The sequence below is a fragment of the Rattus norvegicus genome, chromosome 9 (assembly GCF_036323735.1).
Source record: "Rattus norvegicus strain BN/NHsdMcwi chromosome 9, GRCr8, whole genome shotgun sequence".
Lineage (NCBI taxonomy): Eukaryota > Metazoa > Chordata > Mammalia > Rodentia > Muridae > Rattus > Rattus norvegicus.
Window position 1 is genome coordinate 87177316 of NC_086027.1, and position 247761 is coordinate 87425076.

Below are 247761 nucleotides of genomic sequence, written 5' to 3' on the forward strand. Positions count from 1 at the left end.
CCTGGTTGTGAGGAGTGAGGAGCACTGGGGCCAACATCAGAGAACGGCCCCTGGTAAACATATGGCAGTGAATTCAATTATCTTTTTAAATGAAAAAAAAATATTCCTGGAGTCAATTAGAGCTGGACCCAGTCCTGGCTCTGGTAATTGAATATGGGAAGTGATTTGGGGCTGGAGTTTATGTTGCCGAAGAGACAAAATACATGATACAGGCTTATTTCTTTACAATGGAATTCTCTCAAAGGTAATTCAGGGACGTGCGCCATTTCTCGGTCTTGATATGGCAAGTCCTTCTGAGGACAGGAAATGATAACAAATGATCTTTTAATAATATATTTTTTTCTGATGAATGCACAGAAAAGAATCATTTTAGCATTACAGGCTTAAAGATTCTGTATATTGCTAATTAAAGCTCAAAAATCAATCATTAAAAAATCATTATAGATACTATGATTGGAGAGAGAGAGAGAGAGAGAGAGAGAGAGAGAGAGAGAGAGAGAGAGAATGTATGCATGTAAATGCGATGCCCACAGGGACCAGATCCCAAGGATCTAGAGTCAAAGGTATGTGAGGGCTTTCTCATGTCAGTTCTGGGCATCAATCTCTGGCCTCCTGCAGGAGCAGCAGGCCCTCTTAGCCACTGAGCTGGCTTTCCAGCCTCAAAAGTCAATCATTTCCAACTCGATAAAAGTAAGGTTGGAAATCCTGTGAAGTCACCAGACTGCCTCTGTCACAAAGCTACTAGATTAATGACCAGGTTATGACAATGGATGACTCCTAGGTGAAAATGTCAAGCACTCATGGGAAGGTCTGGGTTGTGAAGCATGGAGAATATTAGGCCATCATCTTGATACCATGGATGTGTCCTTCCTCACTCCCTCCTTGACAGACTTGAAGCCTTGGGAAGGCTTTAAAACTAGATAGAAACAGGATGTGGAGGCCTTTAGGAAGCATCTCAGTCTTTCTTCCTATGTTTCAAAGACAAGGTCACAGACCGTCAAGGGCAGACCCCACTCCTAGAAGTCACATTTGATTTCGTGATGCACTTCTATCAAGGCTTATTGTATCAAAACAAACTATCACACAGCTGGGAGGCATCCCATGCTTCTTGGAACCCCTGTGCTTCCCTAAGCAGAACTGTGTCGCACACAAACACAAACCAGAGTTCTTTTGTGGAAATGACCTTCTGTTAAAGCTGGAATCGAGTCTGCTCTGAGCAGTGGAGGCTTTGTAATAGAAGCCAGCATGGGGGCCAAGGAAACAGAGAGAGGCAGAACACAGAAGAGGTGCAGAATAGAGGAAAAGAAAGAAAGAGGAAGGTTAATCCAAGTAAGACAGCCACATGACCATCCTAGAAGCTATACTTTCAAGGGTCAGGAATCTGTTTCCAGCCCTTAAGAAGGCCCCCTCATTGTGGATATTGTAGAAAACTGTTTCTTACAATGTGTTTAATTTTTACAGATTTTATTATTCCTGGCTCAACTTTATAAAAGAAAGATTCCAAAGAGAAAGAAAGACAGACAGGCAAACAGACAGAGACAGGCACACACACACACACACACACACACACACACACACACACACTCACACACACACACACACACACACACACACACAGAGAGAGAGAGAGAGATGATCTTGAAAATGAAAGGTTGCACCAAGGTAGCCCTGACCCACTGGCCCACACACACACACACACACACACACACACACACACACACACACACACAAAGAGAGAGAGAGAGAGAGAGAGAGAGAGAGAGAGAGAGAGAGAATCTTGAAAATGTGAAAGGTTGCACCAAGGTAGCCCTGACCCACTGGCCCCAAGTTTCCTTTGAATTGTGCTGTTAAAGATCTCAGAACAATATGGGAAAGGGGCCAGACTTCATGGTATGTTACAAGACATGAGAATTATTTCCTCCACCCCACAAAGTAGGTGATGCCATGGACCACTGCCGCTCACAGAGATGGGAAATACTTTGGGTTTCCTGGAGATTTGTTTTAGAACTTGCAGAGCGTATTTGGATTTCTTTGCATTCCTATCAGTATGCCTCTCTTTCTCTCCGACATGGTTTGTCCTTCTGACGACAGTATTGTGGAATGGACTCACATTGTTTGAGGGGTTAAAGCTTATCAACAATCAAGATATTTTCCTGTTACAGAGGAGAATGTTCCAGAAATGTCTTTGAGGCACTATCAGTTTTATTTCCCTCTGATGAAAAGCAGTTTGGTAGTTACAACCATTCTTAGAAAATTAGGTTTGTGTCCGTTTGTTTTACAGAGAGAAGCCATTTCAAATTGCTGTAATATACTTTCTCTAGGCTGGTCTTTAGGATCCACAATAACTAATAGTCAGCAAACTGATATAAGATCCAGTCCCCATATATAGAAAGCTCAGAACTTCTTGTTTGCTTCTCTCTCACAGACCTCAGGACATCTCTTTCTGTACAGTATCTTTCAGATGTCATTAAAGAATATATTTTAAATTGTTTGGTGTCACATACATGCATTCAGGCAAGCACACATATACATAAGCAATAAAAATAAATACATAAAAATTACTTAGCGTAAGACCATCACTGGGAGTAGACGAGACCTTTTGTCAATTTGCTCGGTCCTGAGTCAGTGTCAGAAAAACATAGGAAATCTTAATGCTTATAAAGGCGAGGCTCACATCACACCTACTTAGCCCGAAGATGGCAGGCGAGGCGCACTCTACTAACACTCAGAAGGTGTGTGTTTTTATCAGACTTTTCATCTTCATAATAAAATGAGGGAGGAAGGGTTTACTTTGTTTATGGTTTCAATCTATCATGGCTGACCTCATTATTTCTGATGAGACAGAGTATCACGATGTCAGGAGTATGTGTCAGAGTCTACTTCCTTCAGGGAGGGTGGAACTCAGGAGAAGGGCATATAGAAAGGTACGAGGGCAAGATGTGAACCCCCAGAGACAGGTCCCTAACTGCACCCTACCTCCTACTTTTCACCATCTTCCCACAATACCATCGAGTCTAGAATCTACTGATGAGATCAGAGACTGGGCTTCAGTTATTTCCCAAAAGCCATTAGCTGCCTACCAAGTAATACAGGAGCCTTTGGGGACACTTCATATTCTCACCATGGCATTCTGCACTTGGGCTTGTGTCTAGATCATGATGAATTTGTTTCCTACTTAGTATTCCCTATACACTTAACGATTTCAAGTAGTCAAAGCCCAAGTTCAAGGTCTCCCCTAAGACTCAAGGCAAACACACAGCTATGCTTCAAATCCGAGCTTCACATTCCCAAGATTCGGGACATGGAGTAAATATTCCCATTTCAAGAGGGAATAGTAGAAGAATAACAAGGAAGATTCAGAAAAAGCTAGACAGAAAGTCAGCAGACAGTTGGTCCCATAGCTCCATCCACCAATAGCTGGAGCACGTGTTGGCATGGCATGACCTCCTATGGGCTTGGATGGCTCCACGGAGATTCTGACCATCTTACTCACTGGCTTCAACAGGTCTTCCTTCAGAATCTGTAACTGTAACTGTTACAACTGTAACTTACATTCTGCATGTGTACAAAACTAGCATCCTATAGACAGCATTTAAGGTCTGTCCCTGACTCTAACAGAGGCTGGTACTCTCAGACCATGGCCTGAGTACTTGGGAAGTTGAGCCCTGTGGAAGTAGGTGCTCCTTTGTGAGCAGGGTGTCATGGAGGCATATTCTTCATTTTTCACTCCATTTATTCATTTTTACACTTCAGTCAATAACACATGGGGTCTAATCAATCTCCGAGCTGTCTTCAAAACATCTATATTGTTGTCCTGAGGCAGACTAATTGGCTTACTTTTTTTCCCAAGCTGGAAAAGAAAGGCTTTTATTATGAATGAGGAAATATATATACACATCAAGGCACACAGGTCCTCTGTGAAGCAGGACTTGGGAAACTGAAGCCTACCCTCTGCCATGTTTTCACTGCCATGACCAACAGTAGCTCCTGACTTGTGAGCCAGCGTACAGTCCTCTTCTCAGAGGTTGTTTCTATCTAGTAGTTTGTCCAATGACAAGAAATGTAACTAATACAGAGTTAAATCCTCGCCTCACTTTCAGATAAATTCCAGATGGACTGATATCAAGGTTAAAAAAACTGGACTTATAAAATGTTAGAAGAAAATAGAGATGGATTTTTAAATAGTAGCATGAGCCTATGGAGTATCTCTTCATATATGTATTATATATAGTAAGTTATATAATGATATCTATGATTATATTATATTACATTATATATTATATATTACATTATATAATATATAATTTGTAATGTAAAATATATAATTATACATTATATAGTATATGTATAATATTATATACAATATATATAAAAATTAAACAAGATGACCCAAACTCAGAAAAAGCATTGCATATTTTTCTTATATATGCACTCTAGTATATATCTATGCATTTACATATGTAAACAGGTATAGGTGTAGGTATGAAGTAAAATTTAGAAGGAAGATCAAGAGAGAGTGGTATTAGGTGATGAGGAGGAATAGAATATAAGCAAAAGGGCACATGCGTCATGAAGGGGATAAAGCTTTTTGTTCGTTTGTTTGTTTCAACTCCATCATAATTTTCTCCTTGTCTCCCCTTCCCCTCCCCCTCTCCCTCCCCTTCCCCTCTCCCCTCCTCCTTCCCCTCCCCTCTCCCTCTTTCCCTATCCCTCCTTCCTCCTTCCCCTCTTCCTCTCCCCCTCCCCCTTCCCCTCCCTTTACCTCTCCCCTCTTCCCGTCCCCCTCCCTCCCCTTCCCCTCCCCCTTCCCCTTTCTCTCCCTCTCCCTCTCCCCCTCCCCCTTCCCCTCCCTTTACCTCTCCCCTCTTCCCGTCCCCCTCTCCCTCTTCCCTTCCCCCTCCCTCCCCTTCCCCTCCCCCTTTCCCTTTTTCTCCCTCTCCCTCTCCCCCTTCCCCTCTCTTCCTCTCCCTCTCCCGCTCCCGCTCCCCCTCTCCTTCTTTCTCTCCCTCCCTCCCTCTCTCTGTGATGGGTAAGTGAATCTAAATTGAAGTAACAAGATCCACTTTGCATTCTGTAAGAACCCAGCACGTGTCACTGCTCTGAAACAGTGACTGTGACTCTGGGGTTTTCTCTTTGACACTGTTGACCACTACTGCAGCAGCGATTAGGCACGACTGCTCAATGAAAATGTCTATCACATGGATCCACCCACCATGGTGATTTGGATGAGATGCCCTCCGTGTCCAGGCATCTAACACTTGGTCCCCAGTTGGTAGCTGTTTAGAGCGGTTTAGAAGTCGTGGCCTTGCTGGAGGCATGCACATCTCTGAAGGTGGGCTTTAGGGTTTCAAGAAACCCTCATTTTGCATTTGCTCTTTCTGATGCCCATCTCTTTGCTGAATGCCCCCCTCACAGCTGCCCCAGCTCCTTCTACTTCCTGCTGCTGTTTTTGCTATTGTTGGACTGCTGGTTTGCTGTTTCCCTGGATTGCTGTTTGGAGAGTTTCTGAGGATGGAGATTTGGACTTGCACCAAGGAACCGGATTCCCCAACTCAGTAGGAAGCGGTCTAAAGAGATCTAGGCCCCCTTTCCTCTCTAACCTTCCTTCTCTCCTACCTAATGTTGGGGGGTTGGAAGGGATTGGGGTGAAATAAGGGTTGGAAGGATGGTAGATAAGAACCCAGTGAAGTAGACCAAAAAGGTACACCAACAGTCATGACCATGTACTTTTGGGGTTAGATGACCCTTCCACAGGGGTTGTATATTAGATATCCTGCAATCAGATATTATATTAAAATCCATAACAGTAGCAAAATTGCAGTTATGAAGTAGCAACAAAAGTACATTTACGGTTGGGGGGTGGGGAGGTCACCACAACACAAGGAAATACATAGAGGGTCTCAGCTTTAGGGAGTTGAGAACCACTGCTTTACAGGAACCAGTAGCTACACAGAGTCAGTACCCATGAGCCCTCCTCCTGGAGGCCTGGAGAGTAAAGCAGGCTTAGCCATGGAGGAAAAGCTGGGTGAAAAGGAAAGATGATTCATGCAACATCATCCAGGTCTTATGCTTAGATAGTGAAGACAGGATTTTTATTCTTTAAAATTTCTTTCAAAAGCATCATTTCTGGAAAAGCACACTAGCATTATCCTTCCCGCACTCCTCCTTTAGAAATCATGGGTGCTGGAAAGTTCTAGTAAATCCACCAGGACTCCTGCTGTGAGGTGCATCAAGTATCAGATCTCTTACATGCAGCAACATCCATGTACTTGAGTGGGAACTAAACAAAGCAGCTTCAGTATTTCCTGTTGAATTGTGATTTCTTTATTTGCTTGTTGACTTGCTTATTTTGGTTTTTTCAAAACACGGTTTCTCTGTGTAGCTGCTCTGGAACTCACTCTGTAGACCAGGCTGCCCTCAGACTCTCAAAGAACGCCCTCCCTCTGCCTCGAAAGTTTGGAATTAAAGGCATGCACCATCATTGCCCACTGATTTGTTTTGTTTTTCAAGACAGGGTTTCTCCATGTAGCCCTGGCTCTCCTGGAACTAGCTCTATAGACCATGCTGGCCTCAGCCTCACAGACACACCTGTGTTTGTCTCCTGGGTGCTGGGGCTGGTGAATCAAAGCTATTTATATGCCCCAAGTACCTAGCTGCATATGAACATGGGCGAACTCAATGTTAGGTTTCTGTTATTTAGACATTGTGAGGAATAACTCTTGCCCAGATTTAGTTCAAGACATTGATCAATATTTAATATTTCCTGGAAGTTTATTCTGAGTATCTTTCCTACCAGTTAAAACATTTTTCTTTTCTAAAAGAACAAATCAATATCTGTTTTCTTATGGCCTGTTATTGTTTTTGTGACTCATCTAATATGACTATGGTAAGAAATATATTGTGGTCAACACATGTATGCATGTGGCGGGGGGAGGTGGGTGCACATAAATAGGATTGCATAGGCCAGACTCTCCACTTCATTTTTGAAATAGAATGTTCCACAAAACCCAGAGCTTGAGTTTCAACCCACCTGTCTCTATTCTGCCTCCAGCTCTGGAGTTCTAGGCACTGACCGTGATCCTGGGATCTGAACTCAGAACCTCATGCTTGCTCAGCAAACATTTTACCCATTGAGCCCCAAGTAGAGACTTTTGGGTGAGACTTTAAGAAATCTTCACTAATATTATTTGTACTGGCGTATTCCTCCATATCCAGCACAGTGATACACACCTATGTTTATAACCCTCAGGCCACACCCTGATTGGATCAATGACAATAAATGTTCTTTCCGACTGTGGAGAAAGCTGTCATCTGGTCAATAGCCATTGTTGTAGAAAAGGACACTCAAGCCTCTCTCTCTCCCTTATGAAAATAGTTTTTTCATTTGTTTGACTTTGAGTTCATAGTTTGAGTTTTTTTCATTTCACAGAGAGATCCATACCAGCTCCCAGCAGCAAACTACAATCATGTCAAGCAGCCCTTACAAGCTGATTCCCCAAGGTACTGAACCATAAATACTCAGAGAGAGCTGTTAGTTATGAAGCCGACTTTCTAACCTCCTTTCACTTTCCCGTACAAAAGAACAGACTCAGTAGGCCTTTGCCCACCCCCTTGTTCTCTGCTTTAATTTGTGGAAGACATCTTGGAGCAGCCATTTTATGAGCACAATATAGGGAGACAAAACCCAACACATTGAAAAGGGCAGGGAGTCAGGAAATAGAATCCACAGCAACATTAAACAACTGCGCCAGGTGACACTGCTGTAGGCAGGTCTTCTCTTGCAGCCAAAGGCGTTCGTTACTGAGCCCACCCTTAAAGGAGTATAATAGAAAACATATCTAGTTGGTTATAGAAAAGGCCATTGCTGACTCTTCCTACTATCCTCTCTTTCTCCACACCCCCGGTTTCTATGCTGGATTTTCACATCTTTCCAAGTTCCCCTCTGCTTTAGTTTTCTCCCGCAGCATAAACATTTCTCTGAGCTGAGCGGCTTAAAAGACCATTGACTCGTTCCAAGTTCCCATAGGGCAGGAGTCTGAGCTCAGCTGAGCTGGGTTCTCTGCTTTGAATCTCATGAGCCCAAGTCAAAAGAAGGCGAGGCTGAGAACCTCCCTGGAGCTTAGGGTCCTCTTTCAAGGTCATATGGTTGTGGCGAACTTGGTTCTCATAGTTCTAAGGTCCCCATTTCCATGTTCCCAGGATGGCCAGCATTTTTGGAGCCCTTTGTGAAATCCCACGTCGAATTCTTGTCCCACTTTGAATCTCTCTGGCTTTGGTGCTAGACACTGATTTAAAGGGCATATGTCCTCAGGATAATCAACTGTTTCAAGACTTGGGACTTTAATTACATCTATAAAATCCCTTCCCAGGAGTACCAATTTAGCACTTAATTGATTGAATGGGAAGCAGTATTGGATACAACAGGGCTGGGGATTTGAAAGTTATCCTGGAATTGTGTCAACCCTGTATCTGTCTCTCTGTGTCTTGTCTCTCTGCCTCTCTGCCTCTCTCTCTCTCTCTCTCTCTCTCTCTCTCTCTCTCTCTCTCTCTCTCTCTCTGTGTGTGTGTGTGTGTGTGTGTGTGTGTGTGTGTGTGTAGAAAGAGACAGAGAGAGAGAGAGAGAGAGAGAGAGAGAGAGAGAGAATGAGTACATATGAACATGGAGGTTCGTGAAGCCAGAAAACAACCTTGGATGTTGTTCTTTAAGGGAACTCCATTTTTCCCCCTCAATAAGGTCTCTTATTTGCTTGGAACTTATCACGTAGGCTAAGTTGACGAGCCAATGAATCCTAGTGATCTGTTTGTTTCTGCCTACCCAGATTACAAATGCACACCACCACACCTGGCTTTTCAAACGTGGTTCTGGGTACTGCACTCAGGTCCTTATGCTTACAAGGCAAGCACTTTACCAACTGAATTATCTCCCCAACCCTTGCTATCTCTTTCTGAAGACAAATAAGAGCCTTATGCAGCCTCCCTAACTTCCTGTCTACGACTTCCTGAATACTTCCTAACTACTGTATCCTTGGGATGTTGCCTACTGACAGAAGTTTTGTTAATACTTAATTACATCAGTGATTTGGGGGCATGTCTTGAAAGCATTATAAGGCACTGGTACCTTTATAGGCCATCATTGTAAGATATTAGCCAGTGACTTGTTTCTAGTGGTTGTCATTTAGCAAATATAAGCAGTTGCCAAGAATTTGTGATATATTTTTTAATTTTAATATTTATTTTACCTATATGAGTGCTTTACCTACATGTGTGTTTGTGTACCACATGTGTTCCTGTTGCCCACAGTGGGCATTGTATCCTCTAAAACTGGAGTAATTGTGAGCCACTATATAGGTGCTGGGAATTGAACCCAGGTCCTCTGAAAGAGTCACCAGTGCTTCTAATAGTTGAACCATCTCTCCAGCCTGACAATGTCTGATATTTTTAAACAGTACCATTTGAGAGTTACAAGGCAGGAGGTGCCTGGACCACATGAGTCACTTCTGTTCTGCAGAGTGACTACATCAAGCTAACCAGTATGGCCTTTCCAGAGGCAGCCTATGTCTAGTGATTGAGTTGAGGCCATCTCAGCCGGAAAGAAGATGCTCTGAGGAACAGACTGTGTCTGTCTCAGCCTCCATAGGCCTGGCTGCAAGGAACCCATTTTGCCCAGTCCCCCAAAATGAATCCCAGAAACCCAATACATACACTGATTGGCTGGTCTGAAATTACACGGTGAATTAGTGAGTAAAAATCACATGGCTAAAAACACTCAAGACTTGATGACGAAGAATGGACTTGGTCACATGGAGACCCACTGGGCTCGCTCCTCTAGTAAACATCCGCCGTGCAGTTAGAGCCCAAGATACCAGCTCCATGCAAAGTGCCTGATGGTCAGTTAGAGCAACTGCAGTAGAAGTCTCAAAGGCTTTGAACATGATCACCGTAATAGCTAGGATCTCCGACTGTGAGAGGATTCTCTTATCCGTGAATAATTAACCATTTTATTTTAGAATAAAGGGAGCACTAGATTGGATGACAAGTATTAACAACAAATTACTAGTTTTATACTAAGCTCAGTTTAGATTCAAGATTAAAAAAGATGAGCCTAGCTTCATTCAACCCTTTTATAGACCTGAAGGCTAGGTCTCAGAATCGTGATGGTGACTTAGTCTCTAGGCAGGCAATTCAGCTACTATGATCCTTCCAGTGAATTTTCTTTGTGTTGTCATTGGGATGTTCCTCATGTTTCAGTGGATGTCCTCATATGCCATGGATATATAGTATAATTAATTGGACTCAATGGGTTAAACACACATACACAGAGACACAAACACACATACACAGACACACACAGAGAGACACGCACATGCACACACAGACACAGACACACAGACACACACACACACACACACACACACGCACAAACACACATGCACGTGTGTGCACACAAACAGACTGGGAGGAAAATATGATAAGGAAACTTAAGGAACAATGGAGAAAGGGATGAGTGGGGATATAACACATTGTATATACATGTATGATATTTCAATGAATAAATTTAAAGCTAAAATTAAAAAAAAGATATAGTGGCTGGTATTTGAGTATGAAGTGACAATAAATCATAGTCAACTGCATGTGGTTTAACTCTATCAAGATAAATGCTCCGAGTTACAGTTTTCTATTTTGAGGATGAAAAACTCTCTAAGGTGTCATCTGTCTTCCTTGATTATCAGGTCCCTAGTTCCCTGAGCATTTTCTCCCACTGCCCCATTGGTGGCTTTGTGTTTATTCTTCTGATGTCCCTAGTAAGTGGGAAAGCCATGCGTGTTATTTTAGTTTTGTCAAGGAGGGATTTGACAGTCAAGAAACAGTGGTCTGTTGTTCTGACTGTCCGAGGGCACCTTGTCACAGCGACTGTGTATTATTAGCCTCGTGCACATGCTCCTGTGTCAGCCCATTTGCTACCCAAGAGCCAAATGCTGGTGTGTATTTGTAGCAACTCGATGACGCTTCTCCCTTTATCTGCAGAAGCCGATCTCATTGCCATTAGCTGATCAGCTGCTGTAAGTAAGGGCTTTGCTCTGCCACCAGACACATTTCTTTAAACAACAAAGCCCTGCCAATCTATACAGAGATAAATGATGCGTCTGCATAACCTTTATTAATCTCATTAAAGATGACACAGTGAAGGGTTTTTCCCCTGTATATTTTAACATTAATTTGCTCAGCCTGGTCATGAATAAAAGGCTATGGTTTGGGTGCAAAATGTTCCCCAAAGTCTCATATGTAGCTTGGTCCTCAATGCTAGCAGAATTCAGAGGTAAGACTTTCAGGAAGGGGTAGATCCTGGAGACTGCACCCCTGCATTTGTTAGTGGATTAATCCACTGGATAAGCTGTTGTGAGAAAGGAGAAATCTGGAAGATGAGGCCGAGTTAGGGAAACAGGTCACAGGAGGCCTATAGCATCTTCAAAGGTCTTTGCTCTGCCCTTGTCCTGGTATTCAGTCTCTGCTTGCTAATGCAGTGGTATTTCCTCTACACCAGCTTTTCCATGACTGTTCTGCCTCATCGGAGGTACAATGAAGCTAAATGACAAAGCACAGTGTCCTATGAGTCTGTTAGCTCAAATATAAACCTTCCTTTAAAAATGTTCAGATTCAAACCATCTGAGTAGAAGAATTGATAGCTACTCATTTGGTGATATCATATGGATTAAGCACATGATTATTTTGCTCAAAGTCCTTTGTGTGGGTCTAGAGAGATGGCCCAGACAGTAAAGTGCTTGCTATGCAAGCACAAATACCTGAGTTCAAGTTCCAAAACGTATGCAAAAAAACCCCCCTATATTTAGTAGCTCAATTCTGGGGCAGTAGAGATGAAGAGCCCTCCACATTAGCAAGTGAGAGATTCTGCCTCAGAACTTAAGGTGGAAAGTGATTGAGGAAGACATTGGACATCTACCTTCGGCTCCCACACATGTATGCCTGTGAACCTGTACACGCAGGGCATCCATACACAAATGTGTGCATACATGAAGAAAATTAAAAAAAAAAACAAAAACAAATGAAAACTAAGTTATTGGAGTGGTCATCATCCAGTGTTGCCAGAGATTGAACTAAGGCCAAACACAAGAGAACTGTTCCTTAACACATACTAAGGTTATGTATGATGCTTCGTGCCAATGATGTCAGCCCTCTGGAAACTGAGGAAAGATAATTGTGGATTTAAGACCAGCAAGACTACACGGCAAGACCCTGCCTCAAAAGGAAAAGGGATGGGGCCGCAGAGATGGTTCAGCGATTGTGAGCATTTGCTGCTCTTCCAGAGGAGCAGCATTGGATCCCCAGCACCCACGTGAACGCTCACGATCAGTAATTCTAACTTCAGGGGACCCAATGCCCTCTGCTGGTGCCTGTGTATACCAGGCTGGGTACCACACCGGATGCACAGACGTACATGCAGTCTAAACATAAAATAGTTTTTTCTTTAAAAAGATACTCAATTGGTACATGGCCATGTAGTCTGGCTTTTCAGGTCATGACTGCTTTTACTTTCATGGTTTTTAAACTGATACATGTAGTCTACTGACTGCACTCTTATTGAAACCCTTTTGTCCCCCTGAATTAATACTTAGTAAAGGGCTAGGAAACCCTTTCTTCAAAGTTGGATTTGCTGACGAAAAAAATATTTGAATTATTGGATACTAGAAAATAATTGACTATTTTGATTTCATCTGCATCACCTTTCACTGAGCACCTACCTTGTACTAGGTGATGTTCTAACAACATGGATGGCTCTCCTGCATGCTAGGGGGATGAAAGGAATGGACGTAAATAAGCACTATAAGTATATAATCATTATAAGATATGATTACATGTAATCATCATGGCAACTGAAGAGTTAGCAAGAAGTACTATTACCCTGTCTGACAGATGAGGAAACAAATTTGAAGAGGCTAAAGCGAACACTATAAAATATAATTTCAACCCATTATCGACCATCATCAGCCCACTTGCGGCCTCAGCATTAAAGAACACTCATGTACTTTAGAACAGAAATAGTCTGTCTTCCATTAGGCTGTTATTTAAAGGTCCCCCTTTTAGTCTTCTTTGGCAGTCACCTATGAAATCACTGGGAAGGCCAATGGAATGTGCTGGAATAGTGAGTAAATTTGGAAGTGAAGTGAGGTTGTAGACTGCATCTGGTCCAACCTGAATGGATGTCAGTGGATGGTCTCTTCTGGTTGCCTCCCTTGCTGGTGTCAAATCCCTTCAGGATGCAGGGTCACCTCAGTCCATTTAGTGAGCTAAGACATTCTCCTAGTGTTTTCTTTCTTTTTCTTTTTTCTTTTTGATTTATTTATTTATTTTATGTATAGGAGTACACTGTCACTGTCTTCAGACACACCAGAAGAGGGCATCAGATCCCATTACAGATGGTTGTGAGCCACCATGTGGTTGCTGGGAATTGAACTCAGGTCCTCTGGAAGAGCAGTCAGTGCTCTTAACCACTGAGCCATCTCTCCAGCCCCCTACTAGTGTTTTCAAAATGCTATTTTAGGCAGTTAGCTTGGTGGCTGGGAATGTGTCTAGCACATATGGGGCCCCAGGTTCAGTCCCCATGAACACAGAAAGTAAGATAAGGTAAGTTCCATTATGATTGCAGGGATTATGAAAACCATATAATGGAATTCTAATTTTCTACTAATGGTTCGAGAACAGAAAGTTGAAAGGAATTAGTCAAGTCACTGGCAACTGTGAGCAGTCTTTTGGAATATGTAGGTAGATAACACAAAGGCTGGAAGGCTATCTCTGATCTAAGATGCTATAATGGGGAGATAAGACAGGAAACCTAGTAATAGTGTAGAAGAGTCTGCCAAGACAGCATGGAAGACTGTGATAGAGCGAAGACAGAACAAAGTGGTAAAAGCGAGCAAGGGCTGTGAAGGGAAGAAGTGACAGACAATGAGGGGTAAGATGATAGCCAGGCAGTGCTACACACCTACCCCAGAGGCAGGTAGATCTCTGAGTTCAAGGCCAGAGGGTCTTCAGAGTAAGGAGCAGCACAGCCAGGGCTACACACAGAAACCCTATCTGGAAAAAAGATAATAATAAGGTGGTCTCATTAAGGTCTTTTTACCAAGCATACTCAGTGGCTTCAGTAATTCAAACTTCCACCTTTTATTAAAGTTAGGCATTAAGTGGATCTCCTGGAGATTGAGATCTTCCTCATTGCAAAGTACAATACATGCACACACACACACACACACACACACACACACACACACATACAGACATATATTCACACATGTATCATCGTCTTCCTGAGGCCTAAAAGCGTCAATGGTTGAGAAGGAATGGATCAGCATGTCTGCCTCTTAGAATCTTAGGAATTACATATATAGTTTATCAGGTTGCAATAATTTCCTAAAAGTACATTGCCTGGGACGAGAGAGATGGCTCTGTTAAGAGCATTCATTGCTCTCGTGGGGGGACCAGAATTCAATTCCCAGGACCCACAATGGGCAGCTCACAACTGTCTACAACTTCAGCTCCAGGGAACCTGTGAACTTTGTTAGTCTCACGTGCATGCACCACACACAGATGTGCACGCACACACACACACACACACACACACACACAGAGAGAGAGAGACAGAGAGACAGAGAGACAGAGAGACAGAGAGACAGAGAGACAGAGAGAGAGAATTAAAAATAAAAACATTCTTTAAAACACTGTGAAGGTCATGCCTGATGTATGTATCATTAAGGTCTAGCCTGAGTCCCAGATACCATCTGCTAGATGCAAACTCCCCTTGACTCTGGGGATAGGGTGGTGCTACTCTTCCCTAGAATAGAGACTACAAATGCTCTGTAGGGGCTCCCTTTTGAAATGTCCGAGAATACATGGTGGGAATTGGGAGTGATAGCATGATAAAAATGTGTAATTCAAGTGTCACTCTGTGACTGGTGTCCATGAATCTAGTCCTGCTTAGTCCCTTGAGAGCCTTTTCATCTTTGGCTTTCTACAGAGACATCCCAGGAACACAGGCAACAGGAGAGAAGGATGCTTAGAATATGGCTATCCCGTGCCCTACTGTCAGCTTCTACCCGAGGACAGATGTGGTACATATGGCCTTAGCTTTACAAAGGATGCTGCATGAACCATATAGGCACACGCCTCTCACTGACTTAAGGAGGATGGCGAGGAAGGGAAAAGGCAAGTATGTGTCATGAATTTTAATGGCTTGCATGGTTCTGTGGTCCTTTAGAAGAAAAACTGGCTGGACATAGTGGCACACACCTTTAATCCCAACACTTGGGAAGCAGAGGAGATGGATTTCTGTGAGTTCGAGGCCAGCCTGGTCTACATGGCTCTGAGACAGCCAGAGCTACACAATGAGACCCTGTCTCGAAAGACCCAAAAGAAAGAGTACGAGGAGGAGGAGGAGGAGGAGGAGGAGGAGGAGGAGGAGGAAGAGGAAGAGGAAGAGGAGTGAGGAAAGGGAGGCAGGAAGGGAAGGGAGGAGGAGAATAAATACACTGCTCATTAGAGTTTACATGCCCCTCCTCACCTTCAGCCTTTAATCCTATATAAAATCAGATGTTTGTTTGTTCTCTTTAAAGTTCTCAGAAATCAAATGTGAGTGTCTATAGTAAAGGAAACAGCTGATTCTAGGAGGTGGGAGGGCAGCCTATTTGTGTGGAACACGAGAAAAGCACTAACCGCAGACAGGCCCACATCAGAATCTACTGGTGAGAGTTAATCTTACATGCCAGCCTGACTTAAGCACAGGGTTTAGCCGAACTATCCTGGGTCTCCGTGTAGGTGTTCTGTGAATAGGATTAGCATTTAAATTAATAGACTGAGTTAAGGGATTATCCTCCCTCAGGTGGGCAGGGCTCACCCACTCAGTTAAACATCGGAATGAAACAGAGCAACTGCCTCTGCCTGACCTGTGAACCGGTGCGTCTGCTTTGTCCCCTTGCTGAGTCAGAGCTTCTCCTGAGTGCCATCCCTGTTCTCCCTCACACGAAGCTGCAGGTCCCGGCTCTCTGAGCCCTGGCTTTTGGAGTGTGTTCTAGCAGGATGCCTGAAGTCCCGAGTTTCTGGCTCACTAATTCACCTTGCAGGAGTTTGGGACTTGGCAGTTTCCTCCAATATGGTTAGGGTCAATTTCTTATCACAAACCTCCTTCTAGATCCAAGCTGCTCCTTGGGCTGTTTCTCTGACTAATAGACCACTCAGGGTATTTGAAATAGAAACTCGACACGGGGATTAGGCACTCGCTATACATTAAGAGGGTGCGGAGAACATCAATTATGGAACCCACCCCTAAGAGCTGCACCATCAGAAAGAGAAAAAACAGGCTCGTCTGGTGTGTTACAGGGAAGTGAGTGAGAGGGTTACAGCAACATGCCAATAAGCCAAGCTGGTGGCCAAGCTTCATGTGCCTGTCTCTCAGAAGCCAAACACAGAGCTGGCTGGGCAGTAGAAGCAGTGTCTTGTTTCCTCTTTCTTTTCAAATGATTTATTTTTTATTTTATGTGAATCGGTATTTTTTCCTGCACGTATGTGCGAGGGTGTTGATCTCCTGAAGCTGGAGTCATAGACAGTTGTGAGCCGCCATGTGAGTGCTGGGAATTGAACCCTGGATCTCTGGAGGAACAGACAGTGCCCTTAACCACTGAGCCATCTCTTCACACCTGTCTTGCTTCCTTTTAAATTCTAACATCAAAACAGCATCTCTCATGGGGGAAATCTAAACTAGAAATTTGGGGTAACAGAGCTTAAGGGTCTCCAGGATGTGCAATAAAAGGACAAGTTTTATAGGACCATAAAGAAACAATAAGAAATGGTGAGGGAAACCCCGCTCAGGACAACCAACACAATGCTCTTCGTCATTGGAGTCACAGTTTCAGCTGCGACGATACTAGCAGATAGAATGGAGACCTATTGTCTGTGATGTAGCTACATGAATCTGGGAGCGCAACAGTGTTAGTGCCCTGGCTGAGGAGAACAGCGAGATGTTCATGATCAATATTAGACCAGGTCTGCCAGACCAGTGGTTCTCAACCCGTGGGTCATGACCCCTTCGACGGCCAATGACTCACAGTGTCACCTAAGACTATTGGAAAGCACAGATATTTACACTGTGATTCAAACAGTAGCAAAATTACAGTTGTGAAGTAGCAAGAAAAGTAATTTTATGGTTGGGGTGGGGGGCACCACAACATGGAGGACCATATTAAAGGGCCACAGCATCAGGAAGGTTGAGAACCGCTGGGTTAGACCTTGCAGCTAGTGAAAGCATACAGCTCTCTATTTTATATAAATTCACCTCATGCATTTTTAAAAGATATTTTATTTTATGTATAGAGGCTAGAGTATGTTTATATGCAACATAGGTATGCAGGTTAGCTGTAGAGGCCAGAAGAGGATGCTGGACCCCTTGGAAGTAGAGTTTTAGGCAGTGGTGAGCCACCTGATGTGGGAGCTGGGACAAACTCAGGTCCTCTGCAAGAGCAGCAAGTGTTCTTAACCACTGAGCCACCTCTCCAGCCCCAGCTTGTGACTATCTTTTAATATACATATATAAATTTTGTAAATTAAATATATTTTATATACTTAATTACATATACTATTTTGTATTTTTATTTTCTATTATAATAATATAATACGTAAACTATATATAAATAAATTCTATATTACATACATAAATAAGTTATACATGAATTATATTTAAAATATACGCACATTTTGAAATATATATGATATGGAATAGATAAATCAAGCTAATTAAAATGTGTTGTCATATACATATGTATATATGACATATATATATATGACATATATATATATATATATATATGGCTTTTTTGAGACAGGGTTTTTCTGTATAGCCCTGGCTGTCCTAGCACTCACTCTGTAGACCAGGTTTGCCTCAAACTCACAGAGATCCACCTGCCTCTGCCTGCCCAGTGTTGGGATTAATGGTGTGCACCACCACTGACCAGCACCTCATACATTTGTGGTCTTAGTATGAGCACGTTTGAACACACCTTCAGCAGTTTTCAAAGCATGTACTGTGCCATTGGGAGCCATAGCCATGCACTGTAAAGTAGACTCCTTTACCTCATGGTTTCCAGGGACTTCGATCTCCCAGAATAGGGAATTCACAGCAAAGCTGCTCACTTGTGAGAGCATGAAGCAGCAGATGGTCACACCATGGGGGGCTGGGAGTCAGACATCACCAAAACTAGAAACTTCCCTAAGTTCCAAAGGCCCACCCAGTGTGACTTAACTCTGCTGTAGTGTGTTTTCTGTTGCTGTGATAAACACTGTGACCAAGAGTAAGTCGGAGAGGAAGGGGTTTATTTCAGCTTACGGATAACAGTCCAATAGTAAGGGAAGCCAGGGCAGAAACTAGCAGAACCTGAGGTTCCCTCTACATGAGTCTGGGAACACATTTTCTGTCCAATCCCTGACAGAATGTAAAATGGAAACTTACGTGCTCTTTGGAAAGTCTGTTGTGTCAGGTGGCATTTCGCTAGGGCAAACATGTGAAGGAGTGTTTTCCTGAAGTGGACACAGGTGAAAGGATGTTCTGATAAGCAAGTATGTGAAAGGACACGAGAAGAAGGATTCCTCGCTAATAACATGCATGCATTGGTCCACCTTACATTGCATAATTGCGCTCCATTTGTCAGGGCTCCACAGAGAGTGCTGCAGTTTCTTGCTGCTTCTGAGGGCTCTGGCTGATTGGCAGAATGATGTCAGCTGAGACAAACTCATGTTCTGAGGCAAGACCTGTGGAGAATGTGTGATGTTTGGAAGGAGTATAGATAGGACTGGCTTGGCTTGCTGTTACAGCTATCTGGGCAACGTTTGTTGGTCTTGCATCTACGCTGATCTTCACTTCACTGAGAGAGGCACAGCCGAGACACTTCTCCTGGTGTTCCTCCTGATCCTTCCTGCTGATTTGTGCCAAGGCCTGGCTCTCTGTTAGGTACTGCCACCGTTGCCGATTCGTGCTTCTATCCCGACTCTGCCGAACTGGACTCTTGGTGTGCCCATGTGTTTGCGAGTGGATCGAGCTGCCGCCGATGACTCCTGTGAACTGAACTGCTGATTTTCTGACAACCCAGATGGGGTGATAAAGAACCATTTCTACACAGGTCCACTTCCCCCAAATTCTTTTTTTTCCCACTATCTCTGGTGGTGGGTTATAAGGGAAGTCAAAGCATTTAAGAACTATCATTAAAAATAAGGATTAGAAAAAAATTAAAGTTACAAGAATGTCTGAGACTCCATCAGCTTCGTGCTTCTTAGCCCTTTGTACTACAGGGTACATTTCCTTTTAATATCATCAGTGACATTTGGACAGATTTCCTTCCTGTTGTCTCTGTTAACACTGACCACCGGAGAGTTAACTACGCAGAGAAAAGGATGGCACTTTTAGTTATAGGAGGGAGATTTTTTACAATCACTGAAAAGTAGGACAAGCTTGTGGGTTTTGTGAGCTCCCCGCTTGTTTCTGTGAGTGTGATCTGAGAACTAACTAGATCTCTCCAGCATTCAGTCTAGTGGTTAACAAATCTGGATACCAGGTACTACTACATGCATGCAGATGGTATTTACAGTGGCTTATAAACTCAGCTCATGAGTATAGTGTAGTTTCGTTCCGCTCCATAGTATTTAGTAACGAATTATTGATTGACAAAGTGGTATTTTAATAGGTCATATTGTTAACACTAAAATACCCATTAAAAGTCACAGACATTAATGGGCATGATGGTGCATGGCTTTTATCCCTGCACTCTGGAGGCTGAAGCAGACAGATCTCTGCAGGTTTGAAGACAGCCTGACCTATTTAGCTATTTCTAAGCCAGAAAAAAAAAGCATAAGCATTTAAGACTAAAATGAGGTTTATATGCAGTGCAGAAATAGAAGTATATTTGATTGTTCTGCTAGCCTCTCAATATTGCCCCGGTGACTATCATGGTATTTTTGCCCTGCCCCATCTGCTGAGCACAAATTTGGTGGCATTCAGCTGAAGCCTTTTATCTAACAGAGCGCCTTTGGCTATCAGGCTAATGATGTGAATTAAGCTGTGTCTGTGCTGGTGCGGACTGGAAAAAGTTGTTACAGTTAAAGTGAGGACGAGGCTGAGGATGTATCTCAGAGGTGCAGCGCCTGAGTACCATGCACAGGGCCCTGGGTTTGTTCCCAGCACCACAGAAGAAAATGATTGAAGAAAAAAAAATCATTTAACGAACTCAGTGAAATGGTCCTCAAAGAATAGTCTTTGCATTGAACCCAACCTTATTGGTGGATAAAAGGGCACAGATAAGTATAGCGAATTGCCTGGGGTTCACATACAAGATCTGTTTTTGAGTATACCTAACTCAAGCCTACATTGTCAGAGCTCCCAACTCTCGGATCATAAGTCATAGAAAGGCATTGTTTTGCAATATAGAAAGTTATTCTAGGTAATGAGAAATACAAAATACAGAATTACAACACAGGGTTCTCTTCATTATCCATTCTGGAAGGTAAATATTCGTTATTTAGGTCAGACAATATTCCTCAATAAATACGCTCATGGGTGCTGCAAACATCAGGATAAGTAGATCTAAACACCTTTAAGGAAATTCAGACACAGGATCACTTACTAACCAACAGCAAGCTAGGAAAAGCAAGAACATTTGGGTCCACACATGACTAGGCTGAGTGATATAAGCCCATGCTCTTTCTCCACCAGGGCCTTCAAGATTCCTAAAGGAGATACCCTGTGATTTAGTTTTGGACCAAACAGTAAGCATTCCAGATGGGCAGCTTAGCTAGCCGATCCTCTAGGCATTAGAAGGACTCTTTGTAAGTGTTTCTGGGCCCAAGACGGCAGTGCGATGAAGAATGAAGGTTGCAAACTAATAGAGCACCGAGGACTTCAGAAAAGCCTGGAGAAAAGCATCATGGAATACAGCAGGTGCTCAGAAATGCATAACAGAATACAACAGGTGCTCAGATCCAGGGCTTGGTCATGACGAATGTTGGCTCAATGCGGTAGACCGTCCAGCTTCTACGAGACACGGATATTCATACACAAAATCCCCTCAAGTATTTCATTGGCAAAGTTATGTGCATGTATGTGATATGCAGCATGTTTCAAAATACGTATATGTGTGGAGTGGCTCAACTGAGCTGATTAATATATGCACTGTTTCATATACTTAGTTGTTTCTTATTTGTGTGTGAAAGATCCATGTTATATGCATGTTACATGCAACAGACTCTTAGAATTCATTATGCTCATATAATCAACATTATTTTAAATTTAACCCTATCTTCTTTCTGTGGGTGCTGGGGGACAGTGGCGGTGTGTGTTTCTCTCCTTCCATTGTATGGGTCTAGAGGTTGAACTCAATTCATCAAGCTTGGCAGTAGGTACCTTTACCTGATAAGTCTCGTTGAGCCATCTAACTGAAATTTTGCAGGCTTTGATCCTTGTCTCTGCAACCCATCTCTGCTCCAAAGGCTCTCCCGGTAGTTACCACTCAACTATGAGTTTAGCTTTTTCAGATCTGACATAAATTGAAATATTGGTATTTGTCTTTCTGTGTCTGACTGAATTCACTCACCACAGTGTCCTTGGTGGTCAGTCATTCGAGCTCTTACAAATGACATGATCTCTCTCTCTCTCTCTCTCTCTCTCTCTCTCTCTCTCTCTCTCTCTCTGTGTTTCTAACAGCTGAAGTGTATTCCAGCTTGCCAGATTCCAGGAACGCTCAGAAAGCCTCTCAGTCCATCGGGAAGTATAAAATGCTATCCACGGATATGCTGAGTTCCATGGTCTTTCAGGAACTCGGGATTGTGCAGCCTACTCTAACTCTAGAAGGGATGCAGTAGCAAAGGTTCGGAAGTTTCCATGGTAACCAAAAGAGGGCTTAGTTCTGGGAAGGTGGCTCATTTCTTGCAAAGGACCAACATTGAGTACAGCATCCACATCTCGACTGCCTACTGTGTCTCCAGGGGCTTTGACTGCCTCTTCTGACCCCCAGGCTCTGCACTCACTAGGCATAAAGGACAACAGAAGACTTAGAGCAAGAGGTAGGAAGGGCTTTGGAGTCCCACAACTGTGAGGAAGGCAGGAAGTGGCTCTGATTTGAGTCTTAGACTTTCATTTCCAAATTTCTGCCACTTCCTGGATAACTGACTTAGGCCTGCTCAGCTCACAAAGAACATAAATTTGGAATTTGGTTTTATATCCACTTAGAGGTAGCTCAGGAAATCCAGGGGGAGGGAGAACCTCAATGGTGACTGGAATCGAATGACTGGAGGCCTTCCCACAGGCGTAGCTGGCTGACCTTTCTGACTTGCTTGTGTTCCTGCCTTACTTCTCCCTTGCTCGCACACGGTAGTCACCTGACTGACAGCGTGGACTCTAGTGCTTGGATAATCTTCTGGTTATTACTTCAGTAGATACTGAATCCAAATTCTCCAAGGAGTACGTATGATCACAACTTTGGTCAAGTGTGGAGTAGAGCAGCAATCAGCTCAGGTCAGGGGTTCACAGCTGAAGCCTGGTGGTCAAAGTCCTTTCTGAATGCCTTTCCCTTTTATGTGGAAACATTGTCTTATAGGACCGCGAGAAAGATAAAACATGACTACATATATTATGGTATGACAATTTTGATGGCAGATTTGGTGGCACACACCTTTAATCCCAGTACTGGAAGCAGAGGCAGGAGGATCTCTATGAATTTGAGACCAGCCAGGTCTACAGCACAGGTTCCAGGACAGCTAGGGCTGTTAAACAGAGAAACCGTGGAGAGAGGTGGAGGGGGGTTGGACAAGAAGGGAGGAAGGGAGGAAGGAAAAGATTGAACACAGAACAGAATATCTGGCATATAGTAAGTTCTTACAATGACCTGGATTCTCAACTCCATGTCCACCAAAACATATACATGTGATCTCACCTAGACATAACATTTTTGCAAATGCAATCACACTACGTGAGGTCATACCAGATTAAAGCTCACTCTAAATCAATGATTGATTGGTCTTTTATAGAAAGCAGAATGTTTTGCGGTGACTCTTTTGAGACAGGGTCTCACTCCGTAGTCTAGGCTGACTTCAAATGAAGGATGACCTCACCTCGATTTCCCGGGTGCTGAGGTTGTAGGTGGAGGAGGCAAACTCCTGGCAGTGGAAGGTGTGGCCAGTAACACAGGGAGGTACTATATAACAGCTGATGATGTTGGAAGAATATTTCTGCACGCCATGGGACTGTTGGCAATGGCAGACACAGCAAGAGGTGTGTAACAACTTCCCTGACATGTCTGCTAATAAGTCCCTGTGGTCTCAAAGCCACAAGTTTATAGCAACTTGCGTGGTAGCCTTTGAAAACTATAAACCTCGATTAATGGATAGAGATTGGCATTAATTTTTAGTTTTAAAACATTTCCATTATTTCTTTTATTTTTGAGATAATATAATTACATCATTCCCTCCTTTCTTTTTCTCTCTTTAAGTCCACCCATAGGCCCCTCCTTGCTCTCTTTCAAATTCATGGCCTCCTTTTTAATTATTATTAAATATTGTCACACACATGTAAATATATACGTATATTCCTAAATGCATAAATAAAATCAGTTCAGCCAGTATAATGTTATTTAATTTAGCTTGTTTTGGGGAGAATAAGACAAGTAGTCAATATACAGATTCCTTCAGTGGGAGGACTCTCTATGGCTTTGAGGTTAGCCTCACCAAGTCTGCCTCAAACTGGAACAGGTTTCCGGACCAGGTTCGGTCCCTCATCCAACACCCAAAGTTGACCTGTGGCTCTGGAAACATTGACCCTGACACCTTGGTAAACAATGGAGTGCTGTTTTCTGCCATATCTGGGTAAGCATGGCATTCAAATCAAGGGGTGGGAGTTCCAATGTTTCCCTTGCCACTGACTAAACAAAGTCGATGATGCTCTTATCCAGACGTGTCATTCAGAGATAAGAGCAGAGCCAATGTTTCTATACCACCTCTCTCTCTCTCTCCCTCTCTCTCTCTCTCTCTCTCTCTCTCTCTCTCTCTCTCTCTCTCACACACACACACACACACACACACACACACACGATGGCCAACTTGGCATAGTACCTAACACTTGTAATTACCAGCACTCAGGCTGCAAGCATAAGAAGAATATGGGTTCAAAGACAGCCTGGACTACGTTACATACAAGATCTAGCCCAGGCTGGGTGCTACATAGCCAGACACTGTTACAGGGGGAGAGAGGTGAGCAAAATAAAAAAGAAGAAAGGGAAGAGGAAAAAGAGAAAGAAAAGCGAAGTAAAAAAGAAGAGAAGGAAGAGGATTAAAAAGAAGGGGGAGAGAAAACACCAGTCACCACAGATGTAAAATTTAAACTACCTTTAGATGCTATATGTAACCCCTCCCGTTGGCAGGGCTGATAAGACTGGCTAACACCATATGGTCAAACCCTTAGAAGAATGAGGGATTTCTCAGAGTAAATGTGGCACATCAATCCTAAGGGCCAATTGTCTAGCAAGCATTTAACATTGGCAAATGCTCTGCTAAATGCTAGCATAGCTAAGACCGTAAAAACGATATGTACCTACTGACCCAGCAGTCCCAGTTTATGGTACAGTATATACTAGAAACACATGTGGGGACAAAGGTTAGGGTACCGTGTTTGGAAACTTTACATTGGGCAACACCCAAATGTACATTAGGAAAATAAATTTCAGTACACAGAATGGGAAGGTGTGAGGCCATAAGAATCACACTTATATGGACCAGCCTCTATGATAAAATCAAGAGAGGGCTCTGTGAAAAGAATGTTATTACTTGTTCTATCATCTATCTGTCTATCTATCTACCTATCTACCTGTCTGTCTATCTATCTACCTATTATCTATCTATCTATCTATCTATCTATCTATCTATCTATCTATCTATCTATCATCTTGTAGTCATCTTTGTGTTGAGGCAAGCTTTCTCTGTGTAGCCCTGGCCATCTGGGAACTTACTTTGCAGTCCATGCTGGCCTCCAACTGACAGAGATCCCCTTGCCTTTGCCTCCTGAGTGCTGGGGTCAAAGGTGTGCACCACCACTGCTCGGTTATCTGTAGTTTCTTTTTTTAAAGATTTATTTATCTTATGTATATGCGTTCACTGTTGCTGTCTTCAGACACCAGAAGAGGGCATCAGATCTCATTACAGGCGGTTGTGAGCCACCACATCATTGTTGGGAATTGAACTCAGGATCTTTGGAAGAGCAATCAGTGCTCTTAACCACGGAACCATCTCTCCGGCCCTTATTATCTGTATCTTAAAAAGAAAGAAGAAAAGGGAGATACCCATATATCTGCATTTGCTTGTGTGTGAAATTTTTATATTTTGAAATCTCATTTATTGGTCTTGAAATGAGTCCAGACCTGTGGCTTCCCCCTGCTTCCTGATACCTTTTACTCCACAGAAAACATCTCAGTTACTTTTTGGAAAACATTGCTTTCCTTGTGTGTTTTACTTGATTGCCAGTGCCTCATTACCTCAAATATATAGATATGGATATATGAACATTGTAAACTACACAACCAGAATTTTAGTACATACAACTGGTCTCCTTATGCTATCTTCCATTATTCAATACAGAAACTCCCTACTCCACCCAAGAACATCAGCGAGCTGTTTCCAGCCACACTAAACATTCCTGTTTTATTGAGTTGCTGCTGCTGCTGCTGTTGTTGTTATTATTATTATTAGCATGTGTTTTGCCTGCACATAATTATGTGTGCCACATGTGTGCTGGATGCCCACTGAGGTCAGAAGAAGGTATTGGATCCCATGTAACTTTGGTTACCAATGGCAGAACCACCCTGTGGGAGCTGGAAATCAAACCTGGGTCCCCTGCAAGAGCAGCCAAGGCTCTTGTTCCCTGATCCATCTCTGCAGTCCAAGGAGTTGTGACAAGAACAAGTGGGACATTTTTCCAAGTGGCATCTCTACATCTATAGAAAGATGGAGCGTTCATTTCCTAGAGCTACTGGGATAAAGTGTACAAACGGCTTGGCACAGCAGACATGTGCTGTGTCTTGCAGCTCTGGAGGTTGGAAGTCCGAAATAAAGTACCACAGTCCCTCTGGATCCGGAATGGGCGTCTGTTCTAGCCTCTCCCAAGCTCCTGGCACTTTGCTGGGACTTTTTTTGGGAGGGGTCATTCCTTAGCTTACGAAAACAGCAATCTGATTCCATTATCACATGACCTCTCAGTCCTGTCTTTGCACAGCTGTCAAACCACCTCAGCTCCTAGGTCATGGGCTAAGGGTCCCAACACCCCCATCCTTTTCTTTTTAATTAATTTATTTTTTTTACTTATTCACTGTACATCCTGCTCATTACCCCCCCCCCAGTCATCCCCTCTTACAATCTTTCCCCTTTTCCCCCTCCCCTTCTTTTCTGAGCAGGTAGGGGGCCCCCTGGGTATGCTCCCACCCAGGCACTTCAAGTCTTCCTCTTACACTGAGGCCAGACAAGGCAGCCCAGCAGGTAGAACGTATCCCACATACAGGCAACAGCTTTAGGGATAGCCTCCACTCCAGTAGTGCAGGACCCACTTGAAGATCAAACTGCATATCTGCTACATAAGAGTGAGGAGGCCTGGGTCCAGCCTATGTACGTTCTTTGGTTGGTGGTTCAGTCTCTAAGACCCCCAAGGCTCCACTTCCTGTGGAGTTCCTATCCCCTCCATGTTGCAATCCTTTCTCCTATTCTTACATTAGAGTCCCCAGGCTCCATCCCCTGTTTGACTGTGGGTGTCTGTATCTGTCTGACTTAGCTGCTGGGTGGAGTCTCTCAAGGGACAGCGTGTTCCTATCTGCAAGCCTAACGGAGTATCATGAGCAGTGTCAGGGATTAGTGCTTTCTATGGGATGGGTCTCCAGTTGGACCGGTTATGGGTCGGCCACTCCCTCAGTCTGCTCCTCCTCCTCCTCGCTTGCATTCCTTGTACACAGGATAAATTTTGGGGTTGAAAGTTTTGTGGGTGGACTGTTGTCCCTATTGCCCCACTGGGATTCCTGATAGGCTACAGGAGGTGGCCTCTTCAGGTTCCATATCCCCATTGCAGTGACTCACAGCCAAAGTCACCCACATTGATCCTTGAGCGCCTTCCTTATCACAGGTCTCTGTATTATCCTGGAGGTCCCTGCACGCCCCCATCACTTCCATCAATTGCAGATTTCCATTCACTTTCATAGCCATCTCTCCCGTCCCTCCCCACACCTAACCCTGAAGCTCCCCATCCCATTCCCTCCCCATCCCTTCCCTCCCAGTTTCCTCCCTCCACCCACTTCTAACAACTATTTTATTTGCTCTTCTGAGTGAGAGTCAAGCTTCCTCACTTGGGCCTTCCCTCTTGTTTGGCTTCTTTGGGTCTATGGAGCCATCACCCCCATCTTAACAATTGCATCTGCAGCGACCCTGTTTCCAGATAAGGTGACACTCTGAGGCACTGAGTGTAGAATTACACATTATTATTTTTAATACTTACAAATTGTCTAGAACATTTTATTGGCTCTTTGTGAACTTCACATCGCGCACCCAAATTCTACTCGTGTGCTATGCTCTTGTACCTGCCTCCCTCCAACCTCAGTAATACCCTTTTGTCTACACTTCTTTGCTTGCAATGACTCATTGCAGTGCCTCATTGGTCTGATAAGAGGCCTCTGTCTTTTGCTACTCTATCAATACTGGAACCTCACCGGGACTCCTCTCCAATACCCTGTTGTTGTCCCGTGTCAGAGAGATCCTGTAGTTGTGAATCTGTAGGACTGGGCTCCTCATGCACTCCAGCAATTCATCGATGGGGTAGATGTTGGGTGGGCCAATTCAAAGCCCTGGACCTGGGCCTGAGAAGTATCTGAGCTGGTCGGCCCAGGGTTGGCCCACCAGTGCCAACTCTACCCTGCTGTCCAGGCGTGGTTCAGGGCCTGCTCTTGTAAATGTTACAACTGGTGAGAGTCAGGGCCAGTTCTCCTGCTCTCAGGATCCCAGGGCCAGGTCTCCCACTTGCCACAGGTGGTAAGGAGTCAGTAGGGAGAAGGGTTCCTCTCCCTTGTCTACGCTACCACACAGGAGATCAGTGGGTGCCAGCTCTCCCTCACTCACTCACAGCCTTGGAGCTAGCTAACCTGAAGTTCTAGCAATGGGCAGGCCTGCTCTTGAGAGTACTGCAGCTGGCTAGGATCTGGGTAGCTCTCCTCCTGTCATGCTCCCAGGGCCTGCTCTCCCTTGATGCCCAGGTAAGAGGTAGCACCAGTCCTGCACAGCCCTCAGACATCAACATGTCCCTGGGCCATATACCTGGCCTTTGGTGGTAACAAATCTCTGTTGCTGCAGGGCCATGAATCCAGATGTGGCCCTGGTGACAGCACCGGACCCCACTCTGGTCCCAGGTGACACCACTAGCTACTCACACCAGGCTTTCCTCACTCCTTCAACTCCCCAGTTCTGACTCTCTTCATTGGGCCCACATCCTGCAGTTTCCTTTTCTATTTCATCGCCACTTACTTGCTCCTCTTAGTAGCACCCGGGGACATCCCAGGAATGGTCTCAGGAGTGCTATATGCCATTCATGTATTATGGCACTGGGCAGGGGTCCCTGAGAAAGACCATCCTATAAAAGTTCAGTAGAGCGTTCCTCTGAAAACATGTATCTTAGAGCTTTTTGACGTCTTGATACTTTGTTTCTGCAGATTCAACCCAGGGTTAGGCACATGCTATGCAACCACTCCTACACTGGGCTGTCCTTTATGCAAGAGCATGCTAATCCCTATCTTTAGCTTTTCTGTGGTTACCATTTTTGTTGGATTTTTCAGTGCTAGAGATAAAACCAAGACCTTATGTATGGTGGGTAAATGCTCGATCATGGATGAAACCCACAGCAAATTTCCTATGCTTTAAAATTTTTACACATATACTAAAATTGGAATGATACAGAGAAGATTAGCATGGCCCCTGCACAAGGATGACACGCAAATTCATGAAGCGTTCCATATTTTAAAAAATTTACAGGGTTGGGGATTTAGCTCAGTGGTAGAGCGCTTGCCTAGCAAGCACAAGGCCCTGGGTTCAGTCCCCAGCTCCGGAAAACAAAGAAAAAAATTTACATTTTACTCAATTATTTAGCACATGTGACACAGTTGCAAGTGTGGTGGTCAAAAGCACAACTTGCAGAAGTTTACCGGCTCCTACTCCATGGGTCCTCAAACTCGGGTCACTGGGGTTGGCAGCAAGCCCCTTTATCCACTGAGCTACCTCATCAGTTCTGTTTTTGCTTTTAATTGTCTTTCCATAACTTTTAATTCTGTGTTCACATTTCTTTCCTTTTGTTCTGTTTTCATTTGGTTAGCCGGTAGTTTGCCCATTTTTTTGTTTTTTTAAATAAATTACTATTTTCTATTTTCTAACATAGTAGCATATGCTTTTTAAAGGAGTATATATAACTTTGGTAAGTTTAACAGGACTTTCCTTGGGTCCACCAGTTCCCCAAAAAATGATACAGACACATATATTTATTATGAATGCTCAGGTCTTATAATTAGGCTTGTTCCCAACTAGCGTGTAACTCAATTAACCCATTTATCCTAATCTAAATTCTACCACATCCTCCTTTAGTTACCTCTCCTTTAGTCCCAGCCTGCTTCTTCCCCTGAATCTGACTGGTGACTCTCCTGCACCTGACTCTCTCCCAGAGTTCTCCTCTCTCAGACCAGAAGCCCCACCTCCTTTCCTGCCTTTGCATCAACTTTTTATTAAAACCAATCAGAAGTTGAGGGAGGGAATGTTTACAAAATATGATACAGATGCTGCTGAACAGTTAGAATAACAATACCAAATTCAGGCCTGGAGTCAGATCTCTGCTGGAACAGAAGGCACCATTTGTATAATACAGAGGCAATCTTTATGCGGTGCACAGAAAATATTATCCCTACAGGTAGATGTATAAAGAAATTTTGACCCAAATTACAACTGTAATACATAGACATTTTTAATTAGAAATTTGTTACATGGTGCCCTATTTTTGCATCATGCCATTGTTTTCATATTATTATACTTTCTTATTACTCTGTCTGTGTATGTGTGTCTATGATATACCTGTGAGAACACATGTGTGTCATATTGCATGTGTGGAGGTCAAATTTGGGGAAGTTGGTTCTCTCCTCCCACCACGTGGGTCCTAGGGATCAAATTTAGGTGGCCAAGTGTGGTAGCAAGTAGATTACCCACTGAGCCACCCTGTCAGGCTCATACTTTGTTTTTCTCTGTGTAAGTATCCATTTTCTACAACAGATGAAGCTCTTTGAGGCTAAGTCTGTGTATCATATTTCTTTGGGGCAATAGCTACTGATGTTATAGCTATGCAGCTGGAGAACAAATAGTATATGTATATATATGCATATATGTGTATATACATACATATATATATGAAGAAACACACACACACACACACACACACACACATATATGTGGTCATGGTCTTGTCTCATCCTTTAAGTATGGGCTAGACCTAATTAGTTTGCTTCCAAGAAACAGAATATAAGGAGAGTATTGGGATGTTGCCTCTAAGGATAGGGTAACTCTAGGCTTTCTTCTTTGTTTGCCTCATCCAAAGTGCTATATGATGAGTTCTCCTATTGGCAGGGGACATTGAATGTGGCTATAGATTTATTCTGTACTATAAAGACACACTTGCACTCCATTTTGTAGAACGGAATCTACACATCCATTTGTTAATGGCTTAGCACGAAAACACTGTTAATGGGTTGCTTGCTATGCTAATTTCCTTCCTGCCTGATGTCTCTAGGGGAAGGCAGGGCTGACACCAGTAGAAAATGACTTGGCTTATATTTGAGCAGTGCCTGAGCCCACACAGTGACATGAGGGAAGGGATGAAAGAGAGGACAAGGGAGGAAAAGAAGCACAGACGTCACAAATCCCCCAAGTGGGGCGGATCATCTTACCAGGGGGACAAGAGTGAGCTCCAGCCTATGACTGCCTTCACCCCCACCAACTTCTGCCTTCACCCCCACCCCCTAAAACTCTCTGTCTGGAAGCACTTTCAAACTTTTACAGGATGTCAATCCACCAAATTCTCTGATTGTCAGCTCTCTGAATAGAACGGTGCTAAGATTCACTTTCTGCTCTGGAATTGCCGTCGCACCCTGAGGAGGGGCGAATGAGACAAAGGCAAGGGAGGCCACGACCAGCAGCCCCTGTACAACTGAAATGCAACTGTAGGGTGCAGATGACCTAAGTTTTGTGAGAAACTGAAAGCCAGAGGCCCCAGCTAAACTCCACATGGGGTGCTGACCCCAGAAACTGCAAGGTGGTGCTCCAGTGGCTTCACTCACTGTTTGTGGGAAATTGTTATTCAGCCACAGACAACTAAACAGAGAGTGACATTTTAAAAATTATACTTTATGGGCGGTAGGGGTGCAAGTCTTTAATCCCAATACCTGGTGGGCAGAGGCAAGTGGATCTCTATGAGTTCAAGGCCAGCCTGGTCTACAGAGTTCCAGGACAGTTAAGGCTACACAGAAAGCCGTGTCTTCACACACACACACACACACACACACACACACACACACACACACACACACCAGCTTACATATATGTGCATGCACACATCCACAGATCCTCCTACAATAGGGCCTGGGAATCAAACTTCAGCCACCAACCCTGACTGCAGTTTCCTTTATTGGCTGAGCTATCTTGCTGCTCCTATTTTAATGTTTTAATAATGTTTTGTTTCTAGACTTTAGGAGAGACTTCTGGTAGTTTTCAAGAACAAACGGTAAATAAATATAAAACAGAGCTGTCATCTTCTCTTTTTATAGGAATAGAATTTAAGCCAGACCCAGGCTTCCCTGCTACAGGTGACACTTCCAAGCATCTCTCCAGACCGCAAGGGCACATTTTTACCAATAGTATAAACTTCTGCTTCTCTTGTTTAATATTGAAATGATGCTCGGATACCCACCACCTGCTCCTTTTTAGGAGTTGTACAAAAGAGAACAAAGATGTAGGGTGTGGTCCCAGGGCAGGGCATAAGGAAGGGATTAGATGTAGACAGCTCAAGTCACTGAGTTACCTACCAGCCCTATCGTAGGACCATACAACAAAGAGAAACTAATATCTGTCTTCTTAGAATCACTGTCTTTTGGGTCTGCTTATTATAGCAACTTAACTATACCCCTAACTAATAAAGCCAATACTGATTCCTCCAACATATGTCACTGTCTACACATGATATTTTATACCTGGAATCCAGCACTCACCAGGCAGAGGCAGACTGATTTGAGAATCTGAAGCCAGTTTGGGCTACATAACAAAGTCATATCTTTAAAAATAAAATACAAAGGGTCAGAGAAATGGTTCCAGGGATAAGAGCACCTGCTGTGAGCTCACGGACCGAGGATGTGGCTATGTGACATTTGTAACCCCAGCACTGTGGAGGGCAGAGCCAGCCTAGCTCCAGGTTCCTGAGAGAGCCTGCCCCAAAGGAAAGAGTCAGGGTGTAGAGCAGGACCTTTGACACAGTGCAGATTGCTGTAACTGGCTCACGATGTCTCAAGGAGATCCTCTGAAGATTTTCACAAGAGTCTTTTAAGAAAGACAACACATGAAGATTAGTATGTCATCACAGAAGGAAATAAAAACCACGGTGACTTATCTCAGGGCTAATAAATTACTAAAAACTCGAGTCAAAGGCAAAAAGGCTACACCTGAAATCTAATTTGGTACCACAATTCTAGGTTTTTCTTTCTCTCTCTCTCCTAAAGAGAAAGGTTAGAGCGACACATTTGGGAGAGATGAGATTCAAGGGTCTCCATGGGAGAACATATTTTTAAATGTATAAAGGCAACAGGTTGGGAGTTACTGTAATGTCAGCTGTTAAAAAATCAAACCTTGGGGAGCTGGAGAGATGGCCCAGTGGTCAAGAGCACTGGCTGCTTTTCCAGAGGTCCTGAGTTCAATTCCCAGCAACCACATGGTGGCTCACAACCATCTGTAATGGGATCGGATGCCCTCTTCTGTTGTACTCATATCTTTAAAAAAAAAATCAATCTGAGGTTTGGTTCTGGTGTCTGTAAATGACAGCAAGCAGCCCTGCAGCAGGGGATGGCAGCAACTGCTTCCTCAGCCACAGGACTGGGTATGACACCACAGGGCTGTAACAGCAGTCAGCCTCTCTGAAAGAGGAAAATGGAGCAAGAGGATCAAAAATTGGACGAGAAGGACCACATCATCTTGGCGTATCAGGAACCAAAGACCTCCTAGCCTAGAAGGACAAATGGATAAGCAAGGTGGTGGCAGGTGTTCATGCATAGTCGTTTATTTAGCCAAATAGTAGGTTTTGCAAGCGCAGCCGGGAAACCCCCCACCCCACCCCCGCAGCCCTCTGCTCCCAACTAAGGATTGGATTATAGTTTTGCTGCAGGCCAATCACCTGGGCCTCATTTAACTGTTGCTTCTCACTCCCTGCAACGAGGTACAGAGGTCATCTTAGGATCTCAGAGACCCGGAAGGGAGGTTTAAGAAAGCCCAGGAAAAACCATCTGCAGGACGTTTCCTTTGCTGTTCTAAAGCAGTGGCTGGCGCCTTGTAGTCGCTCAGCACCTTGTTCCCTTTGGGTCTAAAGTCTTCCCAAGGCCAAAAGGGAGGGAAGGGGGAGATGTGGGAGGGAGGGAGAGAAAGAGGAAGAGAGACAGAGACACAGAGAGAGACAGTAAGACAACACACACACACACACACACACACACACACACACACACTCGGCGTGTGGGAGAGAGAAAGATTTGTGTTTTTCTCTAACATCACTCGGGCTGACTCTTCGCATTTCTGCTATCCTTGTACAAATTTGAAAGTGGTGACTGCCCTGTGAGGAGGAAACTTTGCATCAAGCCGAGTTTGGATAGCACTGGAAATCTCCCTTGGAACCAGACTCCCTGGGAATTAAGTATTGCAGAAACCAGGCAAAGGTTGGAGCAGGGAGCTGGGATGTGGGGGTCGCGTGTGTGGTGAGGACCAACTTCACCTTGAACTCCAGATTTGAAAGGAGGGTCACAAAGCTCCCATGTTTCCAGCAGCGTTTGGAAGGATGCGCCGGACAGGTGTATGCGTTCTCCTCCTTAGTCTACATTAGCCCAAGGGAGTGGGGTCGGCGCGTAGGTCATGCACGTGGACTCGTCCACGCAGTTGCAAGCACACCCTCCTGCTGGCAGGTAGGGGGACTGGGGCGGCCTGGTTGGCTAGGAAGGGGGCGGTGACAAGCGCAAGGTGGTGGCCGACACCTGGACTTGCCCGCGTGCAGGGCGGGCGCTAGGACCCGGGTGGCGCACCTGTTGGCTGGCGCCGCACCCCGCCCGCCCTGCGCTGGGAGCATCAGGCTGCGGAACGCGGGGCCAGGGCGCACGCCGAGGACACGGACGCGCGTGGCTGCGGGTCGGAGGAACGCGGTCGCGGCTCACTATGGCTGAGCTGCTGCGGAGCCTGAGGGATTCAGAGCTCGTGGCACGCTTCCAGCGGCGCTGCGGGCTCTTTCCAGGGCAGGAGGTCAGTCCTCGGGAGAAGGGTGCGGGCCTTTCGGAGTGGGCGATGGGGGTCCCCGAGGTCGCTCATCTCTCCGCCAACCCGCAGGTAACCCGGGTTAGGTGTCTGCCGTGGGGAGAGGGCGACGGCCGCCTGCATACCTGCAGCTCCGGCTCCGGGTGACTCCTGGATGGGGACCGGAGGGCTCCATCCGCCGCCACCCAGCTTCCACCCTAGGGAGGGTACAGCGGGGAACAGTCACCCGCTGCCACCCGCTCTCGCTGCAGGTGGCCATCAGCCACGTCTTTTCAGACATCACCCAAAGCCTTTGCATGCATCCGTGGAAAGACTTTCTACTTTAATTACTTTAATGAGTAAGTTCGTTATCTTTAGATCCCATCCAAAAATACGAGAGTTACGTAACTGAAAAGAGGAGCGGGACGTCCTTGGCACTTCCCTGGGACACAGCCTGAGAACTCCCCCAAAGTCCTTAGGTTGCTGCCCCAACCCCCTTCCTACTCTGCACTGACTCTGAGTCGCGCTCTTCGCTCTGGACTCCGCCGGGAATTCACAGCCCCGCCCCCCAGCTACCCTCAGGGATGGGGGTCCAACACTGTCTCCCTCCCAACGTCCCCCTAGTTTTGGAGGCCCTGGTTGGTCTTTTATGATTGGCTCTCGTGACCTTTTCGGTAGATGCTTTGCCTCTCAGCAAGGTTATACAACCGTACTGCAGCTTTGCGTTATGCGGTACACAGGGACTCAGCCAGGCTGGAAGGACCAGGCTGGCGGCAGATGGCAGCTAGGAAAGCTTGTCTCCCTTGGGCACCAGCAGCAGCTGCCCTTTCCTAAGTAGAAAATAACGAACCAGGACAGAAGCAATTCTACTCCCCCCCTCTCTTCTTCAATGTTTTGTCCTTTATGAAAGATTCTGGTGACTGGAAGGTACCATGCCCTTATATATAGATAACTAGTTAAGAACCTGGCGCTTGTGTAGGATAGAGTACTAGAGGCACAAGATTACAGAATTCATTTGAAAGGTGGCAGTGGGTTGGTTGTGTGTTCTCAGCTAGAGAAACTTCTTCTTTACAATATTTTCACTTTATAGTTCCTTCACTGTGTTGTATGGCACGCCGATAGCTTTTAGATTAATTCAGGACCCCTTTGCTAGCCGTGTCTCAGAAGGTGCTAGCGCAGAAGCCCAGTTCCCCACCCCCACGGGAAGCGGTTCCTGCACAGGCGCTCTGCTTATACACCGGACAAGTACCGGGCTGCCCTCTATCCGACTTGTCTCCCCTGTATTTGCTCTTCCTAATTCAGGAAACCAAGGACTGAATGTTTCCTTAAATTGTTTTTATACAATCCCCTTGATAACTGCACATTCTGGGGAACACTTCTTACTTCTGGTTCCAAAGGGTCTGGGGAATCAAGGAGCGAGGTTCTAGCTCCCAGCACACACCCCACACTTGGATTACTAAGGATCACTAAAGTCCATGAAATAAGTCAAAGAAAACTGAAAGTTCAGGAGAATAAATCCCTGTGGTAGCCATAACAGGAAAAAAAAAAAAAACAAAAAAACAAAAAAACCCCAAAAACTCAAGACCTTTTGGTAAGGGCAGGGTTCCTGAATGGTTTTTAAAGGTTTGTTTTAAAAGGCATGGGAAGGTTAATCCTTAACAAACAAATGGAAAGTTCCCCTCAGAGAAGTACTTGCACCTCTGCCCCCAGGTAACTCACAGAGTTTCAAAGGGGCCATTGGGACAACTCTGCCCCACAGCTGAGTTTTCTTTCCCCCTTGGCTTTTCCAAACCACGTGGTGACTGAACAGCCCGTTCAGCATTTTTTTTTTATAGACAGTTTCAACTTGTAGCCCAGGCTAGCCTTGAACTTGTAAAACTCCTGCCTGAGCCTCCCAAGGGCTGGGCTTTTAGGTGTGTACTATCAAATCAGATATCCTTCAACTTTCAAAGGCAGGCTCCTCAACACGCTATTGGCTGTCCTGGGGCTCTCTCTGGTCTGGGAATTCTCCCTGCTTCTTGAGGTTTGTTGGCTGCAGAATGGCCTACATTGAGTAACTGTGCTTTATTGTGGGGAATCTGATGACAGCAGCTGCCTCCTATAGGTGAAACCTCCAGCGTTCTAAGAGCCCATGTTCTTCCCTTGAACTTTCACCCATCTGAAGCTGTGTGAATTTTGTGGCTATCTAAGCATAGATTACAGTAGAAAAAAAATCAATAGCTTTTAAGGTTTTAAACAGAGACTACTGACGATCAAATTAAAATATCAAATGATTTTTTTCCCCCTACATAGCCTAGAAGACAGCCCTGGGACATTGATTTAGGATCCTTCAAAGAGCCTAGAAGTTAATTCCTTCATTGGAGTTATTTTAGATCTTAAGGAAGCCAATCCATCTTCTGCATTTTCTGTATGTAGTTTATTCCTTAACACTGGACTGACAAGGAAATGGATAAGGGCTTCCCCACAAATTGGAGTAATTCCACACACTTTTAGGTCAAAGATTAACTATATCTTTTACAAGCTAGGGTGTGGCTCATAAAGCCATCATTGAAAAAAAAAAAAAAAAAAAGGAACAGGGCCTTAGACATTGCCCAGTAGGTCTGAGGCCCCAGGGTTGAGAACAGGCCAGATAGATAACTGCATAGTTCCAGGAAGCCAGATCTTTGATTCCGAAGTCTAAACTTGAAGCTTCCGGGGCAAAAATTCCAGGGCTTTACTGCATGTACCTTATCCAGAAGGTATGAGGTATCAGACCTGGCTGAACCGGGCGGAAGTAAGATAAGAATACTACTTTATCAGAGTCAGAGATAGCTGCTATTTTCCAAGTAACAAGTTTGCTGGAGGCCATTCTTGAGTAGCCCTGAGAAGTAGTGCCCTGCTCCCAGCAGGTATCCTAGGACTGGGTAGGGAAACAGAGGCCAGAATAGAACTGTATTTATTTGTTCTGAGGTCAAGCCAGCTTTCCATACAATGGTATTTTGATTTCTGATACCTTGCTTGCCCAACACATTTGTGTTAGGTTTTGTATAACCTTTCTTCATCATTGCGTTGGACTGGACATGGGCATTTCATACGTCACTCTGCTCAATAAATACTTCTGATGACTGCTCACACATAGTTCTAAAATTTGGTTGGGGTGGGGGGGGGCATCAAAAATAGGCTATGTTGAGAAATACTTTTGTTCTGAGCCGGGCAATGGCCTTTAATCCTAGCACTTGGGAGACAGAGGCAGGTGGATCTCTGAGCTCCAGGCTAGTGTAAGTCTACAGAGAGAATTCTAGGACAGTCAAGGCTACACAGAGAAACCAAACCTGTCTCAGAAAACCAAAAACCAAAACCAAACAACCCCCCAAACCCAAACGAAAGGAACAAAAACGTTTGTTCCAAGATATAATCATGATATCTGACGCATGTGGTAATTTGAAAAGCCTACAAAATAAAAATAGTGTAGGACAGACTATTCTAAACTTCTAATGTAAATGTTGCAGCTCTGACGGACAAGGTGTCATGAGAGTCAGAAGCCAAGGATTAACCGAAAGTCACACCACACACCAAATCTCACAGGTGATTTATTGTGAAAGACACAAGAATGTGGCTGCCTTTGCTCGAGAGACGCAGGAAACTGAGTGGGAGGCGGACTTATATAGGGTTTGTGGGGATGGAGTTTTATGGGGTAGCCTAGTCTTGGAGCGAGCTCAGAGACTGGTTTTTAAAACCCAGAAATGAGCTAGTACTTTCTTTAAAAAAAAAAAATTAAATTACAATTAAAAAGGGTCAAAAGAGCAATGGAGTGAAAGGTCACCACCATCGCCATTTCCGATGAACTTAAAAAGTCTTGGAAGCAAAATAAATAAAAAGATAAAAAACCTCACACCTCTTGGTTTTTAAAACTAAAGTTTCACTAATAAAGAGGACGAATGTCCTGGAGCGAAGCTCAGACCCACATAAGGGAGTTTCAGAAAGACCATTTTGAGTTTGTTTTTGGTCCACGTGGTCTACTGGTTATCTCTCTGTTGCTGTGATAAAGCACCAGGACCGTAGCAACTACGGAAGAAAGCATTAATTTGGGCGTATGGTTCTAGAGGGAGAGAGTCCCACATGGCAGGGAGACAAAGTGGTAAGCTGAAGGCTCTGCAAGAGGGGGAAAGCTAAGCCTTCAAAGCTCACAGTGACAGAATTCCCCCAGGGAGAGCACTCCTCCTGAACCTCTCCAAGCATCAACTAGGGACTAATTTTTCTAATCCTGGGCTCTCAGCAGGGCAGTTCTCATTTAAATCACTCTCGAGTTCCTGTTTTATTTTCAGTCTGGTTGCAGATATGTGGCGGTATCTTGAATGGATGGTTTTTGCAATAGGTTAAACAGTAAAGCTTCTGTTATAAAAATGCATGGGGGGAAAGCTAGGTGGTTTAGAGGTCTTTGCAGTTCTGTTTTCTCTCTTCACACTTTCCAGGCCCCTCTATGTCACTGTAAGTCTATGTAATGCCTTCATTGGATTACCGGTTTGCTAACTTCCTGGGGGGGTCAGGAAATTGGGACCTGTCCTTTACTGTGTCATCTGCACTAATCTGAGTGGGACAGAATTGTGTTTGGCTAAATGGCTGTACCTTGTAGTCACTTAAAAGAGCAGAACTTTAGAAGCGAGTCAAATAAACAAATGTTCGGAGTCGAGCCCAGCAGAACTGGCTCTGAGTGACTGAGACGCTCTGAATTCCCCTCTCCGATTCACACCCTTAGGGTGTTCAGTATAGGGGCGTAAGTGGTCATGGAAACTGTGACATTTTGATTTCATCGAGGCTAACCTGGCTGGCAAGGTCAGACTTCCAGTTTTGATTATCCCTTGTGAGGTGTTCAGGCTTGAAAGGGTAAACACACCACTTTGAAAGTTTAGATTGGAGGGCTTTTTTTCCTCCTTCTAGTTGGAGATGTTATCATCGTTCAGAGGAGAAAGTTTGAGAAGGCATGAAGGAAAGATTTACCCATACCCTTGGGTTGCCTGATAACAATTGCTCAGGTGAACTTCACTATTTAGGGGCTTCTTGTCACCCCAGCACATGGGACTTTCATTGCTCTGTTGCTGGCTCTTTTGATTATTGTCAGTTTTCATATTAAAAGTAACAGCATCTTTATATAACGATATTTCCACACACCATCAGTAGTCTCCTAATTTAAATGGATCTATGGAAGATTATAGATTCATGTTCTGTTGATTGATTTAACCAAATGATCCCAGAGGCAGGGTATGATCAGGTGGGCGAACGTGAACACACACTGACTTCTCCTTGCCAAGGTGGCCCCTTCATGACTTCTCTCCTCATTGTTATAAGTAGGTCACTTGTATGTGTATCTTCTCTTTGCTTCCCTCATTTATAGTCATTTATTGATCCCCTGCTTTGTTTCTGGGACAGTTGTCTATCTCAGAGACACAAAGAGAAATGAAATTTAGGTCCTGCCCCTAGGAGAGCTCAAATAAAAATGGCAACATGAAAAAAATTAGAACAGAAGGATGAATTCAGGGTCTGGAGAGATGGCTCAGCTGTTAAGAGCACTGGCTGCTTTCCCAGAGGACCTGGGTTCAATTCTTAGCACCCAAATGGCAGCTCACAGATGCCTGTAGGTTAAGTTCCTGGGTAGCCAAGGCCTTCTTCTGGCCTCCATGGTTACCAGGCATGTGTACTTGGTACACAAACATACATGCAGGTGAACCACCATACACATAAAACAAAACATTAAAATAGGAGACAAGGGTCTGTGGAATTTGACTTCTTGGCTGAGACCTTGATGTCTCCTGTTAAGGATGAAAAAAATAATAAAGTAGGTAAAAATAAGAGAAACTCATTTATTTGGAGTTCTTCGTGTGCTAAAGCTTGCCATGTGTCACTTTGGGTGAATTATAATGTGATCAGCATAAGGTCAGGGTACCATTGGGAAAAGACCATCCTATTTGAAAGGGGTAATTGAAACACCTAGAAATATTGAAAATGACAAGTTGTATGAACATTTTATCTCAATTAAGAACCCCTCCCACAAATGCTCTACTCCCCACTTAGGGACATAAAACATGGGAAATGTATGTGCGGGTGGATCCCCGGGGTCAATCAGTGATGTTATTCCTGAGGCATCCTTGTTTTTTGGACAGAGTCTCTCTCTGGCCTGGAACTCAGCAAATAGGCCAGGCTGACTGGCCAGTGAGCCCCAAGAATCTGTCCATGGCCCTCATATGCCCGCTGTAACCACTGGTGGGATTGAATTGCAAGCAGGCACCACCATGTCCAATGTTTTCACACAGGTTCAAGGAACCAAACACTCAGAACCTGGTGTGTGCCCGGTGAGCACTGCAATAGCTGAACTATTGCCTCAGACCCATCCCCTCCTGACTTTTAAATGTGGGCTGCACGTAGGGTATTGCGTATAATATAATATGGAGGGTGGAGGGAAAAGTAACTTTACAGTGTAGAAATAGCAGCGCCAACAGTGAAAGTCATTGACAGTGTGTGCTCTGGGTGGATATCTAAGTGATCTATCTGAACACATAGTGACTGCCAGTCTGCAAGTCCTGACAAGTATTCTTCAAAACTGCAGTCACAGGCAAGATGAGCCTAAGGAAACCAATACTGGGATAACAAGCCCTGGACCAGGACCATGGGACAGAAAAAATAGACTGTAGGTGAAAGTAGGAGAGTTTGCACAGAGGATGGACTTCAGTTCATTATAATGTAGCGTTTTGAAACAAATGTACCTTACTAATATAGAAGGTCAGTACCAGTGGGGATTAGCAGGAGAATGTGTAGAGAAATGTGGCCATACTATTTTCTTAATTTTTGTTTCATAAATTTAAAGTTGCTCTAAAAATATAATCTGTTTAAGATTCAATACATGGGAGGGGAATTGAAAGGAGCTCAAACAGGGATTCCTTTGTGTAAGCAGGGACGAGATAAAAAAACCAACACAGGAAGATGAAGCATCTTAAACCGTCAGCCTTGGGCTAGAGAGACGCTCAGCAGTTAGGAGCACTGGCTGCTCTTCCATAGGACCTGAGTTCAGTTCCCAGCATCCACATAGGAGCTCACAACTCTCTCTAATTCAGCTCCAAGTTATTTGTCCCTGTCACACAGATATACCTGCAGGCAGAACACCGATGCACCTAAAATTAAAAAAAAAAAAAAAAAAGAAATCATTTTTAAAAATTCTGCCTCGGTGTGAAAGGGGAGAGAAAAAGGTTTTAGTAACAGAAGATCCAATGGCAGCAGAGCTGAAAGGCAGGTCCCTGATAGCAGCCGAGGCCCTGAGCAGAGAGAACTGTGGCCTGAGGTAGGTGATAATTCCATGCTTGGCTTAGCATGTAAGTGTTGGACTTGATTCTCAACAAGACACACACACACACACACACACACACACACACACACACACACACACAGACTTTGGAGAGAGAGAGTTAATCACACACAACAAGGCAAAAGCTGGGGGAAACACATGTTGAGTTCATGCTGCATTTACTCCATTTTTCATATCCTGCCAGATCCCATCAGAATATCCAGGGATATTGGGTACCTGGCTGATTTTTGTCTATAAAGCTGAGTTTCTCCAGAGAAGAGTGGAGGGTGGATTTGGAAGAGTGAATGAAAAGTCATGAGCATTGGTGTATAAAAGGCTTGGTACAGTCATTCTGATTGGCATGTTGGGCTAAAGGTGGAGCTCTGGGCCTTAATGTAGCAGAATTTGGACTTCACCTTAAGAACATGAGGGTGGTGAATCAGTTTCGTTCCTCAGGCCAAAATAAAACCAGTCACCTAGAACAGCGATTTAAGAAGGGATTTCAGGGTTTCTCTGTGAGAAAGAGTATGTGATTTACAGTAACGCTCACCTGGGAATTAAGAGAATTGGTGCAAAAGCCCTTTAAACAGTGTTGCGAGATTCAACAACAGTGAGGACAGGACTAACCTGAAATGAGACCTTAATGTTTGTTTGGGCTTCTCTGTGGTATGTTGTCTTTCTCTTACAAACGGCTTCTTAAAACGGAGGTCATCATGTTGTAGACTATGGGCCCATCATTATAGCTACTCGCTGATTGGATAAAGATCGAGTCATTGAGGTTGTAGGCTGGATAGCATCTTATGAAACAGCCTGGCATGAGCTTCCTCCACCCAGGATCTGCCTGTTGGTCACTGACTAATAAAATCCATCCGACTTCTAATGGGGATACAGGTTATGTCCCTCTGCTCACCCGAGGGAGAACACAAGGTCCAGCCAGACATGAGGGCTGCAGGAGTTTGGTGTTGAACTTTGGAAAAGAGAGGAGATGCCATTCAACAGAAAGCTTAAGGCTGAGAGGGCAACAGGAAAGCAGGTGCTGAGGCAGAGAAGAGAGTTGAGCAATGGGCGGCACAGAAGGAAAAAAGCTCTGAGTGGAGATGGGAGGTCTGTGAAAGCCGTCAGAGCTGCCGAGTGTGGGACTGGTGCAAAGGGAACTGCCGGGCTGGGAGGGTCTCTGTAGGCTTAGCTTTCTCAAAACCTACTTTAATAAGAGTTCTCAGATGCTAGTCCACCATCCAAAGGTCGAGGAGAAAACATGGTAAATAAGACACGGGATGTGGATCTGTTTAGACATGGTTCTTGGGGGGTGGGGCAATACTAATCTCTGATGTCAGGATACCAGCAGTCCGGTTCAGCAGTCGGGATACCAAACACGAATCAGCAGCAGTGAGTGGCAAGATCCAGCCAAAACTGGCAGGCTTCTGCCAGGAGTAGCCAGGTTTGCCAGGAGAAGAAGTTCTCTGCTATGCCTCTCTCAATGAAGTGAACATCAGCGAAGATGCGACCAACGAAGTATTGCGCAGCTGACTGCCGCTGTCCATTGAGTCCTATTTATACTCTCTCCTAACGTTATGTGTTCTATCATGGGTCTTGCCTCAGCAAAACACCACGTGAGTCTACACCATGTGACACAACCAGAAATTTCCACTTTGGGCCTCTGAGTGCAACCAGGACATGTTGGTCCCTGCTGCTTGTATAGATTTAGTTTTTAAAAAGATTATTTAGTGATATATATATATATATATATATATATATAATCAAATCCCTTCCCTCAGGGTTCAGGGAGCCCTATAGAAGAGGGGGCAGAAAGAGTGTAAGAACCAGAGGGGCTGGAGGACACTAAAAAAACAAGACCCTCTAAATTAACATGATAGATGTTCGTATGAGCCCTCAGAGACTGAAGCAGCATGCACAGCACCCGCCTGGATCTGCACCGGGTCCTCTGTGTGTATATTATGATGCCTTCGAGTTTAGTGGTTTTATGGGATTTCCTGAGTGTCTGATCAAGTGGGTCTCTGACTCTCGTGCCTTTTCTTGGACTCTTTCCCTTCCATTGTACATTTTGTCTAATTCCGATGAGTTAGTTTTTCTTTGGTTTTATTTTATTATTATAATTTTTAACTTTCTGTTGGGTCTTTGCAAATTTCACATCATGGACCCCAATCCCACTCATCTCCTCCTCCTGTTGCACATGGCTTCCACCCTTGCAACCTCCCCACCAACAAAGGAAAACAATTCTTGCTGTGGAAGCTGCACTGTGTGTCCCATAACACACCCTTTGGTCTACTCTCCTTGCGTGCAGACGTTCATTGCAGAGTCATTGGCTGGTTCGAGCCCCCTGGCTTCTGCTACACTGTCAATACTGGATCCTCACCAGGACTTCTCTTGGATGTCTTATTGTTGTCCTGTGTCACAGGGATCCTGTAGCTTTGGATCTGCAGGAAACGGCCCCTTCATCCACTCCAGAAGCCATTTTATTTTATTATTACCTCTTAGAAGGAAGGCCTGTTTATTTTCTAATGAGAGACACAGTGTGAATCTGGGTGGGAGGGGAGAGGGAGGAACTGGGAGGATTAGAGGGAGAGGTAACAATAATCAGAATATATTATATGAGAAAAAGAATCTAGTTTCAATACAGGGGAAAATAATGTTAAGTATATTAAGAAAATAAAAGTTGGTTTTTAACGGAGTGCCATGAAGTTATTGTGGATCTGGGCTCATTAAACTTTCAGTAAAGTGCAGTTGAAAAGATATATAATAAAGATTTGTTAAGAATAAATTTTAAATGGTATATAAAAGGTAATAATATTTTCCACCTGTAAGGAATTTCAGGAAAAGTTTTCATGAAGCCAGGGGTGGCGGCCACACCTCTAATCCAGCATTAAGAAGGCAGAGGCAGGCAGGTCTTTATGGGTTTAAGGCCAGCCTGGTCTACACAGAGAAAATCTGTCTCAAAAAATAAAACAAACAAAAAGTCTTTGTGAATAAGTGGAATCCTATGGTGTATCTGTGTCAAAAACTTGTTTGCAGCTACTTGTACATAAGAGGACAACCAAACCTCACCATTGGTTTCTTTCAGTTTTAAATTTTGGTCCCAGGTCATCCCAGCAGCAGTTAAGATTCTTAGTACACTCTCTTTTCTCAGTCATGTGATTTTTGTAATCTAAAGATTTTGTAAAATAAACTTCCTTAGTAATATAAAAATATTTATTTTAATTTGGGCATATGTAAGTACATATGTGCATATGTATGTCAGAAGACTTTATTAAAGTTACTGGTGGTTATGGGTGCTGGGAACTGAACCCCAGTCCTTTGTAAGTGCTCTTAACCACTGAGCCATCTCACCATCCCCACTTTATAGTGTGGCGTGTGTAACTGCTATGGAATCATTATTTCTTCTTTTCCTTGTGTGTGTGTGTGTGTGTGTGTGTGTGTGTGTGTGTGTGTGTGTGCGCGCGCGCGCATGTTGAATTTGAGTGCTCATGTAGCTTGAGTTTACATGTATATACACATGGGGAGGCCATGGGATAACCTCAAGGGTTATTCCTCAGGAGCCTTCCACTTATTTTTGTGAGGCAGGCTCTCTTACTGGCCTCTAGCTACAAAAGCAGACTAGACAGGTAGGGAAAGTAGACCAGCTCCAGCAAGCCCCGGGGACCCATGGTCCTTGCTTCCCTCCAGCATCTGCCACCTGCCGTTTTCTTTATTTAAAGTATGGTTGAGGGGTCAAACTCAGCTCCTCATCCTTGGTATCCCCAGCCGTGCTATTGGTTTTTTGTTTGTTTGTTTGTTTGTTTGTTTTTTACCATTTTTGTTGGGATGGGAACGGGTAGAAATGGAGAAACCCAATGGGAGTCCATTATCCTTCTAATGTGGAATCCCTCTGCTCACCCAGGTATCCTCAGGCCTGACATGTACCTGGAATAGAAAATTCAATACCTACGCCCCCACTTCTCCCTGTGGCTCTAGGAATGGAAACCTGAGCACCCTGCATGCTAGGAAAAACTCTAGAGTGAGCGCTATCGCGGGTTCAACACTATGGAGTGAATGGGAAGTTGATGAACCTGTGAAGCGCCCCTTTCCCTTCTTGGTATCAACATAGACAGATGCCTTCTCCTTTCACAGTCCAGGGCAAGACTAGCACTCACCTGGCTGCATCTTTTAGCTTTCCAGCGGTTTCCAGTCCCCATTCCTGCCCCTTCAGCCTGGAACCGATGAAGGGGTCTGATTAATGAATGACTTTCAGTTGCTTTCCTTTATTCCACTGGGCAGCATGAAGGGAAAGTGTAAACAGTGCTGAAACTGTGGTTGTGGTCCAACCCGTCACACTGAAAGACCAAGTGACTGCATTTTAGGAAGCCTGTTGACAAGTCCAGGCTAATGCCGATGATTTCCTTCAGTTGTCATGAAGGTGTCAAGATTTCCACAGGTTTAAGAAGCAATTGCACTTTCTGTTGCCATACTTTTTGTTAATGATTAAACCTCTCTCCTGTTGCCCTGATAAGAAAGCTGATCTTAAGCCAAGGCATTCTTGCATTTGGTGTAGCACACTATTTCTTTTGGGGAAAACACCGTCCTGGTTTCCAGGCAACCATTGAGAGTGTTTCTGTGCGTGTCAGAGACCTGTGGAAAGGCTGACATTCAGAGCATCCACTGGTCTTCATGATTCTACTTGCCTGGCGAAATGCATTCCACACTTTAGGAAAATAAAAGACTGAAACAAATTCCAGGCAGGACCATAATTCACTTTTCCGATGGTTTTTTTTCTTGCTTCAATTTGGGATGGCCTTGATGGGCAAAGTGTGTTAGAGAGGAAAATTCCCCAGGCTTAGGCTGGCCTGGGCAGAAAGAGCAAAGGCCGATCGCCTAGGTTCTTGTGGGTGGCTTAGGAGTCTGTGAAAAGGGAAATAGTCTCTTGTCGCCATTTTGAATGTTATAGTCCAAGTCCTTGGAGTTTAGCTTCTGTTTCCTGGTTGCTGTCGTTAGTGCTGGGTGTGTAGCAATGGAGCTGCTTACAACAACAAAAAAAAACCCTGCTCATTCTCTGGGTGTGTTTTGATTTCCTGTTTCCAGAGAATTTTATGGGAAAGAGTTAAGTAAGTCAGAGATTGTTGGGGGGTGGGGGTGGGGTATCTGAGGAAAAGGCTATATGGCAGAATTTTGGGAGCTGGAAGCCTGGGGCTTAATTCTCAGGGCAAGGATTGGTCCTCTCTTGAAAAATTATGTCAAAGGTCACTGAAATAGAACATCAAAGATTTTCTTTATCAGTGTGAAAAATGAGTGAGCGCTCTCTTAATGTTTGGTTGGCCTTCCTCCTCTGTTTAGAATTTGGTCTTTTGATGATTTTCAGCTAAGAAGATACCTTTTAAGAACATTATGTTGTCTTTTAAGATAGACTTGTGTAGCCCAGGATAGCCTTCAGTTAGATAAGAAGTCCACAGTGCCTTTGAATTTCTGATCCTCCTGGCTCCACCTTCAGAGTGCTGGGATTACAGGCGAGCATCTCCACCCCTGGGTAAGATTTACGGGGTTCTGGGGATTGAACTTGGGGCATTCCACATGCTGGCCACATCTCTAGCCAGGAGATTGATTTTTTTTATAATTTCCAACCACTAAGAAAATACATGTCAGAAAAAGGGGAAAACACCAAAACATTTAAAGTCTTGTCACAACGGTGTGACAGTTCTCAGAGGAGAGTATGGACATTTTCTAGACTACTGTTGTAACACACAGAACATATAAGTAATGAGAAACTGTACATTTGGAATAAACATCATCTACATGTATATTACGTGTTTGCCACATCCTTGAATGCTACTTAATTGTATTCTTTTAATAGTTATGTAATCATGTTTCACTTTATAATGGTTTTGAAATATGTGGTTTTTGGAAAATTTCAATGTTCATCTCTGGATCTCTCCCATCAGTCTAAATATCCACAGATTTATTACAGCTCTGGGCAACTTTTCTCATCTTACCTGCAGTCCAGTGGCCTTTTAGAAAGTGTCAACCATTGCTCCCAGATGTCACTCGGGTCTTCTGGCTTCTGGTCAGCTCTTAGAAGTGATCTTTTCTTGTTGACGTTATTAGTTAAACTGTATTGTAACTTTCACGTGGCAGCCAGGAAGAAGGTAGATGAACAACTTGATAAACCTGAGGGCTGTCCTTATCTCTCGGGCGCAGCTGTAGAACATTCCGGAGTTTCCGTAGTCCCTCTGAGGCTCCCTCCTATTAGTCACTACCGTTCCCGTCACCTGGTAGCTGCAGCTTACCATTCTACCTTGATGAATCCATCTCACCTCATCCTGGGCTCTCAGGAAGGGAATAGCATGGTCATGCAGCAGGAGTTTCCTCGCTTTTCATGCTGTGTGGCGTCCACATAATACATAATACACATTAAAACATGTCACATAAATACACAGCAACTCATTTGTCATTGTGTGTAGTCTTTGGGTTTCTGTGTCTAAAGGTCATCATCAGCATCTCTACCTTTCGTTAGAGACAAGTTCTGTGTGGTCCAAATCGGCCTCAAACTCTATGTACGTAGAAGGAGAAAACCAACCCCTTGTTGTCTGACTCCGTGCATACCAAGACCCGCACACCACTTACCCACATACAATCACCCACAATAAATAAACAAATGTAATCCTTAAAACATGGTGCAACAATCCAAACAGGGAAATAGTACGTGACCTCTGGGCCTTCTTCAGGAATTGCTGACGCTGTGTTGCTTCTTTGAGCTCTAATGGAGGATGATAAAGTCGGCTGGGCTGACATTTCTCTCTAATCCAGTGTGATCAACTCTCCAATCCTTCCTTGTCTTCTCCGACTTTGATATTCTCAGAGTCCACAGAATCCCTCCGGGTGGGTTTGCTTCCTGAGTTTTGTATTTCGGCCACCGTTTGGGACAACGTATGTCCTTGTTCATGGCATTGTATCAGGAAGGACATAATAGTAATCCAGTCTATTTGCAGGGATGTCAACGCCATCCTATGAGTGACTGTCCTAGCCTTCCAGACCACTTTCTTCCTACTTCTTTGCAATTCTCATCTTGTAGATAGGTAAGCTATGCATAAAAAAGTACCTTTTCTCTGCATATTTCCACCAACTAATTTGGGAATCCATTAATGAAATGTTACTTTTTTTTAAAAGGAAAGTAGCAGGCATTAACTATTCCATGACTTTATTTCCTTTATTTTCAGCAAGGTGGACTATCTTTGGCAGACACTTTGTTAGTCTTTATTATAATGTCCTAGGAATTTCCTATGTTCACACTTTTCTACTGTGTGTGGGGTTTTTTGATAATATTTTTCTTATTAGCTTCTTACGATTTTCTTTTTTAAGATAGGGTCTCACTCTCTTGGTTGTCTATAACTCACCACAGAGAATAGGAGGTCTCTGAACTCACAGAGATTCGCCTTCCTCTGCCTTCTGAGTGCTGGGATTAAAGGTGTGCACTACCACACCTGACCTCAGTGGTTTGGTGTGTGTGTGTGTGTGTGTGTGTGTGTGTGTGTGTGTGTGTGAGTGTATGTGTGTGTGTGTATCAAAATTGTTCACTGTACATCACCTAGAAAATCTTACCAATAATATATTTTTATTCTTTTCTTGTAAGGAAAAAGTATTTAATCTGAGTGACAAAGGGTACAAATTAGGGATGACTCCCTTCCTAGTGTCTATGGGTGCAGCTTTACCCTTTACCATACTTGACCTCTGTATTCTTCTTCCCTTCTGTGACTTCCAGGTCAGTTCTGTCATTTGGGTCTCATAAAATATCTGTGGTTTGTCAGGAAACTTGAGTAGGGATTAGGGTATTTACATTAGGCAATATATATTTAGAAGTGTCACCCATGATCTGTACTAGTGAAACAGAACTGAAGTTATTTCTTTTTGCATTGCAGAGAAAGGTGACCCTTGAGGAGCCCTCCCTTAACCTTGATCTCCTCCCTCGAGAGGGCTCTGAGGGTGGCCCCAGAGCTGCCTCATTCCTGCACTTATGTCGTACATGTTCTCAGACAGAATGGAGTCATGCGCACCCTGTGCTGGACCTGTATCTATCTGAATAGTCATTACATCTGGACAGAGAAGAGACAAACACCCACTGACCACTTAGCTTTCCTCTCTCTGCATACCTCCGATACCCTGATCTGTTCCCTTAATAGTATCTGAAATTCTGGTTCCACAGAGTTGTGTGAAGTTTTTCAGCACAAGGGGTTGTGAGTAGTCTAGTCTTGACTTCCTGCTCACTGCCCGAGTACCATCGTGGGAGGAGAACTGGTAATTCTCACCCTCGTTCCGAGTGTCTCTGGTGTAGGCAGGCATAGATTACATGGTCTGGAATGAGTTACGAGAAGGTCTATGATTTAGATAAACATTTCGTAATCGATACTTTTATTCTTCTACTTCAGCCGACCCCCAGGCCTGGTTGACTTACCAGCTTCATAACTAATAATGGAAAAGCATTACTTTTGAAAAGAGAGGCTTGTTTAGTGCTTTAGAAGGTAGTGTTGAGAGGGGCTGCGACTCAATGGTAAAATGCCTGTCTGGCCTTCTAGAGACCTTACATTCTAAATGAGGTGTGCATGCTAGGATTTGTGCAAGCGTGTGTATTCGTATGTATGGGTGTGTGTGGTGTGTGTGCATGTGTGTGTGTGTATGCATGTGTATGTGTATGTGTGTGTGTGTGTGAGTGTATGTATATCTGTGTATCTGTGTGGTGTGCGTGTGTATGTATGTGTGTGTGTGTGTGTGTGTGTGTGTGTGTGTGTGTATGTGTGTGTTTTACTGGATTTTAAATCCAAGGCCTTTTGAGTGCTAGGCAAACACTTTGCCACTGAGATATTAGTTCCTGCCTTCTTCCTTCTGTTTTATATGTATGGATATTTGACCTACATTTATGGATATTTGACCTACATTTATACTCAATGCCTATAAAGACCTCAAGAGGACATCAGAGACCCTGGGACTGGAATCGCATATAGTTATGAGATACAGTTTGTTATAGTTATGAGATACAGTTTGTTGCTGGGAATCAAACCCAGGGCCTCTGGAAGAGCAGCCAGTGTTCTCAATCGCTGAGTCACCTCTCCAGCCCCACTGCCTCCGACCCCCTGTTTTAAATTTTTAAATTTTTGACAGTCTCACCAAGTTGTACAGGCTGGCTTGAACCAGGTCCAGCTTTTGTTTCTGCCTTCCCCATCACCTTTTTTTTCTTCTCTCCCTCCATCGGCCTGTTCAGGACCCACCCACAGCCCTCTCTGCCTATCCCAGAATATCTACTTCAGCACTGATACCCTGAAATCTAACACGCTCACTGCTCACCTGCAGCCCTGGAACCTATTGAAAGAATCGCCAGAGCTCTGGGCTTTCTTCTATTGATACCCATGTGTGACTCCAGCTCATTAAAGTCACCGGTTTAGTTTGAACAAAAATAAGATTAAAAACAAGGAGAAATGATTTAGATATGATTTTTAGAGCTTGCCCTGACCATGTGTAATTTCACTGAAAAATCACTAATTTAAATTAAAAATACCATTGCCTGATATTCATAAAAAATGCAAGTCTATCCTGCTTTATTTACACTGAGCTTACAACGCTGAGGGCTGGGACGAGGGCAGGCAAGGTGACTCACCTCAGTGGAGGTCTGCTGAGATCCCAAGGTCAACAGAGCAGTCTCCAGGTGGAGGAACCTCCTGTTCCTTTAATCCTTAGATCTCTAGTCTCCCACAGGTAGCTTTTTTTTTTTTTTTTTTTTGGTGAGAAAGTGTTTATCAAATAGCTAACAGAGGAAAATTTTTCCTCAACTATATTCTATGAAGGGAAAACGTGAGCAAAGGGTCATGAAACAATGTAAAATTTCAGGCATTTCAAGGCACAAAAAGAGGATATTAAAATGAAGTTTATAAATACACTATTAACATAAAAACAGGCATGTAGAATGATGGAATAGAAAACAGGGCTGAGAAATAAACTCACACAGCTACTGACACTTATTTTTTTTTATTATTTTTATTTATTTGAGTACACACTAGCTGTCCTCAGACTCACCAGAAGAGAGCATCGGATCCCATTACAGATGGTTGTGAGCCACCATGTGGTTGCTGGGAATTGAATTCAGGTCCTCTGGAAGAGCAGTCAGTGCTCTTAACCTCTGAGCCATCTCTCCAGCTCCCAGACACTTATTATTTTAACGAAGGTTAATACCATTGGAGAAGATGGTCTCCTTGATAAATGGTGCTTGGGGAAAGGAGATGTTCCCGTGTGGAAGATCCATCTCCCACCTGGCCTCAGAATCAAATTCGAAGTGTGTCAAAGACCTTAATGTAAGAGCCTGAGTTTGAGACTGTTAGAGGGAGACAAAAACAACATTCTTCAAGATATTGATGAAGGCAAGGACTTTGTGGGAGGGCTCCAAGGACTCAGACAATTGGGATTGGATGAAATTTAAAAGCACCCTGAAACCATCTAATCACTAAACAGGCAAACGAACTACTAAAAGAAACAAACAGTTCTTAAACTAGGAAATACAGAAAGCCAGTAAATATTTGAAAAAAATAGTTCAACACCCTAAGCCTTCAGGGAGGTATAAATTAACCTGGAAATTCCATCTGACTCAAGGCAAAATAACAGTCATCCAGACCAAAGCACTAAGACACTAGAAGGAGCTGAAGGAAGAAAGGAACTCAGGCGCACTGCCGGTAGGGATGTAGCCTGATTGAGCCACTGTGGAAACCAGTGTGGAGACACCTGAAAACTAAAAGTAGAACGTACCTTATAACCCAGCAGCAGCACTGTTGGGTGGGTAGCCCTAATCATCGTACCTCGGTGTACCACAAAGATAATTTACACGGATGCTATATACTGACGTACCAGTCATAATAGCCAAGATGTGAAACATGCCAAGAAGTCCATCGACGAATGGATGAAGAAAATGTGAACACACAGATGCAGACAGACACACTCACACAGAGGGAGAGACAGAGAGAGAGAGGAGGGAGGGGAAGGGAGCCATAAGAATGAAATGATGTTATTTTCAGGGAAATGGGGGGAGCTGTAAGATCATCGTGATAGGCAAAATAAACTAGACCCAGAAAGACAAACATGGCACGCTTGCCAGCATTTCCAGATTTAAATAGTAGGTCTATAAATGCATATCTATGACTCAAGAGGAGAATAAAGCATATGAGCTGGGAGAAAGGGGCTGGAAAGGAGAATGGGCGAAGACAGCAATGGGAAGAAGTTTATAATATCCAAATAGCAAACCTACATAAATGTATATTTTTATATCATTTGAAGGGGTCTGAAATAGTGAACTGGACATCACCAGTGGCTTTCTTTGAGTACAGGTTACAAAGCTGTTATTTCCTTTTATAGATTTTTTTTATATGTCTTACATTTCTCTTTTCTACTTTATTTGCATTTGCACATGTGATGTGTGTTTGCATAGATGACGTATGTACATGCCTGTGTGACTCCACATGCACATGTGAAGGTCAGAAGACAACTTTGGAAGCTGGTCTTCACCTTCCACCTTGTAAGAGATAGGATTTCTTGCTGTCTCCCCGTGCGAAAGCCCGTTTGCTGGCCTTTGAACTTTGGGAGTAACCCGTCTCCTTCTCCGGTCTCAACCTAGGAGCATGGAAATTATAGCCACACACATTGGAGAACCTGACTCATGTCCTTACACTTGCACTATAAACACCTTACCCTTGAACTCTCTTGTTCAATGTTTCTTGTGTTTAGCAATATTTTAAACCCTTCTCATTGTGTTCAGACTCTCCTGTGAACGTTCTATGCTTTGGAAAAAGATTAGGCCGTTAGATCCAGGTGAGCTTTTGTCAACCTGACACAGGAAGACTTATTTGGAAAGGGGAACTTCAGTTTAGGAAACGCCTCCAGCTGATTGCCTGTGGGCAAGTCTGAGGGGATGTTTTGGTTAACGACAGATGTAGAAAGGCACAGCCCACTGGGTTTCACTGTTGAGAAGGTGGTCCTGAGTGCTATGGGAAAGAAGACATGGGGAGCAAGGCAGTGGTAGTAGTAAGTATCCCTTCATGGCCTCTGCCCAGTTCCTTCTGTCATGATCCTACCCTACTTGATTAAATCCTTGTCTTGGTATTCCCTGATGACGGGATGTAATCTATAAACCAAACAAAGCCCCTGTCCTTTCCTCCCCAAGTTGCTTTTGGTCATGGTTTTATCACAGCAACAGAAAGCAAACTGAGGGGCTGGCAAGATGGCTCAGTGGTTAGGAGCACTGACTGCTCTTCCAGAGGACCTGAGTTCGATTCCCAGCAACCACATGGTGGCTCACAACCATCTGTAATGGGATCCGATGCCCTCTTCTGGTGAGTCTGAGGACAGCTAGTGTACTCAACTAACATTGATTCATTGTTAGATTTTTTTTTTTAAATTACCATTGACATCTGTTGTGGTCTGAATGGCAAATGACTCCTTCCATGGTCTCAGTCATTCGAGCACCTGGTCTCGTGGTCTCTAGTTGCTGGTGCTGTTTGCTGTCTAGAAGCTATGGCCTTGCTGGAGGAAATGCATCACTGGGGGAGGGCTCAAAGCCCCTGTCCTTTCCATTTCCCTCCCTTGTATTTGAAGATGTGAGCTCTCAGCTTCGTGTTCCTAACCCATGCCTGTCTCTTGCTCCTATGTCTTTATACCATGATGGACTCCTATCCCTCTGAAACTATAAGGCAAAATAAGTTCTTTATAAGTTGTCTGGTCATGGTGTTTTATCACAGCAACAGAAAAGTGACTAATGTAACATCTTTGCAGCAAACTCCCAAATATCAACTATATTGGTCATGACCCTATGCTCCAGGGAATATCCATCAGTCCCTGCGATGCCCTCCTGTAGACTTCCTTAATGAAAGAAAACACCATCCCTGGCCTTCACATGAAGACCCAGGAAACATTATGTAATAGTGTGTCTCCTAGCTCGTTCCAGTTGCCACAGGAAATGCCAGCAGCTTAGAAAACATAATGTTCTTCTGCACTAATGGGAATTTCTTAATGCATCGAAAGATTCTGGTGTCAGAAAAGATCTCTTTAAGCCAAGAGACCATATTCTTAGAGAGCTCAGAATAACTTTACAAAGGCAGATGTTGATCCACTCCTCCTGCCCTCCAGTCAGTTTTTGGCATGTGTTCTTGTTGTCATTACTTTTTCTTTAAAAGTTGCTCTTTTTCCTTGTTGTAGGACCTAGTTTAGCTATGCGGTCACCGCCCCCAGCCATGCCTGACACATGTTTTGTATTTGATCTTTGTCTCTCTTCATCTGGTGACAGCGAGGAAGCGTTGGCAAAGGACTCAGTTTGGGAGCATCACACTGCCATGGTCAAATGTTCTTCATTAGATGGTAGGAATTTGTAAAGCTTTTATTTTAAAACGAAATATTACCATTTAAAGGACCTCAAATGGACGTTTTTCTTTCTCCTAAAAACTGAAAATTCAATTTTAGCCAATTCAGTAATACAAATATATTTTTTCATTTTCTTAAATCTAAGATAATTTCTAGATAGTATTAATCATAATATAATGTCCATTGGGGTTGCATTAACACTATGGGCTGATTTAAGGACAGTGGACTCTTCTTATTCCGGAACATGGTAGACTCTTTAATACCCACCAGTAGAACTTTAAGGTTTTTTCTATAAAGTCTTGCTAGAGTTTTCCCCCTAGATACCTTTTTTCTGTTACCATTGAAACAACACCTCTGAAGCTGTGTTTGCTGTTTTTGCTGCTGTGTAGCAAGGCAACTACTGAACCTCCGTCTTGACCTTGCAACCTTGTTGAACCAAAATAAATAAATAAATAAAATTACTGCTTCTGTCTGTGATCTTATTCTGCGCTTGCTACAGGAACAATAAGTAAAAAAAAAACAAAAACAAAAACAAAAACAAAAACAAAAAAACCTAAACCTCTTTATTCTTTCTTTCCAATTCTGATAACTTTCAAGCTCTCCTTTCCCCCTCTGCTCTCCTCCCCTCTTTCTCCCTTTCCTATCCCCTTCACTCCTTTCTTTTCCTTTCCCATGTCCTGTTTTCCATGTCACTGAATAGAACAGCATTGAATGCTAGCAATAGTGAGTGTGACTGACCTGGTCTTGACTTCAAGAAAGCAGCCTTAGCCTCTCACCACAAAGATTGTGCCTGGTCTGTTCAGTATTAGTTTGTTTTCTTTGTGTGAGTGTGTGATATACTGCCGTGAGTTGTGATTGGATTTTTTTTGTCTAGCAAATTGTACTCCTTCGTCGATAGAAGTAATAACTAAAACAGGCTTTCTATTCTTGAATCAAGCTTCTACATTTGGAACCCATTCCATTTTTTCATTATACAATGAACAATTATAGTTAATGCTTATAGGAGATATTAGTATGCTATCTAATATAGTTTTAAAATAATGTTATATTTTAAATATTTCTTCCTTCTCCCCACCATTTTCTATTTACATATTTCTTATGTACAGAAAAGTACATAAGTGTGTGAGTGTGTGTGTGTGGTGTGTGTGTGTGTAGGTGGTATGTGTGTTTGTATGTATATGTGTGTATATGAGTGTATGTGTGTATTGTGTGAATGTGTATGCATATGTGTGCATTGTATAAGTGTGTATATGTATGTGTGAATGTATATATGTATATATGTATTTATGTGTTTGTGTGTGAGTGTGTGTATCTTTGTGTGTATGTATGTGAATGTGTGTATATGTGTCTACGTATGTGCATGTGTGTGTTTATGTGTATGTGTGTATGTGTGTGAGTGTGTCTGTCTGCCCAGAAATGAACTTCGGGTGTTGTTTTTTAAGACATTTGCCAACAAGCCTTCTGAGACAGTCTTTTCTGGAGCACATTTCATGTTGTGTGGAAATTGGGCGGAGGGAAATGAAAGGCCATAGACAATAGTCCACATCTGCTTTCTTATACGATCTGTTAGTGGATGCTGACCTGTGCACCAGTCACCTTTTTTAAAATACGACACTGCAGCGTGTTGAAGCACCCTGCCATATTGGTTTCTAGGGTTCCCATGATAAGAATTTTTCAGGCTTTCTCCAAGTGGTCTGTATCGTTCAATATTTTTCATAGAAACATCTTCCCAGGTCCAGCTTCTCCTCATCTGAATTCATCATATTATAGAAAGTATATTTTAGAGCAGTGGCTCTCAACCATCCTACTGCCATGATCCTTTAACGCAGTTTCTCATATTGTGGTAACTCCCTACCATAAATGACTTTCCTTGCTACTTTGGCAATTTCGCTACTGTTATGAATCATGGTGTAAATATCTAATATGCAGCATATCTGATTTGTAGCCCCTGTGAAAGGGTAACTCAACCCCCAAAAGGGTCATGGCCCACAGGTTGAGAACTGCTATTTTAGCGGCTGTCACACTCTGAGAATAAATATTCAACTAAAATTTGTGAGGTGTCCATAATGTGCCAGACCCTGGTTTAGAACCTGAGCCCCTGGGGATGGCTAACTGTGTCACTTAACTGCTCTTCAAGAACACCCCCAGTCCACCCAGGAGGCAGATATATGCAAGGCTGGGAAGGACAAATTATTCCTCAAAGATCATCAGAGTACAACCAAACCAGTTCTTCCTTGCTTAGATTCCTTAACTCCCACAGGAAAAACACTAAACCAACATTTTGGAAGAAGTCGATGCAAAGACTCCTGATGGAAATGTTTAGAGGGTTTAAAGCTTACCAAACATAGAATTGGGTACAGCTGAGAGTATGGGCACAGGAAAGAAAACAATAAATGTGGACTTTGTAGGAGGAAAAGTCCTTGGAGATTTTTTATTACAGTATGTGACATATACATTTCATGCTTAGGACTCGAATATGGTAAGTTAAAAGAATTTTAAAGTGGGGAAAGGAATTGCGAGCATGAAAAATCAGATAAAGCTTCGAGCATGTGGGCACCCTGCTCCTGTTGATTCTGGCCAAAACTTTCACCCAAAAAGAAGAGAATTAACCGTTTAATGACCAGTAAAGATGATCCTTCCAGATTCCTGACTACTTAGGAGAAAGAGACCACTCTGGATTGTTCTACTTGGGACAAGGGATTGTGTATAGGAAGAGTGCTGTGACGACTGTAACTCATATGGGGTGGCCCTCCTTGAGCCACAGAACAGAGGCCACCAGCCAAGGTCTGGTGGATTTGAAGTGGGACTTTGTTAGCTTTTCTGGTGGCTGAAGATCCTCTTTTTACTCCTCTTCCCCTTCTCCTCCATCTTCTTTTGCCTCTTCTTCCCGAGTGCTGGGATCAAGGCGTGTGTCACCATGCCCAGCTTCCAGCCTGGTTTTCTTACGAGCATATGTTGGCCTTTATTTCGCAAAAGTACTTTATTTATAATCTGCTATGACTTTGGTGATTCATTTTCCTGGCTGGGTTTAGAACCACTTAGGGAACTGATGGTGCACATCTCTCAGTGTATCTGTGAGGATGTTTCTGGAGACGACTAAGAGAGCTGGGGAGACCACACCTTACCTATGGGAGGTGCCAGCCTATGGGCCTGGGGCCGAGACAACACAAGGCGAGAAGATGGAAGCCCACTGAGCCCCAGTATCTCGCTTCTTATCTGCTGTTGTGCACACAGCTGTCTCCTTCCAGTTACTGCTGTCATCATCTTCTGCCCTGGTGCCTGGGACCAAGCCTCCGTGGACTGAAGTCCCATTTCCAATCCATTATTTATCGCATTTGATGTTGCCATTCAATTAAAGCCCGCTCTGTCTTTTACTAAAGTAAACATTCTAGGACAAGACTTAGAGATGGAGGTCTTATGTAGTCTTTATATTGAAATCGCTCGTTATGCGGAGCCTACGCTACGTACTTGAGGCATGATGGCGATGTTGTTGATAGGAATGAGAACGTGGGCAGCGAAGGCAGAATTGTGGTTGCGAAGGAAGATTGTAAAGTCAGTAGGTCCGCTAAGAAACTTGGCTCTAGGTAAAGTAAGCCATGTTAAAAGTTGCTTGAACTTTCTTACTCAACGACAAGAAGTCTTGGAGATTGGTGAGTTCTGAAGTTTGTTTCATTCTTCCAAAAAGTCATCAAAGACTCACGCCATTTGCCTTTTCAGCCCCTTTGGCCAAAGTTGGGTTGCCTCATGATCTGAAGAGAGCCTAGACATCAGAGCCATGCTCAGGTTAAAAGACAGTGAGAGATGGCAAGCGCTCTCTGCGTCTCTCTCCTTTGCTGTTAGTTAATATTTCGGGACCAGGCTCCCACTCTAGAATCCTGGCTGGCCTTAACCTCATCTCAGCCACTTCCGTGCTGGGATTCTAGAAGGTCACCACTACACCTGGTATCCGGATCCGTTTTTTGTAATGAAACTAAAGCACAACGAACTGACCACTCCCCTTTCTGCTTCTCATTGACAGGACTGGGCCACAGGGTCACTGGAGTCCATCCTACCAGGGAATACAGGAATGTAGAGGTTGATTGTCCATGATTGACTTGGCTCTTTCTCTGGGGTCTGGTTTCAGTGTGAGCAAGCCAGTAAGCATTTATCTAACAGTGTCTCTGTGCTCTGCTTTGTTTACTGAGCTGCTGGGACATTCATGAAGTATGGCTGTCCTCAGCCAGAACTTGGCTATCTAGGAAGGGGATAGAAGTAGCCCTGGCATAACCCTAAGGGAATTCAGCTTCTTAAATAAGATACACCAGACAAAGTTAAGAAGCAGGCTGCTTGGGCTGGAAGGAGAAAACTCCATGAGGAGTAGGGAACACACTCTTCTTTACTGTGCCTTAATCCTCCAAATGAGAGTTTAGTCATTCCACAGATGTTTATTGAGTGCTTACCATATGCCAGACACTGACTGGGCATACAGCATTCAACAGTGACTATGACAGGCAAGCCTCCTTTGCTGTTGTTCTTATAGACTAGTGAATGAGTTTTGGTCCACCGAAGACCCCATAGAGAATAGTTTCATAAGATTATAAAGGCGCTGAGAAATCCTTGCTATGTAGAGATCTTGTAGCTGTCTTCCAAGCTGGTGCACGACATCCCCTGTGTTTGCAATAGTGCCGTGAACAACCCTCCTGTTCACATAAGACTGGGAGGACATCATGCTAGAGAAGGGAGATAAACAATCTGGTATTGGTTATGCATTCGCTATGATCTATTTTGAGTCAGGAGTCTGGCTTACATAGTTCAGGCTGGCCTCAAACTCATGGTCCTCCTGCTCAGTCTCCTCGCTGCTGGTATTACAGGATTGCGCCACCATGCCTGGTGAATGCTTATTCCTTCTCCTTATTAAAAACAAAGTTGACTGTGGGAGCTGGAGAGATGGTTCAGCAGTACCGAGTATGTAGTACCCTTGCAGAAGATCAGAGGTTAGTTCCTGTGTCAGGTGACTCACGATAACCTGTAACTTCAGATCCAAGGAATTTGACCCCCTCTTCTGGCCTCTGTGGGCATCTGTGTTCACATGTACCCTCTCCTACACAGATTCACACATAATTAAAAGAAAAGAAAATCTTTGTCATATGTGGTGGCCTTCACCTTTAATCCTAACACTTCAGGGCAGAGGCAGAAGCAAACATACGTGGATCTCTGTGAGTTCAAGGCCAGCCTGGTCTAAGTAGTGAGTTCCAGGCTAGCCAGGTCCACATAGGACGACCTTGTCTCAAATAACAACCACCAACAAAGCTGACTACAGTATGTGGTATTGTATTAAGGACATTTTCGTGCATCTCAGGCTTACTAAATGTCGTTGAGTATACAGAATAATATGTGTGTGGTATGAGCATACGCCTGTGTGTATATATGCACACATGGGGGTCACGAGAAGACATCAGGTGTCCCATTCTTATTGCTGTGAGACAGAGTCTCTTACTGACTAGCTAGGCTAGTGACCAGCGAGTGACCATCCTCCTGTCTCTCTTTCTGCTGTGCATAGCATTTGGGTTATAGGTATAGCAACCACATCAAGTTGTTTTTTGTTGTCATTGTTGGTTTGTTGTTGTTGTATGTTGTTTTGTTTTGCTTGTTTGTTTGCTTTTGTACAGCAAGTTCCGGTACCCACTGTGCCATCTCTCCAGCCCCCTGTGTTTTAATTCTCTTGATGACTTCTAGAGATCATGACCAGTGCTTACACTGTACCTTCCAGGTTGCACCCTATGATGCCCGCCTGCCCGCATGGTGAGAAACTTGCCTAACGATGTGTTCCCTGTTGTTAAAGGTCTCATTTTAGTCTAATGCCAGGTAGAAATAAGTGTAGTAAGGAAATTTATAGCTGGAGGAGGCTAGACAAAGAGAGAATATGCCTCCGGCTACTGTCACTCTGACGCTGTCAAGACACTGAGGCCGGACGTCATCCAAAATGACCAGTTGGTGCCTGGCCACATCCAACTTTTGATTCAAGCCTGGGAAGCATGTGTTTGGAAATCCCTCCCAGAGCTGAGAATTTGGGAATCGTTTACTGTCTGCATCTCAGTGAGACTGAGGGCTCTTGCTGGATTCTGTATGAAAGGAATCCAGCCCAGCTCTTTTGAGTTTTCTGTTTGCTCTGTGTGAGGAACACCACATTTGACTTCCCCCTCCCCCCACGACTCTTGGTTTCTACTCATCAATTGGGGCTGATGACGCAAAGGACTGCATTTCTATCGTGTTGCAAGCCTTGTGACATTTTCCAGCATGAGGGATGATGAAGATCCGTGGTCTGACAGGTTGGCTTGGGATAGTTCCTGACTGACTTGGTATAAACATGGACAGGTTAACCCCTCAGAGGAAACTCCCACCCCTGCAAAGTGGTGTTAGTTCTCACTCCTAGTATGTTATTGTGGAGAGTGTGGGAGAAAAATGCAGTTGACAAGCACCCAGAAAGCGCTTATTAAGTACTCACTCCACGGCTAGCATTAGGAGACCCTAATCTGACGTTAGGTTCACAATGTGGAACAAGTCTCCGAGAAACAGGATGTTTTCTGTGCAGAAGTCTCACACTAACAATTTTATAGGCTGTGAACAGTCTGGTGACATGATGCGGGATGAGGCTCCCCTGACGGGTGGCTCTGAAGCTCAGCGTGCAGCATGTTTTATCTCCCCGGTTTACATGCTTGTGCAGACAGCAGAATATGGAACCAGTCAGACTCCTCATTATGACAGTGGTCCAGAGCCAGGAGCCAATCATCCAGTGACAAAGAGCTTGGTGACCAGCTGTTCCCCATCTCCAGTGAGCCAAGGGCAGGAGGAAATGGGTTTAAGCTGCATGAAGGATTGGGTTATTTATGGCCGAGTTTCCCGATGCTGAAGGTTGCTCAACATTAGGACTGGATTACAGAGGGAGGCTGGAGAATTCCGGTTGGTGGGGATTGTGCAAACACGCTCTTGTTTGTGACATTACGAAGGGGCTGTCTTCCAACTGTGCTGTCTTGTCTCTCTCCCTTTCAACCCAGATGGTCCAGTTGAACCATCCCTAACGGACTGGAGACAGGGAGGTTGGTGTGAAGAAAAAGGGAAGAGCATTGTCAGAACACTGTCCACTTTGGGGCACTCTGATCATGGGTTTTATATTTTCCATGAAGGTAGACAGACAGAAGTTAAATTAGCTGACACCGAACATTGAAAAAGTTTATGTCTTTGATTAATGAGGATTGCATGCGTGATTTGTTTTCCATTGCTGGGAGTTAAATCTAGGGTCCTATGTGTACTGAGCTGGTGCTGTACCACTGAGTTACACCCTTAGCTCCATACTTCTTCCCTTATAAAAGTCTTGAGTCTAGAGTGGTGGTCTATATCCCAGCACACAGGAGAATAGGACAGGAGACACAAAATTTTAAAATCAGCCTTACTACGCAGAAAGTCTTTCTCAAAAATGACTAGAAAGGGCTGGGGAGATGGTTCAGTTACCAAAGTGCTTGCCTTGCAAACATAGGGACCTGGGTTTAATCCCCAGGACTCCCCCTAAAAAGTGTCAGGCATGGTACATGGGCTTGGAATCTCAGTGCTTGATGGACTCAGGCAGATTCCTTACTCAACAGCCTTAGTCCAGCCAGCCTAACTTACTCCACAAGTTCTAGGCCAGTGAGACCTAGAGGTCAGGGAGAGATCCTGTTTCAAAAAAAAAAGTATAAAGTGCCTGAAGTTATTATCTGGCCACTACATATATATGTGCACATACACATGACATTCCCCTCCCCCCATTAATGTACATCTGTGCACACTCATGCATGGATACATGCACACCTGCATACACATGCATATACACTTTCACACACACATGTACTTGCACGCTTGCGTGTACACACACACACACACACACACACACACACACCCCTAACTCAATAAAATAAAAGAATATAGTTCTTGCTACAATTCTGGTGAGAGTGTACGCTATTGCCGGAGTGCAGCTTTCAAGAGCAACACAGTTTGGGGGAGCTTTTAAGTTGTTGTGTCTTAAAAGTGTTCTGAACGCCAGTTGTATGTGCCTAGTGTGCACAGACTTGCGGCTGCAGTGCCGTGCTCTGAGCATCCACTTTTGACCTCTGCTCCAGGAGGTGATGATGTTGGCGGGTTGATGCCATCTGCAAGGAGAAGGCGAGCTGATGGCTTAACTGAAGCACACCTGTGGGCTGCAGAGCCCCCACCCCCTTTAAAATAAAAGCTCTGTATTTGTGGGCAGTTGCTGCTTGCTAATTAAAATAATCGGACACTGTCCACTTTTATCTGCTTCAATATAAAAATACTCATACACCCTCTCAAGAGCAAGGTGTGTATAAAGTATTCCAGGCTGTCTCTTGCATTGAAGAGGCACTCTACCTCTGGCATTATGGAGTATTCACTTCTGCCCTACACCCTGAGTTATTTACCAGTGAGCTGTGCCTGGCAGTAGGAGATGACGTCAGCCATGGCCTCGATAGCGTCCATTCTCTTGTTTATGGTCTATCTTCCCAAGTCTCTTGGTTATCTAAATCCCTGAAGCTCTTTCACAGTGGTCTATGCATTTGTGAAAACATCTCCACAAGACCCGTCTTCCTCTTACTGTCTCTTTCCAGCCTCATTTTTTTTGTTTGTTTTCGCCATTTTATTTATTTATTTATTTATTTTATTAACTTGAGTATTTCTTATATACATTTCGAGTGTTATTCCCTTTCCCGGTTTCCGGGCAAACATCCCCCTCCCCCCTCCCCTTCCTTATGGGTGTTCCTCTCCCCACCCTCCCCCCATTGCCGCCCTCCCCCCAACAGTCTAGTTCACTGGGGGTTCAGTCTTAGCAGGACCCAGGGCTTCCCCTTCCACTGGTGCTCTTACTAGGATATTCATTGCTACCTATGGGGTCAGAGTCCAGGGTCAGTCCATGTATAGTCTTTGGGTAGTGGCTTAGTCCCTGGAAGCTCTGGTTGCTTGGCATTGTTGTACATATGGGGTCTCGAGCCCCTTCAAGCTCTTCCAGTTCTTTCTCTGATTCCTTCAACGGGGGTCCTATTCTCAGTTCAGTGATTTGCTGCTGGCATTCGCCTCTGTGTTTGCTGTATTCTGGCTGTGTCTCTCAGGAGCGATCTACATCCGGCTCCTGTCGGTCTGCACTTCTTTGCTTCATCCATCTTGTCTAATTGGGTGGCTGTATATGTATGGGCCACATGTGGGGCAGGCTCTGAATGGGTGTTCCTTCAGTCTCTGTTTTAATCTTTGCCTCTCTATTCCCTGCCAAGGGTATTCTTGTTCCCCTTTTAAAGAAGGAGTGAAGCATTCACATTTTGATCATCCGTCTTGAGTTTCATGTGTTCTAGGCATCTAGGGTAATTCAAGCATTTGGGCTAATAGCCACTTATCAATGAGTGCATACCATGTATGTCTTTCTGTGATTGGGTTAGCTCACTCAGGATGATATTTTCCAGTTCCAACCATTTGCCTACGAATTTCATAAACTCGTTGTTTTTGATAGCTGAGTAATATTCCATTGTGTAGATGTACCACATTTTCTGTATCCATTCTTCTGTTGAAGGGCATCTGGGTTCTTTCCAGCTTCTGGCTATTATAAATAAGGCTGCGATGAACATAGTAGAGCACGTGTCTTTTTTATATGTTGGGGCATCTTTTGGGTATATGCCCAAGAGAGCTATAGCTGGATCCTCAGGCAGTTCAATGTCCAATTTTCTGAGGAACCTCCAGACTGATTTCCAGAATGGTTGTACCAGTCTGCAACCCCACCAACAATGGAGGAGTGTTCCTCTTTCTCTGCATCCTCGCCAGCATCTGCTGTCACCTGAGTTTTTGATCTTAGCCATTCTCACTGGTGTGAGGTGAAATCTCAGGGTTGTTTTGATTTGCATTTCCCTTATGACTAAAGATGTTGAACATTTCTTTAGGTGTTTCTCAGCCATTTGGCATTCCTCAGCTGTGAATTCTTTGTTTAGCTCTGAACCCCATTTTTAATAGGGTTATTTGTCTCCCTGCGGTCTAACTTCTTGAGTTCTTTGTATATTTTGGATATAAGGCCTCTATCTGTTGTAGGATTGGTAAAGATATTTTCCCAATCTGTTGGTTGCCGTTTTGTCCTAACCACAGTGTCCTTTGCCTTACAGAAGCTTTGCAGTTTTGCATTTGTCGATTCTTGATCTTAGAGCATAAGCCATTGGTGTTTTGTTCAGGAAATTTTTTTCCAGTGCCCATGTGTTCCAAATGCTTCCCTAGTTTTTCTTCTATTAGTTTGAGTGTGTCTGGTTTGATGTGGAGGTCCTTGATCCACTTGGACTTAAGCTTTGTACAGGGTGATAAGCATGGATCGATCTGCATTCTTCTACATGTTGACCTCCAGTTGAACCAGCACCATTTGCTGAAAATGCTATCTTTTTTCCATTGGATGGTTTTGGCTCCTTTGTCAAAAATCAAGTGACCATATGTGTGTGGGTTCATTTCTGGGTCTTCAATTCTATTCCATTGGTCTATCTGTCTGTCTCTGTACCAATACCATGCAGTTTTTTATCACTATTGCTCTGTAATACTGCTTGAGTTCAGGGATAGTGGTTCCCCCTGAAGTCCTTTTATTGTTGAGGATAGTTTTAGCTATCCTGGGTTTTTTGTTATTCCAGATGAATTTGCAAATTGTTCTGTCTAACTCTTTGAATAATTGGATTGGTATTTTGATGGGGATTGCATTGAATCTGTAGATTGCTTTTGGTAAAATGGCCATTTTTACTATATTGATCCGGCCAATCCATGAGCATGGGAGATCTTTCCATCTTCTGAGGTCTTCTTCAATTTCTTTCTTCAGTGTCTTGAAGTTCTTATTGTACAGATCTTTTACTTGCTTGGTTAAAGTCACACCGAGGTACTTTATATTATTTGGGTCTATTATGAAGGGTGTTGTTTCCCTAATTTCTTTCTCAGCTTGTTTCTCTTTTGTGTAGACGAAGGCTACTGATTTATTTGAGTTAATTTTATACCCAGCCACTTTGCTGAAGTTGTTTATCAGCGTTAGTAGTTCTCTGGTGGAACTTTTGGGATCACTTAAATATACTATCATATCATCTGCAAATAGTGATATTTTGACTTCTTCTTTTCCGATCTGTATCCCCTTGACCTCCTTTTGTTGTCTGATTGCTCTGGCTAGAACTTCAAGAACTATATTGAATAAGTAGGGAGAGAGTGGGCAGCCTTGTCTAGTCCCTGATTTTAGTGGGATTGCTTCAAGTTTCTCTCCATTTAGTTTAATGTTAGCAACTGGTTTGCTGTATATGGCTTTTACTATGTTTAGGTATGGGCCTTGAATTCCTATTCTTTCCAGGACTTTTATCATGAAGGGGTGTTGAATTTTGTCAAATGCTTTCTCAGCATCTAATGAAATGATCATGTGGTTTTGTTCTTTCAGTTTGTTTATATAATGGATCACGTTGATGGTTTTCCGTATATTAAACGGCCATACCACCCTGAACGTGCCCAATCTCGTCTTTCCAGCCTCATTTAGTGAGAGCTTAGTACTTTCTAAAAATACCACTCGTTTAAAATTAACTGGGGGGCAGGGGTGCATAGGTAAGAGTAAAACAGTTGCCTCCCACAGGCAAGGGGACAGCTTTCCTACCACAAAGGTAGAAAGAGTTCCTAGCCGGAGCCCATGGTAGAAGTCCAGTGGCTTACTGATGGTGCATTTGAGTAAGGAAAAAGTTATGTGAAGGGAGATGGGGCAGGGGCAGGGCTAGGCCTTCATGGCTTTGAGGCAAAAGAGACGCAGAAGAACCACAGTGTGCTTTCTACCTTCTATCTGTCCTAGAACTCAGACGCCAAATGATGTATCCTCCCCCTCCTCCCTCCTCCCTGCTTCCCTCTCGTTCCTCCTCCCACTTTAAGGTGGCTTCATGGTGGCTGAGTACCCTCAGCCACTGTGTGTATTTCCGTCACACCTTAGAAAGTGTATTTTGACCAAATGCCCAGTTTATTGTTCTCTTAATTGGAGTTCCACCCCCACCCCCTCTGTTACTTCACTTTAATTTAAAAAAATGAACAAATAAATAAAAACCAGGCTAAAGAGAGAGTGTATTCGGGGAGGGGCTACTGGAATTGGAGAGATGTAAAAGAAAAACTTTCAGAGTACGTGTGAAATGGTCCTTAGGAAGGGATCACGTTCTTCATGTGACCTCCAAAAGCCACGAGTTACTCTTTCTGTCACCAATTAACACCGTGAAAGTCACGTTGATCACTTAGTGACCACACAGGACACTCGTTTCCTAGCAACAAGGGGGCTTAGAATGATCCCGATGTACATGGGAGCCCAAACCTTGTGTGTTCCAGTCATGCAGCTGGCCCGACACTATGGGACCATATCAGAAGGCTGGTGTGCTAGGCTGCAGCCATGCCATATACACCTAAGGACCCTCCTCACATCCGAGGTTCAGAATCACTTGCTCACTTTCCTGTTGCCCACAACCTCTTAGCACCTTTCCCACACTGTGTCCAGTAAATGGAAACGAAGGACTGAGGGCGAGAAGTGTTTAAGAACCTGTTTCCATGGTCACTCCTGGTAGGGACGAAGCCACGTGGAAGCCCCTTTGAAATGGCTGCTGCTTCCTGAGGACTTGTGGAGAATCATCGCCGTCACGTGCTTCTTGGGTGGTTGACTAACCAGTGTACACACTATACACATAGGCCAGTTTGGACCTCAGTTCAGTAGTGATTAAGTCCTAGGGCAGGGATCCAGATGGTGTGTATATTCCAAAGCTTCCAGGAGAGTCTTTTATGCCCGCCCTCCAACCAGAGGTGCTGGCGGTGGGCTCACTTCTCCATTTTCTGTTCTTGAACAAATGTTTACTGAATGCAGCTATGACTGCTGTACTCAGCTCTGGGGATCCTGTGGGAATGTGTGGTTGCCTCCCAAAAGCTCACTGACTAGCTAACACTCAGTCATGAGAATAAGGAAACACCAGTGATAGGCATGTGATGTGGGAGGTAACACGGGGTATGGAGCAAGAGCCCCAGAGGAGGTGGCCAGAGAAGGTGTCTGTGGGAGAGATGTTTCTTGAAGATGCAACTCTGAGATGAACAGGTGGCACCAGGCAGAGGACAAGCCCAGCACAGGTAGGGGGCTGGAAAGTGCTCACCACTCTAAAATCAAGGACTGACAGGAGGCAGGGAGAGCATTAATTGAGAAGGGATGGGCATAGGGGTAGAAGAGATGAGTGGAAGTCAGAGCTCAGGCCCTTAGTTGAGATTCTTCATTTGAACTTTATTCTGGGGACAATTAGGAAACACTGCAGAGCTAAGATTGTCCGTCTGTCTGTCTGATTGACTGACTGACTGATGGACTGACTGACGGACTTTCCTTCTTTCTTTAGACAAGGTTTCTCGGGGTTGGGGATTTAGCTCAATGGTAGAGCGCTTGCCTAGCAAGCGCAAGGCCCTGGGTTCGGTCCCCAGCTCCGAAAAAAAAAAAAAAAAAAAAAAAAAAAGACAAGGTTTCTCACTAGATGAGGTTAGCCAGCAGTGAGCCCAGAGATCCATCTGTCTCTGCCTCCCAGCCCTGAGGTCACAAGTATGCACAGCCACAGCCAGCTTCTAATATGGATTCCAGGGGTTGACTAATACAAGTCTTTATGCTTGTGCAGCAAATACCTTACCACCTGAGCCATCTCTCCAGTCTAATTAGCCTTTACTTAAAAGAATGAGACAGTCATATGCCATAAAATTGGGCTTTCAAAATGAATTGGGGGGTTGGGGATTTAGCTCAGTGGTAAGCGCTTGCCTAGCAAGCGCAAGGCCCTGAGTTCGGTCCCCAGATCTGGAAAAAAAAGAAAAAAAATGAATTGGATATTATTAACCATATCTACGTTTAGGATTTAAGAATGAACGGGCCAGGTAGGGTAACATGCCCTTATCAGCACGTAAGAGGCAGAAACAGGAAGATTACAAGTTCAAGGGAAGCCTGGGCTACATAAAGTGTCGGCTGCAAACTTGGCTAACATAACAGGCTGGGGAGGAACAGTTAAGTGTTCAGCTCTAAGCAGGACATTTATCCAGTTCCCCTCTGGGGCTTAAGGGAACATCACAGCAGAAGCGTTAGGAAGACCATCAGCCTCAGGGGAGGAGGAGTCAATGAAATGCTGTCTTCTGCATGTGGCAGCCATTGCAACCATGAGGTTCAGCAGATGAGGCTGCCCGCTATGAGCCTGTGTGGAGCTGGCTCCGTCAACAGTCAGCCACATTTGACAGAGAGGCTCATGAGGCCTTGCTGAACTGCTGGCTGCTGGTGGATTCAGAGGGTCTTCATTGTCTTCAGATGTGTACCCACCTGTGTGGCCAGCCAAGTCGCTCTACAGTTCCAAATCTATGGTCACTCAGACCGCCCTGGGTAAACTCCGGGGGTCACAAAAGAAAGCAAGAAGCCACAAGACTGGGAAAGAAACCTGCAGGGGGTGAGGGGGCAGACAGGAGTGGTAGGGAGATGAGAGACGGTTGGGGCTAAGTATCCAGAGTGCATTATGAATTAAATTATACATGTATGACAGGACAAGTAAATTTGCAAAAAATCAGAGGGTAGTGAGGCAGCAGGATGGCTCTGTGTGTAGGGGCCCTAAGTCTGACTAGCTTCAGTCGCCAGGATCCATACGGTAGAAGGAGATTAGTCCCCTGACTCCCTATATACATGCCAAATCACAAGCACATGCATGTGCGCCAAAGCGTGCATGCAAACACACATCCACACATGCATACAAACACACATGCAATAAATATAATAACTCTTTTTCTTTTTAAGAAAAAATAAATGATTTTTACTGGCAAAAAAAAAAGTGTCACCCTGAGAAATCACAGTGACACAGTGACCAAAAGTGGCTTTTGTGGAACCACAAAGCATCAATGGTCTCACAGGCAGCATACCCTGACTGTGTTGGTAGCTGACGTCCACATGTGGCAGTTGAAGCTCTGGTTACATGTGACGAGCATGACAGAGGAACTGGACTTTTTCTCACCGAGTTAAATTTAAACACTCACACATGGGTACCACATTGGATGGCACAGCTCTCAGCAACTTGCAAGCCCAGCCTTATCTGTGTTCGCTCCCCTCCCACCACCTCTACCAGGCCAGTTTCAAGAACAATTGGAATTCTGAGGCGTGCACTATACAAATTGCTACATTTAAGTTTAATCCTAGGAAGGAAACGGGCCTGTTCTCACAATGAATCCAGACGACAGAAGGCATGGGGGATTGGGATGGCATGCCCTGAGGATCCACAAGTATGGGAGTCGGCCCAACTAGCACACAGCATGAGTGACACCACTCTGCTCACAAGGGCACAGAGATGGCAAGGGCTTGACCATGGCTTCACTGCACACAAGTAAACAAGTTCAAAAATAGACTATTCCGGGGGGACACAGAAGGAGAGCTTATTTTTCCTGCTTAAGTTGTGGGTTGCATGTGACAACAAGAACAAAATTGTCCCTTCTGGGTCCTGTCACCAAATTATTAGTTAAGAAGAATCTAAGAGCCGTAAAAGGGTCTTTCAACTCTGGCGGTTAAACCCTTCTCCTGCAGTTCTTCTTAAGCTGCAGTGATTTAAAGAAAAAAAATCTCCTGGGATCTACGTGTTTCTTTCATCCTTCTTTTCCTTTCCTTTCCTTTCCTTTCCTTTCCTTTCCTTTCCTTTCCTTTCCTTTCCTTTCCTTTCCTTCCTCTCCTCTCCTCTCTTTTCCTTTTCTTTCCCTTCCTTTGTTTCATTTCCTTTCCTTTTCCTTTTCCTTTTCCTTTTCCTTTTCCTTTCCCTTCCCTTCCCTTTCCTTCCTCCCTTCCCTTCCTCCCTTCCCTTTCCTTCCCTTCCTCTCTTCCCTTCCGTTCCCTTCCCTTTCCTCCCTTTCCTTGTTTCCTTTCTTCTTTCTTTCTTTCTTTCTTTCTTCCTTCCTTCCTTCCTTTCTTTCTTTCTTTCTTTCTTTCTTTCTTTCTTTCTTTCTTTCTTTCTTTCTTTCTTTCATTGTTTCCCTAAAGGATTTGCTCCTCCCATCCTTTAGAAGCCTAGAAGTAGTCCAGGCAGAGCCTTATACTTTATTAATGCTGTAAACTTTTCACTGGGGTTTCTATTGTTCTAAGCTTCCTGTTTCTTTTTAAAATACCATGTTTTCCAAACACGAGGCACACAGGATGGAAATCTGGGGCTCAAAACATCTATTAAGTGGCTCATTGATGGCTGTATTATTGCCATCCTACTGTAACCTATGAGACCTAGAAAGCTAGGTTATAATTTAGAATTCTGTGAGGGAATGTTGCTGGCCTGGGAGGCAGCCAGGATCACATTCAGGCTGTCCATGATCCTAAGGGCAGCTTAGGTCTTGGGTGTAGATCAGTGCCTACTGAGGCAAAGCTGTTGTTCACCTCAGGCCTGACCTGAACTTTGTGACATGAGCAAGTGTGGCATATGGGCTTGGGCATTTGAGCGGGGAATGCTAGGATTCCAGAGGCTTGGAGAAAGATCTAGAAGACGGGCCTTGCTCTGCAAAGAACTCCACAGAGGAACTTGCTTTGAGAGCAGGGTCAATGTGGAACTTCTAAACTACGTCCCAGGTTGTAGATCCTGGAGATAGAACCAGGACTGGCTATGCCTTTTTCTCCCAGGAGCACTGGCTGTCTTTCAGCACCTGCCAGTGGGGATGAACTCAGTTTCCTGCCGTTCACTGTAAACCCAGAGTGGGACAACACTGGTTGGAGTTGCCCTCGAAGACCCACTTGTGAAAAAAAAAAGCAAGAAAATAGAAGGGGACTAGTTGGGAGGAGGAAGGGATCAGCCAGAGTGTAAGGGGAACAGAGAGAGCACGAAGGGGGTTGTGAGTAAGATCAAAATACATTATATAGGGGCTGGAGAGATGGCTCAGTGGTTAAGAGCACTGACTGAGTTCAATTCCCAGCAACCACATGGTGGCTCACAACCATCTGTAATGGGATCTGATGCCCTCTTCTGGTGTATCTGAAGACAGCTACAGCGTAATCACATACATAAAATAAATAAACAAATAAAATATATGTATGATGTTATGTACATATATGATATTATATACATGTATGACACTATGTACATGTAGGAAAATGTCATGAGAGCCACTGTCTCCTTTTGCCTCCATACTTTTTAAAGTCGCTCCCTGATTTTTTTTGGGGGGGGATATAAACATAAATGTCTAGGTGAGGCATCAAGACTGACCAAAATTAAAATTCCACTAGAGTCTAGCTTGGACCAATGAGTTGTTTTGAAATTATTTACAGGATGATGGATAAGGGGTTTGCTACAGGGCTGTGGGCAACTTATGGGTGGCCACACTGTTAAAGGGTTCTAGTCCTTGCAATTATGAACTACTTATAAATCTTTAGGAGAGACACTCCTCTTATATGTCATCTTGTGACCTACAGGTCAGATGCCAGCTTTGGGCATCATTCCTAAGCCGCTGTCTACCTTGTTTTTTTGCCAGGATCTCCCAATGGCCTGATGTTCTCCAATTAGGCTATGTTGGCTGGCCATTACCTCTCCAAGTCTGAGATTATGAGTACATGTCCCAAAGCCTGGCTTTTAAAACATGGTTTCTGAGAATCAGTTTTGAATGCAAAGAGAGAGTCATTTCTGACTGACAGGATCGAAGTTACTCTGATGACCAACAGCAAAAGCCGTACCCAGGAGACAGTTGCACAGCCCATTCCTAGGACTGGGGGTGTAACCCATGGAGAACTTTCCTAGTGGAGACCCAGAGCCCCAGAACTTCAAAAACTGAAAATAAAAGGAAAACAAAAAGTCAAACAACATCCGTAGGCAGTTCCTGTTCACAGCTGTAACAGGACTTCAGTGTGTTCTGGATTGTAATGGATTCTCAGTGGAGACAGCTCATACTGTTCTGCTCACACATTAGCCCTTTCACACTTTAATGCACGATAGAAGCACAAGAGACCCTCTTCACAATTCCCCGGAGACTCTGGATCCAAAATGGGGCTAGGATTCTGAATTTGTGACATCCAAACTACTGTCTGGAAGCCACACTTCCATGGACAAGGACTTCAATGTTCCTGAAGTCATCCTTTTAACTAGAGGTGTTCTCATGCACAGCAGTCTGTCAAGATGGCAGGTTCTCTCTGATGGGGGTGCTGAGTGGGGGCTTCATGTACTTGGACCTCCACCAGCCATCCTCTTTATGTTTTGCTTTGTTTCTGAGAAGGGTCTCACTAGCTAGCCCTGGCCGACCTGGAACTGACCCTATGCAGTCCAGACTGTCCTCCTGCTCCTGCCTCCTGGGTGCTGGGATTAAAGACGTGCACCCCCACCCCTGACTCCATCAGCCATTCTGACATGAGGTTACAAGACTTCAAATGTTCTTTTCCTCCCATCCAAGTCTTCGACCTTGGAACAGCCACCCCAATTTACCGTTTTCCTTGGATGTGCAGAGACAACAGAGACAAGCCATCAAGGTCTAGCTTCCTCCCCTACTGAGAGAGAAGTCATAGTTCTTGGGCCATTTCTGACACGTCAGGGTCATCAGCTCAGGTCAGCCAGAACCTTCTGGAAAGCATCTTCCTGTGGAAAGAAATGAGAACCACATTCAGCCCACTTGGTCATCCCTGAGGTCTGTTTCTGTAGGTGTAGGAACTGCAGTCTATGTCTACTGAGCAGGAATCCCAGAGGTCCTGTACGGGTGGTGCTGGATCCTGGTTGAAGCCCAGAGCCTGCGGGTGAATTCAGGGTGGGTCGATGCTCAGCCTGTGGCATTCAGTCGCCATCCGTGAATGAAAAACTCACTTTCTCTGGATTTCATCAAATTGTTTTGGTTCCTGTGGTTTCTTACTAAATAACTATCATCAAATCCCACATGGCGAAGCCAGGGCCTGACACAGACACAAGCATTACTCATCTTCTGGATGGACCTCGAGGCTCACTGAACTCTCGGTTTTAATTTCAGATAGAGAATGGGAGCATGCGGAGGTCACTACAGGCAGAGCATTCTTCCTCCTTCCGCTCTGCCATAATCTGAATTACCCTTTCAGGATAATTTCCTTGCCTCTTTCTCTTCCACCCTGATTTTTCCTCTCTCCCCTTCAGTTTGTTTGCTTCCTTTGCTGTATTTCCCACCAAGGGCAGATCGCCTCCGGAAACCCTTTCTCTTTTACCATCAACAGAAATAACGCAAGCACTCCTACCATTGATTGATCGTGTACCGTGTGTCCGGCTCACCACACTGTGTCTGGCACTTGTGTTCATTTGGTCTTCCCGATGCCTTGATAAGGGAAGCTGCTTGTGCAGGCTCCCAGCAGAGCATGGAAGCTCAGAGGTGACCAACAGATGCTATTGGGGCCACGGTGTAAGAACACCCAGGTTCTCTGAGGTTCTCTTCTCCTTTTAACTCAGCCAAACGTTGCCTCAAGTTGAGTAGGCTTATGGACTTCCAACCCATGGAGGGCTTGGCCTCGCCTGCTGTAAGATAGGTACAGAATGCTTCTTCTAGCTTGTCTTGTGTTATGGCCCAGGCCTATTCTCAAGGCAGTCTTCATTTCCTCAGCAGCATGCCTGGGCTGTGGCCCTTAGCCGACCTTAAAGGATACCCCCAAAACTTTTGCAGAGGATGAAAGAGTCAGGCACAGTGGCACAGCACTACACGTTGTGAGAGTAAGGAGGCAGAAAGCATGGAGGAGAAACTTTAAGGCTTTAAGACTTTAAGATTCAAGCAGGGCACACTGTCAGTGTGGATGTGTGTGTGTGAGTGTGTGTGTGTGTGTGTGTGTGTGTGTGTGTGTGAGAGTGAGAGAGAGAGAGAGAGAGAGAGAGAGAATAGAAAACGTGATGCGTCCATGTGCTCTAGCATAGGGGCAAGGAACTCTAGTAGAAAGTGTCTTCAGTGAAAGAGAGACATGCCCGTGTAACCACTAGTGCCCAGGGGACTTGGGTGCCCTCTCAGACTTTGCCTCCTCCAACAGAAGGGTGTAGAGGAAAGTGCAATACAGCAAAAATGGAGTCAACACCAGGATGTAGAATACGTTTCAGTACTTCAGAGGCTGAGGCAAGCAGATCTCTGAGTTCAAGGCCAGGCTGGTCTATAGAGTGAGTTCCAGGTTAGCCAGGGCTACTCGGAGAAGCCCTTTCTTGAAACAAAACAAAACAAAACAAAAGTCCTCAGACCTAGTGAAATGCCTAGGGCATATTAAGTAATACTACAACACTTAAGACGAATGCAGTCACACTTGAGTGAAATCACCTGTCACTGCTCATGGCTTTGAAGTGGGAGGGGACATCAGAAATGTTCAAAGAGTCTGGGACTGAGGAGTGGGACAATGGGTAACTTAGGTTTTGCTTTTGACTTTTCAGATGGTTTCAAGTAAAAGGTATTCATCAGAAGAGCAAATGGTAGTCAGATACCAGGGAAGAAAACAAAATATAAAAAGCCCAAACTTTCACCTCAAAAATAAAGTTAAAAAAACAAGTCATGGGGCACAAAGAAACCAGAGGGTGGCAACAGACTGGGTGGGGAACCCATTGTTTCCCCAGAGTGTGATGTTTCTTAGTGTTTCTTTTATGTGTGTACACACAATTTCAAAGCTCTTCCTGAGTTTATTTTTGTGGCTGGTGATTTTAAGTGCCATTAGACCCACCCTTCCAGTGGGAAGCCACAATTTGAAACTGTGCAGAAGGTTGAAGGGATACCTTACAAGTTTTCCACGTGGAAAAGACTTAGGAGGGGTATGGGTAAGGCCAGACCCTGTGGACAGAATGCCCTCTCCCATTTCCAGCAAGTCCTTTCTCAATCTGGTCCATCCCTGCTCCACAATGATGTCTGCTGCCTAATGACAAGTCACCTCTGGGAGGGCAGAATGGACCAAAGAGGTTCCCAAGTCCTGTCTTGTCCTTCCCATCCTGGATTCCTTTAGACTTGTAGGAAGTGGAGGGAGATTTAAGATGTGGGGGAGGGGCTCCCACAGAGCAACTACCTTTGTGCTGTGTCCTTCTCTGTGGTACCCACACTTCTCCCATAAGAGTCTTGGATAAAGAAAAGAGGAAGCTCTGTATCCAAGAAAGAAGGAAGAAGGAGGCACTCAGGTAAAACCTTGGCTTGGCATTGAGTTCATCGGGCTTCGGGTTTGTCACTATTTATTTTAATGTTTGCTTTAAACTCCAACACGGGGAAAAGATTATTAAGGAGAAAGATCTCACACATGTCTGAATAGCTGTCTTATGCTTTGGTGACTTCTTTTAAAGCTTTAGAAAAAGCTTTTGAAGACTGAAGTGTGATGCCGAGTACCACAACACATACCTGTAATCCTATCTCAGAGCTGAGAGAGGAGAAGGGTTTGAGGCCAGGTGGGGCTTTATTGAAACTGCAAACATCTGCAGGCAAATCAAACCAAGGACGGAAAGAATGATAGAGGGAAGACAAGGAAGGAAAGAGTGATGGAGGAAAGAACAAAGGAAGAGAGGGTTGGGTAGTGCTCAGTGGTACAACTATTACCTAGCATTGCAAAGCCCTGGGTTTGGTCATTTGTACTGAAAAAATAAATTCTTTAGAGGAAATTCAGACCAGATAGGGACATAAAACAAAGTTAAAGGAGACAGTCAACCCTGCCACGTCTGTGTTCTTCATTCTGCAACACCCCCAACCCCCATGTATGTGCATGTATATGCATGTGTGTGTGCGTGCATACATGCGTGCATGCGTGTTTGTGCTTGAGCAAGTAGAGGGGGAGTGGAATTTTCCAGATTAGAACTAATGAACCCAAGTTCATACGACTCCTTCTTGAACATCACCTTGATCTTCCAAATGTCACTTTGATAAGTTAATATAAACAAATCAGAAACATCTGCAGCAACCCCCCCTTCCCCCAACACACAAGAGCTTAAAGTTAAATGGAAAAAATGTTTGGCACAAGTGTTTTGGGTTTTAGCGGATCCAAAATGTTTTGAAAAATAGTCCTAAGACATTTTGGAAGTCTGAAGGACAGCTGGCTGGCTCTCCTTTTAGAAATGGCCGTGGTTATTTCTGTTCTCCCCATCCCCCATTGCTCTTCTGTTTTATGGAGGAGATGCTCTTGCAAAGGCTCAGGTCTCAGTCCTCTGAAGGTCTGTGCATTGTCATCCCCTGCAGACACTGATGTTCCTCTCTCCTTAACCCATCCCTGATTCTGTTCTTAAGCAAAACCAAAACTCTAGATTTTAGGCCAGAGGCAGGGGAAGTTTTAAAAGTCATAAGGAAGCAAGATTGTGTCCAATTGCAAAGTCCATTCCTAGACTCAGGTCCAAGGTCATGGGTAACCTAGATCATTGTGTCCTACTGTTGAGATTTTCCCAGTTGGTAACCCAGGCTCACCATTCCTGATGAGACTCAACACAGTCACTATTCCTTGAGAAGAAGACAGAAGATGCCAGCTGTTCAGAGCATGAGCTGAGATCTGAAGGATCAGTCAGGAAAAAAACCACCATTGAGTTGTATAAAGGCTATAACTACTGTTTTTAAACGCTGCACAATACCCAGACCCCTTCACCCTCCCTGGTAGTCTTGGATTTAGACAGAGAGACCTTGAGAGAAGCCAACAAAGCAGAGGAAACGATTAGTGTGCGATTTCCTTCCCAGCTCTTGTTTGAAGAAGTCATCCTTCCATTTAAGACAGCAGGTAGGTAGATGGCCCAACCTATAATCTGAGCTGGACCGATAGGTGAAAGATGAGACCTTTGCAATGTAATCATCATTGTTTTCCTTATGGACTAGAAGGCCTTGATTCCCTAATGTTAAAAAAAAAGCACTTAAAAGCAGTGTTAGCATGCTAGCTGATAGATTTGTGTCAGGATAAGACATGGCTGCCTCATGGCAAAGTCGATGGGACTCCTCCATAGTGTCTGAAATCATCATTGCTAATGTTATTTTTCCCATTACATTTATTTTGTACTTATTTACCCTTTGGTTCTTGAGCTGGAGATCAGGTTCACCCTAAGCATGTTATGCTACCACTAAGCTGCACCTCTATGAAATTTAAGAAATAAGAGGAAAATATAAAAGTGGAGCAACCCATTGTAGATGAAGTCATAACTCTCTTAGCCTCTTGAAAAATGTTCCAGTAACCAGGGTGTGTTTGCATACACCTATAAACAAAGCATTTAAGAGTACAAGGAGTTTAAGGCTAGCCTGGGCTACATGGTGAATTCCAGGATAGCCTGGACCTCTCTCTGGAAACAACTACAACAAATGCTCAATCCACATGTTATTGTTCCTCAGGTGTCAGCGTCAAATCTTGACTAGACATAGCATCTGCATCTTACTTCTTCCCTGCCATTCATACCCCTTACCTAGTACACAGAGCCATTTTCTGTTTAGGGGCACTTTGACTAAACATCTGTCTCTGGCCTGCAGTCTCCAGCAGAACCAGTGCCTGCCCTCCAACCAGAGTTCAGGTCTCAGGCTTGAAGACAATCCCTTGACACACGAGTGTCAGTCATCCTACAAGCACACCACTGTCTGTGATGTTACACTAGAACTTAACTGCTAAATGAGACAGTGTTGCTTTCTGCCTACCTCCCATCACTAAAGTGGTTGCAGTAAGTAGTAGATGGTCTCTAGACATGGGTCGACTTGTAATGGCTTGCCCTTTTCCCTATTTTAGTCTATGTTGGACACTATTAGTTTGTACCTGCCATATTTACATGCTAAGTTGGTACCTTATGACAGCTGGGAGAGAAGGTCTTTCATTATTATTCCTCACTATGTCACGTAAGAACACATCATGGAACCCCGTTCTAGTGAGGATTTTGATTTCTTTAAAAACCCAGTTATGTTGTATGAATATGCTTTTCTTTTTAATACCAGATATGGATATGTGACTACTTCAGATTGTCCACAACTGCTATGATTTGTCTCATGCTCTAAGAGGGGCGTGATATTACCAGCTGCAGATAGTTTACATTTGGAATTCTGTATTCTTGAGACTGTGTTTAAGTGGGAGAGCTCTGAGAGGGCACTGGGTGGCTGCCGCTCCTTCTGCTGCTGCCCCCACTGATACTGGTCCCTGCTTCTGTCAGTCCCTGCTGCTGTTGGTTCCTGTTGTTTTGCTTTTTTTTTTTCCCCTCTGAGTTGCTGGTTTGCTGTTTGCTGGGTTTCTGGATTGCAAGTTGGATGTATCCTGATAACAAGATTGGCCTCTAGGAACTCATTGTCCCTAATCAGCAGGAAGTAGTCTAAAGAGGTCTACGTCCTCTTACCCTCTAACCTTCTTTCTTGCCTACCTAGTGTGGGGTTGGAAGGGATTGGGGTGGAGAAAGTTGGTAGCTATAAGAACCTAATAAAGTAGCCAAAGAATATGGATAAACCCAGCCTCTCAGGAAAGAGGTAGCAGGGCCAAGACTTTGTGAGGCGCCATGTTCCTCACATTTAACCTTCCCCATGCCTGTGCTTTGAGTAGAAATTCTGGTTGAAAACAGAGCATGAGTCAGCAAAAGCAACAAGAGGACTTTACCCTTTGGTCTATTGTTTTTGGGGTCACCACTCCCCACAGAAAGGCATTTTTCCAGTGACTTCCTGGTCCAGTGAGTGGTATCTGTATCTCATATGGTGACACCTGCTCCTCCCGTAACTGCAAGAGTTACCACCGTGATAATGGCCTTGGGTGATCTTGGAACAATGGAACAGCCACTAGTCAGCTTGGGTTAGAAAAGGCGAAATTTAGAATTTCCAGTGTTGATCTTAATGTTACGGTCTTCTCCGAGATTTTTATTTCACCTTGAAAATAAACAAGATTTCCTTTTTCTCAGTTAAGTATAGAAGTAAATAGTGTCATAGAGACCCTAATGACAGATGCTCCTCCCACATGGGAGCTTGGCTTTTAGGTTGGGATTAAGGTGATACAAATGTCCTTGTTAGGGCAACAAATGAGGTTTATTTTCTGTTTTATGCTGGTCTGAGAGGGCAAGGCCAGCCTTTAAACCTGTGACCCCCATCTCTTTACTAATTTGAGGTTTATTATCCATAAATTATGTAAACTTCCCCCAAATCAAGGACGGAAGCTCCAAGCCATCTTATTTTATTCTGCTAATGAGTCAGTCCTCTGGTCAGACTGCTGTTTCGCTGGAGTGTGTATTTCATGAGCTCTCCCTTTTGTGGCCTTCTCTAAGGAGGGGCTTGACTCCACTCCGTTCTTGCCCTTAGCCTATAGCAGGATTCCCCAGAGGCTTCGTTTTGCTCAACATTCTAATCTGTTGCTTTAGTTACCTCAGATTCTCACCACCACTTGTTGTGTCCTTTATGGCTGAAGATTAAATCTGAGTCTGCCTTAATCCTCACACACGTGATCCTTATTACTGAGGGTGTGACCCAGCCCCACCAGTGTGCATCATCATCCCCTGGGAGCTGCTTCTGCTCAGTCCTTCCCCAGATCAATTTGCATCTTAACAGTTGGTGATTTGACTGTCCATTAGAATTGAGAAGCACTTTGCAGAAAATTCTACTGCTTTCACTACAACCACACCACCCTCTAACCATCACAACTATCACCACCATCATCATCGCTGTCGTCATCGTCATCATCATCGTCGTCGTCGTCATCCTCATCATCGTTGTCATCATCATGGCAACACTTAGCTTCTAGCTTTCACTGAGAAATTGTCTCCTGTTGACCCATTGCCATAGGCGCCATTGGTGTGTTCTGTAAAAGGCCTTAAGGTATTTTAAAGTCATTTAAAATTGTTTCTAGGGAGTTCCACTGAGAATAAACTCCTTGTACTGTCCTCTGATGAGATGTTCTGGTTGTCCTATTGGTGTCTTGAACTTGACCTTTAGAAGAAGAAAAGAGAATACACAGATAACATGGCCTTGTTGCAAGGTTCTTAGAGTTCATCCGATGCCTTGGAGACCTCAAAGTTGGATTAGAATACCTACAGCTCATGTGTACTTTGGGCCAAAGATTAATAACAGGAAGGCGATATCTGGGCCAAGAAGAATCTAAGCTCAGTGTTTTGCCAACTGATTGCCAAACAGTCCTGACAGATGCTGTTGAGGACTTAGAATGAGTAAGAGAAATGTGGCCCAAGACAGGTTCCCCAGGCCCTTCCGCACTTTCAACCTATTTAGAACAGACACTCAGTTTTACTGTGTAACAGCTGTGGGACAACATCCTATTTAATGCATTGTTCCCTCCTCCAATCTCCAATCATTTTTAACCATACATTAAAAAGCAACTAGGGGCAGGTGTGGTGGTACTCAACTCAGGTCAAGTGAGGCAGGAGGGGTACCAGTTTGAAATCAGCAATACTTGGTCTGAGAGTGAGAGTGAGGGACACATCTCAGATGTAGATGCTTTAAAAATAAAATGGCTGAGCCTTCTACGCTGTCCTTTACATCCTTCCCAATCAAGGTCAGCACAGGTTGGAGAAGCAAACGGACTTCCCCAAGGTCACACTTTGCTTTGACTAAAAGCCATTTCTTGTGTTCCTCCTCTGAAAGTCTGGGCCGGCTGCCAGGTCTGCTAGGCATTTGCCTCTCTGCTGTCTGGATCAGCCCTTTTTAAAATTCGGCCACGCTGACCTGGGTGGCTATTCTTAGCACTTAGGACTCCTGTGTTTGTGATTAGAAAACAGGCGCTGCTCAGATATTCTGAACAGAGCTAAGTCAAGAAGCCGTCCATACTGGGCACTGGCTGTTTCCTTAGGTAGCCAGCCGGGTTCCTGTCACTTTCTTATTATTCAAGCACTAACAGCAGCCCTGCAGAAGATGGATGGCCTGAAAACAGCAGCGGCTTCTCTCCAGAGACAAGATAGGAACTCTGATATAGGAGAATGCCCATTTGGAAAATTTGGAGCCAAATAGGGAAGGTGTGATAAGAAAACTGAGATCACAGGAAAACAAAATGCCCCAGGAAAACACAATCAATCTGTAAGATCCACTAATGAGAAAACTCGATGACGTTACACAGCCTGCAGGGTAATTTCCACTTTATTACCCTTGTTTGTCAGACATTCCGATTTGACTGTGCGGCAGATAATGCGCAACCGGAAAGCATTTGTCCCTTGTTTTAATAACAGAAAACGTCATAGCATGTATCAAACTGGAAGGGGCAAAAAGATCACAGTACAGAAGCCAATTGCCAAGGACAAAGAGAAGGCACACGCAACATTTTAAGAGCTGTTCTCGGTCATCCTGCTGCATATCCCTGTTCAGTACCATCTCATTCTTCTGTAACGTGGCATGTTTGTCTCTGTGTCTCCTAAACAAAGACCCCAGAACATGGCGCCAGCATGCGAGCCATCAGGCCCTTACATGCAGCAAGCTGGGAGCATGGAAGTAGAGATTGGGGTGAGGACTTCTTTCTCCTACTTGTTTCCCTCCTCTCATTCCCTCTCCATCTCTATTTCTAACCCTTGTTCTTGTCTCTTCAGTGGTTCCTGAGGACACCAACATATACCAGACATTGGAATTCTGGTTCTTTTCCTAAGCTGTAGTGAAGCCCTATACACTGGGATCTCCTTCAAGAGAAACTCGTATTTCTAAAGATTGTGTATGTGTGAATGAGCATGCCGCTGTGCCACGATGTGGTCACGTGACGGTCAGAGGACAGCCTTGAATGTCTGTCTTCACCTTCCATTTTGCTTGAGATATTTCTTTGTTGTTCGCTGATGTATACCATAGATTCCCTGACCCATGAGTTTCTGAAGAGTCTCCTGTCTCTGCCTTCTATCTTGCCATAGGGGTGCTAGGACCAGCTCATCGTCTTCAGGTCTCTGTTGCTGCAATGAAACACAGTGACCAAAAGGCAAATTGGGGAGAAAAGGGTTTATTTGACTTACACAACTGTATCACTGTTCATCATCAAAGGAAGTAGGAACAGGAACTAAAACAGGATAAGAACCTTTCATTGGATACTTTTTATTTACATTTCAAATGTTATCCCCCTTCCCAGTTTCCCCTCCAGAAACCCACCATCCCATCCCCCCTCCCCTACTTCTATGAAGGTGCTCTTTCACCCACCCACCCATCCCTTCCCCCCTCCCACCTGACATTCCCCTACATTGGGGCAGGCATCAAGCCTTGACAAAACCAAGGGTCTTTTCCTCCCATTGATGCCTGACAAGGCCATCCTTTGCTACATATGCTGCTGGAGCCATAGGTCCATACTATGTACTCTTGTACTCTTAGGGTAGTGGTTTAGTCCCTGGGAGTTCTGGGGTGTCTGGTTGGTTAATATTATTGTTCTTCTTATGGGGTTGCAAACCCCTTCAGCTCCTTCAATTCTTTCTCTAACTCCTCCATTGGGGACCCCATTCTCAGTTCAATGTTTGTCTATGAGCATCCTCCTCTGTATTTATCAGGCTCTGGCAGAGCCTCTCAGGAGACAGTTATATGAGGCTCCTGTCAGCATGCACTTCTTGGCATCAGCAATATTGTCTGGGCTTGGTATCTGTATATGGGATGCATCCCCAGGTGGGGCAGCTTCTGGATGTTCTTTCCTTTCAGTCTCTGCTCCATACTTTGTAGAACCCAGAACCACCAGCCCAGGGATAGCACCACCCACAATGGGCTGGGCCCTTCCCCATTGATCACTAACTGAGAAAATGCCTTACAGCTGGATCTCATGGAGGCATTTCCTCAACTGAGGTTCCTTCCTCTCTGATGACTCGAGCTTGTGTCAAGTTAATACAAAACAAGCCAGTATACTCATGAAGCGTTCGGCTCTAAATGGGTTCTAGAGATCTCTCCATTCATGTCCTCATATTTGCACAGCAAATGCTTTACCTGCTGAACCATATCCCCAGCTCAAAAACTAGAGTCTTTTTGTAAAAAGATAAACATCTACAACTTTACTTGGGTACCTATAACCAAGGTTTTAGTGGTGAAGTTATTTATGTATCCAAAACTGTTACCTGAAAAACCTCCCTTCGGGCCTCACTGCCTTTCTTGCTTAGGGTCACTCTGTTGCCATTCTCTCTAAATTTCTTTAGAAGTAAGTTTCATTCCTGTGAGCTAGTGAGGACTACTCTCCTTTTAACATATAGGATACCACACTGGTATGAGGAACCCTACTTAGAGCAATCCTTGTGCCTCTTGACTTGAGTCTGAATTCTTGAACTAAAAATAACTAGTTCTAGTAAATCCAGACCCTCCTCTTAGTGCCAAAGGCATTAAACTGTTGCTGTGTCCCAGGGTGCTGTGGGGGAGGCTGAGACTGTGGAATAAAAAGCAGAACCTCTCAGAAAGGCAAAGGAGAGAGACGCGTACCTGGAAAAGAGCCAGTTGTATTGAGTACAGCTATATTTGTGTAGTTTCAAGGTTGTCTTCATTTTAATACCTAAAATATAAAAGTATTGTTGGCTGTTTTCAAGGGCTCTAAAATACTAGTCCTTTAAAAATCTATTTCCTACATATTATCCTCCTCAGTGCCCTTCAGCAAATGAGAGCTCCTCCCACACCTGCTCTCTGGATCATCCCCAGGTCACAGTGTAGCTACTGAGCCTTGAATACAGGCAGAGGATGAATGTCTCCAGAATAAATACACACGATATTTCCCCCTGCGTTCCCCTGGGGATTCAAAGATCTCTGACTTGGCATAAAACAAAACAAAATTGCAGACATCTAAGTCTTTAGGAAGCCTATCTGTCTGCTGCATGTCCCCTCTCTCCTCATTTTCAGTGTCTGCATTTCAGTTTTAGAATGTGTATGACTTTTGGTCGCATTAAGATTCTGCTTTATGCGTCTGGCACCATGCCTGCCACACACCTGTAATCCTAGTACATGGGAAGCCAAGGCAGATCACTGTCAGGTTTGAACTTGTGATACAGAGTTCCAGGCCAGCCAAAGTTACATACATAGTGAAACCCTGTCTCCAGAGAAGGAGGAAAGAAAGGGGAGAGAGACAGGGACAGAGAGATAAGATTTTTTTTATTCATTTAAAAAGTAAAATATTTTATTGTTAAATTGGTCACTAATATGCTATAATATAAAAGTGTTTACCATGGCATTTTACTTTCAGTTTTGTTGCTGTGACAAAATACTATGATAAAAATCAAATATGTGGCAAAAGGTTTATTTCAGCTTACAAATCTAAGTAATAGTCCAATGAAGTGAAGACAAAGCTACAAACGGAGATAGTGAATGGAAATATACTTGCTTGTGCTTGGTTCCATTTCTCTACTCCTAAACAGTTCAGGACTCTCTGCCTAGGGAATAATGCTGCCCACAGTGGACTTGTCTTCCCACATCAATTAACTTAATTAAGACAATCCCTACAGACATGCCCACAGGCCAACACAATGTAGACTAGTTCTGGTTGGCACTCCTTCCAGATAGTCTAAATTGTGTCAAGTTGACAATTAAAGTAATGGTCATATTGTATTAAGTGCAATGTCTGCTTGGTCCTGGCACCTCCTCCTCCTATTCATTCAAGGATAAGGTAAGAGCAGGGATGATAAATTTCGAGAACATTGTAACACTCCCTACATGTACTGGCTATATTTCTTTATACCATTCCTGTGGTGTGACTTTATTAGTCCTATTTTTAAAAAATGAACTTAAATGTAGAGGTAAGTCCTTTTCTACTGTCCCTAGGTTAGTTACCTATGGCTATTAAAATGACTTATTACTAACTTAGTATCTTAAGACAATGGGAATTTGTTCTCCTAAACCTCTGGTAGTTAGAAGTGTAAAATGGACCTTTATTGACTGAAATCAACTTGCCACCAAGGTCACCAAATTCCTTCTGGAGAGTCAAGAGAGGAATCTGTTTTCTTACTTTAAGCTTTCAGAGAACAGACACCTCGCACCCTTGGCTTGTGGCCCTTTCCTGCACCATCAAAGCTTGTCATACACTACCTCCTCTCTGGCCTTTGCTTCCGACATTTCAGATCCCTTCATCCTTTTTATCTTAAAGAATAGAAACAGAGAGCGTTTATTAAGAAAGGAAAAAGACTTGCCCAATGGTGAAAGTGGGCGTCTGAGTTTGGAAAACAGGTCAAAAACTTGGTGCCACCCCTTCACTGCTTCTTGTCAAGGATCCCTGTGACTACAGAGCCCAGGAAGATCCAGGAAAGCATCTCTACCCCCACCTCACTGTCTAATTGTATTTGCAAAGCCACCTCTGCTCTGTAACGGGATATAGTCACGTGTTCTAGAGACTGCAGGACGGAGTCTGTACTATACCATCCTCACTGTCTTTTCTCACTTGTGCTCAGAAGCTAAGCAGATTAGGTCTGGTTGGTACTTGGATGGGATGAGTAGGCATCTTTGAGAAAAGCACCATTTTCCTATCTGAATTCAGGAATCCATGTGGTACTGGCTCATTCTGGACCTCCTCCAGGTCTCTAGCCTTCTAGATATACAAAATAGAGGCTTGGGTTTGTTTTGTGTGTGTTGGTGTATGGAGGAGGAGGGGAGCTTCTGGTACTTCTGCCTTTGACGCCTTGTATTTAATCTTCCAAAAATAAACAAAGAAACTAAACCCCAAACAACAACAACCAGAAGACACTAATGTCTCCTACTCTTCTGTGTACAAGTGGGCTGATCCATATCCATCATTGATCCAGGCTGATCTTAATGAGACAGGAGACGGCAGCACCCTGGTAGTGAGTTTTGGGCAGGGATTTTTCCAGACACATTAAATGAACTCACGAACTCCTGGCCTTTGTCTTTCAGGCTTCTGGTGAGAAGCATGTTGTGAAGAATTATTTCTACTATTACCTGTTCCGGTTTTCAGCTGCTTTGGGTCAGGAGGTGTTCTACATCACATTTCTCCCATTCACCCACTGGAATATCGACCCTTATTTGTCCAGAAGATTGGTCGTGATATGGGTTGTAAGTATTTTGCCGTTATTACTATTTATTGTTTGCAGAGGCATGTAAGGTCTTGGTCCCTGCCTCGGTAGTTAAGTATCTTGCACAGGTGGTCTCTCTTTTTTCAAACCACTTACAGGAGAATTTGCTGGCTAGTCTATTTCAGGTAGCGCATAGATCAGACCAACCTGTGACTGCAGGTACTTTGCTGTTCCCCATCCTCTAAGTAATCAAGACCAGAGAAGAGAGGTAAGACAATGAACAGTGAACAAAGGAGCTTTGTACAAACCCTGTGGGGATGTGGACTAAAATCTTCCAAGAGACCATTTCAGTCAAATTTGATCGCAATCTAATTGGAAGCTGTAGTCTGGTAATTCCAAGCAGTGGGAAGCGATAACTCTTCTTCCGGTCGACGAATCAAAATGTCTGAGGCAGAGTGCCTAGCTGTAGGGTAGCAGTTCTCAACCTGTGGGTTGTGACCCCTTTGGGGGTCGGGGAGGTCCAACAACCCTTTCACAGGGGTGACATGTCTGATATCCTGTGTATCAGGTATTTACATTGTGATTCCTACCAGTAGCAAAATTATAGTTATGAAGTGGCAACGAATGTAATTTGATGGCTGGGGGTCACCACATCATGACGAACTGTATAAAGTGTTGCAGCTTTAGGAAGGTTGAGACCCACTGCTGTAGGGGGTGACATAGCTGTGACAAGTTCACGTATACAGTAGTAATCCTTCCCTCACTATGATGTCTCTTAGCCTTGCTTGGGAGAAAGTCCTGGGTGTTTTGTTGCTGTTTTTGCTTTTGCTTTTGCATGGGCACGTGTGTGCATGATGTCTCGTGCTCACATGTGTGGGTACATGTGTGTGAAGACAGAGACTGTCCCCGTCAGTCACTCTACTTTTCTATATGTATGTGTGCAACATCCTGTGTGTGAACACTCAAGCATGTAGGGTATGTACATGTGTGTGTGTGTGTGAGTGTGTGAGTGTGCATGTGTACAACTATGTATATGCCTTTCACTGTAATAGTGCCTTACACATTTTTCTTGCGACAAGAGTACTTTGTATCCTGAGCTAGCCTCACTCTGTTCCTAAGGCTGACCTTGAACTTCTGATCTCCCACCACCAGTCTTGGCTTTATTCATTCAATATTGTGGATTGAGCCCAGGGCCTTGTGTCTCTGTATTAAATGAGCTTCCTTCCCAATCTGGCTCAGACATCTTTTTTTCTACTTGCCTTGACAAAGCGATATTTTATCCCAGAAGATTTAGACAAGCATTTTGTTAAGTGAGCTGAAAAAAAAAAACCAAATCATTGTTTTCCTTTTCTGTTCCATGTAAGTTTTTTAAATTTCTTGGGCTCAGAAGCATCTTAGATGAAACAAGAGAGTCCATGATCCTGCCCTCTGATTAGAATTCCCACAGGGAGAGAAAGTCATTCTCTGGAAGATGAGCCAACATCTGAAATGTGATTGTCTGAGCTCTTGGCTTACATTTGGATGCAGTGACTCCCTCCCCACCCCCTACCGCCCCCAAAGGTATTTCATGATATTCGTTGATGAGCTGTGAGAGTAAACAATGGATACATCTATAAGAATCAAAATTGGTGGAATATAGATATAACAAAAGGTGGGTGTCCAGGCTAGCCTTAACAGAGCATGCTGAATCACAGGTTGGTCTTGGCACATGGCCTTTACCAGGGTTAGAGATGTATCTTGGTGGTACAAGCATTTTGCCTTTTGCTTTTCAAGATATCTCATGCTGTAGCCTTGGCTGGCCTGAAACTCGATGGGTAGACCAGGTTGGCCTTGAACTCACAGAGATCTGCTTGCCTTTGCCTTCCTAGTGCCAGGATTAAAGGAGTGCACCTGACTGCTTGGTGGTACAAGTGCTTGCCTGGCATAAACAAGACCCTGGGGTTGCACCCTCGCATTAAATAAAAAAAGCATTTGCGTGCCTTTTCCAGGATGCTCCCTTTGCTTTATTTATTTACTTTACACTTGATGTGTTTATTTTTTATGTTTGCATGTGTTAGAGGTGCTACGGCATGTGTGTAGAGTTCAGAGGGCAAGCTGAAGGAGTCAGTACTCTTGCCCCATGTGGCTCCAGGGAACTCAGCACATCAGCATTTTTGCCAGGTGGCTTTACCTACTGAGTCATCTCGCTGGCTCCTTTCTCAATAGTTCAGGCACAAATGTCATCCCTCCCCACCGTCTTACCCTTTGTGACCTCTTGGCTTCTTTTAAAGCATTTGGGTTTGAGATGTCTGGCTTCTGGCACTTAATGTTTCTGGCCTGCAGCTTTCCTGTCCCTAAATAGCTTGCTCAGCAGGGACCAGCTTTTGGGAAACCTGGTCCTTGCTGTTTAGACAAGCATTTTAAAGAACCCCTAGCCAATTTTAAAGAACGCATTATCAAAAATGTATTCCCACTTATCTAACATATAAACATTATTTTAAAGTGTGTGTTATCATAGCTAAACAATTTCAGTTTTCCTCATGATATTACAAGCCCTTTGATGATTCTGGCAGTTTCTAAGCATGACCAACTTCTCCCCTAAATCATTCATGGCTTTTGAATATCTCCCTGATCAGAAGCAAGTCATGGTCCTGCTGAAGGGAGAGAAGGGTTTGCTCCCACCTCCAACACAGCTTGGAGGTTGGAACAGAGGCTTGTGGTCCTAAAAGAAGCCCCTGGCTGATGTGACTTAGGTATTGTGTCTTTGTTGCCAGTTACAGGGGTGTTCAGAATCATTCAGAGAAGTGGGGTATGCTGTGAGCTTACAGGGAATCTGGGAACCACAACCTCAGAGGGCTGAAAGTAGGGACTGGTGTGGTTGTCAGTTACAACCCAGCTCTGAGTGTTTCCTTTACCTCCAGCTGTCAGTGGGAAGGTTTCTGTCTCAATTCCAATTTTCAAGACAGTTGGATGCAGCTCATTCTAGAGTTCCTTCCCACAAATCCATCCATCTCTGGCCAGTCCCTTAGACTGGCTGTTCTTGGTGCAAACAACTGTGGGTAGGGATGGGGAGAGATAAATGACTGGGGTACCAGTGCCGTGGACCAGGCTCTGGAACATGAGGGACCTATCTGATGAAATACAAAACAGAAGCCCTATTGGAGGCATGTAGTGATTCTAGCCTTGCAGATCCCACTGGTTTAAGGACACACTCGAGACTTCTGGAGGCTTTTCACATGGTCACACATGTACTCTGTATGTGACACTTAAAAGAGACCCCTCTGTGGAGTGCAAGAAGGTGAAAAAGAGCAAAAGTGGGTTGGAATGATCTTAAAGAAGCGAAGTTTTTGTGCTGTGCTGTCCTCCATGATTTTTGTCAATTTCATGAACCCCCTCAATAAAAAAGAGTTTTCTTGAAATGACTGCCAGTCAAACCTAATGTTCAATTATTTGTAGTTTGCCTGCTGCCATGTGCAGTGCAATTAAAGGGGTAGTGTCGCCAAAGCTTAATGACTTGTCAAATGTATACACCTTTTTACCGCTCATAGATGCCACAGCCTGGCAGTACAGAAAACCAGAAAAGCACAATGTTCCTTCCAGTGAGCCCTTGGGGGCCTGCACTTTCTCAACAAAGAAGCTTAAGATGAAGAGCTCAGGTTAAATTGCCTTCCTTCCTCTGCTCGGTTACTTACATCCAGGTACCTGGTGTGAGTAGCCCAGAGCAGATCTAAAGGCCACATTAAGTCGTGCCGTCGAGCACCTTAGGGTCCTACCGCTGTTAGGGTTTGGTATCTTTATATGAAGCGGGGGACCCCGTACATCACTACGGGGTTGATGACATACCTAAAGAGATCAGTCTTCTCGACTGCCACCTGCCTAGAGAGGTGTGGATGAGGGCCTGCACCTCACACCCCCTGGCCTGGGGTCAACTTTGTAGAGCCAAAGGATGCCCCGAAATGTGATTATCTCCTAATCCTCTGTTTAAACTGCTCCCACTAGACACTTCAAAAGCTTGCCTGGCTTGTTAAATTGGTTCTCACTTGAGATTAATGAGTCTTTAAGCAGAGCCAACAATGGCCAGATTGAAACCCCCTATAACTGGCCCGGAATGCAATAGAATTAGGCGTCCAGGATTCTGCCCCATCCCTCTGAAGTAGAATGTGTAATTTAGCCTTAGTTAAATATTAAGTAAATGTCTTGCCGGGGTTGTTAGACTCAGTATATTGGCTTGGTCTTGACACATAATAGAGAAAAGTATTGGGTTTAGTGTAGGTTAACCATGAAGACCAAAAAAAGCCTGAAAACTGACTCATGTGGTAGATGAATACATCTGCCTCTCTGTAATTATCACATTATCTGAAAGTGACCCCTCCCATCCCTTTTTGTTATTGGTAGATATTCACTGTACATGGTGCTAGGTTTCATAGAGGCATTTTCATGTAAGCACATAATGTACTTTGATCATGCTCCTGCCTCATGACCCTCTCCTCCCGTTCTCCCTCACCCTTTCTCCTCCTGCGATGAGTCCGTTTAACTCCCTAAGAGAGTTTCACTTCTACCATCATGGTGTGTTTTTGCGTGCATGCACGTGTGTGCTCGTGTGTGTGTGTGTGTGTGTGTGTGTGTGTGTGTGTGTGTGTGTCTGTGTCTGTGCACTCATGTGGGTCTGTGTGCTTGTGCGTGGGTGTCTTACTTAATATATCTACTTAAACTGTGGCATCCACAAATGATAAGAAATAAAACATGCTGACTAGAACTTCCAAGCATGATGGTTATGTCTTAGTTTAGTTTCTACTGCTGTGAAAAAAACCAAGACCAAAAGCAACATGGGGAGGAATGGGTTTATTTGGTTTGCAGGTTACAGGCAGGGACTCAAAGCAGGAATCTTTGGGGGAACACTGATCTCTGGCCTGCTCCCCATGGCTTGCTCAGCCTGCTTCCAAATTGCACCTGCCAGAGGTGACACTGCCCTGGTTGCCTTGGCACATCAATCACTAATGACGAAAGTGCTCCCATACACTGGCCCACAGGCCGGGCCAACGGAGGTATTTTCTCAGTGGAAGTTCCCTCTTTCCATACAACTCAAAAAGTAACCAGGACAACGGTGTAAACCTGTGATCCTGGTGCTCAGAGACGGAAGCAGTAAGACTGTGCATTCAAGGACAGCCTAGGCTGGCCAGCGAGGCCCTGCGGAGAGATTGGGCAGAGGGAGAAAGGGAAGAGCAGGGAGAGGGAAGGAAAGGAGGAGAGAATATGCCTGTGAGACTGAATCAACAACTAGAAAACGTGCCCACCTGCTCCCTGCCACTGTCACCCTTAACTATTGTCCTCATCTCCTAAGCTCCTCAGCTCCTAAGGGAACTTATGCGTGGGAGCTCGGAGCCAGGAAGCTCAGATAGGTTTAAAGTCAGGTGAAACACAGAGTCCCGGAGGAAGGTCATCTTTAAAACTGCAATTAGGCTAAATTTGCATGGGGATGCCAGGCATATACCTGACCACATTCGGATGCAGAGTCTCGGCCATCTCTCTATTTCATTTCACTCCGGTTACCGATGCGCTCGACGCTCTGCCAAGAAAACTAAATCTGAATACAGCAGCTCCCCCTCGTAAGCCTAGCACTCAGGAGGCTGAGGCAAGAGGGTTGCCATGAGTCTGGGGCCAGCCTGGGCTCTAGAGCAAGACCCTGTCTCAAAAAGAAGACAATAAAACAAATAGCTGTGGCCAAATCATATTCAGACCCCAAACTAGGGCACATCCTGACAGGGCAGAATGTCAGGAAGCCTGTTTCTCCTTTGTACCATGGCTCCATCATCTACCTACAGGCAACCCATCCCTCAGCATCTTTATAAACATGCTGTTCTGGGCTGCCTTGTCCCCAGAATCTATTCTGCCTATTTGTAAAACAAAAGGAAGAAACTTATTTAGTCAATGGGCAAGGGGGGAAAAATCACTTTTTTTTCCAAATAAAAATTTCAAGAACTTTCTTAGGACAAACAGAAACCAAGCAAACAGGAACGTCAGCTGAGCTTGGTGGTGCATTCCCATGATCCCTTGTCACCTGGAAAGTGGAAGTATGAGGATCAGTTCCAGGCCAGCTATGGGAGACTTGTCTCCAAAGTCCAAACCGAAACACACAAAAGCAACAACAACGAAAATAAAAACCAGTTTTAAAATTTCAACGGCTTCTTGTAATGCTATATTTTTTTTTGAGGTGAAATGGTTCCCCCAGGAGCTTTTTATGGAGCACCTACTCTATGCCAACAGTTGTATATACCCATAGCCCCAGGTTACAAAGAGAACGTCTCACAAAGGGAGAGACCCGCAGAAGGAGATACCGCTACTGAAACAGGCAATTGTGGTCGCATGGAGCCTTCCATCCTTTGGTCCCTATCCATTTCGGTATGTCACCTCAAATGGCTGCGGCAGTCACTCAGAAATCTCTTTACCATTGGTTAGAAGGGCTCCACTTACATGACAGATACCCTGTGTGTTCTGTAACCACAGGACACACGCTGCTTCAGCTCTTTATGCTCTGGTTTCTTCTGTGGTGTTTCATCCTCAGCCCCACCTGCTGCCTGCCTGTCCCAGACTTTTGTTTTTTAATGCCCCTGTTGAAAGATGGGAGCATCCCTGGACTCTGAAGGACAGTGATGGTGAAGAGCTTTGGTCCTGTGGTTTCTGAATTAGAGGGAAGGCTGCCTGCTAATCTTAGGTCCGGCTTCCATTTCCTTATCCTTATTTGCAAAGCAACCAAGTGGAAAAGACTGCCTGAGGCCAAGAATGGGCCCTTTATCCTTTGAAGGAGGTGGGGCTTTGATCTGTAGGGGACTGGGCATTCACTTCTAAAGGTAGGCCTACTGCCATGCATCTAGCCTCTGGGTACCTTCATCCTTCTGAATTCTTGGCCACAATGAGACATGAGAGTGCTTAAGTCCCACATTGGAGCTGATGTAGCATGAGATGGGGGACAAGTTCCCATACTTAATTGTTTTGTCTGGTCATAGCTGAGAGGTTCTACTTCATATTGGCCTCTGGAATTTTATGGAAGCACAAAAACCTCTAGGCCCTGTGAACCTGATGGCTGTCCTCTCCGATTTCTTTACCCTTTCACCGTGCAGGACAAACTTCCCCAGAGGCCTTCTGTGTCCTGGGACTCTTTAGTAAGAGCACCCACACTTCCACGGGGTAACTTCATGGTGTATCTACTCCCAGCCACTAGCCCAGTCTTTTAGCTCTGCCAGCCTCTGTAATACACAGTGGCCAGAGGTACTGGGTTCTCTATGGGTCTTAACCCTCAGGAGACAGAGCCTTCCTAATCTGGTTACAGGTGTCAGCCTTCACTCACCAGATCTCCTACTTTCCCTCTTGATGTCCAAAACCCCAGCTTGGGCTGAATCTAACTCTGTGCTCTTAATCCATTCTCCTTGGGACAGAAGGCAAAGCCTTGACTAACTGCTTATGAATAAATAACACTGCAAAATGTGTCAGGCTCAGCCACCTTCAAGGTATGCAGCCTAGTGAGACTCTTCCTCAACCGCACTATATGCCAGTGTCCAAGAGAAGAAGAGCTCTCCCTGCAGTGAGATCTGTCTCTCCGGAATCCTGATTCCCACTGGGCAGGGTGTGGGCTTGAGAAACACAGAGAATGGAGGATAGGCCTGTTAGTCTCCTACACCTAAAAGCTTTTGGAGTCAAAGGGAGGGAACTGAGATTTGAAGTCAGAATGAACTGGTTCTAGACTCTTGAAGCCTCTGTGTCCTGGTGTTACCTCTCCCCTGTGGTTATATCAAGCATACTTTGGTGGGTTCGTGTATTTAAACATGCTCAGTTAATTTTGCTTTTCATTCTGTAAGGAATGAGGCACAGTAAGAAAACATGGAGGACTGCACTTGTAGATGAGCAATAGAGCATGTGCCTAGCATGGATTAGAACCTGGGTTCAATATCTAGTAGTGAGGAATAAGGAAAAAATGAGGGAGGAAGAACCTACTTAAAAAAACAAAAGCTCTATAAATCCTACCAGATTTGTTGGTCAAAGGTTATCTAATCTGTCCGTCTGTCTGCCTGTCTTTGTGGGGATCACAGTATACAGTGTATAGGCTGCTTTGTGATAAGGGATTTTATATATCACTAAAAGCAACTCTCAGTTCGTGATTTAAGAAGTTAGAATGAGCAGTGGGGTCGGAGAAGATTCATCAACACCTCAGTCTGAAAAAATGGAGTCAAAGGATAGTTTATGACGCTTCAGAATTAGGGCAGTTGGCTTCTGACTGGCAGTTGGTGACAGTTGCTTGCCCTGTGGTTTGTGTGGCCTGTGTTGCGTATGTAAAGGAAGATGAGAGAGGCCTCAGAGATGGGGCCTGTCCAGGATGAACTGCTAACTGCCTCAGCTTTGTGGTTAACTGTAGTAATAACTAGCCAAACAGTATGTGTACTGGGGGCCTCAGCTTGATTGACTATAAAATGTGTGTCCAGCAGGATGCCCTCAGGTAGTTTTATGATTATGAAAATTTTGGTGACTGGGCATCTTTGAGAATAGTCAGATCTCTTTAATTCTAAGTTCTGGCTTCAACCATGTATCTGCTCTTAAAAAAAAATTGCCCTGAGCCTAAGGGAGATGGATGGTTTAGTGGATAATGTACTCCCCTGTGAGAACTAAAGCTTGAATCCTCAGAACCCACACAGAACCAGGCAGGCACGGCGGCCCACCTGCAATCTCTGCTTTTGGAGGCAGGGTCAGGGGATCCCTAGAGTAAGCTGGCTCGTTAGACTAGCGAATCAGCAAGCTCTGGGTTCAAGTGAGACACTTCAACATATAAGTTAGAGAGGGATCGAAGAGAACACTCAGCATCACCTCCCAGCCTCAGCAGGCACACATGTGCCCACATGCATACACATATGCATGCATACATGCACATGTAAACACATGCATACACATTGCCCACATACGTGCAGTGCAAAGAATAAAGAATACTTGCCCTGGGTCATCCACATGTCTTTGTATTGGGTTGACTTTGCAGTCTTCCCCTGGGCTACACACAGGGAGAAGGATTTACAGTAATATACAAGGGACTCTTAGTGGCATCTGAGTCCCATCTGTTGTTATGACCAAGGACAAACAAAGGACAAAGGGTAGCTGTTTGGTGAGGGCACACTCAGGGACCTGTTATGTCCAGAGGTGATGTGAGCAAAAAGCAAGATCATAAGTTCGCTCTCTAGGGTCGGCTGAGGAGAGCATGAACATATATACATTCATTGTTTTCCCTGCTCGGTTCAGATTTAACTGAAAAAAGATGCTGCATGTTTTATTCCTTTTAACATTGAGTTTCTTCTGGCATTCCCAGGCACTGAAATCAGAGTGTGTGTTTTGGGGGGTGTGAAGGGGGAGCAGTGTTTTGTTCAATTTGAGTGTGCTCTTCAAACCTAGCAGCAGTTGGACTCTGTTGGATGGAGAATGGCATTCTGAAAGATTTCCAGAAACCTCTAGCTTGGAATTAGTAGGTTGTGAGAAGCAGTGAGCTTGCTTCATTTTGTTTCTCACAGTGTAAACAAATAAAAGCAGAGAAAAATGTTAGAGATGGTGTCCTGGTGAGCTTTAATCATCAGCTTGACAGTCTAGAGTCATCCTCGGAGAGTAGAAGCTTTGACCGAAGAAGTGTCTACATTAGGTTGCTCTGTGAGACATCGTTTTGGTTAGTAATTAATGCAGGAGGACCCAGCTCACTGTGGGCTGTACCGTTCTGCACACAGATCCTGGGCTGCAAACGGCATTCCTCCATGGTTTTTTGTTTCAGATACCTAACTTGGGTCCCTGCCCTGGCTTCCTAAATGATGATCGTGACATGGAATTTTCAGATGAGATGACTGTTGTTTATCATAGCGATAGAGTGAAACTGGGACAGAGAGTTTCTATTCTTAGGCTGCAAGAAAGGATCTAGACAAAGGAGAGTGTTGCACCCTCAATTAATATAAACCCGACACTCGATGCCCCTGGTCCATAACATACCTGGTAACTGTGTGAGGACTTCTCAGACATGTGTTGTGAAATAAAGAGGGCTGAAGAGATGGCTCAGCTATCTGTCCTTTGAGGCCTTTTCCCTTCTGGAGACTGGATTCAGAAATTTACATCTAGATTTATAATAAGAGTTTAGAATGTGTGTCAAAGATGAGTTTTTAATGCTCTCTGCCAAAGTCTACTGAGCAACAAGATAGATTTGGCTCTTGATCTTAGCGGGCAATCAGAGAGATGTGGCTTCATCACCGAAAGGATTAAAGCAAGAAAAACCTGCCAAGGGTCTAAGTTATGTTAGACCAGGTGCCTGCCCTTAAAAGCAAAACAATAAAACAACACAGCAGTAACCTGAAATGATGTGCTCAGGCTGCCCTATCTTGTCCCCTGGTTCTCTTGTGGATGCTAACGTTGAGTGTGTATGCATTTCTGAGACGTGTGTCTAGGGAATTTTACGTGAGAGGCGGGGAAACATCCTAAGGGGCATCTGAGGCTGTTTTTCCTTAAAACTGAAGCATAAAGAGCCACACGTGTGTTAGAACCTGGTCCAGAAAAATGCGCGTGATGAGTGCGTGAAAGTTTTGTGAGAAAAACTTTCTGAAAAGCTAATTTTGGTGACTAGCACCCAAATTAAAACCCAGAGCATCGTAAATATGCCTTTGTGGTCATTTGGACATCTGTCAACCTTTACAATCTGAAATTGATTTATTGTTGTTATTATTTATTATTTATTATTATTAATTAATGATGGTGGGGATTGAACTCAGGACGCTGAATATGCTAAGCATGTGTCTGCCACCGCACTGTGCCACTGGCAGCTACAGTGTGATTATTTGCGATGAAACAGGAAATGTTGATACAAACGAGACAGCCAGCAGGGTCACCTTTGAACACATCTTATAGAACATTTTCCAAAGCTTGCAGTCTTCCAGATATAGCAAACCTAGGTATTTTTCTGACTTTGGAGAGGGAAAGGGCCATAGAACCATGGGTGTGATGCATTAGTTATCCACAGTGACACTTTGTTCCTAGACTCTGTCTGGGCACACTTCCACCAAATCTGAAAAGAAGTGTAAGAATGCGCTGGCCCTTTAAGAAGAGCTTAGTGTCAGCACAGTGCCTGGTGCCAGCTCTTACCTCCACTTTGGAAACAGATGGCTGTAAACAAATTAGAAATAGGTGAAATGTCTCACATGACAGGATAAGAGGAGTCTGTATAGCATTGCCTGTAGGAAAGGGAGCCATGAGGCAGTCGGGTCTTCTTTATAAGAGTACTATTTTGGTAATTTCTCAAGGGCAAGCTTACTATGGAACAACTGAGGATGGGGCACTAAGCTCAACCCAGAGCTCATTCCCAAGCCTCCCCTCCTGCCATCACTGTCCTACACAGAGCCTAAAAGAAACGTCTTGGACTAAAAAGAGCTGCACGCTCTGACTCCACCCATTTCAGTTTCACAGAAGCTCAAGTCTCTTTTCCAGAACCTACCTTGAACGACTTCTACCAAAACATTTTTTTGTTCCTTTTAAAGCTTAGACACAGCAGAACATTTTTTCACTCTGCAGCTCAGACTGGTCTTAAACTTGGGATCTGCCTGGCTCAGCCTGCCAAATGCTAGTGTTATAGGTGGACACCACTGCGCCAGGCCTTGTGGCAGTGGACTTCTATAACTTCCCGTAGGTACCCTTCTGTATGAGGTCCCTCACCTAAATCCTAACTGATTTATGTTTGCCCGTGATAATCCATGGCTAAGCCTCACTCGGTGTCGTTTTCACTGCCAAGAATCATTTGGGACCAAAGTTATTTCGTGGTTCGTTCTCATTACACAGGCCCATAGTCCTCGGCACTGCAGATGGCTTTCAGCAAAGCTGCACATAAATAACACAGCCTTCTTGCCTCCAGACTGGTAGTTAATTGACTAGATGGGAAGATGAAGTAGACATTGTAGGATCCCTGCCCTCGTCCGAGTGGCTCTCTGACTTCACTGTTGCAGACTTGTAAGCATTAGGCAGAGCTGTAATCAAACCTAATGGCAAAAGTTCCTTCTACACAAAACAGTCGATGGTTCCCGGTCTTACTGCCTGCTACGCTAATCTTCTACCTCTGAGCTATCCCCAGTCCCATCAAGGGCTTCCTCAAGATACTCTCTTGTCCTTGAAGTCCATCCTCCTCCCAGGATCTATTAACCTAAATCAAAACCTTTAGTCTTTCCCAAATCTCTCTTCTCTGTTTGTGGAATCATAGAGCCACTGATGATACCAACAAGCCACCGATGCCTCCTGGTCCCTAATCCTCATTTGTATATATTATATTCCATGCTTCTTGGCTGTCTTCCCTGCCTTCTAACTTCTCCCCATCGCTTGCCTGCTGCCCCAGGCCCAGCAGAACCATCATCTCTACAAATGCCACTGACCTCTGCATCTGCATCCTGCCAGATGGCTCGTTACCCTCATTTGAGCCTGGCACCTGGCAGGAGCTCAGTTAAGCCCTGGGTAAAACATATAAAGTTTATTTCTGCAAAGACAATTTAAGATGCCCAGTGTGAGCTATATTGCAAGATCCTGCCTAAAGTAAAGAGTGCGTAGGCTCTTTTAGTCTATGCGTAGAAGAGCATATGAAACATTTGGGTTCTCTCTCTCTCTCTCTCTCTCTCTCTCTCTCTCTCTCTCTCCCTCCCTCCCTCTTTCCCTCCCTCCCTCCCTTCCTCTCTCCCCCCTCTCTTCTCTCTCTCTTTCTCTGTTTGTGTCTCTCTGTCTTTCTGTTTCACTCTCCCTCTGTGACATTACAAAATTTCAAAACATCTCAAGTCTGAAACACCTATTATCCACAGCACTTTAAGTACAAATAATCAGCCTAGCGTAGTTCTATATATTTCCAAAGTGCTATAAGATCTTTAAACCAGAGGTGTTATGTGTTTTAAAAAGTATTCGTTCTCTGCCAAACTGCTGAAAGCCACAATTTATTAAATTTACTCATCTACTAAGCATTGTGTAATGACCTACCCCGTCAGCTCATTATACAAGATGATGGGAATTAAGCACAAAAAAAAAAAAAAAAAAAAAAAAAAAAAAAAAAAAAAACCAAAAAGCCAGATTCTGTTGTGCTCCACATGGCGGCAATACACATAATGACAGGCAATGGAAGATCCTTGGAGTCACACTCAGGACATGATCAGAGCCCCTTCTTCTACCACTCTAGAAAACTGGGCATTTTAGCCAAGCTTTTTAAACTTAAGCCTTGATAGAGGAGAAGCACCGAGCTGTGTGTCTATCTGAGGGGAAAGAGTCCCAACACAAGAAAGAGCTCACTGCATGGAGAACGCTAAAGGATGAGCTTACTAGGTGGAGGAAGATGCCACTTCCTTCTGGAAGTTTCCAGGGTTCCTGTGCTCCTGGTGTGCGTTCCACAGAACTGTTTTTGTCTCCTTGTACCAAGTGGAGGCGAGTTTCCTGCAGCAGACCTGAGCCAGCCCAGTTTTCTCTCAGCGATCAGCGTCCTGGAGACCTTGCTAGTCACTTGCTTCTGTGGGTACCTAGCTTCTCAAATCTGTGAAATGAGAAGGTTAAAAGAGGTGATCTCTACTCCAGACTGCGATGCTATTAACATTAATGTCTGTGCAGGGAAAAGCCACTGAATCCCATGAGGCCCTGGGCTCAGTCTCCAAAGCTGCAAAGAAAAATACTAGAGAAAACTCTCACCGTGCAGTCTAGGGGTGAGCAGGGTTATGTTCTGTGGAGAAAAACAAAAGAGTGAGGGCCCTTCCTGAGATGTGTCCTTTGGTACAGGCTTGACTTACAGTTCATCTGTCACACTAAAGTTATTCAAGCCATCCTCGAACGCTTGAGATTTGTGACTACCCTTTTGCCCTGGTTCCTGTTCTTGTTTATTGGGAAACCAATCTTTCCAAGTCTTAAACAGCCTGACAAGCAAACCTTGTCAGATCATGAGATTTCAGGCAGGGTCAGGCCATGTCTCAGGTGGCGTTACCAGTCTTTAAAATGAAATGTGTGCTGTAATTCAGATCTGATGAGGTGTGGTGTCCAGCAGTGGTTCTGCTCGATTCCTTTCCCAGTTACCTAGTTCAGCCTTATGGTGGAATGTGGAAACGGCAGAAGGATGAGAGTATGTCTGTGTGCCCCAAAGGCGGATTCTTGCAGGCTCAAGTCAAACCTTTCTCATTATAAAGGGTCATAGGGAGGTTACTGGCCTGGCTATAGTGCTGTTTGGGAGAGGTGAATGGTGTGACCAGCAGACCCCTAATAACCTCTCAATAACTAGAGTTAATCACTCACTGGCCAAGTAGGTGAGCCAGCAATGATGTCTAGCTCTCCCTCTGGCTTTGCCTTGCTGCCCTGGCCTCCTCCCTCGCTCCCTGCAGTGAGCTGGCGTCAAGCTGGAGATCTCCCAGACATTTCCTGCTCAAAGACTGGCTCTCCAGGAGGGAGGTCATCTCACCCCATGGGAGAAGGGCTTTCTTCTCTACCCTGAGAATCCTCATCAGAAAGATGCGCAGCCAAAGAGAGGAGGAAGCGGGAAGAAAGAGAGGGGGTAATGACAGGCTTTTCCAGCAAACCTCTTGGCAGCCAAAAAGGGAAAACTTGGTTTTCAGGGATTCTGAAGGCTAGAGAGTGAATGCTTATATGGTCCTAAAGCTTTTCACCTTCGTTTTTCAACTGTCTTTGTTCATAAGGTGGTGAGTTACTTTGTTTGGGATTGAGTCCTGTAACTAGAGTTCTGATACTCTTTCCACAGAACTTATTAGAGCTGAGGTAATTCGACTAAAAGTCTGAAGAACTGGATGCCAATTCTCTGGGCTGGAGATCTTGCGCGGTTATGCTCTCCCCTTTGGCTTTACTAGAAATCCCTTGGAGGGTAGAAACATGCTGCCAAGCGGACAGCATTAAGCCACGTGGTCGAGAGCACTAGTCCATTAGTCAATCTGCCTGAGGGGTGCTCATTCCTGAGATGCGAGAGCCTATACTTGAACCTCAGAGGTCATGGAAGAGAGTTACAAAGTTGAGACAGACCTCAGGAGAGAGGCTAAATCTTAGCCCAGCCGCCAGTTTTGATCTAAGAGGTGTACATTTGTGGTCCCTCTTGTGTGGTGATGAAGGAATACATGGGGCCTGGTGACAACTGTGGATTCTAGCTTTCACTTGAAGGTGTCTTTTTACCTTTGAAGGGAGAGACGGAACCAAGGGAGGAAGGCAGCGACAAATGAATGGAATTTGATAGACATGCTGTTGATTTGAGGGTGCCAAAGAAAATCACATATACGCCTATAATCCTAGCTCTCAGGAGGCAGAGGCTAGAGGATCTCAGCAAATTTGAGGCCAGCTGAGACTACACAAGTTAGCCAGAGTTACATAGTGAGACCAGGTCTTAGAAAATCACAGGGCTGGAGAGATGGCTCAGTGGTTAAGAGCACCGACTGCTCTTCCAGAGGTCCTGAGTTCAAATCCCAGCAACCACATGGTGGCTCACAACCATCTGTAATGGAATCTGATGCCCTCTTCTGGTGTGTCTGAGGACAGCTTCAGTGTACTTACATATAATACATAAATAAATCTTAAAAAAAAAAAAAGAAAATCATATACCCTATGTCCAGATTTTAGGACAGTTTTGCTACAGTTGGTGACAGTCACTCCTCATTGTCCAGTGGTTGGAAATGAGTTTGAAACTGGCTTTACACAGTGTTGGTAGCAGTCCATGACATCAGGCAGAGAGTAGAAACAGACTGGATAAATCATTGGAGGAGTCCACTTGACGGTGCCCCTGAATTGCCCGAGCAGACTCACATCCAGGGTGCCTCCCCCAAACTGCGTCATCTTAAGTGAATTTTCTTCCCTACTTCCTGCAATTACGGCTCTCATAACCTTGTTAGGCTTCATATTGAGTTTTTAATCCTCATATGTTCCCTTCGCCCTCCATTTTCACTCCATCTCTAGCTGCTAATTCAGTTTGTCCATGGGCTGCTGATGACTGAACTCCTCTTCATGGGCCGACACTTCCCCCACATACATATGGCCATTTTAACATGAGGAGATGTGGCTGATAACATCCACTTTCTGAGTAAAGAATGTGGAGACTTAAGAGCCTGGGGGATGATTGCCTATTGTCTTTAACATTTGGTTCATTGTTTAAAATGGAGATCCTGAGATGCTGGAGTTTGCTTTAAGAAGCCTCTGAGCACACAGGCTTCTTCAACAGTGTCTCCCTCTTAGAAATGGGTTTAATCCTTCCTGTTGATTGTCGCAGGACTTCCTTCAGAGCAGTGCAGCTAGCTGCTCATAAGAAAAGCAAGTCCCTGAGGCTTTTCAGATGCCAGTCAGAACCAGGATGGGTGGCTTTGAGTTATACTCCTCAGGGTCTAATAATTAAGAAATAAATCTTTCTTATTTCTTTGGTGTGGCCATCCCTCAAATCTGTGTTGCCTTCCACTATGAACATGGGCCGGTGACAGATATTCTAAAGTGGCCTCAGCTTCAGTCACTTAGAACATGGAGAGGCCATTAAAGATAAACAAAACAAAACAAAACAGACAACAAACCACCCCACCACCACCAAAACAAAAACTCACCTTTTTATAAAAGAAAATCTGTGACTGTAGCCTAAAGTCAGGATCTTGGCTGATGGGGTCAGCAAGACTGAGTTGGGTCTCCCTCCTCCAGCTGTGAGGGGGGCCGCTTCACAAAAAGATATTGAAGGACCAGAGTGGCACATAGGACTGCATCTCCTCTGGTCTTGAGTTAACTGAAGACCAGACAACCTTAGAAGTTAGATCTGTCCCAAGGTACACTGGTTAGGGAGCCATTTAATGATATCCATGCCTTCCCCGGCTAATTCTTGCCTCTATTCCCAGCAAACCTGAGACATTTACAAAAGCTCAAATAATTTAATCTTGAGAGTTATTTTCTTATTTTGTTAAGGATTTCAGATGTTGGTGCTTCTGTTGGGAGAAGACAGGGGAAAGGGGAAAATCTATTTTCATGACCATCTTCCTAGAGACAAATAATTTCTCAGTTTTCCTGATGAGACAGAAGTTGCCCTGGGTACCATTTGAATCCATTTGACTTCTGCACTTCAGACAGTAAGGAGTATGAATGTTTGGTTTTTGAAGCCCCATCCTACTATGTGTAAGGCTGGCCTCAGACGTAACTACCCATCTAATTGCATGAGTTTTTTGTTTTGTTTTGTTTTGTTTTTAAAAAAAAACCCTTTAAATCTATTGAGCATCATCAGATTTCAGAAAACAAAAACTTGGATTATTTTCATTAATTCATTCATGTTGTAGGGATTGAGAGATAAAATATCCATACACTAGACACAGTCACATAAAGATGTCACCTATATAGGTAATGGTACAATTGTAATAATACAGTTGTGATTCCTAACTACTTAGTGTGCAAGATGATTTTATTCTGTTTTATTAGTTTAAATATATACAACAAGATTAATCATATTTCATAATTATAATTAACGTGGGACTGGAGAGATAGCTTAATAGGTAAGTACTTGCTCAATAAGCATGAGGATCTGATCTTGGAGTCCAGCATCCATGTAAAAGCCAAGCATGAGGGTATGTATCAGTAACTCCAACATGGAGGGTAGAGACAGGTACATCCTGGGATCCTGCTGGCCTCAAGCTCCAGGTTTAGTGAGATACTGTGTCTGAAAAGAAGGAGATACAAAAAGACACAGGACATTGATCTCTGGCCTCTACAACTTATGTATGGGCAACTCACACATGTAAATATATGAGCAATCATGAATACATCACACATATACATTATACACACACACAGACACAGACACACACACATATATCTATATCTATCTATATATCTATATCTATATCTATATCTATATCTATATCTATATCTATATCTATATCTATATCTATATCTATATCTATATCTATATCTATATCTATATATATGACAATGGTTTCATGAGTGTTTCATTAAATGTTCCACCAATTTAAAGAATAATGTTAAAGGAATATTAACACGAGTTACATGAGGGAAGGAGTTTTGTGAACAACTGCACTTTAAGAAACACTTGGGAACAGTGGACCTGGAGCTCATGAGAAAAACCTCTTCAGCTAGATTGGTAGGAGGCCCATGGCAAAAGACTTCAAGCCATTTAAAAGTTTGCCAAACCAAGCTTGAAAATACATGCTAACTAATCACTATGCTAGTCTCACGCCGTCTTGACCCAGGAGAAGCTTGGCTACTCGATGGGGAAAGCAGGTAGTAAAAATGTGTGCAAAAATCTCTAAGAGCCCACAAGATGCACCCCGAACAGCGTGTCTCTTTGCCACCCCAGAATTCCATTAAACCCCATTAGATTTATTATCCATTTTTCCTATGTAAAATTTATATGTAAATCAATTTAAAACATGCAAACAGAAGCTAAATAAATTCTCACATTTATATGTAAATCAATTTAAAACATGCAAACAGAAGCTAAATAAATTCTCACAGCATCTTGGTTTTCTCATTTAGCTGTAATTTTGTTTAAATGGTGCATCGTTTGTTTAGCCACTGTTCTGTCATGCATGTTTACAGTTCTTGGGGTTTTGTTGTTGCTTGGCTATTTGCTTAGTTGAAAGAAGTGAGCTTCTGTGTGGTTTTACTTTTATATCTGTTAGATGACTCCTAGGCGTAAAGACCCTCAGTGCTGTCTACCCAAGAGGGAGGAAAAGATTGGAAGCACTCCTTGGTGGGACAATGGTAGCAGGTAGTTGGTAGTTTTTTCACCTCAAGGGACACCTTTATTCTTCAGCCCCTAATGGCCTCTGCTGACCTCCAGATAGCTCTAATGCATTAAAATAGAACGTGGACTATTTAAGGACTGTCTCTGATTTGCTCACATCTGACTTACAGGTGTGGTCAGTTTGTCAGGCTCTAGATGGTGGTTTATTCGTTAAAAGAAGATTCTACATCTGTAAAGTAATATGAACATTATAATAATGGAAAAAAAAACTCCTGGAAAAAAATCCGGACCTGAGAGTAAGCTGTTGTCTAGCGAGGGCTTTGAGGTGTTTGTCCTGCCACGCACACATCTATGCCTTATTAGCTGCTGTGCCATTAGTGTTTCTCTTCAGCATTTCAGCTGCAGATCTGCACTTGATCAATGCAGCATTGGGAAGAGTGGGCGCCATAGCTACATAGTTCATTCTCTTTTTTCACCTGCCATTTGTGCTTTGACCTTTTGTGCCTTTGTAGAACTTATATATGTGACATCTGGCTTCATTTTCTTCTTTGGTGCAAGATGTTTGCTTCATTTCCTTGCTTAGTTAGGTGCTTCCAGCTCAAGAATAGTTTTTTTTTTCTTTTAGTTTGAAATGACATGTTTCTTCCATTGACTCTCACACACAAACCCACACACCCATACAGACCCCCATCACACGCATAGTTAAAGGACTCTTTTTTTTTAATTTTTGTTATTAATAAAATTAAATCCAGAAGTCCGGAATGGACATTCACCATTTGAAGACTTTTCTGAGTGGATGGTAGGCCTCTAGAATGCTCCAAAGAACTGCTTTTAATTCATTCCCTGAAGCAAAATGAGAGCCTACAGAACAGTGTGTATTCCAGGAGGGATACAAACAAACAAAACAGAACTGAACTCGAGTCAACAGGACCACCAGCTAAGGAAGCCTGGGAAGTTCTGGACTTGGAGACTCCATGGCTGCAGCAGATCATAAAGAAGCTCCCACACTGTGGTCCTAAGGAGACTGATTCCTCAGTTGGTGGATTCTATGTGGTCTGAGCGTTCACCTCCTTAGTGTTTTATGGAACAGGGGGTCCAGGGGAGGGGTTAAACAGGACTGAGGAAATGAATTTAGTAACCCCAATAGCTTGCTTCCAGTGACATCAGGATTCTTAGGCATTGTCATTAGCAGCATTGTCAATTTTGGAACAAGGGGATTGAAGGACACATAGAAGAGGCCCATTCTGATCTCTGGTATCTTTCTTCCTGTGTTACTATTTGTGCCTGGGCCTGTGCAAGCATGATGACGACTTGGTGGTGGTGGTGGTGGTGGTGGTTGTGGTGGTGGTGGTGGCGACAGTAGTGGCAGCAGAGGTAACAGCAGCAGCAGCAGCAGCAACAGCAGTGGAATGGAGTCTTGCATAGCAGCGGTGCATTACACCTTTAATCCTAGAATTCAGGAGGCAGAAGCAGGCAGATCTCTGTGAGTTTGAGGTCAACCTGGTATATATAGTAAGTTCCTAGACAGCCAGGGCTATGTAGAAATCCTGTCTCACACCCTCCCCACACCCCCAAAAGAAATGGGTTAGAGCCAGTGAGGTGATTCACTGAGCAGAAGCGCTTACTGTGTAAAACAGAGGACTGGACTCAGATGCTTAGCACCTACATAAACAGTTGGGCACAGCAGCACATGCCTGTAATCCTCTAGAGATGTGGAGACAGGGCAATCCCTGGAGGCTTGCTGGCCATCAAGTCTAGCCAAATTAGTGAACTCTGGGTTCATTGAGAAACTAATCAAAAACCAAGATGGAAACCAATAGAGGAAGACAGTCAAGACTGAGATCTGGCCTCTATAGACACGAGCACACTTGTGCATACAAACACACCTACCAAGAAACAGAATGGGTATAAATTGATGGACAAGCTATCCTTCCAGATTAAATCTCCCTGTTGTCTAGTCTCTGACAGCTCATGAACAACATGACAAAGTCTTGATGTGAAGACACCTGTCACTCTTATGTAACCATGAATCTCTTGGAAGTGGTGTCCCTATGGCAGAGGAGACAATAGATGCTGGGAGTAGCCAGAAGAAAGATGTTAGGGTTCGTTAACCCTGTGTGTGAGCGCAGGTATCCCACATCTATGTTGGCTTCCCCTGTTCCAGGGGCTGGGATGCTCTATGTGAAGGACAGGCTAGGGTGACCAGCAAAGGTTCGAGTGTGCAGCCCTGCTTTTGGATCTCCCATAGCTGCTTTACTGGTCATGAAGCAGTTTCAAGGATCTGCTGTTTCCTAAACAATTCAGATTTTATTTATACTACGGTGAAAAGTAAGGGCTTGCTAAGTGAGGATGTGTCAGACTCGATGGAGTTTCCTTTTGGATGGTAATAAAGAGAAGACTGGTACATTAGGAGAAAGTGTGTCAACTTCTCTCCAGGCTCCTTTGAAGTCAGCCTTCAGGGAGAGGTATATGTTGGATGCTTCTCTGCAGTGCAAGGATGGGGTTCGCATTAGGAGAGTTGGTCCACTTGGCTGCCATTGATCTGAGAACCACATCTGTCCACCTGTACTTCATTCACATTGCAAGTACAGAGAAGTAACAAAATAGGTTAATAGTCAGGGAGAGGAGAGGGCTCAGTGGGTTGAAGGTCATGAGTGTGCTATACCTCAAAACACAGATGAACACATTTGTGTCTTTCCATGATGTCAGTAGTTAAAAGGCAACAATTTCCTGATAATCCTGCTTTCCATGGTAATCTAGGCAAGGTAAACACAGGTTCCTTTATTCAAATATTAATTACTAATATTAACTCATTAACTAGCACAATAAACGCACACACATCTGAGTTACAGAATAGATGCAAAAAGTTAAAGCGGCTGCAGCAGAGTTTCAAGAGTAATTTGATAGAAATGCAGGCGGAGCCTGTATTAATAAGAGAAGGACCCCAAACCAGCTGCAGGATAACAGCTGCCTCTGTAAGTCAGACTGCTGTGGAACCAGGGCAGAGACTGAGAATGCAGACAGACTTGAGGCCCACTATGAGGCAAAAGGGTAGGACTCAGGCCCAAGGCAGAGTGAGCAGACTAATGGTTAGTAGGTCCAGACACACAAACAGAGAGATGAGCAGAGCAGCAGTTGAATAGACTAGGAACTGAGCTGAGCTGTTGTCTTAGTTAGGGTTTTATTGCTGTGAAGAAACACTATGATCACAGCAGCTCTTAAAAAGGAAAACATTTCACTGGGGCTGGCTTACAGTTTAGAGTTTAATCCATTGTCATCATGGCGGGAAGCATGATAGCATTCAGTCAGACATGATGCTGGAGATGTAGCTGAGAATTCTGGGTCTGTGGACAGCAGGAAATGACTGTCATACTGCACATAGCTTGAGCCTCTGAGACCTCAAAGCCCGCCCCCCAGTGACGACTTCCTCCAACAAGGCCACACCTGCTTGAACAAGACCCATACTCCTACTAATGTCACTCTCAGTGGGCCTGGGTGAGGAGACATTTTCTTTCAAACCACCACAGAAGTGTTGAGGATACTCTATATATTGGTCCTTGATATCACATGACAGGTTGGCATTTCTTAACATCATAGGAGTTGATGTTCACCTATTTATGGGGTCTAGTAAGGGAGTTATACCCTTTCTTTATTCTTGTGTGCCCAATAAGTTCTTTGGCAAGGTTTCCATGACATGATTTTAATATGCCCATGTGTCCCCGGACCTATCTCCCAGAAAATAGTCATGTATCTCTCTGTGCTGCACGGCTGGTGCCAGGCAGATGGTATTGTTTGCAGGTGTTCCCAGGCACACAGGCTCTACCCTCAAAACTGAGACCAAAAGCTGCTTGTAAATTGGAGTCCCAGGGCAAAGTACAGCCTGAAAAGCCAGTCTTTCCCACAATATGGAGTAGCTTAAAGCTGGATACACCTGATCACAATAATAAACTGCTCGATGCACATACACAGTGGCCTGAGCTCAGCCCTCAGACACCCACAGAAAAGCTGGGTGTGATGCATGCCTCTAACTCTGGTACCGGGGCTGGGAAGAGACAGATCTTTGGGGCTAGGTGGCCCTCCAGTGTCAGGGGAAAATGGTGACCTTCAGATTTAGTGAGTGTCCAAAAAAAAAAAAAAAAAAAAAAAAATCCTGTGTCAAAAACTAAAATGTGAGCAATTGAGGAAAATACCTGATATTGACCTCTTAACTCCACATGTGCACACATGTTCCTCCTCCCATGTGCACACTAATGCATACACTAAAGACACAAAAAGAGGTCACAAACAAGCAAGAAAAAAGAAACAGAAAAAGGAAGAAAACAAAAAAGGGTTAATATCTGTCACCAACCCAAACCCTACAAGACCCCTGGCCATCTCAAAGCACCATGCAATGGAACCCAGCCAGTTCGCTGAAGCCATTAGTGAGCTGAAATACTTCCTGCATCCCCTCCTCCTGGATTTTTGCTTTTATGGCCAGGCCTTTAGGGCCTTATCCCCGAAGGAACAGGATGGATGGTAGCAGTTAATTAGATCCCTTTAGGAAGGAGGGCCCTCAACAATAGAGTGCAGTCCTTTTTTCATGGTGAGCCCTGTTGAGTTAATCATTAGACTCTTTAACTGAGACATCAATGAAGAAATGGTTGTCTTCTAACTTTAGTCTTTTTTTTCAGATCAGTTTTAGGTTGACAATAAAACTGGGCAAAAATGACAGAGTTGTCATGTGCCCTCTGATTCTATTGACAGCATCCCACACTAGAGTGATACCTTTCATATAACCAGTAACCCCACAGTAGCACATCCTGGTCACCCAAAGTCCACAGCTGACATAAGCTTCACTCTCTGTGGTTTATATCCCTTTGGTTGTAACCAGTAGACAGTGACATATTTATCATCAGAGTATCAAACAGAAATGTCTCACTGCCATAAAAAGTCCCTGTGCTCTGCCACTCATATTTCCACCTCAGCAGCCACTGATGTCTCTATGGTCCTCAAAGTTTGGCTTTTTCCTGAGTGTCATACAGTTAGAACCCCCTTGTGTAGCCTTTTCAGGTTTTTTTTTTCTTTTTTTCGGAGCTGGGGACTGAACCCAGGGCCTTGTGCTTGCTAGGCAAGCGCTCTACCACTGAGCTAAATCCCCAACCCCGCCTTTTCAGGTTTTACTTCGCAATATGTATCTAAGTTTCTTCCATGACTTCCAGGGCTAGATCACTCCTTTGTCTCTATCCTGAATAATACCCCATTCTTGGAATGTACCACAATGTATGTATTTATGTATATATACACCACACCACACACATACACACACACATGCACACACGCACACACACACACACACACACACACACACACACACACACACACATGCACACACACTACTAGAGAATGTCTTGTTTGTTCCCAAGTTTTGGCCATTATGAATAGCACTTCTGTAGATACCCATGTGTAGGGCATATGTACATGTATATGTGTGTATGTATATACAAAATTTTCCAACTCACTTGGATAAATGCCTAGTATGATTTACAGACTATGATGAGTATGTTTAACTTTGTAAAAAAAAAAAAAAAACCTTTTAAAATTGTCTTTCAAAAGGATCTTAGAATTTTGCTTTCCTGCTAGTGATGACTGGACGTTTCTTTTACTCTGCATCCTCACCAGCATGTGGTATTGCCAGGTGTCTGGACTTTAGCCACTCTGTTATGTACACCGATGTGTCTCACGTCTGATTTAATGTCTAACGGATGACATGTGATGTTGAATGTTTGACACCCCAGACCCATCCTTTTTTCTCAATTCTGTCAAACCTGCAACTTCTATTAGTTTTATTTAGTGTTGGGGACTAAACCCAGGGAACATGATAGCCAAACTCTCTCCCATGGATCGTGAACCCGAGTTGGATCTTGAGGTATTTATCTTAGACCTTTCAGTTGGGCCAGTCCAACAGTTGTCCTCAGAAAGACAGAAGGGAAAGACAGGATGAAACACAGAGGATAAAGTAATGTTACCCCAGAGACAGGGACTGTAACAAGCTGGCCACTGATCAAAGAGTGCTCACACACACCAGAAACTGGGGAGAGGCAAAGAAAGTACTCTGCCCCAGAGCCTTAGAGCAAGCATGGATCAGCTAACTTCTCACTTCAGACATCTGACCACCAAGCCCTAAGTGACCATTAATCCACTTTCCGTCGCTGCAGTTTCCTAGTCTGGACATTTGTATGAGTAGCAGCATGCAGTGTGTTTCTATTCTGTGTCTAGCTATCTAAATAGCACACTAACACCTTTTACATTCTGAGTATATAATATTTCTACTTTCTTGGCACAAAATTACTGGGTAACACAACCTACTAGACGTGTGTTCCTTAAGTTCAGTATCCCTCGAATCACTTTAAACTCCATCATTGTCTGGGCGTGTCTACATGAGAATACCTCATAGGGCAGCTGAGCCTCTCAACCTGAGCATTTGTATGGGTGTCCCTAGTATGCCAAGTGCAGTCCCTAGGTCACAGAAGTGTTATGCAGAAGTCACAGATCCAATAGGCAGCATTTGCCCCAAACCTTGAGAAGCCCCAATGAAGTACGAATAAGCTGGGGCCCAACCTTCCTTCAGTTCATACCAATAGGGGCAGCCTTGGAAACACTGGTGCCTGTTCAAATTGTATTTTGAAATATATTTAGTATTTACTTGTTCAGCAGAGGCTTCAGACCAGAGTACCACAAGAGGCTTTTTAACAAGGCAAAAACTGGAGGGTCACCTAAAACCAGTTTTCACACGGTATGGTTCTGTTTATTGGAAAGCAGTCAGCATCCCCAGCCTCCTCCCAATCCACACTGGTGGTACCTATGGTCATGCCACCTATGGTCATGGCACCTATGGTCATGCCACCTATGGTCATGGCACCTATGGTCATGGCACCTATGGTCATGGAACCTATGATCATGCCACCTATGGTCATGGCACCTATGGTCATGCCACCTATGGTCATGGCACCTATGGTCATGGCACCTATGGTCATGGAACCTATGATCATGCCACCTATGGTCATGGCACCTATGGTCATGGTACCTATGGTCATGGCACCTATGGTCATGGTACCTATAGCCATACCTAACCTGCAGAGCATCCATTGCTGTGAGAACTAGTGACTAATTAGTCTCATGATGAAAAACATTTCCACATATATGGAAGGTTCTGGGGTCACACTCCATCAATTTCTTCTGCCTTATTAGTTTGATTTCTTGCTAGTGGTCATTCTCCTGATAGTTATGAATCTACTCTATATTTTTACATTATTAAAAAGAAAAAGCAACACAAAATATCTTCCAAATTTCCCCCTCACTGCTGGCCTGCATTGCATTGGTCTCTCTTACCTGGATGCTACATCATCTTCCTAATTGCTCTCCTCCCAGCCATTCCTGAGATTCCCGCTCTAGCTCTCTCCTTGGCATCAAAGGTGTCTGTTAGACACGGAGGTCAGATCAAACCGTGCTTCTGCCGGGATCTCCAAGCAGAACCTCATCACCAGCCATCCCCAACACAGACATCTGTTCCTTACGGTTCAGGAAAACTGGAAATTATCTTTTCAGACATAATTGACAGATGTTATGACCAATTACCTCATTAAGATAGAGTTCACATAATTCTCAATTATCCCTTTAAAGAATAGAATCAAATCATCTTTAATGTATTCATGATGTTCGTGCATATTTAAAATGTCCAGTTTGGCAAACTCTGGCATGTGTGCCTGTCCCGGTGTTACTACCACAATCAGGATAGCTAATGAAAATATCCAGGGATGGAGAATAGTTCGGTGCCTGAAAGCTGAGTACTGCTCTTACAGAGAGATCTGCAGTCAGTTCCCAAACACCCGTAGTTGACAATTCAGAACCATCTGTAACTCTAGCCCCAGAGATCACACACCCTCTTCTAGACTCTGTGGACACCTGCAGTAGTGTGTGTGTGTGTGTGTGTGTGTGTGTGTGTGGTGTGTGTGTTTGAGTATGCACACATGCTCCCAACCTCCTCGTATTCATTTGTGACGTCTCCACTTCCTAGCAAATATTCACTTTCTCTCACTATGAGGTAGATCACATCTTTAAGAATTTTGTATAAAGAGAAGCATTTAGCTGTGCCGTTTGCTTTGTGTGTTGCTTCATTCTTTGGTATCGTTCTGAGCTTCGTCTCTATTTAAATACATGTCAACAGCTCAGGCTTTAGTTGTTCCACAGTAACGTTCAACAGAACGCAGACACCACCTCTCACCTTCTGATGGGAGTTGAGCTGTTTCCAGCTTGGGACTGTTAACACAGGAGCAGACAAACAAAAGCTGCAATGGGTGTTGACATGCAACACTTCACGTGGCATGTGCTCTCGTTTGTTGTGAGGGAATGTCTAGTGTGCCATGGCTGGATCACATGACGAGAGTACTCTTAACGTCGTCAGAAAATGCCAGACTTTTCCAGAGTGTCTGGGCATTTGAATTTTCTCAGTGCATAAGAGAACTCCGGAACTTTTAATCCTTGCCACTGACTGATGTGGTTGGGTTCTGTTTGCCTTAGTCCTTCTGGAGGATGTGTGCTACTGGGCCTCATTTGTCCAACTCCAAAGGTTCGAGTCTCCTAGTAAGTTGCAAGGCACTCCCCACTGTCACTTATCCAAGCCTCTGCTCATGCTCTTCTGACAACCAGAACACCTCTTTCCCTTCACTCCTCTGAATTAAGCCATTTTCCCTTAATTAATACGCAGCCCCAGGGTCTTTGGACCCATGTATCCTCCCACGCATATCTACTGTTCGAGTCAGCTTTGTGTTACTGTAACAAAATGCCTGCAAGAAGAAACTTAAACAAAGGAAATATTCATTCTGACTCACAGTTTTGAAAGTTTGAAGTCTGTAAGCCCTGTTGTTTAGGCCTTGTGGTGGGTGAGGTAGCATATGCTCGTAGAGGAAGCTGCTCACTTGTGGCAGCCCGGAAGCAAAAAGAAAGGAAAAACAAGCTAATGGCCAGCCTACAGTTTAGTCCAAATTAAAACTCTGTAGATGACTTCCTGTTGAATGTTTTCTTGTGTTTAACTAGACTCTGTGCAGCCCTTTTCCCTACTTAAGGCCAAGGAGGGGTTGGGGATTTAGCTCAGTGGTAGAGCGCTTGCCTAGCAAGCGCAAGGCCCTGGGTTCGATCCCCAGCTCCAAAAAAAAAAAAAAAAGGCCAAGGAGCTGATACAAAGTTGGTACATCACAGTTGGCGGTCCAAAGCAGCAGTAGCAAGGACAGAAGGCCATACTGTGAGCCAACCCTTTACCTGTGTCTTAAAGATTTCAGGTCTGTTTCCTCTTGTTTAAAGAGAGCCATTAATGTATCTATTTTCATTTGGATTTTTTTTTTAAGTTGGAAACAGTGTGTAGGTGTGGCAGTCTTTTTAAGTGACCTGAACAATTGTCCTAATTCTAAACATCCTTTGAGCATAGAAGGGAAAATAAAAATATAGTCAAAAGGACTTGTAAACTTCAAGAAAATTAGATTTGGTTCAAGTATTACCCAATCTCTCTTGATGTTATGATTTTAAGATTTCCAGACTGTGAGTTTTCAGTATTTTGATTGAACTAGAATTTGTCATTTATGATTGTGACATTTTATATATTTTGGTGGTGAGGAAGGGGTAGAGGTGGAGTGTTTTTAGCAGCTTCTGAGAAATTCTTGGTAGTCTGTAGTGTTCTTCTACATTTCCCCAGATAATAGCTGGATGTGGTTTTACAGGTCCCCAGGAGGGAGGTGGAGACATAAAAAGAGTGTCTCCAGGAGACTCATTCTGGTAATCAGGGATGGTAAAGAGGCTTTGTTTCAAAGTCCATTGGAAATCGCAGTGACGGAATTCAGAGGCTATCAGTGAGGCTTTACAGCCTGGGGATATGTCCTGCTGTGCCCCACAGCTTCTACCGGGCTTTAACTCAGGCACTGTGCCTCCCTGGGGGGATGCAATGCCCAAATTAGCCTGCCACTTGAAGTGTGGAGAGAACGCACCAGTGTGTGGAAATTCCTGGCAATCGGCTGGCTAGTCCAAATAATTTTGAAATAGTCCTTCGTGTAAGAGTTCCATTGCAAGGCAAGATGACTCCATCCACCAAAAGCTAAGCGAAGCCTTGGTGACTGTGGATACTGTTGTCATAGTTAAGATGAGAAGCTGCCTCACGACTAAGGCCATTGACACACTGACCTGTGCAGGGAGCCTCCTGTCAGAAAGGGGTCCTGAGCTCCTGCATCAAACAAAGGCTGCAAGGAAGAGTGGGAGGGAGGGAGACAGGCAGATCCCCTCAGGTAGATGGACTGGAGAAAGAGAGGGAGGAAAGAAGAAGTGAAGGGGAGGGGAGAGGGAGAGTAGAGAAGAAAGGAGAGGTGAGACAAGGCAAGAAGAAGAAAGGAAAGGGAAGAGGGGAGGGAAGAGAAGTTCACCTCTGGTGGTACAGTCTGCCAACCGTGGGCCATGAGTTGAGTTACAAAGGACGGTGCTTGGCCACACTGCTCTCATCCCCAGTTTCATGGATCCTGGTATGACCTCATAAAGTTCATTGACAAAACAGATGAGTCTGTGGTTGACAGCCCCATTCATTCACTTTTGAAATCATGAACAGTAAATCCGGGTTCCTAGCTTCTTCTTAGAAGAAAAGATGGGATAGGGGCTGGATCGATGGCTCAGTGGTTAGGCACACGTGCTACTCCTGCAGAGGACCCGGTTTGGTTCACAGCACCCACAGGGCAGCTCACAACCATGAGTACCTCTAGTTCTAGGGAATCTGATGCCCTCTTCTGAGCTTTGCCATCACCAGGCATGCTGTACAAATACACACGTGCAAGCAGATCACTTATCTTCATAAAATAAATCAACAAATGTTTTAAAAAGAGGAGGTAAATAAATCCAAAACAAGTTTTAAAAAGACGAGGGGAATTTCTTCATGAAATGTCCTCATGGGGGTGAAAAAAAATCTTTCGAACAAATTCCAGGCTGGCCTCAGACAGGGGTTTAAAGCATGTTCTCTGAAGACTCCCTAGTTGGCCGAGAGCGGCGCCGGACACATACACAAAGCTGCTTAATTGTTAGGGATCTGATGAAGAGGCTCAGGGGATGCCTCCGTTGATAAAGCACTTGCTGTGCCAGTATCAAGACCCGAGTCTGCCCTACAAGACATTCCCAGTGAGTGTCAGGTCAGACAGAGGGCAAGGGGGATCCAGGAGGCAGACTGGGAACTGCAGATAAAAGATATTTAGATTCAGTTGTCATAACTTTTTAGGTTTTACTTACCTTAGACCTCTGGCTTTTCAGTTGGTGATGTACATTGGCCAGGTGGCCAAGGACATCCTGAAGTGGCCCCGGCCCTCCTCTCCTCCCGTTGTGAAGCTTGAAAAGAGAGTGATTGCAGAATATGGAATGCCATCCACCCATGCCATGGCCGCCACCGCCATTTCTTTCACCCTCCTCATCTCCACCATGGACAGGTACCAGGTAAGGTTGGGGAGGCATTCATGTCCCCTACCACTCTTGTAGAGAGCAGAAAGAGGAACAATTAACACTGTTTTTGAGGGGCATTAAGATTTATGAGGTTAAAACTGAAGGAACTGTGAATCCTATAGGGGTGTTGAAAAATTTCTTCATAAACTGAGCATCTAGTTTGAGTGGGGGTGGGCCCCAGACCGAAGGGCACAGTGTGGGCTGCCTGACATTGTCCTCTCCCCGAGGAAGTGTTTATCAGAGCTATTGCCTAGACAGACGGGAACCTCTACTCTCTGGGCTTGCAACAGACACAGAAGGTTTACAATCCTTGTAAGTGATCTCCTCCAGGGCAAAGACGATTCCACCAAATCCCTGTGCCAGACTCTGGCCTGGGGCGGAAGAGTCGGGAACCCCCAATTACCTTCCGAGAATGACTCTGCCCCTGGTTAGGGACCAGCTCTTTTATTTGAGAACGATATAAATGACAGGAGATTAATAATGTTGAAAACAGGAGAATTCCATTTAATATTTACTTAGATAATAATTATAGTAAGACCTTTTCAAAATTACGTGATTGCTGCAAGGAAAATTCTTTTTTCCCCTGCTATTTGAGACACATCACCTTGACTTGGTGTTTAATTTCATAAACGTTACCCACTAGCTATTGGAAGGTTCAGATTTTGTCGAACCTGGTGTCCTTATACAGTTAAGTGGAAGCAGTGGGCCCCTCCTGCTCTTTACTCCAGACATCTGCATCTGCTCCACTCGTCAGGTAGACGCTTCCGTCAGCCAGCATGGTTGGAAGAGGTCAGGACTGGATCAGATCTCAGGTCCACCTCTACAGTAGTCTTCTAGCGACATAGATATAGATCCATTTTCTTGCTGGCACATGGACGTTCATAAGGAATGTATCCAACCAGCGGTGACCACTGTGCTGTAACTTGTTGAAATGCCATGCCAGGACCCCAAAGTATGAGGTCCCCAGGACTGTCTTGAGTTCATGCTGACTTTCGAGCTAGGTTTCACCCATACTCCACTGCCCAGCAGGACACAGTGGGCCCCTGGTGCCCAGTCGAGTACACAGAGTACTCAGAGAGACCTGTGCTGTCATTTAGGGGGAAACAAATCATCAAGGACAGAATATCACAGTGGTAGGAGTGTGTTGCCATGGAAGGTTTTCAGATCCTGGTGGATGAGAAGCGTAGGACAGACTTGTCTTTAAAGGCATGCCTGAGGGACTTCGGTCCATTGCGGGGCACCTCTTAATGTTTACATCACCAAAGTTTGCTGCAAATGGTGTCAGACTACAATGAGCAGTCACCTGTTGGGGCATTTTATGTTAAAACCAAAATACATTCTTACTTCTCAAATCAATCAAATCAAATGCCCTTCTAATGCCCTGTACGGAGAGGCTGGCTGTAGGAAGAGAGAAAGCACTCACTTTAAAATATTCCTGCTCCCATTGTTTCCACAAGGGCAATCATCCGTTCATTCTGACATGGCTCCTGGGCTGCCGCTTCCCCTAGAAATCCAAACACTCCCTTAAAGCTATCCAATTACGATGTCCTTTATGGCTGGTACAGTGTGGTAATATCGCTAACACCTGAGCCAAAGTATGATTTCTTTCCTATTCAGCCTTTCCTGATGAATCCACGCAGCTATTGGGTTTAATTACCTACAAACAGCTCTAGGGCTGGAGAGATGGCTCAGCGGTTAAGAGCACTGACTGCTCTTCCAGAGGTCATGAGTTCAAATCCCAGCAACCACATGGTGGCTCACAACCATCTGTAACAAGATCCGATGCCCTCTTCTGCTGTGTCTGAAGGCAGCTACAGTGTACTCATCATATATAAAATGAATAAATAAAATCTTTTTAAAAAAAAACAGCTCTAAATGTGGATCTGCTAATTTAACTGTGCATCAGAGCTAATATCTGGCTGTGGGAGTGTACTCACTTTAAATCTCTTCTGTTGAAAAGCTGAGGATAGGGCGACAAAAGATCTTTAAAGAGAAACTACCAGCTATGGCCACGTAAACTTGTAACCCCAGCACTCTGGAGACTGAGATAGGATGATCACACATTTAAGGAAAGCCTGGGCTACATAGTAAGATTTTTCTTTTTTAAGAGAATATTTTCAACCAAGTGTTACTGGACTCAGTATTACCTGGGAAAGAACAGAATAATAATGGCCTCTGGTTCTGACTGAGCTCCTGACTGTGTGGCTTTGTGCATCTCTCGCTGGCTCCGGTTGTGAGGAGCACACGTGATGATTGGCGGGAAAGCATCCCGTGTTAAAGTCACTGTGGCCGTGACTTACTGTCATGGTCAAAGGCATTCTCACTTATAAAACAGCACTGATTACGGACCCAGAACTGTACTTTAGGCATCTTCTCCTTACCTGTCCTCATTTTTAAAATGTTTTCAGATGATTAGATTGCTGGCTTGAATAGGGAATGTAAGACTCAGCCTGGCAATTGTTTAGAATGAACCCCATTCCTAACTGTGATGTCAAATCAGTCTGACCAGTCGGGTGGTGCCAGCCTGGAGCCTTGGCTACTAAAGAGGATGGGACGAGAAAATCACGAGTTCAAGCCCACTGCCAGTAACTTAGAGTCTGCGTCATGGTGGAAAAGAATCAAATTAAAGGGGGCTAGTGGTGGAATGCCTACTTAGCTCTAAATTCACACACACATGGGGGTGGGGGAGAGTAGCATTCATCTGAACGTGATCTGTTGTCTTTATTTCTCTCCTCTGCAGTACCCTTTCATTTTAGGCCTGATCATGGCTGTCGTGTTCTCTACACTGGTGAGTCTCAGCAGACTCTACACGGGGATGCACACAGTCCTGGTAAGGCTGGAGGTGGGAGTGGGGGTGAGGATGGGGGTGGGGGTGGGGGGCAGGCCTTGTGACTGAAGAGCATTTGGTCTAAGTATCCCTGTGCTCCTTAAGCTGCTTACTTAAGCTTGGCTCCTTGGAGTATAACTATAATCCTAGCTGCTCAGGAATCCGGCCAGGGGGATCCCGAGGTCTATGCAATGCAAGAAGACTATCCCAAACCATTAAAGTTAAAAGAGGGCTGGAGACTGCAGTGCCCTGCAGGGTTTGTTAAAGGAGACACTGGGAATGTAAAAATGACAGACCCTGAAGGCATGACAGTCACCCCTACGGAAGAGTTGGAAGCAGGTGAGCTCTGCCCACTCTGAGGAAGGGAGCCTGTGTCACTCAGCACATTTATCTGGTAACCCGTGAGGAGGAGGAGGAATCAGTCTCAGTTGGGGTGGGGGGGTCTCGTAGGGGATAGTTTCACAGGGGTGGGTGTGTGGTTGCTTGGTTTTGTACACATTGTCAACATCAGTGGAAGGCTTTGGTGTTACCATGGGTCTCAGGCTTTGGGGTCCTGACTTGGCCGTACCAGTGTCAACAACACACGTCCACGCCGTGCTTCACTGACTCCTTACTCAGGACGTCCGTTTCTCCCCACATAAGTGTCTCAGTGGCAGAGCCCCTGTCTTCCCTGTTCAAGGCTCTTGGTCCAGTTTTTGGCACTACAAAATCAACCAACCAATCATCAATCAATCAGTTATGGAAAGTTTCAGAATGGGTAGGGAGGAAGGGGGAAAAAAGTGAGGGAGGAAAGCAAATATTAAGATAAAGCCAGACTTGGCAGGACCCTGTAACCTCAGTATTTGGAAGATGGAGACAGAAGCTTGAGGTTAGCCTTAGGTACATAGTGAGTTCCAGGGAAGCTTGGGGTGCGTGAGGCTCTGTTTGAAAACAAAACAAAACAAACCATCCTGGAGTAATGACAATAAAGTGAAATGCATAGGTTGTCGATGGGACAGCGTATCTTTCTGGAACAACTGACAAGAGAAAACAGTTCTCTTGTCTCATGACTTGAGAGAGAACAGTCCTTCATGGTAGAAGAGGGATGACAGGATTTGTGGAGGCAGGAATGTGTGGATTGGACCCAACACCTCACCCCAGTGTACCAGGAGTCAGAGAGAGGCTGATCAAGGAGCAGGCTCAGACTACAACCTTTATGACTGTCCCTTCAGCAACTCATTTTGGGCAGCCAGACCCCATCTTCTAAGAGGCTCCACAGCTTTGGAAAGTGGTACTATGTGGAACACTGCACTACGAGGAGACCGAGTGTTCAAACACATGAGCCTGTGAGGAACATTCCACACTGAAACCATAGACGGAGCTAGACTGACTTCAGAGATTGAAGACTGGCTAAAGGCAGCCAGCACTTGGGGCTTTCTTATCACATTGGGTCACTCCAGACACAGCAAACAGGGCAGAGTTAGCATCCAAGCTCAAGGATGTGAGAGAATTCACATGGATCCAAGTAGGTCCTCACAGACTTGCCGTGAAATCCTAGGGTTCCTGTTGTCCTTGGATAGTCAGGTGGGTTGGAATCATAGCTTCCTTTCTTTTTGTACTTTTCTGGGTTAGAGCTGGTGGGGGACTCAGGCAGCAGCATATGCATTTAGAAGTTTGCCCATCCTCCTACCATATAAACAGTATGGTGAAAAGTCCTTGAGTATTCAGGGTCTGATGCAGCATCCAGCCGGGGAGTTGCAGATCATAGAGCTGGTTGTGGTTTGCCACAGAGGCACATTTCTCATTCTGCCCTGTACAAGAAAGATGTCTTTAAAAAGAAATGGACCTTTGATAGCAGTCTTCATCTCAGCTATGAAGCTGCAAGACATTAGCAAAAGGCCTCATCAGGGACTCAAGAAGGACTGGGCAGATAGATGGCCTTCCCTGAGGACTGAGATTGCATGTAGCAGTGGAAGGATGGGTCATCGTGGGAGAATGAAAACGGGGTGCTGGACGAGAGCAGCTGGAAGCCTCAGAGGTGTAAGACATAAAATTAAGAGCAAATAAGGCTGGGATGAGGCTCAGTTGGGGAAATGCTTGCCTAGCCTGCACAAAGCCTGTGGTTCCATGACCAGAACAGAATAAAACCGAGCACGATGTCATATAACTGCAATCCCAGCCCCCAGAAGGTTGAAGCAAAAGGGTCAAAGTTTAAGGTTATCTTCAGCATATAGCAAGTTTGAGACCATCGTAGGCTACATAAGACAATGAATGCAGCAGATTCCATAGTAAATAAAATATCTAAGTATAAATGAACACATCTGGCATATGTTTACATAGGTATACCGCCCCTAATCCAGGCCCCAGCAGTTCACTGTTTGAGTGAAAGGGGGCCCAGATCTCAGAAGCACCGAAGAGGCCGTTAAGACCGTGTTGCTCTGCCTACCAACTTCTCTTCTCTCCTTGCTTCTCTATCCCAGCACACACTGCATCTGCTGGCTCCTGAGGTGGAGGGGAGGGGAGCCTAGCATTCTCAATTCGCCACACCACTTCTCCACATGACAAAGAAGTTCTCTGCAGATCCCTTCCTAGACCTCAGTGTGGAACTCCACAGAACTCTCCTGGGTGTTCCGGCATTTCTTTTATCTGGTGCTACTTTTTAATTTCCATAGGTTTCCATTTTGGAGAAAAAAAAATCGATCTCAGGTTAAAATTAAAACCAAAGAAAACCCAGGAATGCGGAGCTCCAGACACAGAGAGAAAACACACAAATCCACTTCAGTGAAACATAGTTACATTTTTTTTTCTTTCTCTTTCTTTTTTAAGCGGCTTTTGGAGATGGAGAGGCAGATATTTGAGGGAAGATTGATTGGGCCTCTCATTTAGATGCAAGGAATGATTGCAGCCATTCTTTGGAAAGGATGGAGTGAGGGCCCAGGGCAGCTCCCCTCCTTCCTGGTCTTGTTCCACTGTGGGAGCCCACTGGCTTTCTCTTACTCAGTTCTGCCTTGTCGTGCAATCCAACACTGGCTCAGGCCCAGAGTGCATCAGGCTGCAGGACCAGGGCCTGGCTCAGGGCACCATGAGTCATGACATCCTAATAGCAAAGGGAGTGGCTGTTAGCAGAGTGGGATGTGGGTAAATTATAGGTTACTGCAGTTCTGTATTCAGCTTGATAATTTCTCATGGGTGTCAGGCTTAGAACAAGATCTAGGGACACCTTGATCTCTAGGAACAACCCATCTGCTCTCCTGGGTCTTGGAGTCTACTGAAGGAGGTGATGTGTGAACTAGCGGTAACAGCATGAATGCTGTGATTAGCAAAGGCACAGCTGGCCCAAGCCAACGAAGATAATATGATTTGTTCCCAGGATACCTCAGAACAATCCCCAAGAGGCAGTAGCCCCACCATCGCTGCCTGTTCAAATCCCCTAGAAATCTTTGTCTTTTTTTTGTACTGTCTGATAGTTTCATACCCATGTATAATACATTTTAGTTTCACCTCTCTTCCCCTCTCTCACTTCCTCCAACTGAAACCTTCTGCCTGAGAAGTCTCCTTCTTACTTTCATGTCTTCTTTATGTGTGGCTCTTTGAATTTAATTCAAACTGTGTGGTGGTTTGAATATGCTTGGCCCAGGGAGTGACACTATTAGGAGGTGTGACCTTGTTGGAGAAAGTGTGTCACTGTAGGTATGGGCTCTAAGACCCTTATCCTAGCTGCCTGGAAGCCAGTCTTCTTATGTTTGCCTTCAGAACAAGATGCAGAACTCTCAGCTCCTGCTGCACCATTCCTGCCTGGATGCTGCCATGCTCCTGCCTTGATGATTTTAGATGAACCCCTGAACCTGTAAGCCAGCCCCGATTAAATTTCATTATGTGAGTTGCATTGGTCATGGTGTCTGTTCACAGCAGTAAAACCCTAAATAAGGCAAACTGCTTCTCCAAGGTGGAAGGCTATTTATTGGAGCACTGGACAACTTACCAGTGGCCACCCAACTGAAGAAAATGACTCCTGTTCCATTAATATCCAGTCATCCCTCAGGAGGTGTGGGACCATGTGGATCCTCCCATGGATATCTTGAAAATACCTCTGGACATAGCTGTGTACCCACAGTTGTAGCAGCATTAGTCACACTAGCAAAAGAAAAACAAAACTTGGAAACAATCTGTGTCTGCTGTTAAATGAAGAGATAAACAAAATAGAGTGCATGCCTACAGTAGAGCGTTATTCAGCCTTAAATAAGCAGGGCATTGTGACTCGTGCTGTAACGTCGGCCTAAGGTATCATGTTAAGCGAAATAAACCAGTAGCAGACAAATATTGTGGGATTCCACTCAACTGAAGAATTTTTGGGTAGTCATTTTAAGTGACAGAAAGTCAAATATAGTTGTTGCCAGGACTGAGGGTAGGGGGACGGCATAGGAATTATTTCTTGAGTAGAGAAGGTGGATTTTGCTCTTGGAGAGTTCTGGAGATGCATGCCAGGGGTGGGCGCAGAGATGTGTTGTACCTGGCACCATTTTCAATTGGTTAAGATAGTGAAATGTATATGATGCTTGCAGGAAAATTACATTAAAAGTTTTACTCAGGGGCTGGGAGGATAGTTTGAGGGGTAAAAATATTTGCCACACAAACAGGATGATTTGAGAAACCCTAGAGCCTGAGTAAAGCCTGCTGTAGCAATCCTATGAATCCTATGGGGACGTTGAGGAGAGAGGTGGAGAGTCCCTGGAAGTCCACAGGCCAGGTAGTCTGGTGTAGGTACCCCAAAACCAAGACACTGTCTCAAACAAGGTAGAAGGCCAGGACTGATACCCAGGTTGTCCCCTAACCTGCAGGCATGTACCATGCACACATAGGTGCACCCTCTCAAACACACACACACACACACACACACACACACACACACATACACACATACATACACACCACACACACACATGCACACCACATACATGGGTACAAGCACACACACACACACACACACACAAGCATGTACACCACACACATATGCACATATACACTCACCACACACACACACACACACAAGCATGTACACCACACACATATGCACATATACACTCACCACACACACACACACACACACACACACACACACACACACACCCCTGAACAGCATCGGTTGTTGTTGGGAGCATTTATCTATAGCACTGACATCTAGTGGTCGCTTGTATTTACTACCACCTTTAGCTTTCTTCTGACATCTTTACTAGGTCATAATTGATAAGCATGTTAATAAGATGTCTTTACTCCACCAATCCCCCGAGGACAAGTCCTTAGCCATGCTGTCTGTTTTGTACTTAAGGCAAGTGCCTTTGTTCCCCGGGGTCCCCGTATCATCAACTAGGTGTTCCTACAATAAAGGCTGATTGAGAAGGATCCAACGGTGTTGCGTCTTCCTTGCCGGTCGAGGTGGGCGCGGCAGGTTGTAAGGTGGAAGATTCTGTGGGAACATGAATGTGTTCTTGAGGTGACTCCTGCTTTATATTAGTGGTCCTTGGTACAGAGAGAAGAATGACTTCTTTTGCTGGACCTTCTTCTCATCAGGTATGAATGTCTTGCTGTCCAGGCCAAGGTTTTGTTGACAAGCCCCAGTTAGATTCCTGAGCAGCCCTACATAAAGCATGGAGAGCCAGCTGCAAGCCTGCGTAGCGATTGCACCATCCTTGCCAAAACAGCTCTACCCCTGTCTCAGAGAAGAGCCTTCCTATAACCAACGTAGGCAGGACGCTAGCCCTTCCCTCCCACACCTCTGACATCTAAGTAGTCACCATGGTGAGTCAATCCTGACCCTTACATTTGCCCTCGCCCCACTGACAGGATTTTATTTCTAATTACCTGTTCCATGCACAAAGAAATTGCTCTCTGATGCAGGGTGTGCACAATGACACAACCCCATCTGGGTTGGGCAGCTATAAGATGCCTTTAGGGACCTTAGGCATGCCTTATGGAGATGTCAGCACTGTTATACCAAACATGGAAATAAAACACAGGGTCACCACTGCCATCCTTGGCTGGCTGATGGCACCGTACCAGGGCCATCCTACCTCTAAGTTCACCAGTCAAGAGAGGACAACACATCAAGGTTCCTTCCTGCCTCGGGCAGTTCATTTTGAGTCTTACATTTCCCATTTGCTACAGCAACGCACTGATGTTCGACTCATTTTTCTCCCTTGGTGTTTAATTTCATGTTCTCTCAGTTTGGGGAATAAATCACTTATAGCAATATGGAGGCCAAGGAGGAAGGAATGGAAGGAAAAGGAGAAGAGAGACGTTGTGTAGAGTAGTTCGTACACAACTACTTCACTCAGCTGAACATCAAGGACCAGAAGTATTGTCTGTGAAGAAGGTATCTGTCTTTACAATGTCACTCTTGGTGTGTCCTATCGCTTAAAGGCTCTGGGATCAAAACTTGGACATATGTAGGTGAGATTTGGGTTGGACCCGATGCTCCTTTAGCTGTGGGATGGGGTCCAAATGCAAAAGATGAGATCCTGTGGGCCACAAAGGAGTGCTCAGGACAGAGACCAACATGAACCCAAGGAGGTCAAGCAACATCTGATCACCATCTGCCTGGTCGGGAACGCCACTAACAGGTAACTCTTTAACCCAGTTTAAACCTAAAGAAAATGCATTGACTTCTGTAGCCACAGAAAAAGGAGGCTCTGGTAGCCACTGGGAGAGAGGCCTGACATCCGGACCCTCTGAAAGTGCCTGTGTCTTCCCTGCCAGCTCATCTCTGCTTGTTTCTCTCTGTGTTGCTTCATGCTGTCTGACTATTCTTTACCCTGAAGTCAGAGCCTGGGAACTCTAGGCTTAGATTGCTTCACTTCCCCTCCTTAAAGGACGCCTGTGATGAGAGTTTCAGGAAGCATCTTATTGAACCGTGACTCTCTCTGCTGCGTCACCAGGCTAAGGGCCATCTGTGATTAGGACAGCTGGCTTAGGAGCCAGCCTGTGTGGGCAGGGCTAGCTCTTGGCAGTAGGGTCAGGGTTAGAGCCGTCATACCTAAGCAGGGGTGGGTCTCCCAAGTCAAGGGCAAAGTCTAGTGTGGCATTTTCCTGCTCTGTCAGAGGCTCAGAAAATAAACACAGCGCAATGTCTGTGCCTGTGCAGAAGGCAGGGCAGACTGTATTATCTGTGATAACCCAAGTGACATAACTGCACAGGGCCAATGAGCGATGAAGCAGTATCCAAGTGTTTTAACATCAAAGCCAGCCCGGCACTGTTGTTGGAGGACCAGCAAGCATGAGAACTGTGAACCAATGGTGGACAGTTCCTTATTTTGACTTGACCCAGCTGAAATGCTGCTGTTTTAAATTGTCCTCAAGTTGTTTGATCTGTGGGCAATTATGTAGATATTAGGTTTTATTTGCTTACTTCTCCCTACCCCATCCCCAAGAAACGTTTTAGTTTTGGTTGGAGTTGGAGGACGTTGAAAAGGATTGTCAAATACTAAATTATCTGCAGACCATAGGAGCTATGTTCTGGTCAACAGTATTCCGGGCGTGTTTTTCAAGTTGCTTGAAACCACTTATAAAAAGAGAAAGAACTTACTTTAAAGTACCTCACTTAATCCTAGGAAAGACCCAATTACAGCGTGAATCAGTTCCCACCAAGCCCAACTCTCCGTTATACCATTAGATACGTCTGTTTGTGAGATGAAAAAGGACTTTGGTTCCATTTCTGAGTCTCTGTGGGAAGGTCTGTTGTCTCTCCTTACCTGGGGGACAGATATTTTTATCCTTTTGTAAAAATAGAGAATTATTTTTGGCTTCAAAAGTTATAAGTGTTCATGGTACTTCAATCTCTGTTGTTTATGAAGTTTTAGGTTATTCGGGTTTTTTCTTCCGTTAAGACGGAAAAAAAAATTCCGTAACCAGGAGACATCCAGTCAGCCATTGTTGGGGATGATGAGAAGGTAAACTGAAGGCATTTTAACAAAAGTTAGGGTTTAGCACAATTTCCAGCAAGAGCCGCCCGTGGTGTGTAACCCTAACAACAAACAGACAAACTAATTTTTTTTTTAATGTTCCTTTTTCAATACTGTTCCCAAAGCCACAACTGTGGCACAGCTTTCTGTTCAGTACATGTGGGGCGAGCAGGCTCCTGGAAGTGCCTTGACCCTGGGAAGAAAACGGGCAGGAGCCCAGGGTGGAAGGTTGGGAGCCGGCTCTCTGAACGCGGGGCTCCAGTTAGAGGTAGTCTAAGGATGCTGAGACAAACCTCAGAGGTAACTATTGGGAAACACGCAGTTCATGGCCACGAGAAGGCCACAGGTGCTTTTTAGGCTCTGTATTACGTGACTATTGTAGGTTCCTTTGTATTTTCAGGGATGCTTTAAAAATAATAAAAGAGGGGCCTGAGAGACAGCTCTGAAGTTAGGCGCCACTGATGACTTGAGTTCATACTGAACCTGCATCCTGTTAGCATCTTCTGAGGAGACCGTGCAACCTGTGGCGTAGGCGTGCGCTTGGATCTGGGCAGCCTGTGACACTAGGCTGTGACTCCTTTGAGGATAAGAGTCTTTTTTGTTTGCTTTTCCTTGCCATCGCCTTTGCCCTAGTTCCCAGCTGGATTCCTGGCACTGGGTTCCCAGCTCACTGGATTGCCACCAGTATCAACAGATTACCATCTGCCTATCTATTTTTTTCCCAACTATTTCTTTGCAATTTATTGAGTCAGACTAGAGGGTCTGAGATCATCAGATCACAGAGTCCTTTTTTTTCTTCAGCAAAAAATCATTTTGTTTTGCTTATTAGAATAATCTCTATCTTGTATGAATATAAAACGGAAAGCATCATACGGTAGCAAATACTGAGTCAGCATGGAGGCCCGTATATAACTCTCTAAGAGTAGAGGGTGGCAGGTTTAGTGACCTTGGAGTGAGGTGTAGGGAATGATAATTTTAGCTGTCTGGGAAACCAATGCTCTCCTCTCTCTCTCTTTCCTTCCCTCTCTCCCCCTCCTCACTCCCCCCTCCTCTCCCTCTTCCCTTCCCTCCCTCCCCACATGCTATCTCCATGTCCCTAGCACTAGGCCATGCTTAGCTTTTTACATGGGTTCTAGGATCTGAGCTTGGGTTCTTGTGGTAGGACAGCAAGCACTTTACCCACTGGCATAGCTCCCCAAAACCAGCTCTTAGGAGGGAAGGACATCTCAGAAGAGGTCCTCAGGACATTCCAGGTACATGTCATCTAATCAGCGGGATGACAGAGCAGCTGGGAGCAGGGAAGGACATTACACGTCTTCTTGTGGGCCACCTGGTCCTTGGATGAGAGTGTGTGGGCCATACCTAGAGATCAGCGGAAGATTGGTACCATGCGTTAGGATGAGGTGCATGGGGTCTAATTCTACAACCCTCACTTTGGGGGTTCAAGCAAGAAAAAAAATTACAAAGCATTTGTTATGGGTGTGACACATACAGATGTGTGAAATCATACTTGTGCAGTTCAGAAATCTTCTAGCAAAGAATGTATACTAGGCTGCATGTAAACATTACCCATGTCAGGAGGCTACAAGTCCTTGAGGCCTCATCTCTGCATTTCCCTAAAGGCACCGCTGCCCCGGTCATCAACACCGTCCACTTGTGTAATGGCGTGTAGTAACCGGGAGCTCACTGGCGCGAGTTTCACTTTCCCTTAAGCTTGTCAGTCAGCCCCTAATTGCCTGTAGCTTCATGTTCATCCGCGGCATTCATTAGTAGTGGAAGTTTCAAGACCAGGCCTTGCTATATCACCCGCCCTGGCTTCAAACTCTAGGGATCAAGCAATCCTCCACCCTCAGCCTCCTTGCCGTGTCCGGCAGAGTTTGTCATAGTATTCAACTATGTGAAGACATTCCACTGTTCCTTCGTTAGTGACATACATTTGGGTCGCTCCCAGTGAGATGGTTATAGACAGTACCACTTTGAACTTCCCTTCACACCCTTTAGTGCAGATACATGGGTTTTATCTGAGTGTGAATGCAGGAGACAGGGCGTCTCATAGGTGAGTGAGTGTTCATCTTTGAGATCAGCCATTGGGTGGTGTCAGTTCCTGCTCTCGCTGGAAGCGTATGGCAGTCCCCTCCTTCACTGTCTCCTCATCTTATCACCCCATGAGACGTCTCGGTATCTGATTTGATTTTGGTTTCTCTGAGTGATGGTGTCTTTTCAACCCCCGTTATATGTTTACTGGCTATTAGATATCTCTTTCTTTGTGAGATCCCTCCCCCATTTTAACTGGATCACTTGTCTTTTTACTGGTAGTTATCAATAGACTGCTAGCTAAGTGTTTTATTAATTCTGCTTTGTAGCTTGTGTGTTTTTTAACTCGTTTATTGGCAGTTTTTGGTGAGAATTTTGAAATCTCAGTGGAGCCCCATTCCTGAATCTTTAGCTGATAGTTACAGTTCTGTGTCCTAAGATATTTTTCTGCATACCACAAATCATGAAAATATTATTTTATATCTATGACGACTTAATTGTTTTACTTTGCTTACTTATATCTGTGTTCCTTTTGTGACTTTTGTTTTATATGAATGCCCAGTCCCCTGTGCGCTTGGGAGCATTGTCCTTTGTGCACATAGGGAAGGCTCATCCTCACAGTAAATTATGTGACGACTTACATTCTCTCTGTATATACATACCATGCTCTGTCTCTCTAACGTCTTGCCACAACCACTGTTCTGTAAGACTTGACGGCAGGTGGTGAAGGCCTTGCGGCCTCTCCGTTGCTCGTCTGGGCTCTCAGTGTTTCCATATTAACTTTGCACCCAGTGCAGCTTGTCATTTTCTCCACTGCTGGGCTCTTACTGAGATTAAATGAGTGGGTATTGTCTCGAGAGAACCGGCACCCTGCATTGCTGAGCCTTCTTGCCCATGCGTGTATTCAGATCTTTGCTTTTTCTCAGGACCATTGTAGTTTTCTGTCATGGATGTTACATATCATATATTACATGGCACAGCAGATGTATTATATATAAGTACTTATAGTATTATAAGTATTTATAAGTATTGCTCTAAGTCAGCCATCCTCAACCTGTGGGTTGCAACCCCTTTGGGGTCTGAATGACCCTGTCACAGGGGTAGCATATCAGATATCCTGCACATCAGATATTTACACTATGATTCATGATAGTGTCAAAATCACAGGTAATGAAATAGCAACGAAATAATTGTATGGCTGGGAGTTACAAGATGAAGAACTCTATTAAAGGGTTGCAGCATTGGGAAGGTTGATAATCACTGTTCTGATCGTATTAGCTGCCCCAGAGGATAGTCCACCACAACCTTCTGAGGGAAGGCCTATTTCTATCCCATTCTTCCAAATGATGAGACCTTAAAGAAAGTGATCAGAACTCTCTGTGACCGAGATGTCCAGCCTTACCACAGAAGGAGCATGGCCATCTATACATCTTCCTGGCACTCTGTAAAGCAAGATGTCAGAAATCTGGCTTTCAAATAGAGGGAGGCCTGCACAGTACTCTCTTGGGGAGCTTAGCTTTTGCTCATAAACCCAACATCTAGGGCACAAGCCGGCATTCCCCCAGGAGCATGGAGAAAAGACAACGTTAGACTTCTTCTTCCTCCAGGTGTGAACAGTTGTGACACCAGGGCCACCAAGAACTCACAGACTCCCCTTTTACATTTGTGTGCACAGTATCACCATATCAGAGTCCACTTCCAGACATGACCTTTTCAGTGCATTCTGGAGATTTTATTCTCTTGTGTGTTTCACAGAAGAAAGTGGGAGGCCCCACCATGCTGCATAAATATGACTCTGCGATATCCTCTGTAGTCTAGCAAGTTGAGGTGGACTTGGTCACTCACCAATGTGCCCCTTGTCCCTCAGCATCGTCTGAGAGTTTGTTAGACATGCAGTCTCAGGTCCCACCTGGACCCTGTGTCATTGGGAGCTGCATTCACGGCGTCCCTGTGGGGTTCTTACATGAGGTACAGTCTAGAAAGCAGTCCATATGCATCACATCCCTGACAAGACAGAGGCGATACCAATTACACACAGCCTGCAGGGACCTGCAGGATACGTACACCACAAGGAACATGACTCCGCTCTGTTTTCTGGTTACTCAGAGGCCCTGCTGCCCACCCAGGCTCAAGAGAGATGACCTAAGGGTCTGACGGGGTCTTTTGTTCAGTCTCCCCCTGTACCTGCCAATCTCATGAGCCCCTCAGCAGTTGTCAGAGATGATGATAAAACCCGCCTGGAAACATGTCTGAGCTGTTGTCATAATCCTCCTGGCCTGCCAAGCCTTACTGTTCACCACAGATAGACTGCCCGCACACACGGGAATTTGAGGTGGGGAGTTTGAGGAGGTTCATGATCAACAACTGCTGGGACTTGTTATACTCTGTGGAGCCAAGAGGAGCAAGTGATGATTTTCTAAATGGGGCTAGGTATGGGTACAGTTTAGAAATAGATATTACCCCAATAGATTCCTAGTTGATACTGAGAGCATACAAAGCTATAATAAACCTGATTATATAATGTCCCTAAGAACCAGTGCCTGTCCACCTTTTAGTGCACTCGTACCATTTAAAGGACGTATCTTGGGTTGGAGAGAGGAATCGAGGGTGAAATACCTGTGTAAGAATGGAGACCCAGGGGTTGGGGATTTAGCTCAGTGGTAGAGCGCTTGCCTAAGAATGGAGACCCAAGTTCCGACCTCCAGTGCACACAGAAGCCAGGGCAGTAGCACACGCCCATGGGCCCAGGGCTGATGAGGCAGAGAGAGCAGAATCCCAAAAGTTGGCAGCAAGCTTAGCGTCAGTGACATACCCTATCTCTAAAGTTAAAGTGAGAGGCCTAGAGAGATGGCACAGCACTCAAGACCGAGTACTACTCTTCCAGAGGATTGGGTTCCCACAATGCATGTTGGTTGGTCCACAACCACCTGTAATGCCAGCTTCAGGAACCCAACACCCTCTTCTGATGCACACACATGCACACACACACACTCATACACACACACTCACACACTCACACACACACACTCACACACACTCACACTCACACACTCACACTCACACACACTCACACACACCCTCACACACTCACACACACTCACACTCACACACACTCACACACTCACACACACTCACATTCACACACACTCACACACTCACACACACACACTCACACACACTCACATTCATACACACTCACACACACTCACACTCACACACTCACACTCACACACACACTCACACTCACACACACTCACATTCACACACTCACACACACACTCACACACTCACACACACTCACACTCACACACACCCTCACACGCTCACACACACTCACACTCACACTCACACACACTCACACACTCACACTCACACACACACTCACACACACACTCACATTTATACACACACACATACTCACACACACACACACTCACACTCACACACACATAAATAAGTAATAAGAAGATCATATATAAATAAACATAGATTCTGTTTGAATGAACTCTATTCAAATATCTCTTATTAGAACATACTCAACCATCAGCTAGTTTTACCTACAACTGTCTCATCTGAATAGCATCAAAATCAACTACTTATTAGAGCATCTTCTTTAACCTTTCCAAATGATGTCCTCCAAATACAAAATGAACATAAAACCAAATGTTTTCTTATTAATGTTTTTATAATATTTGCTTTTATTCTATGTGTAGAATATTGGCTTGCATGTATGTGTGTGTACCACATCTGTCCCTGGTACTGCAGAGGCTTGAAGGGGACATCGGGTCCCCAAAACTGGAGTTGCGAATGGCTGAGAACTGCCATGCGGTCCTCTGTAAGAGCACCCAGTGCTTTGAATAGCTGAGCCATCTCACCAGCTCTGGGTGAGAGACTGTTCAATTCATCGTATCATGGTTTTGCCAGCAAGCTTTAAGGAAGGAATCAACAGATCTTCTCAGAAGTAATAAATACATTATGGCCGCTGGGCTATGCATGAAGTGGGTTCCAGATGCTACTGAGTCTCAAAGGCTCTGATCTTTGGCAGAATAATTTCATTTTTTAATTAATTTTTTCTCTTATTAAAAAAATATACTTTTTCTCACATAATATATCCTGACTATGGTTTTCCCTCCAATGACTCCTCCCAGTTCTTCCCTTCCTCCCTCCCACCTGTACCCCACCCCCTTTCTGTCTCTCATTAGGAAATAGACTTCATGAAAGGAATAATAATAAATTATAAGATAATTAAATAAAATAAAAACTAAAACATCAGAAATGGAGAAAACAAACGAACAAACAAACCCAGAAGAAAAACAGCCCAAGAAAATGCATAAGACACAGAGAACCACTTGTTCACATACTTAAGAATCCCATCAAAACACTAAACTGGAAGTCATAATATACATGCAGTGGGCCAGTAAGGTAAAAAGAGAGAAGAATATATATGTATTATGTATGTGTGTATATATGTATGTATATATATGTAGATTATACATCTAAATAAATCAGACTATGTAAAAATATATAAAATCATACATATGTATACACACACACACATCAGACAAAATTTGAAAAGAGGGAGCTCCGGCACAACACTGTGAGACAAGGAAACTCCGTAGCTACTTTTTAGCTTGCTTGGTGTTGATCATCTACTGCCAAGCATGCATCCCACCCTTAAGAGTAGTTTGTTCCCCCAGAGAGACTCCATTGGAGAAAACTATATTTTCATCTGCAAGTGGTTATCAAATGCAGATAGCGTCTGGGTTAGGGATGGAGGCATGCATCCACTTTTCCTTTCAGCTCTAGGACCGTGCATGTGTCTAGCACAGGCCCGTGCATGTGTCTGTGAGATTATGGGATCTTTGCTCGTGCTGATTTAAAGGGCCCTGTTTCCTTGGCGTACTCCATCCCCTCTGGCCCTTATGTGCTTTCTGCCTCTTCTTTTTTTTTTTTTTATTTTTATTTTTTTTTCTTATGGGTGTTCCCCTCCCAACCCTCCCCCCATTGCCGCCCTCCCCCCATGGACTAGTTCACTGGGGGTTCAGTCTTAGCAGGACCCAGGGCTTCCCCTTCCACTGGTGCTCTTACTACGATATTCATTGCTACCTATGGGGTCAGAGTCCAGGGTCAGTCCATGTATAGTCTTTAGGTAGTGGCTTAGTCCCTGGAAGCTCTGGTTGCTTGGCATTGTTGTACTTTTGGGGTCTTGAGCCCCTTCAAGCTCTTCCAGTTCTTTCTCTGATTCCTTCAATAGAGGACCTATTCTCAGTTCAGTGGTTTGCTGCTGGCATTCGCCTCTGTATTTGCTGTATTCTGGCTGTGTCTTTCAGGAGCGATCTACATCCGGCTCCTGTCGGTCTGCACTTCTTTGCTTCATCCATCTTGTCTAATTGGGTGGCTGTATATGTATGGGCCACATGTGGGGCAGGCTCTGAATGGGTGTTCCTTAAGTCTCTGTTTTAATCTTTGCCTCTCCCTTCCCTGCCAAGGGTATTCTTTTTCCTCATTTAAAGAAGGAGTGAAGCATTCACATTTTGATCATCCGTCTTGAGTTTCGTTTGTTCTAGGGATCTAGGGTAATTCAAGCATTTGGGCTAATAGCCACTTATCAATGAGTGCATACCATGTATGTCTTTCTGTGTTTGGGTTAGCTCACTCAGGATGATATTTTCCAGTTCCAACCATTTGCCTACGAATTTCATAAAGTCGTTGTTTTTGATAGCTGAGTAATATTCCATTGTGTAGATGTACCACATTTTCTGTATCCATTCCTCTGTTGAAGGGCATCTGGGTTCTTTCCATTTTCTGGCTATTATAAATAAGGCTGCGATGAACATAGTGGAGCACGTGTCTCTTTTATATGTTGAGGCATCTTTTGGGTATATGCCCAAGAGAGGTATAGCTGGATCCTCAGGCAGTTCAATGTCCAATTTTCTGAGGAACCTCCAGACTGATTTCCAGAATGGTTTTACCAGTCTGCAATCCCACCAACAATGGAGGAGTGTTCCTCTTTCTCCACATCCTCGCCAGCATCTGCTGTCACCTGAGTTTTTGATCTTAGCCATTCTCACTGGTGTGAGGTGAAATCTCAGGGTTGTTTTGATTTGCATTTCCCTTATGACTAAAGATGTTGAACATTTCTTTAGGTGTTTCTCAGCCATTCGGCATTCCTCAGCTGTGAATTCTTTGTTTAGCTCTGAACCCCATTTTTTAATAGGTTTATTTGTTTCCCTGCGGTCTAACTTCTTGAGTTCTTTGTATATTTTGGATATAAGGCCTCTATCTGTTGTAGGATTGGTAAAGATCTTTTCCCAATCTGTTGGTTGCCGTTTTGTCCTAACCACAGTGTCCTTTGCCTTACAGAAGCTTTGCAGTTTTATGAGATCCCATTTGTCGATTCTTGATCTTAGAGCATAAGCCATTGGTGTTTTGTTCAGGAAATTTTTTCCAGTGCCCATGTGTTCCAGATATTTCCCTAGTTTTTCTTCTATTAGTTTGAGTGTGTCTGGTTTGATGTGGAGGTCCTTGATCCACTTGGACTTAAGCTTTGTACAGGGTGATAAGCATGGATCGATCTGCATTCTTCTACATGTTGCTCTCCAGTTGAACCAGCACCATTTGCTGAAAATGCTATCTTTTTTCCATTGGATGGTTTTGGCTCCTTTGTCAAAAATCAAGTGACCATAGGTGTGTGGGTTCATTTCTGGGTCTTCAATTCTATTCGATTGGTCTATCTGTCTGTCTCTGTACCAATACCATGCAGTTTTTATCACTATTGCTCTGTAATACTGCTTGAGTTCAGGGATAGTGATTCCCCCTGAAGTCCTTTTATTGTTGAGGATAGCTTTAGCTATCCTGGGTTTTTTGTTATTCCAGATGAATTTGCAAATTGTTCTGTCTAATTCTTTGAAGAATTGGATTGGTATTTTGATGGGGATTGCATTGAATCTGTAGATTGCTTTTGGTAAAATGGCCATTTTTACTATATTAATCCTGCCAATCCATGAGCATGGGAGATCTTTCCATCTTCTGAGGTCTTCTTCAATTTCTTTCCTCAGTGTCTTGAAGTTCTTATTGTACAGATCTTTTACTTGCTTGGTTAAAGTCACACCGAGGTACTTTATATTATTTGGGTCTATTATGAAGGGTGTCGTTTCCCTAATTTCTTTCTCGGCTTGTTTCTCTTTTGTATAGAGGAAGGCAACTGATTTATTTGAGTTAATTTTATACCCAGCCACTTTGCTGAAGTTGTTTATCAGCTTTAGTAGTTCTCTGGTGGAACTTTTGGGATCACTTAAATATACTATCATGTCATCTGCAAATAGTGATATTTTGACCTCTTCTTTTCCGATCTGTATCCCTTTGATCTCCTTTTGTTGCCTGATTGCTCTGGCTAGAACTTCAAGAACTATATTGAATAAGTAGGGAGAGAGTGGGCAGCCTTGTCTAGTCCCTGATTTTAGTGGGATTGCTTCAAGTTTCTCTCCATTTAGTTTAATGTTAGCAACTGGTTTTCTGTATATGGCTTTTACTATGTTTAGGTATGGGCCTTGAATTCCTATTCTTTCCAGGACTTTTATCATGAAGGGGTGTTGAATTTTGTCAAATGCTTTCTCAGCATCTAATGAAATGATCATGTGGTTCTGTTCTTTCAGTTTGTTTATATAATGGATCACGTTGATGGTTTTCCGTATATTAAACCATCCCTGCATGCCTGGGATGAAGCCTACTTGATCATGGTGGATGATTGTTTTGATGTGCTCTTGAATTCGGTTTGCCAGAATTTTATTGAGTATTTTTGCGTCGATATTCATAAGGGAAATTGGTCTGAAGTTCTCTTTCTTTGTTGTGTCTTTGTGTGGTTTAGGTATAAGAGTAATTGTGGCTTCGTAGAAGGAATTCGGTAGGGCTCCATCTGTTTCAATTTTGTGGAATAGTTTGGATAATATTGGTATGAGGTCTTCTATGAAGGTTTGATAGAATTCTGCACTAAACCCGTCTGGACCTGGGCTCTTTTTGGTTGGGAGACCTTTAATGACTGCTTCTATTTCCTTAGGAGTTATGGGGTTGTTTAACTGGTTTATCTGTTCCTGATTTAACTTCGATACCTGGTATCTGTCTAGGAAATTGTCCATTTCCTGAAGATTTTCAAATTTTGTTGAATATAGGTTTTTATAGTAAGATCTGATGATTTTTTGAATTTCCTCTGAATCTGTAGTTATGTCTCCCTTTTCATTTCTGATTTTGTTAATTTGGACGCACTCTCTGTGTCCTCTCGTTAGTCTGGCTAAGGGTTTATCTATCTTGTTGATTTTCTCAAAGAACCAACTTTTGGTTCTGTTGATTCTTTCTATGGTCCTTTTTGTTTCTACTTGGTTGATTTCAGCTCTGAGTTTGATTATTTCCTGCCTTCTACTCCTCCTGGGTGTATTTGCTTCTTTTTGTTCTAGAGTTTTTAGGTGTGCTGTCAAGCTGCTGACATATGCTCTTTCCTGTTTCTTTCTGCAGGCACTCAGCGCTATGAGTTTTCCTCTTAGCACAGCTTTCATTGTGTCCCATAAGTTTGAATATGTTGTATCTTCATTTTCATTAAATTCTAAAAAGTTTTTAATTTCTTTCTTTATTTCTTCCTTGACCAGGTTATCATTGAGTAGAGCATTGTTCAATTTCCACGTATATGGGGCATTCTTCCCTTATTGTTATTGAAGACCAGTTTTAGGCCGTGGTGGTCCGATAGCACGCATGGGATTATTTCTATCTTTCTGTACCTGTTGAGGCCCGTTTTTTGACAAATTATATGGTCAATTTTGGAGAAAGTACCATGAGGAGCTGAGAAGAAGGTATATCCTTTTGCTTTAGGATAGAATGTTCTATAAATATCCGTTAAGTCCATTTGGCTCATGACTTCTCTTAGTCTGTCGACATCACTGTTTAATTTCTGTTTCCATGATCTGTCCATTGATGAGAGTGGGGTGTTGAAATCTCCCACTATTATTGTGTGAGGTGCAATGTGTGTTTTGAGCTTTAGTAAGGTTTCTTTTACATATGTAGGTGCCCTTGTATTTGGGGCATAGATATTTAGGATTGAGAGTTCATCTTGGTGGATTTTTCCTTTGATGAATATGAAGTGTCCTTCCTTATCTTTTTTGATGACTTTTAGTTGGAAATTGATTTTATTTGATATTAGAATAGCTACTCCAGCTTGCTTCTTCTGACCATTTGCTTGGAATGTTGTTTTCCAGCCTTTCACTCTGAGGTAGTGTCTGTCTTTGTCTCTGAGGTGTGTTTCCTGTAGGCAGCAGAATGCAGGGTCCTCGTTGCGTATCCAGTTTGTTAATCTATGTCTTTTTATTGGGGAGTTGAGGCCATTGATATTGAGAGATATTAAGGAATAGTGATTATTGTTTCCCTTTATATTAATATTTGGATGTGAGGTTATGTTTGTGTGCTTTCATTCTCTTTGTTTTGTTGCCAAGACGATTAGTTTCTTGCTTCTTCTAGGGTATAGCTTGCCTCCTTATGTTGGGCTTTACCATTTATTATCCTTTGTAGTGCTGGATTTGTAGAAAGATATTGTGTAAATTTGGTTTTGTCATGGAATATCTTGGTTTCTCCATCAATGTTAATTGAGAGTTTTGCTGGATACAGTAACCTTGGCTGGCATTTGTGTTCTCTTAGGGTCTGTATGACATCAGTCCAGGATCTTCTGGCCTTCATAGTTTCTGGCGAGAAGTCTGGTGTGATTCTGATAGGTCTCCCTTTATATGTTACTTGACCTTTTTCCCTTACTGCTTTTAATATTCTTTCTTTATTTTGTGCGTTTGGTGTTTTGACTATTATGTGACGGGAGGTGTTTCTTTTCTGGTCCAATCTATTTGGAGTTCTGTAGGCTTCTTGTATGCCTATGGGTATCTCTTTTTTTAGGTTAGGGAAGTTTTCTTCTATGATTTTGTTGAAGATATTTACTGGTCCTTTGAGCTGGGAGTCTTCACTCTCTTCTATACCTATTATCCTTAGGTTTGATCTTCTCATTGAGTCCTGGATTTCCTGTATGTTTTGGACCAGTAGCTTTTTCAACCTTGATTGAGTCCTGGATTTCCTGTATGTTTTGGACCAGTAGCTTTTTCAACCGCCTGGTCAGGTGGGCACTCCTGAGGCTGCAGAGCGGAAGAGACCACCAACACTGCTCACCCCTGCCCACATCCCTGGCCCAAGAGGAAACTGTATAAGGCCTCTGGGCTCCCGTGGGGGAGGGCCCAGGAGCGGCAGGACCCCTGCCTGAGACACCACCGGAACCTGAAAGAAACAGACCGGATAAACAGTTCTCTGCACCCAAATCCCGTGGGAGGGAGAGCTAAACCTTCAGAGAGGCAGACAAGCCTGGGAAACCAGAAGAGACTGCTCCCTGCACACACATCTCGGACGCCAGAGGAAAAAGCCAAAGACCATCTGGAACCCTGGTGCACTGAAGCTCCCGGAAGGGGCGGCACAGGTCTTCCTGGTTGCTGCCACTGCAGAGAGCCCCTGGGCAGCACCCCACGAGCGAACTTGAGCCTCAGGACCACAGGTAAGACCAAATTTTCTGCTGCAAGAAAGCTGCCTGGTGAACTCAAGACACAGGCCCACAGGAACAGCTGAAGACCTGTAGAGAGGAAAAACTACACGCCCGAAAGCAGAACACTCTGTCCCCATAACTAACTGAAAGAGAGGAAAACAGGTCTACAGCACTCCTGACACACAGGCTTATAGGACAGTCTAGCCACTGTCAGAAATAGCAGAACAAAGTAACACTAGAGATAATCTGATGGCGAGAGGCAAGCGCAGGAACCTAAGCAACAGAAACCAAGACTACATGGCAACATCGGAGCCCAATTCTCCCACCAAAACAAACATGGAATATCCAAACACACCAGAAAAGCAAGATCTAGTTTCAAAATCATATTTGATCATGATGCTGGAGGACTTCAAGAAAGACATGAACACACTTAGGGAAACACAGGAAAACATTAATAAACAAGTAGAAGCCTACAGAGAGGAATCGCAAAAATCCCTGAAAGAATTCCAGGAAAACACAATCAAACAGTTGGAGGAATTAAAAATGGAAATAGAAGCAATCAAGAAAGAACACATGGAAACAACCCTGGATATAGAAAACCAAAAGAAGAGACAAGGAGCTGTAGATACAAGCTTCACCAACAGAATACAAGAGATGGAAGAGAGAATCTCAGGAGCAGAAGATTCCATACAAATCATTGACTCAACTGTCAAAGATAATGCCTCTTCTTGTGCAGGGTTCCCTGAGCCATGAGAGGAGGGATTTGACGGACAGAGACATCCCATTTAGGGCAGAGTTCCAGGCTGTCTCGCTCTCCGCATAGCATCTGACTGTGATTCTCTGCATGAGTTACCATCAGCTGCAGGAGGAAGCTTCTGCAAATTTCTCACTAGCGTATCTTGCAGACAGGTTCCCATTGTAGAGCAACAAATTTATAGCCCGGTTGGTGTTTACATTTCTCCTTTGGTAGGGTGCAGGTTGCCTTCCTGTACCAAAGACACTTGCATGTGGGAGTGAAGGCTCTGTGTAGGCACCAACCCGGACTTCTCCATGTTCAATGAGTTGTGTGGGTGCTGCCTGTAGCAATGGAGTCTCGCCACCAGTTTGTGGAGAGCCACCTATAGTTTGTAGAGCAACAGTGTGGGTTGTTTGGAGGTTCCCAGGTTCCCTTTGTTCAACAACTCAATCAGATGTAATCCAATCCCAGTACTGGATGCTTCATTCGGTGACAAGAGACGTTCACCTGGGGCTCCATCTCACCCATTACTTGGCAATTTTGTTTACATTGTCTTCGTATGTGAATACATTTTAGAAATTCTACTGGACTAGGTTCCTATACCATGCCTCAAATGGCCTCTAATTTTAGCTGTCTCTCCCTCTTCCCGTCCCCTCCCCACTTGATCCTGCTGTTCCAGTTTCCCAACCCCATGCATCCATAGCGATCTATTTTATTTCCCTTTCCCAGGGAGATCTGTCTGTCCCCCTAGTCCCTTACTCTATACCTGGCTTCCATGAGTCTATGGATTTTAACATAGTTATTAACTTAACAGCTAATATCTACACACAAGCGAAAATGGACCAACTTTGCTTTTCTGAACCTGGGTTACCTCTCGGGTTGATTTCTCTGGTTCTATCGATTTACCTGTGAAGTTCATGATTTCATTTTTTACACGGCCTAGTGCTATTACATCATATAAGTGTGGCACATTTTCTTTACCTAGGCAGAATCATTTCCAACGAACAGAAATCATTTGCCTTTTAATAAGTCAAAATCCAACCAGACAGCTTGTCCCTTCAGGGGATAGTAGTGTGAGAAAGTTTAACGCTATTGGCATTTTCGTTGATTATGTGTAGAGATAATATGTTCAATACATTAAATATATTAGATGAATAAAATGAATTTCTTTTTACTTTTATTCAGTCACAACTAAAAATCTTTTTTTTTTTTTTGAAACAAAAGTTTCGAGACTGGTCTGAAGCCTTGATCTAGTAAACCATGAGATGAGCAAAGCTCTCCCTCCTGTGACCTTCAGGTGACCTTTGTCCTTGAGAGACAATAAAATGAGGCTTTGTCTTGAGACAGGATTTTAGTTCTGGATCACTGCGCAGCCAGGGCTCACCTTGGCCTGCTTGGTTCTCCTGCCTCTGTCTCCCGGGTGCAGGATTGCAGGCATGGGCCATCCCCATCTGCTTAAGCTTTTGTTATTTATTAATTTGGGGGAGGGGGAAGCACTTGCTACACTGCCCTGCTCTGATATGTCCATACTTTGTAATATTTTAACCCAACCACAGAAACCCATTCCTTGTCAAAATTATCAACGTGATTTCTATCCACTCTTTAAATAGCCTCACTTAGTTCTAAAACTACAGCCCAAGGAAGCTGGTGTCCTCTTTTTCCGCCCTGAGTGGCTCCTTCTCAGAGTCAGTGAGTTTTCAAAAGGTCTTTTGAAGCCTCTCTTTGTAGCCGCAGCGGGCTATGCCAGGCCTGCTGGTCCTTAGTCCTAGATTTGTAACGATCCTGGGTCATGTAAAGTGGCTTCGAGGACAGCCATGGCACACAACGGAGGCAGCAGAGCGGCCGAGCACCCACTCTCGGGTCCATGACAACAGATCCTACTGTCTGTCTTCTGATTGAGCTCTGTTTCTTTTTGATTTGTATTTTGTGTGTGGTGTTCACACGGGTGTGGGCACTCATGCATGTCATACCCATGCGATGTGTGCATGTAGCACGGACCCTGGGCGTTTCCCCCTTGACTGCCCTCCACTTTCTTTACAGGGACAGGGTCTCTTGTTGAGCTTCCCATTTCAGCTAACCCAGCCATTTTGTCTCAGGGACTTTCTGTTTAGGATTACAGGTGGGCCACCATACCTACCTGGCATTTATCTGGGTGCTGGGGATACTTATGCTCCACTGAACTCTGTTTGAGACAGATTCTCACTCTGTAGACCAGGCTGGCCCGGAGCCTGCAGTTTTCCTGCCCCAGGTTCTTGAGTGGCTGGGGGTTACAGGCCAGGTGTGATACCTGGCTTGTGTGTAGACATTGATGTATGATGATTGAAAATTAATACTTTTGAACATATGTCTTCCCTTTTCTTCCCGATACAAATGCTAATTATATAGTGCACCGGTTTCTCTCTGAAATCACTAATGTGCATATTCATGAGCACTGTGGCCTCCCACTCGCTCAGGCCATTACTGAACTCTGTCTTCGCCATTCTGAGAAATCAAATCAAACCTGTGCTAGCACGGGAAAGCATACTCCAAGATGTTCAGGAAGGGATGCTGGCAGATTTCCAGCGGCTACCCTCGTTACCCCAGAGAGGAAGGACAGGTCTCGCTTGGGTCACTGTCAGTGTCCTGGCATTCAGAGCAATCTGTGCACCTTGGCTTTGCCTGGGTTCCTGGCTTCAGCTCACTCTGTGAGGCCCTCAGGGCTAGAGCAGGCCCTCCATGTTCTCAGCAGGGGATCTGGCAGAGGAGAAGTTGCCTGAGCCAGAGTTCTCCAGCCTACAAACCTAAATGGTCCAGGGACCTGAAAGCATTCTTTGCAAAATTGAGCAAGTGTCTGGCTCTCCCCCTCTTTCTAGCCAGACAACCTTGGGCAGCCCTAACCCCTCCATAGTGTTCTTCAGGGGAGATGCTGGGAGAAAGGATGAAAATGTGTCCCAGTAAACCACCCTTGGGAAAGGAATGGAGGGTCAGAACGCACTAGTGTAGACAGGGGAGTCAGGGCACACTGTGGAACTTTCCAGAGATGTTCATCAAAGCTGAACATGTCCTTTCTGTTTGGCTAATGGTAAGAATGCACAAAGTCATTGTCACTAAACTCTGACCTGATGTGCCTTTCTTTGTTCTTTCACTTTCTGGTTATCTGGTGTTTTTCACTTCTACCTGTGGCCGAACGCTTGCAGTCCTTGGCTTTCTGCGTGTGCCTTGTCCATGCAGTGACATCGACTCCCATCTGCTGTCCCGAAATGACACGATTTCTTTCTGTCATTTGGCTGGATGAACCGCCACTGTATACATGTAACCCGTTTTCTTTATCCATTCATCTGGTGACAGATGCCGAGGCTGATTCCACAGCGTGGCTCTCGTGAAGAGCCTCATGGTCTTTTCATTAATATAAAAAGCACTAAACTGGGCATAGCGATGCTCATGGTCAGGCCAGCACTCTGTGGGCCGAGGCAGGAGGATTGGGAGTTCAAAGTCACCTCTGACTACATTCAGAAAACACTATCTCTGTGTACCATATGGGTAGAAAAAATGTAAAGGTGTTAACTGCATAAAATTCAGTGAATCAGGAGAGCATATGGAGGACAGAAATCCTCTGTAATATTCCCACTTAGTAAGCCCATTTTATTTCCTTCTGATATTTCACCCATACATATGAGTGTTTGTATGTATGTATGTATGTATGTATGCGTGTGTGCGTGTGTGTGTGTGTGTGTGTGTGTGTGTGTGTGTGTGTGTGTGTACTTAAGATTAGACTGTATTCTCATCATTACATCTCACTTATTGTTAACTTGGAAGCCACCCGGAGGGACATGAGATTTCCAGACATGTGTCTTTTCAAATGGAAAATGTTCGTCCTCTGTTATTAAATAAGGAAGCGGCGGCTTCCTCACCTCATCTTTTGTGTGAGCCGCAGGACATGTTCAGCTCAGGCCTCTTCCGAGTCTCTCTCTGTGCCGAGCCTCTTTCTTCAGGCTAATTTTTCTTGTTTGCATTTTCAGGTTTTTCTCTCGTGGAGCGCGTTACCTTTGGTCTTAGTTGCGGAAACTGAAATAGCCCAAGAACTCTTTTGAAGTGTAAACTAGTCCATCCTTCCTTCCTTCTTTCCTTCCTGAGACCTAGTGTCCTGTATCCTAAGCTGTCACTGGACTCACTCTGTGGCTGGAGAGGGCCTTGAACTTTTGATCCTCCTGCCTCCGAGATTGGGATAGCAGGTGCATGGCACTCTGTCCTACTTTTATTCCACGATGATGCTGGGGTTCCGCATATGAGGCAGGCACCCCACCAACTGAGCGTCTCCTCAGACCGCAGGTGGCGGGAACTTTTGTGAGCAATTTCTCTCTCTTCATTTTCTTCAAATTCCTTGAGTAGAATCTTAGGCCTAGTGTTTCTGTAAGGTCATATGCTTTGTAATTTAATTATCTTCATCCCTGGAAATGTTTTTGAAGGTTTCTGGTTTTGTTGGGGTTTTGTTTGTTTTCTTTGTTTTGTTTTGGGACCAGTACTATGGCCAACCTGAGCTACAGAATAAGACCTTGTCTCAAGAAAAGTTATTTAAAAGTAAAACTTAGGGGCTGGAGAGATGACTCAGTAGTTAAGAGCACCCGACTGCTCTTCCAGAGGTCCTGAGTTCAATTCCCAGCAACCACATGGTGGCTCACAACCATCTGTAAAGAGATCCGATGCCCTCTTCTGGTGTGTCTGCAGACAGCTACAGTGTACTTGTATAGAACAGATGAATAAATCTTTAAAAAACAAAAAAAGTAAAACTTAGAGCATTTACAGTTCTTCTGTTTAGAAGTATTTACAAAATAATTTTGTTATAAAAAAATTTACAGTCCCCATCTTGGAAATCTCACTTGTGTGGCTCAAATGTTTTCTTACTAAAAAAAAAAACAAAAAACAAAAAAAACCCCCTAAATACCTTGATTATAGTATCATGGATGATAATCCAAATGTATGGCTAGAAGAGAGGGGGAAACGCCATCTTCAGTCATGTAGGCTAAAATTAGTTTTGCCTTGAATAATGAGGCTATGGACCAAAATAATTTAGTTTGGCTTGAAGATGGACACAATTGGTTTATAAAGACTATTCCAACCAGATGTCAGGGGCTTTGGTAACCATAATTGCAAAGAAGACAGAAGGAAACAGGGTAAATTCTTATTTTATTCCTTGAAACAGTGGGGAGTCAACATCCCAGCCTCCTGACTCTGCAAGCGAGTGTCTGCTCTACTGTAGTGCAGCCGCTTTGGGAAGGGCTGCAAATAAGTCAGCAACCTCGGCTTCACCTGCACCTTCTGGCCTTTTAATGAGCGAACAGGGAAGTATCTAATCACAGCAAAGACAAAACAAGGGAAGTCTCCGAAGCGTGGCCCTTCGCCTTCCGTTCAGGGGGAGGGAGATCACTGCCCACTGTGGAGATACAAGACAGGATGTGAGACAGGCACAGCCCTAGAGCTGAGCCTCAGAGAGGAGTTGTAGGAACTCGACAGGTAGAGATGGCTGGAGCACACCAGAGCTAAAGGGAATACAAAACTGTAGGAGGTGGTCAACAAAAGGCAAGTGGGCTCGGCCTTAACCAGCTTCTCTTTGCATTGTCAATGGGGTGAAGTGGGCAGAGGCTTAGAACTGGACAGAGTACTGGTAATAAGTGTCCGTTGAGTGCTCGATCCTAACCAGGACACCTGTACCAACCTCTCCAAGGCCCAGGGAACGTTGTGGAAGAGAGAGCAGAAAGAATGACTGAGCCAGAGGATGGCTGTGGAAAGATGTTTTCAGGACAGGACGTTGCACTCATGAACTTACAGCAGCAGAAGCAACCTGAACAAGACCTACTTGGGACTGAGCCCATAAATATCCTATCAGGGAACAGGGAGGGGCTTCATGACGCCCCGCCTCTCCCCAAGGAGCCCTAAATGATTATTCTGGAGTTGTTTTTCTTCATATATGGAAGTTGCCCATGTTCCAGTAACTTACTGTGTAGACCAGGCTAGCCTCCCAAGTGCCAGGATAAAAGGTGTGAGCCACCATGCCTGGCTCCAAAAAAAGAAAAAATAATTAAAAAGTGAAAAAAGCAAGCAGACCCATTTGAGTGAAATGGGAAAAGCAGTGAGAAATCCTGGATTGAAATGTTGAGGATGGTGACCATGCTCAGGCGATAGGCAGGGGTGCCTGGGCTTCATTTAGTTTTATTCTAAATTTACATTCCCTGAACCTAGATTATGCTGGGGAACCAGAGTGTAGATTCCTGGCTGCACTCTAAGTTGGACAGGGGAGAGTGTCTATGCTGCCTAGTTTTAATGGTCAATGTGGCACAACCGAGAACCATATGAGAAGTGTGTTTCAACTGATGACTCTGTCACGTGTCTCTACGAGACCTGCAGCCATCAAGGTAACCCCATGAGCAACCAGGGCTGGAGGGCCAAGGAAGTGAGTGATCTGGTCTTGGGGGACTTCCTTCCTGAAGGGACTTGAGCTGTTTCATCTCTGTGCATGAGGCAAATGCCGCCTTTTGTCCCTGTTGACTTCCTTAGGGGTCAGACATGAGACTGGTGGAGGTGACAAGAGACCCTCCGAGTGGCAGAACCTTCTCTCCCCTGTAAGAGGACAGACTCGTTTATAGTGTTGAGCTCTCCCCAACTCTTAACAGTAATGTTCCCTTACACACATAGACAAAATACTCTGGTCTGCAACAGACCCTCTGCAAAGAGGTCCCCACTCATATGACCATGGATGGGCAGATCCCATCTGGAGATGCTGAATTTAATTTCATTTATTTCCAAAGGAAACAACAAAGACATACACATGATACAAAATTCTAGTGTGAAGCTTCCCTGCTGTGTACCCAAGTGCATTGCTCTGTAAATATCTACCTGTCTGTGTGCCAAGCTTGTCAGTCAGAACGGAACTATATCTCTTACACATGCTGTCCAGCACCTTGCCTCCTTAACTATCGGAGGATCTAACAGTTTGCTATGTTCTGTGTCATTATAAAAACATTATCCCCTTAAACTGTGTAGAAATAAGAACATAAAAACTCTGCTCAGCCAAATGTTTCTAAACCCACATCAGGGAATATGCGACGTGAAATCTGGATTGTCTGGTCACGTCCTTAAAATGTTAGGGCAGCCAAAGGATCTCTAAATCCAGGTTGGCAGAGCCTCCCAAAGCTGGCTTCCTCACAGATCCCAGCTCCTGTTGGCTTCTGTCACAGGCTTGTCTTGGCATCCTCAATTTGGAGGTCCCCTTTACGCCTTTTTGTAGGGTAGATGTTGTCCCATAGTTCTTTCCCATTGCCGAGCTTACTGGACACAGCAAGCTCTATTCCTAATGGATCCGACTGAAACACGTGTTCACCCCCATTTCGGTCACAGAGAAACTTGAGCAGGACAAACACCACCTACCGGGCTGTCCCTGTGTCCTGAGTTGCCAGCTGAACTGTGGGAGTGAGTTCTTGGTAAACAAGAGGGTCGTTGAACAGCCTTGAGAACCGTCTGTGCTCCTGACCGCTCCACACAAACCCAAGTGCTTGGAGATTGGTAGACTCTGTGTCTCTTCAGTAGTCACTGTGAAAGTTATTTCTGCTTCTTCTCAGGTACTAACAGGTCAGCGTTGGCAGCTTTAGTCTTCACTAAAGGGTCTCTTCTCACTAAAGCAGCCAAAGCAGGCTCCATCTGGGTATGTCCCCAGAGGGGCTGAATGTAGTCAGCAGAAAGCTCTGCTCTGTCGTCCTTGCCCCAACAGCCCAGGCCCACCTTGCCTTTTGAAACTGCTTGGAGCATCCTCTTGTCACAGCTCTGTCCCATGGTGTAACTATACCACAGTTTAACGCAATGCTACTCCTAGAGGGGGACTTGGTGAGTTCCAGTATCTTGCCATCACCTGCCACATCGCTGTGAAGAACATGACAACCTCGATTCAACTGTGGGCAGTTACAGCCCCTGGGCCAGGTCCCTGGGTGACGCTGCTAGTTGGAAGATAAATGTGTACCTTTAAAAGCAACTGGCAAGTTTCTGCCCCACAAAGCCTGCAGCATTTTGCACACAGATGAGTGGAAGATGGCTTCATCAACAGCTTTAATTTTCCTTTTGGTTTCTTGAATCAGAGTCTCACAAACTGGCCTGCAACTCGCCATCCTCCTGCCCCCACTTCCAAAATGCTGAGACCCCATACACACACCATCGTGCATTCACCACTGTGCCCAGCTAATTGGATTTTGTCTGAAGGACTGAGTGAGATACTAGGAGATCCACAGCATAGTCTGAGAAGTTAGGAGTACAGAGTTAGGGGCCTCTCTAGGTCTCTGGAGGCTCCTTAAAAGGCAGCAGCTGACACTTGACAGTGTCACACGAGGCCAAAGGAGCCTGCAAGCATTTCCATTTTCATTGGTTTGAAATGTGTTCTTAGTTAAAAAATTGCCAGTTATTGGCGTACAATTTTGTGAATTTGGGGCTGGTAAGATGACTCAACAGGTAAACGACGCTTGGGTACCTCCAAGCCTGACGACCTGAGCAATCCTTAGGAACCTCATGGTGGACAGCACTCATCTCCCTTTGATTCCACAGGCCTGCTCTCGCACGCACACACATGCACGCACAAATAATGTAACCGTTTAAAGTTTTATGAAGTCTAGCACACACATACATTTTTACAATCACCATCTCAGTATGGAATAGTCGTATTATCCCCAGACTGTATCATGACATCCTTTTTGGTCACACAGGATAAACCAAGCCCCCTAGGCAGTGGCTGATAACTGTTCCTTGCCCCGAGGTTTTGTCTTTTGAAGAATGGCATGTAAGTAGAGCCAGACAGTCCGTAACCCTTGGAGCTTGCCTTGTCCCATCCAAAAGCATCTCCTGGAGATTTTATCCAGTCGTACTGCGCATCAGTGGGTCATTGCTATTTTGATTGCTGCAAAGTATTCCAGGACATGAAGATACCACAGTGTTTTTATACCCTTTCAAACAGTCAGGAATCTGGGCTTGTCTACAGTTCGGGTGATTATTAATACAACCTCTATAAACAGCCAAATACCAGCAGTCACGGAAACACCAGTTTTCATTCCTCCCCAGTATTATTTGATTCTTCCATATTATTATGAGTAAATATTGGAGTGTTTTAAGTATTAAACAGTATACGTAATACCGTTTCTGCTATGAACTGTCCGGTTTCATTACTTACAGGGATGTGCATTTCCCTGTGATATTTAAGGGTTTAAGGGGTTAATGGGTCATTCACCTGGTAATGTTCGATATTCAGGGTTTTTTTTTTTAATGCAGTAAAGAGTTTAGAGCCTTCACACTATCTGCCAAGTCTTCACTCTGTGAGGACTGTGATAATTTTTGTGATCCAAAGTGTATATAACAAAATAAGATTAAATGACCACGAAGCTATCAACCACTCACTCAGAAAGAAATTCAGAATTTATTCTTGGAATACAGAACATTCTTGTAAGAAAGTATGTGACACCGTAGCATGGTAACTATGTATATAATTTCCTGTTTTCACTTTAAATTCTTAGATATTTATTTTCTTTGAATACATATTATAAAGCATGCAGAGATTGCATTCCCAGTGCTAAGCGGCCATTTTTCTTGTCTCCCGGCAGGATGTCCTGGGTGGCGTTCTAATCACGGCGGTCCTCATCGCCCTGACCTACCCTGCCTGGACCCTCATCGACTCCCTGGACTCCGCCAGCCCTCTCTTCCCTGTGTGTGTCATAGTTGTGCCGTTCCTCTTGTGCTACAATTACCCTGTGTCCGACTACTACAGCCCGACCAGAGCGGACACCACCACCGTCGTGGCTGCCGGCGCTGGAGTGACCGTAGGATTCTGGATCAACCACTTCTTCCAGCTCGTGTCCAAGCCCACCCCGTCCCTCCCTGTGATTCAGAACATCCCCCCCATTACCACTGACATGCTGGTTTTAGGCCTGACCAAATTTATGGTGGGGATCATGTTGATCCTCTTGGTTCGCCAACTGGTGCAAAACCTCTCTCTGCAAGTGTTATTCTCATGGTTCAAGGTGGTTACTAAGAACAAGGAGGCCAGGCGAAGACTAGAGATTGAAGTCCCTTACAAGTTTGTCACCTACACATCTGTTGGCATCTGTGCCACAACCTTTGTGCCAATGTTGCACAGGTTTTTGGGATTGCTCTGAGCCCAAGACAAGCTGGGAACTAGTCTGCTAATGCGAGATGTGAAATGTGAGAAAGCTGTTGATTCAGGTAATCCCAGTGCCTCCCGTTTAAGGAAATCCTGTCATAGTTTTATTTTGCTGATGTGACATAGATACTACTGCTGTGGTACCAGCCATGCGATTCATCTGTAAGGACACCAGGCTCAAAGCACACCTGAGGTCTGCAAGACTACCCCTCCCCTTACTGTTACATGAACTTAGGACCCGGTGGGCAGGAATTGTAGCCTGGCTTGGAATGGCTACAAGCCCCACCAAGCTCCAGAGAACCAGCAGACTTGAGGTAATATGAAGGCAGGATAGTTCTTTTCAGTCACAGCCTTGCCTAATGCCGAGTCTCAATCCCCAAACTGGAGTTTGGTGTGGGAGTAAGGGCGGCACCAAGGAAAATTGCAACTCTTTGGCAGAATTATGTCTTATGCTGTGATTGGACTGGACTGTGCCTGAGTGGGTGGTGAGAGCATTCTAGAACAAAGTTTCCTGTGAGAAGAGTGAAGATGGTAGCAGAGTTAGCTATGAGGTCACCAGAAGCAGAGCTATGAGGCCACCGGAAGAGCTTGCTTCGTTTCCCCGCCCATCTCCTCCAGGCACTGTTAGTGAAGGAAGCAAGGAAGCAAGACTGCCATCTTCCACAGCATCCCGGGATTCCATTTCCACACTAATGTAACCAACTCAGACCGGCTGCCAGCTTCTCACAGGTGGAATGAGGACAGCTGAGACTCCTCCTGCACTCTCCTGCTTGGCCTTCGGCACCTTCGGTTGTTTAAGCCTAGAAGGCACTGGATCAGCACAGGAATGAATGAGCTTCATCCTCTGGAAGCCTGACCAAGTTAGGCAGCCCTAACATTGCCTCATCCCTGCGACGTTACCTCATCCCTGCTTGGCTACTTTGTATAAATGGTTTCAATTATTCCCCCACTAGACAGAATCAGGGACCCCCCTCTCAGTCTTCCGGCCTCTTCTTACCTCTTGGAAGTTTTAAGAGTCTCAGTTAAGAATTTTAAGATTTGAAGAATTTTAGGGCAAGAAAAACTGCAGCCTATTTTGAGAAAATAAGCCAATTAACTGTAACACCTGTTAAACCTAGCGTGGTCTACCTTAGCTCCTTAGATCTGAGAAGGTATTCATGGTGACCACAGCAGAGACCTCCTTCCCTGCACTCAGAGATTCAGAATAAGGATCAAGTGCAATGACATTTTGAAGGGTCGGTGTCAATGGTAGTGGTTGATCTTTTAAGGGATGGTGTCAGTAAGTCAGTGTTTCACTATACGCACATATTGGACAAAATTACACACACACACACACACACACACACACACACACACACACACACACCCTTAAAAGCTACTGAGGCTCCAACTTTTGCAATCAATGTGAACATCAAGGCCAACAATTTCTCTCATTTTAAGTCTGTCCCATGGCCTATGTTGGAATGATGTTCTTTGGTACTGAATATAGTGTTTTAATTTCTGAAGAATAATTCTTGGGCTGGGTATGGTTTTAATCCCAGCACTTGGGAGTCAGAGGCAGATGGATCTCTGAGTTTGATGCCAGCCTGGTTGGTCCACAGAGTGAGTTCCAGGTCAGCCAGGGCTACACAGAGAAACCCTGTCTCAAAAAACAAATAAAAAGAATAATTCTTAACAAAATGTCCATTGTTAACACTTCTCTTACTTATCATAGTTAAGAACAGGAATGGAAACAGCCCAGCACTTCCTGGTTTTGCTGACAGTATTTCAGCTCCATGGCTGCGGAGCCACAAGCCCTGGCTTATAGGTTTGCTTGCTAAGGCTAGCCTCTCCAGTGCATGGCTGATGATAGGGTACTTTCTGCTGTTTCTCCCCCAACCCCTAAGCTACCAAACTAGAGCTTGTAAGTCTGGTTGAATATTCACACAGGGTGATTTTAGTTGGTTTGTCTGAACCCTAATAACTAAAAGCTCAGCTTTCTCCAGCAAAAGAGGCTGTATGTATTGTCACAGCGGTGGGCATGGGGATTAGGAAGTTCAAGGCCCAACAACAGGAAAGTTAACAATCGAATGAAGGCTGTATTTACATAATTTACATGGAGGATGAGTATATTAGCCACACAACATTAAACACTGGCCTAGGAATTTGTCCCCTTGACTGGTTGCTCTTTAATCGACTTGATACCAGCAGATGGAGGGAGGGAAGTATTCACCGAAGATGCCAAGCTTAGTTTTGGATTCCTACAGCATTGGTTTTAAACCCTTCAGCTTGATCATGTTTTTTTCCCTTTGGTAAGCTTTCTCGATTCACTGAATTCACTTCTTACAGAGCAGCACTCTACCCTAGTAAATTTTCTCTTGGGTCTCCAATTTCTCTCTGGAGAGAGAGTGCCCCCTGCTGGTGTAGCTTGTCTTAGTCCAAAGGCCCTCTTGCTCTGGGCTGGCCTGGTCACCAGAATGTGTCCCTCTAAGTCTAGGCCCGGCCCACACAGACACCAAAGCTTTTCAGCTATTCTAGGAATCAGGGAGGATAATATATTCTTTTCCCATCTTGCTATTACTCTGGGTCAAGGCATCAATCTAGAACCGGGTTCTCAAACAGCTGTCCACTTTAAGTCATTTTTGCTCAGACCTGTACCATATGCTGGAAAAAGACATAGGCAAGACCTTAAACTAATACCTTTATGTGGCAGCCACTAAAACCATTCCACAATGTGCCTGGTATCTTGGGGTTTTCTTGCCCAAACACACAACTGTCTTCCAAGGATAATCACAGCATGTGGCATTTCAGACCATATGTTTCAGGTTTCTATTTTGGAAACCTTCAACTGTCTTGCTTATGCAGTGTATGTAAATTTATTCTTTTTTAAAATAAAATCTTTTTTTGAGTATGATTATTAAATGCTTTAAAAATCTAATGTTTTGTTTCCGTGGATTTTTTTCTTTCTTTCAGTTTTCGTTTTTTGAGACAAGATCTCAGTCTGTAACCCAGGTTAGCCCAGAGTGAAAAGAACTAAAATGCTTTCATAGATAACTGCCCTAGTGGTTGAGCCATTGAACACTTTTCTCGTGACTCAAATTTGCCTAACTGTAATGCTTTGCCTATCTTTAAGCACCTTGATTTGCTCTTTGAATTAGCAATTCAAAGAAAATTGCTCTTAGATTAGCCAGATATGTACAGGAGCACATGTGAGACTGTATTCACACTGTGACCAGGGCATGCTCATTACCCATGCTGGGCAGCTAAGGGATGTAAAAGCTCCAATCTTTTCTGTGGAGTTCTCCCAGGTCAAAGAATTTTAGGTCAGATCTGAAGTGTCAAGGTTGTGTGGAAAAGACCAGGCCATGGGAGGAGGCGGTACAGAGGACAAGAGAAGTCCAGGATTTATAGAGGGCATTGAAGGAGCCAGGCTTAAAGGGGAGACCGGGTTGCCTAGGCAGTGGGGTAAGAAGGTACAAGAAGATACTCTACATGTAGAGACCAGCTGGATGGAGGCACTCCCCCAACTCTTAGAGGGAAAAGCCAGACCAAACCTGCATGGTCACTGTGTGAGAATTGGGTGATGGTTATGGTGTTTTCACAGGCTTCTGTCATCCGGATTCAAATATTTCAGTGTGCCCCAGATACCTTCACCCCTGCACCTCTGAACTACTTGCTCCCAGGTCCCCTAGTTAGAAAACATGCACCTGTGGCCCTTGTGTATTCCACATTCCTTAGGCTTCTCCACTCAGTTCCTCAAACTAGTCCTCAGAAACAACATTCATAAATTGTTTCGCTGTGAACAGGGTTTCTTGTCTCTTCAATGAATAGATCTATTTCTCCAGCACAAGGTTACACAGACCCGAGCCAAGCACGCTTCATTTTAGACAATTCTCCTCCAAGCTGCTTGTGTTTATTTTGCTTGTCTGAGAGTGTATGATGGTGTGAGCGTCTGACACATCTTCTATTGCTCTCCACTGTATGGAAGCTCACTATTTTGACTGGACTGCCAGGTCAGCAAGCCCTTTGGACTTTCCTGTCTCTGCCTTCTAGTATTGGATTCACAGACACACCACCTCAGGCCCCCCTTCTGCACAGGTTCTGGGAAGTCAAGTTCACGTCCTCCAGCCTTCACAGAAACCACTTAACACAGTGAGTGAGCCATCTGCTCGGCTCTTGGCTCTTACTGTAAACTTTCAATGTGCTTTGCTGTTTCAAAGTCACATGGCAATTCTTCCTTCCTCACAAACATAAGACTTTAATAAATTAGTTTGGTCTTACTATACATCCGTTGTTTTCTTGAAGTGGGGCGCACCTGTAGTACAGACTCGAATACTGACATGCATACTAAGACGAGAGCTGAATGTGGGCCATGAATAGAATGTTAAATTTTTAAAAACCATAGCCACATGAGACAAGGGAGCTATATGAAGCCAAAGAAATTCCTGGTGCTTCTCCACGCCTGTCTATGTGGCATGCAGAAACAAACAAACAACAGCGCCTGCCGCGCTAGGAGTTCGCCCGGTACCGCTTTGCCTCACTCAACACATCTGCCAGCCTTGTTTTCTCCTCTTCACTGCGACGTCACGATCCCCTGGGTTAGGGCAAAGCCAGATTCTTCCCAGTGTAGGTATCAAAGAAAGCCAGACCTTTTGGTAAAAAGTCCAACTGGTCCTCTCTTGAACCAAGGGTGGGCATGGCAACCTGATGCTGCTTTAATACACGTACCTAAGAGGAGTTTGTAATGTGCCAAGAAGTCATGAACCAAGAGAGGAGAGGGGTCTCTGGTCTGCAGCTTTGTCACCTGGAAACCATATGGTGGCCCCGAGGGAACAAATTATGCAGAGCTCACCAAACACAGACCATCTTAGCCCATCTTAGCTAGACACTGATAGAAGAAAACTGTTGAAGGGTCTAGAAGATGAAAGGAAGATATCCATTACTCCCTTTACAAACCCCAGTCCTGAGCCACCTAGGGACCTGTATACTTACTAGTTCTCCCCACCTGAGCAATCTTCCCACAGCAGTTTGTGGGCCACCTGTCTGCTCATCCTGCTTCAGGTGACCCCAAGTGTTTCTTCTATAAGTGAACTATAAAATGATCTAGACGACTCACGTTTGAGATCTCTGATTGACCCACCCATCTCTGCCTAGGTGTGGACTCCCTATCTGCCCAGAATCCAGTGAGTAGTTTACCCAGGCTTGCCTCAAGCAGAACCACCTTCTCCTCGGTTCTAAGGAAGGGCTTGTTTGAAGGGCCAGCATAGTATCCTCCTTCGTGACAGAAAGGGGCAGCTTCTGGAATGTAAGTTCCTTTGCCACCAAGTTTGGTATCAAAAAGGCACATTGTATCCTTACTGTCACTCCTTCTGAAAGGGGTCATTTGCACGAAGGCCTTGGTTTCCTCTCTCGGCTGTGCCCTGCCTCCTCACATTCGTTAACTGAGCTGTTTCAAACATTTTCTAACAAAGCACCATGCCTCAGTCCTAGCCTGGCTTCCTTAAACAGAAGTGAAGGGCAATGCTGAGAGAAAAACACTTGACTCTGAGCACTGAAGCAATCATAAGAAGACAAAAAAAAAAAAAAAAAAAAAAAAAGCATTGGGCTTTGCTTGACCAGACACAATCCCTCTCAGCCCTTTGCTGGAGATGCTAATTCAACCAAGTCTGGCTGGCCACACCCAGTCATCCTTTATGCCTGTTGGAGACTCAAAGCCAAGCAGAGAATGTGAACTCACCCACGCAGTCTGTCGTGGACACTTCAGGCCATGAAGTGCCCACTTTTCCTTCTTGTTGTACAAGTTTCCTGTTTTTATCCGAGAAGGCCATGCTCCCCATCCACAGCCACGTCTGGCAGGCAACTTCGGGAGCTGATGGTGTTCCCAGAGTACTGACACCCTGGATTTTGTCACACACACCAGTCTCCATTTTATTTCTTCACCTGCTTAGGCGGCCAAGATAGCACAGGCACAGTGGCTTCAGAAAGTTTATTTCTCACTATTCAGAGTAAAGGTCCAAAGCTAAGGTACCAGCAAGTGCTTGATTATGAGGGCTCTTCCCGTTTGTAGGAGGCCGCCATCTGGCCCTGTATCCACAGGACCTCTTTGTTATCTATGCAGGGGCATGGGAAAGCAAGCTTTCTGGAGTCTCTTCTGGAAAGCTGCTAATCTCACCAGGAAGGCTTCATCCTTACAACCTCATCCAACCCTGACTCTCTCCCAAAGTCCTCGCTTGTAAGAGCCATCACACCGAGTATATTGGAGAAGGGCAAAAGTTCTCTTCCTAGACAGAACTTTGGAGTTACCAGTTGGGTCAAATGCTTTAAATGAGAGGCTCTATTTAGCTTAAGGCAATTAATATGCCTTTTCAGGTCATTGCTCCCCTTTGGGTATAGTGGACGAAAGAGCCAAAGTCAATAACACCAATGATTCATCAATATCAACAAGCACAGAGGTCACCACAGGAGGACTCCCAGCAACATTTCCCTCCTAAGCCACTCGGCTTCTCTTGTTTAGAGGCGCCACCATGACTGGCTAGTTTCTACTCAACCTACTCCTGTTTAAAGATTTAGATCATGTGTGTCCCTGGCACCCGAGCAGGTCGGATGGTTCTAGACCCCTGGAACCAGGGTCACAGTTGTGAGTCATCAGGTAGGAGTCAAACAGGGCTTCAGCAAATGCAGTCAGTGCTCTTAGCCAGAGTCACCTCACCAGCCCCCACAAGCTCTTCTTCTACGTCAGTGGGACTATGCGCAGTCTTTTATGTGTGGCCTCTTTGTCTTAGCTTGTGTGGACACACTTGTGTTATCAGGAGTCCATCCCTCATAAGGAAAGCATGCCCTTCATGGAAAGGCTATGTGGGCTGTGCTACTATATATAACACTGAACATGGGCATAAAAACTGTTGTGTGATCACTCGAGTCAAACTGCTAGAGGGTGTTGCAGGTTTCAAGAAACCACCAAACTACTTTCCTGGCTGTATCATTTTACATCCTCAACAGCAGAATGCAGCAGTCCCACTTGGACCACCAATATCCGATCCATCATTTAAACATGAGCTCCTTTTACATTTTTTAATATGTATTGGTGTTTCCCATTCGTGCACATCTGCACACCACTTATGTGCCTAGTGCCCTTGGAGACCAGGAAAGAGTGTCAGATCTGGGATTGCAGGTGAGTAACCATGTGGGTGACAGGAATTCAGGAATTAAATGCAGGGGCAAGAGTATCCAGTGTCCTTATCCAGCACCTTTCTAGCCTCCACAGGAGCCATTTTAAGGAATGTGAAGCAGTTTGTCAGTGTGGGTGAGGACTAATAACCTTGTCTTATGAAGTTGTAAGAAACTGTATACATACACATACACACACTCACCCACACACACTCACCCACAAACATACCACTCATATACACATAAACTTTTAACAAAGATGAGTTGAAAATATGGCACTGCTTAGTCAGACTGATTCTTAAAATTTTTCCTAAATTAATGATTTTATTGATTATCACTTATCAGGTATAGAAAAGGCTTAAACATGTGCAACATGTGTTCTACTTGATGAGCTGTTTCCTTCTGTGCAGGAGTCATAAGTAACTGACACTCTGAAGGCCAAGCGAAGCTTGCACTTCCAGGACTCACCCTGCCCGTCCAGGGCACCTCTCCCCAGTGTGGTACATACAGAAACACACGGCTCTTCCACAAGCTGGCCTACTGCCGCTGCGCAAGGAGCCAGAGAGCACATTTCACTTTATTAAACATTAATGCACAAATGGATGTGCCCTGTAAAAGGGGGCTGAAGGATACCACAGGAGCAGAAAGGGACACCTACAGACAGAACCACACAGCAGAGACCAACTTCACAGAAAGGGCTCAATATTGATTTCCAGAGAGGAACAGGGCATGGTCAGCTCAAATTTGGTAATAACATCGGGATGAAGGACGCCTAGCTTCCCGATACTTTGACCCCCGACAAAGATCTCGGCACACCGTCCAGGGAAGAATGCAGAACCTAAAACAGAGTGGGAGAAAAAAAAAATCAATGTTTCTTGTGACAAAAAGAAAGTCAATAGCCATTTAACACTAAAGCCTACAGGCCTCCTTCTAAGATAACCGTTCTTCTTTAAGCCACTGGCTGCACTGTCGGCACCCTCACACTTGCTAGAATTAAGGAGCACTTACAGCTACACCAGGAAACAGTCATGAGAATAAGCCCTATTTTCTGGTCATGGGTGCTGAACTGGAAGGAGGCTGCGGGAGTGTAATCCTTCCTTAGGGGAACTAAGTCCAGAAAAGGACACAAGGAAAAGAAGTAAAACTGATGAGCCTCCACGGACAGACAGACAGACGGACAGACAGAAGCAGGCTCTCCTGCATCAGTACTTGCTGGAAAAGGAGTCTGCTATGGCTCCATTCGCTCCTGACCATGTCACAGTTCACCTTACTACACTGAAGTACACGGAAATAACACAGCCACAGGGGCCTGCGTATATAATGTGATTATACTCCACGTCTCCACAGTCAACCTGCGTCCCTGCCTGAAAAGAGGCCCCTGAGCAGACTGGGTGCATCCTCTGTAAAGCTCTGATGACGGCCACGGTAGAGCCGCAGCAGACCCACACGTCCTAGCTGACTCCTGCTCTCCTTCAAGGAAGGCAGAGCTCTCTTTCTTTGCTGCCAGAGCTCTGCTCCAGCTTCCCACCCAGTAACCACGCTCCAGGCTTAAACAGCTGAAAATGACCCAACAAGCAGGGAGGCCCACCCACTTCCTAGCCACTAAATTACCAGTGCCACAGGCTTATCAACGCACTGGACTCTGCAGTAGTTAGAAAACAATGCTGATTCATTTCTCTCAACAGCCACTTGAAAAGGGATCAGACCCACAGCTCCTGAAGGATTCGAGCAAAATGTTTACTGGCTTGAACTATAAATACCCAGCAGAACTGGGCCACAAGCCTGCAGTCTGCCACTCAGAGTGAGTGCATTATTTATGGGGGAGCAAACTGCTGAGTCTCTAATAGCTCCAAGGTCAGCATAATTAAGAATACAGAGTGAGATGGGTGGATAGGGGACTCTACTACTACTGGGCTGATACCATGGAGACAGAGTTACACAGACTGCCCAATCAGTGTGAGAGGCACTTGCTTCTATTCTCAGGAAAAAACAGAAAAACTTTTTTTTTTTCCATTCTCAGTCCAAAGACAACATGGCTGAATTCTTTTCTTCACATCTCATCAAGTTAAGTGATTCTGCTTCACAGTCAAAGCCAGCCATCCCAGGAAGTCCATTTGAGTGCTACAGTTGGCTCTGTGCCCTACTCCACACTCAGGAAAGGGTTGAGGAAATGAATGTCACACAACAACTCAGAAACCAAACTGGATAGATGCTAAAGTCTGGCGGGGACAGTAATTGTGGTTAATTCTGATAAAGATATCATACTCTTATCCTATGAATGCAAACATAACTTAAAAGACAACACACCCATAAAGACAAGACCGTCAACTACAGCATCAACAACAGGAAAAACAGGGAGGGAGGCTGGCTGTCTTCAAGGCAGAATGAAAAGGACTTTTCAAATGACAAGCCAAGGAAGCTTTTACCCAGTGCATTCAGTACCCCGCCCTCCCCACAGACAGAGCGGTATGGCTAAACACATAACAAGCAGCATCAGATGACAATGAGGACGCTCTGATGAGGACAAGGACACTCCTGAAGGACTCTGGCTTGCTCTAAAGGCCACCAGGGAGGAAGTACTCAAGGCCTTCCTGACAGCCTTGCTTTAGGAAACTTTCCTTTTATCTATTTTCAATTCCAATTTGATTGGATTCATTTTAACTGAAGCATAAAACCAAACTATTTTAGAATCTAAGCCAGATGTGCTAGTTCTAACAATGTTAGCAAAATAAAGTCTAAGATAAGAAATGAGAATTTTTACTTCATATAACAACATTTGATTCAGCATTTTTTAGCAAAATTCAGTTATATTCGTCTTCAGTTGCCAGGTTTACTTCACCTATAAATTTGGACCAAACTTTGCTTTTGCTCATTTATCAGCTAGATATAGAGTTACAAAAATATTTGTATGAATAAATACAATTTTCTCTCTTTCCAAAGAAAAACAAAGAAAATTCATATTCGAAATTATTTAACATATCCCAGGTAAAAGAGCACTGAAAAAGGATTCAAATGTCAAAAGTTCACACTTTCACATGGGCCCAACCAAAGCCGCAACTGCTGCTCACAGGCTTCTCGGTCAGCAGGTTCCTCAGCTCCACGTGCTGAGCCAGGCTGGGACCCCTGCATCATCCTCCATTCTGCCCAACTGCACACCTGGACTTGTGTTGCCAACTTTATTTTTTACTACCGTTTTCATGTTGTTACTTCTAATAAGCTCTGATGACATCACCGACACCCACCGACGAGTCTCACACTTCCTGCTCACTTAGAGCAAGCTAAGGCTCTGTTCTCCAAATGTACAAACTGGGAAGTGTGCAAAAGGGCCTTCTGATATCACGAGCAGAAAGAACCTTAAGAAACAAACACGCCACTTGCCTGATGCCACAGGTGAACTAGAAACGTGTAAAAGTTATAAAAAAACCAGAAGCATTCTTACTATTTTAGAACCTTACACAACAAATCAACTTGACAGCAGAACTGTCTCATTAACACAGGGGGTGGGGGCAGAGCCCACACTGAGGCAGCGATGAGCCCAGGGCCTTCCAGAGGAGAGTGGCTGTGAACCAGTCTCACCTAAGAGACAGTTAGTTCTGGAGCAGCTTTTGAGTGACCATTGCCTGGGAAAACACACTTTTGTTGCCCCAAATTCCATGTTTCAACACAGAACCAACAACTACCCAGTTTCACAGGGTTTTTGCAGTTTTACAGAACAACAAAATAAATCAAAGCGAGTTTAAAGTGTATTGGTGGGTGCACCAGAGGGGCAGAGATGGGAGGAACTTTTCTACAGGCCTAAAATATTACCTGATGATATTCTTAGCTCATGGATGGATGGAAGCTAGTGTTCTGTTTTAGCTTTTAAGAGGTTTTTGTCTATTATCACAAGATATTAGTTCAAATAGCTTCTATGAGGTTTTTATTTATTACCCCCAAGTGTTAGCTCAGATTCAGAGCGGGGCACTGAATGGCTATTCCATAAGGCTAAAAGCAGCCCAAGATAAGGTAATGAATTAGTCTCTGAACCTTCACGTCTGCACAATATACAGGGCTGAAAGTCCAATCGGTCAGTCAGTCTCTGCAGACACAGAGGTTTTTGTTGACAGCCACACAGTTTCTTTTCAGAAATGTTACAATGTTCACTGTTGGCCAAAGGAAAGTACTTCAGCTCAGTACCCAGGTGGATGGATGTGACCCCAAAGCTCCGATACATCATAAAGTCTGTCTGAAAACACACGAAGTAACATATGAAGGCCATGGCCTAGGCTTTCAGAAAGTCAGACTGGGATTGAAGCCAAACCTGACTTTATCCAATCACACTGGAGAAAAGGCAACATGCTGTGTCTACAGAAGACGCTGCCCACCATGTTGTAAATGGGAACTAACCTTCAGACTCTACAGAGTACCTTCATTTTCTTCCTGTGTATAAAAGCACTGAATGGTCCAGCACACCGGCTCCCAAGACATCTGCATGAACTCCTTGAGACAATAAACTCAAGGTTTCGTGTTTACCTGGCACAGTTAATGGCGTTTCCAAGGCAGAACACAATTTGGGAAATGTTGCTCTTTACTGCAATCCATGTGCAAGTGCAGACAAAAGAAACACCAGTTAGGCACAAAGAAGAGCTTAATTTCCCAAACTTAGCGGGGTGTGAATAAGCCCCTTAATTAAAGTCTTTGTGTCCTTGGGGTCATCTGTGGGCCCGTAATCTAGCACAGCACCCCGTCTTTAGCATGTTTTCTGGCTAACTGACCATCAAAGCATTTGGGAGTGCCTTCTCTTGCCCGTTGCCAAACACTTTTCACAGTTTCATTTTGCTCCCATCTTTTTAGAGCAATATTATAGCCTAGAGTTGGCAGAAGCTTTCCATACACTCACTCATTCATTTAATTGCAGAAAGCATCGGAAGTAGAAGCTTAAGGGGAAGTAGAAGCTTAACATGGTGACTGTGGTGACTGAGCAGACCCCTTGTCCAAGAGCACCGGAGGGCGGGCGTTATCAAGCTCGAGGCTCTTCCCCTCCTCTCACATTCCTGCCACTGGCCAGAGCCAGGTCACACAACAGTTTACTCTGAAATATCAGCTGCTCATTCAACTTTCCTCTCCCCTTGATTCACACTGCCAACACACATTCTGGAATCCAAATACACAAGTGATTGCAATTGGATACTTTATTACCCAAATCTAGAAGAGGAGGAGGAAGAGGAACAACAACAACAACCACAACAACAAACTAACAGGGCCAGAGAACTCTGGTAAAGTAGAGTGTGTCATTGCTAATATTAGACTTTTCACCACATACATGTCCCCACTTTCAGGGATGAAATGTAAATTGTCTAACTGCAGTACCAACCAAGAATGTCTTAAGTCTATTCAAAATGACTCATTATGTAACATGAGTGGAAGGGAAAAACTATGTTAATAGGCTAACTTTAGGGTTGGTACCTGCCCTAAACCCTATACTAGAATAGGATAGAAGAAGGAAGGAAGGAAGGAAGGAAGGAAGGAAGGAAGGAAGGAAGGAAGGAAGGAAGGAAGGAAGGGAGGGAGTCTTACTCAATTATACCCTTGTATGCACCATTTTATCCTTATGAGGCATTGTTCTCTGGTTTTAAAACAAGCAGATGTTTTGAGAACACATAGACTCACCAAGGGAAAAGAGGTCCATTATAGGGAAGGTATTTATTAACCTGTAAAAGGCTTCAGGATTCTAAAGACCCAAAGCACCACAACCAAGATATGAACACAAAAACACTTTTCCCCCCTGATCTCAGGGCACTCGGGAGAAAATGCCTCTGCAAAGACCATTTAATTTGTAAGGGGAGACTGAATAATTTCCGACTGGTAATATAAAACACCCATTTTCTCCCAGATGTATACAATTCTTCACCTTGCATTTGAAGTGAATATTTATGGTACCTAAAGTCTATAAAGAGAGGGGACCTAATCCTTTGAATTTAATGGCCATCTTTCATCCCTTTCAGAAGATCAAAAGAAAGAAAAACCCCTTACACAACTTTACAGTGCTAATCCCAACACACCTGCAGACACGATTAACTCTTACGGGGAGGCAGTGGGCCAGGTCTTAATCCTGGCACCATGTATTAGACAAGGACCTGGGACTTTATTCTTATAAGAAATCAACAAAGATGACCTCCTCTTCTCATAGAGAAATGTCTTCAACAGAGAACCATCCTTTGTCAGGCATGTGGCTCACGCCTGTCTTCTCAGCACTCAGGAAGCAAAAGACTGCCAGGCTGAGACCAGTCTGGACTCCTCAGTGGACAGTATCAGAGAAATGCATCCCCTTTCATTCCCTTAAACTTCTTATAACTACAAGTGCACCACACACACACTCTTACTTCACAACCTGAAGGAAATCAAAATGGTGGCAAAGGCTTAAAGGTGATCTATCTAATTACAATTTAAACCAGCCTCAAAGTTGTATAAAAATCAAAGGACAAATTTTAACTGTAGGTTAGCAAAGATTCACTTGAAAATCCCTAAGAACACCATTGACCAACTCCTGTCTCTACAAGTCCTTTTCTAAATCTTGCCATTTTAAAGTACTTGCAGGAGATGTTTATATATATAAAACCCAAGTCCTCTAGGAAAACAGCAAGTGCTCTTAACCACTGAGCCATCTCTCCTGCCCCAGAACATCTCCAAAAGGCTCCCTGTAACAAAGCATCTTTAATGAATAAATTATATACATAAAACAATAACAACTCAATTGCCTGGACCTTCTGAGCCCATCAGCTCCTTTGCTAGTTTTACGCCTGACCTAGGACTGTTTGTCATCCCACGTTTGCGCAACGAATGTCTCACACAGGTGGTGCACTGGAACGGGAGCAGCACAGTTGTGGTACAACCAGTGAGGCTAAGAAGACAGGGCAGAGTCTGTGAAATCACAGCCACAGGTCCACACAGAATCGACAGACCTGTGGCTGACCTGTAGCAAACACAACTGTAACTGTAATTGTAATAAGTATGTTATGGTTCCAGAATCTGATTTCAGTTGACCACATACTTAAAAAAAAAAAAAAAACTAAAAAAGAAGGAAAAGAGTATTCAAGTGTAAGGGAAAGATGCTATACCCTCCTTTCTGCTCCTCCAGTGAGACAGAGGGCCAGAGTATGGATCTGTCCAAGCAACAGTAAGTTACAGACGGGAAGAAGAAGAGCACAAGGAGATTAGGAACCTTGCCCAAGGCAAGCAATAATATAGGCTAGGGAACAAGCCGAAGGTGAAGAAGGGCCACCGAGGCAGCCCTCCTGTGAGGCCCACAGCACCATGCTTTTAAACTGCTGGCCAAGCTGCCCACCTCTTCATGTTGGCAAGCTTCCTCTGGTTTACAACAAATAAAATGTAAAGAGGGACTAGAGAACTACCAGTTTGTCACCTCTAACCTTAGCACACACCAGGCCACACTCTGCCAAGCTGTTACTACAAAAGAGTACTAGCCCAACCACAACATTCATTTAGGGAAACAAAGTTACATTTGAAATTTTTACTTTATTTTGAAATGTGTAATGAGTGTTTTACCTGCATACATATATGGACACCTCACACATGCCTCAGAGGTCAGAAGAGTTGCAGAGGGTTGGAGCCACTTTATCGGTACTGGGGATAGAACCTGAGTCCTCTAGAAACAGCAAGTGCTCCTAACTACTGAGCCATCTCTCCTGCCTGAGAGCTACCTCCAGGGCATCCTATATTTGTGACTGCTATAGAACTCCCGGCATCTAAGAGAGCCTCAGCTTTGCACTGGGGCCCCTCTTGGCTATGGCGTGAACACTAGTTCACAGCCTCTGTGAATCTTATACCGACTACACATTACACATGTGGGAAATCTGAAAGTCACCGATTAAATGTGTAACTTTCAAATTCCATTTTAACTATAGAAAAATTAGTTTTTAATACTGGGAAAGGACTTTAATGTTCTGAGATAGATTTGGATGACTGAGGAGACCTTGATACTAACTCTGATAAATATCTGAAAGCTTCTTGAAATACTTCTCAAGAAAGGAACCGACTTTCAGCGGCCTTCAGAAATGAACAAGGGGCCTCAGAGAAGCTATGTAGTGCTGGGGAGCTGTGCCTTTACCCGAGTTTAAGTTAGGCCTCGTTTTATAATCTTTACCCACCTTTAGTGTAATTATATTTCCTTTTGTACCTATCCAACCCTTTGAAAGTTATTTTATCTTTTAAAAATGCTAATTGAATGTGATCATTAGATACTGTTTACTCAGTTTCTTCAGCTATTTCAAAAGGCATTTACCATATATGGTGGTTTGACTACGTGTGGGCCAGGGAGTGACATGAAGTACGGCCTTGTTGGAGGAAGTGTGTCACTGTGGAGTGGGCTTTGAGACCTTTCTCCTAGCCAAGTAGGAGTCAGTCTTCTCCTGTTTGCCTTTGGAACAAGATGTGGAACTCACAGCTCCTTTAGCTCCTCCGTGTCTGTTTAGATGCCCCCATGCTCCTGCCTTGATGATAATGTTCTGAACCTGTGACCCTGTAAGCCAGCCCCAATTAAATGTTGTCCTTTATGAGAGTTCCCTTGGACATGGTGTCTGTTCACAGCAGTGAAACTCTAACTAAAACACCATAAGGGAAATTCTGAAAGTTAATCAGTACAATTTAACAAAAGTTATAGTAACAGCCACAAAAACAGTAAGTGCAAACACTACGAAGCACTCTATAAAAGAGAATGGAGCCCAGTTGTCATTGGAGCAAACACCTTTCTTTTTTTTTTTTGGTTCTTTTTTTCGGAGCTGGGGACCGAACCCAGGGCCTTGCGCTTCCTAGGCAAGCACTCTACCACTGAGCCAAATCCCCAACCCTGCAAACACCTTTCTGATCTCAGTGTAATAACATCTCCACTAAGAAACTCAGATTCCAGAAGGAAAAAAAAAATAAGTAACTTACAAGTATACGATGTTTTAAAACCTACATAGCAAAAGCCAGAAAATCAAAGCATTAACAAACTAAAAAAAGCATAATATTTATCACAAAAGGTTAATAGTCATACAACACGAAAGGTTCTAAGACCATAAATCTAAAGAAATAAGTGAACCAGAGGCTCAGAGAAAGGGAAATTAAAATATACTACAAATGAGAGAATATGCTCACATTGGTTCATAAAAGAGATGGAGGCATCCCCATCTCTGAACTGAAAACAGAAGGAAAAACAAACCACAGAACGTACAACTCCGTGTAAACACATCATCTCATCGGCTGCACCTGCAATGTGAGGATCAGAGGCCTGGCAGATGGGTACCTAACAGTGATGTACCCTTTGTCCCCATGACCCCATACTCCTAGGAATGTCCTCCAAGAGTGCACTGACAGAGCATCAAATAGCACGAGCACAGGCTGCACACAGGTACTGATGGGGATAAGCCAGCACTCACTGATGGAGGACCGGTCTCACTCCGGGGTTCTACACGTAAGAACAGTTCATTTGGGCCAAAGGAAAAGGCCCCATATGCTGCCTCTGTGAATGCTGGGACAGGAAGACAGCTACAAAAACAGTGTGCACAGCATTGGTCACTCAGCTGAGAAGGCAGAAGGGTGTATATGCATATATGTGCACTTACATCTAAAAACAAACCACAGAAGGAGAAATGAGAAGAAAGCAGAGGTCAGTGGAGCACCTGAGAGGTGAAGGCAGAGGCATCATGGGTTCAAGGTCAGTCATGGTTATATAGAAACACCCTGTCTAAAAAAAAAAAAAAAAAAGAAAAAAAAAAAGAAAAAACCAACACACACACACACACACCCCAGACAAACAAACAAAGCCCCACAGCCCCAGAAGGCAGTAAAGGAGTGGGATGAAGATGAGACAGAGACTGAATGTGATTATCTATATGTATCACTGCACAGGTTATACTACAGATAAAAGAAACGACCAGATGTCGTGCTTACACTATTATCAGTTGTCAGAGTTAGTCACATTGGAAGTCTCCTTTTGAAACCCTGATGACGTCCAGCCAGATGAGTAAAAGCAAACAGCAACAGACATGTGTTAAAAACCAAGAGTTTCAGTAACTATACAGTATATAAATATCCTGTTCTGAATATGAACTGAACACATCTGTGTTCGGATGGAGATGTAGCTTAGTGGTGAAGTATTGTGGCTAACATACAGTAGGCCCTAGGTTCAAACTCCAGGACTAAAAGGCAAACGAAAGCCTGTTTGATTTGAAAAGATCAACACTTAAAAATTAAATGAATAAACAAGTGTCTTCTGAGTCTCCATCATCTTTGTATGCTAAAAAGCCCAGAAACAAAGTTGCACACAACAGTGAACCTTAGCACACAGAGCATGGAATTAACTTGATTTCTCACTAAAAGGGACCAGGGATCCTTGGGCACATGGCTGACTCCAGTGCCATGTAGTACAACCTCATGGGGTGCTCAGCACAGGGTGATGAAGGAAGGGTTCACTCCAAGGTGCTGGCCTCGAGGAAGGTAAGAATAGAGACGGCAGGTCCTCGTGGGTCTCCTACAGTTTGGAACCCTCAAGCTAAACTCTGCTGGACAAAATTTTGACTCAGCGTTCAGTTCCTCTCACTGGGTTGTCACTCAGGCAAGTGTAAGCAGGAGCTGTGTTATGGAATTCAGCAATAGGAGACTGTGATGGAGAGATCTACCAAGACTGTTCTGCATCACAGCCCTGTGAGCCCAGCTCTCAGGAGGCTGAAAAGAAGGACAGTCTGGTCTACAAAACAACTTTGTCTCAAAACCCAAAACAAGACTAGAAACCACACAGCAAGAGCTTAACTGCCCCTAAGGGCTACAGTCCTGTCCTGTGTACATTGCTATGTTTCTTCCTGATACCATCTCTGTGGAACTTAGGCTTTGAGCACTAAATTAAAAAGTTCACATCACCTAAATTTTAAAAGTTTCAAATTTATCTCTGCCAAGTGTTAAAAACATAAAATTGTGATTATCAATTAGTTCAATTATGTTCTCATTTATTATCACGGAGACATTAATACTTCTATGAACTGCTAACTGGTATAAGGATTTGATATATTATTACTTACATGTGTAAATAAATAATATTAATTTTTTTCAGAAGAGGTCTAAAGCTATGACTCAGTTAGAAGAGTCCTCACCAAACATGCAAAGCCCTGGTTCAATTTCAAGCACCCCATAAACAAAACTCGATGATACATCCCTTTAATCCTGGCTGCAGATGGATCCAAAGTTTGGGCAGTGCAAAGGCTCATCGGTGACCCAAGTCTTCCCCAGCACACACACGGTGGAAAGAGAACTGATTCCCACAAGTTGTTCTCTAACTTCCCAGAACATATGGTGGTATGCATGCCCAGACCTCCCACAAAAATATGTAAAAAAATATAGTAAGAGGATATTTTAAGATCATCATCAGTCTGTGTAGCAAGTTCAAGGCCAATCTAGGCTATATGAGACCTGTCTCAAAAAAACAAAACCAAACTAACATTAAAACAAAAACAGAAGCCAAACTTTTCAGCAGACATAAAACTAAAAGCAAATAGTTTTTAAATTCAAATTCCAAATTCCAAGCTTAGCTTGGCGGTGCAGTATTATCTGCCCATTAAGAAGAATGGAATTGACCGTTCACCAGAAAATGGACAGAACCTCATTTTAAGTGACTCGATAATGCTGCATGTTCTCTTATGCAATAACTAGGTATTAAAGATATAAAATCCAAGTACTTTACATACTGAGCATGTATCAAAATATCGCAAGGATGGTCGTATTATATTGTATAAGTAACAAACAAACTTGAAAAGCTAAAATTGAAAAGCCCTTCAGTGAAGTTTTATAGAATCCTTGCTTATCATGTATGAGGCTCTGGGTTTGATCCCTGAGGTGCATTTGCTCACATATATAAAATTATTAAGTTTTATAGGTTCTATATACACAGTTACACATATAACACATAAGCAATATATAGTGTATCTGCAGAATTCAAACTCAATCAAAGGGCAATTAAGAAAAATGTCTGGCTGGTAACTAGAGAGACTACCAGGTATTCCCAAAGCAGAGAACAGCTTGCCTGGAGGTTGGGGAGCAGGACTGCTTCCTTCTCTCAAGCTGGGGTATGGTAATTCTCTTTGTCTGAGAATAGTTAAGAAAATCTGTCAGCTCATAGATGCACTTCCTCCCTCAGGGATCAATATGAAGTCTGGGGAGTCGAGACTAGTTTCCGTTCACTAAGAACCGCCACTGAACCAGCTTCCTCATGAGAGCCCAGGACCTGCTTTTAACATCCCCAGGAAGGGCACTTCTAACAAAGGCTGAGAGAAACCTTTTTGTTAACAGAAAAGGGTTATGTGCTAGGTAGCTCTGTGTCATCCTGCATGGGGTAAATGAAGAGTTTTGAACTTTGGAAAAAGACAGAGAATATAAAAAGGTCTTTAGGAGAAATAATAATAACAACAACAACACAAACACAAAAGTTGTGTGTCACATGTGTTATGACACTATCAGAGCACTGAACTAAACCATTCTGTGTAGGGTTTGTGAATACAATGATTTGTAGAACAAAATACATCTGAAGAAAGCGAAGTGTCCATGTGTGGGAAGACCTTTACCTTACACACAGAAATGAGGCAGGAATGATGAACCTTATTCACAAGTAAGACAGGCCGAGTGAACCGTGAGATAGGTGCTAGAGCTTCCACGAGCCCTGCAACCCTACTGTCCTGCTGCCTGCCCCCAGTCTTTTACCACTTCAGAGTACATGGACACAGTACTGGGAATCTTTGATCACAGCTGTAGACAATCACTGAAGAGGTCCTCTTTGTAAGGTCACAAGGCTCCAAGCTTCAAACTTTTTACCAAAGCCGATGCCTTAGCAGATTAGTCTTTGCTGATGGTACAGTGCTGACACTTTCCTTAGATGCCCTATATTATACTTCAGGATGCTCTGTGTAACCAAACCATAAACTGAACACCCTGACTTCAACAAACTGTTCAGATACTTTCCCAATGAATTTTTAAGCTCATGTTACACTAAGACAGAGTGACAAGGGAAACAGCACAACCCCACTCATGTATTTTAGCCTCTGAGATCTTTCCCAGGTGTCCTGAAAGGGGAATAAGGTCATGACCTTGGGTCAAGCCGACACTCACTAGGTATTACTCTAACAGAAGGGGAGTACATATGGTGCTGAGCTAACTGTGTGCATTACAAGGTCAATTTTCATTGCCTGAAATGAATTCTGAGTAGCATGAAAACTCAGACTGTCAAAAACAAACAAACTCACTAAAGCTCTGAAACCTGTCTGCTCACCAAGGATCTTGTCTCCAGTTAAACTGAACTTTCTGGAGAACTACAAAAACAAAAAAACAAAAACTGAACGAGGTAACAAGCTAAGGAGGAAAAACCACACACTGGAGTCAATGCAGCCAACCACAAACAAAGCCCACCACATTCTACAAGAAATTATTTTTGCCACCGATTTGCCCAGCAATCACATTACTGTTCTAAACACAAAAATGTTGAGAATTTTCCTTGCCCAGAAGTGGTTTTGTTAAAAGGCTAAGTGCATCTTAACATACATAATTTAGTTTGCAACAAACCACAGAAATGAAGGGGAAAAGCCTGAAAAAAATAAAAACATATATTTGGTATAATGATCTGATCAAATACCTCTAAAGCACTCTGTGCTGAGCGTCTGAAACCCTTATAATGCTCTGCAGTGTGCTAACAAGGGTTTTTTTCCACTCAGCCTGATCCCATTCTAGCATCAATTTGACAATCTATATCACTTTATGGTCTTAGATTCTGGAGGTGCTCAGAAAATGAAAAATATGTATGATCAGTGACCATGCCTTTCCTCTCTGCTGCAGACACACACAGCTGCAGAGAGCTGCCACCACTCCATCAGTAAGGCCGTGCTCTAAAGTCAGCCTCCCCGGGAGCCAGGCGACCATCAACCACATGGATTTCCAGCGTTCTCTTCCAATGGGCAAGGCCAGGTTCTAGGAGGAAGACTGAGCTCCACTCTACTCATTCTCCAGACATAGTAGACAGAAGGAAGCTTGTAAGCAAGCACTAAGAGAAAGGGAGCAACAAGGCCCAAGTCACATGGTCAAGCAGCCCTGCTTAACAGACTAAGCCAAAGTATAACTGCAAAGCCGCTAGGGATGTTTAATTATTAAAAAGTAAGCCATATGCTAAAGAAATAAAAGACAGTCCAGGAATCAAAGTGGCATGAAACAGTAGTTCTAATTCTGGTTCTACTTGCCGTACTTCCTACCATATACACATATCTATATCTACATGGACTGTGTGTGTGTGTGTGTATATATACTCTGTGTGTATACTGTGTGTGTGTATATATATATATATATACTGTGTGTGTGTATATATATATGCTGTGTGTGTATATATATATACTGTGTGTGTATATATATACTCTGTATACTGTGTGTGTATATATATATACTGTGTGTGTGTATATATATATGCTGTGTGTGTATATATATACTCTGTGTGTATACTGTGTGTGTGTGTATATATATATACTGTGTGTGTATACTGTGTGTGTGTGTGTGTGTATATATATATATATATCAGTAAGCCTGAGAAAAAGATACACCTAAACACACTCCAACGACTAAATCCCTGTGCTTACAAAATGGAGTCTAGAAAATTATTTGTTGTTCCTTAGTTGTGGTTACACATCACAGGCAGAGTGCTTTTTTTTTTTTTTTTTTTTTTGCTGCTGCTGACTTATTTTGACAAGCCATTTATTTAGACCTTGATTTTTCTGACCATAAAAAAAATATAATCATATTTGTCATTAGAGAATCTAACTGAGAAATCCCTATGAATAATTAAGAGCCATTACTTACAATGACACTAACTGTCTTTGGCTTGATGGCTTTTACAAAGAGCATCCTGAAGAGAAAAGCACCCAGGAACTAGGCACATGCCCCAGAGCCCAAGGAGCGGGATGTGGCTGCTGATGGCGATGAGAAACTAATGGTAGGAAACGAGAGTAAATTCTCCCCTTCTCTTTTCAAGGAAGTCCAGTTAGACACACATACCAGGTAATACTGCTCCAGGCCACCTATGTGTGCACCTTATAGCAAAGCTTTCAAAATACACACTATGGTATTCTGAGAGCCAAATGTAGACCCCAAAGGAAAACTAATAAGCCCTTAAATTTTTGTATGAAAAACAGACAAAGTAAGCTAGGTGTGGTGGCTCCCGCCAATCATCTCTGTACTCAGGAAGCAAAGGGGAAGGATTGAAAACTGAAAGCAAGCTTAGGCTAAGCAGCCAGAGCCTGCGTCAGGACACCAAGGGCAGGGTACATTGCAGTAGCAGAGTGTTTGCTTAGACTGCCCCAGGCCCTGGGTGCAATCTCTAGCACTGAAGAGGAAAAAAGTAACAACTTGTCCTAAGCAAAAGAAACATGAAGACCTACAAGGAATTAGAAAACAGTTCTAATCACTGGATGGTGGGCTTGATGGCACACACCTTTAATCCTACATTCATTCAGGAGGCAGGAGGAGGCCAATCTCTGTGAATTCAAAGTCAGACTGGTTTACACACTGAGCTCCGGGACCATCAGAGTTACATGGTCAGACTCCAAGAGTAAGCTGGCTGGTAGAGACAGACTCCATAGCCCAGCAATCAGTAGGCAGGGCAGGCGGAGCTCCTGAGTTGGAGGCCTGATCTACAGAGCTAGTTAGTTCCAGGGAGAAATGAGGAGAAGGGAGGGAACTGGGTGGGGATGAAGAGAATAGTTATAACTAATAGATACTTTGTAATTTAAAAACAACTCTAGGCCAAAATAGCAGATACTTTGTATTATGGAAATTAGATGCTAAAAGTTCTCTATTGGTTTGAACTTTAATATCCACGTGATTCAAATTACTTAAGTTTGAAATTACAAAAATATAATTTTTAAGATCAACACCTAATGGCTGTCATACAAGGCTCTAAATAATATAGACTATGAAAATTTCCGTATGTTGGATGCCGCTATTTTTATCTTCTGGTGGCATCTGACCCTCACTCTTAGACAGTCCCTCTCACTGCTCCTCAGTACCCTGCAAGGCCTCCCACCATGGACTCAGCACCATTCTTCCTGCCTCCAAACCACAGGCTGTCGCATTAATCCCACTGCAGTACAGACCTGCTATCACCCACCCGCTTCAAAAGAAGCAGAAGCCTCTACACTTTCTAGCTAGCTGAAGGCCCTCGCCAGCATCCAGAACTCCTTCCACAGCTTGTAGCCACACAAATGGCCTTCTACTCTACATGCATCCCACAGTACTCACCTTCAGATTTGCCCATGGGCTCTGCGGAACAGAGCCTGGCCCTATTCTTTCAGAGACCCTGTCACTTCCCCCAGCTCATTTCTACAACTGTACAACCGCTGACAGCGTGTGTGCAGCAAAACCTGAAGCAACTGGAGGAAAAGTCCTGGGTTTGACATGAACAACTGGGCCCAACCCACACAACTTGCCTCCCCTGAACTGCTTCACTTATAACGCCCAGATATTGTACTACATGGACTCTAAGATCCAGTTCCAGCACTGGACTCTACTATGCAAGCATAACACATTCTCACTGGATCACATCTGATGGGAAATGTATAGAAATGCCTAACTCCTATGACTATTAAACTGCTCAACTTTATGTGAGAAACAGCCCAACATAGCTAGATATTTCAGAGCTATTTTAAAAAATGGTTCAAAATAAAAAAGAAAACAAGCCACAATAAAAAAGAAAAATAGAAAAAAAACTCTGAGAATTAAGAAAATAAATATAAGCAAAGCCCCAAAATATTTCCTCACCAAACCTCACTATAAATAACTGCTAAGTAACACTTTCAAAATGAAGGTTCTGGTGGAAATTTAGGATGCCAAATCCAGTCCTAAAAACAGCAATGTAAACAGCAGGAATGAGTGATAAAAATACTTGGCTTCAATTGTTTCTAGGTTTCTTGTCAAAGAAAATAAGCTTAGATTCAAGCCACAGGAGAACAAACAGCAAAAGTTTCAGAACTCCTCGGACAAGGAGAAAGCAGCATGCTAGGAGCACACACGTGGCATTTATTGGTCTAAATTAAAGCCAGAGACTGGACTGTGCTTTTGGCAGTGGATTCCACCTTGCTCCGTGATTAACAAGTGAAGTTTTCACAGTGGCATTCTTCTGGCCTTGCCTCAAAGCTGCAGGCTGCCCTTCAGTCGTCCGAGCCTGCAGCCTGCGCTCTCCGGCTCACTGGTGCCACAGAGGTCACTTGCAAAAGCAACACTGCAGCAGCTCCTAACCATTTCCCAGAGCAACTCCTGAGGTTCTGGAGGGAAAGAGAACAGTATATTCTAGAAAATACTAACAATTAAAATAAAGTTCTCTGCCCTTTACTGCCCACACTCTCTAAATCAAAAGCAAAATGAAATGGAACTGGACTTTATGAAAGCAGGATGCGCCTTTCGTCACTCGCCGACTCGGGCATCTTACCTGCGGAGGCTTTGATCACGTAGCCCCCACTTTCCTCACCGGGAGGCACATCGAGCAGCTGCATAATTCTGTCCAGCAGTCCATGGATGATCTCAAACCCAGGATTCTTGTTGTAATAAACAGCACAGAGATGCCTGTAGTTTTTTGCGCCTACATCTAGAAAAGCAAAGATGACTTGGTCAACGGGTCACATTAGCCATTATTTAACCAACGAAATTAACAAGAGATTAGCAGATTATTTGACACCAAGAGGAGCAACCAGCCTCAGAAATTGAAGACAAGATCAAACTACTTAGCCACCCAATTTTCAAAGGTGTTTACTCTGGGGAAGGCTGGCCCCAGGTGGAAAGGTTTACTACAGAACCTACTTGTAGAACCTGCTATAAACACTCTAGCACAATGTACCAGTTAATGATTCATACTCTGTCCTCAAGATACCACCGCAATCCTACTACTAAACACCTGAAGAGCTTTCTGCCCAACACGCACTATATTATTTCCAGTAGAGACACAGAAACCTAGATAGGATGAGTGCAGTACAGTCACTCCTTGGAGCACTGTGGAGGTTGTGGGAAAGCATTCTGGGAAAGCACTCCTTAATGGTCAACAGCGAACACTTATAACAGTAAAACAAACAAAATCCTGGGGAGATTGCTGGGGATTGAACTGAGGACTTTGCTGTACCCCCAGATCCTGTATTTTTTTTTAAAGGAGGCCAAGTTAAAAAGGAAACCAAACTAAATTATGTTGTTCAAAGAAAGAACCTGCACAGGTTGGAAAATTAAGAAGCAAAACAAGGCAGTAACTATCAGCAGAGTTGAGAGGGACGGCACTGCAGCAGAAGCGTCACAGCAGACTCCGAGGATCCTGGTACATTCCATCTCTTAGCCATGTTATAATTACAGCACAGTACTGTTTACCTTATAATCTTAAAAACAAGCTGTGTGATGTATACATAGAATTCTACATAAACCTTCACAATAAAAGCCCGGAATGAGGGGCTAGACAACTGACTCGGTGGTTAAGAGCACTTGGTGCTCTTGCCAAGACCAGGTTTAGCTCTTAGCACTTCCCACATAGCAGCTTGCCACCATCCATAAGCCCTGGGAATCTGACCATCTTCTGAACTCCAAGGGCACAGATAAACAGACGAGCAAAATACTCATGCACGTAAAATAAAATTTTAAAAATCATTTTTTCATGAAAGAAGTAAAACAAAGGATGTTTACCAATCCAAAGACAACCCACCAAGAGAGATAAGCTACACATAGCCAGTCAAACCTACACGATCCCCATACTTGAGGTACAAAAGCCTTTCGTTTAATGTGACTGAGGGCAGGACCATGTGTGAAGGGACACTACCATGTACTACACCTTCCCCACACCTCACAGTCACTCTTACAGAAACAGAAATAGGAGGGTGGCTGTCAGGGCTGACAGAAAGGAAGGGTGGAGAAGTGCCGTTCACAGAGCTCCAGCCCTGTGTGCTGAGACCGTTTTAGTGGTCTTTCACACAAGAATGTGTAGAACTGCTGCTGTGCTGTGCACGTAAAAGCTTACTAAGAAGGTAGTTTGCATCTGTATTTTAAACCACCACAATAACTTTTAAAAGTACGTGACGAATCAAAACTATACAATAGAGCCATAGTAACACACATCCATGCATAGGGAAAAAACGACTCAAATGAAATAGATCTAATATTTACCGGTTATGCCTCGAAGAGATCATTTTTTTCTATGTTTGTGTTTGACTAGTTTAAATCTTTCCAAGACTAATATATGTTACCTTAAATAAAAATAAGACAAACTGCCAGACAGTGGTAGCACACTCCTTTAATCCCAGCACTCGGGAAGCAGAGGCAGATGGATCTCTTGAGTTTGAGGCCAACCTGGTCTACAGAAAAAGTTCTAGGATAGCAAAGGCTAAGCAGAGAAACCTCCCCCAGCCACCCAACCTGACAAAGACTCACAACCCAAGATGAACCCCAGTGGATAACTGGGTAATGGACCAGTGGATAACTGGATAATGGACCAGTGAGACGGCACTGCCACATCAAACTGTCAGTGGACCTAAAAGGTGGAAGGTTCTTGGAGGCACTGTAGTGAATCAAAGAAGCCAGCCACAGAAGGCTACAGGACATAAGACCCACTCACGCCATGGTAGAAAAGTGTATTTCACACAGCTAAGACTAGATGGTAGCTGTATAAAGTAAAATATGGGGCAAATGTGACAAAATGGGAAATATGGAGGACTTCCAGGGTGATGTTGTTCAGGTGATGATCTAAAAAGTGCACAGCACATAAAGGAGGACTTGAAGTGGGCGGCGGCAGCATTTAACTTGAAAACTAGCACACACTAGGTAACTGGAGACACACAGCTCTAGATACAAATTCAAATGCACTTGGCCTCTTCTACATTTTAAATTAGGAGAAAGGAAAACCTGTCTGGGAAACAGAGTGAAAACTGAGCTGCCTCTGCTCACATGGACTGAACAACACTCGCCTGCAGCTTTCCACACTCAAAAGCTACTAGCCACGCTGGCACAATGGCCTTTCATCGCCCCGATAACCAGATACCGTGGCCTTCAGGCCACCCGTGAGCTCTGTCAGGGACTGGGTATCTACCAACAGCCACTGATGTCATTATTAGCTCAAGACACTGCAAGCAAGGATTACTGCTTCTATGGAGCAGATGGAGAAGCCAAACCTCAGGGCAGTTAAGTGGAGTTGCCCAAAGTCAGCTAACTAGCTCAGGCTAATCATTATCAATTCCACAGCTATGAAGTTACAATCAGGACTCGCTCAGAGCTGACCAAACCCCACACTCTCCACTGCCCTACAGAGCACCGTAAAGGATTTTGAAGGGAAACAGTATAAAGATAAATGCATGTGTAGCCAGAGAGCTGCTTAACACAATCAAAGATGTACACACTTGAAACATTTTTAGTACAAAGAACAGATGTTTTACTTCTCCAAAGTTTTTACGATTCTTTAAATTTTCGTAAGTCACTGAAATAAATTAGTTTTCAAAATCTGGAATCTGTGTCCATCTGTCCATCAACAGTATTTCACCTTATGGAGACTATGTTCTCAATAACTTCTGACTGAATAGACATGGAGAAGGAGCCGCTCTTGCTCACGCACTCACTCACCATTTACCACTTCTGCCTGCTGTGCTTGAGGCACGCTAGCCTTCCTCACACCGCAATGCCCAGACACACTGCAGGACTCACACAAACTAAACACTTAACTTCTCAGCACATAACTACCGTCTAGAAAGAGGCAAGCACAGGGAAGCAATTACCACACCAGGCCAGGAGCCCAGAGTGGACCCTATTCCAAGGCAGCATGAGGGATGAGTATTTCACTACCACCCCTTGCTACTGTTCCCATCAAGGACACAGAACTCTGCTATCCAAACTCTATAATCAAAGGTGCAGGGCTAAGATCAATATTAAAGTCAGGCAGGTATAAATGCCAGGTAACCCAGCAGCATGCATAAACTAAAGTGAGAGACCTAATTCTGCTCAGAAATGTGAACACACACACACACACACACACACACACACACACACACACACAGTCTTTCTCCTCCTGAAGGGAAACAGAACTAAATGACCCTTTCATACTACTGACTTGCTTCTGGGTACTCCTGCCATGTGGTCCCCATTTGCTGGTGTCACATGCCTCCACTTTAACACAGGCATGGACTGAAACCACTTTGTAGTTCCATACTCACTGTGAGAGAACAGGCCGACAGGAAGGCCGCCATTCAGAGAGCTCACCGATGCAAATGAGAAGCTGCTTTAGTTTGGCAACCTTTGCCTTGGAGTACTTTTCCCTAATCTCCCAATTATTTAAGTGAACCTTTCTTGATAACAGTAAAATATCTAGACCAAACCACAGCATTTTTAAAGCAAATTATGTGCTTTGAGGGACTATAGCAAAAAAAATTTACAGTTTAAAAACTGTTTTTAAAAAAGCTCTGGGAATGGGATTCAGTTGATAAGAGTGCTTTTGTAGCACTGCATGGTGACACTTGCTTGTCAAGAGGATCAGAAGCTCAAGTCATCTTTGGATACACAGTGAGTTTAAAGCTATCCTAGGCTACAGGAGACCTTGTCTTCAAAAAGGTAAAAAAATAAAATTAAAGTTTATCTCAATGAAGAAAAGTTTCAGCATGTTTATGACACACCTGGAAAAAAATAAACTAACCTCTAGGTCTAATTTTGCGATACTTTGAGGGCTATGCATTAACCTCATTATTTCGGTGTCTCCTCCCTACCCCAACACTGTTTTTTCACATTTTCCAAAGATGCTGTCCCCTCTGGATTTAGTTCTTTATATTTTGTTAAAACATTCACTGTCCATTCCCATCACCACCTACAGAAAAATGACTAGGCATGCTAAAATTCCCACCTCCTTGCCTTCTGCCCGAGAGGCCATATTACATCACAGGAAGTAAAGACTGCATGCCACAGAGTAAGAACTATTTAGATTTCATGCCAAAGCTAGGGTTTGTTGGAAATGCCTCGGTTCTTTATAACTCAGTTAACAGACCTCTTGTGTCATGCCATCAAACAATTCGCTTCTTAAATGGGCCTGCCAAGTATGTCAGCCTAAATTATCCGTGTACTGCACAGACTTCAAAGTGCTGCCTGGAGAGAGCTGATCTAAACCACCCAAAGGAGGAGTGGCTAGATGCAGTTCTGTGAGCTCGAAGAGTACAACAAATGACTTTCTTCTTTTTTTTTTTTTTTAAGGAAAAGAAAAGGGAGTGGCACATGGTGTCCTGAGCATGTGACTCTACTCATATCCTGGGCTTTGCCATAGGCTTCCAGGCAGTGCAGATCCTGTTGCACTGATGATTAGAGGGGAATTAGTGGTTTCTGGTAATCATATCATCCAGGGTACAGTCTTCCTTATGTCCGCATGAACCCAGACGCCTAAATAAAGATGCTGAACGAACAAACGTGTCTGGGGAGAACAGAAAGCTTCTAGAATAATCAAGGGCTGATGCTGTGCTCAGGCTGGAGATTAGCAGTAGGCCGGACTCAGAGAAAGAAGCACATCACTGTAGCATCTATGTCTACTTGTCCAGCAGCATTTTCAACACTGGTACTCACAAGACTTTAACTCGTGCCGCAGACCTACCTCCTAAAGGATTTCAGCACCTCTAAATGACCAGAGCTAATGTAGGGAAGCAAGAACCCTGACATCACCCTGACAGAACTATAAATTACCACAGAGGAAGTAACTCAGCAAAGACATGGAAGCGAAGGAGAGACTAGACAGGGAGATTAGCAGCAGTGACTGGGGACAAGCAGTGGGGGTGTGAATAAAACACAGGGCACAATAGCCAGCAGGTGCCTCTAATCCCATCACTCGAGGCAGAGGTAGTCAGATTGGAGGCCAGCTTGGTCTACACAGCAAGTTCCGACCAAGCCAGATGTACTTGTTATAAGAAGAAAGAGGAGGAGAACAGAAGAAAAGAAAATGGCATAGTGAAATCCATTTTATAGGTATAATTAATATATGTGATACAGTATTAGATGCCACATATATTTATACATATAGACATAACTAAATGCTGGGTATGTTGATTCATATGCACCTATAAGCGGGATGTTACTTTGAAGACAGTCGAGGTCACACAGCAAGACCTGTCTCAAAACCAACCAAATCAAAACAAAAAAGAAAAAAAAAATCAGTTAAAAATTTTAGAAAATCATTTACTAAATTATCAAATATTTAAATGTATATACCTAGGAACTAACAAATTGTTATTTCTAAAAATAAGTATTTGTACAAGGGAAAATGATACTCACTTAAAGAAATACTTTAGGAAAAGTCTCATAACAATCTATTCATTCACGCTCACTCTGCTTCCACATGGTAGAATATTATGTAACCATTAAAAATGAGATCAACAATATGCATTCAGCTAGGCTAGATTAAGTGTAACCACATCTGTGTAAACTATAAAGCTGTCACCTTTCTTTGTAGCTGCACACAGATAGACACAAGGACTGGCAGTGAATTAACTCTAGGTGTGGAATGACTGACAAGTTGTAGATCTTATTTTTTTAATTAAACAAAAGAACAAAACTCTTAAATCAATAGTACATGTTCATGAAAGCTTAAGGATATCAAGAATATATGTTCGATCGTAAGAAAGCAACAGCCTTCCTAAAATGCTTATCTGTGGCCGCACCAAAGCACAGCCCAGCCTTTGCTTTCGAGTGATGCTGAGAGTAGAGAAACAACTGTGAAAGGAACCTCTAAATTCTCAATGCATACAGGGAAGAAATTATATTCCTGAGGGTTGGCTTTTATTCTGTTAACATAAACCTGGAATGGATTTTTATCTATTAAAACCACAGTACTGGATGCATGACAGGGCACATCATACTCACGTTAGCAGATCTTAACTGTGGAACCAAGCACACTAAAATAACTTCTCTATTAAAATGGTATATTTACTCAGCTACGATGCCATCTCATACGCAAAGGATGCTGCTTCAAAAGTGTGAGCACCAGTCTCCTTCCACCCATGCTTTTTGAATTATTAATTGGAAATTCTACATGCCAAAAATATGAAATGGTGAAATTAAATTAATCCAGACCGATGACATAAGCCCTCTTCAGAAAGCCGCATTCCACATGTGGATGCTGGGTAATCTTCTATTATCTGAGGCTCCAGAATTGATGAGAGTGTCTCAGAAGACAGGTATTCACAGGCCTAACAGTGTTCTTCTAGAGCCTTCATCAAACACATAAGCATACCAAAAGTTATAAAGACCTGACCTTCATTTCACTCATGTATGTCTATTTTTTGTCGTGCCAGAGATTGAACCCAAGGCTTTACCTCTATGTCTAATGTTCTGTAACACACGGCAGGTAAACACTAACATCCATGTGTGTGCATGTGTACAAATAGTATGCTGAGGAAACAGCATATGCAAAGACCAAACAGTTATGCTCTGTGGCAGCCATGATGCTCAAGGGAGAGAGAAGAAACAAAACTCTGAAACAGATCTTGCAATTAAAGGCTTAAAACATAAATTCTTTATTTCCACATCCACTTAGGAAGGGTAAAAAGGAACAGAGCATCCTCTCCCTTAGAGCCGCATCTGGGACAGTGTGAAGTTTGGGAACTATTTAAGTGTAACCTAGAGGCAGGAGGAATCGAGTTCAAAGCAGGAGCCGCTCTGGAGGATGGAGGGAGGTCTGAGTCGTCAAAAGCTCGGAGTAGTCGTGCTTGGAGAAGAAAGGGAGGCTGTCTAGAGCCCTCAGTGAGAGCGCTAACCACTCCCTTAGTACAGAATGACCAGTCCAGACCTTCTGAATTGCTGGTGCTGAACCCACATTATCGGTGACTGAGATGCATGCCAGGCTGATCCTTGGATGAGCAGGTCCTGCTGGTCTGACCCTGAGGATATAAATCCCTTCAACCCTTCCCAGAGTCAAGCTTCTGCACATCCTTAGCTTCCCGCTCCTTTTAGACTTGAGCACCCTTGACCCAGAGATCCGTTTTCTCTTAGATTTCAGTGAGATTCTAGGCATGGTGGTAGCTTCCATGAGCACTGAGGGAGAAACTGTGACTGCAGGATTCAATTGTGTTTGAAAGGGAGAAGGCTGGAGTGTGCAAAATGGGCTAGCTTTTCCAGACAGGCAGTCTTTTGCTCATCCCTGCAGTTTTTCTGGCTTTTAAAAATATTTTGTTTACAGTTTGGTCATTCCTAACATTGAAAGGAATGAACTATTAACATCTGAAACCAGCCAGTAACTTCACAGCAGCCTTGCCTGCTCTCCACTGTTACCTCCCTGCTACAAAACTGAAAAACTTACCCTAGGGCAGAGACTGTACTCAGTTTCTTGTTCCAAAAACACATGCCACTCTGTCCAACAAAAGGGATAAATCAGCTTAGTCCCCTGAGTCATGACTAATTTTTAAAAGTGTTACAGCAGCTTCGGATCTTGAGGCTCAACAAATGCAGTGGCTGGCTCAGCCTCAAAAGCCAAATGTGCCTGATTTACAGTGGAAGTCTTAATGCTTGAAAAGTGTGCCTGACTTGGTTTCAAAACTGGCAGCCTTACAGCCGCATTCATCATGACGGCCATGAGAGGAGTACATGTTAGAGCAAAATGTCTGATTAGGTCAAGTAGGAAAATGGGAGTTGTCTTTTTCCTGCTTTCAGAAGAACTTGGGTCAGACAGGAAAACACGGAAATCCAGATTCCATTTTTGTTTTCATTTTGGAAGCTATTTTTGCCAAGCAGACACTCATATGAGGCTTAGGGGTGCTAGGATTTTCTCGGCATTACAGAATGAGTTGCTGGCAGTCGTAGCTCCATTCTCTGCATTCCCAGGGTACTTTGCACATTCCCTCCACCGGGAGCATGGATATGCAGTGAGCTCCAGGGTTCAGCCAGTCTCTGCCTCCCTGGTCTTGGTAAGTCAGGCACATGCTCGGTTTTTCACACGGTGCTGAGGAGCTGAATTCATCTCCTCCTGCATACGTGGCAAGGGCTCTCTTACATTCCAAAGTCGTATCTAGTTTCTACCATCGTGGTTAATTACACTACCTGGCTCGTGCTCACCACACATCTCTATTTTTTTGAACCCCATAATTTGGGAACTGCTCACTAAGATTTGGGGAACTCCACTATTAATTGGAAAATCCCGCTATTATTTATTTTTGGTGGTTTCAACTTTATTATTTAAAAAGTTTCATTTAGGAACACATGGCTAGCATACAGCTAAGCGAGAGAGGACTTCTAATTTGTCACTTAAAAAATGGTAAGTTATTCAAAGAAGATTTCTTTGATTGATTGATTGATTGATTGGTTGATTACTATGCCAGTGAAGTTTTCCCTGTAGACTTTGATAAAGTTAATGCTAAAGACCTGTCAGGGCAGGCGGCTCGGCGTCCATTTTGGCATTCCTTGGCAGAGTGCAACACAGCATTTTTTCCACAACTGGAATCACCCAGATCCACTTAGGTCTGAACACCATGTTGTCTTTCAATCCTGGTGAACTTTAGCATCAAGACCACGTGGCATGTGGCTACCCCAAGAAGAAGCAGTCTCTCACTATCAAGGAGAAGCAGTCTTTCTCTCACTGTCAAGGAGGAGAAGCAGTCTTTCTCTCACTATCAAGGAGAAGCAGTCTCTCACTATCAAGGAGGAGAAGCAGTCTTTCTCTCACTATCAAGGAGAAGCAGTCTCTCACTATCAAGGAGGAGAAGCAGTCTTTCTCTCACTGTCAAGGAGGAGAAGCAGTCTTTCTCTCACTGTCAAGGAGGAGAAGCAGTCTTTCTCTCACTGTCAAGGAGGAGAAGCAGTCTTTCTCTCACTATCGAGGAGGAGAAGCAGTCTTTCTCTCACTATCGAGGAGGAGAAGCAGTCTTTCTCTCACTGTCAAGGAGGAGAAGCAGTCTTTCTCTCACTATCGAGGAGGAGAAGCAGTCTTTCTCTCACTGTCAAGGAGGAGAAGCAGTCTTTCTCTCACTATCGAGGAGGAGAAGCAGTCTTTCTCTCACTGTCAAGGAGGAGAAGCAGTCTTTCTCTCACTATCAAGGAGAAGCAGTCTTTCTCTCACTATGAAGCCGCTGGAGTTTTAAGGGCAGCCTCGCTCTCCAGGTCACCTTTCACTGTGACTGTACCTACCAGGCCCTGCCCAGGCTCTCAGCCCACACCCAAGAGTGACAGTGGGCTCTTCCAGGGCAGGGCGGTGATTTATCTTTAAAGTAAAGTATTACATTAGTATGATTTCGATTCTCATAAGGGGGGAAAACACAAAAGAAGAAAATCCAATAACACCAAGTCCCTTAAAGGTTAGAATTAAAATTCAAATCCCATTGTCTCAGCAAAGCACAGCAACTCTGTTGGCCACCCTGAGCTTTTAAGCACTACAGCAGAAAATGGACATGACCCAAGCCAGCGGCATCTGGCCCTGGGACTGCCAGCACCCTAACAAGAACAGCAGTCACCATTTACTATGTGGCTAAAACTTTCCAAATGCAGTTCCACTGGATCCTTGCTACAGCTAATGAAGCAAGTGCTGTCATTACCCCATTGTACAGATGAGAAAACAGCCAGAGTTCAAATAAACTGTACCATAGAAAGCATGACTAAAACCCACTCCCTGTGGATGCAGTCTACACTGCTGCCTCCCTACAGATGCTGTAGATGCCCTCCTAGGCCAGATGACTAGGAGGGATCCACATGCACTTATTTAGAACACCGCATCAGAAAAGTTTTTGTTATGAAATAAGATCCAGGCCCACCTAAACAGAAAACATACTCCATCTCAACAAAAGGAAACATGTTTTCCAGATCGTAGACTCTGAGTCATTTAACTTCCCTTCATTTTCCACATGCTATTGATATGATAGAAAATATTAAAGAAAAAGAGTCAGCCAATGCAAGACAAAGCAGGATCAGACGGAAACAAACCATGGAGAAAGCAATAGATAGTTTCAACTAGGACAAAGGTTCAGAGTTCTCCGATAAGAAAAAGCACAACAGAAATGCAAATGTCCGAGCTAAAACAAGCCACAGTAAACCCAGCTCAGGCACGCGCACCTAGGGCTGAACACAACTCCGCACTGCTCCATGGCTGTAGCCAAACTGAACAGCAAAGGCGGCACCCAGGGCTGCCCCTCACTCTCACCTCACCCTCACCCTCCAGCCCTCCCCAGCCGTCAAGGAGCCCTGTCAGTTATATAAAGTATAAAGGACCCACTGCTGAAAGAGCATTGCAAAACTTTTGAGGAAACAGTGTAGTTACCTTAATCCTGGACTCAGAGTAAATGTGGAAAGAAACAGCCAAGGTTCACAGCCATCCTGGACTCTAAGTATATACACCAATGGAAAAACGAAGCAAGTCCTCCACACTCTAAATGGCTGCTACTAGATTTGTCACTTCAAAAACTTCTACAGACTCAGCCTGGAGTTAAGAAACACTCATAACCATAAGGGCTGAGGGGTGAAATCAAAGGAAGGCTGCCAGCAAAGTGGTCACTGGAGGCACTGCTCACTGAGGGGCCTCGGCACTTACAGGTCTACACAGACAATTGAACCTGAGCTTGCATCAGAAAGACAGACTTCCAGGAAAACCAGGCTTCCAAATTTCCTAAATTTATATTTATTGGATAATCATGCATCCCAAGTGTTAGACCAAAAAACTCTGCTATACTAAGCTAAGTACTTGAACTTACATACTTCAAATGGGGAAATTACAAAGCACACTCCCAATCCCTGTTACAGGAGTGCTGGGCAATCAGAGCCTGACCTAACACCATGACACAAACGCCACAGGGTGCAGGGAAGAACAGTTTCAGAATGCTCGGGGACCTTCCGTTCTCCCCTCCTTTCTTCTCCTCCCAGCCCCCTCTCAAGGCTGGTACTGAGGTGAGCTCAGGGACCCATGTATGCCCATGCCAGGGACTATGGCTGAACTCTATTTTCCTGCCGTCTCTGAGCTCGATAAGGAGGTGTTTCAGTAGGGCTCCGCATAGTTGCCGAATGCTTGATGAGAACGTGCTTTCCATCCAGGAAGCAAGAGACACAGCCACCAAGCCTAAGCTCTGGCAGGATGCAGACTCAAATAAGCTAATTATAAAAGAAATTTAGGAAACCTTGGGAGGGGGCCTGGAACACTTACATACGATATTTGATAATAAGTGTAAAACGATTTTATTTAGTAACAAACAACACAGCTGTGGTAGGGCTGTGTTTTGAATTACCAACTCAAGGATGCTCTGATAGTGAGGTACTAACTCGGATTTACTAAAATACTCTGAGGAGGGAAGTAGCAATATGGAAGAAAGAAACCTGGCTGCAAGCAGAGGAATAAGCATGCTAACATCTCTAAACGGGGCTGAAATTCACATGATAAAAAATGCTTAAGTACGCAAGCCAGCGGTGACTCCCTTACCTTTGCTAGGATCCTGGACTACGATGTCAGAGATCTCGAACAGCTTGAGAGGAAGGGGCATCTTCCGGTTTGCTGCAATGGTCTTCAGAAGGCCAGGAAGAAGGGTAGTGCGCGCCACCTACAGGCAAAGACGGAATTCACACTGACTCACAAAACTGGCAAATTGGGGAGGAAAAGGAGACAAAGCAAAAGCAAGCCAGCTTCCTGGCTTCAAGAAAAACTTCTGGAAAGGGCAGTGATGCCTTTTCTATTTTTAAATTCAAGTGCAGTTCACTAAAAGAACTGAAAATATTCTCCATTCCAAGTTAACAAAATAATCACCAATAAATATAATTTATACAGTGAGAAGCAAGTATGATTATTCCTATCTAAAAATTAGCTATTCCATTATAATTGTTAAAACTAAACTGGGTTTTCAAGGTTGCACATAGGCAAATTTTAATATTCTGTCTCCTTTCACAAAGTAATTGAAGTAGCCCAGGCTGCACTCCCAAATGCTCACATGCAGCCTATACTTGGTTCTTACATGCTTTGGGCTAGCTGGCTCAAACCCTCTTACCTGAATTTTCCACTTCACAATTGACTTTTACTATTTTCTGCTTTCTCTCTTCCTCATCCATTTATAGTAAATGCATGATAGATAGATAGATAGATAGATAGATAGATAGATAGATAGATAGATAGATAGAGACAGACAGACAGACAGACAGACAGACAGACAGATAAGTAGATGGACATAGTTTTCTGATCCTAACAGTGAGAATTAAAAGTTCAAGGCGAGCTTGGGCAACATCATTTAAAGCCAGTCTGAGCTGCCTGGCAAGACCCTGTGTCTCTAGCCCACCATGGGAATGCACATGGAATCCTAGCACTTGGGATGCTGAGGAAGACTGTCACGTGCTCACAATCAGTCGTGGAGATACAGTGAGCACTGGGCCAGCAAGACCATCTCTCAAAGAACAAAGTGGTTTCCTTATATTTAGTTGTTAAATCTACTTTTTAGTTCTTTGCTCTAGTTTCCTCCTTTCTATAGAGGATTTATTCCAAGATGCTCTAGGGATATCAGAAACCAATGCATTAGGACCTATGATAACAGTGTATGCCCTGGGTACAGTAAGAGACCTGTTATGACAACTAATGACACACTGTAATAAAGGTTAGCCAACACAATCTCTTTTCAAAGTATCTTATATTACTATAGACCTTAGCAAGCTTGTTACATTGCTTTTTGGGTCTTGGGTTTTTTAACCCCATAAATTAGACATTTTCACCTTTTAAAAGAAGTATTTACTGTTTGGCATATCAACTATGTGGGTGGGCTCCAGGGATCAAACTCAGGTTGTAAGCCTTGCTGTATAAATCCACTGAGCCATCTTGCAAGTTCAAGTTCCTCTAACTAGATGACTGGTGCCTGTCTGTAACCTCAGCCCCTGGAGGTAGAGGCTTCTAAACAGCTTACAGCCTACCTGCGCTAACTACGTGACTTAGTTAGGGTTCCTATTGCTGTGACAAACACTTTTCTAAATCAACTTGGGACGGAAAAGGTTGATTTCATTTTACTATTCCAGTTAACAGCCCATTGTTGAGGGAAGTCAACACTTTAGTTCAGGCAGAACAGGAACTCAGACACAGGAAATGACGCAGGAGCCATACACAAGTGCTGCTTACTAGCTTGTTCCTCGTGGTTAACTCATGCCTTTTTATAGCACCTAGAACCAGCAGCCCAGGAGTGGCACCACCCAAGTGAACTAGGACCTCCTCCATTAATCATTAAGAGAAAAGACCAGAGGCTTTCCCCACAGGCCAAGCTGCAATCTGGTGGGAGCATTTTCTCCATTGAGGATCCAAAGCAGCAACAAAAGAGCTCTAAATTCTTTTTTTAAATTTGTCATTCTCCTTAGCATAGCGGTAAATATCCACACTTATCAATGTTTTTTGTACATATAACCATTAATTTCTTAGTTCAAATCCATCAGCAACATAAAAATTTAAAACCTGAGCCTGGTCAAACTTCAGTTCTAACTACTAATTTATGAGAAATATAGGTGACCACTAGTATGTATTCATCAAAATCCTAATTGTGGAAAGCCTGCAGAACAAAGGGCCTATATTACTAAACAAATAAAGTAAAAGAAAGGAGGTGTGTGAGAAAGATGATGAGGTGCGGACTGAATGAGGGACTAATAACCTATAGACTATGCTTAAACAACCAGCCAACTCTAATGTTGGGAATCCCAACTAAAAAGAAAAGGGCAGTTGGGAAGACTTACACAGTGACAACCATTTGAAGACTTAATATTACTGTTAACATGGGGACAAGTGAGAATACTCCATAATCTTGTTTATAATAATTGCAATCAAAATTTACATATTTTTCCTAAATAGTATTTTTCTTCTCTTCCCATGCTATAAAAACTGTCAGAGGAGAACACAAAGTTAAGAATTACATAAGAAAAGAACATGCTTGTATCCAAATTATAAGCTACTTTCCACTTAATGTAACCGTAAGTACAAACCTGTACTCTGCATTAGCAATGGCAGAATGGCTAGGTAAAGCAGGGGTAACACAGAAGCTGCCCACGCTAAAGGATTCTGGAGTATGCTAAGCTGCCTATGTACAGCAGCAGCTAAGGCACTTCTGATCTGCATTCCCTGTTTATGCAAAATGGAGCAGGCAGAACACAAACTTGGAAGAATATAATGGTTACAGAAATCTTGAGAAATACAAAATTTGTGTCACAGCTGATAAATGAAACTGGAGTAGGGGGATAGATTTAGCATAAACAAGCAAAAATCCACTCTTATTCGATGAAAATGTGCTGTGAATAAATATCAGTATAGCTGCCTCTGCTACAGTAGGTAGTTCTATAGATAAAACTCAGAATTTCTAAGTGTATACATTTCCACAGCCTATAGGATTTTCTAAAAACTACCTTTTACACACGTGAGAACCAAGGTCCACAGAAACTATTGCAGATCACAGCTGAGGTTTGCTCCACACTAGGGTCAAGTTTCCTAAACCCAGATCCTTTGGTTCTAAGATTTTTAGAACATGCCGATATGCAAAAAAAAAAAAAAAAAAAAAAAAAGCCAGAGTTCACATACACAGGAAGACGGATGATAGTCAGAGTCAGCTGTTAGCAAAGCTGTTATAACTTGAAATGCATGTCCACAGCTAAGATCCTAGTTATACTCTGAAGCATGTAACACGACTGCTACTGCAGGACTGTTCCATTAAAATCTTAAACTCTATAAGAAACTGCCAATCAATTCAAGAGGGCAATGAAAGACACAGAGAGCAGTCAGCAACTGGCAGGATGGCTTACGGAGAGACATGGAGCTACTACAAATGAATGGGAGAGAGAGAATTTTAAGTAAATATCAATTATGACATGAAAAACACGGGTAAGGGTGGCTGAGCCAGCAAGACCAACACACAGAACAGCTAAGAATAGGCTGAATGTGAGCATTTGCAGGTCCAGCCTGAGCTGTGCAATGAGTTCCAGGGCAGCCTGGCCTAGTGTAAGACACCATCTCAAAGACAAAAATACTAACAATAAATATATACTTTTAAACAAGCTAACTTCACTGTCTGGTTAATAATTAATATTACATTTGCTTATCAAGCACAAGGTTCTGGGTTCAATACTAACACATACACACACACACACACACACACAGAGAGAGAGAGAGAGAGAGAGAGAGAGTGTGGGTGGGGGGGCAGGGGGACCAACTCCAAATTATCTAAGGAAAGTTCATTAAAATGGTCTAAGGCTTCACCCTGAGGTATAATAACTGAAGAAAACTTCCCTAAGTTATTTACCACAAACTGCTTTTACCCCAGTTCTTACCTACTTAAAATCCTTACCTGGAACTCAGCGGTTTTGGGGTTACCTATGTGGACTGCCTTTGTTGCAGAGATGTTCAAGCCAAGCTTATCAGCAATATCTTCTTGGGAACACTGAAAACATGTAAAATAGACTGGTATAGGGTGATGCCTAACTCAGTTTGCTCTATAGAATTCAATAAGTTAATAATAACCTAAGAATTTGATCTAATAAGTTTAACAATAATTCACTTGTAATTCATCAATCAACTCTGAATAGCTCTCTATGAGGAGTTGTAGCCACAACAGGGAGCCACTTAATGTTTTCTGCAGAGATGGGGGTTTAAGCCACACCCCAGTACTTTCTGTACTAGGTCCCCACTTACCTTTCCTGTCTAAGCTCCTAATTCCTCCATTTTCTGAGCATTATACTTTTACCTGCCTTAAGCTAAAATCACCGTGCCAACATCACACAGAGCAAACCCAAGGTTCTACTTAAGTGACGGTTCTTACACCTCTTCCATCAAAGTACCTCTAGTGGGACCAGTAAGACAGTCCCCCTCCTGGTTCCCCAGGACTTTCTGGTTACAAGTGCAATCCCAGGTTATGTCTGCATTGATTTGGGGCAGACCTGTGCAACTACGAGGATTCACATGGCTGAACTCTGCTCAGTGTTCTTTGAACTGCTGCCACTTAACTTCTCCTGCACATAACCCATCTACCTCCTAGGAACAAATAAACTACTCAGTTCTTACCCACTTTCAGGATCTAGGACAGCAGGTACATGTTAGAGCAGAACTCACTACTAGATCCAATGAATCTAAGAAGGATCAAAATTTAGAGATACTGTGTGTCCAATGCCTGACAGAGTGCTAAAACATGTAATAATAAAATGAAATATAATCGAGTAATGAAAGTTTGTGCCATCAGGTTACTGGAGTCCTTTCTAATTTTAGAGAGATTTTGCTCACTGAACTGTTCTAAAAGGCATCCTCAAGTAGTAGGCCTTCACAGCACTAAAGAGTGATGATACCTACTGTCTGCCAGGCACTACACCAGGAGTTGAGAGAAGGTAAACAGCCAGCTCACCTGAGGGCCGGGCTGGCAGGGAACTTACCATCCTACCTCAGGCCCCCAAGTGTTGGTATCATCTATGTGCTAGTATGCACCTCCATACCCAACTTTGCCATGCTTTCTTGAAAAGGTATTAAACTCTATCTGAACAGAGACCCACACAGCTTCTGTGCTGGAGGGGACGCTTACACCACACTGAAAATGCCACTTTCTGCAGAGCAGAGGGGAAGTTTTGCTATAAGATTTAGAAACATTGTGATCAGTTAATTTAAAAATTTACATGATGCTACCTAATCTCAGACACAGCTACTTCTGTCTGTGTGAAAGAAAAAGGCTTCCCAGTGTATCTGAATGACCATGTGCTTCACTATAGTGATGGAAGAGGGGAACCATCAGGAACAGTTTTCACGAAGCATTCCTGAAGTAGCTCAGGCCCAGGAAGGAAGATGTTCTTAAATTTCAGCATTTATGTGTCTACTATAATTTTGGGAATTTAACACATATAAAACCCACAATCATAACTGGGCTGCGGTGGCACAGGCCTTTAACCTGAGCACTTGGGAAGCAGAGGCAGATGGATCTCTGAGTTTGAGGCTAGCCTGGTCTACAGAGTGAGTTCCAGCATAGGTAGGGCTATGTAGGAAAAAAAAAATCTGTCTATAAACAAACAAACAAACAAACAAACCATAATCATTACAAGTGTTGCTCTTAAGCATAATCAATATAAGTGCTACTCTTAAGGTTGAAGTAGTCATTTTGTTCTAAAATTGAGTCAATTTATAGAAGATGATATTACAAGTAAGATGCAGTGCTAATTAAAATCATAATGTTGAAAAGTGAACTGCTTATTAAGAAGTCAAGGAGAACTTTTGAAGACTGATCGCCACCCCTATGTAAACTGGATATGGTAATACGGACCAGCAATGTTAAGAACTATTTATAAGAACACAACTTTATAGATGTTTGGATTTTAGTGATTTATTTTGTGTATATGGGCGTTCTGTCTGCATGAGTGCATGGTGCCTACAGAAGCCAGAAGAGGCCATTGGATGTCCTAAGATTGGAGTTACAGACACTGCAACCCACTGCAATCTGAGTCCTCTGCAAGAGCAGCCAGTGCTCTAAACCTCCAAGCCATCTCTCCTGTCCCTGTTAAAACTCTGAATAGGAAACTTGATGTGAACTCTACCCACTCTAGCTCCTCACTCCTTTCCTCCCAGACAGTGAACATACACGTGTAACTGAACTCTAGTCTACAATTCAGTCACTAGCTCTGCTCCCAACAGGTCTAGACTAGAATCTTGAGCACATATCTGTGGCTGCATGGGGGACGGAGGGACTGAGAGAAGTTACTCTAACTGCTGTGGAGGACAGAAACACTCTGAGAACTGATACCATGTGCACACAGCTATCGGTGCAGAGTAAACCCTCCCTGCATAGCAGCCTCTAGCAAGAGGCAGCTTAGGTATTCTGCAAGATGTGTGGATTCAGTTACAGAACCAAAAAGCAGCAACAGAGGCAGTGAGAAGTACAAGCCAAGGTTATAACTGCAGTTAGTTTGGGGAAGAAAACCAGAGTCACAAGTAGAGAAGGAAACGTGGGTGCTTGCTTTGTATTTATAAAGTTGAAGTCCTTCAGAATGAGGATGTGCTGATGCCTACTGTCACTTATGTAGTTTAAAAAACAAATGCATTTAATGCTAAGTTTTATATTTCAACGTATCTAAAATAGTGACTGCTCACAATGGAAACAAAATGTCTGCAGATGGAGACAAGATGAGTCCAGGGTTAAGCAGTAGCCACCCAAAGCCCTGATGCAGTATGCTTCAAGCTTCTGCCCGGGTGCAGTGCTGCTAACAAGTCCTGACAGGCAACAGTGCAGTGTCTCCAGGTTAAGAACTCCAGGCTGGGGACGAGGGAGACAGGCAGGTGCCCCATCCACAGGTTGTTAAATCAAGCTGCCTGGGATCTCCAAGACTGCAGTCTGGGTACCACAGACACCCTCTGCCAGACAAACCCACAAACTGCACAGACACTTATTTCTTTCAGTGGTCAGCCTGAGGAGGGGGAGGGGAATTCCTTCTGATTCTGTAATAACATTCATTTCCTGCTTTAGGCCTTTTATGTCAGCTTTTCAACTCAAAGCAAATGTTTGTGAACATGTTCAAAGACAAAGAAATAAGTCTAATGTGGAACGGTTCCCAAGACCTTAACCAGGGCGGTACCTGGTGTATACAGCCACAACCAAATGAAGGCCAAATATTCCAACCCAACAAACCTTTTCATGAAACTCACTCTGCACCTTCTACTGTGGCCATCTCACTGGGACTTTGTTTCTATGACTACAAAAAGAAACACTCTCAATTTTTCTTTACTGGAAACTGTATGATATCAAGTAACAAAATTTCTCTTTCAAAATCTGCTATTTCAGCAGTCTAGACTTTATAGATTCAAGTAAGGAATCATACAATATACAATTTAGGAATTCCAAGGAAACAGCCAGACAGAAGTGAGCTGAAGACGTACCAGAGCAAAAGTCAGTGCTTCGGTGAAGCCAGCGGCAGCCATGTCAAGTCTGAGGAGCTCTGTGAGTTTGTTGAGAGGAAACTGAGGGAAGAGCAAAACACCATGACCTCCATCTCCCACTTTTTGTTTTCTTAAATAGATTTACCCAGAACATACCATTACAAGGAAACAAACTCTCCTCTGGCTAGCACACCGCTAACATCACCACTACACTATCCAACAGCCTTCCACCCCACCTCTCCCACATGGCATCTGCCTTGCAGCCCAAGAAGAGAAATGGATCTTAGAGTCAACTAGAGCTCCACACTGCAAACCCCTCCTTCTTCACAGAGCTAGTCACCACAGGCTCTCAACTCACTCTAATCATCTGGGCATCTGTTCTGTATCCTTCCACATAACAAATGCGCTCATAGCAAAGCACATCCAAATGCTGTTTAATTCCCAGGTCCTGTTTGTCTCAGAGCCTTCCTGGCATTCAATAATCAGTTGCTAACAATAGGGGTGTTTATTCAAGGGTGCAATCTTACTTGATTAGCTATGGTGTATGTTTTCGGGAGAGTCATCTGAATGTTGTTATAACCATAAGCAATAGCTGCGTCCTCCACAATGTCACACGCATGGATGACATCGGCTCTGGTCGGAGGGATTTCAACCTCAATCTGATTGCCATCACCTATGACTTCTGACTTCAGACACATCCTGGTCAGGAGTTTGGCAAGATTTGCAGGAGTCTCTCTAAAAAACAACACCCAGGCCATAAGCTTCACGAAAGTATGTGACACGTGCTTATATTCTGTTTTAGGATAAGTTTCTGCCTGAAATCATACAACATAGCCTTTCTTTCTGAGTGCTGCTAGGTATCAAATATCCTAGCACACTACCAAGCGCTCTTTCAAAAAACACCAAAAACCGAAAACCAAAACCCACTGTATACGTTATGCTTCAATTCTCTTCCCTCCCACCATAAATAAGTTTCAAAGCTTACTTGATTCCAACTTTCTTATTAATCAGATCAGCTCTCACCATCTCCTTTCTGTAGGGCAGCTCCTGAGAGAGAAGGTTTGACATCAATTATCCCCATCACATGCAGCTTCCTAGTCTTGCCCCTTCAGCCAGTTGTTGCAACTTTATTACCCCGCTGAGAGACTGGTCTTCGAGCCACACACTGAAATGAACCCGAGGTCTTTAAACATGATACTCAATTTGTTACATCTGACTCATGTAGGAATAGTCTATGTCCTAAACTATCTCTTAATGTTTGGGTCAGCCAGATGACTCAGTGGCATACATAAAGAGGCTTGCTGCAAGTCTGATGACCTGAGTTCAATCCACAGGACCCACATGATAGGAGAGAAGTGTCTCCTGCAAACTGTCCAGTGACTTCCACTTGGTGCTATAATTCATACACTCTAAATACACACAATCTATTTATTATTTTTTGTTTATTTTTAAATCTGAAGCTGAGGACTGAACCTAGGAGCTTATGTTTGCTAGGCAAGTCCTCTACCACTGAGCTGAATTAAATACCCAAACATTTTTATCTTAACAGGCTTTACCATATTTTAAAACTATTTTCTTGTCTGGAAGTAGAGAAAGGCACTTCCCCCCAAGTCTAATGACTTAAGTTCCATTTCTGATGCCCACATAGGAGAAGGAGACAATCAACTTCTATAAACTATGAAAAACATAGTCACAAACAAATTCATGTAATTTAGGTCTGGGGTTAAGATTACTGGACCCAGGCTCTGTCCCCAGCACCCACATGGCAGCTTGCAACCATCTGGAACTCTAGTTCCAGGAATCATGTGCCCTTCTCTGATCTCCTTCAACACCAGACCCAAAGACATACATACAGGCAAAAAACTCAGATACATAAAATTTTTAAAAATTAGTTTAAAAAAACTAATTTTTTTATGTTCTGATAAAATGACAACAGGAGGAAAAAAGAAAAGCAAAGGAACACAAGTAGATCAGATCACAGCTACATGATTTGACACTGTCATTTACTCTTTAGCGTCAATGTGGCGGCATACTTTAGTTCTTGGGGAGAGAGGCAGGGGAATCATGAACTCAAAAACAGCTTCAGCTACTCAGTGAATCCCAGCCCAGCCTCAATTATGAAACAAGAACCTGCTGTCTGAAAAGCAACCAAAAATAAAGAATACTGCTAGTTTGGGTGTCTCCTACCAAGACCCGTATTTAACATTAACCGTGCTTGCTTCTCAGCCAGTCTGTCAGAAGCGACAGGCTTCAGCAAGTGTGAACTCAGATGTGAGCGTCCTAACTAGAGCTGCAGAGCTGAGTAATCACAGAAGGGATGAGACCATACACCGCTCAGTTAACTAGTCAGTAGCAGGACAGGTCACAAACGATGATGAGACAGGCACAGTCAGGCTCCTGCGCTTAAATCCCCAACACTCATTAACAGACAACCTACTAAACACTCCAGGCCTCAGATCTCCCCACGGAAAGGCGGCAAACCAGCCACTCAAAAGGTTACTGAAGACTGAATCTGTGAGACAGTGCAGTGCGTGTTGCAAGAGACAGACGAATTAATCAGCAGAGAGAAGCAAACACTCCACGCCCACAAGCACTCTCAGTTTTAGGAACTTACTGGAAGGGTACTCGATTTTCCACTAGGAGAAACTACTTCAGCTGCTTCTACTCTAAAAAAAAAAAAAAAAAGAAAAAAGAAAAGAAAAAAGTCAGAAATAAAATGTTTATGAAGATAAATGAGCGATAAATTCTCAAAATGCATATGATTAATAACCATTCTGTTTTATAACTACAGCCTCAACTCGTTCAATCTCTTACATCCTAGCATCACTGTTTTGACCAATCTTCCTATATACACTAGATACAATATTATTCTACCATGCCAGGTCCCAAAGCTCCCTCCTGTGTCCCTTTAGGCAGTGGCTACTTAGAAAGCTTACTTCCGGGGTTGGGGATTTAGCTCAGTGGTAGAGCGCTTGCCTAGCAAGCGCAAGGCCCTGAGTTCAGTCCCCAGCTCTGAAAAAAAGAAAAATGAAAAGAAAAAAAAAAAAAAAGAAAGCTTACTTCCAGTGTGTAAAGCGTGCATCCTACATGGACTCAACAATACTGATGTACACCCTAAACTTTTTCAGGATATTCTGTTCAAACACATAAGTTAACATTTAAGTCCCTGAAATACAAATTATAAAAAACAGGAAAACTGGTACAGTTTATATAACTTCAGTCATTCTTATTATTCTGTATTTATGAATTATAACCAACCGAGAGTGTAGAACAAAGTGATGCTAATACACAGACACGTCTACACCTCTGTTTAGCTATTTCTCCATCTATATCCTCAAGCCTAGTCCTTAAATACTACTTAAACTTCACTGCCTCCCTGAGGCCTTGCCAGACTGGCCTTACACACAGCAGAATGCTGCCCAAAGATTGAACACTTTCCATTCTGCATCCTGTTTAGAGCTATGTTGTCTCCCCAAATGTGTCCTAGCTACAGGAACCCCATTTGCCCCCGTGTTCTGACAGACCTTAGCTGTATTCCCTGAAGCTTCTGTCCAAGCTACACACAAGAGCAAAGCAAATGCCAAGAGGACTTTTCACAGCTTATTTATCATGTATGAAGGTTCCTGCATGTTTTACCTGTACAGTACATACAGTGCTAAAATTAGTACAGCAGGGGAGGCCTGAGACCCTTGGCTTCCAAGCATAGGCAAGTGATGGTGCTGAGTGAACTTACGTAAACTGATTTTCACAGTATTCACTGAACATGGTGACAATAATGTCAAGCACGATTTTTGCCTGAAAAAAAACAAAAACAAAAAAATATTATGGTAATTCATAAGTATATTCTCATTCAGTTCTGACATAATGAATATTTACTATAACTTAGTCTTCAAACATCTAATAATGAACCCTTACATACACATTCTAAGAAAGGAAATAGAATAAAAACGTAGGAGCAAGCCCATTCTTATCTTCAGGTGTTCTCGATTTATGCAGCTCTCTGAGAGTTACAACCCATGACTGAGACAAATCGTTTAGTTCCCCACTGCAACTCTGGATTATGAGGTTTCGAGAGAGACAAATGGCTAGTTACTGGAGAAAACGTTATCAATTTCTTAGGTCTCTGGAGCCAGACTGTTGGAATCCGGCTCAACCACTCACTAACCATAGGAGTCTGGATGATCCAGTTTACTCCCTCTCCATCCATCCTCACTGGTTAAGTGGACACACTAAAACTTTCAGCCTCTGGTAGCTACAAGAACGAATGCACAAACATAAAACACATGGAGCATCCCTAGTAAGTAGTAAGGGCCAGATAAGTTCTTAAGGCAAAACCAATCCTTACGGGGGCCTGAAGAGATAGCTCAGTGGTTTAGAGCATTTGTTACTCTTCCAGAGCACCCAAATTCAGTTCCCAGCACCCACATGACAACTTAAATAGTTATTTAAGACAAGTTCAGTTCCAGAAAATCTGGAGCCATTTTCCGGCCTCTACAGCTACTAGATATGTATGCATATACCTATACATATAAACACACAGGTAAAACACTCAAAGACATAAAATAAACAGGGATATAGTAAAATCTACATCACTTTGACAATATTTCAAAAGGCAAATTATCACAGATAAGAGACATGAACCACATGACTAGAACAGTCTCCAACGTGGCAGGTGTAGGTGGAAGCCTCTGCAGTCCTATTTCCACATCCAACCTCATGTTGTTATAGGCTCTCTCCTCACTTGCCTACCTGCCCACTCTCTCAGCTTTACTTACCATGTGTAAACACATCATATATCATAGAACAAAAAGCTTTCCTAGCACTCAATCCAACATCTGTAGTAACTGAAAGTGGGCGGCCTCTGCTCCAGTTGTTGGGGGACCTACATGAAGATCAAGCTGCACATCTGCTACATATGAGCGGAAGTGGGGCTGGGGGTTCAGTCCCTGGGGTTCCCACCTATTATAATGTTAATCAGTCTTGGCCTACAAGCAAACTATATTTTGTCTGACATAAAAGAGTGAGCAAAGATTTTATTTACCTTAGTTAAGTCAGTCCCTGTGCATTCAATAAATATATTCCTAGTATTTACTGTTATTTTTGAATGATTCCCTGTAAACGACAAGAAAAATTTCAGAGCTAAGACATGATACAAACCACAGTTTTTTTTAAAAAAAATCACATTTTAAACTTAGAAAACAATCTAAATACCTTAGAAGTAAGGAGATATACAATTTTTTCCTTTGATTTTTTTATAGATAGGGTATTATTAGACCTCGTCCATCTAGAATTCAGTACAGAGCTCAGGACACAGTGATCCTCCTGCCTCAGCCTCCCAAGAGCTGGGATTATAGACATAAGCCAACTACGCCTAGCTATAGCGTAAGTAACATTTTCTTTTTCCAGTTATTTAGTGTGTATATGGGAAGGTCAGAGAACAACCTGTAGGAATCAATTCCCTCTTTCCATTACACAGGTTCCAGGGACCAAGCACAGCTCAGCAGGTATGGAGTCAAGTGCCTTTATCCTCCCTTCCCTGGGCCATCCCACCAGACCTGAGATCTGAGACTTTTATGCTCCCATTGCAAGTTGGAAAATACACATAGTCCTCACTATGGAAAATACACACAGTCCTCACTATGGAAAATACACACAGTGCTCACTATGGAAAATACACACAGTCCTCACTATCTTTGGACATGCCAACAGTGCCAGTACTAGAGAAGGAGAAGCAGGTGGTGCTATCTGAGCTCAGGGCAAGTCTAGTCTAGTCTGGACAAGTTTTAGGACATCCAGAGCTTCATGGAGAAACCCTGTCTTGAAATATAAAACAAGCAACAACAAAAAGATAACTAAGGTTTAGAAAGGTTAAACTACCCGGTCACCACAAACTGTGAAGCAATAGGTTAAGGTCAGTTTGCATCTCGTTAACTTAGAGGTCAGCATTCTTTACCATTCAAACTGCAGGCATCTGCAGTCTCAGGAGTTCTTTCTCATCTTGTGTCAGCTAAACCTCTTTCTGATCACCCCAAGGACACATCTAAGGCTTAGACATCATTAAACTGAGAAAATACATTTAAACTGCTTCAAAAACGCTTTCCCCATAAAGGAATTAAAGAATTAAGAGTACAAAATGTAAATAAATAACAGTTTAGTTTATAAAACTACAAATTAGAGCTGTAGTTCCACAAAGAGAGTTGCTGTTAATACCAAAACATCTAAATAAAAACAAAGAAAAAGAAAACCTCTCAATCCCCGTCCCCAAGGACCAGTGCACTTGGCACTTGAGCTGGTAGCCTGATCCACAGAACCCACATGTTGGAGAGAACCAACTCTCAGAAGCTGTCCTCAGACTTCCATGCTCCCACACAAGCCCATGTATGTACACTTATAAGGCACTAAAATATCTAAAACACCAATATCCTGACAGAAGAGACAGAAACCAGAGTGGTGTCAGAATATACTTACATATGCATAAATATTTGTACAATTGTGAATTAAAAGCTCGGCTTATATAATAATACAGATTATTACATAAAAACAGCAGGTTTTGAGAAATATGTAAAAAAGAAAAACACTTAAAATAAAATCTATGGGGCTTGAGAGACGGCTCCGTGGCTTGAGTACTTGTTGCTCTTGCAAAGGATCTGGGCTCAGTTCCGAACACCACATGGGGATTCATACCCATCTGTAACTCCCGTTCCAGAGGAGTTCAATGCTCTATTCTTGCCTCCAAAGGAACCAGACACACGTGGCACAAAGACACACATGCAGCCAAAACATACATACACATAAAAAATAAATTAAAAAAAATTTAAATAATAAAATCTACAAAAGACCTGAGATTCAGGTCTAAAGTCACGACTAACTCACACTATTGAAAGTTATACAAAAACACTAAGAAGAAACTGCAAAGATCTATACTCTTCATAAAGTAGCTTACCATTTATAATCGGAGGCATCGAGAGGACCACTCCATTGCTGTCATAGATAACTGGATACAGGGGCTTACTTTCAATGATATGTAAATAGTGTTTAAGGTGATTGTCAGTCTAAAAAAAATTAAACCAAACAAAATTAGTCATTTATGTCTACTATAACCAGCTGGAATTAATCTGCTATTTAAAAGAAAAACATCATAAAAACACCAAAAGTATTTTAAATGATGGGAAGCTGTAAATTTGCAAATTTTTCAGCAAAAATGAGCATCTTAATGTCTGCATTCAGTCTCTCCTGCCAGGGTGAGGTGAGAAGCTGGTCACTTTCCCAAAGTGATAATAGATTTTCACTGGCAGTGCCACGTCATTGCAAATAATACTCAGCCATCACAAAACTAAGAAAGATGACTTAAGTCACCGGTAAGTCAGGACCAATGATACTATTTCTACTTTTTATTTCCAATGTTAAGTGATGGCTGAACCCCTTCTCATTGTTGAGGGTCTAAGATGCTAATAACAGGGGTAAATATTTTACAATGGTATTCCTCATATTCACAAAATAGTTAAATATTTTTTTTAATTTTTTGATGGTTTCTTTAATTTTTTTATGTGTTTAGTGTTTTGCTTGCATGAATGTCTGTGTGAGGCTGTCAGATCCCCTTAAAACTGGAGTCATAGACAGTTGTAAGCTGCCATGTGAGTCCTATGAACCAGGGTCCTCTGGAAGAACAGTCTGTGCTCTTAACCAGTGGACCATCTCTCTACCCCTTAAGTTTCTAATTATACATGCATGAATGTTAATTCAACACAACTATGAAAATTAAAAAGTATACCTTACTAATTAGCTCTCAATTCTTGTATTATATTTATAGCATCTCAGAGGTTTATTCCTTTAGTCTCAACATTCAGGAAGTAGAAGTGGGTGGATCTCCTTGAGTTCAAGGCTTACACCCAAATGCATCCCATGATTAGTTCAAAGCTATGCACTACTGATGATGATTATGATTGTGATGATAAAACCATTACTGACTCCCTCAAAGCCACCACTGGAAACTATGTATGTCAAGTGTAAATTGAGAAGGGAACACATAAATGCCTATTTTGTTTTTTTGGGGCTTAATCCTCAGAATCCATTGTGAAAGGAAAACCAACTTCCAATAGTCCTCTGATCTCTACATTGAAGTCAAGCCCCCTCCCCAACACACACACAAATAAATAAGCCAGAAGACTTATTTACCTTGTATATGTTCATTAATTCACAGGCTGTATACTCCTTGGTCTTATTCAGAGGCTTGAATTTGATATCTGAAGGGCGTTTTGCAGTGTAAGTAAATGGGCCTGATAAAGTGTCCAAGTCGTGAGTGCCAATAGCAACCAATGCTCTTTTCCTAAAGTAAAGAAGGGAAAAGAGGAGGAGAGAGGAAATGAGAGTGAGAGACCTTAACATTCTGAAAATAACAGGGATCATGTTTTTAATTTTTATTTTAAACATTTCCTTAAAACAGCCTATAGCTGCTACATAACATCTGTATTGCAATGTAACAAATTCACACAATCATTAAAATAGTGAGAACAATAGTTAAATTACTGCAATGGTAGAAGCAAATACTTTCGCTAAGTATTGTGTCCTTATGACTCCTTAAAATGAGTTCGACATGGAGGTGTATACATATGACATATTTACATATGACCATGCACATATATAAGTCAGATAAAATGTATAGTGCAAGGCAAAGCTGGGGACTCAGCTAATTGGTAGAGAGAATGCTTGCCTCACACACACAAGGCCTGAGATGGAGTCCCAGTACTCAAACAAGGTTGAGGGCTTAACGGTACATTATTTAGTATGCACAAGAACCCTCATTTGACTCTTAGCTGAACATAAACAAATCATACTTAATAAACATAATTTTAAAATGATTTGAACAAAAAGATAATAATCAAGAAAACTTCTAGGAATAAAAGTCCTCTAAATATTATGTTTTGTGTGTTTACCGTATGTCAGACATAGACACCCGTGTGCAGGTGTTTGAGGAGCCTTGAGGCTGTAGTGACTGCGAGCTGAAGTTCCAGCACCATGACTGCAAGCTGCACCACGTGGGTGCTGGGAACCACAATCAAGAACAGCAAATACTCTTTTCACTGCACCATCTCTCCAACCCCACACACACCAGTTTTAAACAGTAACTAACACCCCTCCAGTACAGCAAAGTGAAATTCTCTCATGATATAGAAACATTTTGAAATATAATCTGCAGAAGGTAGTGTGGTAGTTTCAAGGAAAATGGCCCCCATGGGCTCATATGCTTGAATGCTTGGTCCCCAAGTAGTAGAACTATCTGGGAAGGATTAAGAGGTACGGCCTTATAGGAGGAGGTATATCCCTGGGAAAACCTCAAGCCATGCTCAGTGCCTCTCTCTACTTACTGCCTGCATATCAGGACGTAAAACTCTCAGCACTGTGCCTGCCTGCCTGTCTGCCTGCCACCATGCTCCCACCATGATCACAGACTAACCCTGTAGGCCTGAAAGCAAGGCCACCCCACCCCCAACAAAGCACTTCCTTTTGCAAGCTGTCTTGGACATGGTATCTCTTTTCAGCAACAGGACAGTAACTAAGACAGGTAGGTACGTGAGACAGGGAGATGTGAGACGGAAGGGATGGGAGGGAAGCAGGAGGGGAAGACAAAGACGACTGTAATGAAGCCTGACGAACCTGCAAATATTCTGGTGTAGTTTCTCTTGAAGTTCAATAAAGCTGTCATATCGGTCTTTAGTGAACTTGATATTCCGGAGAACTGCTGCTACAGCAAAAGGGCGTACTTTAGCTGTCTGCAAGTCGTAACACCATTGAGACGGTTAGTTTTATGGCTTCCCTTTGTCAAAACATTTTACCACAGAAAACTGGTTGCACTCCTGACAGGGCCACAAATTTTGATTCAAACGGACATATATTCATATAATCAACAAGGTGCTAAGCAGTAAGCTTATATTTCAGATAGATTTCTGAAAATATGTTAAATAATTAAGAAAAAATTAAACTTCAAATAATTTGCTCACAGGACTTAACTTTTTACCAAAATAATTCCTCTACATTTTATCTTGATAAATTTTATTAATGTACCAGTTTAGACAACTAAATCTCTAATGTATCTTATTTATTTAATCAAAATTTTTGGTAGCAGACAATGAGCACGGTGCCTCCCTCAAACTAAGGTAGCACTCTATTACTGAGCTCTATGACAGTTCTCAAGGGTTTTACTCCTTTAGGATCTGTTTTTCATGTACTCCAGCCTAGTCTCAAACTCACTGTGTGGATGATGCTGGCCTTGGAGAACTGGTCTTCCTGCCTCCACCTCCCACATTCTGTGAGGGGGTCCTTACAGGGGTCAGACAGGGAAGCAAACTCAGTAAAGAGGTCAGAAGGAAAGCCAGTGCTGACTGACTTGTCAGTCTGGATCAGACTTTGAGGAGTCTATGGCCAGGTAATTCATTGTAAGCGTATTTGAAACGCAGTACAATTTGGGGAAAGGTTTCCAGGCCATCAGTCCAATTCCAGGTACACAATAAAGCTTGAAGTGTGCAGCATAGAAACTTTTACAAAGTACATGTGGCCATGAGGCTGGGTTCTCTAGCTAAAAGGCCTAGAATCTAGTGTGGTCTCTGTCGGACAGTACAGGGGTCAGCAGACCATAAAATGCATGTGACATCTCCCCTAAGGATGAGTAATGGTCTAGGGAGAGAGGGTCTGGGATAATCTTTCTGGAAAACTGGGGTAAGATCTGCCTCAGCAAAAATGGGTGAGGTCTTTCTCCACAGACCAGTAAAAAGGTCACCAGGTTGTCACAAAATCCAATCTCAGCTTTCTGGGCAGAGTGCAGGTATTTAATTTTTATCCCTCCATTGAGGAAATAGCCCTGTGTGATTAACACACCTGGATTTCTTAGTGCTTCTCTGTGAGTACAAGAACCTCTGTGCCTCCAACAGTTCTGGAATTATGCTTTTTAGAAGTAATTGATACTTTTCAAAATTACCTACTGAAAGGAGGTACTTCGCTTTCTTTAGTTTCTCAGTAATAAATTGACAATCTTTTTTTTTAAATTTTATTTATTTTATGTGTATGAGCACACTGTAGCTGTCTTCAGACACACCAAAAGAAGACATGGGATCCCACTACAGATGGTTGTGAGCCACCATGTGGTTGCTGGGATTTGAACTCAAGACCTCTGGAAGAGCAGTCAGTGCTCTTAACCTCTGAGCCATCTCTCCAGCCCGTGACAATCTTTTAAAAACTATTTTATATGTACAGGTGCTTTGCCTTGCATATATGCCTATCCATCACATATATGTGTGGTGCACACAGAGGCCATAAGAGAGCATCAGACCCCCTACAAATGGAATTACAGACAGCTATGAGCTGCCATGTCCGGACTGGGAATGGACCCTACCTAGGTCCTCTAAAAGAACAGCCAGTGCTCTTAACTGCTAAGTCATTTCTCCAGACCCATAGATTGATAATTTTAAGGGTGAGAAACTGAAAATGCATACATCTTTAACATATGACCACAGGAAATTACATTTGACAGAAGGGTTTGCTTTATTACTTTCTCCTTCCCACCTTATTAATACATGCATAAAAAGGGGGGGCAGGGTTAAGGGAAAAGTAAGAACCAATTTTATTACCTCTTCTGTGATAATCAGTTTTTGGATTTCTCCCTTAGGCATTACTCGTTTATATACTGGAGCTTTTATCCTAAAATAATATTGAAGCAAAGTTACACAAAATAGTAAGACTATTTTGATAATTACATCTTGTGTTTATAAGTATAAAGTGCATATATATAAAATCAAGAGAATTAAGAAAATAGGTTAACGTACAGTAAGTCGGCTTCCCTTGAATGTTAGAAATAAAAACAAAACACTGCAAGCTCCCTAATATGTAAAATTATCTAAAAACACACAGAACAGCCCATAGTAATGGGCCTCACTAGAGTCTCAGCAAGACCACAAAGCCATTAACAGAGCAACTGTCCAAGGCACTGGGCTTGACAGTGGTTAAATTTCATTACAACACAAGATTCTAAGAATAAATAAAGCTTACTGAAATTGAAAATGGAGCTTCTCTGATGCTGTCCCAGTTACTACAGCAGAGAAGGTACAGAAAGAGCTTCTCTGGTGCTATCTGAGTTACTACAGCAGAGAAGGTACAGAAAGAGCTTCTCTGGTGCTATCTGAGTTACTACAGCAGAGAAGGTACAGAAAGAGCTTCTCTGGTGCTATCTGAGTTACTACAGCAGAGAAGGTATTAGGAGAGCTTGGTAGCGGGTGCAGTTTAAAGGCATCTGTGGGCAGCTCTCATCACCTGAAGCAGGAACTGATGTTTTAGTCAGTACTTTCTCCCACAGCCCACCACTGTCCATCTCTGCACCGTCTCTCTGATGGCACTGATGGAGCTCAGATGTATCTATCCTGAGGCTGAGCTCTCTTGCAATGCAGATGCTATTGGCTTATGGGCCATACTTGTAACTGCGAAGCTTGAAATCTAGACACAAACATTCCCAAGGTGCTTATTGAAAAGACATATCCTAGAAAGGAATGGCTGCACACGCCTATAATCCCAGCACCTGGAAGCCAGGGACAAGAGGACTACACTAACTTCCAGGCCAACCAGGGATACATAAAACAGCCTCCATTTTTCCAAACACAAACACCTATATCCATTAATTAAAAAAAAATAAATAAAAGTACAGCTCCTGACTGGTGGTCTTAAAATCCAGTCATTTAATTTTCATCAAGGATGAAAGCAATTGAACAACCCCCAAACTCAAACCAGCCATCATTTCAAATATCTGCATTCACCCAAAGATGTCATAATTTCAGAATCTAGCCCAGCAACCAAAAGCATATATATACTCTTTTGCAACTGACCAGATGATGTGTACGTAAATAAAAACAAACATAATGAATGCTGATAACTATATTTTTGTCTTCATATTATATTCATTGCCTTCTACATGCATGCTGAGCTTGAAGGGCCTTAAAAATCTTCATTACCCATCAAGAAACTAAAACTGGAAAACGTGATTAGCATGCCAGAAACCATATACCTACCATAAGTATTCAAAATGTCCACAAGGGTATTCTCCTCTGTCACCTGATGACTATTAACGCAAAGTCAATAAAGTCCATTGTCACCTCTATCTTTCCCTTGATGCTTTAACAAGTCTACTAAGCTCTGCACCGCAAGGGGTTACTGAGGGAAAGCACAGAACCCTGAGGAAGGATATTTACAGTAACTCTAAGAGCATGTATTATTCCCAGTGTTGGAATGTTCCGCAGACTTCGATGTGGCTGCAGTTCACACAACTCTTATCTCCCAATCAGCACTCTGAGAACCTGAGGCTGTGTCACCCACTGCGGTTGCTCCTGTACATTTGTATCCTTTGCTGACAGCATCAGAGGGAAAGGTGGTGAGACGAGTGAGTCAGCAGTGTGAGCAATTCCTTACCTTTCTTTGAAGACTTGGAGTCCCCGAGCCAATCCTTCCAGACACAGGAGATCGTATCTGTTGGCAGGGACATCAATCTTGTAGAGCACGACATCTGAGGCCCCCTGTGCTTTCACATTACCTTGTTCCTTGCTTATGATTTGCTTCTCAGAAGTCTACAACAAGCCAGAGAGCTTAATAAACTACAAACTATATTTCTTTTCTGCAATAACAACACAAGAATGTTACAGGTGTTACATATCATAGCAAACAGAAAACTGCTGACTTTCATCACAGAATGCTCTAACTCATCTAATGCACTGTCAGCAAACAGTAGCCAACCAGGCAAATAACGCAGCCCACCTGTTTTTTCAAACGGTGCTTTACTGGATCACAGATAAAACACAACTACATGTCATTTTCTACTGTCATACAGTGAGACCACTGAGCTATGGCAGAGGCAGTACTTACTATCTGCCACCTTACATGAAAAGTTTTGCCACCAAGTGAAAAACATCATCAAGAACAGAGAAGGAAAGTGTCAGAAGAGAACAGATGAGTCACGGCATGAACAAAACAGCACAGAGATACAGTAACCCTGGCAAGTAGTCCCACAGGACATGAGGACAAGCAGGACAATACTGAGGCAAACTGAACACCCTGAGAGGACAGCTGGGATGAAATGAGGAACACAGAGGTGGTGGGGAGCCACCACAGCAGCCCTACTGCACCAGCAGAGCTCAGAAATCTCAGGTAAGCCTGAGGTAATACATCACAGCAGAGAACAACACATTCTGAAAAAAGGTAATTATGGCCAAATGTTAAAATTCTACTCCTATTTTTTATATTTGTGATTTAAAACAGCAGGGCACTATGAATAGATTTAAGAAATGTTCAGTCATCACAACTCAGTTACTATATTCCACACCTGACCTTAGCCAAAGGCTGAACAGTAATGAAAGTTAAATTTCAAATGTTACTGTTACCCTGTCTGTAGGAATGCTACTCAAGGGCAACCCATCAATGACAGGCTGAAGAAACAGCGGAGAGCTTTGTACCAGCCTGCCATGCTTTCTACCCTCCACGACCCCTTCCTGTCAGCAGGATGGGCAGAGGGGACAGAGGAAGGCAAAGTACACACACATGGGCATGAAAATGGCATGCTGAGACCCACTTCTTCATTTGCTACTGAAAAATGGAGGCAAGAGAAGTAGGGAGAAGAGAGAAGAGAGAAGCAAGCCATGGGCCCACAGTGTTAGAGCTGGTCAAGGCTGTTCCAGGCCCTTAAAACACATCTAACCTGGTCTTTAAACTTAAAATCAGCGAAGATGATAAAAATTAGGAAGGGAAGGAAACAGAGAGAGGAGGGGGAAAACCAGGACAGAGAGAGGCCAAAGAAAAAAATAATTAAAACCGAAATAATGTTTGAATGAAGCAGTGTTAAGAGTAATATTTTTCAGTGAAGAAAGCTGGCAAATATCAGAAGAGTTCTAAATACAGAAGTGGAAAGAACAGGGCAAGCAGAGAAAGGCCGGCACATGAATAGGAAATAACCTGACACTTATGTGGCGGTCAGTGTCATCTTCAGACTCAGTTCATGACACCCACATGTGACGGCTGAGCTTACAGTGCTACCTGACATACGTCTGATAGAAATCACAGACCACATAAACTTCAGAGCCAGAAGGCATGTGCGACCATATAAAGCAAATCATTTGTTTCTCCAAAATGAGGCCTGGCAAGACAAATTCGGAGATCAAGAACGCAAGTAACTCTCCCTAGGACATAATACAGAAATCCCTGAGTTAATTACCAGAGTCTCACTATAAGTTAGCAAAGATGAAACACAGCAAACTCTTAGGAAAAAAGAGAGAGAGTTCATGCATACACACCAATTGGTTATCCAACACCAAATGTTAGTCCTGAAAACATACATACAAGTAACATACAGAGCAAATGGGTTATATTTTGTATTTCGAAATATGTGTGCATGTCTGTATATACGTATGTAACAGCAATTAAGGAAAAGAGAAGCCTTCTATGAAAGACAGGAAGGATGGGTACATGGAAGGGTTTGGAAGGAGAAAAGGGAAGAGGGAAATGATATAATTAAATTATAAACTCAAAAATAAAAACTGTTTTAAGTAAAGTATTTTTAAGGAGTAAAATGTACAACACAAATTCATCGAACAAGAATACTTCAGGGCTTATCCAACAGTAATAAGAAAACATTTTTAAATATGAGCTCATAGATAGAATAGCTTTAAAAAGAAAAAAAAGTCTAATACATACAATTTCATCAAGTTCCAGACCAAATTCAAAACACAGTTCATCAAATTCTTCATCAGCTAGAAGAAAAAAAAAAGAATGCTAATTTTAATGTATTTAGCACAAATGGAAACTGCATGTGAATCTATGCATCTCATCTACTGTTTAGTTTCTAACCCTGAGCATTCTAGCATGCATCTGATAGCATTATAAAAGCAAAAAGGGCTGCCGGTGGTTATTTGGTTGTTTTAAACTAAGACGCGTGGCCTCAGCCTGAAATACGGTGGATCCACAGACTGACAAAGCTTGCGTATCTGCTTTGCTTTGTTCCCTGACGCAGCATCTCCAGGGTTTTCACATAACAGCCACTGAACACAAACCATCAAAGCCACCACACATGAGTGAAAAGCTCGACAGGTGTCCCAAGTTCCAAGGAAAAGGGTGGGACTTAGTATGTCAGAGGCTCGATGCCAAACATGTAGTAAAACCGTTAAAGGGCCGATCACTCTGTACTACTGTCAAGAGTCACTCTGTACACTTCAGTTACCCGTGCTGAGACATCTGCACGGACTCAGCAGAGAAAGACTCGGTCAGTAGAGAGCAAATGAGGAAGCAAGCTCAGACGAGCAGGTCCTATACAAAGGAATGCGATAAGGCTTGGTATCTAAATAAAGTTCTCTCAGGTATTTTTGGGAACCATGCTAATCAGGCCTTGACATCTACCTCCCTCATTTTGGCAGATCAGCATCTTATGTAAACTTCACCAACATCCTCATCTGGAAACAACCTTTTGCCACCATTTTTAGTATGGAACCTTAAAAAGATGTAAATGGGCCTAGCCTAATACCATGAAACATAGTGGGTCTACAAAACTCATAGTTCTTCCTTATTTCACTTTGCTTTGTTACCTAAGACAGCATTTTTCAAGGTCTTCATTTATCAAACACTGAAGGTACACCACAATTAGAATTATATTCTAGTGAAGAACCAGATGTCTTAGGTTTTCTGATCCAGGGCAAGGGGCTGGCCTTAGTGGGAGAATGCATGTTTAGTATGTCACAGGCCCTAGGTTCAATTCCCAGTATCAAAATAAAACTACAAAAGACTTGTCTGGCCTAGATATCAACTTCAATTCAATTCAACAAGTATTTACTGCTATTATGTGCCAAGCAACATTACTAGATACCAGGGCTATGAAGATAAATAAATTATCATTCCTGCCTGAACTTTCCTTCTCAAGCAAAGAAACCATCAGTGTAAGTAAATAAATTCAGTACAAGGTTCAGGGGTGGCACAAGGCTCTGCTTAAGTTCACTTATAGCTGCATAAACGATGTCTTCATTAGTCAAAGATTAGAGGCAGTGAATCAAGTGCTCGGCAAAGCTGGAACCTCCTAAGTAGCTCAGTATGGATGAAGAATAATGTTTCTGTTAGGAAGAAATGGGATACAAGAAGTAGAGAAAGGGTGGCTCATGACTTGCCATGGGATCTGCCCTCTGTCCTATCTGCAAGCAGTGGGGGCTGAACTCAGGAGCTTTTCAGCTAGGCAAACCCTGATTAGATGTGCTTCCCCCAACCCCCTTAGCTCTATGTTGTTTTGCTTTGTTTTGTTATTTTTCTGAAACAAGGCCTCATAGGTAGACCTGCAAGACATGTATACCAAGGCTGGCATAAACTCCAGATCCTCCTGCCTCAGACTCCCATGTGTTTCTCTCATGATCATAGGGAGCAAGCTTGGCTCCTTACATCTGAACATTAAAGGCTGGGGCAGGATGGAGGGTAACTGAAGAAGGGAGCCTCCTACAACAGTACAGGTACAACGCAGAGCTGTTCTCGTAAGCCAACACAATATGGGGAAGAAGGAACACGAAAAGTGTTAGAAGCACGATGTGTAGGGCTCAATGGTGGGCTAATTATAGGAGAAATGGTGAGTGAACGAGAACAGGGTGGCTCCCGGCTCACTGAAGTGAAAAAAGGCATGCAGCAACTGAAGTACCTAGTCTCCAATATGGTCTGAAATGATCCTGCCCCCTGGCTCACCTTTGCGTGAGCTTATATATGGTGCAACCACATGAGTAGCCTAGGAAGCTCAGCTAATCCCTGAGGTGACTGTAGTTCTAGATGACAGCTTGCTTGCCACCTAGCAAGAACAACAGGCAGAACCACAGCTAACCCCCTCTGATCCCCGTCACTCCGATATTGTGTGAAGTAACAAAGGCACATTGTTTTCTCCTCCTAAGAAACGGGATAGTCTGTTATGTAACAACAGACTAATACAAGAAGTGGCACCAGAACCAGAACTCTGGGTATAGCTTTGGAATCACAAAGAAGGCTTTGACAATTGTAAAAGAAAATCCAAGGGCCACAAAAACACTATTGGCTGAAGCCTCATGATCTTGAATCAGGATTTAAGCAAAGGCAGGGAGGGAAGCAGGGTTAACACTGCAAGACAGTACAAGGGCATCCTGGTCCTGTAAGGGAGACTTGATCAGTAACCATTCCTGCAGGTACCTGAACTGCAGAAAATGATGTTAGAAGAGCAGCTTGTTTTGTTTTGTTTTTACCACTTATGTAAGAAGAGATAAACTTAGGAAGAGCTATTAAACAAAAAGAGCCAGGATGTTGGTGATTTAAAAAAAACCTTGTTTTTTTTTTTTGGGGGGGGGGGCTTCTAAATGTAAAGCAATGCTAAAAGTAAGTAAGTTCTGGACAGAGACCAAATCCTAGTGAGACAGAATCAATGGTCTGACTGAAGAACCTTCAAAGGCACAATTCATTCAAACAAAAGGTGTAATAAAGAAATTAAGGGTGCGCCTCACAAATCCAATTAATCAAACAATAAAGCTTAATTAAGGGCACTGTATGAAAAAAATTAAAATACTGAAACAGCTCATTTCAGAGGTTTTTGAAGTCTGTGGTTTTGAACTAATGAAAAGGAATCCACCAAAAAATTCACCAAAGACCCAGAACATTTTTAGAGAAAACACTTCAGCAGACATAGCCAGCTTGAACTGAAAGCGGCGGAAGCAAGACAAAAGGAAGTCTGTGAGCCCCTAAAATTCTATTGACAGGAAGTGGAATGAGAAAACTAATCAGCTGTGAAGCACATGCTTTCTGGGGATCACTCAGAGGCTGGAATCAGAGCCTAGAGGGCAAGGCACAGAGCCATGGAGAATTATCCCAGGCCTGAGACCTAATCAAGACCATCCAGCATTTGCCATTCAATTCAAGAACGGCTGTGGACCAATGGCTCCTCTGTGAGTTCCATTTTCTCCCCTCCAGTAGTTACCCCAGCTATGTCTCTCTATGGCATCTTAGATATATGGGAGACACCTATCCTACTGCTTGAGCCACTGGGGTCAATAGTTAACTCACCTATCACAAGATGCTAAACATCCCAAGACCCTCATCTGCATCAGAGCCAGGTTCGTGTTTCACTGTGACCTTTGGTGCTACTGTAGGATGATATTCTTGGGCAAGTGTATTCTCCGTGTGGATGAACAAGAGTAATTTGGTGGTTGTGTGGAAAGACTGATCCAAATGATACTTAACTATCTACCTAGTCCCCTTACACAAGGTCAGCATTAGTCTCTGTGACCAACAGAATATGAAAAAAAATGGAGTAGCACTTCTGAGCAATTATCAAACACAGAGGACAGTACTTAAGCTCCCCCATTTACCTGCTCTCTGAAGAGTTCGATTTCTGGAACAAATTAACAAAAGCCAAGGTGGAAGGAACTGGAAAACATCAGTGCGTAAACAAGACCTACTGATACCACTTAAGAGAACGTAGCAGAGGAGAGACAGCTCTACAATTTGAAGCACTCGCTGCTATTGCGGAGGACCCAGGTTTGATTCCCAGGACCCACATGGTGGCTTACAATCATCTGTACCTCAAGTTCCAGGGGATCCAATGCCCTCTTCTGGCTCCCATAGGCACCAGACACACACATGATGCACAATAAAACTTATACGTATAAAATGGGTTAAGTCTAAATAATAATAGTGATGGTGATGATTTAAGAAACAACTTAGAGCTGGAGAGATGGCTCAGTGGTTAAGAGCACTGACTGCTCTACCAAAGGTCCTGAGTTCAATTTCCAGAAACCACATGGCGGCTCATAACCATCTGTAATGGGATCTGATGCTCTCTTCTGGTGTTTTTGAAGACAGCTACAATGTACTTATATACATGAAATAAATAAATGAATCTTGAGAGAAAGAAAGGAAGGAAGGAAGGAAGGAAGGAAGGAAGGAAGGAAGGAAGGAAGGAAGGAAGGACGGACATAAAAGCAGATTCTCCAGCCCCAATGAGCTCTTGACCTGACTTCAGATCTGCAACCTGAGGGCTGTTTGCACTGTTGCCTGTCAATGTAGAGATAATTCTACCCGATTATGCCTATTTTCCAAACTTTTTGGTTGTTGGCACAACAGAACTATATTAAATAATCAAGAGAGTGGTATTTTCCTATATTCAAGCGAAAAAACGGTATTTGCAAATTGTTGAATTTAGACAGGCATTACATGAGACAGTCCAAGAGAGGAGCAGCGGGTCCCCCTGAGAAAGATTCAGGACCGCCAAACATCTAATTTTAACTATCAGAAACTAAATAGCAAATAATCATTGTTGTAATATGAAAAAAATTGTCAGCTAAATGGCAATAAATCAAATTGTATGAACTACTAAAATATACTGAACCTTATTCCTTTAAGCTATATTTTCAAAATGTAGATGAAAGAAAGAAGCAAAAGTAAAACCATGAATAAAATGGTCACGTTAACAAACTGAGAGCACAGATGGCTCTGGCAGTACGTATTATACCAAGCTAGAACAGGGCCCACACTGAAGAGCAGTAAGAAACCAGTTCACAAGAGAATGAATCTCAAGAAACAAAGAACGAAAAAACAACTGAACAGAAAGGCAATCACAAGGAGAACTAAGAAGCCAGAGCTGCTGCTCCAAGGGAGGCAGAGGAAACAAAATGCCCTGGGTAACAAAAGCTGCAAAGAGAAATGTGCTCTGTTTAAAAAAAAGGGGGGGGGGGTCACAGGGAAGGTGACGGGGCAGCTGGAAATAAGAGTGGAATTCAGATGGCGGCAAGCCCGAGATCTCAGTAAGAAGGTGACAATGTAAGAGCACAAATGAGACCTTATCTGAAAACAGGAGAAAGAGGAAAATGGGAAAGAAAACAAAAGGGATCTATGCTTCATTTGGAAACTCCTGCTTCAGTGTAGCCTTTTCCAACCCCAACCACCACTGAATTGACACTTAAAAAGGTTTCAAGAAAGAAGGCAAGAGGCACCAATGAAGATTAGTACTAACCTATCTGATGTACATCTCAATATCATCAATATGTACAATAAAGAATTTCAAAAGGGCCTACAGTTAACAATGTGTGTGGGGAAATCAAGCTTATTTGATCACTCCCTATTTCAAAGTGGAGGGAAAAGGACACAGCCAGAGAATGTATTAAACCATTATCTGACAACAGCAAACAAGTTATAAGCATAGTTGTCGTTTAAAATTTGGACAATTTCATACTCTTCCAGAGATAAGGGTCTGACTAGGAACTGATTCTCAAGGTGTTAGACTTGCCACACACCACCCTATGCAGTTCAGAGACAGCAAGCAGCACCAGTAGAGAGAAGATGGTTTAGGGTAACAGGGTAAGTGCTGGATATGCATAAGCCTATTGTATAACGGAAGGTGATTAGGAAATTAAAACCACATTCCAAAAGCAACACTATTTCCTGTTTCTTGGGACTTAGGACAGTTCCTGGTCACAACTATAATTGTATCACTTGGGAGACTGAGTCACGAGGATTACCACAAGTTTAGAGCTAGCCTGGACTTCAGAATAAGGTTCTGTCTCCAAAAAAACAGCGACGAAACCTACACAGGGGTAATAACTAAAAGTACATCTTTAGAACAACTTTTGAAAAGTTTATTTGTACGACGTCAGTACTGTATTACTAGGAGCAGCTGTACTTGTTCATTTTGCTGTGTTATCATTTTGCCCTCTAATAGTAAAAAAACGGGGCTCTCATAAAAAAATATTTATGACCTTTATACAAGCTGATAATTACAGGGTGGGGCAGATATCATTTCAACTTACTACTTCTGTGTAGAAAATGATAGTTTGTTTTAATGTTTACCTCCCTTCCCCCGTAATGGTTTAGTTTTAGAACTTAGGAAGAGATGACGTGTATCGTGAATACTAAGCCCATAGAAGAGATTCTATTCAGGTCTCAAATCAATGTTACCTATCAAATGCTACCCCTGCACACCACCTGGTTTCCTTTCCCAGAAACATTTAGTGTGTCCAATAAACCGTTTAACTAACGTCATGGTTTGTAATATTATCATTTATATGTCATGTGCACAGCTCTACTCTCAAACACTGCCTGACACACTTCTGGAGCCTAGTCAACACTAAATAAAGCCAATGCCGGACTTGGTGGCACACGCTTGTTATCCCAGCACTCGAGAAACTGCGGCAGGAAGACCGACGGTTCGAAAAAAGCCTGGGCTGCATAGTGAGACCCGCATCTTTCTCAAACGTATCCCCTTTGCTGTCAATCTGGTTCCACAGCCTACATTCGTGATGTAACCCAGAGCATGCTTCCCGGTTTGTGTTCCGACACCAAAGTCGGTGCTAGACACGCAGTAGGAGCTCGGTCTCTGAGTGAATGACGAGAACCCGGCACGGGCTGATGATGCAATGGAGCGCAGAGCTGGTTCCGAGAAGCTAATTGAGCCCAGCCGAGTCTGCTTGCCCATCAGCGCGCCCCTGCGGATTCTGGCCGTGCGTGGCGGTATGAACGCCGCCAGCTTGGCTCTCCCAGGCACCTCGCCCAGGCCACGGAGCGGGCACTCACTGTAGGTCCGGCCCAGGACTTGGAAGAGCAGGTCTCGCTTCACGCTGACAGTCGGCATGGTGAGTCGTGGACACTGCGCCTGCGCCACGTGCGGGGCCTCAGCGACCCTAGAGCGAAGGACCCGCCGCCCCTCTCTTGGGCTGTCTCACGTAATGCCTGTCTAAATTCAACAATTTGCACACACCGTTTTTCGCTTGAATATAGGGAAATACCACTCTCACGATTATTTAATATAGTTCTGTTGTGCCAATAACCAAAAAGTTTGGAAAATAGGCATAATCGGGTGGAATTATCTCTATATTGACAGGCAACAGTGCGAACAGACCTCAGGAGCCCGGATGCCTCCAAAGCCCATCGGAAGATGCCAAATTGGGTAGGCGGAGCGCTAGAGGGTGGGAAGGACTTCCAGGTAGAAAAGTCTTCCTTGAGGTGTTTGAAAAGTAACCCGGTACAAGGCTTCCTGGAAAGAATATGCGAATACTAACGGCAAGGTCTGTGAACAGGCCACAATTTTTTTTAACCTCTTTTTTTTTTTTGAGACAGGTTTCTGTGTATCTTTGGCCGTCCTGGAACTCGCTTTATAGACCAAGCTGGCTTTGAACTCAATGGGATCCGCTTGCCCCTACCTTCCTAGTGCTGGTATTAAAGGCATGCGCCACGACTGCCCGGCTTTTACTTCTTTAACCCTCTTAAACTCATCAGATTTGATACCCTATTCTCGTTTGAACGCAACAGCAACCTCATCGGTAGGCATTGCTAGAGACCGCAGAACTTGTCTACTATCAAATGTACTCGGCCTAAAATGAGCATGAGCAGATTTCCCCCGTAGAACAACTCTGAGGGACAGGTCAAATAATGGCCGGCTGAGATGTCAGGACTTAATCCCTTGTAGCGTGCAAATGCTACAGTATGTGGTATCGGAGTCTGTGTGGAATAAGCTAAGGGGTCTGATCTGGAACTTAGCCGAGGTTATTAGGATGGGCCCTAAATGCAATTTCGTGTAGCCTTGGTAAGCGAAAGGCAGCGGTTTGAGTAAGGTCACTACAAAAATTAAAAATAAAATCAGTAGTCATCAGAAACTGAAAGAGATGAGCAAAATCTCACTTGGCCGGTGTCTCTCTCTCTCTCTCTCTCTCTCTCTCTCTCTCTCTCTCTCTCTCTCTCTCTCTCGTTTGAGATAAAGGCTCAACTCTGTAGCTGAAGCAGTCCTGAGACTCACCCTGTAGCTCTGGCTGGCCAGAAATTTTCAGAGATTCCCCTGCTTCAAGGTATCTTGAGAGACAAGAATATGAGTCACCTCACCAGGCTCAAGATTCTGTTTGGAATGAAAAGTTTGTGGCACTTTCTTTCAGTAGCCATGAAAAAAACAAATACATCAAGGCAGAGAGAGAACAAAACAGCCATGGACTGTGGGACTCACCTAACCTGTAAGGCAGAGCAGAGACATTGCTTCCTCAAGAGAAATGAAGCAAGGGCCACCACGGCCCTTTGTTTGGGGAAGCAGAACTGAGGCCAGATTTAGGCCATTGTGACTCTTAATAAGTTTTTCACTGCATTAATTTTCACTTATGGCAAGTCCCCTGTGCAGCTTCCTGCCCCTAGATTACAGTGAGTGTGCACTCAGTGCATAGTTTGCCATGGCCATTACCTCAGTTTTCTTATCTACAAAACAGAGATGACTACACACACCTTAGGAAAACTAATGTGAGAGTCAGAAATGCTTCTCCCAACTAGCACAGTTCTTCCCTCACTGCTCCTGGAACAGGGCAGATACCATCATGTCTATCAATAGTCCTGCTCTCAATGTCAGTGAAACCCTCTGTGTTTCTGTCGTCTCTCCCAAACAACGCATCATGATTTTCCTCATTACAAATAACTAGTGTGAGCCTTTTTGGACTAAAAAGGCTCCTAGAAGACTCTAGAGCAACAAGCCAAAGTGGGACGCAGGTTCTCATCCCTGATAGTACGTCCCAAAATACAAATAGGTGACATTGTTTTGTCTAAGTGTGGAGCCAATCTTAAAGCTTAATTGTTGTTGCAGTAACAGGAAATAGATACTGCACTGACCTAAAGATACTTTCAAGCACACACAAATGATGGCACAGTAAGGTAAAATAAAAACCTACAGCAACAACCACAAACCAGTTAGTGTGGTGGAAGGAATGATCCTGAGAAGGGGAGTATTAGTGTTCCCCCTAATAGAAAAAACAGTGAGCAGATGGATAGGCAGGGCAGACAGACAGACAGTCAAGTAGTAGCCTATGCAAGCAAGGAGACCAAGAAGTTATACAGTCTGTTGTCTACAGACTGAACACCCAGAAAAGTGAATACACTGGCTTGAAGGTCTAAAAGTGTGGAACCTCTCTGAGGACCACACTAGGGACCCTTTAAGGACCAGAAACAGCGAGGGTAGGAAAAGATCTATGTTTTTGCTGTATCCAAGCCATCGAATGGTTCTCACTCAGAGCATCTACCTAACTTAGTTCACCAGCTCAAATGTCCATCTCTCAGAAACATATAACCAACTATTAGGCTTATTTTGGGATCCTTTAACTCGGGCATTTGACCATAAAATTAACTCATAATTCGTAAGAGGTTTTAAAATACTGCTTTGTTTTCCCCGATATGTCACCATAGGTGTGTTTTAAGAAATTATAGATGGATGTGGGAAATAAAGTAAATAATGCTGTTTGAAGAGTAAAAGAGAAATAGTTCTCAATATTTTACTTTTAAGGTTTCTTTCCCCACAGATTTATAAAGTTTCAGCCCAATTTAAATTATTTTTTCTATTGATTCTGGATTTTAGGTTGTATTTTTTTTTTACCCCCGCCCCTTAGGTTGTATTTTTAAAAGTCTTCCTCCACACATTTTTTTTTTAAATCATGTTTTCCCCTTCGAGTACATCAGTAGAATTCTTTTCCATTTGAATCTCAGATATTTTTTGAAATTTGTTTTGGTTTTGGGAGTTAATGAACAAGCCAGTTTTATTTTCTTTTCAAACAGCAATGCCAGTACCATTTATTAAAAAGCTTCTTTTCCCCATCCAGTTTGTAATATCACATATTAAATTTCCACATATATTGGACGGACTGCCAAAGTGTCTGTCTCTATGCCAGGACCAAGCTATTTTAATGATTATGGTGTTGTTTTCCAAACCACTCCTGGAAACTAGTTCCAAAGGCCAAAGAACCACATTGTCAAGTTTAGTTACAGCAATGACACTACTTCTCCAGTTACTTTTCACATTGCGGTGACCAAAACACCCGACAGAAATAATTCAAGGGAGAAAAAGTTATTTCTGGCATCCTTTCAAAGGGTTCATTCAGTCTGTCATGGTGGGCAAGGAGAGGTAGTTCAGTTCACATCATGGAGATCCAGGAAGCAGGGAGGGAAATATGGGTGATCTTGTAGCATTCTCCCTTCATGTTTTCATTCCATCCAGGTCTGACCCGTAGGATGGTGCCACCTACATACAAGACAGATCCTTTCCTCTCTGGATTCAGCCTTCACAATCATAGCCAGCGGTGTACCTCCCCAACTCCTAGGTGTTCTAAATCCAGTCAAGTTGGCAATGATAGTAACTTTCATAAGCATCTTTCATCATCCTGAAATTCCATTCTTGGAATTATTCTAAAGAACAAACTGGTATCATTTCTTTGTCATATAGAAAAAAATTGAAACAGCTGAAACATCTAACAACATGGCTTGATTAAAGTGTTTCGGTACAGTCTAATAAGAAAACATTAAAAGCAAGGTAGAGGGCCAGGGATTCAGCTCAGTGGTAGAGTGTTTACCCAGAGTGCATCACGTCTTTGATGTGCAACACCCCAAAGTAAAATATAAGTCAAAGTAATGTTGACTGTTATGGTGGTTAGTGTTAATTTTCAACTTGACAGAACTTAGAAGGATTATTCTGATTGTGATGTGGAAAGGTGCATCATAATTCTAGCTGGGACTCCTGCCTCGGCAGGGGATTCTGGACTGTAGTGAGCACTAATGTGCCTGAACTCATCCCTATCTAGTTCTTCATTAGGGATGTGGTGTGAGCAGCTGCTTCAAGCTCTTGTTGCCTTGACTTCCCTCTTTGAGGACTGTACCTCCTTGAGCAGTGAACTAAAATATGCCCCCTTCCCTTGAGTTGATTTGTTATTTTATCAAACAGCAGAGGAAACACACACATTCTATATGAAGATAATGCTGTAAGATGAGAGAGAGAGAGAGAGAGAGAGAGAGAGAGAGAGAGAGAGAGAGAGAGGTGTCAGTGTAGCCCTGGCTGTCCTGGAGCTCAATATGATAAACCAGGCTAGACCAGAGCTCACAGAAATCCATCTGCCTCTGCCTCCCAAGTACTAGAATCCGAGACATGCCACCACAGCCCATGTGTGCTGTGGAAATTTTAACATAAAAAGTCTTTTCAACAAATTACATGAAAACAAAGTTATTAAAGACTTAACATGATTAATTTTGTTAAATCGAGTAAATATGAACACATGAGTATGAATAAAAACAACAACGTATGCTATACATCTGGGTTATAGCTATACCTAGGTGGCGCAATTATTTTCTTCATTCTATATCTTATTGTTTACAAAACTGTGATTGATAGTCATCACTTTTATTATAAGGAAGAGTGTCATTATGAAGCACATCGCTGCTCATTTCTTTCTCTTACCTAACCACCTGTAGGCAGTGTAGCTCTCTCATTGCACACAGGGTCGGGCTGATTGCTTTTTTCTGTCAGAACTTCAGTATCCACAGAGAACAATGCTGAAGAGAACTACGTTACCTTCCTGTAGTGCTTGTGGCTCAGGCAATAACTGAGAAAGGGATGACTTCTTTCTGCATAGGCCCTAGAATGCAGTACATTTTAAACTAGAGCAGAAGGATTAACATGACCCACTGACATTGTAGATGTTTTCACATGTATATTGTCCACTTCTGGCTTCCATTTTCCTCCATCATTCAAAGGACACAGCTCTTCCTCTGACGACAGGACAAAGTTTATAGAAACAATTCTAAACCTGCAAAGTACAATTTGAATATCAGATATCTATACTAAAGCTAACAGTCTGGAGTGATCCAAAGCTATAAACCCTTTCTAGTATTAAATCATCTGGAACTTGATCTACTTATCTACCATCTTCCAAAAGTGAGAGGGCATAGGCAGAATATGCAATTTCCTATAATCGTCTAGTTTACACTCATTGTGTGTCCTAACTACCTATAATCAAAATCATGTGCTTCTTCTGATTTCTAGAGATAAATCTTGCTGGCACAGCACTTTCCCAGCAAGTATGAGCTCCCTCAGTCCATCCTAAATACTATAAGAAAAAACAGCCGACTCACTCCCTTAACCCCAGCTACTCACTCAGGAGGCTGAGACGATTTCAGTGTCAGCCCTGACTCTAGAATAAACTCAAAACTAGTTCTCAGTGGGAGCCGAGGACTGAACAGATAGAAGGTGAGTGGGTAGAGCCTCTCAAAGGGGCTGACCCCCCGGTTGTTTTTAAGACACCTGTCCCTTTACTCCTACTTTTTCAACAGGAAGAAGTTCAGGGTAGTAAAGCTTACAGTGTGCCAAGCTGCAAAGTTAAAGTTGAGAATCAAGTAATAGGTAGATTATCTATAATCCTAACACCCACGTTGGACTGCTCACAACCAACTGCCATGGCTCCAGGGCTAAGGGTTGATACTTTAAGTATCCATTGAGAACAGTTGAAAGAAATTCTGGGATTTTTATAAATGACAAGATTAAAATCTGGTATTTTGAAAAACTCAGCATAAGCATCGCTTTAGCTGTCTGTCATTCTAGCAAAGCACCTGTGGTGTTTGAACAGGAACGGGCCCCATAGGCTCATGTTTGGCTGGTTTGGTGGAACTATTTAAGAAGGATTAGAAAGTGTGGACTTGGAGGAGGCGTGTCATTCTGGTGGGTTTCAAATATGAAATTGTGGCTATCCTGAGAGTGGAGAGAGAATAGCAAAAGGGTGGGGAAATCCTTACTGATTTTAAAGAAAATGAGGACAGCTGCTGGGAGGGAGGTGTGCAAGCCGGAAAAGCCTGGAAGTTTAGAGCAGCCTGTGTGTGTGTGTGTGTGTGTGTGTGTGTGTGTGTGTGTGTGTGTGTGGTGGTGGTGGTAGTGGGGGTGAGCCAGAAGATTAGGGAGGCCAGTGTGAAGGCTTTCATATCACAGGTGTGTGCTGATAGGAAAATAGATACCCCATTTGCTGGAGAAACAGGGAGATAAGGGACTTTGCTGGTTCTTCCTAGCAGACAGAAACTCATTTCACAGGTTCCTGAGGAATGCTTATTGTAAGCTTCCTCTGTCTGTCTGTCTGTGTCTGTCTGTGTCTATCTATCTGTAAGCAGTCCTTCTGTTAACCCTGTCAGAGTGCAGCCTGAGCTGAGCCCAGAATGTCATTTAGGACATTGTCAGTGCCATTGCCATTTGAGGGGTTGGCCTTTGGAGCCTAACACCTTCTATCCTATTTGAGACAGAGTCTCTTTGGTTTTGTACACCCATATCCTTGCACTCTGTGAATGGTAGTCTCTCAAGCCCACTAACTGCCAGGGATTCTCCTGTCTCCTCCACCTTCTCCTCTCTCTCTGGAGTACAACTACAGACACATATGCATGCTGTTATATCTGGTGTTAGCTGAGACCTGGGAATTCTGGCTCAGGTCCTCAGGCTGATGTGCCCAATGTTTTACCCAAGGAGCCATCTCCTCCTCCACATTTGTTTATAACTTGAAACTAACCACAGCTTGAGTCAAGGTAAAAAGTTGTGTTTGCACCTCCTTGCTAGTAATGGTTAACTATGGTAAAAGGCAAAGATAAAAAGCATGGGAGGAAGAGAAAATTCCTAACTATCCAGTCCATACTTCAGTAGTCGATGGGGCGATCTGAACTGTGACCTTCTTATTGTTTTGTTAAGAATTAGTTAATGGGGGCTGGAGAGATGGCTCAGTGGTTAAGAGCACTGACTGCTCTTCCAGAGGACCTGAGTTCAAATCCCAGCAACCACATGGTGGCTCACAACCATCTGATCCCCTCTTCTGGTGTGTCTGAAGACAGCCACAGTGTACTCATGTATATACATAATAAATAAATCTTTTAAAAAAAAGAATTAGTTAATGCTTGTGTATCTCCATTGGCACTTGGCGTTGCAATTTAAAAATACTCCATCACATTCTATGTTGGTTTATGGGTATGAGGTGGGTTCCAAGGTCAGAAGACAATTTACGGAAGTCACTTCATTTCTTCCCTCAGGTGTGGTATAGGAGTCAAACATAGGTCTTGAGTCCTGGCGGAAAGTGCCTTTGCCTGCTGAGACCTCTCAGCCACTCCTGTTGTCATCGGTTTCTTTTCACTGTGTAGCCCTGGCTAGCACTGGTCTCCCAGAGTTCCACCTGCTTCTTTATCCTGGGTGCTAAGATCAAGGCATGTGCCACTACGCTCAGCATACCACTGTTGGCTTTTAAACCTTATGTGTGGACATGGTTTACTTCATTCACTAATAGCTAGTAGCGAGCACCTTTCCATGCATCTCTTCACTGGCAAAATGTCTCTCCACGTATTTTACTCATCTTTAAAGTTTATTACTTTATTGTTGAATGATAAGCATTTTTATATATTCTAGACTAAATTGTTTATCAGGTATTCATCACAGAAATATTTTTCCAGTCTACTTTATGGCAGAAATTGTATAGTTAAATTTTTATGTGTGTATCTAGAATCTACTGCAGATTGATTTTTATGAATGGTGTAAGAATAAGAGCTTAGGGTGAATGCTGTGTCAGCGGCTGCTTAGTTGCTGGCAGAGCCAAACGCAGACACACTGTCTTCCACAACTCCTTTCCTTTGACTACTTGCTCAAATATTTGTTGACTGAATGAATAACTCCAATCTAAACTGACTAGTTCGGTCTTGGGTTCTTCCTTCTATTAATACTCTCTTCCTTATTTGAGAAAAAAGTCTTACAATGGTAGCTACTTACCAGGGTGCTAAAGACAAAAGTCATTTCCCAAAAGTGGAAACCTGGTTCTGTTCTCTCCTATCCTAGCCTATCCTGTGTGGAAATTCCCTTGACTTTTAGAGTCGGTTTCTTCATTGATGAAAGGTCCCTGTAGGGATGAAACCAGATGTGTGACGCTCGCAGCACTGTATACAGAGGTGTAAGCAGTCAGCGATGCCTGGGCGTCAGATTTGGAAGTACAGTCCTCCTTTGATCTGTGTTTCTCCAAATATGGAGATCAATACCCAAGGACAAGCACATCAAACAGCAGTCCTTACTGGATGCAGGGGAGCTGAAACTTTGGGTGTTGGTGTTTACTTCATGCTGCTTTCATTTGACTGAAAATGCAGTCTCCTGAGAAAGGAGGACGATGGGGAGTCCACTTCTATGCTAGCCTCTACTTTGACTCCCGATTTCCTTTACTGCAAACTGGAATGGATACTTCGAGGCCTTGGAGCCAGGTCATACCTGGCAAGAGGTTGTCACAGTGTATGTCATAGTATGCAATCACAGAATCTCCCACCTAGTGTGGAGGATGGCTCAGAAAGAACGCTAAGAGAGAAGAAAGTTTCTCTTCAACCAGAAGCCCTTCCCCCTTTCTTAGGAAGACCTTTGCACACACATCTCTCTTTGCCTGGTAGACCTCTTCAGTTAATTAAATTAATCGTTTAAAACTCGGGTCAAGGGCTGGAGAGACAGCTCAACTGTTAAAATGCTTGCAAGCGTGATAATCTGAGTCTGGTGCCCAGAATCCAGATAAACAGTCAAGCTGGTGAGGTGATAACAGAGAACAGCCAGGGCTTTTTGCAGAGCCACCATAGCCTAATTGGGTAATTCCCAAGCCCCATTGACTCTCTATCAAAAAACCAAAGTCGAAGGCTAAGACAGTGTTGTGAAACACTGAGGTTGACCTCTGACCTCTCCACATGTTTCTGTGCACACATTTAAGAACAGGTAGGTAAGCGCTGAGAAAGAAAAACAGATTCAAGAAGTCTTCCCTCCAGATTCTAGGACCTTCAGTCTTGTGCCCATACTAGGGTCTTATAATTATATACTATTCAGTTGTGTGATTATTTTGCTTAGATTTGTCCCCCAAAAGATCATTTTCTCTGAGATCAAAATAATGGAGATTTGGTGGACTTTCAGTAAATATGGGTTAAGAAAATGAATGAAAGGAAATCACCCAGGATTTGTATAGGAATTTTAGGACACAAGAAAGCACACACAAAGAGAGACCCACGCGTGCACACACATACGCACGCACCTTTGAGTGGTGGTGGAGACCCACACTAATAAACGCAAGTACCACGCCTTCCACCAGCTAGTTCTGGACCCCCAAGAACTAATCAAATTACCCATTCCCCTTTATTTGGGTTCAGAGGAAGCGGTGGGAGCTAAGAGCTAGGTGGTGGATCAGATGAACAATGGTCAGACACGGTTGGGAACCCAGGTCCTAGCGATTGGGCAGGAAACAGTCTGGCCTCTTCCACCCAGGGGTGCATAGTGATCCCCAGCACCCCGCCTCATCCCTGCGCACGCTCCCTCACCTCCTGCCCTAAGGCGAATTAGTTCCTTCCTTCTCCGCCCGCCCGCTGGAGCCTCCGCCTCCGCCTCCTGGTCCTTACGGGTAAAACAGACCCGGAGAAAGGAGTCCTCTGGGTGGAACATGATGGTTGAGTTCGAGCCATCCAACAGCCTGCTGGCAAGGTGCCTGCAGACCGCTGCGATGCTGCAGGGGATCCTGGTCATCTTGGTGCTGAGTAAGAGCCCTGCCATGCCACCCTCACCAGACAAGTCCCCACCGGTCTGCCTGATCAGATCAGAGGGTGTTCACCTACTGTGGGATCTCTCTCTCTCTCTCTCTCTCTCTCTCTCTCTCTCTCTCTCTCTCTCTCTCTCTCTCTCTCTCTCTCTCTCTCTCTCTCCTCTGTTGTTTTGTTTTTTGAGACAGGGTTTCTCTGTGTTGCCCTGGCTGTCCCAGAAGAACTTGCTCAGTAGACCTCTACAGACCAGGCTGGCCCTGAACTCAAAGATCTGTCTGCCTTTGCCTCTCAAGTGTTGGGATTAAAGGCGTGTGTCTCTGTGACTGGCCTGTACTATTTTGTTTCTAAAGTGAGATGTGTCTTACTTACAATGGAAGATACGAGTTTTAAATATACTGCTGGGTAGATTGGGGCAACTATGGTCTCCCAAATGTAGTCATGACCCCATCTAGAAAGCAGATGCTATACAAAGTTTCATTTTAGCCCCTCAAAGGCTGCCAATTCATTTCTGGATCCCTCAGCGCATAATGGGTAAGCAATGCCTCGGGGTATCAAAACCATGCCGCCTTGACATCATGACAAAGACCTACTGTTAGTTTTTGTGTTTAGCTTAACTTTTCCGGTTGCATGCACTCCCGTGCTTTTTCGCCTAGACACAGCTACAGGTTTGGGTTGGATTCAGAGTGCGTACTTTTTTGCCTAGACACAGCTGCAGGTTTGGGTTGGATTCAGAGTGCCTTCTATTTGGAAATAATCCACCCAGGAGTGCGTTCTGGAGTATTCCCAAGCTCGCAGTGACAGTATAGAATCCGGGTTGCTGGGCAGCACTTGGAGGAATCTTGTCCTTAGTGTGTCATGCTCTTGGAGAAAGGTGTGTGACACACAAAGAGAAGAGAGACGAATGACTGTGAACTTCTATGCTTAAAATTTGCAGAGAAGCAGAAATCGCCCATATGGGCCAAGACAGAGCTGCACACCGGTGGGGCTAAGTAATAATAATAATATTTATTGCATTACACAGTTTTGCACATTGGAAGCATTTTCATGGGTTCAGTGCACTCATGGATCTCAACCATGACTGTACATGAGAACCACTGAAGGAGCTTCTCGCTCTTGTTCTTGTTCTTGTTCTTCTTGTTCTTCTTGTTCTTGTTCTTGTTCTTCTTGTTCTTGTTCTTCTTCTTCATCATCTTCTTTTTATTCTTTTTCTTTGTCTTCATCTTCTTTTTCTTCTAGTTCTTGTTGTTGTTGTTGTTGTTGTTGTTCTTCTTCTTCTTCTTCTTCTTCTTCTTCTTCTTCTTCTTCTTCTTTTCTTCTACTTCTCCGTGCCCTCCTCCTCCTCCTTCACCTCCTCCTCCTCTTCCTCTTCCTCCTCCTCCTCCTCCTCCTCCTCCTCCTCCTCCTCCTCCTCCTCCTTTGTCTTCTTCTGCTGAGACGGGGTTTCTCTGTGTAGCCTTGGCTGTCCTAGAACTTGCTCTGTAGACCAGGCTGGCCATGAACTCAGAGATCCACCTGCCTCTGCCTCCCAAGTGTTGGGATTAAAGGCTTTTGCCACCACTATCATTGAAGAAGCTTCTTAAACACTCTGATGCTGAAGCTCCAGCCATAGCGTTTCTAACTCATTTGTCTTGGATTGCAGCCTTCACCCAGACATATAAAAACAAAAACAGAAACAAAACTCCAAGTGTGCAGTAAGGGTTTATGAAAAAGTGATTCAGAGCATTAACTAACTCATTTGGTCCTCACAGACCAAACTCAGAGGCTGGGCTGGTGACAGTGTATTTCATTCTTCTCTAGACTGAGGGCCAAGGAACACCCCAAGGACACTGTATCCAGCATTCAGTACTGCCAATGGGCCCCCAAGCACCATCTGCTGTTACCCATGCTCTCTTTATTGTTAGAGCATGGCAGTGACTCTTTTTACTGTCTATAAAGACAAGGGAGCTGAGAGACAAAGTAAATTACTCCAGGCCACCCAGCTGGTATAATAAGTAGAAAAACTGGAGGCAAACACGAGTTTTCTATCAAAAGTCTCTGGCTCAGCCACTGTGCACCTGCTTTGATGGCCTCACTTTCATCATGCAGCAACTCTCAGAAAGGCCCCAGTCCAGTCCTTTTCATTCATGGTGGCTATCGTTGATTACATTTGTAAGTGTCTGCAGTTGTAGACGCCTATGTCGGCATCCTAGTGTGCAAGCTCAGAGAAGGAGCACCCTGCAACTGCCTGGCCAGGGATGCCCAAGAGGACTTGTCCTAGGATTATTTCTACACCATCACTCAAAATAGAAGGTACCCTCCCTATGTCCCTGAAAGAATAAACTCATGTTATCTCCTTAGCAATCCAGTAAGAGTGGGACGGTTCTCCTACGTCGTGTCATAATGAGGAAACTATTGCACAAGGTCATGTAGCTTATAAGGTGTGTGTGTGTGTGTGTGTGTGTGTGTGTGTGTGTGTGTGTGTGTGTGTGTGTGTGTGAATGTATGCTACATGCAGGTAGATTTCATTTCTAGACATAGAAAAGCAGAGAAAATGAGGTGGATTCCAATTGTCTTGATTTCTTTCTTTTTCCTTGCTTGGTTTTCTTTGTTTTTTGCTTTGTTTTGTTTTCTTATTTAGGTTTTGAGACAAGGCCTCACTCTAGCCCAGGCGAGCTTTGAACCCCTGGCAATCCTTCTACTTCAGTGCTAGGATTGCAGACTTGAGTTACCACACTTGACTTTGTTTTCCAATCATTTAATACTTAGCCATTTTTGTTTTTCCTAATATTTTATTTTTAAAAAGTTTTAAAGATTTCATCTTTTCCACATACTATTTTGAGATTCATTCTTTTATTTGGATTCCAACAAGTCATTTCTTTGGGTTCCCAAGTTATTTTTTTTTAACTTTTTATTCTTTGTACATTTCACATCATGGCCCCCCAATCCCATTCATCTCCCAGTCCCTCCATAGCCACCCTTTGCCCTTGCGACTTCTCCCCTAAAAGAAAACAATCAAACAAAAATTTTTACTGTGGAAGCTGAGGTGTGTCACAGTGTGTCCCACATACACCCTTTTGTTCAAACAGCCGTTCCTGAAAATGTTTTTTTTTCTTTTTTTTTTTTTATTAACTTGAGTGTTTCTTATTTACATTTCGAGTGTTATTCCCTTTCCCGGTTTCCAGGCAAACATCCCCCTAATCCCTCCCCCTCCCCTTCTTTATGGGTGTTCCCCTCCCCACCCTCCCCCCATTACTGCCCTCCCCCCAACAATCACGTTCACTGGGGGTTCAGTCTTAGCAGGACCAAGGGCTTCCCCTTCCACTGGTGCTCTTACTAGGATATGCATTGCTACCTATGAGGTCAGAGTCCAGGGTCAGTCCATGTATAGTCTTTAGGTAGTGGCTTAGTCCCTGGAAGCTCTGGTTGATTGGCATTGTTGTTCATAAGGGGTATCGAGCTCCTTCAAGCTCTTCGAGTTCTTTCTCTGATTCCTTCAACAGGGGTCCGGTTCTCAGTTCAGTAGTTTGCTGCTGGCATTCGACCCTGTATTTGCTGTATTCTGGCTGTGTCTCTCAGGAGCGATATACATCCGGCTCCTGTCGGCCTGCACTTCTTTGCTGCATTCATCTTGTCTAATTGGATGGCTGTATATGTATGGGCCACATGTGGGGCAGGCTCTGAATGGTGTTCCTTCTGTGTCTGTTTTAATCTTTGCCTCTCTATTCCCTGCCAAGGGTATTCTTGTTCCCCTTTTAAAGAAGGAGTGAAGCATTCACATTTTGATCATCTGTCTTGAGTTTCATTTGTTCTAGGCATCTAGGGTAATTCAAGCATTTGGGCTAATAGCCACTTATCAGTGAGTGCATACCATGTATGTCTTTCTGTGTTTGGGTTAGCTCACTCAGGATGATATTTTCCAGTTCCAACCATTTGCCTACAAATTTCATAAAGTCGTTGTTTTTGATAGCTGAGTAATATTCCATTGTGTAGATGTACCACATTTTCTGTATCCATTCCTCTGTTGAAGGGCATCTGGGTTCTTTCCAGCTTCTGGCTATTATAAATAAGGCTGCAATGAACATAGTGGAGCACGTGTCTTTTTTATATGTTGGGGCATCTTTTGGGTATATGCCCAAGAGAGGTATAGCTGGGTCCTCAGGCAGTTCAATGTCCAATTTTCTGAGGATCCTATAGATTGATTTCCAGAATGGTTGTACCAGTTTGCAATCCCACCAACAATGGAGGAGTGTTCCTCTTTCTCCACATCCTCGACAGCATCTGTTGTCCCCTGAGTTTTTGATCTTAGCCATTCTCACTGGTGTGAGGTGAAATCTCAGGGTTGTTTTGATTTGTATTTCCCTTATGACTAAAGATGTTGAACATTTCTTTAGGTGTTTCTCCGCCATTCGGCATTCCTCAGCTGTGAATTCTTTGTTTAGCTCTGAACCCCATTTTTTAATATTTTTTGTCTCCCTGTGGTCTAACTTCTTGAGTTCTTTGTATATTTTGGATATAAGGCCTCTATCTGTTGTAGGATTGGTAAAGATCTTTTCCCAATCTGTTGGTTGCCGTTTTGTCCTAACCACAGTGTCCTTTGCCTTACAGAATCTTTGCAGTTTTATGAGATCCCATTTGTCGATTCTTGATCTTAGAGCGTAAGCCATTGGTGTTTTGTTCAGGAAATTTTTTCCAGTGCCCATGTGTTCCAGATGCTTCCCTAGTTTTTCTTCTATTAGTTTGAGTGTGTCTGCTTTGATGTGGAGGTCCTTGATCCACTTGGACTTAAGCTTTGTACAGGGTGATAAGCATGGATCGATCTGCATTCTTCTACATGTTGACCTCCAGTTGAACCAGCACCATTTGCTGAAAATGCTATCTTTTTTCCATTGGATGGTTTTGGCTCCTTTGTCAAAAATCAAGTGACCATAGGTGTGTGGGTTCATTTCTGGGTCTTCAATTCTATTCCATTGGTCTATCTGTCTGTCTCTGTACCAATACCATGCAGTTTTTATCACTATTGCTCTGTAATACTGCTTGAGTTCAGGGATAGTGATTCCCCCTGAAGTCCTTTTATTGTTGAGGATAGCTTTAGCTATCCTGGGTTTTTTGTTATTCCAGATGAATTTGCAAATTGTTCTGTCTAACTCTTTGAAGAATTGGATTGGTATTTTGATGGGGATTGCATTGAATCTGTAGATCACTTTTGGTAAAATGGCCATTTTTACTAAATTAATCCTGCCAATCCATGAGCATGGGAGATCTTTCCATCTTCTGAGGTCTTCTTCAATTTCCTTCTTCAGTGTCTTGAAGTTCTTATTGTACAGATCTTTTACTTGCTTTGTTAAAGTCACTCCGAGGTACTTTATATTATTTGGGTCTATTATGAAGGGTGTCGTTTCCCTAATTTCTTTCTCGGCTTGTTTCTCTTTTGTATAGAGGAAGGCAACTGATTTATTTGAGTTAATTTTATACCCAGCCACTTTGCTGAAGTTGTTTATCAGCTTTAGTAGTTCTCTGGTGGAACTTTTGGTGTCACTTAAATATACTATCATATCATCTGCAAATAGTGATATTTTGACTTCTTTTCCGATCTGTATCCCCTTGACCTCCTTTTGTTGTCTGATTGCTCTGGCTAGAACTTCAAGAACTATATTGAATAAGTAGGGAGAGAGTGGGCAGCCTTGTCTAGTCCCTGATTTTAGTGGGATTGCTTCAAGTTTCTCTCCATTTAGTTTAATGTTAGCAACTGGTTTGCTGTATATGGCTTTTACTATGTTCAGGTATGGGCCTTGAATTCCTATTCTTTCCAGGACTTTTATCATGAAGGGGTGTTGAATTTTGTCAAATGCTTTCTCAGCGTCTAATGAAATGATCATGTGGTTTTGTTCTTTCAGTTTGTTTATATAATGGATCACGTTGATGGTTTTCCGTATATTAAACCATCCCTGCATGCCTGGGATGAAGCCTACTTGGTCATGGTGGATGATTGTTTTGATGTGCTCTTGGATTCGGTTTGCCAGAATTTTGTTGAGTATTTTTGCGTCGATATTCATAAGGGAAATTGGTCTGAAGTTCTCTTTCTTTGTTGTGTCTTTGTGTGGTTTAGGTATAAGAGTAATTGTGGCTTCGTAGAAGGTATTCGGTAGTGATCCATCTGTTTCAATTTTGTGGAATAGTTTGGATAATATTGGTATGAGGTCTTCTATGAAGGTTTGATAGAATTCTGCACTAAACCCGTCTGGACCTGGGCTCTTTTTGGTTGGGAGACCTTTAATGACTGCTTCTATTTCCTTAGGAGTTATGGGGTTGTTTAACTGGTTTATCTGTTCCTGATTTAACTTCGGTACCTGGTATCTGTCTAGGAAATTGTCCATTTCCTGAAGATTTTCAAGTTTTGTTGAATATAGGTTTTTATAGTAAGATCTGATGATTTTTTGAATTTCCTCTGAATCTGTTGTTATGTCTCCCTTTTCAGTTCTGATTTTGTTAATTTGGACGCACTCTCTGTGTCCTCTCGTTAGTCTGGCTAAGGGTTTAATCTATCTTGTTGATTTTCTCAAAGAACCAACTTTTGGTTGTGTTGATTCTTTCTATGGTCCTTTTTGTTTCTACTTGGTTGATTTCAGCTCTGAGTTTGATTATTTCCTGCCTTCTACTCCTCCTGGGTGTATTTGCTTCTTTTTGTTCTAGAGCTTTTAGGTGTGCTGTCAAGCTGCTGACATATGCTCTTTCCTGTTTCTTTCTGCAGGCACTCAGCGCTATGAGTTTTCCTCTTAGCACAGCTTTCATTGTGTCCCATAAGTTTGGGTATGTTGTACCTTCATTTTCATTAAATTCTAAAAAGTTTTTAATTTCTTTCTTTATTTCTTCCTTGACCAGGTTATCATTGAGTAGAGCATTGTTCAATTTCCAAGTATATGTGGACATTCTTCCTTGATTGTTATTGAAGACCAGTTTTAGGCCGTGGTGGTCCGATAGCACGCATGGGATTATTTCTATCTTTCTGTACCTGTTGAGGCCCGTTTTTTGACCAATTACATGGTCAATTTTGGAGAAAGTACCATGAGGAGCTGAGAAGAAGGTATATCCTTTTGTTTTAGGATAGAATGTTCTATAAATATCCGTTAGGTCCATTTGGCTCATGACTTCTCTTAGTTTGTCTACGTCTCTGTTTAATTTCTGTTTCCATGATCTGTCCATTGAAGAGAGTGGGGTGTTGAAATCTCCCACTATTATTGTGTGAGGTCCAATGTGTGTTTTGAGCTTTAGTAAGGTTTCTTTTACATATGTAGGTGCCCTTGTATTTGGGGCATAGATATTTAGGATTGAGAGTTCATCTTGGTGGATTTTTCCTTTGATGAATATGAAGTGTCCTTCCTTATCTTTTTTGATGACTTTTAGTTGAAAATTGATTTTATTTGATATTAGAGTGGCTACTCCAGCTTGCTTCTTCTGACCATTTGCTTGGAAAGTTGTTTTCCAGCCTTTCACTCTGAGGTAGTGTCTGTCTTTGTCTCTGAGGTGTGTTTCCTGTAGGCAGCAGAATGCAGGGTCCTCGTTGCGTATCCAGTTTGTTAATCTATGTCTTTTTATTGGGGAGTTGAGCCCATTGATGTTGAGAGATATTAAGGAATAGTGATTATTGCTTCCCGTTTTATTCATATTTGGATGTGAGGTTATGTTTGTGTGCTTTCTTTCTCTTTGTTTTGTTGCCAAGACGATTAGTTTCTTGCTTCTTCTAGGGTATAGCTTGCCTCCTTATGTTGGGCTTTACCATTTATTATCCTTTGTAGTGCTGGATTTGTAGAAAGATATTGTGTAAATTTGGTTTTGTCATGGAATATCTTGGTTTCTCCATCTATGTTAATTGAGAGTTTTGCAGGATACAGTAACCTGGGCTGGCATTTGTGTTCTCTTAGGGTCTGTATGACATCAGTCCAAGATCTTCTGGCCTTCATAGTTTCTGGCGAGAAGTCTGGTGTGATTCTGATAGGTCTGCCTTTATATGTTACTTGACCTTTTTCCCTTACTGCTTTTAATATTCTTTCTTTATTTTGTGCATTTGGTGTTTTGACTATTATGTGACGGGAGGTGTTTCTTTTCTGGTCCAATCTATTTGGAGTTCTGTAGGCATCTTGTATGCCTATGGGTATCTCTTTTTTTAGGTTAGGGAAGTTTTCTTCTATGATTTTGTTGAAGATATTTACTGGTCCTTTGAGCTGGGAGTCTTCACTCTCTTCTATACCTATTATCCTTAGGTTTGATCTTCTCATTGAGTCCTGGATTTCCTGTATGTTTTGGACCAGTAGCTTTTTCCGCTTTACATTATCTTTGACAGTTGTGTCAATGATTTCTATGGAATCTTCTGCTCCTGAGATTCTCTCTTCCATCTCTTGAATTCTGTTGGTGAGGCTTGTATCTACAGCTCCTTGTCTCTTCTTTTGGTTTTCTATATCCAAGGTTGTTTCCATGTGTTCTTTCTTGATTGCTTCTATTTCCATTTTTAATTCCTTCAATTGTTTGATTGTGTTTTCCTGGAATTCTTTCAGGGATTTCTGCGATTCTTTCAGGGATTTTTGCGATTCCTCTCTGAAGGCTTCTACTTGTTTATTAATGTTTTCCTGTGTTTCCCTAAGGGAGTTCTTCACGTCTTTCTTGAAGTCCTCCAGCATCATGATCAAATATGATTTTGAAACTAGATCTTGCTTTTCTGGTGTGTTTGGATATTCCATGTTTGTTTTGGTGGGAGAATTGGGCTCCGATGATGGCATGTAGTCTTGGTTTCTGTTGCTTGGGTTCCTGCGCTTGCCTCTCGCCATCAGATTATCTCTAGTGTTACTTTGTTCTGCTATTTCTGACAGTGGCTAGACTGTCCTATAAGCCTGTGTGTCAGGAGTGCTGTAGACCTGTTTTCCTCTCTTTCAGTCAGTTATGGGGACAGAGTGTTCTGCTTTCGGGCGTGTAGTTTTTCCTCTCTACAGGTCTTCAGCTGTTCCTGTGAGCCTGTGTCTTGAGTTCACCAGGCAGCTTTCTTGCAGCAGAAAAGTTGATCTTACCTGTGGTCCCGAGGCTCAAGTTCGCTCGTGGGGTGCTGCCCACGGGCTCTCTGCAGCGGCAGCAACCAGGAAGACCTGTGCCGCCCCTTCTGGGAGCTTCAGTGCACCAGGGTTCCAGATGGCCTTTGGTGTTTTCCTCTGGCGTCCGAGATGTGTGTGCAGGGAGCAGTCTCTTCTGGTTTCCCAGGCTTGTCTGCCTCTCTGAAGGTTCAGCTCTCCCTCCCACGGGATTTGGGTGCAGAGAACTGTTTATCCGGTCTGTTTCCTTCAGGGTCCGGTGGTGTCTCAGGCAGGGGTCCTGCCGCTCCTGGGCCCTCCCCCACGGGAGCCCAGAGGCCTTATACAGTTTCCTCTTGGGCCAGGGATGTGGGCAGAGGTGGGCAGTGTTGGTGGTCTCTTCCACTCTGCAGCCTCAGGAGTGCCCACCTGACCAGGCGGTGAGATCTCTTTCCCACAGGGTCTGGGAGCAGAGAGCTGCTGCGGGCCGGGATCCGCGGGCGTGGGACCTCCGGCAAACACAGGACGTGCCCGGTCCTAGATGAACTCTGCCTCTGTGTGTCCCGATCTCACCAGGCAGCTCTCTTGCAGCAGACAAGTTGGTCTTACCTGTGGTCCCGAGGCTCAAGTTTGCTCGAGGGGTGCTGTCCACGGGCTCTCTGCAGCGGCAGCAACCAGGAAGCATGATTTTCTCCTGAAAATGTTAATTGCGGTGGCTTAGTGGTCTCATTTGAAGCCTCTGGCTTCTGCTACACTATCAATACTGGCTCCTCACTGGGACTCCTCTCAGATGTCCTGTTGTTGCCTTGCACCATGAAGATCCTGCAGCTTTGGTTCTGGAGTCCGGGCCCCTTCATGTGCTCCAGCAGTTCATAGATGGAGTAAATGTTGGGGTGGGCCAACCTTGGATCTGGACCTGGGTGGTAGCTGAATTGGTCGGCCTGACTGCTTTCCTTTGCTCCTGTCACCTGGGATAGCATTCTGACACTGCCCAGGTGAGGGACAGGACAAGCTCAGCCAGCTCACCCAAGTACAGCAGCCAGCAAGAGGCCCATTCTCATGACTCCAGCTCTCTCTTGCCACTCCCCTCAGGGCCAGCTCTACTGTGCTGCCCAGCAAAGTTCAGGGCATGCTCTTCAGTGTGCTGCAGCTGGTGAGGGACGGGCCCAGATCACCTGCTCTCATGCCCTTAGGGCCAGATCTGCACAGCCCTGGTTCATCAACATGGCTGGAGGCAGCAGTCTGGACCAGGGACAACTATCTGCATGGCCTTTAGTGGTAACATGGGTCATGGATATCAACACAGACACTCACTGCTGCAGGGCCATGGACACAGACATGTTTCTTGGTGGCAGCCCAGGCCAAGACATTATCGTGGCCTCAGGTGGCATCAAAGGCTACTCACATATGTGTTCCTCACTACCCTCGAGGAGTCTTCAGTTCCCCATCTTCATTGCATACATCCCATTCTGCTTCTCTTTCTCTCCCATCCCCTTACCATCTCTTAGATCCATCTCTCCTGGCACATGGGGGCTTCTGGGTATTTTCCAAGGCAGTCTTAGCTGGGCTGGAGTTGTCTCCATCCTGTTCCACCCATCCTAAGTTTTCTCAGCTCAGGGATAATACCACCCACAATGGATTGGGCCCTCCATTAATCACCTACTAAGAAAATGCCCCATAGGCTTGTCTAAGCCCAATCTTATGGAGGCATTTTCTCAACTGAGGTTCCCTCCTTTCAGATGACTCTAGCTTATATCAAGTTGACGCAAAAGCAGCCAGCACAGTGCTCATGTATGTTTGTATGCATGCGTCCGAGTGTATATTGTACAAATGTGGAGGTCAGGGGATCACTTTGTGAAGACCATGATCTCCTTTTCCTTGTTCCTGGGTTCTGAGGATCAAGCTTGTATCTCTAGGCCTGGGTGACAAGCACCTTCACACACTCGGCCGACTCACCAGCCCCAAGATCCTTTCCTTTATTCTTGGGGAGGCGCCTGGAAAGTCATAGTCACAAGACATATGTAGGTTTAGCTTCTTAAAAGGCAGTTTTCCCCTTTTACATTCCCCTGAGCAGTTTGAAAAAAGAGTTCCACCGGCTCCACAGTCTGCTAATTGACGTGGTCAAGCTTCTTTTATCTGTAGTTACAATAAATGTATAGTGGTGTTTACAAGGTTGGCATGGTGTGTCCCCAACCTCCACTTGCTCATCTGAGACCTGTGCAAGTTCTATTATCTGTTCAAATCCTCTGCCCAGTTTTGATTGGATGGCTTGTTCTTATTACAAGTGTCTTCTGAAGAGCAGAGGACTTAATGTTGGTTCCCTCTTATCAATTTGTGTGTGTGTGTGTGTGTGTGTGTGTGTGTGTGTGTGTGTGTGTGAGAGAGAGAGAGAGAGAGAGAGAGAGAGAGAGAGAGAGAGAGAGGTGAGTATGCGTGTGCATGCTTGTTTGTGTGTAAGGTGCAGGCACACGCATGCCACAGCACAAAATGGAGACCAGAGAAGACAGCCTTTACTTTTCTGTCTTTGGATGTCTGCTTTTACCTTTTGAGAGAGCGTCCCTTTGCTTCTCTGAGTCAGGCTAGCTGGCCTGAGAACTTTGGGGAGATTCTCTCTCAGACTCTGCTTCCCATCTTGCTGTGGTGTGCTAGGATTATGGGTAATTGAAATATTTCATCTGTTTTTTTCTTGGGTTCTGGGGTTCTAAACTTAAGAGTTTTTACCTTCCAAGCCATCACTCAGCCCTAAATCATCAGTTTTTTAAAGATTGCATCTAGATAAAATGGGTACTGTGGAAAATCAAAACTTGTTACTCTGTGGGTGAAAAATTTATTCCAAACTGCCAAGGAGTGAGCAGAGAGGCAACGGTGGGTGGGGTAGGGGTAGGGTAGGTTCAGGGTGGGGAGCAGGAGGGTGTGGAGTTCCAGGGTTTTAAGGGAATAGGTACCTGGGAGAAAGGGAACCTGTGAGCTGGGGTAGAAGGCTTTGAAGCATGTAACAGGCACTTGTGAGTAGGAACTGGACGGGGCCTAGAAGCTAGGTCCTTAATGTGCAGAGCTCCCATTCGCCAGAGATAAGGAGAATGGTGCCTTTTAATGGGTGAGGACTATTTTCTCAAGTCCTCAAGGGAATGCTTGCTTCTGTCTAAATGCCAGACTTTTGGAAAAGGGGGTTTCTTGGAACCAGAGAGTGTCTTTGATTTCATATTTAATAAATCTTTTCATAATCTATCATTGGGCGGGGTTGTTTTTTTTTTTTTTTTGAAGCATGGTCTTATCCTACCTCAAGCTGACCTTAAGTTTACTCTGTAGCCCAAGCTAGCCTTGAACTCATAGCAGTCCTCCAACCTCAGCATCCTGAGTGCTGGAATTACAAGTGTGAGCCCCCACAGCCAGCTCAGTGTTTCTCCCTTTTATCTCAGGCCTGTTTGGAACATTCTAGGTCCTTGCCATTTCTGTTTGTCTTTGAATCATATTTACAATTTTTTTCATTAAAAAAAAAACAGAACAAAACAAAAACCCTGCTGGTATTTGATTAGGATGCCTCTTGGTTGTGACTGAAAGTCCTTTATGGGTTTTCTTGGGAAGCACAAAAGCTCAGGACTTTGATTCTTCCACCATGTCGGCTAACTGAAAAGCTTGCACACATCCGAGCACACTGAGAATCACTGGGAGACAGGGTGTGGGAGGGTGGGAAGGTTGTAAGTTCCCAGCCTGAGTTCACATCAAGTCCTGGGTCACCAGGCTTAATGAGACTCTGTCTCAGTAAAAAAGAAACAAACAAACAAACGAACAAAAAAGGAAGGGGCAGGGTGGTGGCAATAGAAGGACTGGGAGGGGGGAAGGGGGAGAGGGAGGAAGAAAGAAGGAGGAGGATCACTGTCTGGAGATTTTGTTAGAATGCAGATTTCTAGAGGTTAGAGCTTATGAAACTCAGAAATTATTTCAGAAATAGCAGTTACAGAAAATTACCAAAAAACAAATTCCTATATTTCATCTTCTAAAATCCCCTAAATGTTAGCATTTTTGTTATATTTTCTCTTCCTGACTCCTTCTGTTTACCTCCCCTTACTCTCCCCCTCCTTTCCATTTCACCTCCTTCCCCTGTCCTTCCTCCTCACACACACATTATCATATTTTCTGAGCCCCTTTAAAGAATAACTTGGAGATGTGGCCACTTGTTCCTCTGAAGACGTTGACCTATATTGCTGATTTTTATATGTATAGGAAATCAAGTGCATTCTCTTACATAGTGGAGCAGTATGTCCTAAAGGAAAGAAGGTGTGGTTTATTCTGAACTAATACACATGACCAGGGAGTAATGGAGCATACAGATGCAGGGTTCCACCTTTATTCACAGTGAGGAGTTAAATGGACTTCTGTTGTCATAAGACCAAAGCAAGTCATAAAGAGAAGCAATGTCAGGCAAGTGACAGACAGAATCTTCTCGAGGTATCAGACATTATCTGCCAGGACTGTCAGCTTTGTGACTAATAGAAGCTAGAGGTCCTGCAAGCTTAGTATGGAAATACTTTTCCATAGTTTTACCTAGTAGTGAGGAAGATGTTGGATCAGATACAGAGGGTGGTGCTAAATGGCCATCAAAAGGAACCAAAGATACCCTCAAGGTAGTTTTGTCTCTGGGTGAGCAATGTTCCCTCTGTCCATAATTCCTGTGTTCTGGCCACTAGTAGTCTGCAGTTGTAGCTGTCACATACTAGCATGTGAATCTGGAAGACTTCATGGATTCAGTGCCATGACTCTGCGTCCTGACAATCACACTCCTGATTCTCACCTGGGTGGCTGGAGCACATAGATCTGCCCACATTTATTCAGTTGTGTCTTCGTCTGCTTGGAGCTGGGATTTGGGGGAGGGGCACACTTTAACATGTGAATGCTCTGTATGAAGCTCTTAGGTATGTCTGAATACTGACACACCTTCTTTCTTAGGGACAAGCTCTGAGGCTTCTGGCATGATGCTATAAAATAGTATTTGTGCTGGTACTATCTTACATTTGCACACACAACAGGGGACCAAGTTTTAACTGTACTCTGGTTTTGATTCATTTGACGTCTATAGGCAAAGAACTAGATCAAATAATGGACTCGTTTTTAAAAAAGAAAAAGTTCCTCTTATATAATACATTAAAAGTACGGAGTGAACAAGCAGGAAGAAGAACAGATGAGGATTTGTCCTCTAGCACCATCTTCAACTCTGGGAGAGTTTTCTTATAGTGTGAGTTGTGAGGACGAGGAGGACATTACACTTACGTTCCTCTGTTCAACAGATGGCATTGATTAATGGTTTGAATTCTTTGCCTTAAGGGATATAAATGAACAGAAGTGCTAATAGATTTTGCTTGTCTGTGACTTCTTTTTTTTTTTTTAAGATTTATTTATATGAGTGCACTGTGGCTGTCTTCAGACACACCAGAGGAGGGCATCAGATCCCATTACAGATGGTTGTGAGCCACCACGTGGTTGCTGGGATTTGAACTCAGGACCTCTAGAAGAGCAGTCAGTGCTCTTAACCTCTGAGCCATCTCTCCAGCCCTTGTCTGTGACTTCTATTATCTTTCTCTACTCCATGTTAAATCCTCAAAATAAGTATAGAAACAGTTTTTTTTTTAAGTTTGTTTCGTAAGTTTTGTATAATTTTAAAAACAGGATCTCATGTAACAAAGGCTCCCAGTCCTCCCCTCTTGGCTTCTTATACTGGCATTCCAGGTGAGTACTACCTTGACCAGACAGAAATGGTTTTATGGGGGAAAGGAAAACATCTTAGATGGGAAGAAAAAGGAAAGAACACGTATAACTTAAATATCTAGTTATTTCTTAATATTGACTGTGGGGGTTTGAATATGCTTGGCCCAAGGAGTGGCACTACTTGGAGGTGTGGCCTGGTTGGAGTAGGTGTGGCCTTGTAGCAGGAAGTATGGGGGTCGGCTTTGAGGTCCTATCCTCAAACTCCAACCAGTGAAGAAGAGAGAGCTTTCTCCTAGCTACCTGCAGAAGAGAGTCCCCTCCTAGCTGCCTGTGAAAGACAGTCTTCTCCCAGCTGCCTTCAAAACAAGAGGTAGAACTCTCAGCTCCTCCAGCACCATGTCTGCTTGGACACCACCAAGATGATAATAAACTGAATCTCTGAACCTGTAAGCCTGCCCCAATCAAATGTTGTCCTTGGTCATGGTGTTTGTTCATAACAGTAGAGCCCTAAGACTGTAACTTTATTTTTTTCAAATTCTATTTTTAATGATGGTTCTTAAATGTTTTAACCTCCCTTGTAGCCCACCAACCACCAGAGGGTAGGGGAAAAGAAAAGATATGGAAGTGTCGAGGTGGACCTGTTTAGAAAGGTTCTTTGAAGCAACTCCCATCTGTGTTGTCTAGTAATTGGAAGTTCAGTTCACAGATTAACAGTGGCAGCTCGATGCACTCACAAATACCTCACGGAAACATCAGCAGTCCAGTTCAGTAAAATCGTGTCAATAACATTGGTGACACTACCTAGCAGAGACAGCCAGGCCCCAGCCTTGGCACCAGTCCGCAGGAGGGACCAGGGCCAACAAGAATGTTGGGAAAAGTTCTTTGCTGCGCCTCTCAATGAAGTGGAAGATCAGCGAAGATCAGCGAAGATTTGAGACCAACAAGCATTGCACAGCTATTTCAATAAGCAAGCCTAGCTTCTGTCACTGTCAGTGGAGTCCCTTTTTTTATGCCCTCCAAACATCCCGTGTCCTCCATGGGTTTTGCCTCAGCATGTGCATCTGTCTCAGCTGACATCACTTTGCCAATCAGCCTGAGTCCAAGGAAGCAGCAAGAAGTCAAGGCACACCACCAGAAGTTTTTTGGTGCATTTCTATGGAGTCTCAACAGTGTAAGGTGGACCAATACATTCGTGACGTTAGCGAAGAATCCTTCATGTCTCCTTTCATGTTTTTACTTCAGCAGAACATCTTTTCACTTGTGTCTGCCTCAGCCAAACGTTCCTTCATGAGTCTGCCTTAGCCTTTCATCTGTGCCCACTTCAGAAAAACACATTTCACATGTTTGCCCCAGAAACACAACTGACTTTTTAGAAGAACCCTTAAGTTTCCACTTCATAGGACATTGATTATTAATGCAGAGTCAAGTTTTGACTGTTTTCATGTTGCAGGCTGTGTGTGGAAATTTACTGAACCTTTTAAAGGTGTGACCATTCTTCAGTTAATGGGTTTGTTCTGCACATTCTTCAGTTAATGGGTTTGTTCTGCAGAGGTTAATTTGAGTCTTCTATTATTCCTTTGATAACACCACTTAACTTCTTTAAAATAGAATCTTTTTGAGGGTTGGAACTATAAATCAGAGGTAAAGTGCTTGTCTAGTATACATGAGGCCCTAAACTCAATTCCCAGCAACACACACACACACACACACACACACACACACACACACACACACACACCACAACCACCACCACCACCAACAACAACAACAACAAATAATTTTATAAATGAAATAAAATCCATTCTAATTATGAGAAAGGTAGAAAAAAATGTGTAAATTTTCTTAGGGCTGGGGCTGTAGCTCAGTGGTAAAGTGCTTGCCCAGTATGAACAAGGCTCTGGGTTCAAAACTGTGAAAGAGAACAGGAAAATTCTAAACACCATCATTATAATTTTGTCATTTTTTTTCCTTCTTGGTTGTTTTTAAAAATATAATGTATTTAATTAAACTACATGAAATGAATGTTTAAAAAAAACTCAAGCACTCAGTGGTAGTTTACTGATAATTAATAATTATTGCCCCTATGATATGTAACTCTTTCCTCACCCATGCTTCTGTGAGTAACCCCTCACCCATATTGCTATAACTCTAGCAAATTCACTGGTCCATCAAGTTGGACTTGAGTGGGATTTTCCTTTGTCTGTAGATGATGCCCTACTTCGGGTGAATGGATGTTTGTTTACTCCTCCCTAGGAAGAGTCACAAAACATTGAAATTGTTCTTGTTTCCCTGAGCACTGTCTAGGGTGACCTAGGTGTATCTTTATTCTGCCTTAATCTTGTCTTTGAAATCTAGGTGCTTATGAGTCAGAAGTCAATCTTCAGGTGGTCTGGCTAAAACTGGCTGCCCATCTGCTTTGCATAGTTACACACATCTTCAGTACCATTTCCACTGAAAATTGTGTCTTAGTCAAGGTCTCTATTGCTATGAAGAGACACCATAACCACGACAACTCTTATAAAGGAGAACAATTAATTGGGGCTGGCTTACAGTTTTAGAGTTCTGTCCACACTGGGTGTGACTTGAGCATCTGTGACCTCAAAGTCTACCCCCTAGTGACACACGTCCTCCAACAATGCCTCACTGTGTAAGTTAGGGTTTTATTGCTGTGAAGAGACACCATTACCAAAGCAATCCTTATAAAGGCAAACATTTAACATTTAGGATTTCAGAATTTTAGTCCATCATAGCAGGAAGCATGGCAGCACACAGGTAGACAGAGTGCTGGAGAAGGAGCTGAGAGTTCTATATCTTGGGCAGGGCTTGAGCACTAGGGGACCTCAAAGCCTGCCTTCACAGTGACACAATCCCTCTAACAAGACCACACCTCCTAATAGTACCACTCACCATGTCTAAGCATTCAAACATATGAGTCTGTCTGGGTCAAGCCTATTCAAATCACCACACTGTACTCTGTGCCCCACATAGGCGTGTAGCTGTAACAATGCACAATATTTAGTGCAGGTTCTAGTGTCTATGACTTCTTGTTAGGCTTATGAGAATCATTCTAATTTTTTTATGTACTCAACAATATTGCTTCAAAATACAGGTGGGGGAAGATAAAAAGAGAAAACTTGAACTGAATACTGACAACAACAATGAAAAAGATGACTTTACAAGAACCCATTATGTTTAAGGTGTACTTTTGTTTTTTGAGATAGGGTCTTAACTATGTATCTCTGGCTGGCATGAAACTTGATATGTAGACTTTGCTGACCTCAAACTCACAGAGTTCTGCCTGCCTCTGCCTCTGCCTCTGCCTCTGCCTCTGCCTCTGCCTCTGCCTCTGCCTCTGCCTCTGCCTCTGCCTCTGCCTCTGCCTCTGCTTCCTGAGTGTTAGAATTAAAGGTGTGTACCACCATAATTGACCCAAAGAATACATTTTTTAAATATGGTGGTTTGAATGAGAATGGCTCCTAGAGACTCATTTGTTTAAATGCTTGGTCCTTGGTTGGTGGAACTGTTTGGGAAGGACTTGAGGAGGTACATCACTGCTAGCGTGTTCTGAGGCTCTAAAAGTCAAGTGCTATTCCCAGTATGACTTCTCTGTCTCCTGCTTGTATGTGTGAGCTCTCAGCTGTCCCTGCCTTCACATCTTTGCTCCCAAGTCATGACCGCTAAGCTCTCTGAATTGATAAGCTCCAAATTAAACACTTTCTTTTTGTAAGTTGTCTTGGTCATGCTGCTTTGTCGTGGTGACGAAAAGTAACTCATACAATGCTATTTCTGCTTCTAACATTAGAGTCCTTGACGATGGAGACTATGCCTAGCACACAACCTCTTTGTGGTTATGTGAATAATGGCTGTACAAAGCATTTCCCTACAGTAGTGAATCGTCCACTTTCCATAGCCAGTGGTTGCAAAGTACAGGGAGCAGAGACTGATGGGCCGATCCCACCTGGCTTTTCCCTTTCTTACAGTACCGGGGAGCATTGGGATCATGGTGATGTTGATCCTGTACAACTATTGGTTCCTTTACATCCCGTATCTGGTCTGGTGTTACTATGACCGGCGAACCCCAGAGCAAGGAGGCAGGAGATGGAGCTGGGTTCAGAACTGGACTGTGTGGAAGTATTTCATGGACTATTTCCCAATACATGTAAGTAGAACTGTCTTTAAAGGATTGGGTCGAGAGGACAGCGGGAGTGCGTTCCCATCCGTGTGTCTCCACCTTCTTCCTTTCCAGATGAAACATGCCTTAGTCCATTTATTCCTCTTATAGTGACACCAGAGCTTCAGAGCTACAGAGAGGAAATTTATTTCTCACAGTTCTAAAATCTTGGGTGGGGGTGGGGGGGTGGGCATCCAGTAAAACAAAGTTCTAATAGTCAGCCAGTATCATCCCGTCCCAGGACCTCCTGGCAGATACAGAAGGCATAAGAGAGGAAGAGGAAGACCAACTTGTCCTTTTAGAAAGACCGCCCACAGCAGCAGTAAGGGTTCTCCTCACCACACCATTATGATCTGCCCCCCACTCTCCACATACTCATGAGGTCCCACATGGCTACACTGTTGCTTGGGAGTGGTTCTGTGGGTGACTGATGGACACATTCAAATCATTACAGAGAAAACTTGCAGTTTGGTCCAAGTTAATAAATGAATCTTAAGCCAAGTTGATGAAGTCTGAAAGACTGTGTATGGAGGGACCTGAGCTCAGTGGACTGTTTAGCAATGTCAAAACATCTCTAACACAGGGAAGTAAGATGAGTCATCTTCCTCGTTTCCCACTGAAGTTCAGAAAAGGAAACACTTCCACTTCTCACTGATCCGGGTCATGTCGTTTCCTTCTCTCCATGTGAACATGCTGTAGCTTGTCAAAACCCAGGATTTGGATCCAGCTCACAATTATATATTTGGGTTTCACCCTCACGGAATATTCGTGTTTGGAGCCTTTGGAAACTTTTGTACAAATTACTCTGACTTCAAGAAGCTCTTTCCTGGCTTTACGTCGTATCTCCACGTGGCCGTGTCCTGGTTCTGGCTCCCGTTGTTCAGAGAATATGCGTTGAGTAATGGTAAGTGATGCAGCCACTATGCTAACTGGACTTGGTGATGCAGCCACTGTC

At 43.7% G+C, this 247761-nt stretch overlaps 2 protein-coding genes and 1 non-coding gene across 8 annotated transcripts; 2 read left to right on the forward strand and 1 right to left on the reverse strand.

The window, feature by feature from the left end:
- The first annotated feature begins 28973 nt into the window (after window positions 1-28973).
- On the forward strand, window positions 28974-29076 carry LOC120094975 (U6 spliceosomal RNA). Its single transcript, XR_005489641.1, has one exon. It is a non-coding gene; the product is annotated as a U6 spliceosomal RNA (small nuclear RNA).
- A 4763-nt stretch (window positions 29077-33839) lies between these two features.
- Sgpp2 (sphingosine-1-phosphate phosphatase 2) lies at window positions 33840-154472 on the forward strand. 5 transcript variants are annotated; one of them, XM_063266995.1, is made up of 6 exons: window positions 34333-34632; window positions 86987-87145; window positions 117119-117298; window positions 120045-120134; window positions 123864-123957; window positions 150999-151133. In XM_063266995.1, exons 1-5 carry the CDS (start codon window positions 34549-34551, stop codon window positions 123930-123932), a joined length of 582 nt encoding a protein of 193 aa, XP_063123065.1. In that variant the 5' UTR covers window positions 34333-34548; the 3' UTR covers window positions 123933-123957; window positions 150999-151133. The 5 variants fall into 5 exon arrangements, with proteins under 5 accessions (XP_038939308.1, XP_063123065.1, XP_038939310.1 ...); XM_039083380.2 differs by lacking the exons at window positions 34333-34632; window positions 123864-123957 and adding an exon at window positions 33840-34058 and having other exon boundaries at window positions 150999-154472; XM_039083382.2 differs by lacking the exon at window positions 150999-151133 and having other exon boundaries at window positions 34335-34632; window positions 123864-123996.
- Window positions 154473-159005: 4533 nt separating this feature from the next.
- On the reverse strand, window positions 159006-218231 carry Farsb (phenylalanyl-tRNA synthetase subunit beta). 2 transcript variants are annotated; one of them, XM_006245189.5, is made up of 18 exons: window positions 218124-218231; window positions 211269-211324; window positions 208998-209152; window positions 207173-207242; window positions 205206-205321; window positions 203727-203877; window positions 202495-202603; window positions 200593-200663; window positions 199285-199346; window positions 198166-198217; window positions 196537-196598; window positions 196079-196286; window positions 195552-195632; window positions 191995-192087; window positions 188127-188244; window positions 176184-176339; window positions 175885-176019; window positions 159387-159539 (listed from the first exon to the last, which is right to left on the reverse strand). In XM_006245189.5, exons 1-17 carry the CDS (start codon window positions 218179-218181, stop codon window positions 175886-175888), a joined length of 1752 nt encoding a protein of 583 aa, XP_006245251.1. In that variant the 5' UTR covers window positions 218182-218231; the 3' UTR covers window positions 159387-159539; window position 175885. The 2 variants fall into 2 exon arrangements, with proteins under 2 accessions (NP_001004252.1, XP_006245251.1); NM_001004252.1 differs by lacking the exon at window positions 175885-176019 and having other exon boundaries at window positions 159006-159539; window positions 218124-218190.
- Window positions 218232-247761: the final 29530 nt, after the last annotated feature.

Bases quoted from the DNA above. Each gene is read 5' to 3' on its own strand.
- Farsb (NM_001004252.1), bottom strand. From the start codon at position 218,181: ATGCCGACTGTCAGCGTGAAGCGAGACCTGCTCTTCCAAGTCCTGGGC. The intron at 203,878-205,205 runs GTTCGTCAGGCT...TCTTTACTTTAG, and splicing joins CTACACCAGAATATTTGCAG to GAAAAGAGCATTGGTTGCTA. The intron at 159,540-176,183 runs GTAAGATGCCCG...ACTCTGTTTTAG, and splicing joins CGTGATCAAAGCCTCCGCAG to GTTCTGCATTCTTCCCTGGA.
- Sgpp2 (NM_001191811.1), top strand. From the start codon at position 34,549: ATGGCTGAGCTGCTGCGGAGCCTGAGGGATTCAGAGCTCGTGGCACGC. The intron at 117,299-120,044 runs GTAAGGTTGGGG...TCTCCTCTGCAG, and splicing joins CCACCATGGACAGGTACCAG to TACCCTTTCATTTTAGGCCT. The intron at 120,135-150,998 runs GTAAGGCTGGAG...GTCTCCCGGCAG, and splicing joins CGGGGATGCACACAGTCCTG to GATGTCCTGGGTGGCGTTCT.